Source organism: Nilaparvata lugens, chromosome 3 (genome assembly GCF_014356525.2).
Source record: "Nilaparvata lugens isolate BPH chromosome 3, ASM1435652v1, whole genome shotgun sequence".
Lineage (NCBI taxonomy): Eukaryota > Metazoa > Arthropoda > Insecta > Hemiptera > Delphacidae > Nilaparvata > Nilaparvata lugens.
In genome coordinates this window covers 37153216-37413141 of record NC_052506.1, presented here as the reverse complement: position 1 = coordinate 37413141, position 259926 = coordinate 37153216, and the positions used below count along the sequence as shown (strand labels likewise).

Genomic DNA, 259926 nt, shown 5'->3' with positions numbered 1-259926 from the left:
AAGAGGAAGTAACTAACTATGGTAACTAAGACAGCTGTATTTATCATATCATTTCCCCTCCCCTTCAGGTGCCAGTCTTCAAACGTTCACTGAAATCTCTCGTCCATCTGGAAGTCGTACAAGGGCAACCTGAGGATTTACATGTAGAACCTCGACTTCTTGATTTTGTGGATCATGTTTGCTTCGCCTCATAAAATTCTTCATCCATGCCTTTTTTGTTTTAAGTAGCCAGGTTGGTAAGGGCGTCATTGAGGTTGGGCTGCGGAGATGAATGAACATGCGTTCATGTGGGGTGCAGTTGATAGTCGTGCATAGGAGAGAGCGTATACTACTCAGTGACTCGGGTAGTACCTTCTCCCAGTTACTTGAATTCATATTTTTGGATCGGAGTGCTAGTTGGACGGATTTCCAGATTATCCCATTGTATCGTTCCACTTGTCCGTTCCCTTGAGGATTGTAGGGAGTGGTGAAGCTGGTTGAACTATGCCTTTTGACGTCAGATACTGTTTTAGATCTTTTGACATGAAACTAGTGCCTATATCTGAATGTATATATATGAAGGATATTCGTAAGTTGCAAATATATCCTCGAGACTCAGAATTACAGATTTTGTTGAAGTGTCACGACAAGGATAAGCAAATGGAAATCTGGAGTATTCATCTACTACTGTGAGAATATATTTGTTTCAGCTGATGACGGAAGAGGTCCCTTGAAATCTATGTTCAATCTTTTAAATGGTCGCATAGCTTTAACCAAATTTCCTTTGAAGTGATGGAATCTTGGCTTCAACTCAGCAAATTTTGCATCTCATGCAAATTGTTCTTACATCTTCTACTGAATACGGAAGGTTATTGGATTTTATCCAATGGAAAAACCTTGTAATGCCAGGATGACAAAGATCTTCATGGAACTTCATTAAATTCAGTTCGTTTGTGATACATCCCATCATTATACATGCACGAGAGAGAGCATCAGCAGAAACGTTTTGTTTACCTGGTCGGTAAATAATGTCATGAGTATACTGTGCTAATTCCAGGCGCCATCTTAGAATTTTGTCATTCTTTATTTTTCTTTTTGATGAACCGTCAAACATAAAAGCTATGGATTTCTGATCTGTGATTAGTCTAAAACATCTACCAGATAGGTAGTGTCGCCACTTTCTGATTGATTCAACTATAGCATATGCCTCCTTTTCAATATTGGAATGCTGCTTCACACTTTTATTCAATGTTCGGGACACTGGTCTTTCATTAAAAGATGAGGTTGCTGCAATACAGAAATCAGAAGCGTCTGTTTCAACTGTGAGTTTACCTTTTTCGTCAAAAACGTGAATTACAGATGCAGATATCTCTTTTTTTAGTACTTCAAATGTATGTAGAGCATCACCTTTTAAAGGGAAATCATTGCAATGTGCGAGGGGGTGAATCTTGTCAGAAAAGTTGGGAATCCCATTAGAGTAATGTGCAAAAAGACCTACAGCTCTTTTGAGGGATTTTGAGTTTGATGGCGACGGTAGATTGATGAGAGGGTCAAGTCTTTCAGGATCTGGACGTAATGAATTGTCTCCGATCAGAAAACCTAGAATAGATCATACTCTATAATATGCTTCCTCATCTGAGCTTAGACCTTCTAACCTTTACAATCTTAGACCAGTTATAGAATAGACACGCTGGGAAGTCTAGCCTCTGAAGCCAACATCTACTGCCATATCGCCAAATCGTGACGTCAGCATCGGATAGAAAACTTTCAGATTGTTTCTATTTCAGACGAAAGTAAGTATCATTTATGAAAGTGGTAAACTACCCCTGTGCTCCCGCTGAAATAGACACAATCTGCTATGGAAAACAATGTAAACAAACTATACAGAAAAGTTTTCTATACGATGATGACGTCACGATTTGGCGATATGGCAGTAGATGTTGGCTTCATCGACTTCTAGTATAAATATACAATGGGGCGTGTCTATTCTATAACTGGTCTAAGATTACAATGTAAGTTTTCAAAATAGAGATGCTTCCCATGTTACTTAAATGGAGTCACTTTTCCTCACTAGGGAGTTTTTCTGTTTTTTACTACCGAGAGCGGAAAATGGGATATGACAAAAATGATATAGTTTACCACATGCTTCAAACCCTGTATATTTTTGTTCTTCTGGTAAGATAGGTATTTGGTGATATGCCGATTTTAAGTCAATTGTACTAAACCATGAATACTGAGCTGCTTTCCGTACCAATTCTTCCATGTTTGGAATTTCTTTTGAGATAAATGTTTCATCTTCCACTGATAGCGTGACTTAGTGGTTATTGGTTCACAATCAGGTTTCAAATTTTTGAATAGGGAACAAGGAGGAACTTTTGCTTGGGTTAAGCCACATAAGGTCAAAGAGGGCTCCTCGACACCAAAATGTATATTTATGCTTTCAAATGTTTCCATAAATCATGTCCCAAAACTATATTAGCGCAGGGATCTTCAACTAGTATGAAATTCACGTTGGAATACTGTTCTCCTTGTAAGGTTATTTTTGCAGTAATCATACCTTGTATTTTTGGAGCAAAACACTTTGATCCCAATTTAACGTTTCCTGTGCAAGGCGATAATTTCAAATTCAGTTTTTGTACATAATTTTTGTCAATAAAATTTCCTGTAGCTCCAGTGTCCATTAGAGCCTGAGTATTTGCTTTATCAATTGTTATAGGAATCATAACTTTTGATAAGGATTTCTGTGCGTGAACTGAATTGTTCAGTAATATAGAGTTAGTCGTTTCTATTGATGTGGTCTTTGACTTACACACCTTAGCGAGTGTCCTTTCTTTTTACAATTTTTGCCTAACAAAATTGTCCCTAGCCGGACATTTGAAACGTGGAAGTGAATGGTTTCAGAGTGCAAATGCTACGTTTTACAGATGATAATACAATAGTAGCACAAGACAAAGGAAGTCTAGATAATGAATACCTTGCATGACATTCTGAAAACTGAATATGACATGGAAATAAATGAAATGAAGACAGACGTGATGATCTGGTCCAAGGACCCTGAATTTGAAATAATAAAATTAGAAAAGAATGCCTCCAAGCCCGTGGAAAAATTTAAATACTTTGATAGATTCATTTCTGAAGATGGAAGGGGCAGAGATGATATAAAACATCATATGAGAGAAGCAAAGGCTATTTTCATCAGTAAGCGGCATGTCCTTTCCTCAAATAGTCTCAATTTACAAATAAGGAAAAGATTAATAAGAAGCTGCATTTGGAGTATTGCACTCTATGGCTCAGAAACCTGGACTATTGTTAAGTATGTTGTTGAAGACGGAAGCTCAAGTTGAAATGGACTGATAGAATTACTAATGAGGAAGTATTTCAAAGGGTCAAGGAAAAGCGATCTCTTTTGTGTATTTTAAAGGACTGACGGCATTCTTGACTTAGCCATGTATTTAGACACAACAAATTCACGTTAAGAATACTGGAAGGTATAATAATTGGACAAAGGGCTCGTGCAAGACCCCGGCTCCCGGCCACAATATCTGAAGCAATTTACCAAAGATCCAGAGCTACATCTAACTGAAAAGTACAGCTCTGGACAGAGAAGATGGAAATCTGTTTACTAATCGAATGATTAAAGCTAATGAAGAAGAAGTCGAGTGAGCCAAGCCAAGATCTATGTTTGTGACGTGTAGATAAATTTCCAAAAATGGCTTTTGAAACAACCAATCGTGCATTTTTGCAAAACTAGATACCTATCTCCCTTATTAGTCCAGTCAAATAGTCGTTTTTCAGGAAACAGTCCCGAAAGAATTTTTCTCGACTGTTCTATATATGTATTTTGGGGCGCTGAATTTGAATATGAAATTTGCTGACAGGCCAGAGGGCGGCTTCACCCCCAAAACCACCAAAAATTTCTGAATTTTTTCCATTTTCCCATTTAATCACGAAAACCTTGAGTTTCTCAAGAAAAATCATTTTCGACAAAATTAAAAATAAAAAAAATTCCAATAGATTGAATGGTTGCGCAGGATTTTACCATTTTTGGTTCCGGAGCTACGAATTTTCAAAAAAGGGGTATTTTTCAAGGGGTTTTGAAAACTATGCAAACCTACCACTTCTACCCTATACAACTTGGTAATTTTTCTAGTATAGATAAAAAAACATTCTGAGCCTTTAGGCTAAACTTGGGGTCGCTGAGAACGAATCTGCAATCAGAATTTCTCTACCGCAACCGTTAACAGTCATCCTGCAATGCGGCCGAAACACTTCCAAGCCAGACACCCATCTCGAATGACTACAACGCCAAGCTCTAAGAAACCATCCTGCACTGCGGCGCTAGGTTAAAAGCTGACCAGCAAAAACACACCAACCACTTCACTCCTGCGTCGAAAGCTACTGACTAACTATTCACTGTCCGGCGAAACAAGGTTTAGTGGTTGTTCTCATAGCATAAAGCATAATGTATAATATCAGTTAATCGATTCAAGTTCGATTAGGGATTTGTGAAGCTGTAGTCTGTATTCAGAACTGGGTATGATAATGGAGAAATGCCAAAACATATCATGGGGAATAAAGTGTTTTCCTATCATTCCAAACGACTTTAACCAATCATGGTAGAGCAATGATACAGATTATAATGTTACTCCTCAAGAACAGTTCTTTCAATCATAAAAAACTGGATATTTCAAAAAAAAGTCCTAAACAATACTCATCCCTTCTTTTGCTGAATTGTGAATATCGTTGGCTTGGAAGTCATTTAGGGGTGATCTCAAAAACACGTTTCTTGACTTCTTCATTGGATTTAAAAATCTTCAGTTTCAGACCATCTTGAAGAGGTACAAAAATATACTAGTAACTCCCTGGGTTGGAGAACTCGTATTTAGAATTTTCTCCACGACCCAAACAACATTGTAGCCAATTCAGGGATAATCTTCGTTTCAAAATGAAGGCCCGGTTGCACAACAGCCGGTTAAATTTTAACCGGATTAATTCCAAGAGAACCAATCAGAGAGGCGTTTATGAAGAGAAGGCTTCTCTGATTGGTTCTCTTGGAATTAATCACGGTTGAAATTCAACCGGCTGTTGTGCAACCGGCACAAAGAGTCGGTAGTCCTATTTTGTAAATCACAGACACAAATCCACATCTTCCGATGGGTCGATGCTACAATACGCGTTAGTGTAAGGCACGTTGCCTAGCAGCAAATAAGAAGGCGCGTGGCCAACGAATCGAAATACACTATTTATAGTATAATAGTTTTTATATTATAATTGTATACTGTGTATTACAATAATTTTCATAGTGAGTACAATAACTAGTAATCAAGATACTAGAATTACTATAATAAGTAATTACTTTATACCAAGTAATAACTATTTATACAACTTGGGATATTTTTCTAGTAATGATAAAAAACCACACATCACGTGAAAGAACAATTAATTCTGAACAGGATTCCTTAGGAAATATCAAATTTAGTGGAGGGGGAGGTTTAATAGACCCAAAAATAGAAAATCATGTCCTACATCCAAGATATAAATTTTTCATTATAATACCTTTTCAAGGCCTTCCTAACAAAAGAAACATATTTCGGCTGAAATCATCTTACGAGGGTCATGTTCTATGATCTATGAGAATCACCCATTAGATACACTTAATTTTAGTATTTCCTAGTGGGGAGCATGCATCAGCCATCTCTTATGATAGAGTCCCACGTTGTGAAGCCATTGTGTGAAGTCGTAAACCTTTGCCCCACTAGTTGGGTGACATTGTATGAAGTGCTAAATTGCAAATCTGTTACAGCTGATACGATGTTCTTGAGATTTATAAGAGCAGTCGCTAAATTCCCTCTTTTGCGAATAAATTCACAAAAAATTAAGGCCGTCCGGCTCGCAAAATTACTGGGTTCAAACCTCAGCTCTAGCTCAGTGGTAGATACATGAATTTTCCAAACACAATTAATCACCATAAGGTTCAATGACCAGTGACTATTAATTCTTACCGCTGCTTCTATGAAGTTCTTGAAGAATACCAATGAGGAAATCAAAAGAATAGTTGATGACTGATTATCAGTAACCATGCACACAATAAAGAATAATAAAGACCAACTATAGTTTTTCTAGTTGATCCCTAAAACGCTTGTCATGAATACAGGTGTTCACCAATTTATCCTTCTAAAATTCCTTAGAACTTACAACGCCAGTTCTTGAAGCTCTCTGGATCCTTATATGATATAACTGGAACCTTATTAATATAATTATCAATATATTTTTCTGGCAGACTAATATGACTATCATCAAAGGATGATAAGTATGGAGTGCTCTTAATAAGATCAATACTAATTGATTCAATAATTTTATGTGCTGCTGAATATTTATTGGTACCAAAACAGCTCAAACTGTATATCACGAGATGAATTAGGATAAATTAAATTTCTATGATTTGTATGCTGACATAAAACACAAAATATATTCCCATAAAATAGTGTATATAAATATTCGATATATCTATAATTTATCAATACATATATAAAATTTTCTTATATCTATAATTTTCTTCAAATAAATTCTTTTCTAAAATCTGAACAATTATCACAGGATTAGCTAGTATTCACAATAGTGAGTTTCAAAATTTATAAATATATTATATTTAATACTGATGCTTAGACTTCCAGTCAATTCAAAATTCTACAAATAAAAACCTGTTTGGTCTATAGATTTGATATGATATACTTTGTTCAATTAGCAAAAATAATAATTAACCAATTAATATTTAAACATGAGGTCTCAGGGATTTATATGAGTTCGGGCCGTGCATGGAAGTAAGCTTCCTACATATATCAAATAAATTTATAAAATGTTCTTATGAACTATGTGCTATCACTCAACACGTTGTGACTTTTTCTTTAATTTAAGTTAATTTGAATAGCGCTTTGATTAATTCCCCCAACTATGCGTAGAAAGCCTAAAACGAGCTCGTTTGATTTATCACTCACATTAATGACGTTCTTGACGGTCTCGTGGATTGAATTAATTATTTCCAATAATTAATTAGGCAGGCTCCTTTCGTCTCTGCTGGGCTAACGCGTGGTCCAGATTTCTTATAGATTTCTTTCTAAATTAAAGATATATTTATAGGGAATGATTACAATTACGAACTCTTTAACAACACTGAGTTCACAGATAATTTGACATCAATTACAAATATTTCACATTTAAAAAAGGGGTTAGCTTGATAATTTTAAAATTTTAAAGGAAGAAAGAACCCTAAACTCCATGTGCATCCTCTCAGGTCAAGATCTTAAGCCAGAAGAAAGAGGTTTTCAGAAAAATTTATCTCTTCCTAGAACAATTTTGTAAGCTTCTTTCTGATTGGCCTTCAATTTAATAAACTCAATACAATTGGTCGCCTCAGGATCAGGGCTTCTTCAACTTTATAATAGAAAAAATTTAAATAAAAAGTTTTTATATAAATATATGGAGTGTTTATCTTAAATTAATTTCATAAATAAATCGCAATATACGATGTTAATAAACAATATATATTTAGTTTTTTATATGAGTTTTGTATACTCTGGATTTTCGTGCTTTTTAGATTATAATAAATATTTATACAGAAATAATAGTTGTCCGTATTTCTATACATCAACCTTCCTTAGTATATATAATAATACACCTATAATAGGTTAAATTTTTATAATTTTAACCTATTATACTGGTTGATCAAACGATCAGCTGGTTTGCTCAGTATTGATTCAAATAATTATCGATTTATTCTAGATCGATTGATTCATTCAAAAAATGTAAACAAATAATTCTAACCTCAACGTACATGCAAACTTTTATTTTTCATAATCCGCCAATAATAAGTAAGCCGCTTTATAATTTTTAATTTTGCCAATGGATTCTCCTAGTTGTTGAATCACAATTATACATGTTTTCTTATCATTTTTGATAATACAATTACTCTTTATCGCTAACAATATTCGATTTAAGTTAATTGATCCTTTGACTAGGTCTAACTTCTTTTCCATTTTATAATTCTATTAAAATTCACTGGTTCATTTCAAAATATTTGATGGTACTAAAATACCACGTGACAATGTTTATATGTTGTGCATTTACGGCGAAACGCGGTAATAGATTTTCATGAAATTTGACAGGTATGTTCCATTTTAAATTGCGCGTCGACGTATATACAAGGTTTTTGGAAATTTTGCATTTCAAGGATAATATAAAAGGAAAAAGGAGCCTCCTTCATACGTCAATATTAGAGTGAAAATCAGACTATAGAATTATTCATCATAAATCAGCTGTTGAGTTGACTATAAATTGCATGCCATGATGCATGTAATTCAATATCTCAATGTAACTTGGTAAAAGATTAGCAGCTGTGTAGACTATAAATTGCATGCTTCACTGCATGCCTCATTGAATGCAATTTTTATGCACTATTAAATAGGATGCAAAGAACTTATAACAGCTCGTCTGGGCGCCTAGATGTCTTCTGGTTTTCTCACGCTAAATTCCGGAAAGCGTTATAATGATAATTAAATCTTGTGTAAGCATGATCTGATCAAATAAATAGTTAGTGTATCAGTGTAGATGTGCCTATGGTTTGGGACGTCGTTATAACTGCGCGAGGTCTACTGTTCACAGAACTACTAGTATCGCCTAGGCTACGATTCACAATGAGTGCACTGGAACATATGATATGATCTCTTCCCTTGATTTTCTCGATCAATTCCAGTGCACACATAATTATGAAGCATTGACCAAGTTCAAATCTCTTGAACGATCTTGGGGAAACAGGGTATAATAGTAGTTATCTATGTACCATATTGGAAAAGCAATATAAGAGAATATCAATATATTCATCATCAAATCCCCTATCCAGATTGTTAAAGCATTGAAACAGTCTTGGAGAATGCTACTTTCTACCTTCATTGGACAAAATAAACAGAAATGTAGAGGCAAGTTGAGACAGTCGAGTAGACAGGATGAGATTGAGGGCGTGATTATCTGCAGAAAGTGAAAGTGATTGCAGAACATTAGTGTTGAAGGGAATAAAAAAGGGAGGTTGTAGAGAATAATTTTCTCTTTTCGCTCCCATGAATCATACTTTTGATTTCAATACTGTTCAAAAGTTACAGCCAGTTAAAAAATGATGATTTTTATTTTCTCATATGTTTTGCAATTTTACTGTTATTCAAGAAACAAAGATCTGAGCCAGCTGGTGACAAGACAATAAGGATGGATACATACGAGGTCTGCTATCTCTTCATAGTGATTCATTTAATAGAATCAACAGTTGCCAACAGTTTGCAATTGAATAATCACATTTTCTCGAATTTCAATTTCAGGTGAATATGTTACTGAACTTTAATTGTAGAGATTTTCATGCTCAATCTTCTCTACTCGAATTTTGTTGTTTAAATTGTATCTGAAGCCTGATAATTGGAAATCTAAAATCAAACTTTGCATAGATGGGGCGGAGCTCCTAAAATTTTTACAGATAGAGGACTTGCGGCAATTGATAGAGCTTATCAATGACTATTTTAGGTATGAATTTAATCAAAATCGTTAGAGCTATTTCCGAGAAAGTCGCGAAAAACCCTGTTTTTGACAACATTTTCGCCATTTTAGCCGCCACATTGAATTGCATTTGATCGATGTTCGTGTCGGATCCTTATAGTGTAAAGACCTTAAGTTCCAAATTTCAAGTCATTCTGTTAATTGGGAGATGAGATATCGTGTACACAGACACACATACAGACCAATATCCAAAAACCACTTTTTTGGACTCAGGGGACCTTGAAACGTATAGAAATTTAGAAATTGAGGTACCTTAATTTTTTTCGGAAAGCAATACTTTCCTTACCTATGGTAATAGCGCAAGGAAAGTAAAAAATTATCTACCTCACATGAAAGAAGAAATTCTGTTTTTCAAATCAAGACCAAGTACCATTTTTTATCATTTCGGGTTATCGAGTTACACAGTTTTGAATATAGGAATTGGCCATTTTTCTGTGTATTAAAATATGGGCATCAATGTCAAATGGTCATTTTTCAGGAAACAGCCACGAAAGAAGTTTCCTCGACGGTTCTATATGTATTTTGGGGTGCTGAATTCGAATCTAAAAATTTTCTGACACGCCAGAGGGCGGCTTCACCCCCAAAGCCCCCAAGAACCCCCACAATTTCGGACTTTTTTAAATTTCCCATTTCATCTAGAAAACCTTGAGTTTTTTGAGAAAGAGCATTCTCTACAAAATTGAAGATAATAAAATTTCCAATAAATTGAGTGGCCGCGCAGGACTCTACCATTTTTGGCTCCGTAGCTCCGAATTTTCAAAGAAGGGTATTTTTTAAGGGTTTTTCAAAATTATGCAAACTCACCAATTCTACCCTATACAACTGGAAACTAAAAAATGGCACCTTCGAACCACCTTAGCACAGGGGGTAGGAGTGGGGACCTTCGATATGTCCAACTACTTACTACCCTGAATAGAACTGCGGGGTCAAAAATTGTCTTCTCAACTTTTCCCTCTATACCATTTCCTTGACTGGATTACATGTTCTATCAGTGCTTAATGGTGATTGGTTAACTGATGATTATATAGTTTTTGAGTTTTATGCGAGAAACCAAAAATGGTACCTTTAAACCACCCCAACCCCTTAGCACAGTGGGTAGGGGTGGGGTCTTTTGATATGTTTACCTCCTTACTACCCTTAACAGAACAGGGGGTCAAAAATTGTCTTCCATACATTTCCCTCTATACCCTTTTTTGAGCATCCATTGCCTGGTCCAATGATTGAGATTATTGAATGTGTTAATACGTCTTGATGCAATGAATTTATCTTTGTTGATTTAGTGTTTCTATCTAGAGTATACAAGTTAGGTACCTCTTTTGTATTCTTAGCACAATCAATAGATGTTTAGTAATTTAAGATTATTGTATGTGTTAATACTTTGCTGCTGCAAAAGATGTAGGGGAATTCGTAAAAGCGAGAAATTATACATCAAATTGAAAAAAATTAATGCATTATAAGCTCATAATCAGCATGGATTTAAAAAGTTATAAGAGCAAAAATAGAAAAAAATTAATGGCAAACGTGTTTTTTCAAAAATGTCACACCTTCAAGAGCGGGAATCTCGAAAACTAGAGGAGATATAAAAAAAATTGTAGAATGAATATTGTAGGAAATTATGTAAGCTTCAATCTGTTACATGACAGTCAAGTCCTTAGAATACATAGTTTTTGAGTTTTATGCGAGAAACCAAAAATGGCACCTTTAAACCACCTTAGCACAGGGGGTAGGGGTAGGGACCTTTGATATGTCTAACTACTTACTACCCTAAACAGAACTGCGGGGTCAAAAATTGTCTTCCCAACTTCTCCCTCTATAACCTAATGTCAGTGCTTAATGGTGATTGGTTAACTGATGATTCCATACAAGTGTATATTTTGATTGTCAAATTAACAATGATCATCATACAAGTGCATCCCATTATTGTCCAAGCAGTAAAATGTCTGAACGAAATAGGCACTCTTACTTTTAAAAGACAAAAACTTAATTTTCGTTCCAATCAATAATACTTGAAGCTTTGTCCTAGAAGTGGAGTAGAATCTTCTATGAATTCTTCTGCTCTATACAAGAGTCAATCAAGTTTCAATCAATCAAGTTCAATCTAGTACATAGAAATTCTTATATTTTGACTGTATTAGTAATCTGAAAATAGTGGATGCAGCTAGTTTAAATTTGAGCAAAGAAAATATCCAAATACATTTATTCTACTGAAAAATATTCCTGTTTGCATTAACCTCAACTGGTGACCATGGGTATATGAGACCCATGGAAATTTTTGCTTCCTTGTAGTAACAGCCTGCTCCCTCCCAATCCTCTCTACGTCTCAATACCTTCAAGTTAGTGCATCCTGAAAAGCCTTGAATGACTATCAATGTATTACCCCTCTCCAGATTTTATTTATTCTTAGTCAACGTTTTGTTTGGGTCTCAGAGACCCATGGTCACCAAATCTCCTGAAGAACAACAAATTCTTGGTACGGCCATGGCTGAGAAAGAAAAATACGGCTCCACGGCGCACTACAAGAATTCAAAAGGCATTTTTAGAAAACATCAAAGTTCAAACTTGCACAGAAAATTTCCATGAGTTTATATAATATTATGATGCTTATCTGTTTAGATTTAATTGGGTTTATATTTATTCATCCATTTGTGAGAATGTGAAATTTAAATATTATAAAATGCTGATTTTCTACAAATACCCATCCATGTTATATCAAACTAGCAGGTAACCCGTGCTTCGCAAGGGTCTTTCTTAAAACGACGTAATGAAATCTAGAAGAATTCAAAATTGGCCTATAAGAATCCTCGGTTGATTAAGAATTTATATGCTGCATTTCAAGTAAATCAGTATGACCACCTTAGAAAAAGAAGTTGGATTCAAAATGGCGGAAAAAATTTGGGTGTGACGGAAAACCTGTTTTTATCATTCGAAAAGGATCCCCAATCATACATATCTTCTAATTTCCCTTTTAAGAGAAATCTTCTGCTGCTTCCTTATAAACTGGAAGCATGACAAATAATTGAAAAATTGACAAACTGAAAACTTGATGTAATCAAATCTTGAAGAATTTAAAATTGGTCTATAACCACCCAAAATTTCAAGTTAATCAGTCCAGTAGTTCTGACGTGATAATGCGTCAAACATAATTTCCCTATACTTTACATCTGTATAGGCTACGTTTATAACCCAGTTCTTTCCTTTATTATAGTATAGAAGATGATACATGGATGGATTATCATTGTTATTTTACTAAAAGATAGAATACGGTAAGTTGAATAGTTTCCCTTTCAGAGAGAGTTTTAACAACCCACAAAACTCATTTTTCATTTGAAGATATAACGAAAAGGTGCATATGACCTTATTTTTTTGCTCAGCTTGCCAAAATACCCCTCATTCCAATATTAAAATTTTCGACTGACTGTACAGTGAGTCAGTCATTCTATCAGAGCTCGAATAATTTTGAAATTTTAATTAAATAAAAATGGAAGAATATAATTTCTTTATGTAAATAACAACACCTTCATTCAAAGACATATTAACTGCATGCGTTTTCATATTGCCGATACAGCATTGATGAAACTGTAGACGTTTATTTAGGACTTTGTCTCAAAAATAATGTTCTAGCTGGAAAATTAATAATCCATGCCACGTGTAGGCCTAAACATTGCATCAGGAAAACGAAGTTTCAAAACTATGTTTTTCAGGTAGAAAGCCTGTTCCTTTTTTAATTTCGACCATATGATTTGGTGATTTTTTAATGAAATCGAATGTACCATTAATGAATTTTAAACATCCATTCTGAAAAATCTAGAAGGAAAATTAAAAATTGGGCTTCCAGGTGCACGAGATTGATATTTTTAGAATCTATGTGCAAAATTTGGAGATCTAAATCATTCCCGTTTTTCCGGTAAGCAATCCACAAGTTGACATGTTTTGATGCGAACAAACGAACAAACACAACCCTACTCTCTCTTATTATATAGAAGAAGAAGATAGTACATCAAATTTTTAAAAATACTAATAAATAGTCAATACTGAATTTTATCTCACAAAAACTATCACGCTGCCTTCCCATCTGTTGTTGTCTGTTGAAACATTCACTTGCAAAAACTATTTTTTTCAAATGGAAATAAATTATAAATTGCATTTGTTCGAATGCTAATTAATTAATAATTATTATTATCAAACGAAAATCCCAATTAAATACTGTAAATCACCCCGAAGACCTCTGCTACTGCAAACTTTTGGATAGTAGCTCTCATAGTATATCCATCTAGCTGATAACCCTGTTGTCAATATTTGCAGTAGCTGAAATCTTCGGGGTGATTTACAGCATTTAATTGGTATTTTCGATCAATAAAGATAATCATTTTTTTTAAATGAATTATAGTTTTATTGGAATTATAAAAAAACCTGACCCAACATCACCAGATACGTTACATGTTCGACACATCACCAGTTGACGAGGATTAAAAGTACATCTCTGCTGACTGTAATATTTATTCGATTTTTGTAACTGAAAATTCAACATAAAATGTATAAAAAGTAAATTCTTTGCATATCATGAAAGATTTATATTCAGTGCCATCTTTATTGATACATCAAAATTCACAAATTTGATTGTAAGTGATTTCCTGAGAAATCACAAAAAATTGAATACTTGAAGTCAAGAAAGTTATGTGAACATGTACAAACAAGTTTGAGAAGCCTGAAAAAATCTTCTTTAGATTCAATAATCAACTGGTTGAAACGGAGGTTAGAAAATTGCAGACAATGAGCCAGGGATTGAATAAATAATTTGAGGAAATAGAAAATTTTGAAAAAATTATAGACATAAACTCATTTACCAACCACATGGTAACAAACTTCCTTGAAACTATTGATGTTAAAATTGACCGTAACAGTCATGGCAGTGATTCATACAGTTTTTTTGGATCATAAATTATGAACACGAAAATATTATAAAACCAATGTTTAGTCGAGTGCTCCTTTGATGTGATAATCTATTGATTTCTGAAAATTATAATTATGAATTATGATGAATAGCCTACATAATTTCATTGTTGTGGTAGGAGAATCAAACAATGTTAATCCTAATATTGCTCACCAGACTTCAATTGTTACAATTCTTTTGTCCTATTTATTCATTGATATACAAATACAATCCAGCTAAAATTATGTTCAACTTTCAGAAGATTCCAATTTAAAATTAAAGAATCAAGTAGGAACCTTCAAGCATACCAATTTTATCCCTGCTGCAATTCCAATCAGGAAGAAAATAGCAAATTAAATCATTGAAAAATATAATTTCATTGTAAAAAGTATTCCAAAAACTATAGCCATGTTGAGATTCTTCATATGCATTTTTTCAACAGCGATATTGCCATACAAGGCATGGTTTCCACTTCAATAATATAAGGAAGAGATTTGTGTCTGCAAAGGTTTTCAAAATAATCATAATTAAATAATCGAAGTCTGTTATGAGCTCTTAGGAACCTGCATCTGCAACGGAATCTTTTTTAGTTTAATTGAACAGACAGCAGTGAATAGTGAAATTACTCATGTAATTGATATGGCTGTTTATATTGATAATAGTATGTGTAACATTTTATTTCAAAAATGATAATTCCATCTAGTCAGCGGTTTTAACGATAGAAACAAAGTGAGTTAATATACTAAATTAATCTCCATATTACATTTTAAATTGGAAATGTCAAACCTGATTCAGGATAATAATGTAATAGATGAGAAATATTTTTTAATGATTCTGAATGTTATTATGATAGCAACCCAGGCTCCTATAACTTAAATATACAATTAATATTTAGAGCCTAGGAGCTAATAATTCTAAGCTTATTATTCTTCTCAAAAGATCAATGATTCCACCTACTATATAGTAATAATTATTGTTTGTACCAAAACTAGAAACTTGGAAAAATCTGATCTATTTTTTGACTTGGTTACAAAATGTATTAGGCTACAATAGTAGTAATTGATTATTATAATATTAATCATACTGACGGAGTTGTTACCTACATCAGGGGAAACATTGTCGAAGTACAGAAGTTATATCAAAATTGGTACGGTAATATTAGTATCCTCAATACCATGATTGAACTCTTTACAGAGCACATGCCAAAGCCTGATTTTGTCTCTGCCCTTGACAAATTATTAGACTTTGAAGATATAGCTCAAAATGCCTAATTTTTGGGATATTTAAACATTGACTTGATGTTACTTGATTTGATTCTATAGGACTGACACACTATAATTATAGTGAGGTGCACGTTATAATGTCAGTGAAGAAAGATGGGAGAACAGCGATTCCGATTCTCTACATTGCCACTGACTTCCATAGAGGATTGCTGATATCAGTGATGTTATATTAACTGTTCATTATTGTTAAAAATAATCAATTACATGATTTATTCGTCAAGAAAGTATATTTTTCAATGATCAACTAACACATATTTATTATTGAGATTGAATATTATTTAATGTTATTAACCACAACAGAATGAAATTAAATTACGGTACATGATTGTGCGCATCCTGGCAACTTGCCCTGCAACTGCCCTTACATTGAAAGAGCTGATGGAATAAACCAAGTAAAATCAAACATTATTCCATTAGATAAATTTTTTCCCAACATATTATGCCAGAATCTTAACATAATATTATACAGATTCACTAAGATAATATGAAAATATTATTTTAAAAATATAATTCTAATGGAATCAGCGAACATAGATATAATAGATAGGTAGGGTACTGATATCTCTTTTCTGTATAGGGCTACTTGTAATAAAAATAGAAAGAAAAATAAAAATCTCAGTACCCTTTTTGAATTATTTAATCACAACATGTTTCAACATTGATGTCATTTTCAAGTGATATGAAGTAAATAAATAAATACTGCTGGAAGTTTCTTATTTTGATCATATGTTAGTGTATTCATATGATTTTATGAGCTAGGACTGTAAATTTTGGATTAAAATTTGCATGATTCTATCAAAATAAAGCGAATTATAGAGTAGATAAATTCATTAGAGATAACAAATTTGAGAATTTAACAGAAGATCCAACTCTTGAATATAGTAAAAATATTAATAATATCATATCTAAATGTAAATCAATCTCCAGAGCAGATTAATTGAAAATGAAAATGATAAATCCTTTATCTCCAATGTTTAGAGGCCAACCAAAAGTACATAAGGTTGGAATACCAATAAGGCCAGTAGTAAATTATTGTAATGCTCCTGCATATAAAGTTTGCAAATATTTGAATAAAATACTAACTCAAAAGACAATAATGGGAGAAAACCATAGCATAAAAAATACATATCATTTAGTTCAAAAAATTAAAGATATAAAAATTCCAACTAATGCTATTTTCTTATCATTTGATGTAACCAACATGTACACTAGTATTCCAACAGATGAAACAATTAGAATTCTGAAACAAAATTTGATAGATAATAATATAAATAATGATGAACTAGAAGATCTAATAGCATTGACAACAGTATGTGTAGATCAAAATTATTTCAAATTCAATGAGAAAAATTACAAACAAAAGGAAGGATTGGCAATGGGCTCTCCTTTATCAAGTTATCTTGCTAACATACATGAACAATTTGGAAAAATCTAAGATAATGAATGATAATAATCCTCTAAAGAAAAATATTATTTATTGGCACAGATATGTTGATGACATAATATGTCTGTATAATAATGAAGATAAAACACATGAAGATTTTGAATTATATTTAAATTGAATATCACCTTCTGTAAAATTTACGATGGAAGCTCAAGAACATGAAATAAATTTTCATGATTTATTGATTATTATGAAAGATAACAAACATGAGTTTAGCATTTATAGAAAACCTACACACACGGATTGTATAATTCCTAGAGATTCAAAACATCCTTCGCAACAAAAAATTTCAACTTTCAATTCAATGATATAGGCCGCAGGCTGATAAATATTCCCATGTCAAAGGATAATTACAGAAAAGAGAAGAAAATAATAAAATATAGGGCAGTAACAAATGTATATAATACCAAAACTATTGAGTTGCTACTTGATTATTTAATTTTGAAATTGAAATTGAAATTGAAATTGAAATAGCTTTATTGTCTCTTCAAAATAGATACATAATTTACATACACTATATTATTATCGACAATAAAGTTTAATAACAACCTGCAAAGGAGATCCTGAGTGCAGGTGTGAATCAATTGTAATTACATGATACAAAATGAAATCACAATAGTAATAAAGAAAAGAAAGAATACAAAACAAAAACAAAAATATTAAATCATATCCTCAACATCCTAAAATTTAGACATACACGAATGCATCTCAAACTCTTATTCATTAGATTAATTTAAAGTAGATGTTCCTGTCAATCCATTCCTGTATAATTCTATTAAAATTCCCAGTTATATTCCTGTTAACAAAATCTAGTGGTATTTTATTGATTAAATAATTGCAATAGTATTGAAGTTGATGTCTGCATATAGTAAGCTTTATGAGATGTATGTTAAATGTATTTATACTGTTTGCCCGTATGTTATAGGGAGTTGTATGAATTTTAAACTGATTTCTATGTTTGTTTATGTAACGAATTACTCTTTTAATATAGGTCTGTCTCAGAGTCGGGACATTTAGTTCGATGAAAATTTCTCTACTTGAATAAAGTCGTGGTCTTCCAAGAGCTGCTCTTATAATGTGTTTTTGCAAAATAAAAACTTTTTTTAAATGTGTGTCAAAGGCGGCGCCCCAGACCTCTATTACATATTGAAATAATGAGTGGGCGTATGCATAATATACTTTCCTAATTATATCCAAATTTTTTATTTTTTGTATTTTGTAGAAGATGTGTATCACGTACTTTAGTTTTGAACATAAATATTCTATGTGTTTGTTCCACTTGAGGTGTTGGTCAACTAATATTCCTAGGTATTTCATAGTTTGCACTCTTTCCAGTGATTTTATCTCTTGCTCTTCATTCATAGTATTGGTTTTATTGGTATTCATTCTTAAATCCAGAGATATTGGTGGTTGCCCGGTTATGTTGGGTGAGAAAGTGATATATTTGGTTTTATCGGTATTTAAGGTGAGAATGTGGTCCTGAAGCCATTTTTGCACTATTTTTAAACTGTTGTTTGCATTATTAAAGAGCTCCTCCCAGCTATTTCCACTAAAAACGAGCGTTGTATCATCTGCAAATGACAATGTAGTACAATTTCTGAGATTTAGTTTCAACAGATCGTTAACATAGATTAGGAACAATATTGGCGATAAAACCGAACCTTGAGGCAAACCAAAATGTGAAGTAGATTGGATATCCGTTTGACCATTTAAAGTTAAATATTGTTTCCTATCCGACAAGTAGCTTGAAAAAAGTTTGTTTACTGAGCCTCTAATTCCAGATTCATCCAGCTTATTTAAAAGTATATTATGTGGGATTGTATCGAAAGCCTTTGATAAATCCATGAAGACGGCTAGAGATTTTTTGTTTTCATTAAAATTGTCATATACAATTTTATTCAAATGAATGACCGCGTCGTTGGTTGACTTTTTAGCTTGAAACCCATATTGGTTATCACTGATTATATTCTCTTTTTTCTAAAAAGCTCATCAATCTCAATTTTAAAATCTTTTCTAGTATTTTGGATAAATTGCTTAAAAGGCTTATTGGTCTGTAATTTTCAGGTTTGTTGAGATCTCCGGATTTAGGTATAGGTATGATTTTTGCTTCTTTAAATTTCTTGGGAAAATATCCACTGCTCAGACATTTATTAAATATAAATTCCAAAGGTGCTGTAATAAAGTGTGATATTTGTTTTATAAATGCTCCAGTAAAATTATCGGCTCCAGGTGTTGCTTTATTTTTTAATTGATCAATAATTTTTTGTATTTCGGTGGCGTTAGTAGGACTGAGGAAGATACTTTTATCACATGGGTTAGTTTGAGATTGAGGAATGGGTATATTATTTATGTCATCAGAAATTTTCCTGGCAAAAGTCTCTCCTACCTCGGCAAAGTATTTGTTAAGTACTTTGGCCTCTATATTGATTGATTTGGTATTTTTTTTAGTATCTAAGAGCTCGTTGATATATTGCCAAGTTTTTTGGAATTATTTTTGTGTTCGTCAAATTTTTTATTGAAGTAATCGGTTTTGGATTGTTTTATTAAATTATTCAGAATGTTCCTATATGTTTTGTACTGGTTGTTCAATTGAATATTATTTGGCTGCTTTATCAGCTTCTTATGCAGCTTATCTCTTACAAGAATAGAATTTACTAAGCTGGGCGAAATCCATTTTTTAAGAGGCCTTTTATTCTTACTTAATTGAATTTTTTTTGTTCTTTTATGTGTCAAGTAATTTAATTTTTCAACTAAAACATCCACCATAATGTCTATATCATCGGCACTATATATATCGTACCAGTTTTCTCCTTGTAAATCGCACATAAGTCCACCAAAGTCGATTTTGGTTTTAGTCCATACTTCATCTTCCCTATGGTTCGTTTTCCTATCACTAGCCGCATTTAAATGTAAAGAAATACTATAATGGTCTGTTATATTGGTTTTTGAAATTACGCCTCTCACAACATTATTTTTGTTTTTATTTTCCTTGAAGAATATGAGGTCTAAACAGGATGCTACACCATTGAAGATTCTGGTTGGTTTATTTATATAAGATTTAAAGCCATTAATATGTAAAGTACTCAAGTATTCGTTTGATAAATGGTTATTTGCGAGAATATTAAGATTTATATCACCTAATACAATTATATTAGACATGTCTTTCATTTGATATAGACAGGCATCTAAGCTCGTAATAAATTCGTTAAGATTCAGAGCTGGAGATCGATAAATAGATATTATTATGTATTTAACATTGTTTATTAAGCATGAAATGCAGATATAGTTTGCTTTTTCGATAACGATGTTTATTGATTCAGTTTTAACATTTTCATCAATAAATAAACATAGCCCATCGCATTTTGAGTAATTACTTTTTCTTTGTATTGCTTTATAGCCCTGCAAATTGTAGTTAAACTGTGTGTCTTCTGTAATCCATGTCTCAGACAGTGCAATAACATGGAATTTGATATTCACATTACCAATATAATGCATCAATTCGTCAAAATTCTTTTTTATGCTTCTTATATTCGTGTGGAAAATGTTCAACTCCCCATCATATTGACTCCGCTCTTGAGGCTCAGAGGTAAAAAAATCATCAACTTCAATAGTATTATAATAACCCACAAGTTCATCATCATGTAAATCTGGAATATGAATTGACATTAAGCTGAGAAAACAGTTGCGATGAGAAAAAAACCGTGAAAACCTATTTACGAAAAGACGTTGAAGAAAATAATAAAAACTTATTAAGAAAAGAGGAGTAGAAGGATAAGAAAATTTGATCAGAAAAAATTTTAAGTAGAAGGTGAGAACTAAACGCCCCCACCAGCCCGCCAGATAATAAAATAAAAGATAGAAATTACTCGAAACGTTCATGCATTGATAAGATCCGATAGGAAATAACTAGTTATCTAATCGCTCAAAATTTATAGTCTGCTGCACTTTCCAAGAAGAGAAGTGAAAGAGTATGCCAAACTTCAACCTACTAGGGTGAAATAAATAATTTATAAACAGAAATACAAAAAAACTACTACAATTAACTCATCAAGAAAACTGAAAAGCTGACGAATAAACATCACTCTCCTCTTAAAACTGAAAGGTTGTCAAATGATATCTCGGATTTCATCCACCCTGTAATTGCAACACACTTCAAGACTCTAGAGAAGAAAAAATTATAAGAAAAAAAAACTCTCTGTATCAATGTAGACAAAACACTCATAGTTGGAGGAAATCCTCATTATACACTAATTGAATTAATAAAACTAATTCTAAGTGTTCACTCACTTAACCACTCCTCCACTTATCCTCTCAGTGATTACTAATTCATCAGTATAAATCAATTTTGAAACTAATTCGACCGAATTGAATTACTGAAGTAAACTTGAATTAATAAAATAGACTTGGAAACAAAAATTTTGGTAAACTTTAAACACACCTTTCGCACTTCACACTGTAATCGAAAGAAAATATAGATAATATTGAAATTAAAATAATTTGAATCAAAAATTAAATAATGAATCAAAAACAAGTTCTAAAGTTTCTAGATCGAATAATTTTAGATACTTAAAATAACGCTTGCTTCAAAATGGTCAAGAAAACTACAAATAATAATCAAATTAGTACTTTGTAAAAACCAATGTGAAATGCGAAATGCGAGTAAGACAATGTAACAGCAAACAATTCACACAAAGCAAAAGTTTCTAATAACTTTTCATCACACTTTCCCTTCATATTTTTAACTCCATATTATCTCTTCGTCCGTGTAGTTTTTGTGTGAAACAAAAGAAAATCCTACTGAAGTGAGGGATTGTTCTGAGGTACCGGGTCAGTCTCTTTTATTCGATTATCATCGGTAGTCGCACATTTTACAAGTTTTTTGAGATCATCCTCACAAGCTATAACCGCCGATTTATCCCGCATTCGCAACTTAATATTGCCAGCTCGATCAATCCATAGATATTTATAGCCAAAGTCCCTTTGAAATTTCTTCGACATGTTGAAAAGCGTTCTCCTTCCTGGCGCCAGGGATTGATTAACGTAAATTGGCGAATTCGATTGAAGCCTTAATTAGCACATGTTAGATTTCTTTTGATTTTACGCATTTTTAGTAGTTCTTCCTTATCATATCTCCTAACAAATCGTACTATTATGCCGGGAACACGCTCATTAATATTAGTATATCTAGGAATTGGCAAACGATGGCAAATGTCTATCATGTCTTCTTTTATATCCATATTCAGAGCCCTACCCACTTCTATTGTTTTTTGTAAAGTGTCTTCATTTTCGGATACAGGGACGCCATGAATTTCAACAGTGTTGGCCCTAGAATATTGTTGCAAGTCCTCTAATTTGATTGTTAGATCGTTTACTTTGGCTTTCAAAAACTTGTTTTCAGTTTGTAGAGATTCTATGCTATCATTTTGTTTCTTTGTTAACTCCATCTGCCTATTCATAATGTCTGTATACTCATCTAATTTTTCATGACAAGTTTCGAGGGACTTACCAAGATCGTCCTCCAGTTTGCGTTGACCATTCAATATTTTCTTTTCCAACTGTTTTAACATTTCCTTGAACGTTTTAACGCTGCACGCATCTGAAGCAATTAATATTGAATCCTCACTCTGTTTATCTGTTTTGACTGGAGTTGAGTCCGAAGCACTCCTCTGTAACCTTATTTCATTTACACATTCATCACACTTGTAAGGTTTTTTATTGAAAATATCCATATCCGACTCTCTGATGTTAGCACAGTTTCCATGGAAGAACACGTGGCAAATTGAACACTGCAATTTAAATTTTGTCGATGATGAGACTACTTTATTACATTTACCACATGCACTCATTTTAATCAATATTGAAAGAAAACAAAAGAAAGAAACTTCACTTGAAATCCCGTTTCAAAACTATACTGCTCTGGCTTGAGCTGGCAGGTAAACGAAAACAGCTATCAGCAACTCATAGATAAGTCCGTCTCGTTCGACTGCCCGAACAATACTGAATTTTAAATTGGAATCTTGTGAAAGTTAAACATAATTTTACCTGGATTGTATTTGTATATCAATAAATAAATAAGACAAATGAATAGTCACAATTGAAGTGTGGTGAGCAATATTAGGATTAACATTGTTTGATTCTCCTACCACAACAATGAAATTATGTAGGCTATTCATCATAATTATAATTTTCAGAAATCAATAGATTATCACATCAAAGGAGCACTCGACTAAACATTGGTTTTATAATATTTTCGTGTTCATAATTTATGATCCAAAAAAACTGTATGAATCACTGCCATGACTGTTACGTTCAATTTTAACATCAATAGTTTCAAGGAAGTTTGTCACCATGTGGTTGATAAATGAATTTATGTCTAAATTTTTTCAAAATTTTCAATTTCCTCAAATTATTTATCCAACCCCTGGCTCATTGTCTGCAATTTTCTAACCTCCGTCTCAACCAGTCGATTATTGAATCTGAAGAAGATTTTTTCAGGCTTCTCAAACTTGTTTGTACATGTTCACATAACTTTCTTGACTTCAAGTATTTAATTTTTTGTGATTTCTCAGGAAATCACTTACAATCAAATTTGTGAATTTTGATGTATCAATAAAGTTGGCACTGAATATAAATCTTTCATTATATGCAAAGAATTTACTTTTTATACATTTTATGTTGAATTTTCAGTTACAAAAATCGAATAAATACCACAGTCAGCAGAGATGTACTTTTAATCCTCGTCAACTGGTGATGTGTCGAACATGTAACGTATCTGGTGATGTTGGGTCAGGTGTCTACCTTTTTATAATTCCAATAAAACTATAATTCATTTTAAAAAAATGATTATCTTTATTGATCGAAAATACCAATTAAATGCTGTAAATCACCCCGAAGATTTCAGCTACTGCAAATATTGACAACAGGGTTTTCAGCTAGATAGATAAAATAGTTTTTGCAAGTGAATGTTTCAACAGATGTGAAGGCAGCGTGATAGTTTTTGTGAGATGAAATTCAGTATTGACTATTTATTAGTATTTTTAAAAAGTTGATGTACAAATTTGAAATAAGATGGATGGGTATTTGTGAAATATATACCCAATTAAATATAAACAGATGGGCATCATAATATTATATAAACTCATGGAAATTTTCTGTGTAAGTTTGAACTTTGATGTTTTCTAAAAATGCCTTTTGAGTTCTTGTAGTGCGCCGTGGAGCCGTATTTTTCTTTCTCAGCCATGGCCGTACCAAGAATTTGTTGTTCTTCAGGTGATTGGGAATGTTATCTTACTGCTCAATATGTTCATCCAAAACTGCATCACTGATGTCAGAGTTTGTATGATAGTCACTGAGTACAAAAGTCGGGTTATCATTACTGTCATCAAATAAGTCAGAGTCACTGTCATTTTCATGTAGAATATATTTGACTAATAGATTCAGAGAAATCCGGATCATCTGTTGCTATTCCTTGTCAAGAATATGTCATTATGTTGAATTCAGATTTGGAAAAACGTATTTGGTGACCATGGGTCTCTGAGACCCAAACAAAACGTTGACTAAGAATAAATAAAATCTGGAGAGGGGTAATACATTGACAGTCATTCAAGGCTTTTCAGGATGCACTAACTTGAAGGTATTGAGACGTAGAGAGGATTGGGAGGGAGCAGGCTGTTACTACAAGGAAGCAAAAATTTCCATGGGTCTCATATACCCATGGTCACCAGTTGAGGTTAATGCAAACAGGAATATTTTTTAGTAGAATAAATGTATTTGGATATTTTCTTTCCTCAAATTTAAACTAGGTGCATCCTTTTTTTCAGATTACTAATAGAGTAAAAATATAAGAATTTCTATGTACTCTCGTATAGAGCAGAAGACTTCATAGAAGACTCTACTCCACTTAATCAGACTCAGCTGGCTCAGATCTTTGTTTATAAGTAGTACACTTGAGATGCGCGGGAACACTAGCGTCAGGTGATCAATTTTCATAACGGCAAGGGAAGTTGTGTGAGTGTGCCACACCAGATTTTTTGACAATAAACAGTGATGTAAGATAAATTTAAGGCAATGCATCTTATGGAGTATAAAATTCTCTTCCATTTGAGACCAATCGTAATTTCCACCATGTATCGTACTCGTTTTAGAGACTCTTGAATAACAGTAAAATTGCAAAACATATGAGAAAATAAAAATCATCAGTTTTACTTTCCCTGCCAAAAATTTCCATGGGTCTCATATACCCATGGTCACCAGTTGAGGTTAATGCAAACCGGAATATTTTTTAGTAGAATTAATGTATTTGGATATTTTCTTTGCTCAAATTTAAACTAGGTGTGAAATCCACTATTTTCAGATTACTAATAGAGTCAAAATATAATAATTTCTATGTACTCTTGTATAAAGCAGAAGACTTTACTCCACTTCTAGGACAAAGCTTTAAGTATTATTGATTGGAACGAAAATTAAGTTTTTGTTTTTTAAAAGTAAGAGTGCCTATTCCGTTCAGACATTTTACTGCTTGGACAATAATGGGATGCACTTTTATGATCATTATTGTTAATTTGACAATCAAAATACACTTGTATGGAATCATCAGTTAACCAATCACCATTAAGCATTGATAGAACATGATAGAACATGTAATCCAGTCAAGGAAAGGTTATAGAGGGAAAAGTTGGGAAGACAATTTTTGACCCCGCAGTTCTGTTTAGGGTAGTAAGTAGCACCCCCTGTGCTAAGGGGGTGGTGGTGGTTAAAAGGTACCATTTTTTGGTTTCTCTCATAAAACTAAAAAACTATGTATCCTAAGGACTTGACTGTCATGTAACAGAATAAAGCTTAAACTTTCGTACAACATTCATTGTACAATTTTTTTATAATATCTTCTCTAGCTATCGAGATCTCCGCTCTTGAAGGTGTGACATTTTTGAAAAAAAAACACGTTTGCCACCAATCTATTTTTTATTTTTGCTCTTATAACTTTTTAAAATTTGACGGGAAAAATCAATGCTGATTATGAGCTTATAAGGCATTAAATTCTCTTCAATTTGATGTATAATTTCACGCTTTTACGAATTTCCCTACACCTTTTGCAACTGCTTTAGGGTTGAGTGTGAAATCTCCATTTTTGCAACAATAGACCAATTGACAAAAGAGTTTGGAGGGAATATTTTGATCGAAATTTTTGACTTTGCAGCTTTGTAGAGACTAGTTAGGAGGAGAACATATCAAAAGTCCCCATTCCTAACTCATGTACTAAGGGGATGAGCGTGGTTTAAAAGTTGCATTTTCCAGCGTGGAGATTTCACACTCAACACTACAGCTACTGCAAAAGGTGTAGGGAAATTCGTAAAAGCGTGAAATTATACATCAAATCACCAAATTATACATCACATCAGTCGCAATCAGTCGCTCGAGGCGGACGAACGAAATAATCTTTCAGATAACAAGTGTTTTTCAACTCCGTTACTTTCTATTACTTATTGAGTTTTAATTTTATTTCAAATAATTATATAATAGTTCAAGTATAATGGCGCGGTGTAATTACTGTGATAGCAATCTATTAGCATCAGGATTTGTGACATGTGATGGTTGCAAGAATAGCTACCACTTTGGATGCAGTTTGAAGGAAGCGGCCTACAATAGAATGTCTTCCGACTAAAAGAAGAAATGGCGTTGTATATATGTGCGTAAGAGTGCAAAAACTGGACAGGGATCCGCAGGTAATACAATAAACTCTTTATTTAATACAGAGGAATCATCTAATACTGAACTTTCCGAAATTAAATCAATTCTAACTTTGCTGAATGATAAAATAACCAACATTGAATCTGTTTGTACCACTATACAAGGAAGTCAGGAGTTTATTTCCGAAAAATATGATAGCCTACTTGAAGAAAATAACAAACTCTCCAAAGAGATTCATAAAGTTAAAAAACAATCACGTTCCAAGGATTGTGTAATTGAAGATTTGAGGCTACAATTAAACGATCTCGATCAATATGGTAGAGGTTGGAACTTGGAAATTCATGGGTTGGAAGATTTCTCGAAAAAGGAGCCTAGGGAGCTGCTGAAGAAAATTGCAGATGAAATTGAAATAGATTTAAAGGACGACAACATAAGTGCTGCTCACCCTCTACCAGTGCGTGAAAAAAATCGTCCGCCAGCATTAATCGTGCAGTTCGTTTCCAGAGACGTTAGAAAAACCTGGTTGAAGAAAGGAAAGGCCGCAAGACTAACTGATAAATCGCTAAGTGATAAGAAAGTGTATTTCAATGAGAACTTGACTTCATACAATAAAAAACTATTGTCGCTAGCAAAAAGTAGAGCCAAAACAATGAACTATAAGTTTGTGTGGACCAACAATGGTAGGATCCTAGCACGAAAAAGCAGAAAACACTCATATAATTAATATTAGAACTTCCGAGGACTTGGATCAATTAATTTAATTCATATAATAAATAATACTATAACTATTATTCTCTCTGCAACAAACTCTTCCAATGAACTTTGATAATGATGATGATGATTTTCACAGAAAGTCTTACCCTGTAAATCCTATCTCTCTATAGATAAGTGGCTCAACGATAATCGCGTTATCAATCAAGACCTGACGAATTTCACTATAAACCAAACAATAAGAATCATTCACCTTAATATACGATCCATGCGACAGAATTTTGATACTTTTTTCGCTCAATATAAAAAATGATATCATATAACATCAATAGATATCATAATTCTCTCTGAAATAAACATTGACAGTTCTATAAGCAGTACTTTTAGAATACGAGGCTATAAATCTATCTTCAAATTCCCTTCTAAAAGTAATGAACATGGATTGACTATTTTCTTAAAAAAAATAAATCTTTTACAATATCTTCAACCCTCAAACTGTTATAACAAATTTAGAATATTTAAGCCTTAACCTTTCCATAAGCGGATATAAATTTAATACAATAGCTTTATTAACCCCATTGTGTTAGAAAGATTGATTTTATTTCAGATCTGGAGAACTTAATTCTAGAATTTGATAATAGGTCTAACCTTGTTATAGGGGGAGATACAAACCTAAATCTTTTGAAAAGGAATGATCATAATATTAATTTATATTGTAATATTACATTTTTCTTCTCACATTGGAATCGAATCTTCAATTCGAGATCTATGAAACTTTATAGTAAATATCAGAGTCATCAGTAGACGGACAAACTTTTCGACGGAGAATTTTTCATCGTAAATGATTGTTGCATTGTTCCATGGTGTCACCGAGGCTGAGAAACAGAATAAATAGTTTATTTAAATAGAGAATATATATGAAAGTTTAAAATAACAGTTTCTAAATAAAGTTTTATTGAGAACAGATGTAGAATGTGAATTCTAAACTTGTAAGTTATAATTTTTTGGTGACGTGTCTGTAAAAATCGACACCGAACAAGGCGTTGGCTCTGTGACTTGTAACTTAGGTTTTTCCTGTTCTAGCTTCTCTAGAAAAATGGCTGGCTACATGTGTTGTTGTAAAATTTTGCTCTGAATCATTTTCGTTTATTAATGTTTTAAATTGAGTTTTGGACAATTTTTAGTGTTCTGTTTTGTTCATAATTTGCTATTTGTGTATTCAAGCCAATAGCCACTGTTTTTCAACTGTAAACTAGATAAGTATTTTAGTTCGTAGTTACTCTAAAAAATTAGGCTTATAAGATATAGTTCTTTGTGTATTTGTATAAATTCATCTGAAGATTATAAGTTAATTTGCTCTGAAAACTGGATTTCTCATTCATAGGCGATAGATCCATTCACAATTTATCAAGAATCTATTTCATTGGAGCCGACAACTATCCTTAGGTTAATAGGTGTTAAATGCTATTCCAACCGATTAAGGAAAAATTGGTAGCACGGCAAATGGTACGCCCTGGTGTGGGACTCAAACTACAAAATATATCCCTGGTTGTGAAAAATTATTGGTAGGATAGATATCTTGATGAATTATGAATGGGAGATGCTGCTGAGTGGGAAATCGGTTCGAGAAAGTTCAGGTTCTAATGAGTAAATATTTTTTACGCAGTAGCAAGATGGAGAACAATAAAAATAATGAAGTTTTATCCAGTGAAAACATTCAAAACTTAGATGAAGAATCACAAGATTTAGACCTAACCTTAAACAATGACTCAAACGATAGTGTAGCTGTAAGTGAAAACGTTTCAAATGTAACAAGTCATGAGAAAGTAGTAGAAATATCAAATGAAACAAGTATGGTAGGAGCTAAAAATGATATAAATCTTATAGCATTCCTAACACAAAGATTTGATAATTTTAAACAAGAGCAAAATGCTAGGTTTGATGATATGAAGCAAGAATTTGCTAGCATTAGACTAGAGCAGGTTAGTATAAACCTTCTATTGAAAGATGTACATGAAACATTGAGTGATAATCATGAAGATGAAAACAAATTGAAGCATGATAATAGTAGTGTTAAGATACAAGATCAACTCATTTAAGTTTCTGACAATGTAGGCCTAGTTACTGTTGTTGAAAAAGTCAACCCTAGTGAGATAGTAGAATTGAGTAAAGAAGTAGGTAGGGAGTTGTCTTCACTGAAAGTCAACTATCATGAAAGTAATATTGCTACATTGAAGGTTAGGAAAACTATAAACAAAGTGAATGATTACATGAGACAGGTTTCTGTAGAGGTTAGGAACAATGTAAACAAAATGAATCTTGCTTTGAATCAAGTTGATGAATTCAACTTTCAACTGAGAATTGAAAAGGTGTATGCTATGCATTCTCAAGTGAACATGACTAACTTTTGTAGGCAAAACGGCTTTGTTGAGACAAATGAACCCATGAATAAAATCATGTTCTTGAAGAAAACAAAGCACAAAGTTTCCATTGATGTATTAGTATTCAAAGGTTGTTTCAAGTTGCTTATTTACAAGATGATGACTGTGAATCACATGATGAAAGGGTATTCCCCAGCACACAATGATTAGGGATCCTGTGTTATGCCGGGATTCAGAATAGCATAATCGCTACACAGTGTATGGTAAGAGTCCATAATTGTGTCTTTTTTCTTTCCTGTAGCCTATTTTTCTTGGCCCTTAATCTTTTCAATTTTCGATTCTTTCCTGTCTTTGTGTAATATTCAGTAAATTTCTTCTATGATGCATATCTTAACCAATCTTGTCCATAGTCATTTAAATTTGTATTCTTCTGAAATAATATTAGAAGTTAAAATAGTAGCTTATTTTCCTAATCTTTAAATTGTTGATAAAACTTAACTTTTCCAAAATCTATCCATTGTAGTGTAAATAATTGTTTGCTTGCGGTATATTTTTTCATCATGTATTACATATTTTAATCATGTCTATTTTTTTTCAGGTATTATATTAGGTAATTAGGTTTTTCAGAGCAATTTTGTCCCATGTTCTCATCTTTCATTGCATATCGTGCCATAAGCCATATGTAATTAGGTTATAGTTTTCTTCTGGGCTTTTAACCCATTTTGCATTTTATTTTTTTTTTGCTGTCCAATACTTTGGATTTTTGGTAGACAAGTAGGTGTGATTCTTTTAGAGGTGTGGGCGTGAACCACATACGGCTGGACTTGATTATCTGACCTACTTGTTTGCGATATAAAAACCTTAAGACTGCAACATCAAATGTTTGTAAAACCTTTTGCATACTTTTGTTTTTGTGGTCCGATACTAGAGTCTGCTATCACATTGCCTTACAGACATCTAGGAACTATCCACCCAGTCACAATAGTCAACATTTTTTCCTTCACCAGTTGTTTTTGTGGGAGTGATAGCTCACAATTATAACAAATTAGAGTCATACTTGGAATTTACAAAATTCCATAGTAGTATATTTTATTAAATATACTTCCTCATGAAAGTTCAGTACTGACATGTAGGATAGGCTCTAATTAATCTTTCTCTTCTTTGTATTGTTTTAGGGAATTTATTTACCCAGTTTTCTTTTTCTCTTTTTTGTATTTTTTAGGGAACTTATTTACCCATTATTCATCTTGATCATCTTTGTATTATAATCTTGAAATGTTTGTACTTATTATACAGTCTTTAAATTATAAATTATGTTATTATAATAAATAAACTTCAAAATTTGAAAGTATTAATGAATTCTGTAGCCATATATATGTGATGTATTAATGAAAGTTAGCTTGAATAATAATGTTTTTATTGAATAAAAACGTTGTGTTATATTATAAATTGAAATGAGTTAAAGGCTAAAAATTTTTCACTAATGTTTTTGTAATTAATGTCTTTTTCTAAATTTTTAAAAACTGTTTGTTCTATAAATTTTGATATGATTGATTATCGTTTGAAATGGATGCTTGAGTGTATGTAGAATTTTTAGTGGGGTTTGTTGATTAGTATTTTGCTGGTATGTGATTGTTTTTTGAGATGGAAACCCATTATTGCCTAAAGAAGGAATAACAGAGGTTATGACTTAGAGAGGCAGTAATGAGATAATATTTTTTGTGTTGATTACTTATGTTGATTGCCATAGATGCAAAAATAATGATTAATAATGTTGATTGCCATAGATGCAGATTACTTATGAATATTGTTTGCCTTTGAAGCAAAATATTATTGATGTTTTGAATGGTTTCTTGTTTAATGATTAATAGTAAAGTTTTGTCATGAAATGTAGCTTGTGTTTAGAACATTGAAGAGTCGAAATAAACTATAGTATCCAACAAACGATGATTAACAATATTAAATAATTTGCTTTTTATACAATTTTTGAACAAAATTAAAACTAAATAATTTTGAAACCCTGAATGATAAATCATAAATGTGAAATGAACTTGCTATAAATGAAATGTTATATTAAATGATAATGAAATGCAGATATATTATGAAATGATTGTGAATAGAAGACCAATTGTCTGAAATTATTGAAATATATATTGAAATTAATTTTTGTTGTGATGATCTGATGTTTTTTACAATTTTGATAATGATACAGGGTGTTATGAAATTCTATTTCTATTTTGAAGAATGGATTAAATTTTGATAATTGAACAGTGAATAGATGAAAATGAATTTTTTTTAAATTTATCATTGATATGTCCATATTTCACAATTTATGTATTGCTGACTGTATAATAAGATGTTAACAAATTTCAATTTCATATATATTTAAAAATAATTTTCATGTGTATTAGATTGTATTGATAGCCTAATCAAGTTTTTCTTTTTAGTTTATAAGCATTTTAAGATAACAGATACAGCACAGACATTAACATTGAAATAGTTATCATGTGAATCTCGAAATCAGCAACAAGTGAACGCCATGAAGAGTGTTAAGAACATTTGGGTGATTTTCGAACTAGTGTGACTCATCTACGCTGCGGCCTACACCAATAACTACGCCAAAATCTACGCTGATGCCTACACTAATAACTACGCCAATATCAACACTAATAACTACGCCAAAATGCCAAAATCTACGCTGATGCCAGTGCTGATGCCAATGCCAATAGCTACGCCAATGCTGATGCCAAAATCTGCGCCAATGCTGATGCCAACGCCAATAACTATGCCAATGTCAACACCAATAACTACACTAATAACTACGCCAATATCAACACTAATAACTACGCCAAAATGCCAAAATCTGCGCCAATGCCAATAGCTACGCCAATGCTGATGCCAAAATCTGCGCCAATGCTGATGCCAACGCCAATAACTATGCCAATGTCAACACCAATAACTACACTAATAACTACGCCAATATCAACACTAATAACTACGCCAAAATGCCAAAATCTGCGCCAATGCTGATGCCAATAGCTACGCCAATGCCTGCGCCAATGCTGATGCCAACACCAAAATCAACGCCGATGCCTGCGCCAATGCCAAAGCATACGCCAATAACAATGCCAATGCTTATTGCTGACTTTGTATCTCAAACTTCAACACTACTACATTACCTGGAGGTAATTGCCATCCATGTTCACATTCACAACTTTGAATTCAGAATAACAGTCACAGTATCATGAAAGAATTGATTCAAAAATCCTCTCCTAAATTATTCCTGTATGCAGAACTCTAAACCTTGAAAGCTGAAAATATCAAAAAACCAAACCTTACCTAAATTAATCCTGTATGCAGCGTCTATCTCTTTTCCAAAAAACGAATTACATTGTCATTTCAAGCCTGAAATGTACATTGTATAATTACAAATATGATACAAAATTTATGTGACTCTGTATTGAATTTGGAATGCAGCCGTCTACTACAAACATGAAGCAATGCTAACTGAGATGTCACCTGTATCGAGTTTGATATGCATCAGTCGACTACAAGTATCAGCCCAACACTACGTGCATCCAGATCAGCCCAACACTAACGTCATCACATTGGAGTCACACTTAACTGAAAATCATACTGAGTGCCTTAACGGACTGTTTTCCAAAATGTGCATCAATAAAATCAACCGCGTCAATAGTGAAAGAAATGAACATTTTTTGATTTATTGAAATTTTATGTGAAAATTAAATGTAACAATTCATCAATTCATTTAAAAAAAAAAAAAATAATAATAATAATAATAATAAATTTTTCATTCAACATACTAAATTTTGTTTATGCAATAAAAATTAAATTTTTCTATCTATTAATTTATGTGCAATTTCAAAAAACTATTCTTTACATATTAAACTTTCTGTTGAGATATTTTCCTTTAAATTACAAAGCTAAATCAAAAGTAATATTGATATTCTATATTTTGAAATATTGTTTGGAAACATATAACAAATGCTATTGATGAATTTTTATAATAATTTTCAATATTATAGGATGACATGTAATGTTTTTCTAGAAAAAATTGTTACTGTTCTCGAATTTAATTTTCAACAATTTTCATTAGGGTCAATGTAATTTTTTTCTTTAAATTTTCAAACAGTAAAATTTTTTTATGTCAAGAGGGGGGGCCAGTATCGCGTTAGCTCTCATACAGTGCAGACGTACTCGTAGTGTAGTGCAGTAGAAGTAGTGAGTCAGCAGTTGATTGTTCACGGTATTTAAGTGGAACAAAACATTGCATCAAATTTCAGTTAAAATCCGCCGTCTTTATGCAATCGAAGTGACCTACTTTCGCGCGGCCTTCAATTTTCGTTCGCGCTCGCTTTCCGCGATCGTGAGTGAGTACGAGGGCTTTTCGAAAAGTATGTTCGCAAATTATTGACTATGGCTACGTCAAGTGGAAAATTGTTGAAACTACCCAGTTTTCTTGCCCCGGAGTTTGAAGAGCAAGAAGACGAGGAAAGCAACATCGAGAACATGGACACCACCAAACCATCAGAGATCCAGTGTTCACCGGATCGTTATATTAAATCAAATAAGCTCCATTCAGCCGCCGAGCATGCACTCTTCATCGCCTGGAAGGAGTCGGATGAGAAGAGAAAGCAGCTAGAGAAGAGCAACGTAGAACTTCAGCGGAGAATTGAAGACTTAGAATTGCGATTTCAAAAAATAGAACAGAACATTCAACAACCATGCAGTCCAGCAGTTGCTGAAAACTACTCAACTAATGAGGAGGAGTTGGCAAAAGAGACTGAGTGGATCAGGGCCCGTAACAAACGTACTACAAAGAAGAGGAAACTAAATAGTACTTTGTCTCCTGAACCAAAGAATGAGCCTACTGGTAACCATCGTCAGTTGAACAAAATCACCTCATTGCAGAAGAATAAAGGTGAGGAAGTAAAGAACAAGAAGAAAGAAACGCCACCGCCACCAATCATAGTGGATGGTATAAAGAGCCTGGAGTCTCTTCATAAAAGTTTGAAAAAAGTGACTTCAGATGAAAAATTTAGAATAAAGCTCTTGAGTAGAGAGACTTTCAAAGTAAATTCAGTAGATTCAGAAACGTACAGAAATATTACAAAAGAATTAATCAACGATGGTTTCAACTGGCACTCGTATGAAAACAAACAGGTGAGACCCATAAGAGTGATGATAAAAAAACTTCATCACTCCTGTAGTATAGAATCCATAATGGAGGACTTAAAGGCTAAGGGATTGCTAGTGGTAGATGTAGTGAATAAGTTGAAGTGGAAAACTAAAGAACCATTAGACATGTTCATGGTTTCGTTCAGCGCAGAAGAGAATGTTAAGAAGGTTTTTGAACTTAAACATATTCTGGGTTGCAGAGTAGAAGTTGAAGCATTGAAGAAAGTTAATCTAATACCTCAATGTAAGCGTTGCCAGGCTTTCAACCACACTCAGGCTTATTGCAACAAGGAGGCCAGATGTGTGAAGTGCGCTGGAAAACATGCATCAAAGGAGTGTACGAAACCTAGTGAAGCACTACCGAAATGCATTCATTGTGGTGAAGCTCATCCTGCAAGCTACCGTGGTTGCTCTGTAGCAATTGAGTTACAAAAAATACGTAACTCGAGTAGGGTAGCCAGTAAGAATATAACATCAAAAAATGTTGTCGATTCTCAGGCTCGGAATGTGGCTAATTCTCAAAGTAGGCCCACTCAACATCAAAGTAGGCCCACAGAAAAGAGAATGACTTTCGCCGAAATCGTATCCAAGAAAATAAATCGCAGATGAAGAAAAATGAAGAAGTAAAAGACACCTCACAAATCCTACAGCTCATCTTATCTAAACTTGATAAACAAGAGAAAATAATTTCATCCCTTCAATCTCGCATCGAGAAATTAGACAATAATAGACAACAAAAACCAAAATGATTCGTTCACTAAACATAATGGAATGGAACACAAATGGACTCTTACAACGACAACTGGAATTGGAAGCAGTTCTAAACATAGATAATGTAGATATTTGTCTCATTTCTGAGTCTCACTTTACAAAACAGTCCTACATAAAATTTAAAGGTTACAGGACCTACCACGCCTTACATCCCAACAATGTTGCGAGAGGGGGGAGTTCAATCATAATCAAAGAGAGCATTCAGCATAATGAACACGTTAAATTAGAAACTGAACGAATTCAATTGATAGGAGTATGTGTGGAAGCAGTTAATTATCGATTTGTAGTTGCAGCTGTCTACTGTCCTCCTCGATATTCATTCAGAAAAGAAGATCATCTATCAATGTTTGATATGTTGGGAACGAGATTTATCCTTGGCGGTGACTTCAATTCGAAACACATTCATTGGGGATCACGATTAACAACTCATAAGGGCAAGGTACTTTACAAAGCTGTAAGAGAGTCAAGATGTGAATCTCTTTCAACTGGAAAACCAACTTATTGGCCTACAGATACAAGTAAGATACCTGATCTCATAGACTTTTTCATAATCAAAACATTTCAGTAAACTATTTGCAAGTAGAGGAAAGTTTTGATCTCAATTCAGACCACTCTCCAATTATTCTGAAGTTGAGTGACACTATTTTACAAAAACAAAATAATTATCCCACACTAGTTAATAAGTATACAGATTGGGATGGCTTTCAGCAAGTGTTGGAGGAAAGAATTAACCTGAATTCACCATTAACAACTGCAGATCAAATAGATGAGGAGCTGGAAAAATTTGTTACTGATGTACAACAGGCAGCCTGGTGTAATACTCCGCAGACTAGGAAACGAAGACAGTAGGAAATAATTATCCATTGGAATAAGAGAAATGATTGCAGAGAAAAGAAGAGCTAGAAGGAGGTGGCAGCATTCACGTTCTCCTCAAGATAAAAGATTACTGAATACTCTCACACAGGAACTGAAAAGAGAGATACAGTTTATTAAAAATGAATCAATCAACAGTTACTTGAGTAATTTGACAGGACAAGGCAACACTGATTACTCACTATGGAAGGCTTCTAAGAAAATAAAAACACCCATCCAACAAGTTCCCCCTATTAGGAAACTGAATAGACAATGGGCCAAGAATAATGAAGAAAAGGCACAGGCATTTGCTGATCATCTTGTGAATGTCTTCCAGCCAAACGTTGCAGCTCAAGAAGATCTAGAAATTGAAGGTAACATCATGCAGGAAAATCAAGAACTAATGAATGTCTCAGTAGAAGAAGTGAGAAAGGAAATAAAACTTATGAATGCTAAGAAAACTCCAGGATTTGACCTGATAACTGGCTTAGTCCTGAAGCATCTACCAAGGAAAGCACTCATCAAGCTAACAAACATCCTGAATGCTTCATTCAGACTCAGATTTGTACCAGGAGTCTGGAAAGTAGCTGAAGTTATAATGTTACTCAAGCCAGGAAAAGAACCACATGAAGTAGCTTCATACAGACCAATTTCATTGTTACCTGTGTTATCAAAGTTGTTTGAGAGGATATTATTGAGTAGACTCAAGCCAATAATTGAGAGAAAGCAATTAATTCCTAATCATCAATTTGGTTTCAGAAAAAAACACTCCACAATTGATCAAGTACATAGGATAGTTAATATAATAGAGAAGAGCTTGGAAGAAAAAAAGGTTTGTTCAGCAGTTTTTCTCGACATAGGGCAAGCTTTTGACAAAGTATGGCATGAGGGACTTCTTTATAAACTGAAGAAAATGCTTCCTAAGCAATTTACAGAAATATTGCAATCATATTTGACAGGAAGGTACTTTAGAGTCAAATATGAAGATTCATATTCTGATCTAAGAGAGATAAAAGCAGGAGTTCCGCAAGGAAGTGTTTTAGGACCAGTCCTTTATCTTCTCTTCACTAGTGATATCCCTAATTTGGAGGAGAATACCACAGCCACGTTCGCAGATGACACCGCCCTACTAGCAGTAGACAGTGATGTTGGTATTGCAACAGCGAAGCTTCAGAGATCTGTCAACAAGATACAAGACTGGACCAAAAAGTGGAGAATGAAGCTCAATGAGGAAAAGTCGATTCATGTTAACTTCACCAACAAGAGAGCTGTGTACCTTCCAATCAACATCAATGGAATTAATATACCACATGAAAATCAAGCTAAATACCTAGGTATGACTCTTGATGCTAAGCTTCGCTGGAAAGAGCATGTCAAAAAGAAAAAAGAAGAACTGAACATAAAATACAAGAAATTCTACTGGCTTATTGGAAGAAACTCATCACTTTCAATACCAAACAAATTGCTCCTCTACAAGCAGATCTTCAAACCTGTTTGGACCTATGGAATACAACTATGGGGCTGCACCAACAGAGCAACGTCACCATCATACAAGATTCCAGAACAAGGTGCTCCGAAACATCGTTGATGCTCCCTGGTATGTGCGGAACAGCGACATCCATAGGGACCTGGGAGTCAACATGGTATCCTGTGAGATTCAAAGGTATGCAGAAAGTCATGAAGAACGGCTCCACCAACACACGAACGTCGAAGCAATCCAGCTGCTAGACAACGGAGGGTTGGTGCGGAGACTGAAAAGAAGGAAACCATTTGAATTGGTGTGCAGTGAAAGTGGTGTCTAGTGAAAAAGCAGAGCAGTGATTGAGTGAAATCTAGCTTAAGTAGTACAGTTAATAGATGTACATAATAATTATTAGTAGGTAGCAGTAAGAAATTCTAAAGAGAGTTTCACTGTAGTCCATATTATATACAATTAGTAAATTAGGTTTGATAAAATTTGCTCATTAGTCTCAAGACTAGATAGCAATAGTAATGTGATTAAAAAAAAAAAAAAGAGGGGGGTATTTGTAATATTACATTTTTCTTCTCACATTGGAATCGAATCTTCAATTCGAGATCTATGAAACTTTATAGTAAATATCAGAGTCATCAGTAGACGGACAAACTTTTCGACGGAGAATTTTTCATCGTAAATGATTGTTGCATTGTTCCATGGTGTCACCGAGGCTGAGAAACAGAATAAATAGTTTATTTAAATAGAGAATATATATGAAAGTTTAAAATAACAGTTTCAAAATAAAGTTTTATTGAGAACAGATGTAGAATGTGAATTCTAAACTTGTAAGTTATAATTTTTTGGTGACGTGTCTGTAAAAATCGACACCGAACAAGGCGTTGGCTCTGTGACTTGTAACTTAGGTTTTTCCTGTTCTAGCTTCTCTAGAAAAATGGCTGGCTACGTATGTTGTTGTAAAATTTTGCTCTGAATCATTTTCGTTTATTAATGTTTTAAATTGAGTTTTGGACAATTTTTAGTGTTCTGTTTTGTTCATAATTTGCTATTTGTGTATTCAAGCCAATAGCCACTGTTTTTCAACTGTAAACTAGATAAGTATTTTAGTTCGTAGTTACTCTAAAAAAATTAGGCTTATAAGATATAGTTCTTTGTGTATTTGTATAAATTCATCTGAAGATTATAAGTTAATTTGCTCTGAAAACTGGATTTCTCATTCATAGGCGATAGATCCATTCACAATTTATCAAGAATCTATTTCATTGGAGCCGACAACTATCCTTAGGTTAATAGGTGTTAAATGCTATTCCAACGGATTTAAGGAAAAATTGGTAGCACGGCAATATGAATCTATGCTAAATTCATTTTGATGTATTAAAGGTATCTCCATTGTTACTCGTGAAGAGCCTAGGTTAAATATAATAACCAAATCATGCATCGACCATATTTTTTGTCAGGACTTATGATGATGTTGATGTGGACACCAGCGTTATCAACGTAATAATTTCAGACCACTACATTATCGCAGGTAATCTTCATCTAATAGTTCCACTCTGCAATGATACAGATAACTCTGATAAAATTCTAAATAAATATACAGATAGATTGCTATTATTTGAGCTACTAGATCATGTAGATTGGAATATAACAGACCTTTTACACTCTCCAAATCTAATATATGATTTTATTACATCAAACTTCGATAAAGCTTATCAATTAGCTACAATTAGTAAATATCAAAATAAACGTTCAAATGATGACCATATTCTTAAGAATGAATGGATGACAACCGACTTATATAATCAGCTTAAATAGAGGGATAGATTGTTTAGACGTTGGAAAAATAATAGAAATAATTTAACTTTCAAAATACAATACTGTGCGCGTTCAGAAATAGAGTGAATAAATTAATAAAAAATAAAAAAAGAGATTTCATCATAATGAACTTTCAAAATGCAAAGAACGACATCAAACTGAAATAGAAATACATAAATGGGATTTTGGGGTGAAGGGCAAGAGATGACTCTGACCACTCTATCTTACGTGAGTTTGATGGCTTGTTTTCTAAGGAAAATATCTGTGATGAATTTGTGTAATCATTCAGGAGGAACGTAAATAATATAGTACACAAATGCCCGCATATACTAATGCAAAATATACATACACCTACAAATCAAAGTATTTATATAAAAAAAGCAAACTCAGATGATGTTTTGAAGATAATCAATAACTTGAATAAAAACAAATCTCCAGGTATTGATAATATAAGGGTTCTCGATGTGCAGACGATGAAAGAAAAAATATGTAATTCAACTTCCAATCTGATTAATTTGAGTATAATAAATGGCATTTTCCCAGAACCATTAAAGAAAGCCATAGTCAAACCAATACACAAATGTGGACCTCGCAGCTGTCTAGCAAATAACAGGCCTAATGCTAAACTCCCAATCTTTGAAAAATATGTATCTGCATCTTTGAACAAATACCTTAGAGCTAATGAAATAATTACTAATTCTCAATATGGTTTTCAAAAAGGAAAAGGCACTGAACAGCTTCTTGTCGAATTAAAAAATTTAATCAACTGTCATCTTAATAATAGACTGCATGTACTGGCTATATTAATTGACTATTCAAAGGCTTTTGATACCCTCTATCACCAGTTTCTTTTAAATGAATTGAATAAGATTGGTATTTCTGGTTACAATTATGATTGGTTCAAGAATTATTTACATAACCGCTCTTTTCTTGTAAAATTAGATAAATACACCGGGTCAATCTTATGGATGCGATGTAGGAGTACCACAGGGAAGTATACTAGCTCCTATTTTATATAACATTTACGTTAATGGATTGCCATCTGTGAAAAAATATGGAGAGCTCTTCATGTATGCAGTCGACACTGCTTTGATAGTAGCCCATAAAAATTTCGAAATAGCCGAAAAATTGATTCAAAATGACTATAATAATATTCTTCGATGGTCAAATGATAGGAACTTGATTATAAATAAATCCAAGACAGTGGTCCTACACTTCAAAACACCCCATACTAAAGTTCTTAATCCTCCAGTTATGAAAAGTCATGAGTGTAAGTGTCTTTATTTGAACATGTACCCCTTTGAAAGTTATATACCCGTTTAATAACACCCGTTACCTTGGTGTAATCTTGGATGATAAACTAAAATGGGAATTACATATAGATTATATTTCGAAAAAGTTACGTGAAATCAGTGCTCAAATTTTCTTTTTACATAGAAATATACCACCAGATTGTCTTTATCTAATTTATAATTTATTATCAGAATCCTTAATTAGGTATGGCATCGAGGCTTGAGGATGTGCTGCAAACTATCTATTAGACAGGGTAGAGCGTACCAATTCAGAGCCCTCAAATGTATAGTGTCCGTATCTAACCGATTAAATTTCACAATTCATGATAAACAATCCGTTCAACGATTTTTTCACACACTCACTCCAAAAAAATTCTATCGATATAAGTTAGCATTATTGTACAGAAATAATAAATATTACAATTTGCACCTATACCTCAATATAATCTTAGAGCATTCAATGTATATTCAATTCCTAGATATAATAATTTGTACGGAAAAATATCATTGAAATGCACTATTCCAGAACTGTTTAATATGCTCCCTATCATCATCCGAGATTACTCCAAGGAAGATATTTTCCAACTTGTCATTGTAAATGACTTTCATTTGTGACACTACTGCTTCAATACTTTAGTCTATACTAGATAGAGGAAAATCATTAATTTTTTGCTTTTTTTCATATTTATAATTAGGCCTACATAAATATTAGTTTGCTGGTAAAATGAATTTTAGTATTTGTGAAACACCGTCGCCTTAGAGTAACTAACTAATTTTTCATAATATATATATACTAATTTTTCATATATATATATTTTTCATAATATATATAGGTCTCCCGATATATATATAGGACTCCCGATCACTTATTGTATTTTTTGTTTAGTATTATCCTTGACTCTGAATAAGATTATTTAATATATTTTGATGCTTACTTACTATAGAGTATCAAGTTTATTTTATTTTAAATTTAATTTTATGATTTGAAGTTTGTGAGTTTTCCATTTTTTCCAATTTTCATTAACTCTATACCACCCCATTAATCATCCTTAGTTCATCTAATACCCCATACTCCTTTTAAATTCCTTAACTCCCAGTTACATGAAAATGTTTTTCCTTAGTTTATTGTTAAAGTTAGCATTCATTCTATTTATGTAATTTTATTATTTGTAGGCACCTGCTGTAAAATCTTTTAGGTTTAGCGGGACCAATTTTGTAATGCTTTTTACTGAATAAAATGATTGATTGAATTGAAGAGAATTTGAAGAGCCATATAAGCTCATAATCAGCATGGATTTTTCCCGTCGATTTTTAAGAAGTTATAAGAGCAAGAATAGAAAGAAATTGGTGACAAACGTTTTTTTTTCAAAAAAGATACTTCCATTATTTATTCGAACGAGAACAAGTGAGTTACTAATATTATAACGTCGTGGCCTCATTACATGACATGGCTTTCAGCATTATTCATTGAAATTAAGATAATTCGAGAAAATGAGTAACTTTTTGAACAATGTTATTAAAACATTTCATTACTTGTACAAGAATTATTTATTTTAATCGTGCTTTAACGATTTTAGATGTGCCTTGTGCATACTTTCGTATTTCGGATAGATACTCTCTCTGTTCTTCTCCATGCTTTGTTGGAAGGCTTAAGCCATGCTTTCTAATGAATTTTGGTTTTCAAGCAGAGAAAGGATATTATTGGTTCTAATGGGAGTGTTCACGTATTGGCAGATACGTAACACCAAGTAATGGCGATTCTTCCTATCCAGCAGACCAGAGATTTATTGTAAAACAGAGACTTTGTGACAGTTACTCAAACCAGAAGCGACGCAACTTTTTCATGAGAAACCTGTTTCTCAATATTTCTTTATTTCTCAAACTGACATCTTTAAAGAAGTAACTATGAATATGGATTACATTGATTACTACTAGTTGTAATTATCATGACGACGTGTAACATGATCAAGTAGTAGGAATTGGGACTGATGTTTTGGGCCTTTGTGTGCATTGAAGTTGAATAAAAGAAGACAATTAGTGATTCCTGCTTCAATATGTAACTCATTTTATTGTGGAAACACTATAGATTATTACAAAAACTATTAAGAATTTACATGGTGCAGTAGGTAGGACATAATTATAACAATAATTGATTTGTTGGAAGTTTGTGGAGGAACTAATAGCATTATATTGGTCACTACAGACGTCTTCAATGGCATCATCCGTTGACTGTGGGTGGCAACGTTAACCAGCTCTAGCTGATCCTCAACGTCAACTTGCATGTTTGCAGTTTCATAATTTTCGCTTGAACAGTGAGTCATTCCTGTTCCAAAATGTAACTAGTTACTCTGTTGCATATCCATACTTTTTCACTATTAAAATTTAACTTCAATTTTAAAAACACTTATGGAGTGAAAATGCACTTACATTGGTAGTGAGGATCGTTTCGACCTGTTGTACGACCATCATCTGACTGTCTATAATTCTGTGAGACTGTGTATAAGACTGTGATATTTTTTCAGACAGTCTGATGATGACCGTACAACAGGTCGAAACGATCCTCACTACCAATGTAAGTTGCATTTTCACTCCATAAGTGTTTTTAAAATTCAAATGTAACTAGTTGTTTTATTGTGTGAACACTATTCATTATTTTTAAAACTATTGAAAACAATTCAACATGGCGTAGTTGAGAATGGATCGTGACTTTATACGCGGACTGCAATGAAGTGCGCTTTGAGTCAGACTGGAGTGGATGCTTGAGGTTAGTTTAACATATTAATGTGAACATGATATTGTGTACATTATTATCATTGAGTTTGAGAATGGCAGGACAACTAGAATCTTATACAGTAAATGTGGTTATGACAGAGATGACCATATTCATAAATAATTCAAAGAATTGTCTTAGCAAAGCAAGCTTTAGTTGCCTAGGTGCCAATAAATCAGAATTAATCGGGCATTCACTATGCGATGTACTGTCCACCTTGAGGTCCTTCAATTCGACGTCGGAACGTGAATGGGGCTGTTGTGGGCGGGGCTAATGCTGCTGGAAGTCTGGTAAACTGTTCAACTAACTTGGCTGACCTTGCAAGGTCAGCCGTCTATTCAGGTTCGATTTTTTTTACTGAGGGTGATGCCCTCTTGAGCTCTAGGCTTGTGCGTGGGTAATGAGGCGGATGATAATGAGAGATGATTCTCTTCGATTTGGAACGTGAGTGGGGATATTTGACTTACCAGCCAGAGCTTGAGTGGTGAAAGATCCAAAGTTGTTGGCCAAAGTAGTTGGAACTACCTTGTCAGATAGAGAATGGCCCGCTTCATTAGACTAGCTCTAAAGCCTAGTTTACCAAAACGAGCCTAACTATTACCTAAGACAATTCTTCAAATCATTTATGAATATGATCCTCTCTGTCATAACCGATCGTTCTACAAATCTCTTCTACGTTGACAATACACTGGACAGACTTACACTTATAACGTCATATGAGAGAGTTTTTATAAAATTTGTTGAATAAATTTTATATTATGGAACTTTACCATGATGAGAAACACCGACTGTACTGTGAATTCCACTTTATTCCATTATTTAGCCCTGAAAGTAAAATGATGGAGAGTATTTGACAATATAATCAGTGTTTTTCAAGAAGTGTTTAAATTTCTTCTGGCATTACCTCCCAGTGCACTATTAAATTTAACCACCAGTAGAATGATCTCATCTAATAGAAGCAACGAATGAATCTGATGACAAATGTATGACGTCGGTTGAATTGCTCTTTGTCGATACACTTTTGTCGACTTTCTTAATAGACTCAGCTGGGAGGCTGGCCTGGGACTGCAGGCTGTTGTTGTTGCGGCTGCTGCTGCTGCTGCTGTTGTTGAGGTTGCTGTTGTTGCGGCTGGTGTTGGCCGGTGATGGCGGGGGGGCGGATCATGCCCCTGCCTTGCATGTGTTTGTTGCGCACCCACTCAAGGTCGTTGACTCTGCTACGCACATGCTCCAGCCGGTGCCACGCCATCTGCAGCACCTTCTGCGACGCATAACCGGAGCCCTCATGCGGCTGCCCTGCACAACCACAAAACAACCATTATTCATTATTAATACAATTATTGTTCATTTAATGATTTGATTTGAATACATAAAAGTGTTTCCTCCAACTACTATCTAGAGTCGCATTTACACTCTAAAACATAATGTTACATTTACATTCCAAGGGTGCGCGCAAAGCGAGGAGTGAAGAGTGCCAGAATCTGGAGAGACTTTTCAAGTTCCAAAAGAAGGCTGTAAAGGCAATTGAAGGAGTTATGCCAATAGATTCTTGTAGGAACCATTTTAAGGAGCTGGGTATACTAATCGTTCCCTCTTCTATGAGGTGATTATGTATATTGAAAGAAAGACTATGGCTAGAAATGCCGATACTCACAGATAAAATACAAGAAAAGAGGAGACTATGCTTCACTTTACAACAGAACAGATATTTTTGAAAAAAAAAACACCAACATATATATATAGGCCTTAAATTTATTAGAAAACTTCCTACTCATTTGAAAAATTGTGATTAATTCGATGTTTTTGAAAAGTAGTTGGAAAGCTTTTTGATGGTTGGAGTATTCTATACCACCACAGAATACAAATACAATTATAGAAGTTTTCTCTGATACAACGGAAGAGTTTGTGTGTAGAGTTTGTGGGTTCCTTTGTGTAATTTGCTTTTTTTGTGGGTTGTGTTATGAATGTTGACAATTATTCTTATACTCTGATAAAAGTCTCTGGGAAGCTTTAAAAACAAAAAAACAAAGAGGTAGAGGAAAGCGGTCGAAGCAGGATGGAGGTTTGTGTTACCTCACTGTAACACAAATACGGTTCATATTATGGGGCGCCCGCATGGTGAAGAGGTCGAAGTAGAGGTACACCTCTTCCATAACACTTACAGTGAGGTACCTCTATCCCGCTTCGATCTCTTCCCTCTACCTCTTCACTATGCGCGTACTCTGAAGCAAACATGATAATATTTAAAAACACTAAGATAAAACACAATAAGATTGATTGATTGAGAAGAAAATTGATAATTAAAACAAATTTATTCAATTAGTGATACAAAGTTTACGCATCAATAGAAGCCCAACCAAACAGCTTTGTCCAAGTGACTTGTAGCATAGGCCTACTTGGTAGCACGCGCAGCTCATGAATCGGAAGGTTGCTGGTTTCAGACGAGACTTTTATTTTTTGATGATAATTTTCAACTCTGATTTACATTATCCACGTGATTTTGTCAAAATAATAAATAATTATTCGATTTTTTCATGTTTCCTGAACATAAGGAGATTGCATTTTACATCACAACATTTTCCCCAGAGCAAAGCTCGGGTTACCTGCTAATATTTTATAAATTCTTCAATTGGGGACCTTCAGGAGCCGAAGAGAAGAAGGATACATGATTCATGTGGAAATTTAAAAATTAGTAATGAATCAGAAAAGGCTGAATTGAAAGAATCGTGAACAAACATTTATCCAGAGAGAAGAAAGAGTTGGCAAAAAATATAATGCAGATAATGAGAGTTTCTGTGCTGGACTTGTTGACCAGCAACAATTTTTAATATATATCTTCAACTTCATGTTTATGTCAGGAATTGGATCCACATTTAACTTGACCAAAGGCCATACTTGATGGTATGACAAAACTGGGTACTGTTACATGTGGAATGAGACAAATGGCAATCGAGGCTTGAATTAGATAAGCTCTATAGTGTGAAACAAGTGATAAAGACAAAAGGTAAGAGAATTGGTAAAAGAAAAAAGGAGAAAAGGTAAGAGAGTGATAAAGGGATAAGAGAATTGTTTTTTTCAGATAACTGTAGAGAGCAGAATTCGAATCGCAACATATTTATTATGTATCTTGCATTAGTTGAGCATTATCAACAATGTAATTTACTGTGCTCATTTCATTGTAGAAGAGACACGGTGTTTGGAAAGAAAATGTGGAGTGGCTTCCTCGGTTACCGAATCTGTCATCCTCTGACTATTTTTTCAGGAAGCAACCTCAAGGCACGAATGTACATAAACAAGAACAAACCGCATAAGCATGAGTAGTTGAAAGCACAATAATTTAATTTCAGTGGTTTCATGAGAAATGCTTCAGAGGAGTGTGGAGAGGTTATCAAACTTTTTACAAGAGTATATAGATGAGTGTAAAGAATTCATTTGAATGATTGTTTGAATGAATCTTTTGTTCATAATCAATTGTTTTCATTGATAAAGCTATAATTCAATTGAACTATTTTGAAAATATGTTGTACACAGATAACTAACTATTCAAGAATTCAGTCAGTCGACAGCAGTCGAACGAAACGGTCGCTTCTTCTTATCGTTCCGATTACAGTTGCAATGAGATAGGTTGTTTAAAATTGTATAGGAGCTTTATAACTGTGCTGCATAACCTAGAAGTGATCTAAAACTTATATTGAGTGAATTTGAGAATTATTGTTGAATCCAAACGTTATTGGCGGAATTATAAAAGTCTGCTTAATTAGTTCTTTTTTTTAACGTAAATCGCGAGTATGTCTATGTGCGGAATTTGTCAACTGAGCGTGGTTAGAGCAGAAAAGGACAAGATTGGATGTAAAAAGTGTGCTAATTTTTTTCATGGGAAGTGTGTGAACCTAACAGCAACGGAGATTGATTTGCTTAGTGATAAATCATGGATGTGTGGCACATGTACTGCAGAGTTCCGTTTATCGCGTGGTAGTGCATGCTCGACTCCGGTTCGAACAAATAATGATAATATGAAGAGTTCACTGACTACTGATGATGTTACTACTCGGCCGACTGATGCCCATTTGGATCGGATGTTGGCTGAGTTTAAAAAGGATATCATTGAGAGTCAAAAACAAAACTATGAAGACCTTTTAAAATCAGTGGATGAGTGTAAAAATAAACTGACTAACTACAACGAGATTCTAGGTAGACAGGATGAACTCATTAAAAAGCAAAATTAAATTATCCAGCAACTACAAAAAGAAAACGAACCTTTGAAAAATAAATTTGCAGAGCTTGATGCTCGTGTCGAGGACCAGGAACAATATTCAAGGCGTAACACTATTGAAGTTTTCGGCATTCCGGAGTCTCAGGGGGAAAATGCGGAGAATTTGGTTTTGGATGTTTGTAAGGAGCTGGGAGTCAAAATCAGTGCTGAAGCAATCAGTGCTGCGCATCGCTTGAAAAAATTTGGCAACCAGAGGTCGGCGGGCATTATCGTGAAGTTTGTACGAAGGAAGGATGCGGACGAACTTCTTAGAAGGCGCAAGGAAAAGCGTAATCTGACGGCACAAGATGTGGGGTTTCCTGGCGATAGGAGTCCCATCTTCAAAGACCAATCACTGGCACCAGGTAGGCGTAGATTGTTCACAGCAGCGAGAAAAATCAGAACACAGGAAAATCTTCGATATGTGTGGATTGATCGGTCGGGAGTAATTAAAATGAGAGCAACCGAAAACAGTAGAGTGATCTCCATAAGAACGCAACAAGATTTGACTGCATTTGTGTCTGATTTACAAAACAAACAAGATTTTAAGAAAGTTAATTGATTCAATCGTTTCCAATATTTGGAACTGATGATTGAGTGATTTATTTTTTATAATTCTAATATCATACTAAATGAACATGAAAGCTAATTTTCATTTATTATTGTGGAGGGTGTTGATTGTTGGAATATTGATCGGAATTGAACATAAGTTTTAATCAGAATATTTGATTTACATTGTGTTAAGCTGTTTTTTTTCTTGCGGTACGACCACTCTCATTGTCACATTTGTCTGGTAGAGATTATCTCGTTGTAGAGCCGAATTGAATGATTTCCTCACAACTGTTGATAACTAATATACTGGTGAAAGTTGAGTAGAATGCTTTATCTGTAAAGATGTTTTTACGATAGTACCGTTGAATATGATTCTATAATGATAATGGAACACAATAATATCAAGAGCCTACTGTTTCAAGATTACGCTCACCTCTGATAATATCTAGCTATTTGTACAGCACATCTTTGATTGAAGTGCAGGATATTTATTCCACTTAACTGCTACTAGCATATATATCAGAAATACTCGTGGACATTTTAATATTGTCTTGTTTTTGATTTTTTTCTAATTCTTTATGAATTAGGCCTATACTTTCAGACAAATCAAATCTTTAGACTATCAGCTGGGAAGTAATGATGGTAGCATAAACCTTGCTCATATTATTCTTTCCCGTTTTCATGTAGATAACACACATCGCAGATTATTATGTTATTTTTTTTCTTTAGTTTGCAGAGGAAGTTTTGGATAGCAGCCTGTTTTTTTTTATTTTTCTTTCCAAGTATTATATAGTTTGCTCTATCCAATAAATGAAAAAATAAATTATATATGTTGGGAGTGAGAATGTGGACATTCAATCCCATCAATGAAGAAAAAACTATTTGTGATCACAATAATTATAGAGGGGTTATGTAGGCAATAATTATATTAGTATTTGCTTACCGAGTAGCATAGAGCAGCACGGATTAATAGCTCTGTTACATAATTTTTGTAAGTTTCATCCTTTAAATTTTTTCTTTCAATATACTGCATTTGTGTTTCATCGCAACATTATTGGCAAATGCAAGACTTAGATGAAGATGATTTGAATTTTAATAATAAAATTGTAAATTTTCAAGACTGGAACGAATTAAAAACGTTTTTAAAACCGATAGATAATACTCTCAATGAATTTATCTTTATAAGCACTAATGTAAGATCACTAAGGAAACACTGGGATACATTGAAATCGGAAATAAATGAAGTGCTCTGTAACATTGATGTAATGGTATTAAGTGAAATCAATTTAAGAAAGGAAGAAGTTGATTTATATGGGATTCCTGGATATTCTAATGTTTTTAGGTGTAGGCAGGATGGTCGAGGGGGCGGAGGATTAGGTGTATTTTATAGAGAGAATTTTAAAATAGAACATATAGATTATGATTTCGCATCCGCAGAATTATTATGTTTGAAAATCTATAGTGGGGAAAATCAATATTAATAGCTGCATTTTATCGACCCCCTGATCAGAATATAAATCGTTTTAACGAAGAATTGGAAATATTTCTTGGTATGAATAAAATCAAAAATGAAAGGAATATTATAATGATGGGTGACATTAATATATGTTATTTGAATAATAGAAATGGATCGGATGATTACCTGGGTGTGTTATATTCTAATGGTCTATATAATAGTATTCAGAGGCCCACTAGAGAAGAGTTTTATAATAATGTATTGGTTTCATCTTGTTTGGACCATGTAAATGTTAAAGTAAACAATGAATATTCCTATATAGCTTTTCTGGTTGAGAATAAAATATCGGATCACTATTGGGCAGGGGTGAAAATAAGTCCAATTGAATATCCACTTATAGATAACATAGAGAACGAATATAAAAATATTATTAGCACTAAAAAAGTAAATGAGTTAATCCAAAAAGAGAACTGGTGGCCAATACTAGATTTGAGAGACCCATCAGATATATATAATGTGGTCCTTGAAAAATTTAACAACATCTATGATAAAAGTACTATTAAGGTAAAAATAAATAAAGAACAACAACAGAATCCTTGGTTTAATAACAATATCAAGCAATTGGTTGGAAATAAAAATCTCACATGGCAAAGGTTGAAGAGAGATAGAAATAATGTGGAATTAAGGAATCAATTTAAAACACTCAGAAACGAACTGAGAAATAAGATTCGTATAGAAAAAAGAAATTATTACCATAAATTGTTTTCTAAAAACTTTAATAACACAAAAAAAAACTTGGGAAATTATCAATCAATTTATCAATAAAAAACACAAACCAACAATAATAGATTCAATAAAGAGTGATTTTAAGGTGATAGATGATAAAAGCATACAAGACTTGACAGAAAAATTCAAAAATAATTTCAAATCAGCAATTGAGGACATCAATGATGGGATGATAGGACAAAAATTTGATTTAGAACATAGTTTTAATTATGGAAATTATACAGTAGGAGAAAGATTAAGTATGAACTTCAAAAAGATTAACTTAAAATCACTCTATTGGGTCATTAATAAACTAAACAGAAAATCAGGACCAGGTCCAGACAAAATCAAACCACAAGATTTAATCAATAATGTATTTTACTTGAGATTGATATTGATACACTCAGTTAACAGAATTGTTGAGACTGGAGTTATACCACCACTTATGAAGGTAACGCATCTTAGACCAATCTTTAAAAAAGGTTCAAAAAAAGATATGGGATGTTACAGGCCAGTGGGTTCGGTTTCAGTTTTCATGAAGATTCTTGAGCATTTCATAGGTGCACAATTGCAACAACATCTAAACATACATAGAATAATAAATGAGAGTCAATTTGGTTTTATCCCCGGAAAATCGACAATTGATTTATTAGAGAATATGACAGGTGACATCAATAGATCTTTAAATGAAAATAAATTTGTTATAGCTGTAACAACCGACCTGACAAGAGCTTTCGACATTGTTAATTATGAAAGCATGATTCAGAAATTGAAAAGAATAGGTGTTGGAGGCAAACTACTAAGGTTATTCAGTAATTATTTCGTGGATAGAACTCTGCAAATTGGAATAGGTACCTACATTAGTAACAGTTATGAACAATCATGCGGATTGATTCAGGGTAGCATACTATCACCGATTTTATTCAATATTTATGTAAATGATTTCGCAAGCCTGAAATTTAAAAGTGTAGTTATGCATTATGCTGATGATAATATTTTATATATAATACATAAAGATTTAGGATCAGGGTTAGTTTTAATGCAGAAAGATCTGGATTTGGCAATTAAATATTTCTTTAATAATAGTTTAAAAATAAATTCACAAAAGACTAAAGTAATAGTATTCAGAAATCAGAGACTTAATGTCAATGAGAATCAATTAGTTAAGTTAATTGGTCATAAAGCAGAATGTCTAGATAATCCACACATGAACGGATGTGATTGTCAAAAACTTGATTTTTGTGACAGCTTGAAACATTTAGGATTAATGTTTGATGATGATATGAGATTCAGATCCCATAATAGATCACTTTTGAGAATAATGAGAGCTGCTCTCTATAAATGTTCAAGAATTAGCTATCACTTTCTCATTACTACTAAAAGAATGATCTACTACTCGAGCATTCTCTTCTACGGAATCACCATCCATTATTTTTCGCCCCACTTGGATGTAATGAGCTGGTTTTCGTGCGTCATATGGAGGCCGAAAATGATTGTTTTCTGACCAGGCCGGTAAAATTTTTACGGCTCTAGGGCTGTAAAATAACCTTGAAGTCAGCTGATTCTGATTTGATGTGAACGTGTTTACAAAAATGGTTTATGAAACGGAATCAGTTTATGCTTCTAGAATTGAATAAGTATTCTGCAATAAGATACTATCATTTCATTTGGATGAATAAAATACAGATAAGATATATATTATAAACTATTCAAATTCGATTTTCAGAGTAGGATAGAACTTCTAACCTAAACTTCCGAAGTCAACGACAATAAGCATTGTTGACGTTGACATTCAGATTGGCCAAATTTCAAGTGTGCTAAGACACAGCTGATCAAAAAACTTTTCATTATTAATTTAAGTTTATTATTCATGAATCAAAATATTTATAATATCATCTTATTGTCATTTGGAAGAATAAAAAGTATAAACTCAACCTCTTACATAATTAAAAACAATCTTTCAGGTTATTTAGACAAATCAGAATAAAAAAAACTTGGACAATTTCCTGATATTCAGATTACCTCAGATTTGCTAGAGCTATGACCTTCCTGTTTTGCTTTCGGAAGTGCCTAATAAACAATTATTCTCATATGTATATTGTTTTTTTTTCTGTGTGGCGAAAAATAACGTTCTCACAATGGGCAAAAATGTTTTTCCGGCTCTCAATCTTTTCTAGTCCTCGGCCTACGGCCTCGGACTTGAAAACCGATTTCGAGCCGGAAAAGTCTCATTTTCGGCCCTAGGTGCGAAATATACAATAGCACCCAAATATATAAAACAGCCACTGCATAGGGCCGTAGAAAGATTAATAAAAACACTTTTTAATGGTGTTGAACGTCACTTGTTCGGAATTATGTCGGTGGAAGCTTTAGCCAGGTTCACAGATTTGTCACGAAACTACTATAAGAACGAATATAGAGAAATGAACGAAATAGAATATACATTGAGACATAGGAATTATAGAACCCAAAGATATAATAATGCCTATGGTAAAAGAGCTCCAGAATTCAGAATACTATTTCTGTTAAATTCATTTCCATTAGAGTTGACAATGTTACAGAGTAAAAATGAGATTCAAACAAAACTCAAAGTGAACTTCATAAGGATAAATCATTTTGATTAGTTTCAGGAAATGAGTTGTGTTTTGTTTGTTGTGTTTATTCGAGTTTATGAATTTTTATTGACTATCTATTATATTTTTTGAGTTTAAAATAATTTTAGTTTTCCAATGAAGATATATTATGATTTAATAAATATTTATGTTCAGAGTGAGTAACATTGGGTAATATCCCAGAGTGATTATCTTGTTAATTGTCGCTTACCAAGTAAAGTCTTTTTCTATAAGTCTTATTTCGTTTAGTTGAGTCGGTTTAAGTTAAGTTAATTTATGGTGCAATGGACAAATGAGAACAATCAGTTACAAAAATGAAGAAATATGATCAGGTTAATTAAGAAATATAATTATTGTTATTGATTGTTTTTATTGTATGTAAAGGATTATTTTTATATATCCCTCAAATAGCTTACAGCTGGAGGGATATTATCGCACTATTGTAATACTCAAATAAATAAAAATAAATTGACCGAGCGAAGTGAGGTCTGAGATTCAAGTTGACGGTTTTGCATTTCTCTTTATGTATGTATATTCCGCATTTACAGCAAAACGCGGCAACAGATCTTCATGAAATTTGTTTTATAACTTGAAGATGGTGTGAACACTGAAACTAGTTGTTATGTATTATTAATCTATTATTTTCAAAAATCTGGTGTGGCGCACTCACACAACTTTCCTTGCCATTATGAAAATTTATCACCTGACGCTAGTGTTCCCGCGCATCTCAAGTCTACTATTCAAAGATCCAAGCCAGCTGGTGACAGGACAATAAGGCTGGCGACACACGAAGTTTGCTATCTATTCAAAGTGAATGATTTAATAGAATCAACAGTTTGTAATTGAAATAATAACATTTTCTTGAATTTCGAGCTTATATTCAATTTAAGGTGAAAATGTTACTGAACATTAATTAAAGAGATTTTCATGCTCAATCTTTTCCACTTGGAATTTTTTGTTTAAATTGTATCTAAAGCCTGATAATTGGGAATCTAAAATCAAACTTTGCATAGATGGGGCGGAGCTCCTGAAATTTTTACAGATATGGGACTTGTGGTAGTTGATAGAGCTTATCAATGACTATTTTAGGTATAAATTTTATCAAAATCGTTGGAGCCGTTTTCGAGAAAATCGCGAAAAACACTGTTTTTGACAACATTTTCACCATTTTATCTGCCATCTTGAATCGCATCAGATCAAAATTCGTGTCGGATCCTTATATTGTAAGGACCTTAAGTTCCAAATTTCAAGTCATTCCGTTAATTGGGAGATGAGATATCGTGTACACAGACGCACATACTCAAACACACACACACACACACACACACACACACACACACACACACACACACACACACACACACACACACACACACACACACACACACACACACACACACACACATACAGACCAATACCCAAAAACCACTTTTTTTGAACTCAGGGGACCTTGAAACGTATAGAAATTTGGAAATTGGGTTACCTTAATTTTTTTCGGAAAGCAATACTTTCCTTACCTATGGTAATAGGGCAAGGAAAGTAAAAAAGGGTACTATAATTATATTTTATAAATAAAGATTTTCATGAAATTTGACAGGAATTTTCCTTTTTGAATTGCGTGTTAATGTATATAAACGTTTTTTTGAAATTTTGCATTTTTATGATAATAACATAAAAGGAAAAGGAGTTTCCTTCATACAACAATATTACCGTGAAAATCAAACTATAGAATTATTCATAATAAATCAACTGTCGAGTGGATTATTGGTTATTGATCGGTCAGTGGACGTGGCGCTGTACGAAACACTATTATTTTGGTCTAACTCAAAGACCTTGAAGATGCATAGACTCACATGCAGCGCTAGTGTACTTGGAATTGAAATCGGCCATTGAGGGGACAACCTGGAAGATTATTACATAACAAAGACGTAATTATTACATACCAATTGCACCCAATTAATAACTCAAATTAACATAGTAATTTATCTCGACCTTTCTCTGCTTTCAACTCGGGCTGAACAGTTGCCTGAATGTCTTGTAGGAAATTAGCAGACAGATGATTAGCATTGTCAATACACCAACCCAACCAGCCATTGGCCGTTTTCACAAATGTCAGTACAGGACAGAATTTACTCTGATGGACAGTATTAGAAGAGGCTGCGGTTTATCACTGCGTGAGGTCTACTGTTCACAAAACTACTAGTTGTGATTTGGTATTAGAGGAGGCTGTGGTTTATCACTGCGTGAGGTCTACTGTTCTTAGATCTACTAGTTATATTTTGCTATACAGAGAGCAATTCTTTTCGTATTTTGTAATACTTTGATAATTGCTTCAGCTCAATTTGAGAACTAGATAGGTGGAGGGTTATCCTACCCTACAGTGACGGACTATGCATTATCACTTGAATAGCATTATGGAGTTTTCAATTCTTCATGATAGGAACTATACCGTATGTTTATCATTTTATCGTGACTCCTTTAACTTTACAAATTAGTTATCTGTTAACATTTATTAATTGCAATGATTTGTAAAACTATAAACTGTAATTGGAAAAGTTATCTCTTTAAGAGATCATTCGTCCTCCCGTCCAAGGGGATTAATTGAATATGAACTTAAATGAACAATAAATTATGCTTTCCATACCTGTAGAAACCTGAGTAAGGTAGTTGATTTGGTCGGTGAGTTTCGATTCGACACTGCTGAGCGTTTTCAAAAACTGCTGTGTTTGTCCTTCAGCTTGCTTTAAACTCGACTTTTCCTTTCCCAGTTCTGACAGAGCTTGACCTAAAAAGTTAAAAAGAGAGTATTTAAAATTAATTGAAAATTAAATTTATGAAATTAATAGGCTAATGTATTTTATAAATAGGAATGATTATAAAATGATAAATACATATTGAAAAATTATTAAACATTTTTACATTACTTTACACAGACGTAAAGTTAAATTTATTATTGTTAATTATATTAGAATTAGTTATTTGAAATATCAAATTTTGAAACAATAATATTTTCGTTACTATTACTGTATATGGGTTTGGAACATAAAGAATAACAAAGAAAAATCAAATAGTGTTTGAGGCGACATTGTGGGTGAAATAAAATGGAGAAGAATGATGAGCTTAACAATTACTGAGAAGAGAAGAGACCATACAGGAGAAAGAGTTAACGTCAAACCCCCCAGGAAGGCAACACCGTGGAAGACAGACTGAGGTCCACGTTATAGCCTAATGGCAGTGTTTGATTAGCAATGGTATTGCTATCCTTGTCTATCATTCAACAAAGCGGATAGCGCTATTTCTTTTTCACTTTGCTCTGTTGCCGGATCGTCTTTCAACAATGTAGAATGAATAATTAATTAACAAAATATTTCATCCTAATTATAAAAACTCATTATGACATTATTAAAAAATATAATTTCTTGCTTAATAAAATATAATTATTTTAAACGAGAATGAACAGTTAATATTACATCAATAAACATGTATCAGCTAACGTCTATAGAAGGCATTTCAAAACAGAGTACCGATGTTTTCCTATTTTTCTCCACTGGCATTATAACTTGCACCTCACTATAGGTACTTATTCATCTATCAACCAAGAATATTACAAGTTTTTATTCCGTAAAATGATAAAAAATAGTCTACAACTACATCCTCCATGGCACCATGGCCCATGCATTAGACAACTATAATAGAAAATGTTGCATTAAATAATATCTCAAACGTTTTTCTGAAGGGATAGTCATAATCTATGCCGTTTCAGTCAGTCTACGGACTTTGTGAAGAACGGACGAATTTTGTTTTGCTCTCGTTATCTCTCAATTTGTGCCTGTCGTCTTTCACTCGTTCAATGTTGTTCTAGTAAATCTAACCTAATTCCGTACTCAAATATAATTTGTTAAAGTGACTATTTCTTCGTTGTAACTACTTCTTCCACTGGTAGACGGTATGAGTGCATGCAGGATTTGCTCCGTAGTCCTTGCGAGGACCGAGAAGGATAAAATCAAATGTGGTCAATGTAAGGACATGTACCATGCTAAGTGTGTAAATCTCACCGCTGTTGAACAGCAACATATCGCTGGTAAGCCGTGGTCGTGTAGTAAATGCCTTAAAATGAAGAGACTTAATCGCTCATTGACGGAAGGTGATATTTCGGTGAGTAATGTCGATTCATTTGATTGCACTGATGCTTTCGTGACTGAACCGCTGACTTTGGATGGAGTCAAAGTGTTGATCTCGGACTGTTTGAAAGAGTTTATTGTTCAAATGGACGAAAAAATCTCAAACTCCTTGCTTCCGATTAGTGCTAATCTTGCTAGTAATAATGAGCTCCTGAAAGAATTGCAGAAGACTATCGCTAGTCAGAATGAAACTATCAAGTGTCTCCGTTCCGAAAATGTAGAATTGAAGCATAAAGTGATTAAACTCAGTAGTGAATTTGATGATTTGGAACAATATTCGCGTAGAGAATGTATCGAAATAAACGGTGTTCCCGAGGCGATAAATGAAAATTTGCAAAAGCTATTCTAGGATGTAGGGAAAGCAATTAAATTTAAAAAGGGCTACGAGGCAGTCAGCTGTTGTCATCGACTGAAAAAGCGCAACAATCAAGCTACACCTGGGATAATAGTAAAGTTCACGAGGAGGGAGGATGCGGAGGACTTCATTCAGTTGAAGAAGGATAAGGGAGTTCTAACTACACGTGATATTGGTCTGACTGGAGCCAATCACATATTCATCAACGCATCGTTAACGGCAAAGCGTAGAGTCCTGTTCGGGAAGGCCAGACAGCTGGTGAAAGCCGCTAAAATCAAATACCTGTGGGTGGATCGAGCTGGATGAATCAAGGCAAGAGTTGTGGACGGTGGACCTGTATCTGTGATTCAATCGGACGACGATTTGCTGCCCTTTTCTCGATTTGCTGACACTTCGCAATAATTGGTTATTCTAATTGAATAAACTTTAAAATGAACAATCAGTTTGATCTCGTGCTTTGAGTCAACTATTTTGATTGAGTATTCTTGTTATTGTTTATCAGTTTTTTATTTATTTCTTGTTTTTATATTGTGTGCATGCATATTTAATGGGCTGTCCCTATTATTAATTAATATTCTTTCTTTGGTTATGAAAGTGAATATGCAACTGCAGGTGAATGGCTCTAACAATCTGTTTGATGTCATGCATGGAATGAATGTTCTTATTATTATTTATTTGTTTTAAATATCTCATAATAGTATTTATCTTGTTTCATTTTTATAGGCTCCCTTTTTTATATTATTTCTTTGCTTATGAGAGTTAATATTTTGCTGCAGGTGAATGGTTTATCAATCAGTTTGATTTCATGCATTAATGAATTATTTTGAATGAAAGTTCTCATTATTTATCAGTTTTTATATATCTTATATAATTTAGCCTATTTTATGCACATATTTAGTGGGATCCCCTCATTAATTTTTTTCTATGCTTATGAGAGTGAACATGTAGTTGAAGGTGAATGGTTTTAACAATCGGTTTGATTTCGTGCATTGAGTGAATTATTTTGAATGATTATTCTTATTGTTCAGCAGTTTTTATATATCTCGTTATTCATATTATGTACATATTTAGTGGATCTCTTCATTAATTTTCTTCCATGCTAATGTGAGTGAATATGCAGTTGCAGGTGAACGATTTTTATAAATTAGTTTGTTTCGTGCATGGAATGAGTTAACACCACTATTATGCACTTGTTGAATGGCTGAACTCGTAATTGCGTACAATCACTATCTCTATCATTTCATTCAGTGTTATTTTGACTGGCTTGTTTTGACTCCTATGAGAGAGTGAGCGAGGAAAGGAGAATGAGAGAGTGTACATGGTTTGGGGTACTTAGTTATCACAGAGTTTCTATCTATCAAGTTATTTAATTTTGGGTCAGCAAACCCTTGCTTTATTTTGTTTTTTTCTCATCCATTCCTTCTATGTTTATTTTGGAATTCATTTTTGGTTGTTTTGTCTAGATTTAGTTTAGTTTTGTTTACTTAATTATCGGTGATGAGTGCGGAATGGGTTTATCCGTTCATCTTATTCCATATCTTGACTGTTTTTATTCTATTTTAATTTGTACTTTCAATGTTAATAGTACTATTACCATCCAATCATTCTATTTGTTTTTCTTCTATTTATTAAAAATTGTTACTGTCATGGAGAGAGTGAATGAGCAGCATAAATATTTATCAATATAATATCAAAATGTTAGAGGTTTGAGGACAAAGACACACTCATTTCTGACTTCACTCCTGGCTTCTGATTATAATGTTATTGTTATCACTGAGACGTGGTTGTGTAATGGAATCATGGACAGTGAGTTGTTCACCGACTCCTATATTATTTATCGGAGAGATAGGCCACAAGGTATGGGCGGTGGGATCCTGATTGCTGTTAATCGTAGGGTTCGCTCTAATCTATGTCCCTGTTTAACTCTTGATCCGTACGAGAGTCTTGGTGTCAATATCAACTTTGAGGGTGTTAGCCATACAGTAATCGCTGTTTACATTCCTTGCTCTTCTAGCTTTCAGTACTTCGATACCTATTTGAGTCACCTGGAATCTTGTTATGCAGCTATTGGTGATAAGTTGATCTTTTTGGGGGATTTTAACTTACCTGAAATTACCAATAATAGGTATTGTTTGGAGCTGGGCTCTCCTTCTGCCAGAAGATTGGCCTCTTTCGTTAACTTTTATGAGCTGGCTCTCTGTAATACAGTTCTTAATTGTAATAATCGTATCTTGGACTTGGTCTTTTCCAGCATTGACATTAATGTCGAGCGTTGTGATTATTTCCTGGTTCCAGAGGATGCTCACCATCCATCGCTTGTCATTACAGTTCAGATGTTGTCCATATTTCCTAATTCCCGTTCGAATTGTATTGAACTGTATGACTTCAGGAGGGCGGACTATCTCATGCTTTATACTCAGTTGAGAGATTGTCATTGGGAACTTATTTATAATTCTTCTGGTGTGGATGAAGCTGTTGATATATTTTACAACTTCATCTATGAGTGCTTTGATAATTGTGTGCCAAAGAGGAGGGTTAGGCCGGGAGGCACTAAATATCCACCATGGTTTAATGCTGAAATAATAGGATTAATGAAAAGGAAGGATAGGTGTGCTAAAAAGAAGAGTTTCTCTTTATACCACTTGGAACAATTTAAAAGCTTGAGAACTCAGGTCAAGCAGTTGATTGCTCGGCAATATAGTAACTATATATCCAGGGTGGAGTCGGGTATCAAAAGTGATGTCAAGAGCTTTTGGGGTTTTGTCAACTCAAGGAGAGCTAATGGCTCTACTCATGAAGGTATGCACTTGGATGACCAGGTTTTTGGTTTGCATGATTTGCCGGATGGCTTCGCTCAATATTTTTCTTCAGTTTTTTCTGATGACACACACTTGGCTGATGTCGACGATGGCATCAATCCTGGAATCAATATCCCTTCCCTTTCAATTGGTTCTATTGACCTGAGTACAATATTGGCAGCAATAGGTAATCTGAGACCTAGTTCTGGCTGTGGCCCTGACAATGTTCCTCCATTTATTGTAAAGGGTTGTGCTGAAATACTGGGTCCTCCCATGAAGTTCATCTTTGATCTGTCCTTGAGGTCTTCAGTGTTCCCCACCAGATGGAAAATTGGTAAGGTTATTCCCATATTTAAGTCTGGAAGAAGGAATGACATATCCAACTTCCGCCCAATAACTCAATTGTCACCTTTTGCTAAGGTATTTGAGAGAGTGCTTTATGATTGTGTGATTTGTCATATTAGTCCCTTTTTATCTAATAGTCAGCATGGTTTCCTGAGGGGTCGCTCAACCACAACTAACTTGCTTGAGTTCACAGCTGATGTTTCAGAGGCGCTTGATGTTGGGGGTAGAGTGGATGTAGTATACACTGACTTTTCCAAGGCTTTTGATAGAATCAGTCATAAGCGGCTTGTTTGCAAATTATCTAGTTTTGGTTTGGTGCCTCAGCTTGTTAGTTTCTTTTCTGACTACCTGAGTGATCGTCTTAATTATGTTTCTGTCTTGAATTTGAAATCTAGCACTTATGTCAGTTCCTCTGGTGTGCCTCAGGGTAGTAATTTGGGTCCTTTGTTGTTCTTAATGTTTATTAATGACCTACCTGGCTGCCTGTTGCAATCCAATTGTTTGATGTTTACTGATGACTTGAAGATCTACAGGAAGATTGATTGCCATAATGAATCTGTTCTGCTGCAAAGTGACCTGGATTTTGTCTCGGGGTGGTGCACGGATAACGGCCTCGATCTCAATGTTGGCAAATGTAAATTTATGGTCTTCACTCGTAAGCTGAATTATCCTATTTTCAATTATAGAATTAACGGCTTTCAACTCTCTAGAGTCGATAGTTTCAAGGATCTGGGTGTATTGTTTGATTCTTCTCTGAGTTTTGCTCCCCATGTCCATTCTTTGGTTGGTAGGGCTAATAGGATGCTGGGTTTCATCATGAGATCTACGGCTGGGTTTAGAGATGTTGAAGGCTTGATGGCTCTCTTTCCTAGCCTTGTTCGGAGCTTGCTTGAATATTGCGCGGTGGTTTGGGATCCCCATCAGGTGGGTCTGATACATGAGATTGAAATTGTTCAGAATAAATTTTTGAGATTGTTATTTTGTAGAAAACAGAATCGTCCTTGTCCTTTGGGGTTTCCAACTGGTGTGTTGCGCAGCATGTTCGGCTTTGAGACTTTGGCATCCAGACGGAAGGTACTTTCTTGTTTATTCCTCTATGGTCTTGTGAACGGTTCCGTGAGCAGTCCTAATCTGTTGGCAAGGCTGAATTTTAAGGTTCCTGTCTTCAATAATCGTAATCGGCAAGAGTTCTCAATCTGTAGATGTAACACGGTTGGTCATTATTACTCACCAATGAATCGTATTCCTCGTATATTTCTCTGCTGTGATGGTCAGGTGGATCTCTTCTCCTTGTCTAAATGGAGCTTCAAGAGAAAAATGTCTCCATTCTTTAATTGAAGAGTAATATAGACCTGTTGTTCTTATTTTACTCTGGTTCACAATGGCCTTTTCTTTGTTCTCTCCATGGTCACCCTTTTTCCACTAACTTTTAATATTTTTTCCACTTCCCTTTTGATCCCTTTTACTCTAGTTCTTTTATCACTTCTCTTAGAACCATATGTAATACGTAGGTTATATGTTGTTATTTTATGTGGTTATGATTGATCTTATTGAATAATCAAAATTCAAATTTTATCATTTACCTTTAACATTGTTCTTTTCTTTCTCAGAGTAGCTATTATACTATTTTTCTTTTCTGTTTTTCACATGTACCATTTTAAACATTCTCTTTTATTACTTTTCTAGTATTTATATATATTTTTTTTCTGTAATAATTTTTAATAATGTATTTCCTGTATTCATGAGTGCGTTTGGGCTGTTATGCCTGTTGCACTCCTAGATTTTTGTAAGAATAAATAAATAAATAAATGTACGGTAAGTTACCGTATGAATCAGCTAATGAATTCAGTTAGTTAGCCAAAATGACTACCTTTATTCTGTGATTAAATTTCCCAACTACCACTCAAGTAATGTGAAAATGAGTTCACATGGTTCATACAAGCATGTCATTCAAGTTGAATTACTTGGAGGATCTATTCATGATGCATCTTGGCAACAAGTTCTGCTAACATTTTACCAAGCAAAAGATACCACACCAGCAGTAGTCATAAAATTCATATGTTTTAAAATATTATATAGAATTGATTGATATTAAAATACAGAACAAGTAATAAAGTCAATATAACTTAATTTATACAAACTGTCATGCTCATACCTGCACTTTGGAGACATAATATTATATCACGTTCTATACTATCCAGTGCTTGTATTTTTTCCATTGGACCCGCCATATCATGAATACTCAGTTAGTTTTTTCATAAATACTAATCAATTGAAATATTATCAGAATAAACTGAAATGAAAATACAAAGGGACCTAACCTAAAACCCTAATCCAAAGCAATGTTATTATTTTTCATGGATCGCAATTTGCAATCGATTAGTAATCAGAATCGACTATCAAATATCGAGTATCGTTCATTCAATGTATCGATCTGTAGAACGTTATCAAAATTATAAATTTACTTGTAAGAAAAGTAGCTGTAATCAGTTGATCGAGACGTATGTTTAGGGCGAATAATATTATTATTTTTGGTGAGATTCTTGAATAAGGTCGAATCCACTTTGAAAGTGCATAAGTTCAAGTTAAAAGTCTGCTACAATAAACCTAATTAGTCCAGTCAAGGAAAGGTTATAGAGGAAAAAGTTGACAAGACAATTTTTGACCTCACAGTTTTATTTTGACTGGTAGGCTAAGGAGGGAGGTAAACATTATCAAAAGTCCTCACCCCTACCCACTATGCTAAGGGGGGGTTAAAAGGTATTTAAAACCATTTTTTTTTTTTTGGTTTTCGCATAAAACTCAAAAACTATGTATCTTAAGGACTTGACTGTCATATAACAAATTAAAGCTTACCGTACAAAATTTCCTACAATATTCATGCTACAATTTTTTTATAATCTCCTCTAGTTATGAGATATCCGCTCTTGAAGGAGTGAGATTTTTGAAAAAAACACGTTTGTCACCAAGTTTTCTTATATTTTTGTTTTTATAACTTTTTAAAAATCGATGAGAAAAATCCATATTGATTATGAAGTTATAGAGCATTGAATTCTCTCAAATTTGATGTATAATTTCACACTTTTACGAATTTCCCTATACCTTTTGCAGCAGCTTTAGTGTTGAGTGTGAAATCTCCATTTTAGCAACATATAACAATTCACAACGGAATTTGGAGGGAATGTTTTAAACAAAATTTTTGACTTTGCAGCTTTGTTGAGACTAGATGGGAGGAGAACATATCAAAAGTTCCCATTCCTAACTCATGTGCTAAGGGGATGAGGGTTGTTTAAAAGTTGCATTTTCCAGCGTTTTGGTTCCACGCTCATATCTTGAGAACAATGAGTTCAACCGACATAACTAACTATTCAAAAAGGAAGCTTGATAAATTCTCTACACTTTTTGTTCAGTAGAATTTTGTGATATTTCAAACAGTTCCCGAGATATTCGCTCTTAAAAGTGTGTAATTGTTAAAATAAGGGGTTTTTATCAGAAACTCACGTCTCTTCATTTTATTGCTTTGAATCTCAAGTTATAGAGAATCATAGCATTCATTCCAATCTGATCCATCATCCCATACCACATTCGTAGTGACAATACAAGTAAATCTTTGTAATATAAGTTTTTATAAAAGTCCTACGTACACCCCACACTCTGGGGTGTTAGACACCTCAAACGAAGGTGGGGACTTTTGATATGTTTACCTACTTACTAGATACCCTAAACAGAACAGCGAGGTCAAGAATTGTCTTCCCAACTTTTCCCTCTATACCCTTTATGGGGCATTCATTGCCTGTACTATTAAATGTTTAATAGTTCAAATGTTTAAATATTTGAATGTATAAATGTTTATATGTTGTGCATTTACGGCGAAACGCGGTAATAGATTTTCATGAAATTTGACAGGTATGTTCATTTTTTAATTGTGCGTCAACGTATATACAAGGTTTTTGGAAATTTGGCATTTCAAGGATAATATAAAAGGAAAAAGAGCCTCCTTCATATGCCAATATTAGAGTAAAAATCAGACTATAGAATTATTTCATCATAAATCAGCTGACAAGTAATTACACAGATGTGTGGAGAAGCCAGTCTATTGCTGTATTTCCATAAGATCTATAGTTTCAATCAGGTACTTATGGATGAAAATACTGCATGAGGTCTACTGTGCACAGAACTACTAGTTATTTGTATAAGTCTTATCTAAGGAACGATTATCTACAGCTGGTACCAATCAACTACACTACAGTAATTACAACTCCAAACTACCGTTTTAATACCAGTACACAATTTACCACAGGGTAACGTGTTTATTATACAGCTAATAAACATTAGATGCTAAATCATACTAGTAGTTCTGTGAACAGTAGACCTCGCGCTCAGTAAGTTACATTTACCTGTTGTTATGTTTTCTCAAAAATTAATGAATAGTTTATCAATTTAAAATGTCTAGAAAAAATCCTAGATAAACATAGAGCTTTCTGTCATATTGTACCATGACGTGTTGTCCCGGAATGTGAGTGTGAGCGCTGTTATCAGGTCTGGCTGCAACTGTCTACAACAAAGACCTTAAAGATCTTCAAGGTCTTTGGTCTACAATGTTCATGGAAAGATACATTTTCAAGATGTTTGATGTTTTTGAATGGGTAGTATTATAGTCAACTGTCTACTACCATTGATGGAAAGATACATTTTCAAGATGTTCGATGTTTTTGAATGGGTAGTATTATAGTCCACTAGACAGCTGATTTATGATGAATAATTCTATAGTCTGATTTTCACTCCAATATTGGCATATGAGGGAGGCTCCTTTTTCCTTATATATTATCCTTGAAATGCAAAATTTCAAAAAAACCTTGTATATATGTTGACGCACAATTTAAAAAGGAACATACCTGTCAAATTCCATGAAAATCTATTACCACGTTTTGCCATAAATGTGCAACATATAAACATTCAAACATTAAGAGAAATGAAACCATCGACTTGAATCTTAGACCTCACTTCGCTCGGTCAATTATCACTAGTTTACTGTGAGCAGTAGACTCGCGCAGCTATAAACCGCAGCTTCCTCTTATACTGTCCATCAGAGTAAATCCTGTCAGTATGTCGTGTCAGCGAAATATCTGTGTGAAAACGGCTAATGGCTGATCGGGTTGGTGTATCGAAAATGCTAACATCAAAAGTTAATCTCCTTCAAGACCTACTGGCAACAGGACAGCCCAGGTTCAAAGCAGAGAAAGCTCAGGAGACAATACTATGTTATTTAAGTTATTAATTGCATGTGTTACTGCACACAATCAATAGTTCATTTATTTATTTATTCACAATGGAGACAATGGGTTTCCCCAAATATGTCTCCTTAACAATAAAAATTTTACAGATATAGATGAAAAAAGAAAAATAATACGAGCTTATGCAATAATAAATAATACAAACAACAAAAGTACCACCTAATTCGAAAATGAAAAATACAAAGATTTCAAATACTTATGAGAAAAGTAAAAATAAAAGAAATTGAGAATTCAAAATTCCAAAACTTATAAAAATTAAAGAATATAACAACAAATATTGAACAAAAATTCTATCAATAGAATAAATAACATTTACCTATAACTGAACGATGTCCCAAACCATACACACATCCACACTGATACACCAACTATTTATTTGATGCTTACACAAGATTTAATTATTATAATATAACACTTTCCGGAATTTAGAGTGAGAGAACCAGAAGACATCTAAGCGCCCAGACAAGCTGTTATGAGTTCTTTGCATCCTATTTAATAGTGCATGAAAATTGCATTCAATGAGGCATGCAATTTATAGTCTACACAGCTGCTGATTTTTTACCAAGTTACATTGATATATAGCATTGCATGCGATTTATAATCCACTCAACAGCTGATTTATGATGAATAATTCTATAGTCTGATTTTTACTCTAATATTGGCGTATAAAGGAGGCTCCTCTTACCTATTATATTTTTCTTCAAAAGCAAAATTTCCAAAAATCTTGTATATACGTCGACGCGCAATTAAAAAATGAACATACCTGTCTAATTTCATGAAAATCTATTACCACGTTTCGCCGTAAATGCGCAACATATAAAAATTTAAACATGAAGAGAAATGCCAAACCGTCGACTTGAATCTTGGACCTCACTTCGCTCGGTCAGCAATATGATCTTGAATCAACTCGGCCGAAAATTTCGAAAACATAGGTCTGTAAATGGATCAATAAATAATTATTATCAGCCCCACTATTAAAATTTCTGGTCAGAAACCATCCCCAATATTCACACAACATATCCCCAAAGTTTCATGCCGTTCTGTCAAGTAGTTTTCGAGTCTATAGGGAACAAACAAACATACAAACTAACACACACAGAGACATTAATTTTTATAAAAAAAACTTCACTAGAATGGGTTACTTTTTCACAAATTAATAAGAACAATATGAAAACTTGTAGTACCCTTATTTATTTAATATTTATTGAAGAGTTATTGTAATATTTTGAATGAAAAAGGGTACTACAAGTTTTCATATTGTTCTTATTAATTCATTTTGATATAATATATATGATGGGCATGTATCATTAAAAATATTGAAACCCTACCTTATAGAAATAGACACGGCCAGACATCTGTGTAATGCATGCAATGAATAATTCACTTGTCAGCTGCTTGATTATGAATAGTTCTATAGTTTGATCGATCCTATCTTCAAAGTAGATGATATATATACATAGAAGATATAACTTATAGTGATTCTATGGAGATTCTATGTAATTGCTTTGAATTGTATTCAGAAGGAAAAAATAAATTGAATTGATATCAGAGTATGGAGGAATTCATTTCCTTTCCATATTATCCTTAAAATGCAAAATTAAAAAAAAAAAACTTGTGTAGGCTATACATCGACGTGCAGTTGAAAAATATTCCTGCCAAATCTCATTGAATTCTATCAACGCGTTTGACCGTAATCGCGGTACATACAGACAGACAAAAGCAAATCGAGTTGAAACATATACCTCACTACGTTCGGTCAATTAAGCAAGAAATTATGATTTTGAATTATTTCATAATGAATTTACATAATTAAGATGAAATATTTTATTAATTCTACATTATTAAGAACGATCTGGCAACAGAGCAAAGCTAGAAAGAGATAATGCTACCCACTTTGTTGAATAATAGACATGGATAGTAATATCATTGCTAATCAAACACTGCCATAGTGCCATTTTAACGTGGACCTCACTATAAGAAAAATTCAAATCCAATTTATTCATAATCATGATTATACTGGAACTGGTACTGGTATAAATGATATTTAAAGGTTATTTAAGATTTATCATTTACTGAAATTATCTTATTATGAATACGATTTCTGTTTTTCAACTAAAAAAAAAAAAAATGGAATAGAATACCTACCAAATAACTTAATTTCTGTTGTTTTGGATTTGAGGTTGGTGTATCACAGCTTTTTTAATTGGCCATTTCAGGCTTGTATGAAATCAAAAATCTGATCTCTGTTTGAATCAAATTATGGAAGCAAAGTTTCAAATCAAATTAATATATGAAAACACATATTGTATTGATGAGTTCTATTAATTTGATATGAAATTATTATTTTATCAAGGGAATGAAAACTAATATTGGATCAAATTTTGATGGGATGAATTGAGTAGCAGATGTGTACACTCAGTGGCAAAATTGTGTCAATTCAAGAGACTTGACAACGTAGCTCTCCTATCTTCCTCCATTGCTATTATAACGTGAACCTCACTGGTTGAGTCAAAGCCACTGATCGGTGAGTGAACGATGAGATCGGTGAGTGAACGTGGCTCTGAACGAACCACTGTTTGGTCGTTGAATGATGCATAGACTCACATGCAGCGCTATTGAATTGAAATCGGCCATTGAGGGGACAACCAGGGAGATTATTACATACTAAAGATCTTAAAGATCTATAATATCACAAAAATATAGATATTATATAATATCTCGCGCTAAATTCCTCAATGGAGCCTTTAATTTCAAGTAAGAGCTAGCATTGGGAAGGCATAGGCATTGTGCGTTTATACCTCTTCAAAGTCTTTGGTCTAACTGTTAAAAAAAACGTCATATCCGGTTCGTTCGCTGATCAGTTGTACTTTCCACCGATGGAAAAGAACGTAAATAGAGTAGCTGAACGTAAACAGACATGGCAGAATACGAGGTTGCTTACAAATAATGGACTCAATTATAATGTATATATTCCCAGGTCTATATTTCCAGACCAGCTTAAATTGGCAAAGGTAATACCTGTGTTCAAGAAGGGTGATTGGGGTGACCCCAATAATTATAGGCCCATTTCAATTTTGCATATTTTGTCCAAAATATTTGAAATGGTGATAGCTGAACAACTCTATGAATTTTGTGAGTTGAATAATCTGTTTGCAGGTACACAGTTTGGCTTCAGAGTGGAGAAGTCGACAGTGGAGGCTGTTGAACATATTGTTCTCAAGGTCCATGCAAGTTTTGGGAAGGGAGGCCTTGCTGGGCTCACACTGTGTGACCTTAGCAAGGCATTTGACACCCTGGACCATGCTACTCTTTTGGCCAAGCTCGCTTCCTATGGAATTGGTGACAGCCCTCGGATGCTTCTCCGTTCCTACCTGGAAGGACGTGAGCAGATAGTGCTGGCAAATGGTGTGAGGTCTCAAGTCAGATCAGTGAGCTGTGGGGTCCCCCAGGGCTCTGTACTGGGGCCTCTCCTGTTTCTCATCATGATTAATGATGTTGCCCTTTCAGGACTGTGGTGTGTTATGCTGATGACACCGCAATGCTGGATATCAATAGTGACATGACTGACCTGGGCAGAAAGATGTGTGCTTCTGAGAGGGCTGTTGCGGACTGGTTTTGGGCAAATCTCTTCCTTCTCAATAGTGAGAAGACCCAGAGAATTGTGTTTGGCCTCAGGAATGGAGTACATTATGATTTCCCTCCAGTGAAGCTCCTTGGCTTCACTCTGGACCGTAAGCTTTCCTGGGGCGGGCACATTCAGGTAGTCTGTGGCAGGTTGAGCAGGGTGCTGTTTTTGCTCAGGAGCCTGAGAAGATGTGGCCCATCTCCGCATGTGTTACTTTGCCTTCTTTCAGAGTGTGATGGCCTATGGCATCACCTTGTGGGGTGGTGCCTTTAAGGTAAAAGATGTACTGCTGGTGCAGAAGAAGGGCATCCGGATTCTTTGTGGGGCAGAATTTTTAGCCCATTGTAAGCCTCTTTTTGTGAGTGAAAAGATTCTCACTGTATTCAATTTTTACATTTACAGGTCAGCTATAAAGGCATCCCACAGTGTCCGTACTTTGCCTACCAGGGGTGATGTGCATGATCATGGCACCAGAGGCAGGCTGAGGCTGGACCTGCCATATTGTAGATTGGCGAGGACTCAGAGCAGCCTCATCTACCAGCCAGCTAAAATTTTGAACAAGCTGCCAGTTTCAGCCAGGACTCTGCCAGAGACAGTCTTGAAGAGGAGACTGAGGGCTTTCCTTCAGGAGAACCCCTTCTATTCTATGAGGGAGTTCTATGATTGTGATCCTCAGACTGTAAGTAGATACTTCTTGCATTAGTCTTGCTGCCTCTTCTGCTTTTTGTGTTTAATGTGTATTTTTGTTCTTGACCTAACTTATGACAGTTTTTTATGTTCTTGAATTGTTCACTTGTGGCCATACTTATGACCACGCCATGAACAGAAACTCATTATTATTATTATTATTATTGTATTTGGGAGCAGAGAAATGCATGATTACATAAATTCAGTAACATTTAAAATATTTTACAAAGCATTTAAAAACAACTCCAATCACCTGATAGATTTCCATTTTAATTGATTACAATGAAATAGGTTAAATTCTAGTTTTTTTTTATAAAATATGATCAACAGGAGAAACATCTGTCAGTCATGACTCATGAGCATAATGAGCAACCGTTCAGCCACAGAATACACACAAAATGGAAGGTATCAATCTAACCAAGATTTGAGTGCACCAAGACCACGACACATGACTGCATCATCTTGTTAGAAATTAAAACTACTGCTGTATTACTCATTGATATATATAGTTAGATGACTAAGCTATACCTTCAAGCGTTTGGAAGCATGATGCCTCCTTCATTTCTCGTCGCCATTGAATATCGGGCAAGAAGTCAGGCGCCCAGACAGACTTATATGGGAAAACATCGACTTTCATTGCGTTATATCTTTCGACATACTTGATGGATTTCAATATAATTTTTTTTCAACTTTTCGTCATTTCCATTACCATATGATACAATTATTTGTTCATTGAACATTATTTTTAACTCGACCAAACATCTAATTTAGTGAACCTACCTCACTACAGATTTTGATCCATTCTATTAGCAAATGAATCTCATTTTTACAATATTTTCCTATTACCATGTATTTAGGATATGGAAAATAGAACATTTATTATAGAACGCTAATATTACCGTATATTTTATTAGATGGCAAATAATAATAAATTAACCATTATCACAATATTTTGTGAAACTGTTTCTCATTCGTTTTGCAACTCAAGTATAGGTACCTAACTATACTCTATACTCCTATATTTAATATAAGCTAATAAATAACTACATATTATAAGAACGGGAAAAATAAAACAATAGCAATGATGAAGAATTTATAGACAATTTTAGCAAATAATATTTTTTATAATACAAATTTAGCATACAATATTTTCATAGTTCACAAAATATTACAATATAAGACAAATTAATGGAATGGAATATGGATACCTGTATTGGATCTATGGAAATAAAATATTTATTATAATATTACCGAAACTTACATTTTATTTCTTGGCAAATGATAATGAATCAACCTAAGCACAATATTCCTTGAAACGATCATTATTTGGCACTAGGCTTAGCCTGCATGAAACATGACCGATGAAAATATAAAAATACTTATGTATGAAAAGAAATATTTTTATCCGGTGCATGCAGATTCGTACATCCATAAGCACTGCATGAAACAACCATACTTTGAATATTTTTCATTGCTTCAATAAAAAAATATTATCATTTGAAAAAGGCTCTTTTTCTACACAGCGAATACAAATACCCGACTTCTTGCCCGAAATTTCTGGTAGCTACACTAGCGCAGTGGCATCATAGCGGACTTCGCTCTTCCTTATCTTATTCTCTATATCAATGGTATTACTACCCTACACTTTCTTTCAAGATGGCGGATTATGGCGTCAAGATACTTGCCGACTTCCATTCTGTGGTTCATCTTTGATCTGTGTTCAGGTTTTTTACTGAACGTAAAAAAAACCCAATGGAATTGATCAGTGGCTTTGAACTTAACCACTGTATTTCTATATTATGTGGGTATGTCTTCAATGACATTTGTCATGGTCGAATTTTAGAACGGAGAATTCACTTTTTTTGCATCCAAATTGACTGCTCCAAGAAAAACTCGAACCCAATATATCCATAATTATTATCTCATACTCTCATGTTTTAGATAATGACTGTATTTTTCTCTTAATTTATTGAATTTTTCCTGCTGTTTTACATCTTCAAAGTTCTATTATTACATTATTGGTTGTAACCAACTTGATAGGTGAGTTGGCATTTTTGTGTTTCTCCATTTGGGACTTCCTGCTTCCGTCATTTTGTACAAAGCTTTTGAGTCGAGTTGGCCGTTATTAGATTTCTCTTTCTTTTTGTGTATCTCGTGGACGACGGTGTGGTGTGTCGCCATTTTCGGAGTTTTGATCTTCATTTCATTCAAGCAAGCCCATCGTAGCCTTCTATTTATAGCTTAAAGCTTAGCTAGTTGGCTTGGCGTAGGCAATTCTTTTTTGGTTTGATAATTGAATACTTCATTGGATATTGGAATCACATAATATTGTAATTTGACCGCACACAATTGATTTTCAAGTAAGTAACTTATAATATAATTTCGTTGAATTTTGCTGAATAAATACAAAGTATCAAGGGCAAAAATAATTTATGTGAAGTAGGCCTGTTTATATTCGTATGTTTTAAGGAGAATGAATCATAGCACATTTATTGTGATATAAAAATCTGAGCTGACCTACTTATTTACTTGAGTAGGCTATTCTGTAAATATTCATTTACAAGAAAATTTTAATGCACGTGATTTTTATCCAACCAACAATGTGAACAGTGAATGTAGGTTACAATACTGTATTTTTGAAAATAGAATATTGTGACATCCAAATACATTATTTAAAATGTGTAGTAGGCCCATAACTTCTAATAAGTATAATAAATTTAGATCGAATAAGTAAATAGGCCCTACTTTATTTGCAACTAACTCCGTTATTTCGCCACGTGTTCAACTATTGAAGCTTTATAGGCCTTTATGTAGTACTACCAGGTAACTCATGCTTTGCAAGGGGCTATTTTAAAACAAACTGAAAACTTAACATAATGAAATCTAGAAGAATTAAAAATAGGTCTATAAGAATCCTCAGTTGATTAAAAATTTTTGATTTAATTTGTTTTGGACAATTCATTGTTACGAATGATAAAATTGATAGGACCTGATAAATAAATATTTTGTAATTCAAATAAAATTAATTTCTGGAAAATTAATGAATGGATAGATACCAATATTAAAATACAGTATTTTTGACCAAGAATTCAGTACAACCACAATTCATTCAACTAATTCTGTACTGATAAAGTTATATATTTTTTTATTTATAATCACTTTTATCAACTAAGTTAACCATGAACTGACTGAAATAAATAGGTACTTAAATTCCCATGTATTTAACCAATAGAATTTATTATATAAATCCACAGTGTAGGTCATATCTCAATTTATAAATAGTTCGATTGTTGTTGGCAAGAAACATGTTATTCAACGCAGAAATTTTTGTTATTTTACTAAATGATAGGATTAGTTGAATAGTTTCCCTTTCAGGGGGAGTTTTGACAACCCACAAAACTCATTTTTCATTTGAAGAAATATCGAAAAGTTGCATATGACCTTATTTTTTTGTTCAGCTTGCCAAAATACCCCTCATTTCAATATTAAAATTTCCATTCTATCAGGGCTAAAATAATTTTGGAATTGTAATTAAATTGGAAGAGAATAATTTATTTATGTAAAAATATCAACACCTTTATTCAAAGACATATTAACTGCATGCGTGTTCATATTGCCGATACAGTAGCCTATTGATAAAACTAAAGACGTTTATTTAGCACTTTGTCTCGTAAAACTGTTCTAGCTGAAAAATTAATAATCCAAGCCACGTGTAGGCTTATACGTGCCTATACATTGCATCAGGAAAACAAAGTTTCAAAACTATTTTTTCTCTAAACAGATGTTTTTGAGGTAATTTCTTTGATGCAGCTGTTTCACATTCTCTATATTATTATACAGAGTTTGTAAAAATGAAAATATTAATTATCAAAACAATACTATCATTATACTATAGTGAGGTCCACGTTATAATGACAGTATTTGATCAACTTTGGTTTTGCTATCCTTGTCTATCATTCGACAAAGCCGGTGGTACTATCCTTTTCTAGGTCCACAACGATGACAATTATGTTTTTTCAGTGTAAAATTATAATTAATTAATGCAGAGAATCGGCATCGCTATTCTTCTATCTTTATCCACTGCCATTTTAACAAGGACCACACTAAAGTAGTTCTGTGAACAGTATTCTCATCCACACGTACCTGATTGAAACTATAGACCTTATGGAAATACAGCAATAGACTGGCTTCTCCACACATCTGTGTAATCACTTGTCAGCTGATTTATGATGAATAATCCTATAGGCTGATTTTACTCTAATATTGGCGTATGAAGGAGGCTCATTTTTCCTTTCATATTATCCTTGAAATGCAAAATTTCCAAAAAAAACCTTGTATATACGTCAACGCGCAATTAAAAAAGGAACATACCTGTCAAATTTCATGAAAATCTATTATCGCGTTTCGCCGTAAATGCGCAACATATAAACATTTAAACATTAAGAGAAATGCCAAACTGTCGACTTGAATCTTAGACCTCACTTCGCTCGGTCAATTAATAATAATTATAATATTATTAAAAATATTTATCAATTATCAAAACAATATCATTGTGGTTAAGTGGAATCAGGTAGAAAGCAATAATAGAATAGCTGTTTTTTATCATATGATTTGGTGAATTCGCTTTATGAAATCGTATGTCCCATAAATTAAATTTGAACATTAATTATGAAAAATCTAGAAGGAAAATTGAAATTTGGGCTTCGAGGTGCATGAGATTGATATTTTTAGAATCTATGTGTAAAATTTGGAGATCTAAATTATTCCCGTTTTTCCGGTATGCAATCCACAAGTTGACATGCTTTGATGCGAAGAAACACAACCCTACTCTCTTTTATTATATAGATGTTGATGCTTAGGGTTTTCGAAAAACCCTTTCCTGATTCGTTCTCGTGGCATTTAAAATCAGGATTAAAATTTACTCAACCGACCCGAGGAGGCCTATAAATTGAAAATACAGATGGATATTAATGAAGGGCAATTTGAAATAACTGACAGCTGTATAATATCTAACTATTATAAAATTACGGCATGCTGGGCTCTTGACACGAATAGCTGGCAAAAACTCAGCTGGTTGATCAAATGTTTTTGCTATGTGTAGTAGCGTCACAATGCCGTGGAAGGGGTGAATCGGTCCAGGGATTAAGATATAATTTTTTTATTCCGTGACTATATACTTTGGTATTCCTTATAGACTGGTTATTCATATAATTCCATATATAAGGAATACGAGAGGTATAATTCTTGCTTTGGTAAGAACATTATATGCTTTAGAAATTACAGCATTATTCCTGATTTTTGTCACATCTGCACAGATTCATAAACAATCTCTCAGTTTTAAAATGCATAAAATCCAAAGGCTAGAAAAAATAGCTAGTTTCTTTTAATTGAATTTAAAGTCGCATCCAGAATTCATCCATCTATCACATCCACCTCTATTCGGGGGAAATATTATTGATTCAGTGTTGTTTTGATATTTTCAGATGGCCTTGGTGAAGCTGGTGAACGATGATGGACGAGAGTCTGTGCCGGGTTGCAGCTCGTGGCATCCAGTGAACACTACACAAGACTATGGTAACTATTCTCAATAATTCTGATTTCACATCTAATTTCATCCAACTTTACTAACTAATCTTTTGATGAATTTTTTAATTGCCGAATTGGGCACATAGGATCAAAATAGAGCTCGAGTCAAGAGTTCCACAAACTTGTTGTCTTGTGAAACAGTTAACTTACCGAATTAACCGAGTGATTGGACCAGGTTTTCCCGGTCAGGCATATAAGTAGTTGAAATTAATTTCAAGTTATCACCTTCATATTGTTATTGTGAGTGATACTTTAGCGAATTCAAGTTACCTTTTATTGGAACCGTTCGCAAAACACGTGTTTTGTGCGCGGTATGCAGGAATCAGCTGTTTTGCGAACAGTTTCCAGTTCAATAATGACTAGTTTTGCGATTGAGTGTTAGAAATAGCTATTTATGTATTAAGAGCGTAATGCGCGACTTTATCGCTCGCGCAAAACAGTTATCACGCGAAGCGGAGCGTGATAATTTTGCAAGAGCGATAAAGAAGCATTACGCGCGAATTACATACAAATTTTCTTCTACAACTGCCCAAACCTGTTTGGGCACCTGTTTGAGTTACAATTACTGACTTTTTAGGTAAAGATCTGACTTTTTGGCGAGCTGTTACCATCAGCTGATTAGCGAGCGTAAAGAAACTCTTCTGCGCATGCGCAAAAGTAGATTCTCCTCAGAAATAAGCTGTTTTACGAGGAGAATTGAGTGTAAATTCTTTCTTCACGCGCAGTTGTAGAAAAATAATATTTTGAATGCATATTGTATTGCATTACTCTTCATTATTATGATGTAATATCACTGAACTTGTTTCAGTAATGTTTCACTGTAATGTTTTAGTAGTTTTCAGAATCAGAATTTATAGTCATGAATCAAATTGTAGCCTATAGATTATCAAGACTTGTTTACATTTTCCAAACAATATTATTGAAGGGGATATTCCATTAGGACGGCCAATGAATCCAGTTTGTGATTCCCAACTTTCAGTCCCTTAAAGTTGATGGGTATGATGGCAATGACGACAATATTGTCATTAGTAGAACTTGTCAGTTCTACTACTGTATTTGCACTCTGTTCTATTTCTTATACAGTGGAACCTCGACATTGTACATCTCAAGGGACTGCTCAAAAAATGTACCATTACGAGGTCTGTTCCAAATCTAGTTGTACTTAATGGTCACTGTATATGGATGTTTCAAGGGACTGCAGAAACTATAACGGGTTGTTACTATATGGAGGTTCCACTGTATATTTTTTTCGTTCTTCAACCTCATCTTCAGCCAAAATTTCTATCCTCCTAATTACAATTACGTATTATAATTTATTACCTGTATTGGCCTTCGAATTTTTCTGACAATAATAATCTTTTCAGAATCATCCATGTCTATAATTGGCGGAATCAAAGAACTAACATCAGTGAAGAGCGGAGTGATGTCAAGTATCATCAACACCCTATTAGAAAATGGAACTGTTGAACAGGCCAACGAGGAGGGTGCATATTGGAGTTTATTCAATAAGTTTGTGATTGAGAGAAGAGTTAACTGTGTGTGTTCTTAGGTGTCTTCTCAGAGCGCCTGAGAGGGAGTATTTATAATCACAGAATTCACAGCTGGAAGTTCAAGAAACTTTGTGCTCATTGTGGTTATAAATCTTCCAAATTTGATGTTTTCCAAAGGAGAACATACAGGCAGCTTTTCAAAATTAATTAACTTTGACTACAGCACTATAAATGTGCTTATTTATTAATTTGCAAACAAGTATATTTTGGAATAATGAGCTTTGACAGCTCTAAACCTTCCAGTACTAGAATACAAATTTACTAAAGTGGTAAGTACTAATTACTAAGTTCTATAGAAGTGCTTATTTATTTACAGACAATATTATTGATTGGAATAACGGGCTTTGACGGCTCTAAACTATCTATTACTAAATTAGGCTCACACAATTATTAGGTTACAAAATTATATTTATATTAGAATAACTTGCTTTGACAGCTTTAAACTTTCTAGAACTAAATTAGGCCTACACAGTTATTAGGTTACAATATTATATTTCTATAATACAAAATTATATTTGACGTAAGTGAAGAGATTGTTGGGTGCATTGAGGGCCTAGTATTTCATATGGTTCTCATTTAACTAATTTTCAGCTATAAATTCGATGTTGGCTCAGTTTCTTCTGCCAGAGCTTTTTGAAATGCTTCCAGCTATGGATTCTGTGATTATAAATGCTCCCTCTTAGACGTTCTGAGAAGGCACCTAAGGACACACACTGGTGAGAACAATCATTAAGATCATAATAATTGATCACATGATTAAATGAACTTGATAAAGATCCTTTGATCTATAAAAGTTCTGACTAAATGCACCCAAGAATCACAAAATAAAATTATTGCTAGGATAAACCAATAATTTAATCTCAAGTATATTCACTTAAATTCTATATCTTAAAATCTTTGCTTAGATTGTCCTGTCAAAGCTCTTCGAAATACTTCCAGCTATGGATTTTGTGACTATAAGTATTAATTCTCAGACGATTTGAGAAGACACCTTTGAACACTTACTGGAGAGAAATCTATGATCGTATTTTATAATAGTATCACAGTGATAAAAATTCTTTGATCCATAAACTTTATGACGAAATTGCTCCAAGGATTAGTATCAAAGAATGATTGTTGCTAGGATGAACCAACTATATTTAATGACAAGTGACGCTAAACTTAACGAGCGTTGGCTTGCTTGTTGTAAGTTGTGAATTTTAAAACTTTATCTTTGAAATTACATTTTAATGTAAATTCTTACTTTGATATTAATTTGAAACTTTGGTTTATGTTGAACGCTCAAAATGAAAAAGACCGCAATTGACAAACAAAGAAAATTGTACCCTGAAATAAATTTTCAGTAACTCCAAAAGCCCCGTGGTAAGAGAACCATTTTTGTTAAATTGACATGTATTCGATTTTTATTTCCAATAAAAATATGACATGTTTTTTCCATGAAGTTTCTTTTTTAATTTAAAAATTAAATGTTTTTGACATAAACTTGATTTCTAATTCATTTCATATAAAACAAATCCCACCACAAAGGATGGAACGGTAGGTATTTAAAACTGCGTAAGGTTTTTGTGAAATATTTACTGGTAAAATTTTTAAATATTTTTAGATTTGGTTACCATCAAGTTGAAAAATGGAAACTTTCCTCAGGAAGAATTTATTTAGTTATTTCTGTAATATGAGTGCCCAAGGTTTCAATTCTCTGAAATGAACATTTCAAATTTGGTAACAGATTCATGACATTTTGAGGATACATTCTTCACAGTATGGTTGATGAGAACACTTCTGAAAATATAATTTTTTGTCTTGATGTCTTCAGAGACAAATTTCAGTTGAGAATTCATATTCCATTGATCTGAATTATTGATAACGACATTTTCACAACCAAGGAGTTAAGAGGTGCAGCATCCAACACTACTTCTCATCCGCTATTTTGCAATCAGGTGCTACGTCGGCTCAAGTCCCTGTGTACAGATAATGTGTCCATTCGTAATACTCTGGTTTAAACTGTTTTGCCAACTCTGAACGTTAGCTTCTTGCATAACCTCCTTGAATACTCATCGGTCATAAACAGTGCAACACCCATTTCATTCATGATCGCACTCTGTAGTATGAATCACAGTTAAAGGTCGTGTCTCGTGAAAAATATATCCTCAAAATTTCATGAATTTATCTGTTTCCAAATTTGAAATGATCAGTTTAGAAAATTTAATCTCTAGGCGCTAATATTTCAGAAAATAATAACCAAATAATTTCTTCCTGAGATTCATTTTTATAACTTTATAGTATAAAAATTGAAGAATTTTACCAGTAAAATGTTCCTAGAAACCTTGAGCACAGCCATAGCCAGGATCGACATTTTTATATTATCACTGTCTCTAAAATGAGAAATATACAATAGGTGTTCAGAACTTTACATGAACTTATCTATTTGCAAATAAAATGTCAAATCCATTTTTTTTCTAAATGTATGTCATTTTATGGATCTTATTATAAAACATGAATTAATAGTAATAATTTTTACAAAAAATTTTGTTATACAATGTTTATACGTTATAATCTATTTCAATATACTGACTGATGGTACCTACCTAAGGCTGGCCATTAACAGTAGAACATTCATAATAGACATGCATGTTTATCATGCACATACACATGTTCACCATCAGCGAGAGGCTATAACATAAAATAAACAACTAATTACAATAAATGAATCACTGGGAAATTACAAATTTTAATGATTTAACTTCAAATATTAGTTAGCCTACCTACTAATATTGTCCACTTTTAGGGTATTCAAATACTACACCAGACGAGGTAATTAACACGTCTGTAGAAATAGCAAAAATACTTTCAAATTCAGTTGTTCAGACCTCTTCAAAAAGTGATAGATGTTATTAATACCACTCGGATGTCCGCTCCAAGCAGGAGCTCATTGCGATTACGCCGCACTCGGTCAACCATTCAAATTATATATTTTGCTACCGGTGGTTTCGATTCAACAATATGTAAATGCAACTAACAGATCTGTTCTACTTGAAATTAGCTGACAGCAGCTGCAGTCATCACATGTTGATGAGTGGCTAACGAAAACCCCATTCATACCTTAAACTTTTCCGTGTGTGTTGACGGCTGACGACATAACCTAGAAGCTAACCTAACCTCACTTGAATATTCCTTTCCCTGCACACATCCTCCTGTATTCTACCGACTTGTGGTGTTTATGTGTGTGTCTGTGTGGGGGATATTCTCCCTTTGTGTTCTATCTCTTGCAATAAAGCTGTATGTTCAGGAGCAGAGCTTTCAGATCCATTGTTCGCGCTGTTTGATGGAAATGCTTTGAGTTGTTCCACTCAGAGTTGTTTCCAGTTGGAAATACTAAAAACTGTAGGTGTGAATGGTATAGAACTAAAATGGTTTGAATCATATCTCATAGGTAGAAACCAGTGTGTTGAGCTTACCAAGGTGGATGGGAATGAAATAGTAAAAATTAAATCTCAAAAACTGGAGGTCCAGGCTGGAGTACCTCAAGGCTCAATTCTGGGTCCCTTACTGTTTCTGTTGTATGTGAACCAATTACCAAAAGAGTTAAAAGATCACAGAGCTCTGTTGTTTGCTGATGACACATCGCTTATCTTTAACAATTATTTATTAGATAGTCTAGAAATAAATGCTTTTACTGAGTACAGTCAATTGTCCAATTCTTGAAGCAAAGGCAATTAACAATAAATAGTAAGAAATGTCAATTCCTACAATTCAAAAGTAAATATAATTCAGTAGAGGATAGAGAAATAAATGTGTTTGTAGAGGAAAATGAATTAGACCAAGAAGAGAAAGTAGCATTCTTGGGAATTTTATTGGACAGAAAATTAACATGGCATCCTTACATGAGAGGATATGTAATAAGATATCATTTGGGTATTTGTCCTGCGGCAGCTTGCTAGGCTGAATGATAAAAACTACTGTTAACTGCTTACCATGGACTTATACTATCTCATATTAGGTTGCTATTTTAGTATGGGGTAATTCATCTCAACAAAATATGGACAGAGTGTTTAAGATTCAAAAGAAGGCACTCAGATGTATAGAGAAAGTGAATAGGTTAGACTCTTGTAGGCCTTTATTTAAAAAGCTTGGTCTATCAACTGTGCCATCTTTGTATGTATATGAAGTTGTAATGCATGTGAAAACGAGTGGTGTGATCCAGAATTCAGATGTTCATGAGTATAATACGCGAAACAGAGCAGATTATCATATAATGGGTCACAATAGTAGGTTATTTGAACAAAAACCAGATTATATTGGTAGGAAATTTTATAACAAGCTACCTCAAATCTTGAAAAGTAATGATGATTTGAAGATTTTCAAAAAACAAATGAAAAAATATTTAGTTGATAAAGCTTTTTATAGTGTACAAGAATTCCTTTCAAACCTAAACTAGGTTGAACTACTTAGTGTTAGAATTATTATGTAATAACATGACTTGTCTTATACTCCATGACTGGAGTCTTTAGGACGTAATCTTAAAAAAAAAAAAAAAAAAATTCGTCTGCGGCTTTCATAGTCTGATGCTAGATTAATGAATGGCTGGGATTTGGGTATTCATTGACTGACTGTTTGAGGTGCAATAATTATCTACGTTGGTTGCTCAGCTCATTGTAGATTAGTAACAGTGGTACGGCAAAGTTTTGAACTTTAGGCCTACATTAGTTTGAGTAAAATCATTTTTGCCCTTCCCACTAATGTTTTATGGCGTTTTTAAAAGTTCCCGATATTCTGTGTAACTCTATATAGAATAGATTACGAGAAACCCATAGGATCGCAGATCGCTCTCTGTTTAAGCCGGGTTCTGAGGTTATGTTTGGGTGAATAAGAACGACTCTACAAAGTAAGTTATCTTCTTTACATTCTGTGTAAAAAATATACCTGCTCTGGTGTGGTGCTCCAGTTCCAGTGATACTGGTGCTTGGGATAAAGGTGATAAATTTATATAAATGTCTGTCCTTTTGAATTTCAGAATTTTACACTGCAAAACTGCATGAATTAAAAATAAATTAATAACCGGATTGGATTTATATGTTGTGTTACTACCTTATAATAGAAAGAAATCCAGAAGGACGACGACCGAGAGGAAGACCACGACGAAAATGGTGGAGTCAAGTGAAGGCCGATATGGAGAGAAGCAACCAAGGAGGACGCGGAGAATCGAGAGATGAGGAGGGGCTTTGTTGATGCGGCTAAATAATATCTACTTAGATAATTGACCGAGCGAAGTGAGGTCTAAGATTCAGGTCGACGGCTTGGCATTTCTCTTAATGTTTAATGTTTTTATGTTGCGCATTTACGGCGAAACGCGGTAATAGATTTTCATGAAATTTGACAGGTATGTTCATTTTTTAATTGCGCGTCGACGTATATACAAGGTTTTTGGAAATTTTGCATTTCGAGGATAATATAAAAGAAAAAGGAGCCTCCTTCATACGCCAATATTAGAGTAAAAATCAGACTATAGAATTATTCATAATAAATCAGCTGACAAGTGATTTCACAGATGTGTGGAGAAGCCATTCTATTTCTGTATTTCCATAAGGTCCATAGTTTCAATCAGGTACTTGTGGATGAGAATACTGCGTGAGGTCTACTGTTCACAGAACTACTAGTTATGTATGGTCATCGGCAGGAGTATCATAACTTTTTTGAAAAAGTCACGTTTGTCTCCCTTTTTTGCTCTTTCTGGACTTTTTAACGATTATTGACAAAAATCCATTCTGATTATGAACTTATGGAACATTAAATTCTCTTCAATTTTATGCATGATTTCACTATTTTACGCATTACGCTATGACTGTTGCAGCAGTGTTAGCATCGAGTGTGAAATCTTCAGTTTTGCAAAAATATGGACAGAGTGTTTAAGATTCAAAAGAAGGCACTCAGATGTATAGAGAAAGTGAATAGGTTAGACTCTTGTAGGCCTTTATTTAAAAAGCTTGGTCTATCAACTGTGCCATCTTTGTATGTATATGAAGTTGTAATGCATGTGAAAACGAGTGGTGTGATCCAGAATTCAGATGTTCATGAGTATAATACGCGAAACAGAGCAGATTATCATATAATGGGTCACAATAGTAGGTTATTTGAACAAAAACCAGATTATATTGGTAGGAAATTTTATAACAAGCTACCTCAAATCTTGAAAAGTAATGATGATTTGAAGATTTTCAAAAACAAATAAAAAATATTTAGTTGATAAAGCTTTTTATAGTGTACAAGAATTCCTTTCAAACCTAAACTAGGTTAACTACTTAGTGTTAGAATTATTATGTAATAACATGACTGTCTTATACTCCATGACTGGAGTCTTTAGGACGTAATCTTAAAAAAAAAAAAAAAAAAATTCGTCTGCGGCTTTCATAGTCTGATGCTAGATTAATGAATGGCTGGATTTGGTATTCATTGACTGACTGTTTGAGGTGCAATAATTATCTACGTTGGTTGCTCAGCTCATTGTAGATTAGTAACAGTGGTACGGCAAAGTTTTGAACTTTAGGCCTACATTAGTTTGAGTAAAATCATTTTTGCCCTTCCCACTAATGTTTTATGGCGTTTTTAAAAGTTCCCGATATTCTGTGTAACTCTATATAGAATAGATTACGAGAAACCCATAGGATCGCAGATCGCTCTCTGTTTAAGCCGGTTCTGAGGTTATGTTTGGGTGAATAAGAACGACTCTACAAGTAAGTTATCTTCTTTACATTCTGTGTAAAAAATATACCTGCTCTGGTGTGGTGCTCCAGTTCCAGTGATACTGGTGCTTGGGATAAAGGTGATAAATTTATATAAATGTCTGTCCTTTTGAATTTCTGAATTTTACACTGCAAAACTGCATGAATTAAAAATAAATTAATAACCGGATTGGATTTATATGTTGTGTTACTACCTTATAATAGAAAGAAATCCAGAAGGACGACGACCGAGAGGAAGACCACGACGAAAATGGTGGAGTCAAGTCAAGACCGATATGGAGAGAAGCAACCAAGGAGGACGCGGAGAATCGAGAGATGAGGAGGGGCTTTGTTGATGCGGCTAAATAATATCTACTTAGATAATTGACCGAGCGAAGTGAGGTCTAAGATTCAAGTCGACGGCTTGGCATTTCTCTTAATGTTTAAATGTTTTTATGTTGCGCATTTACGGCGAAACGCGGTAATAGATTTTCATGAAATTTGACAGGTATGTTCATTTTTTAATTGCGCGTCGACGTATATACAAGGTTTTTGGAAATTTTGCATTTCGAGGATAATATAAAAGGAAAAAGGAGCCTCCTTCATACGCCAATATTAGAGTAAAAATCAGACTATAGAATTATTCATAATAAATCAGCTGACAAGTGATTTCACAGATGTGTGGAGAAGCCATTCTATTTCTGTATTTCCATAAGGTCCATAGTTTCAATCAGGTACTTGTGGATGAGAATACTGCGTGAGGTCTACTGTTCACAGAACTACTAGTTATGTATGGTCATCGGCAGGAGTATCATAACTTTTTTGAAAAAGTCACGTTTGTCTCCCTTTTTTGCTCTTTCTGGACTTTTTAACGATTATTGACAAAAATCCATTCTGATTATGAACTTATGGAACATTAAATGCTCTTCAATTTTATGCATGATTTCACTATTTTACGCATTACGCTATGACTGTTGCAGCAGTGTTAGCATCGAGTGTGAAATCTTCAGTTTTGCAAAAATATGGTAGAACAATTGACAAAGGAATTCGGGGGTAATGTTTAGAAGTTGGAACTCAATTTTTATTGAGACTACACTCCGTACAAAATAACTTCTGACTTGAGGAATAGGCGGCGCAGAGAAATGGAGAGAGATCAGACAATTACAGAGATGTATAGAGTCATAGGTGGAAGCGCAGTTGTCGATTACAGTCAGTCGAGTCAGTGCTCGCAGAGAGAAAACTTCGTAAGTTCAACATGAGCGCTTGAATACTCACTAGAAATATTAGAGAACGCTGGCCTGTTCAAGACGGCAACATCATCGCCATTGTATCCCTACCGCTCCATGCCTTCTCTGCTGCGTATGTCCATCCCAAGTCAAAAGTTATGTTGTAAAGAGTATATAGTTGAACATATGAAAGTCCCCTGCATTTGAAGGGTCACTTACCAAACTGTTTCCCCCATAATATGGCTAGATATTATCTTGTCAGTTGTCAGAATGCTTTGGTTTATACTTTTATAGAGCAATGGGTCCTTTCCAACAAGAGTGTCTTTTTGTAAGATCACTCAGTTAATGTTATGAAAAATGACTTAGAAACTTGTTCATTGCAATCGTGGTTCAAGGAATTCCAGGAGTGTGAAAAATTGCACTCAACTCAAATTGACCACAAATCAACGGACCACAAGAGCTCCAAGTCTGTGGAGCATCGAATAATTTACATTAGAAACTTGTGGTTCAGCAAGAACAGTAAGTAACAGCAGAGCAAGAATAGTATATTCTTGACAGCTATATACTTTACTTGACAGCAGAGTACAACACTTAATGCATTTCTACGATAATATTTCATCTCAAAAGGTCAGTCTCCATATGCTCATGTTTTACGCTCAAACGCTATCCATACTTTTTTGGAATCATTCAATTTTTTGAAGAGTTAGTAAGAATCCCTGTTTTTTTTAATCTATCGCAGACCACGGATCACTACAAGATCAAAAACTGATGATCCCAACATTTTTGATAGTCAATAATCTTAAGTACATATTCTTAAAGATTTTAAATGTCAAAAGTCGACCTCAAATACGTAGATCATCATTTAACGGATCTCAAAAATATAAGAAATGGAAGCAGAACTTTTTATTAAAAGTTGAATGAGGAATAGAACAATTATTTGAGTGTGTTTGTTTTTATTGACCTTTCAAGAAATCAGTTTTCTGACTCACTCTACAACCACTAAATTGTGCTATATAATAGCACAGACTACAATTTTAGAGTGCTTGTTATAGTGGATTTGCTATAACTTGTAAGTTCAAAGATGAGCAAAAACATAGGTCATACAATATTTCTTTCGTCATCTTCATAAAAAATTAATTTAACTAAGTATCTATACTATTAAAATCTTTCACAGAACCAATTAGTTGGTTCTGTGAATAGTTGCAATTCTTGTGGTCTTCTTTGCCAAATTCAAATGGAGTCGATATTCCCGTTTTCCAATGCACCAAAGACAATTCAAGTACTGTATCTTAATAATAAATTCCTCCATGAAAGTAATAATTTATCTATCTCATGGCTCACAAATAATCCTCTTATCCTCACGCTTCACCTCATACTTGTCTTCCACGTCCTCTCTCAGTATCCATAATTCTCCGTCCCACATAGTCCTCATTTTACACCTCTGCACATTGTACTTCACCAAAACAGCTTAGCATTGCCTCTTTAATATTACCATGTCAACCAATCTTTACTGAGTCAGTCATCAATCAATCATCGACCTCTCCCGCAGGGCTGTATAACAGATAAGTGTATAGTAGTACATCCAATAACATATAAAATTAATGAAAATATACAATCAAAAACTCAGGGAACTATTGTAATATTACATTTTTCTTCTCACATTTAAATCGAATCTTCAATTCGAGATCTATGGAACTTTATAGTAAATGTCAGAGTTATCAATAGACGGATAAACTTTTTGACGGAGAATTATTATCATAAATGTTTGTTGCATTGTTCCATAATGTCACCGAGGCAGGGTTAACAAATTACTAAATAAATCGTTTATTTAAATAGAATATATGTATAAAAAATTTAAAATAACATTTTCAAAATAAAGTTTTATTGAGAACAGATGTAGAATGTGAATTCTAAACTTATAAGTTATAATTTTGTGTTGACGTGTCTGTAAAGATCGATATTGAACAGGGCGTTGTCTTTCGTGACTGGCAACTTGTCTTTTTCCTGTTCAGCCCTCCCTTCTTCTGAAACTAATGGCTGGCTGTTGCTTGTATAATTTTGTGCTCTGAATTATTGTCTGTTTAAGTAAATTTATTAATGTTTTAAATTGAGTTTTATATAAATTTTTGTGCATAATTCGCTATTAGTGTAGTAAAGCCAATAGCCACTGTGTTTCAACTGTAAACTAGATAAGTATTTTTTAGTTCGTAATAATTCTGAAATCATTAAGCTTGTAAGTTATTGTTCGTTTATATTTCTGTGTTTTTGCCAAAATTTTCATCTGAAGATTATAAGTTAATTTGCTCTGAAAACTGGATTTCTCATTCATAGGCAATAGATCCATTCACAGTTTATCAAGTATCTATTTTATTGGAGCCGACAACTTTCCTTAGTGTGATAGGTGTTATATGCTATTCCAACCGTTTAAGGAAAAATTGGTAGCACGGCAAATGGTACCCCTGGTGGGACTGAATCACCACATTTGTTCCAAATGTTACCCCTGGTGTGGGACTCGAATTACAAAATAAATATGTCCCAAATGGTACACTATGAAATCCCTGGTTATAAAAATTATTAGTGGATAGATATCTTGATAGGTTATGAATGGTTTGTTGCTGAGGGGAAATCGGTTCAAGAGAGATCAAGTCCTAATGAATATATTATCTGTGCAGACTAGCAAAATGGCATACAATATGAAAAATATTAAAAATGATGATGAGTTAATAGCTGCCTTAACACAAGTGTTTGATAATTTTAAACAAGATCAAAGTGCTAGGTTTGATGATATGAAGCAAGAATGTACTAGCATAAGACTAGAGCAGGTTAGTATAAACCTTCTATTGAAAGATGCACATGAAACATTGAAGATGAAAACAAATTGAAGCAGGATAATAGTAGTGTTAAGATACAAGATCAGCTCATTCAAGTTTCTGACAATGTAGGCCTAGTTACTGTTGTTGAAAAAGTCAACCATAGTGAGTCAGTAGAATTGAATAAAGAAGTAGGTAGGGAGTTGTCTTCACTGAAAGTCAACTATCATGAAAGTAATATTGCTACATTGAAGGTTAGGAAAACTATTAACAAAGTGAATGATTACATGAGACAGGTTTCTGTGGAGGTTAGGAATAATGTCAACAAAATGAATGTTGCTTTGAGTCAAGTTGATGAGTTCAACTTTCAACTGAGAATTGAAAAGGTGTATGCAATGCATTCTCAAGTGAACATGACTAACTTTTGCAAGCAAAATGGCTTTGTTGAAACAAATGAACCCATGAATAAAATCATGCTATTGAAGAAAACAAAACGCAAAGTCTCCATTGATGTATTAGTATTCAAAGGTTGTTTCAAGTTGCTTATTTATAAGATGATGACAATGAATCACATGATGGAAGGGTATTCCCCAACACACAATGATTAGGAATCCTGTGTCATGCCGGGATTCAGAATAGCAATGACCGTAAATACTACGTATGGTAAGAGTCCATAATTGTATCTTTTTTCTTTCCTGTAGCCTATTTTCTTGGCCTTGATCTTTCAATTTTCGATTCTTTCCTGTCTTTGTGTAATATTCAGTAAATTTCTTCTATGAAGCATATCTTAACCAATCTTGTCCATAGTCATTTAAATTTGTATTTTTTTTCTGAAATAATATTAGAAGTTGAAATAGTAGCTAATTTTCCTAATCTTTAAATTGTTGATGAAACTTAACTTTTCCAAAATCTATCCATTGTAGTGTAAATAATTGTTTGCTTGTGGTATATTTTTCATCATGTATCACTTATGTGAAGTGTATCTATTTGTGTGTGTTGTTTTAGGGAATTTATTTACCCAGTTTTCTTTTCTCTTGTTTGTATTTTTTAGGGAATTTATTTACCCAGTATTTCATCTTGATCATCTTTGTATCATAATCTTGAATTGTTTATACTTATTATACAGTCTTTAAATTTTAAATTATTTTAAAAAATAATTGGTTTAATTTAAAACGTTGTGTTATATTATCAATTGAAATGAGTTAAAGGCTAAAATTTTTCTAAAGTGTTTTGTAATTGATATTTTTTTTTTAAATTTTAAAACTGTTTGTTCTATAAATTTTGATATGATTGATTATCGTTTGAAATGGATGCTGGAGTGTATGTAGAATTTTAGTGGGGTTTGTTGATTAGAATTTTGCTGGTATGTGATTATTTTTTTTTTTTGAGATGGAAACCCATTATTGCCTAAAGAAGGAATAACAGAGGTTATGACTTAGAGAGGCAGTAATGAGATAATAATTTTTGTGTTGATTACTTATGTTGATTGCCATAGATGCAAAAATAATGATTAATAATGTTGATTGCCATAGATGCAGAATGATGATTACTTATGAATATTGTTTGCCTTTGAAGCAAAATATTATTGATGTTTTGAATGGTTTCTTGTTTAATGATTGATAGTAAAGTTTTGTCATGAAATGTAGTTTGTGTTTAGAACATTGAAGAGTCGAAATAACTATAGTATCCAACAACGATGATTAATAATATTAAATAATTTGCTTTTTATACAATTTTTGAACAAAATTAAAACTAAATAATTTTGAAACCCTGAATGATAAATCATAAATGTGAAATGAACATGCTATAAATGAAATGTTATATTAAATAATAATGAAATGCAAATATATTATGAAATGATTGAATAGAAGACCAATGTCTGAAATTATTGAAATATGTATTGAAATTAAATTTTTGTTGTGTTGTTATGATGTTTGTTTTTTACAATTTTGATAATGATACAGGGTGTTATGAAATTCTATTTCTATTTGAAGAATGGATTAAAATGTTGATATTTGAACAGTGAATAAATGAATTTTTTTAAATTATCATTGATATGTCCATATTTCACAATTTATGTATTGTTGACTGTATAATAAGATGTTAACAAATTTCAATTTTATATATATTAAAATAATTTTTATGTGTATTAGATTGTATGATAGCCTAATCAAGTTTTCTTCTAGTTTATAAGCATTTTAAGATAACAGGTACAGCACAGACATTAACATTGAAATAGTTATCATGTGAATCTCGAAATCAGTAACAAGTGAACGCCATGAAGAGTGTTAAGAACATTTGGGTGATTTTCGAACTAGTGTGACATATCTACGCCAAAATCAACGCTGCGGCCTACACAATAACTACGCCAAAATCTACGCCGATGCCTGTGCTGATGCCAACGCCAATATCTACGCGAGGTGCGCCGAAGCCAATATCTGCGCCAATGCTGATGCCAAAATCTGTGCAATGCTGATGCCTACACTAATACCTAAAAACAATATTAACACTAATAACTACGCCAAAATGCCAATAGCTACGCCAATGCCTGCGCCAATGCCAATAGCTACGCCAATGCCAAAATCTACGCCGATGCCTGTGCTGATATCAATGCCTGCACCAATGCTGATGCCAAAATCTGCGCCAATGCTGATGCAACACCAAAATCAACGCCGATGCCTGTGCTGATGTCAATGCCTGCGCCATGCTGATGCCAAAATCTGCGCCAACGCCAACAACAAAAATCAATGCCAATAGCTACGCCAATGCCTGCGCAATGCTGATGCCAACACCAAAATCAACGCCGATGCCTGTGTGATGTCAATGCCTGCGCCAATGCCAATGCCAATGCCTGCGCCAATGCCAATATTAACGCCGATGCCAAAGCCGACACCAAAGCATACGCCAATAGCAATGCCAATGCTTATTGCTGACTCTGTATCTCAAACTTCAACACTACTGCATTACCTGGAGGTAATTGCCATCCATGTTCACATTCACAACTTTGAATTCAGAAGAACAGTCACAGTATCATGAAAGAATTAATTCAAAAATCCTCTCCTAAATTATTCCTGTATGCAGAACTCTAAACTTGAAAGCTGAAAATATCAAAAAAAAACCAAACCTTACCTAAATTAATCCTCACCTAAATTAATCCTGTATGCAGCATCTATCTCTTTTCCAAAAAACGAATTACATTGTCATTTCAAGCTGAAATGTACATTGTATAATTACAAATATGATACAAAATTTATGTGACTCTGTATTGAATTTGGAATGCAGCTGTCTACTACAAACATGAAGCAATGCTAACTGAGATGTCACCTGTATTGAGTTTGGAATGCAGCCGTCTACTACAAACATGAAGCAATGCTAACTGAGAGGTCACCTGTATCGAGTTGATATGCATCAGTCGACTACAAGTATCAGCCCAACACTACTGCATCCAGATCAGCCCAACACTAACGTCATCACACTGGAGTCACACTTAACTGAAAATCATACTGAGTGCCTTAACGGACTGTTTTCCAAAATGTGCATCAATAAAATCAACCGCATCAGTAGTGAAAGAAATGAACATTTTTTGATTTATTGAAATTTTATGTGAAAATTAAATGTAACAATTCATCAATTCATTTAAAAAAAAAAAATAATAATAATAATTTTTTTATTCAACATACTAAATTTTTTTTATGCAATAAAAATTGAATTTTCTATCTATTAAATTTATGTGCAATTTCAAAAAACTATTCTTTACATATTAAACTTTCTGTTGAGAATTTTCCTTTAAATTATAAAGCTAAATCAAAAGTAATATTGATATTCTATATTTTGAAATATTGTTTGGAAACATATAACAAACGCTATTGATGAATTTTTATAATAATTTTCAATATTTTACGCATTACGCTATGACTGTTGCAGCAGTGTTAGCATCGAGTGTGAAATCTTCAGTTTTGCAAAAATATGGTAGAACAATTGACAAAGGAATTCGGGGGTAATGTTTAGAAGTTGGAACTCAATTTTTATTGAGACTACACTCCGTACAAAATAACTTCTGACTTGAGGAATAGGCGGCGCAGAGAAATGGAGAGAGATCAGACAATTACAGAGATGTATAGAGTCATAGGTGGAAGCGCAGTTGTCGATTAGTCAGTCGAGTCAGTGCTCGCAGAGAGAAAACTTCTTAAGTTCAACATGAGCGCTTGAATACTCACTAGAAATATTAGAGAACGCTGGCCTGTTGAAGACGGCAACATCATCGCCATTGTATCCCTACCGCTCCATGCCTTCTCTGCTGCGTTTGTCCATCCCAAGTCAAAAGTTATGTTGTAAAGAGTATATAGTTGAACATATGAAAGTCCCCTGCATTTGAAGGGTCACTTACCAAACTGTTTCCCCTATAATATGGCTAGATATTATCTTGTCAGTTGTCACAATGCTTTGGTTTATACTTTTATAGAGCAATGGGTCCTTTCCAACAAGAGAAGAGATTTTTGTAAGATCGCTCAGTTAATGTTATGAAAAATGACTTAGAAACTTGTTCATTGCAATCGTGGTTCAAGGAATTCCAGAAGTGTGAAAAATTGCACTCAACTCAAATTGACCACAAATCAACGGACCACAAGAGCTCCAAGTCTGTGAAGCATCGAATAATTTACATTAGAAACTTGTGGTTCAGCAAGAACAGTAAGTAACAGCAGAGCAAGAATAGTATATTCTTGACAGCTATATACTATACTTGACAGCAGAGTACAACACTTAATGCATTTTTTACGATAATATTTAATCTCAAAAGGTCAGTCTCCATATGCTCATGTTTTACGCTCAAACGCTATCCATACTTTTTTGGAATCATTCAATTTTTTGAAGAGTTAGTAAGAATCCCTGTTTTTTTTTAATCTATCGCAGACCACGGATCACTACAAGATCAAAAACTGATGATCCCAACATTTTTGATAGTCAATAATCTTTAGTAGATATTCTTAAAGATTTTAAATGTCAAAAGTCGACCTCAAATACGTAGATCGTCATTTAACGGATCTCAAAAATATAAGAAATGGAAGCAGAACTTTTTATTAAAAGTTGAATGAGGAATAGAACAATTATTTGAGTGTGTTTGTTTTTATTGACCTTTCAAGAAATCAGTTTTCTGACTCACTCTACAACCACTAAATTGTGCTATATAATAGCACAGACTACAATTTTAGAGTGCTTGTTATAGTGGATTTGCTATAACTTGTAAGTTCAAAGATGAGCAAAAACATAGGTCATACAATATTTCTTTCGTCATCTTCATAACAAAATTAATTTAACTAAGTATCTATACTATTAAAATCTTTCACAGAACCAATTAGTTGGTTCTGTGAATAGTTGCAATTCTTGTGGTCTTCTTTGCCAAATTCAAATGGAGTCGATATTCCCGTTTTCCAATGCACCAAAGACAATTCAAGTACTGTATCTTAATAATAAATTCCTCCATGAAAGTAATAATTTATCTATCTCATGGCTCACAATTAATCCTCTTATCCTCACGCTTCACCTCATACTTGTCTTCCACGTCCTCTCTCAGTATCCATAATTCTCCGTCCCACATAGTCCTCATTTTACACCTCTGCACATTGTACTTCACCAAAACAGCTTAGCATCGCCTCTTTAATATTACCATGTCAACCAATCTTTACTGAGCCAGTCATCAATCAATCATCGAGCTCTCCCGCAGGGCTGTATAACAGATAAGTGTATAGTAGTACATCCAATAACATATAAAATTAATGAAAATATACAATCAAAAACTCAGGGAACTATTAATTTTAAAATGTATCATGGTTTTATTTTAGCTCAACAGTCAATAACAACCATATTTTCCTACACCATGGAATCAACTATGAAAATATTCTCAGTTGTGAATCAGTTTACTAGCATTCTTTAATAATATGAACAATTATTTATCTTCAATTATGAAAAATTATCTATATCATCGTGCTGATTCCACACAAAGAAAAGATTCGAGATATTACATAAATAATGCTAGATGTAGAGACGTAATTCACTATGATAAAATTTTCTTTGATGATAAACTAAAATGTTTTTGAGTTGAGATTGGATTTGTGCAACTACTTCAGAAAGCCAGCAACAGTCCCCAGTTGAAGCAGTCGCCGCCTGTTTAATCTTTGACAGGCGTTGCAGATTGTACTGGCAGTATACCAGTTGCTCGTAACGCAAGTCGACCAACCATTGCAACACTGCAAAAAAGAATCTCAGTTATTCTATGATTGGAAATTGCATTGTAATAGACAGTATTAATGAATAAGAAGCATTCTATGAACATGTAAAAATAGTACTGTAGCGTGATTTGTGAATCAATAAGAATGATATTTTTAGGCAAGAACCAGAAACATTAACATAGATTGAATAACTGGCAAACCAATTGCAAGAGGAAGCATTATAAAATAAGAACCATAATAAACTCACTCTCTTGTGATACTTTGTGGGTACATGGAGATGATACACAACGATTCCCATGAGACACTTCCTTGAAGATAATGGGCACAAGTGGAATTAAGTTTAGTGTAATAGTTTTCTTACAAAAAAATTATTATTTAAAGATTGACATACGAGTAAAATGATGATTTCTTAAGGCTGTGCAAATACTAAAAAAAAACTTTCTACTGGTGACATTTTTTTAAAGTTTTTCGATTTGATCAAGCTATCAAAATGAAAAAGTTTTCCTAGGAAAAAGTTTTTTCTCCGATAATTGCTTTTTGAGATATGAGCGCATAAAGTTTTAATTTTTGGGACAGGTAATTTCAAATTCGGTAAGAAATGAATTTATGAAGTTTTAAGGATAAATTGTCCATTGACCGGCAAGTACTGGTTGCCTTGCCGGTCACTGTAGGAACGTTTATCATGCTTATGTTCAGTCCCTGCTCGAATATGGCATCTTGGCGTGGGGGGGGGGGTGCCTCATCCAATGTATTGCAGCCCCTGGCAGTTTCACAAAGATCACTCATTAAAACGCTTCTTTTGAAAAATAACAGACACCCTACTCATTTGTTGTTCCTGGAATTTCCTGTTTTGAATATTAAACATCTCTTCATTAAAAACCTTTTAATTTTCATTAAAAAACAATTCCCTATTTACAGAAATTCAGCTTAATTATCCTACCAGAAATACATTAAATATTAACATCCAAATCCCTCGTCTCGAAAACTCAATGCAATTATCAAATTCTTTCCATTTGGCCCATTGGCTTTATCGTAATGCTCCTCCAGAAATTCTATCAATTGGTGAGGGGTGTGCATCGCCATCTATAAGCGTGGAGTGAACAGGTGGCTTCTCAGTATTGGCCCGGCTGTTGCAGTGGCTCTGTTGCGGTCTCCTTATGTCTAGCTGTAATAGCCCGTCCTTACCTATTGGGTTTGTTCAGTTTTTTCTTCCCCTTCAACCACAGATACTGTACTTTTTATTTATATTTTGATTCTATGATACCTTAAATGCCGCAAATTAAATTAATTTAATTCTTTTTTTTTAGTTCAAGACACTTGTTAAACTATTATTTTTGCTTATAATTTTCAATTTCTTATTTTATAGTAATTTTCTTAGTAACTAGATTTTATATAGTATCTAGTGTCAATAAAGTATTATTATTTTTCTTATCGATTGTCAGAAGACTCCTCCATGCACACGGACTTATCGTCCAAGCATGGAGTTATTCATTTACTTTTTACTTGTTTTTCATATTAATGTTACAATATAATAAATATTTCGTTTACTTTGTTTTTACTTACAATGTAATGTTTAACGTTTTTGAATAAATTGAAATTGAAAATTGTATTGTTGATTATTGAATAAAACAAACATTTTCTGAGATTATCAATTTTTGAGAAAGTTATTCAATTTACCAAAAACTTTTAGTTGAGTTATTTTTGGTAAATTGAATAACTTTCTCAAAAATAGATATTTTCAGAAAACTTTTGTTTTATTCAATCAACAATACCAAAAAGAATTTATCCTTAAAAGGTCATGGATTCATCTCTTACTGAATTTGAAATGACCTGCCCCAAAATTTGAATTTAATGAGCTCATATCTCAAAAAGTAATGATCGGAGATAAATTTTTTCCTGAGAAAATTTTTCCATTTTGTTAGCTTGATAGTACACAAATCGAAAAACTTTGAAAAATGTCACCAGTAGAAAGTTTTTTTTAGCCTTTGCACAGCCTTAAAGATGGTGGAGAAAAATAACTGTAGGCCCTATAGTGTTCTGAAAAACCTGATCAAATTCTGATAAGAAAATGTAGCTAGATTATAATTTAGTTCATTAGCTATCGAATAATCTTCTTTTATTCTCTTTACCTCCTAGGTTTGTAGTGAGACAACTGAATTTTTTTTGATCGCCTTCACTTGATTTGAAAACCTTTTCAAGATTTAAATATACTGTAATGTCTTGTCACTCATAACTACTTACTTACTATTTATATTTCATGATTATATCACTACTAAGAAGGCTTTTGATACAAATTTATATATATATATATATATATATATATAATATATATATATATATCTATATATATATATATATATATATATATATATATATATATATAATATATATATATATATATATATATATATATATCTATATATATATATATAATTTCATGACAGTCCAGAGATTAGAAGGTTTAGACTATTATGATTATAATATTGTTAGTCATTTTCAACTATGATCACAACTAAGTTGTAATCTATCAAACTAGGAATTGTCAGCAATCGGTCAACTTACAAATTTGGTAAACCAAGTCCTCACAATATAGGCCTTTCATTGTGTGTGCAGATTTTAAGGTGTACAGTATATTGAAGTTGTGAGATTGATAGGAAAACTCGAAAGAAGCATTAGCACAAAATTCATTGCAGGGCAAGATGAAAAAATTATACATTGAAATTGTACATCAGCATCCAATGACTAAAAGCAAAAGTAATAAGTTTTGTGAGGGACACAATAGTAGGGAAAGTACAGTTTGGCATGAAAATTGAACATTTAGAACGCTATTGAAATAATATTTCAAAGAAAATATATAATCAATAGGCCTATTAATCATTTGTTTTACACATCAAAGTCGAAAAGGTGTTTTTACTTTCAAATTAGAGAACTATTACTTACAAACAAGTTGATTTGTTGAGGAGTACTTGAAATGGACTCATAATTAATTTATCATGAATATTTTTTATTGGATATTGAAAAAATATCGCATAATTAGATAAGCACTGTCCTCTCGGTTCTTCCATGAGAGGGAGCAGCTCTTGAAGCAATCACTAAAAAACAATTATTAGTTTCAGAACTACATTCAGATTATTGGAAACACAACATCATGTTTCAACTTTTAAATGCTGTCATAAAATTATTGAAGACAATAAGCAAGTCATTAACGGGTCATTTGATATTAGATTTCTTTCCCAACAATGTTGGATCGGTAGTTAAACCACTAGTCGGATCTTTCAAAATTCATGCCGCGACTTGTTGTCCAGGAGTTAGTCAAAAGTTAGTCCAATTATTGTCAAAAGTAGTCGGGAGATCGTATTTTGGTCTCCAAATAATTTTAAAGTTAGGAGAGCGGCTGCATGGTATGCATTGTATACCAAATTGTATGCTGAAGGCTGGCAATTTACAAGATATTTGACTGAATTATTTCCAAATCAAGCAGCTGATGGCCTCTAGAAAGGCTGTAATGAAACACTGCTTGGATTATTCGAGGCGAGGTTGTCATTTTAACTTTTTATAATCATGTGTCTTGCAATTGCTGAGTTTTTAAATCATTCTGTATTATGTTCTTGTTGATCCCAGCTATTGATAGCATATGGTGGCACACCATTCAGCCGCTAGGATGTAGATGTATATGTATCCTTGACTTTGGAACTCTTGAGAGGCTAAAATACGCTCTTCCGAGTACGTTTGACAATTGGAAAAATAATTTCAATTATTTCTGAGAAACTTTCTCGCTTTCACCACCCACTTATCTTTTGTTTCCAATTTTATAATAAAAGTTAAATTTCCTTTCAATGCTTCAACTCTGAAGCTTTTTTAGTACTACTAGGATATCGGGGATGATATTCTACATCCAATTCTGACGTTAAATTTGAAATTTGAGAAAGTTGCAATTTCACACGATTTGGCAACCCTGTAATTTCTTCGGATGGAGAGCCAAGTCTCAACTTATTTTACACAAACTATAACAAGGCGGCTGACATTGGAGAGTTGGAAGAGTAGAGTCTTCAGTTTATGCGACTTGTCCGGCAACATTCAACCCAACATCAACAAATCAATTTACGGTCCGATGTCTAATCAAAAATTGAATATTGGCCATCAAGTTAGATAAGAAATCGGATAAATCACTTGACCCGCTTTATGACAATTAACGTAAAAAATGTCAAAAAAGTATACCTTAAAATAGTGATGAGACCAGCTGGCATGAATTTTCCAGAGTTCATAAACCGGAATCCCATGACACCACCGAGGGTGGCGCTTGTGCCCAGCAGAAAGAGGTAGTTGTTGGGATTAACGCTGGTTTGATAAGCTCCAAAGCCAAGAAGTCCACCAAATAACAACCCAGCTCCAAGAGAAGGAATACTACCTGTATTGAAAATAAAAAATAGCTAAGATATTCGAACAATTAAAAATAGGAAATTGTAATTTTGAAATAAAGTTTAGTGCAAGTTTAATGTGTCTTGAAATTAAATTCGAAAAGCACTATAATTTTCAAAAATAAGAATAAGTCTACCTGTTTTTATTAAATATTAACTAAAAACAAGAATTAGAAAATTAGAAAAGTACGGTACAGAATTTAGGCCTACAGAATATATTCCAAGTAGGGAGAATAATATTCACGTAAAATTAATCAATATTCAACAATAAAAATAATCTTTAATTCAATAATACGTCTTTGAATGTTGTTCTCCTTGGTGCTTACAACATCCAGACAATTAAAGCTGGGTTTACACCAAAGTTATTAACAAAATGTTAATAACTTAATCCTTATAGATTCTATTAGATTGAACGGAACTTGACTACACATAATTATGTTCATCATATGTATGATAAGTTATGCTCAATCTAATAGAATCTATAAGGTTTAAGTTAACATTTTGTTAATAACTTTGGTGTAAACCAAGCTTAATGTTTAATTGGAAGTAATATGGAACGTAACTTTTAAAAATAACTACGTGGTTGAGATTGAACCTACATCCTCAATTGATTACTAAATTCTTTTTAAAACGAGTACGGCTATTTATTTGGACGTACATGTCTTATAAATTTAATACTAAATAACTTACTAACCAGCTTTCAAATAACCGAAGATTCCACCAGAGGCTACAGTCGCAGCATATGCAAAACTTATATAATCAATAGCCATGTTCAGACTAAATTATGAATCAAAATTACTCAAATGTATTCAACAAAATAAATTACTTGAGTATTCACTCACACCTACGGATAATGAGTTAATAAATTAACGATCTATCTTCATCAATCAATATTTTGAGTACGGTACTGAACAATAATAATTATTATATTTTAATTTTAGGTTAGGAATGATTATGTAAATAAACAGAAAAACAGAATGTCTGCATCACGAAATTTGTAAGCGTGTGCAACTATTTCAACACTCCAGGTGGGTGTTTTGTCAACCACATTGATATAATTTTCTATTCAAATTGCGAATGTTCATCCTAATGAACAATTTTTAATAGTCTAATTATTAATAGTCATCCTAAATGAAACTTCATTGTATATTGCACCTTTATCCTTTTGTTATAATAATATAATCAATCCGTGAGCTTATTCCAATAATTCAACCTGTAGCTCAGTACGTGTGTATGGTTTCGAAAACATTAAAAACGGTGAATTGTAGTACGAAGAATCGTTTTACTCAGACAAAATACTTAATACTCTGAGAGGAGCCTTTTCAATGTCTAGCAAAAAGTTTCTCACTCAAGTTTTCAATTATTTAAAACTCATGAGAAGATTTTTGTTGAAGTCAGTAGTAAATTTTTTACAATTATTCTGCATTTTCATCAATTATTAAAAAGAAGAGCTTTTATTGAGCTACAATCCAGTGGGCAGTAAGTTAAGCTTTTTTTTAGTCAAAAACAAAATCAAAAAGGCTGTGGTTACACGTCAACGTCCACGAAAACCAATTCACATAGGTTACGTTTTGGATGGTTTATTTTGTAAAAATTTTATTGATTACTTTGTGATTGAATAAGCTTTTTATTATTGCATCGGACGAATAATAAGACAAGTGTGTTTGAAGATACTATAGATGAGGTAAGGTAAGCAATTACAGTTTTATATCAGTAGTTGAAGGAGTCATGTTGACAAAATTCGAAACGAAGTCGGCCCGTGTCAAGGGCCTGTCTTTCCATCCTAAACGACCATGGGTCCTTTCCAGTCTCCACAGTGGAGTAATTCAACTATGGGATTATCGAATGTGCACTTTGTTGGATAAGTTTGATGAACATGATGGGCCGGTCAGAGGAATTTGCTTCCATAACCAGCAGCCAATATTTGTCTCAGGCGGTGATGACTACAAAATCAAAGTCTGGAATTACAAACAACGTCGGTGCATTTTTACATTGCTTGGTCATTTGGATTACATACGAACAACTCTTTTCCATCATGAGTATCCTTGGATTCTCAGTGCTTCAGACGATCAAACAATTCGTATTTGGAACTGGCAGAGTCGCAATTGCATTTCGGTGTTGACCGGTCACAATCATTATGTAATGTGCGCCCAATTTCATCCCTCTGAAGATATTATTGTTTCATCGTCTTTAGATCAAACCGTTAGAGTTTGGGACATTTCCGGTCTTCGTAAGAAAGTTGCGCCTGGCCCTGGAGGTTTTGATGATCATTTGAAAAATCCCACCACCACTGACCTATTTGTTCCCCCTGATGCAGTAGTAAAACATGTTCTAGAAGGCCACGACCGTGGAGTAAATTGGGCTTGCTTCCATCCAAGCTTACCATTCATTGCATCTGGTGCTGATGATAGGCAAATAAAATTGTGGAGAATGAATGAAGCTAAAGCTTGGGAAGTTGATACTTGCAGAGGTCATTATAACAACGTTTCATGTGTATTGTTTCACCCAAGACAAGAGCTCATACTTTCCAACTCAGAAGATAAAAGTATAAGGGTATGGGATATGAACAAAAGATTATGCCTGCATACGTTTCGACGCGAGCATGACCGATTCTGGGCATTGACTGCTCATCCAACTTTGAATTTGTTTGCTGCTGGTCATGACGCTGGTATGGTCATATTTAAATTGGAAAGAGAAAGACCTGCTTATGCTGTAGTATCAAACATCCTGTTCTATGTCAAAGACAGGTTCCTTCACAAACTGGACTTTGCTAGCTCAAAAGACACAGTAGTGCTGCAACTGCGAGGAGGAGGCAGGGTGCCAGTCTATAGCATTGGTTACAATATTGCTGAAAACTCTGTATTGGTCTGTACAAGAAGTAGTAATATCGAAAACAGTACTTATGATTTGTACTCTGTTCCTCGAGAAGCTGGTCAAACTAATGATCAAACAGAACAGAAGCGTTCTACAGGTGTTTCAGCCATATGGGTTGCAAGAAATAGATTTGCTGTTCTCGATAGAAGTCATACTTTAGTCATCAAAAATTTGAAGAACGAAGTCACTAAGAAGGTCGATCATCCAGCTTGTGATGAGATATTTTATGCTGGCACAGGAAAGCTGCTTCTGAGAGACTCTGATGGACTGATTCTCTTTGATGTCCATCAAAAGCGAACTCTAGCAACTGTGAAAATATCAAAATGTCGTTACGTTGTATGGTCTTCTGATATGTCAAACGTTGCTCTCTTGTCAAAGCACAATGTCTCAATCTGCAATAGGAATATGGAAACGCTGTGCTCCATACATGAAAATACCAGGGTGAAATCGGGAGCTTGGGACGAATCTGGAGTTTTCATCTACACTACAAGCAATCACATCAAATATGCTATATGTAATGGAGATCATGGAATCATTCGCACTCTGGATCTTCCAATCTACATCACAAAAGTTAAGGGCACGCAAGTGTTCTGCTTGGACAGAGAGTGTCGCCCCAGAGTTCTCAACATCGACCCCACTGAATTCAGATTCAAGCTGGCTCTCATAAATAGGAAATATGATGAAGTACTGCACATGGTGAGAAACGCGAAATTGGTCGGACAGTCAATTATAGCTTATTTGCAACAGAAAGGTTACCCAGAAGTTGCTTTACATTTTGTGAAGGATGAGAAGACAAGGTTTGCATTGGCATTGGAATGTGGGAATATTGAAGTGGCTCTTGAAGCAGCTCGTGCTCTCGACAATAAGAGCTGTTGGGAACAGCTTGGCCAGGCCGCACTAATGCAAGGAAATCACCAGGTTGTAGAAATGTGTTATCAGCGAACCAAGAACTTTGACAAACTGTCATTTTTGTATCTCATTACTGGAAATCTGGAGAAGCTTCGTAAAATGACCAAGATCGCCGAGATTCGTAAAGATGTTTCTGGTCAGTATCAGGGCGCTCTCCTACTGGGTGATGTTGCGGAGAGGATCAACATTTTGAAAGCATGTGGGCAGACTTCACTGGCCTATCTGACCGCCGCCACTCACGGTCTCAACGACGAAGCAGACAGCTTGCGAGAAATGTGCCAATCCAATCTACCTGAAGTGAACAACAATGCTAAATTGATGAAACCACCTGTTCCAGTTATGCAAGCGGAAACGAACTGGCCACTGTTGACTGTGTCTAAGGGATTCTTTGAAGGTGCTATGATGTCAGGAAAAGGAGGCATGCTGAGTGGTGCTGTGGATATTGTGGAAGACACACCCGGCCAAGGCTGGGGAGGGGATGACGAATATGAAATGGATGACAAAATACCAGGAGAAGACGATTTCGAAGATGCGATAGCCTCGAACCCAGATGAAGGAGGAGGATGGGACGTTGGAGACGACACATTGGAACTGCCGCCGGATATTGATGCGGGCTTGGTCACATCAGAAGAAGGCTTCTTTGTAGCACCCACCAAAGGTATACCACAATCACAAGCATGGACTAATAATTCACAACTAGTAGCTGATCATGTCATGGCTGGTTCATTCGATACAGCATTCAGGCTGCTTCACGATCAATTAGGAATCACACAGTTCAAACCGTACAAACCGCTGTTCATGAATGCGTTTGATCGATCTCGTACCTCATACTCTACATTTGCTGGCCTGCCGTCCCTGTTTGGTTACCCTGCGCGCAACTGGAAAGAAGCGACCTCCAAATCCGCTCTGCCCACCATACCCTACAAGCTGAGCGATCTCATCAATCAGCTACAAGCTTGCTACCAGCTGACAACAGCTGGAAGGTTCGGAGAAGCTATCGAAAAATTCCGTTCCATACTTCTCAGCATACCTCTCCTAGTGGTGGATACAAGGCAATTCATAACCGAAGCCCAACAACTTCTGAAAATCTGCAAAGAGTATATCCTCGGTCTGCAAATTGAGGTTCACCGTAAAACTCTGCCAAAGAACAGCATCGAAGAGCAGATAAGAAACTGTGAACTTGCTGCTTACTTCACCCACTTCGATCTGCAACCTGTTCATAAAATTCTCACACTACGTATTGCTATGAATATGTTCTTCAAATTGAAAAACTACAAGACTGCAGCTTCGTTCGCCAGAAGACAACTGGAGCTCGGCCCCAAACCAGATGTGACAACTCAAACGAGGAAGCTGCTTGCCGCATCGGAACAAGTCAACACAAATGAGCATGAGGTGCTCTATGATGAGCATAATCCATTCACTGTGTGTGGTATCAGCTACACTCCGATCTATCGAGGAAAGCCGGAGGAAAAGTGTCCATTCTGTGCAACGTCATTCCTTCCCAAGTACAAGGGCGAGATTTGCAATGTTTGCAGTGTTGCGGTAATCGGTAAAGATGCCATTGGGCTACGCATTAGTCATCTGCAGTTTCGATAAATTAATCCTTTTACTTGAATAGCTTATATGAACTGACGCTTCTTATTTCAATATAATTATTTTCCATGTGTGTGAATGTTGAAGGGATACTGAAATATTTTCCTCTTTTCATGCTAGATACTTTATTTCATGAAGTAGCCTATATTATCTTTAATTTTGATTGCATATTCAAAATGGTATTCTCATTATAATTCAGAAATGAAATTACATTTCTTTTAAAAACGCACTTCTGCTATACGATTTCTCTAAATTTTATAGTTAATTAAATCATCATCACTACAATATAATAAACTTTCTTGATTAAACAAAGTCTTGCAATACTGGTGTTATAATTGTACTGTATAATGGATCTGTACTCAACATAGGCTTCATTTATGTGTATCAGAAGTTATAATTATATGAAAAATTTGGCACGATCATAATTACAATTCATAAATATAATTCATATTACAACAAATTTTGTTGAATGGTTCCTCAAAATAATTCTTATTCACAGAAAATGATTTTTAGGTATTTAAAGTTATTGTTTCAAAATGTTTACTATTATCTTAATCTATTCATGAATATTTGTATGTTATTTATTCATCCAAAACATAATTATTTGAAGATATAGGTACACAGTATTTATGTTTTTATTATTTAATTGTATTAGCTATGGATTAACTTCTTTGATTTTAGCTTACGAGTAATATGTATTGTTTATTGTATAAAATAATCTTGATTAAAATGATCAAGTTATTTCTCACAAAATTGTTATTTTTGACAGCCTATTTCATGGAATAAAATTATCATTATTTAAACTCTTGAGAGAGCTCAATACTGATTACAGTAATGGTACATGTAGATAGTGTGATAAATGTGTGATATCATAGAGGAAAGAAAGCATAAGAAAACGTTAATGTTCCAAATTTCATTGTTTGTTCAAGCCGATAGTCTAGGATTTTTTTATGGAGCTATTTGACGCTGGTAGTCTCTCACTCTTACACGGCCAAGACAGTTATAATCGACAATAGTCGACAGTAATAGGCAATAGTCGGCTTGAACAAACAGTAAAATTTGTTACATTAACGCCCAATAGTATGGAATATATATCTTCTTATGTTACGTTTCTCTTTGGTGATACTAGGTTTTTATTCTTACAGCATCTCAAAAGCCAAGAATTATTTCACTCCTACTGTTCTCAATGGTTCTTTCTTCTAAAACTGCTATTTCAATATCGTATAGCGAATTATTGATCAAGATCAAATGATTTCTCCCAATGGAATATTATATTTTGATTAGTAAATCACTACTCTACGAATCGTGACTTAATTTTAATGTTGATCTCAAATAATCCAGCTAATAATGACCATCTTCATCGTTTCAATGAAATTTATAATAATTAACAACCAGAGCGCATGCACTTGATAATGTGTTATTATTCTTGGGCTCAATTCTTTATTCGCTGCTCTTATATCAAATTAGTTTTATTCAACGTGAAGATTAACTTGGTAAATTATATAATAATTATATTACCAAGTGTAGAAGCTATCACAAACACAATTTTACTATAAACAAAAATGGTTACAAGCCATAAAGTTGGAGCGGCATTAACAATTGAACGTTTATCTAATTTTTACTTTCCTTGCCCTATTACCATAGGTAAGGAAAGTATTGCTTTCCAAAAAAATTAAGGTACCCTAATTTCAAGTTTTCTATACGTTTCAAGGTCACCTGAGTCCAAAAACATGATTTTTGGGTGTTGGTCTGTATGTGTGTATGTCTGTGAACACGATAACTCCATTCCTAATTAACCTTCATTGACTTGAAATTTTAAACTTAAGGTCCTTATACCATGAGTATCCGGTATTAAGAAATTCAATAAAATTCAATTCAAGATGGCGGATAATTACTAAAAAACCATGTTTTTCACGGTTTTCTCGAAAACGGCTCTAACGATTTTCTTCAAATTTATACCATGGATAGCTATTTTTAAGCCCTATCAACTGACATGAGTCTCATTTCTAGGAAAATTCCAGGAGCTCCGTAATATTATTGAGAAAAATGGCGGATAATCACTAAAAAACCATGTTTTTCACGGTTTTCTCGAAAACGGCTTTAACGATTTTCTTCAAATTTATACCATGGATAGCTATTTATTAAGCCCTATCAACTGACATGAGTCTCATTTCTAGGAAAATTTCAGTGGCTCCGTAATATTATTGTGAAAAGTGGCGGATAATCACTGAAAAACCATGTTTTTCACGGTTTTCTCGAAAACGGCTCTAACGATTCTCTTCGAATTCATACCATGGATAGCTATTTAAGTCCTATCAACTGACATGAGTCTCATTTCTGGGAAAATTTCAGGAGCTCCGTAATATTATTGAGAAAAATGGCGGATAATCACTAAAAAACCATGTTTTTCACGATTTTCTCAAAAATGACTTGACCGATTTTTTTTCAAATTCATACCCTTTACAGTTATTTATCGGCTCTATTAACTGGAATGAGTCTCCTTTCTGGGAAACTAATGGGGGTCCACCCCATCCTTGAGAAATGGACTTTGTAGCCTCCTTCTCGTGCATGAGGTAGGTAGGTAAAGCAGTTCATAAAAAGAACACATAGTCGAGATATTTCATCTGTAGAACAGCTGTTTTGACGACTTTTAAAAAATATCGAATTTCACAATTTACACAAAGGAAAAAGTACTCTGAAAACAATTATACACATAAATACAGAAGTCTGATCGTAGTTTCAAATATGTTGCCGCCAATCGTCATTATGTTATTCCCCTAAATCATTCTCGTTTAAGAATGAGGCTTATAGTTCAATGAGCAAGGAAAGTTGTGTGAGTGTACCACACCAGATTTTTTTAAATTGATATCTGATAACTTGTTACCGCCACTCTAGAGAAATTGCAATAATTTAAAACTGCATTATTTAGGGCCCGGCTTCCAAGTCACTTATTGACCAAATCTAATGGACCATTAAACCTATAGATTAGATATCGATTTAATGGTCTATTAGATTAATAAGTGTCCTAGAAACAGGGCCTTGGAAATATAAAATTGATACAATAACTATCTGTCTTCTCTTACTCTGACATAAACGACAAAAGTCATTATTTCATTTGCCTAGGCCTATATAAGACTAGCCAGGTAATCCGTGCTCCGCCCGCAAGGGTCTAATTAAAAAACTTGACCTGAAATCTTGAAGAATTTTAAATAGGCCTATAATCATCCTCGCTAAATTTAGAATCTAGATTCAAAATTTCAATTTAATCAGACCAGTAGTTCAGACGTGATGATGCGTCATTCGTGAATTTCAGGATTCAGAATATATTTTCAGCAAACGATGTTTTTTAAGTGAGGTACCAGTAATACGTGACCCTAAAAAAATGAGTTTTGCCATATATATATAGCACATAACAGAAGACACTTTAAAGTTTGTAATATAAATTAAAACAGGAGACACGATATAAATAGATTGAAAACACTTAAAAACTTACATTAGAAATGGGGAAATTTTCGGAGACTGTGTCTCCTTTCTCAACCGAGAAGACTGCAGTTTTGAATCCAACGAGTATGCACGGAGCCTCAATTGTAGCAGCAGAAACCACAGAAACCACGTACTCTGTACGTACACAACCGTTGGATTCAAAACTGCAGTTTTAATATATATATATATATATATATGTGTGTGTGTGTGTGTGCTTTCTGAATAAATATAATAATTAACAGTTCACTATGATCTATAGGCTTTAGTACGAATTAAATGAATGACAATATAAGTACGGTGAGATAATTCCACTTTTACATGACCACGACACAGGTGGATAGTCCTGAATAAAATAAGTTGAGACTCGTTCCAGTCGATCTCGGCGTTGCCACATTGTGTGAAGGTTACGACTTTATAATGCTTAGTACTGTGACTGATGAATATATTCAAAGTGTCGACGCTGCATCGGCAGGCAGCCGATATATGCAAGTCTCAACTTATTCTATTCAGAGCATTGCATTGCATGAATGTAACATTATAGTAATTTAGAATTCTCAACGTGGACTAGCAACATATTAGAAAATATTGTCAACACTAGCATTCAGAATGTTCAGTGCAATATCAATGTTACATGACACAGGTATTTCATTTGTAACATTTTCAACAGTGGCATGTTTTTTTCTAGAGATAGTGTTGAAAATGTAACATGAAATACCTGCGTCGTGTAACATTGATATTACACTGAACATTCTGAATGCTAATGTTGATATTTAATAATATGTTGCTAGTCCTCGTTGAGAATTCTAAATTATATAGGCTATGTTACATTCATGCGATGCTACGCTCTGAATAGAATAAATTGAGACTTGAACTTGTAGCTGTGTCGTGTAAAGGTGGCATTCGTTAGATTCGTACTAAAATTGGAATTATTATATAGATTACTGTGAACTGTCGACTATTATGTTCTGTTTTTTTATAAAGCACACATTAAACATAAAACATTTTTTTCCAATGTAGCTGGAAAATCCCTTGACAATGTCTTATAGCCTATAAGTTATGTTTTATCTGCGTTGCAAGGCAGACTAACACTGAGAAATTCAGTTAATGGACCACTTCTACGCGAAAGCGTGTGTATGACAGCGCAGTCATCTTTAATAAATGAATTATACAGTTCATAAGTTAGGTGAATTGAATTAAATTTTGTTCTATTAAGGGCCGTTTGCACACTGCCAGTAACGGAAACTCAGAATAAACTGGATTATGAATATCAAGTATAATTTTCTCTAAATGTGATTCATTTGGAGATTGAACCAAAAGCTGATTCAATTTAGTTTAAGCTTTCACTGTGCAAACGGCACTAAGAAACTTAGCATACGAAATTGACATTTTTTCTGGCCTTGTCGTAGGCCTATATACGGACCTCGCAACACTTTAGTTCTATTTTTAACGAATACAGACTGCACTGGGCTGGAAGCCTCTACGAAATTAATAAAAAGGATTCAATCTGAATATCTTTCATTCGGAAACAAAACCTGTAAAGTTGGACTGTCAGTGAAAGTGGCTGGTAGAGTAAGAATATAATTCCAGTAAGTTACAATGGGACTATTCATATTCACTCGGCCGTGCTGACTGGGAACAGCCCAATCAGAACTGGTAGAAATTATATTTCCACTGTGCCGGTCACTTGAACTCTCACTGATATATACGTGGGAATAATCCAGCTCTTATGACTTGAAATGCATTCTTTTGTATAGTAAATAGGGTACGGTAGCGTACACCTTTTTGTTGCTAGTAACTACAGAGACCTCAAAAGGATGGCGGATGGCAGAGAGGCATGGAGAGTTGCTGCCAACCAGCCCAACGGCTGTTAAGCAAAAATAGAGAAACAGGATAATTTATCGAAAAGAGACTATAACTACAATAATATTGAACCAATAAAAATCATTGTCTTATAAAATGCCATTTATTTACGTATTCGAAATGATAATTCATTACACAGAAAAATAATATTTTACAATGAGTTGATGTACCCAATCGGAAACTCAATCATGTACACAAAATTTACACTCCTACACAAATATATCAGTCTCAGTAATTTACAATACTTGTAATCTAAGATTAAGTACAAGTGTTGTGCCCTGGTGTATTCATAATCCTAGGAACGTTTTGACCCTCAGAAACTGAAAGGCTGGAGAAATGGCGATAGAAAATGGTATGGATCGTCGTAACTGTCCTAGGATAACACATCTTAAACCCAAATCAAGTATTTAATGCAGAGCATGTAATCAGTTTGTAAAACTAAGGTGGTTGCAGACTTTTATAAATTTCATCTCATCAGTGAATCCACCAAATATAATCAATGAATCACTACGTATAGTATGCGCACATATAAATGATCACCTCTCTCATCACTATAAACAATCTCTCCTGAACAATCTTTAATGCAGACGCTAACACTAACAAAATATAATTCATATTATTGGAAGCTTGTGAATGAATTGTCATTGTCAGTCCATATAGTAGAATTATATGGTGCCTGAGTTCCCTATTGGCAGTTGAGAAGACATTATTTTGACTCTTTTACAATTAAATACAGTTGATCTTCAGTATGCCCCGAGTTCAATTAGAAAAAATATATCTAGGAATTGAACTTTTCCTTAAGAAAATAGTTTATAGTTACTAGCTCAACACAGTTATTTACAGTATTGTAAGTCAGTAGCCTTAGTAAAATCGATTTGCCTTGATTATTTTAAGTCACTATGTATTCCCTATTCCTAAATTCATCATCACCCCATCAATGCCCTTAGCACAATGTAGCTAGTAAATTTTGGATGAATTTTTCATCAATATTATTAAGTAAGATGCGTACAGTGGGATTTGAGATAGAATCTTATCAAGGTTTATGAAAAAATACCTTCTCATTATAAATATTGGTAATTTATAAATTCTTGCCTAAGGCTCGTTCCCATCAACATTTAATTAGAGTATTCCTTTGAACATGTTTCATAACTCATGGTAGCATGTTGCAATTCCAAATCGTAGTTGAGTACCGTATAGAACTGCTGAAATAATAGCCTTCCATATAGGTCTTAAAAAGTTGATTCATCTTTCATTTGTAGGTAATGATGAATCGACCTGTTGGCATATTTGTTGTCAAATCATTTCAAATGTAAGTTTACGGTAGTTGATCAATTATTCATTTATCATTCATGAAATAAGTTTAATATAATCTATAATACTTTTCAGTCTTGATTAATAGTTAAAAAGCTTATTAATAAATTATATTTTGTTCCCTCATTCTCGGTCAACATCCTGAGACTTTAAGTAGATGCAACTCCTTTCTGACGAAAGTGTTGATCTATAATAATACATATACAATAGCAAATTTACTTTATACTAAGTTTGATTGTGTTAGGTCATATCAGCCACATCTTGTTCTTTGTCCATTTCGATCTGTCGCCAGCAGAGAACGCTCTCAATTGACCAGGCAATGATGCACAACAAAATCATGAAAGACTGAACGTGGATGCAGATCGGGTAGCTGTCAGTCAGGTCTCTTATGTATCCTAGAGACAAATCAAAACAATTGCAATCATAATTGAGTTTGAATCGGTGTTCACAATTAATTATTAAGATTGAATAAGTTATTAACTACTCAAATAACCTCTATTATTTTCTAATCTATTAACGCAACCCTTTTGGGCTGACTAGAGGGTGTAGCTTCTTAGTCCACTAGACCAACCTACCGGCATTAGAATGTTGGAAATTAGAAATATTTGGCCCAGAACCATTGCTGACAAAATTAATTAACTAATTTCTAGTATATTTCATACTAGACCTTTTATTCATCGAAAATATTAATTTATTTTTAATTGGTATCATAACTGTTCTAAATAGTTTTACAAACATTGATTTTGAAGATTTATTACCAGCGAATTTGAGGCATTAATGGAAGATAAATAATCAAGATCTTATAAGCAAGTAGTAAACTTATGGACATAATAACAACAATCAATTTGAATTTTTTATAGTCCTTTTTGGATTAGGATAAATATCAATAATCAAGATCTTATAAACAAGTATAGTCAAGGACATAAGAATATAACAATCAATTTGAATTTTTTAGACTTTTTGAAAAGCTGCTATAATGAACTCACCAGGAACTGGTCCGAAAAGAACAATGAATATTCCCTTGGAGACCATGGACAGTCCGTAGGCAGCGGCAAACTTGTCGACTGGCACATACTCGGATATCACAAGCGGGAAGTTGATCAGAACTACACCTCGGAAGAAACCATGTATCACAAGACATATTACTAGTGGAATCCATTGCGTTTGTTCTGCCAGAACTGTAAACAAGCAAAGTTCAACTTTGAATTTGCATTATTCTGCTTTTCATTTTCCCTAGATCAAATTGAAATTTTGGAAAGAAATACCTTAGAATCAAATTGATTATTTTTCAGATACGATGGAAATAAATTAGAAGCTTGACTTTGCAGCCATATGAGGGCTCTTACTCGTATTTCACAAACAGTTCAGTATCTGATAAAACCTTTATAACTTAGACACAAAATAAAAAACGCTAATCAACACTAAAAATACTTTAGGGTGAACCAGCCCACGTTGGGACACCAAAATTCAAACAGCTATAGCTTGGACAAAAATCCACATTTTTTAATTATATATTCATTGTATTTGCTTACACGTTCATTCTTAAGGATAGCAACTGCATTGATCGTCAATTGATTTTTTTATTGCGAAAACAAATTTTTGGGGAGTGTCCCAACCTGGGCTTAAGATCGGCCCACGATGGGACATCCCTTGCCCAGGTTGGGATATTGAATTAAAAATAAGCAATTCATTTTTTTGTTAATTTATAACATTTTATTATAATTATTGATAGTATAAATACATTATTTAATTTTTTTAGTAAAAACTATTACCAAAAGTCATTTGCACAAAGTGTGTTTGAAATGGCTACATCTGAAGCTACATTACAGGCTATAATCATATATAATATTTATTTATAATTTATTTCATTGATATGTAGCCTACATTGAGTAAAATAAGATTCAGAAGCAATGCTCATTGTTATAATACGAGCATATATCATGATTGCTGTGTCCCAATGAGGGCTGTCCCAAGGTGGACAGATGGTCATGGCTTCTGAATAATGTTCTATATGTCAAAATATTCATAAAATAATACAGAATGCATATTAGCTGTGAGACTTACCTTAAATGGTAAATGTTTAAAGTAAAAATTAAAATTTCTCTTCTCAAAATAAAAACTTTGAGGTTACAAAAACATGTTTTTAATTTTTTCTTAATAATGACTGGTGCTACAACTGAAATTATTATGTCTGTTATATAAGGCTATAAACAGCTGATAAAACATCGCAGTCGTTGCCAACGTAACACTCACTAATTTCCCACAACTTAAAGTGTTCCAACTTGGGATTGTCGCAAAGTGGGCTGGTTTACCCTACACCAAAAGAAGGGCTATAAATTTATAAGCTACCGACCTACTGTAGTGTAGGCAAAATTTCCATTTTCATATATAAAAAATACTTGAAAAAAAATTGAAATAATCATGGAAATGGTAGAAATTGAGTGTTTAATTTTGTCTAGTGAAATTTTATTAAGTTTTATTTCCCACACTACATAACATATGAATGAATAAATTAGACTTCTATATCGGGTCATCTTTAAAAAAATACTATACAGGAAAAGCTGTTGGCTCTACGTCAGGCCGCCAGGCGCCAGCATATTACAATTCAAAATGTAGAGCTTTCGGTACAGTACGCTCGTTGAACAAGTGACGGCTAGATCAAAGAAAAGTTCTGGGTGATTTGCTGATTTCGATGTAGAAATCTGGGATCATTAATCATCCTACACAACACTGCGATGTAGGTCAGACGTGTGACATCCTCGAATAAAAAGTTCCAGACTATAGGCCTATTTCTATGATACAGATTATTTTCATCAATAGAATACCTGATCTGGAAATAGCAACTAGAAGACAGCCAAGCATGAGTGTTTTCCTCCTAGAAAACGAGCTTCTGTCCAGGATTGGAGGAACAGTCACTCGAGCTGTGATGTCCGCCGTAGCCATTATGGAGAGAGCCATGGCAGTTTCCCGTTTCGAGTAGCCCATGTTGGCCATGAAGAATGGTATCACCAGTTTGAAGTTCATCTCGGCGATGTAGGTGATCGACAAACCGAAGAGTATGTTGAGGTAGATTCCATCTTTGAGTAGATCGAGATCCATCAGATGAGCGATCTTGGCCCAGCAGCCTTGTTTGACCGTTGCAGTCAGCTTGGAGCTACCGATCACTGATCCGTTCTTCAAGTCGCATGACTTCCTCAGATTTTTACTGCTGGCATCCAATTCATCATCGCTGCCTGCATACTGAAAACGTATTATTTAGTTAACTGCGATATTTTTGTAACTAGGGAGATTACAATGAGACATAGGTAGGTAGGTACCGGTACCGGTAATAGGAAAGCAGGCCTCAACTTGGAATCAGTAGACTTCACACGGTTCGAACCAATATTGATATCTTTATAATTTACCTTGAATAATTCTCACGAAAACATGGAAAAATGTTTCAATACCAATGATATATCCTAGAAAAGTATAGGCCTTAATATTTATATGTGAAATGAATAGACTTTCAATCAATTTCAACATATAGGAATCATCAAATTAAATTCCTATAACTTCACAGCCTATAAAATCAACCAATCGATATTCAAATCTAACTAATTCACACGAAACGTTTATTCAACATATAACTAAATGTTTAAATTTTTTCAATTGGATAAAATGAATTATTCAATGGTTCTCATAATCCACTTAAGAACAGACATTATTGTACGGTACAACATTTTAGCAGGTTATAAACATTTTATAAAAAACTCTGGCTGGTTGAACTTAAAAACAATAATCCTTCTGGAGTCCTAACTCCACCCTCTACAACAAATTATTCAATTCAATTCTCTCTCTTTGTTAAAAAATTGTACAGTATATTTATATTATCATCTAAAATGATCAACTACCGTATGAGAAAAATATCGCATCACAGTAGAATACTGTGTAATTTTTATAGATAATTATTTTCTATGTAAGAATCTTGTACCTTCACAGCTGGCCTATGATATATCTTAGTGACAGTAAACACACTAAAAGAAATTGTTATCAACTAGGCCAAATCGAATAGAAAAATCGATAATTAAATCTTCTTAGTAAATCATTTTTCAAAACATTCAAAAATGGAACCGTGGACTCACAAAATGTATGTGCGTAGTGCTGGCCATGAGATCGAGGTGGGACACGTTAGATATGACCGACTGCTTACGCTTCTTGGATGCGATGGACACTACAGACACGTTGCGAGGCATCGCGATGGCGTTGAGTCGGTTCTGCATGGCAGTGGTGCTTGTCATGCTCATCTGTCTGTGCAGGTCGCCAGCCACGCTACGGTTCTGTAAGGCGGTGGTGCTAGTCATGCTCATCTGGCGGTGCATGTCGCTGGCTACGCTCGTTTTGCGCACTATGCTCGAGCCCAGCAGCGCACTATGCTGCGACGACATCTCCTTCTCGGAGTTCACTCGCAGACACATGTGCGCCTTCTTGTCAGCCTCCTCTTGGAGGTCCTGCTAAATCACAGAGAACTTGTCAACATATTTCAAATCTCAAAGTATTAACTTAAGCACCGAACTCACACATCTTTGCTAGTCCATTGCACTATCATAGAAGGTACCACATGTACAGCAAGATGATGTCCGGTTTCACCAAGCTCGGTCTAGACGTTTGAACGTGGAAGTCGGTTGCGATTTACAAGTGTGTACTGGAATTATCAATAGTAAATATATCCATTTACTATATATAATTGAGTTCCAGTGCACTCGTAAAGCGTATCTGATTTGACCGCATGTTCAAATCTCTTGACTAGTTTGGTGAAACCTGACATCAGAGTAAGCGATACGAATTGAAATTGTCAATACCACTGTCCACTGATTCTGAAGTGTATTTGTTTTGGCATAGACCGCAAGTAATTCAACCAGACATTTGGGGTCGCATTACATACCGTCTTTATTTATCATCACATTTACCAGATCATGGATATATTAATAACAATAACTTTTATAAAAATTTGATTTCCCATTAGACCCTTGTTACGACTACCAAATATTTGATAGCTATATAATCTAACTATAAATGATCAAGTACTGTATCTAAATATGACATAAATAAATATTTAATGACTGTGTAATGGGTCCCTTAGTAGCTAAAATCTAATCAATTAGTGTTTTATTCACAGATGATGAGCATTTTTATAGTACAAAATTAATTTATTCTTATTCCTTTCACGGCTTATGCATTACTCCTGTTCCGAACCTCTGGGCCTCTGAAGTAAATGGCTTCTTGATCTTGACCTTCCAAATGGCTGATCGGTTTTCTTTGACAGTCCATTTTTATAATCCATTTTTCCGGTCCTATCTAAAGTTATTTGAGGATTTTTCAGTGAGTTGGTTTATCCCCTGGCCGCTTCATCGAGTGCTGCGCAGGTCAAGATCAGTGGTGGGGTCGCCACCTTGCTTCAATCGAACCTGCAGGATTTGTATAAGGTTTACACCCTTGGACCTGTTGCTTTTACCACAGCTTTAAGCCAAGTTCACCTGATCAAATTTTTGGTGAATATTCCCCACAACTTGGACTAAGTCTGTTTGTGTGGGGATTGATTTCATTCAAAAATTGAAATATCCAGTTACCGTACTGAATATTTTTCTAACATTGTCCAGTACATCAAACAATACAGAATATATTTACAAAATAATCCATAGTTGGTAGCAGTAAGAAAAAAATAGCTCATAAAAAATGTTATGAGCTTAAAATCAATTGCCTAGGGTCTAGGTGGAGTGAACAAGTTGCTCTTCAGTATTCCTACCGATTGTTAATAACCATCTACTCAAATGATATGCTCAAATGCTTGTAGGTGTAAAAGCTGGAATCTTTCCCTCTGTTGTAGGTGATTGGTGATGTTTTATAGTTGGTCTGCAGCATCCCTAGTAATTCCAAATCTAACCATTTACTGAAATGATATGTTCAAATGCTTGTAGGTGTAAATTGTAAAAGCTGGAATGTTCCCTCTGTTTTAGGTGATTGGAGATCAAATTTTAGCTGCTCTGCAGCATCATGCACTAACTGACTTTTAATAACTATCTACTCAAATTCTTGTAGGTGTAAAATCAGGAATTCTCTCAATGTCTTAGGTGATTGGGAATATATTTATATTCAGAATATAACAAATGAACCCACTATTTTTTTCAAGTATCTATGTATAGGAGTCGGGGTCCCTGTAATACCTCTGCCAGTCATTAATATTGAAAAAGTTTTTTAATGTAAGGATTAATGTACCTGAGCAGGTGCAGGCTCTTCACGGATGAGCGGCACATTCGGTTTGGAAGCCTTCATGTGCCAAGTGACAGGCTGCAGGAGGGAGGCGCCCACCAGCCCATTGAGCGAGAGAGCGCCGAGGATGAAGAGGGTGCCGCGGAAGTCATACTCCTCCAGCAGGCGACTGATGAGCTGCGGCATCGCCATGAAGCCAAACGCGGTCCCCGCCATCGCCAGGCCGACCGCTTGGCCGCGCCTCTTGTCGAAGTACGCGTTCAACGCCACAAACGTAGCAGCCGTCGCTAGGCCAAACCCAAGTCCTGGCAACAGAAACATTCAACACGTTGCTAAGTGGCTAGGTATCTTGAAGGAATTTTCATTTCTAATGTAGAAAAAACCTAGCTAAAAGCAAATTTCCAAAATTTTAAAATAGAGGTTCATCATTTTTCAAAATTCGTGTCCTATTAGGACTACGATAACATCCTCACATATATTCTTCACAGTACGGTATGCAGAATGCCTGATAGGCTCATGATGATCAGATATTCGTCACTTCAAATCCCAATCATTTACTAAAAGCTACAAACTTTTATCAAAAGATCAAGCTACAATCTATACGACTATTTTTTAATCATTTGCAGGTTGTTCTTACCTCATCATACCATAACTTTTAAGGTAAACATAACTATCATCAAACTTTGTTGAAAATATAGTATACATATAGTTTACGGTATATTGATTAAGCTCAAATCGTTGGAATGAATGGATTGCATATACCAGGCGCGAATCCAGGGGGATCCACTTTCCAAGTGATGTTTGAAAAAACTACTAGTCCTATCAATATAAAAAATCACTATACACATTGTTACTTCCAATTTATATTGTAGTTCTGATTTTTCAATAGATTGTTTGGGTGAAAAATAGGAGTCTAGATCCAATTTTTACATTTAAAATATCCTTGTGCTAGATCGATTGGCCAAAAATCTGGTATTTTCAGTTCATTTTCCAGTTTATAGTTATTTCCGTTGAATCCTGTAATCGGTCAAGAACACTGCTCCACACCTTTTTTTAGATCATAAAATTCCTAATAGAATGAGATCATTCGGATCTTTCTATCGTTAATGAGTACTGAGTTACAATTTTTCAAAAGTGAGTTGAATTCTAAGTAAAAATCAATTTTGATGAATATTATTTTTTTCATCAATAATATCTTCCAATTGTTACAATTTAAATGTATAGGTAATTCATAATCCCTCTGGGCGTATTTTTATGCTCTACAATAATTTGATACCAGGTAGAGCGCTCTATCTCATATAGATTTCCGGGTACACCTGACAACAATGCTCCTTGTATTTTGGAAAGCATCAGCAACTCTATTTGTCATCACATCCAGATTTCGCACCATTAAATAAGTTCATTAGATCATTTTCTATGAGAATCACCCGTTAGATACACTCAACTTAGAGGAGAGGCGCGCATAAGGACACCTCAAGAAACAAAATTTTGAACAATCATAACTTTTGACACAATGATCGTATCTCATTGTACCACAGCTCATCCTTCTCAGCTCGTCAAGGCTCAAAGGTTCAAAATCATGCATGATAAGTTGAAAAATATAAAATTCATCCTTGAGTGTAATTTAACCAATATTTCAAAATACAAAGATATGTCCAATTTCTATATTCAGAGAAATATTCGGTAGCCCGTTATTATAAAAAACTTGATCTTGAATTCTAGTAGGCCTATAGAATCTCCTCTTTTAGTTGGTGTAAACGATTCATGGAAGAATATGATCGTAATGTAAGATTCAATTGTATATTGAAAAAATATCAATATATAGAAGATACTTTCCTCATATTAACAGTCCAGGCAGTGCCATGATAGAAAACAAAGATTCAAGATGATTTTGGTTTCTTATATTTTTTCTGAACTTTTTTCTAAATATTAGGCAACTAAGCTCGTAGAGGATGGAATTGTCTACAATTTCGAATAAATCGTGTGATCCCATGATGTATCAAATCATATTTTTTAAGACTTGATTAAAAGAAAAATCGGGAAATTTTTTAAATCAGCTGCAACTTTGTAATGATACTGTACTGAAATCAGAAGTATTCTTGATTGCTGTGGTAACAGGATACACTTACCCACATCCTTACTTGATTTTGAAATTTTATCCAAAGTATTTCACAATAGATACGCAGCTTTGAATATGGAAATTGGTATTTTTTGTGAATTGAAATACTGGTTATAGTACACTCCAGGATGATTTTTTTTATTTTTCGATCGATTTTTCTTATGATGCATGATTTTGAACCGCCTTGACAAGCCGAGAAGAATGAGCTGTGGTACAATGAGATCTGATTATTGTGTCAAAAGTTATGAGTGTTTGAAATTTTGATCCTTGAGGTGTCCTCAAGTGCCTCTCCACTAAATTAAGTGCATCAAACGGGCAATTCTCATAGAACATGATCTACTGAACTTATAACATGGTGCGAAATCTCTATGTCGATGACAATTGAGTTATTGCTGATGATGATTGAAGCTAAAGGCTAAAGATTGAAGCTAATGACTGAAGCTTGGGTGTTTTCCAAAATACAAGGATCATTGTTGTCAGGTGTACCCGGAAATCTATATGAGATAGAGTTCCACCTGGTCTCAAATTATAGAACACAAATTTACGCCCAGAGGGAATATGAATTGAACATTTAAATGGAACAACCGAAAAATATTGTTGACCAAAAACTAAAAATCATCAAAATTGACTCTTATTTAAAATTTTACTCATTTTTGGAAAATTCTAACTCGTATTTGAGATAGATACTTCAAAATATGATCTCATTTTATTAGGAATTACATGATCTAAATAAAAGTCGAGAGCATATTTTTCTGTCCGATGACAGGATTTGGCAGGAATAACTCAAAACTGGAAAATGAACCGAAAATACTATTACCGTTGATCAAAAATAGGTTTTGGCCAAACTGTATCCAGCACAAGGAAATCTTTATGAAAAAACTTGGTTCTGGAGTTTCAGAGATAAGTATAATGACCTTTGTATTTTAATGAACAAATTCAAAAATCTAATTCATATTAACAAATAAAGCTCTCAAAAGCTGTTTTCCATTAAAAACATCATCAATTTTCCGGGTGGGGGGTGCCATCACCACCACAACCGCCTCCCCTATAGGTCAGAATTCTGGGTCGACGCCTGGCATATACCGGTAATTATTTGAAACGTACCCCAATGTATTGAACGAAATTCTTTTCAATACGCTATCAAATAGTCTGAAAGCTCTACCGTATTGAAGAACTGCACATATTGACAAGAATGAAAATATATTTCAATCTACCAATTGTATGTTATATTCATGTTTCAGAGCGCAATTTCTCTTTGTTATTTTTCTTGCAAGTGTAATGAAAACATGAGCTACAAGACTATTTGTGAAATTCTCAGTTCAACTTTTTTCAATACATAAACTATTTACCTATAAAATCAATGTCCCAAAAATATTTGAATTTGATCGAAACATCGAATAGTGATGAGTACTAATTAGTTTAACTCCAAATAAATTATAATAACTCAAGTAGAAATAAAACTCTCAAGTGCAACAGTTGGAGAGTTCAAAACTCTCAGTGATGTGTGAAAAATTTAATAATAATTATAAAAATTTGAAAAATGTTATGATCATATATTATAGGTATAGAAAATGAGTTGCGAAGTAACCTGTTCTCATGTCATCGCCGCTAGAAGGCCTAGGCTATATCCAAGATGATATTGCTGACTTTCAACTCATTGGATCACTGAGTGCATCATGAAACAAAATTGAATGTTCTCTATAGTTATCTGTGAATTTATTCTTATCAGCTAAGTCATTAATGAAAGAATATTGTTTGTTGATGAAATACTGTGTTAAGTATGTTGAAAAGTTGGTAATTATTCTTTAGAGAAAAAGAGTTGAGAGGTTGAATTGACAATACTTTATTATATAAATCTAGTAATACTGTATTTATTGCAGATTCTCTTTGTAAAAATGATGAAATCACGTCATTATAATACATGCATCTTGCTGATTAGGAAATTTATAAAATCAGAAGCCTTAGTTTGAAATCTTCAGTCGTCACCCGATTTTTATGAATAGTACCGTAAACCTATATGCATTTCATACTGCTAGCAAAACGTCGTTGTGTGAATAGTTGGAAAGCAACGTTATTGTGCGTTGGCCACTAATTTACCTTTCAAACTAAGCAATGTTGTACAAAGAGTATGAATAGTAATTTAAAGCATTCACAATTGTTACACATCATTAAATTCCAATTTAAAAACTCAAATTAATGGCAGTCCAGAATTATCAATAAAATGAAGTCGGATATAGCCTATTTTATATCGTGAGTTGACTTCTCTCCATATCTGACTATACCGGTGTTCCTTGAATGTTTTTGATCTAATAATTAAAATATTCATAAAAAAAGGTATTTGAATAAGAATAATATGAGTATGACCAAAGATGTTAATGGAAAACTTTATTATATTATCATTAAATATAGATTGACTATAATGGTAATTGGTGAGATTTCGAATTTAAATGGGAATTAATCCAAAATTATCATAAAATTATTATTATAGATCACTCACCTCCTAAAATGCTATAAGTAAGAATGATATGCGTCATACTAGTGGCCGTCGATGTTGAAATCAATGCAATACTGCTCAATACAACTCCAAACAGTCCAACTTTTCGGAACGAATACTTCTTGATCAATGGGCCAACAAATAATCCTGGAAAATTCAATTAACTCCTGTTGGAAAACTCTTATTAATTAAAGGAAATATAATGATTATTTGAAAAAAACTTACAAAATGAAGTTATGAATTGATTGGTAGGTTCAGATCCAAATCTAATATTTTAAGATTATTTGAAAATATCCCACAGGGGGATGGAAGTAACATTGGATTAGTATAACAAAATAGCTGTAGGCCTACCTCTATATTGAATCTACAAAAGAATATTTCAAATTTTTAATTGATTGTTTCAAACACGGATCCTTTCTATTTTTTCCATTATTATGATTTCCTTGTTACAATATTATTATATTTCTGATGAAGAGAGAAAAGAAGAAGGTTTTCAATATTCCATGTAGCTCAAGCTCAAGATCATTCCGAAAAATAGTTTAAAAAAATAACAGAATTAAAGTAAGATCAGAATCGAAAGCTCCAACAAGCTGTAACTTATCCTAGAAATTAAGAAAAATTGTAATCTATAATATAATAAAGGGAAGAATTGGCTTATACACGTACGGGATAGGAAATTCACGTATGACGCATCATCAAGTCTCAACTACAGAACTGATCAACTTGAAATTTTGCTTATAGATTCCTAATTTATCGAGGATGGTTATAGGCCTATTTTAAATTCTTCAAGATTTCAGTTGGTCAAGTTTTCAGTTTGTCTAGTCTTTAATAGACCCTTGCGGAGCACGGGTTACCTGCTAGTAGTCAATAAATAGAAAATGTTGCTAAGTTGCCGAAGGCCTACTGTACCTGAAAAATTGATGATTGCATCGAGTGTACTCATGATTATAGAAGCACCAGTGGTAGCCACACCCAACTCTTTCAGGAGATCACCAAAAAGAAGTCCGAAAGATGGTTCGATTGATCTTGTAGCTAACTGATAACAAACCAGAGAGAGTAATTTATTAATTGGTGGAAAAATTAATTATCCTTCGCGCATTCAATTATAAATTATTTTAATAATCATCAGATTACGAATGATTCAATGATCAATAATACAAATGATATTCGCAGAAGACCTAAACTGCTGGTTCATGGGCTCACACATTGTGAATTGTACAGAAGCAGAGATCCTATTGTGATCTAACGAATAGAGTATTCACCTTAATATGAATAATAATGTTATCAATTGGAATTTAAGGGAAATTAGTTTTGTGAATAGATACTATTATTTTCCTACCTTGAAAAGTGACCATTCCTGCACTCATTAAAGAACACAAAGAATCACTTTTTCGCTCTAGTATTACTTTGCGTATTATCTTGCAGCCATCCCAATCAGCTGTTGACATTGTTGGCGTGTGTGTGTTTTGAATGCAAATTTGTTCTATCTATATTTTTATCGATTTTCAAATAAATAAAAATGAGAACTCATTAAATTATACATTTTGAATGTTATTAATTACCGTATACATTATTTCAAATAATATTTTTTCCATTCATAAATTGATTAGTTGAAAAATTATTTAGAAATTAGGATTTACTCAAAATTATTTTAATTTTAAAATTTATTGGATTAATATAATTTCCAATTTGAATAAATTATTGATTATTAATTTTCAATTGGATTATCAAGTTCAAAATAAATTAAAGTTGTTATATTAATAACAAAATTATACAGACAAACATTTGATGGATTTCAGCCATCATTTCACCCATAATCAACCACTTCTCATATTCAATGGTAACTGTAGGAAAAATTTAATGTGAAATACTTGCGCAAAGTTCCTCTGCTGCACTCAAGAAAACATTCCGCCCTCGCCTACGACTCGTGCGTAAACGTTTCTTTCGGTGCAGCAACTGTCACTTTGCGCACTAGTTGCACAAATAACTAATCTGATTTACATCTACAAAATATTAAGAATTAAAATTTACTCTAAATTTTCTATTCATCTTCATCGAACTTAGGCTACATTTATAGTAAGTAGTTCTTACCGAACTTACGGTACTTACATTAATCAAACTTGATCCTAACACCACCAACCACCCCCATCCACCGTCTGGTGCTGATAGCTTCTGGACAGTCATCACAAAATGTTACTGAAACAAGAAAGTTCATTACATATGGTAACACAATTAATGGATGTATTAATTCGAGTAAATACTCTGAGATGGCTGACTAACATAATGCTATAAATGGGAATGTATTCCTCAACATTAAAAAATTCCCAGTAAAAAAATCTGGTGTGGCGCACTCACACAACTTACCTTGCCGTTATGAAAATTGATCACCTGACGCTACGGTAGTGTTCCCGCGCATCTCAAGTCTACTACCGGTATTCAAAGATTAGAGCCAGCTGGTGACAGAGTAATAACGCTGGAGACACACGAGGTCTGCTATCTCTTCATAGTGAATCATTTAATAGAATCAACAGTTGCCAATAGTTTGCAATTGGATAATCACATTTTCTCGATTTTCGAGTTTATTTTTAATTTTAGGTGAAAATGTTACTGAACATTAATTGTAGAGATTCACATGCTTAATCTATTCCACTCAAAACTTTTTGTTTAAATTGTATCTGAAGCTTGATAATCTAGAATCTAAAATCAAACTTTGCATAGATGGGGCGGAACTCCTGAAATTTTTACAGATATGAGACTTGTGGCAGTTGATAGAGCTTATCGATGACTATTTCAGGTATAACTTTAATCAAAATCGTTGGAGCCGTTTTCGAGTAAATCGCGAAAAACCCTGTTTTTGACAACATTTTCGCCATTTTAGCCGCCATCTTGAATCACACTTGATCGAATCCTTATATTGTAAGGACCTTAAGTTCCTAATTTCAAGTCATTCCGTTAATTGGGAGATGATATATCGTGTACACAGACGCACATACACTCATACACACACACACACACACACACACACACACACACACACACACACACTTGAAATTTTAAACTTAAGGTCCTTATACCATGAGTATCCGGAGTATTCTAAATTTCTATACGTTTCATGGTATATATATATATATATAATATATATATATATATATACATATATTTAAATATACAGACTAATACCCAAAAACCACTTTTTTGGACTCAGGGGACCATGAAACGTATAGAAATTTAGAATACTCCGGATACTCATGGTATAAGGACCTTCAGTTTAAAATTTCAAGTCAATCGGTTAATTAGGAATGGAGTTATCGTGTTCACAGACATACACACATACACACACACAAACCAACACCCAAAAATCATGTTTTTGGACTCAGGGGACCTTGAAACGTATAGAAAACTTGAAATTAGGGTACCTTAATTTTTTCGGAAAGCAATACTTTCCTTACCTATATAATAGGGCAAGGAAAGTAATGAAACGTATAGAAAACATGAAATTAGGATACCTTAAATTTCTTTGGAAAGCAATACTTTCCTTACCTATGGTAATAGGGCAAGGAAAGTAATATATCCGCTCGATAATATACGTTTTGCCAGATATGTTTCATATGTATGTAAATCAAAGGCCTCATTCTTCGTGCTCATAATTAAGCTACGTTTACACCAAAGTTATTAACAAAATGTTAATAACATAATCCTTATAGATTCTATTAGATTGAACATAACTTATCATACACATGGTAATCATATGTGTTTGTCAAGTTCCGTTCAATATTATAGAATCTATAAGGATTATGTTATTAACATTTTGTTAATAGCTTTGGTGTAAACGCGGCTTTGTGAAACTGATATTTTTGCTTCTGTCGTGAGTCATAAAACTCTATGAATTACAAAACAATAGCGACTATATATTTCATCTAAATATTCTACGCTTAATTAATAAACACAATACAATAATGCAACAGTTTTGTTTTCAAGTAAATTGAAACCAGTATGGGAAAATGGCCTTGTTTGTTAGTTTTCCAATCAATATTATAGTCGTCCTGTTTTTATTGCTTTGAAAACCATATAATATTCTCTAATTTATTCCGGAAATAAATCCGTTGAATCATCAATTGTTTACAGTTCATTAAAAATGTCAACAATACTTGAGCAGAGAGTATATCAATAATGTATCCCATAATATAGGCCTATACATACATTCTACATTCCCTGTACTGGAGAGTTCTGAAATATTAAACTAGTAGTTCTGAGAACAGTAGACCTCGCTCATGAATACAACTCTCAATCTAATGAGAAGGGCCAGTAAGTACAGTATATTATTGTTGAGATTTAGCCATGTCATTTATTATTTTCTCCATTGAAAGTGCTAGAGACACTGTTTGCAGGGACACCGGCCTTATCAAGGAGGTACCTTTACCTCTAAGGAGGTACCGTCTCCATATTCACAATATAAACATATATTACAACTTTTCTAATAATTAATTATAAGAAATCGGTAAACTGAAGGAAAAATGGAATACGTAGTAGGCAATTTAGATGATGAATCGTCTCACAGACGATGGTGAGATGGAAAATGATTCTAAATAAGATGGGTTTGTTGGTGACAATGACAGAAGGTTTTTGATGTTTTTCATGAAAAGTGGATTCAATTTTATGGCTTGTTATGCCTATGCAGAATGTTATTGCTCACAAATCGGTTTCCGATCTCATACCAAAAGGAAAACAAAATACTTGACACTGTAGAGCGACACAAAGATGCACAAGTGCGAAAAAGTAGGAACATGAGTTGCTGTATCTTCAGAGATACTTTTGAGGTTATTCTACGGTTTTTTAAATATTACAAAAAACCGGAGGTCTTTCCAAGAATCGCTACACATACGTTTCTGCGCCTTGTTTCAAAGAACTTGCATACCAAATTTCATCCAAATTGGACAATAACTGCGACTTTAACTGCGGTACAAACAAACAAACAAACAAACATACAAAAGCCGATCGAGTCGAAACTAAGACCTCAGCTTCGCTTCAGTCAAAAATCGTAATTCGCACTGCGACTCAAATGAAAAGTTTTCTCCAATCTCAATATATTAGTCCTTATGTTCATGGAGTCGAAGCAGTCACCAATTATTTAGAAAGATGATATATTTGTATTCAATAGGAACTTTTCAAGGTTCTTGTAAAAAAAAGAAGTGATTGTATAGAACACTTGAGTTGAAAATGTTATGCTAGTGAATGGAACATTCACAGGGAATAAAATTAAAAATGTTGCTTTCACTTATCAATGAAAATTATCAGCTCTATTCACTTGAATGTATTTTTATAGAATTGAAAATGTTTCCAAATGTACAGTCTAGCAGATGGGTAGAGTTTATAAGTAGCTACATTTAGGGATGGTATTGGATCAGTACCGTATCTTCGATTGAATAGCTCCTATAGACTAGAAAGAATAGAGACGTAACGTTATACTACTACGGTTGCTTGAAACAGGGAGAGATCTTATGAAAGCATACATTTCATCATCTATTTGTGATAACTTATTAGTGCAAGCTGAAAAGATTTTCCATTAAGTTTCATTATTTGAAGCAATTTGAATTTTACGTCACAATTCTTCCGTGATTGAACCGTCAAACATAAGTCTTCCCTCGACTAGGATGCGACTCAATTACGGTACATTTTCTATTCAAATTTCACTTTTTCACTTGATGAATGTTCCTGGGTTAGTACACATTATTTTGGGGTTTAAGTTTCAATTGGAATGAAAAAAACTAGCATAGCAATCACCCTTGAAAGATCCATGATTCATTCAGAGTTGTAGAAATTGTAATAAAATATATAATATAGATTGTAGGAATAGTAGATAATACCCTTAGGTGGTCAGTGGATGAAGTAATAATAATTGAGAAGAGAATTATAGATATAATTGCATTACCTACCAATTACCGGTTCTCCAAGATCAAGTGACATCCATGGATGAATCAAATAATGTACGAGTGATTAAAAGTCATTGTTCGCTTTGAAAATATATGCCGCTATAGACATAATTCTATTCCACTTTGTACTCGAATACCGCGTTTGTAACTAACTATTCAACTACAAAGAATTTCTTCACAATAACTGATACTCATTTTCACACATGCCTGTATAACTACGAACATTGTTGAAATCGTAGTTAGGACTAAACGATTAGGGCTCATTTATGTATACTCTCGGTATCACTGATTTTTCTCAAGTTTTCCTTGTTAACTTTTTATTGCAGATAATAGTTACGCAGTGAGTATTATAGTTGGAAATTGAGGGTATGTTAAACTTTCCTGTTGTGCACATATCTAAAGATAAGATTTCTATTCATGTGTGTGTCGTCTTTTTCACGTGTTAAATATTATTATTATTACTAACCTACTTTCTTTAAACTACAACCACTATAAATTTGAAATAAGAGAATATCCCATCAGAAAGTCGATACTGATCACAGCACTAGAACACTTCTATACTTGTAGAAGATTACTTTTTATAAGGGTAGGCATTTTTTATTTTTATAACCCACCACAAAATGATAAGATCAAATGCGAGAAATTACAGCAACATTTTATCAGAATTAGCTTTTTTTGAACAGATGAATCAAACTCCTTTGAAATTTGGTTAATATATTATCCGAAATTTTCACACTGAATCCAAATTTTTTTCCCGAAGGATAATAATAATAATAAATAATAATAAATTTTGACTTTATTTCTGCGTGAAAAAAAAATACAGAACATGTGAAAATTAAAAGTAATAGAAAACTAAGCATGCAGTATTATCATTCTGCTCCACTATAGAAATACAATGAGAAAAAAAACAAAACAAAGAAGCAAAAAAAACAAAAAAACAAAAAACAATACAGTTAATTGCTTAGCCTACTCTACTAGAGCTACACTGCGAACGAAAAATACATCAAAAAGACTACTCTACTAGAGATACAATAAAATAACAGTGGACAGCAATTCAAGATAGAGATTCACAAGTTACAAAGATTATAATACATATACAACATGCAGAAATAAGTCATTACTGTATGCAAATGACCTTAAGAGAAAGGTCACGTCCGCATACAGGAGCACCGGACAAAACAAGCGTTGAATTAAACTGTTAGTTCTATGAAAAATAGAAACCAAATACATATACATATACACATACATATACATATATATATACATATATATACCTGCACATATATACGTCTCCATAGTAATAGTTTAGATAGATTTATATGGAAATCATTAGATATAATTATCGTATGAGCGTGATATTATGTACATCATTTTTGTAATAGTTCATGTGTATATTATATAATGTTGTTTTGCAAGAGGACAGTGTTCTGTACATACAATGTGCACGAAAGTTAGATACATTAGGCAGTGACAGAGTACATGGCTTCCAATCCTTCTGTGCTAATTGAAAGAAGCCATTTTTTCAGATGCAATTTCATTTTTATTATTTTATTGTGGCAGTTGAAAAGGGTTTTCATTGAGGAAGGTAACTGATTGAAAAATTTTGGTGCTAGAAAAAGAAAGGTTTTTTTAAATAAAGTGCTGTTTGGCCTGACACCCCGGACAAACAACCCATCAGCCTGCCTCGTACGATAAGGGCCAGTAAATGAATCACAATAATCAATAGTTACGCCATCATTACCGCTCACTAAATAGAGAATTGACAAGACTTTATGCACATACAAATGTCTTATGGGGAGGATACCAAGTCTACAGAAAAGGGGGAATGTATGATCGTGGCGACCCACTCCTGCTACAATCCTTATGAGTGATTTTTGGAGTTTGATTATAGGACTCATAATTGAATAGTAGGTGCCACCCCAACAGCTCAAACCATAATTAATTCTAGAGTGAGCAAATGAATGGTAGACATCTTTTAAAGCTTTAAGATTACAAAGACCCTTTAATTGGTACATAGTTCTCAGGTAGAAATGCAATGACTTTTTCAAGTACGAGATGTGGGCTTTCCATGACACATTTTGGTCAAGGAAAACACCCAAATATTTGACTGTATTCTCACCTTTAACAATTGGGCAATTACAATGATCAGAATTACAAATGCACGTATGCAGTTGAATGGGCTCCGCAAAACTTAGACTGCCCATAAGACTGAACAAAATGTAATTGGTTTTCTGAACATTCATTGAGAGCTTATTGCAGGTGAACCATAATGTCAATTTATTGAGATCATGTTGTATATCCAACCGAAGATGATCTAATGTGTTTGAATATGCCAGGGCAGTGTCATCAGCAAAAGCTGTTATATTGAAAGATTTTTTATAATTTTACAAAGTTCGACCTCACTTACAGGAGCCATAAAAATACTCTTAGTACAATGTTCACTCTTAAATTCATTGGAGTACTGCTTGATCAAATGATCTGATATTGGAGGACAAGACTGCGAAAGCCTTTCAGGCACCTGAATAAAGTATTGTCCACATGAGTGTGGGTAACGAGGCGAATGATGTTGAGAGGTGAGTGGACCTGACACTTTAGGTGGGTTCCGAACTACTGGAAAGCGATTTTGTTTCAATAACTCATAAATGTTATTATAAGAGGAGTTCGGCTCTTGAAGTGGCTACCCTGGTCTTGAGGGGGTAGACTACAACGGGAGCAGCAGGCAAGGGGAGCTCATTCCTTTGGAGTAGGTTAATATTCAAGAATAATTTTATCTTATTAGGATCTCTATTGTGTATTGTTGAACGTTTCAAATGTCCTCTATTTTCAGGAGAACATTCGTAAAAGACTATATTCTAAGAGTAAAAGGTTCAACGAACGCTGTCAGCCATCACCTCATCCTTGTCTATTTATGGAAAGACAGCAAAAATCAATGAACTAGACAAATTATGCATGGGCTGTACAGATCGATCTACCAATACAAAGCCTAAAGCTATTTGGAGGCTTTCATCCGTAGATAGCTCATCTATGGATATTTCAGTTCGTAATAAGCATGCATCGATCGCGTCAACAATAGGAAGTTATTTGGCCTAGGAGGCTGACTTCCGTGAGTTCTATTCTGGAGCGCACTGTGAAAAGCGGTGAAATCTCTTCAAGGCTCACGAACAGTGGTTTAGTTTGGTTACTCACTTACTCAGTCGTAAATATCCAAGTACTGATAGGCTATAAGTTGAAAAGATTGAACAAAGTTAGGTTGGTCGAAAGGAGAGGAAAATATATATGAATTTGAAAGAGCAAGAAATCACAGATGAGATAGAGTATTATTACTACTATATTATTATTACTAATATTATTTTTTCTATACTTACAGTTGCAGTTCATGGGTTTATTAATTCATTGAACATGCGTTAGCGAATAATCACTTTTGACTTACTGAAGATCAAAGTCGTTCTCTGTCTGTTTGTAAGTTCTACGATAACTTAAGAAAGAATCGATCAATCAGCTTCAAATTTTAAACACATATTCTTCGAATCTTTTTCAGTTCAAATTCGCTGACAAATTAATTATTTCAGCTGGTTAATATACAACCTAATTCAACGTTTACATCAACAAACTAAGACGGATTGAGATATCAATGAGCGGTTTTCACCATTTATTTTCTTTTTAAACTCTGTATCGAAATCATGTATCACATGAGCATTTCTCATTAAAAAAAAAAATGAAATTCGAACTCATATGAAAGTCAAAAATGTTGAAGCGAGAGGATAATTTTTGAAGAGTGAATTTTCATTTCAAATAGGATCCCGAATAAAACCTGCTGTCAAATTATTCTCGTAAAAGAAATATTTAGCTGTTTCGACCATTTTCATCAACTCTGTGTAAAAGAAATATTTAGCTGTTTCGATCATTTTCACCAACTCTGTGTAATTGAAAGTTGCGGGTTTCAAAGATTACAATACAACAGTTCATGAGCGAGTTCTCCAACCCAGGGGGTCACTAAAGTATATCGTGATTGTGTTGGTGATTCTCATTTTCCTCTTAGAAAATTGAAGTTTGGCGAATAGAAGCAATATAGACGAAAGAATATAATCACTTTTCTCTATAGGGCTACTAAAATTATAGAAATGAAATAGAAGTAGTTATAAAGTACCCTCTTTTAAATTCTATTAAATCACATATCACAACTATTTTCAACTGAATAGAGCCATTTTCATGTGTAGATATACTGTAAGGATGAGAGAAAAGCTAGAAAATTATCAATTACAAATGAAGCAGAGTCGAACAGATAGAGAAGTACAAGGAACAAATAACATACATGATGATGAATAATTTAAATTTTATCAATGTTAGTATGTGAGTGTGAATTTGGAACAAATACGATTTTCTATTATTCATGATGTAGATAAGAGGTAAGATTAACAGCCCGGGAGGCCTACTTGAAATAGATTCATTAACAACGTTATCTTATGGAGAAGAATGCCTGTAGGACTTCATCAATTTTCCAAAATTTTTGAAGAAATTAATTCACATAAAATGTGAATCATTCAACTATCCCCATGCATTTCTTTTAAATTGTTCAAAAATGTTTTGTGGGTTTAAGTAAAACTACTAAAGCCAGTTGAAGGAATATGCTCAAGGAACGATGAAACCTCTATATGACTTGTCTCCATTTCAATCGTTCGGCGAATCCATAGGATTGCTCATTGATTTTCATTTCTAATTAATCTTTGACCAGCCGAAAATCGTCATTCGCTGCTTGTAATCTCCCACACTCTTGTTTTCTTCTCTCATGTCACTCTCTCTTCCAAATACACTAAGAAATTGAGTATCAACTCATTCTCTCTCTTCGCCCAAAATGAGATAAGCCAAAGTGATACAGGATTTGGGAACGCTTTACCTATTTCTATTACTCTATCCGTATTTAGTAACAAAAAATTCATTTGAGTACGAAATAGAGAAATAAGTAGATGGTTTGTTTGATAAATATTACATACGGTACTATCACTCTCAGTCATATATCGCCAGAAATGGTACTAATATATACTTGATCTTACACTAGAAAGGACATGATGAACTACTGACATGGTTGTCAACTCGAATCACCTTCAATAGGTGTCGATTTATGAGTAATGGATTGTGAGTGTGGATAAATATCTGTCATTGAATAATATCCAAGTGTAGCACTGAAATATTATGCGGTTCTATATACAGAAAAAACGATCTCAGTTTCATATACTGAATGTGGATTCATTACATTGTAATGTAATAGAACGTTTTATTACAATCCAGTTTCATATAGTGAATGCGGTGAGTGTTCACCTCTTATTCTAGAACAAATTTAATTAATCGCTAATCGATTTAGTGTGCTTGTCCTCAATATTAATCTTTATCCATTTTTTTCAATATAGCAATCAATAAAAAGCACAACTAGAAGTGACCCTGAGGATCCGGGGATCCCAAAAGAATTTATGACATAGAAACTTATATCTATAACACATTCGAATTCCATCATCTTATGAAAAATCACTCAACTTTCCTTGCCGTTATAAAAAAACCGCCTCGAGTGTCTCCAGCGTAAGAGTCGAGTTTTCGGAAATCTAATTTATAATTGATTAGGTGACAAGATCAATTCTGCTATTTCTTCCAGTGAATGATACAAAGTTGCCTCAAGAATCAACAGTTGCCTCTCTCATTAAGTTTGCGTTAGAATAATCACATTTTCTCGAATTTCGAGCTTATTTTCAATTTTAGGTGAAAATGTTACTGGGTATTAACTGTAGAGATTTTCATGCTTAATCTTGTCCATTTGAAATTTTTCGTTTAAATTGTATCTGAAACCTGATAGTTTTAAATCTGAAACCAAACTTTGCAAAGATGGTGCGGAGCTCCTGAAACCTTTACAGATAATATAATGGGATTTGTGGCAGTTGGCAGAGCTTATCAATGACTGTTCTAGGTATGAATTTGATCAAAATCGTTGGCGCCGTTTTTGAGAAAAACTCGAAAAACCCTGTTTTTGACATCATTTTTGCCATTTAAGCCGCTGTATTGAATTGCATTCGATCGAAATTGTTCGTAGGGATCCTTATAGTGTAAGGACCCTAAGTTCCAAATTTCAAATCATTCCGTTGATTGGGAGATGAGATATCGTGTACACAGACATACATACAGACCAATACCCAAAAAACACTTTTTTTTATTCAGGGGACCTTGAAACGTATAGGAATTTAGAAATTGGGGTACATTAATTTTTTTTGTGGAAAGCAATACTTTCCTTACCTATGGTAATAGGGCAAGGAAAGTAAGAAGGAGAGAAAAGTGTACAAATAATGTGATACGGAGTGATTTTCATTAATCATTGTAGGCGCAATATATATGTGTTTCGTAGGTGTTTCTTTCAAGTTCTACCAGGAAATAATTGAATAACTGTTATGTGATTCAATCAATAGTCTAGCTGGACAAAATTGAAGCTTGAAAAAACTCCAATCTCACTCCATTATCGATCACAGGCTCATTATACTATGATGAGCTTTTCCGAATATTTCCTTCCCCTTTCCAGTTGAAAAGCAGTCATCAGTCATTCTGTCAGGAACAACAATTACAGTAAAAAATGATGACAATTTGAATGGAACTATTAGGAGCAGCAATTTATTCACTTTGTCATGGGAAATGAGCAATAAATGCTCTTGAATTGTTCCAATGGGGAATTGGAATGTAGCTTCTGAGTTTCATTTTCAATATTGCATGTCTGATGAAATTCTTAGGAAAATATTGAATCAAACATTCTATACGATAGCTAGGATCTAATCCTTTCATTCCATAAGCCAATTCATTCATATAAAGTTTTTCCATGTTTTTTATAGCTTCATGGTAGTTTTCCATCAATATTGTGATTGAGTGGTGGATTAGATATTATAACGGTATACGAACTTCGGATAAATAAGATTATTACTTTCCGTTCTATTCTATTCTTCACATGCTCATTCTATGATAATCGAATCCTTATCAGAATAATTTTTTGATAAACCAAAACAACAGCAAAGAAACTGTAATTTTAATTAAAAGATTATTAACTTATTCGAGAGAAAGGTAAATTGAGTACTGCATTGTGATAGGCCTACTGAGAAAATATTCCGTATTCAAACAATGAATAATCCTACAGAAATTATCCTATAAGTATTTGTATAACATGTATCTTTTTGGAAAAATAAATTGAGGTTTGTTGATTATATTGGTTGAAGAAATTCAGTTCATATTGAATTGCATACCTTGAAAAACAACATATCAATAATAACAAATCATATAGTACGGTACTGAATGAGAATTATGTTGTTTGCTAAAATGCATAGAAAGGAAAATGCAAGAGATTCAAATTACAAATCTTCTGATACTTTTTGAAAATTATTCGACAATAATTTGTTCTATCTGAGGAGTAAAACTACTGAATAAGAACGTTTCAAAACCGGATTTTTTTTCTCCACATTCACATAGAATATTGTTGTTAGGATGGAAACTACTGCATTATGAATTCAGTGAACTGAACCCTCATACAGTTCAAGCTTCTCGCCAACATCTCACCTCTTGTAAATTTTAATGAGGAGTCTGCTTTTATTGAGTGGAATGCAGTCTCATACTCTCTAGAATACAGCACACTGTTCTCATCACAGACTATTCTTATAACATATTCGCATCATTCGTAATTAAATGCCTGTGCATTGAATTGCAGATCGGAGATTAGGAACCACAAGTAGGCCTACTAACGGGTGTTTTTTTTTAGAGGTATAGAACTTCAAACTGCAATAATCGAAAGATAATCTTGTGGCAATTTTGAATATTATCTCTGACATATGACCGCCACGGCTAGCTAGGATGTAGTCCAATCTGGACGTCTAATTTTCTATTGCTTTTTCCAACATTTGTGTCCGTATATCGGCAATAACACGGCGTATGTTGTCTTCCGAATAGTCAAGCGTTTGTGGCTTATGCGCATAGACCAATGAATGACTTTACGTAGCCCCACAGAAAGTGATCTAGCGGTGTTAAATCACAAGATCTTGGAGGCTAATTCACAGGTCCAAAACATGAAAATTAGGCGGTCACCAAACGTGTCTTTCAATAAATTTTGTTATCTCTAATAATCTTCTGACCTGCGAACTATATAGTGCTGAGTTCTATATTGAGATCTCTATCTCAGTGAATTTTCTCAGTTGGTATATATATGTACTAATGAGTTGGTTATTTCAGAATTATACTAAAATAAGTACAACTTTTCCTCCAATATATTGACTACAGAGCTTAAAATGATGGGAGATAAGGGAATAAATGACAAAGCATTCACTATTTTAAAGCTGTTGACTTGAGCCGCCTCATGATAGGATGAATAACTGCAACGGGACAATTCAACTTGTTTTTATATTGCAAATTAATATTATCCCATACTATACTGTAATGGATCAAATATGTTATCAGAGTTTAAATGTAAGGGAGAGAGTGTGTATTTGAGAGAGAGAGAATGAGAGAATAGAACGCAACTTCGAGGTCAGTTTTATGTGATTTATCATAATCATTGTAAATGTATGGATTCGGACGTTTCTCTCAATCAACCATGAACTCATTGGTGAGATAATATATACAGTGAGGATATAGCGTAGTGTATGATGTATGGTATTGTAAAATTGTAGAATCAATGATTAGTTGATTACGACCCAACAATTTGTACTGGCGTCAAAATTATCTTATAAATTATTCAATCAAGAATGGTTTTCATAATTTTTTATGGATAAATAATTCATCAATATTGTTCAGACTAATTAAAAGAGCAAAAGTTTTGAAATAAAAAACTAAATTAAAGTTTATGACATTTTCTACAGTTTTTTCTACCTAATTACAGTTATTTCTATTCATTTCTTGCCTTATTTGCACTATTCCGTTGAAATAATCAGATTGAGATCACTGTTCTGTGAGGATGAAGGCTTTCATCAGTATTTAAAACTTTGTTATGCTTATCGAGTATTAAGATTCAGTTATCGGGATTTTTCTCCTGTTCTTATCTCTCAGTTAGAATCTTCTGGGCAAACTAAACAAGTACAATTGAAAAATCCCTCAACAAAGGAGATCAAATTTCAACAAATTATGTTGTTATTGAAAAACTTCAAATAACTCCTTGAACTGATTTAAGGAATTCATTTTCATCCATTTCAAATTGCTCTATTGCAGGAGAAATTAGAATTTTGAATCTCCTCACCAAAATAAATTATTTTACAAAATAATGTAGATGTTGGAAAAACACTGCTGAGAATATTTTAACAATACAATATTTGGAAATAATAAAATATAAATTGAATCTTTAAAACTTTTTTACAAATAAAACGGAAAATAGGCCTAGAATCGTAAAGCATATATTAGGAACTCAATCTAACCAGATTATTCCTCCACGATTTGATTTATTCAATTCTGTCCAATTATTGGTTGAAAGTTATTGGTTAGAGTCAAGCTTATTCAAGCTTATAAGAATGAGCGAACTTCTGACCTGAATGTTGGTCAAGGACTTGGGACTTGCTTACTATCTACAAATATTAGAAGCCTAATCACCACCTAAAGAACAAGTTAGAAATGCTCGCGGCAAAAATTGAATTGCGAATAAGCGAGTAGAGTGGATTTCACCCACATAACCAGAACGTTTCCACTACTTACCGCAATTGAATTTCACCATTTTTCTATTCCTTGAACAAAACGTTACTAGACTTCATATGATTGTTGGAATCGCTACCTCTCATCATTGCGTTGCAGAATGTTCAGTCTTGGTGATAAAGGATCAGAAATTGAATTAAAAACGTTGACACGATTAGTGAAATTGAAATCCTAAGTTCACTGTAAGATAGGAAACTCCACTCATATTTCAAGCATTGACGGATTTGTTTGCAATTTAAGTTAGCTAATACGCATTAGTTCAATAATCAATAAGAGTCGACAATTTGAAATTGAAAATAGGAATCGAAGGAAGATAAAAGAGTGAAAATAATAAGAATGAAGAGAGATAATGATAAAAGATGAGCAAAACTTTTATTCAGCAGTGTCATATTAGTGCCACATCAGTGTTGTCAAGAGAGGAAGACAGACTGACAGCTCTATCTGTGAAAATGACGCCCATCTCCACCGGTGGGACTAGAGCTAGACAGTAGGCACATTAGGGACTCTAATCAACTGTCTCAAAATTCTATATACTCTAACATTGGATATCACGCATTAGTGTCTTGTATCTACAGGGTTGTAACTAGAGCTTTGGAGTTTTTGAAGAGTTATTCCCTATCTTTACTACTCTCCAATAAGTTTCCAATGATATATTCAATGGGAATATTTTTTTTCTATTTCTGAGTGAGGATTTGACTGGATTACACTCAGTACGTTGGAGAAATGAAAACACTTGAGTGCTATATACTACAGTTCTATGTGGGCTCCGAACCACTGGAAAGTTAAGTTGCAAATCATCACTATTACTGGCTGCTAGCAAAAATGGCCTCAAGTAGTCAGCCTACCAACGTGTTAACCCATAGCACTGCGAATATCCCGATCGGTTTGATAAAACGATCCTTGCTTCTTCAAATCGATCCAGAGTGAAAAAGAATGCAAATCTACATGAAAATTGGAGAGAGTGTCAAAATTATAACAAGTTCCAACGGGACTCAAAACTGTAAAAAGGGAATGAATGGGCCTTTTGTTTTGATATTGCAATGAATTGATGTAATAGAATAAGATCGTTTGATTCATTATATATTACAATAGTATTGCTCAGTCTTGATCTATGTTCTAACGAAAAAATCATATTCAGCCTTCAGTTAGCAATAGACTTATTATTTTTAGAATTATATTTCTTCATCAAGAAATCAAATATTCCGGAAAGTGGAATCATGAAGAAATGGAATGATCACTCAATTTTTCGGTGGATTGGGAACTTATCACAGTTTATTTATCAGGTTTTTTTTATTGAGAATCTATTATAATAAATCCGAGAGTTGAAAAAGTAGTTTGGGAATGAAAATTTGTAGAATGGCAATAAAGCAGATTGCTTATTGTACATGGTGATTCAAGATGAATGTCCCAATTATAAACAATTAGTAAATTGATTTCTTGCACACAAATCAATTTTACATCAAATTACCCACAGAAACATAAGTCTATGCTGGTGTATTATGAGTGTTTTATGTACCCACTTTTTGAGGCTTGGACGACATCTACAAAAAAGTAGGGTCCATACACCATGATTTGTGAAAATGCACGACTCACGTTCACGTTTTGCTGATCTCGTTCTTAGCCATGAGGTAGGCCTACCTGTTTCATGTAAGAAGTCAATCGAAATTCTGTTCGTGTATGGGGAACCAAAAATCCTCATCAAACAGTGGAGCATGAATGGGATTCACCAAAGTTGAACGTTCACAGTGAATTTTTACAAACCTTCACGGAACGAGTTTTCACGGTGTATGGATCCTTATTTTTGTAGATGTCATCCAAGCCTCAAAAGGAGGGCACATAGAGCACCAACATAAACTTGATGCTTCTATGAGTAAATTGATGTAAAATTGGTTTGTGTGCATCCTTCTTTCAATAAATAATAAAATTATTTTAAAATTTGGACATTCATTTTGAATAACTCTGTATGAACTTACAAAATCGTTATGTTTCATTTCGAAATATTTTCTCTATTCTCTAGGGCCAGAGTCGCAGTTCCCCTCATAACATGTTCGGTATATTCACCCTTGCCTAATGACATTGGACAAAGAAGGAGAGGAAATTGTGTTTTCCTAGGCGAACGATATCAGCTTCATTTGAGGTTGGTATGAATAATAGAGTATCGGCGATATCATTTCAAAGTTCAAAGTTCACTGCCGTATTTTTCCCTGCTTTCAACTTTCATCTTACCTGAACAGCCGCACATGTTCTTTGAATAATTTATTTCAGTAGGAAAAATCTATTGAAAACTGACCCATTCACCAATTCTGTGTCAATTATTTGAATGAAGGGCTTCAGTTTCAATGATACGATTTGTTTACGTTGTACTCATACTCACTCAATCTCTATCACTATAGTGAGGTCCACGTTATAATGACAGTATTTGTTCAACTTTGGTTTTGCTATCCTTGTCTATCATTCGACAAAGCCGGTGGTACTATCCTTTCCTAGGTTCACAATTCTAGATGCCAATTTTGTTTTTGACAGTGTTGAAATATAATTAATTAATGCAGAGAATCGGCATCGCTATTCTCCTATCTTTTATCCACTGCCATTATAACGTGGACCTCACTATAGCGGTAATTTTTGTCACTATCCATCATCAGTGATTAGTAGGCTGCTCATTCACTCATATGAAATATTTCGAAAACTGACTTGAAACAAATTTCTTCCACAAAGGAATAACTTTCTAAAAACGTGAGTCATCCAAACCTCTTTCGGTCAATAAGTTCTCTCGAATCACAACAAATGATAATAATATGAATAAATCTTAGGAAAGTCAAACACAAACGAAACTTTGAAAAAATTTCATTTTGGGAGAATCGTGAGAACAAAACCAAAGGAAAATAGGAAAGTGGAGTTTAGTATATTTTCCTAATCTTGTAGTTGATGGAACTGAAAATTGTATTATACTGCAGTAAATTATGTACTATATAACATGATGAAATTACTTTGAGATGTGAATTCCTGACACACAGCATGAGACGGAGGCAGAAAAAGCTGCTAGTCTTTCGGTAACTTACTGGATAGATTCATTCTTTCATTTTGGGTTGAAAAAAATACTAACGAATTTCAGATTTTAATGTAATTTATATTAGTATTAATTGTTTATCAAAAGAAGAGGGTTGAAACTCTAAAATTTCAGGTGGAGAACATTTAATAAATGAAGTACGGTATATATTTTAAGAAATAAAAGCTGTACCGGCATCAAAAGATTTGATGTAAATATACCAATTAGAAATACTTTACTTCGTCAATGAGAAGGTAGCCTATAACGACGTGAACAATTGAGGTCAGAAACGAGACACATTTGCGATAATAGTTTTCAATGTCAACCAACAGTTGTCCATAGCGTACCGACTACTAATAATTTTCATGAACGTTATCAAAAGTTTGGCCTCACTATATCCAACAAGCAATTTATTGGTCAATTTGAAACTCATGAACGTTCGGCAAACATATTTGAATATTGTGAAAAATCATTTTATCATGTGAAATACGAACACGGTACGCCACAACATACCGTATCGATTTATGATGCGGGCATCAACAACGAAAAACTTGTTTCAAGCTAGGGCAATATCGTGTTTGGCATGAATCTTTAAACTTGATTAACACTAATATAAGTTACAAGTCTTATATTTTTCCTCATCAAGTTAGTATCATTAAGAAACTATTTTAGAAAAACTATCTTTTGTCAGGAGAAATTCTGCATAATTCATCAATTCATAAAATACTGGCATTGTATTTCAATATAATGAACAATTTTTGACAATATAAAAGAATGAACAATTTTCTAATTAAAATAAACATCAACCATTATAGTAAGCTAAGAATTGTTCGAGTTCTTTTTACAGTAGTTACAAGGCAGACCTATAAAAACTGTGTATCGAGTTGTCATAGCTTGCTGTTGAATAACGTTATAAGGAAAGTAGGTTTATTATTTTTAGAATTGAGAGTTGGAACGAAAAAAGCCTATGCGTAACGAAAAATGAGATCCAATTCACATTAGTTTCTATTCCACAGTAAGATTTTAGGTGCGGTGCATCAATATCATTGAACAATATCATTGAATGTTATTTTCAAATTTATGAGTAATTATAGTTTTTGATTGAAATATGTTGTCTAATATTTAGAGATACAAAAAAGTATCAAAGGCCTACATGAATATTACTGAAAATGTATTAATTTATTATCGATTGTATAGATGTCCGATCATTTTGTCTATGGAACAACGTTAAATACACCGAATCACACGAGGTTTCCATTAGGGGTAATCTAATTTTTCTGTTGGATTCTTGTCATAGTTTCAAGCAAACAACGGAGAATTTACAACTACAAAAGTTTTATATAAGCTTCTTTGATGGATAAAAGAAGCTTCAAAATATGTTGTTAGTCATTTGTCCTTGAAATTTGCAGTGTTTGAAGGCACAGCTGCTTGTAGGCCCAAGCTGTAAACTTTGATATTGGCCCAAGTTATAAATAGCGAATGTTGGAAAGAGCAGAACGTCGTTTCTTCATTCCAGAGCTCCATTGCAACTTCGGCTTTGCTAGAAGTGCTCCGGTAAATATTGATGCACACGAACTTCATCAGTCATTATAAATGAGACACGAGACAGCTATCATGAATGAGAGTGCGAATCGATGGCCTCACTCCAACAATAATATTATTGACGAAAATATTTAAACTGTACTGATGTTTAAATTGAGTGAGTAATCATAACACTCCTCTGCCATTAACAAGTTTCCTTTCAATATATAAGAGGTGACAGTCGATTTTATATTTAAGGATCATTATTTTATTCTCATTTCTCTCATCCTATGAAAGGCTAAAACTCTACATGCTCAATATTAAAATCCCTTACGGTACTCATTATTCCAGCATAAAAGTATGATTCTTCATTGAAATACAGATAACAGAATACTTTTGCCGGTAAATACGATGAAATTTAAATTATGCACAATGACGATATCGTATTCAAGTCTGATTCATACATTGGTCAGCCTGGAATTCTTTTCCTTTATAACTTCATAATTATGATTTACTTCATGGCAGGTAATTTCAAAACCGGGCATTTGTTTTCTAGAGATTATTAATCACAATAAATACTAGTACAGAGTTCACTATCATTTAATTTTTGATCATTCATTAAGGTTGGCAATGTCAAGAGGAGAAATTGAAATAAAATAAGTTGAAGAACTTTTCACAAACATTAACGTTCCCTAAAATGTATTTTCGGAGAGTTTGGAGAAAAGTATTGGAAGTTCATTCGATATTACTAGTATTCTGGTACTTCAGAATAATCTTTCAAAACCCAGCACAAATAACAGCCCACTCCACTCGTGTTTGTACCGAAGCATTATTGGCATTGCCGAGCTGGAAGACAATGGAGTTGTAGGTCTACTTGAGCACAGCAGAACGATTAAACGGGGGTAAGATCGACAACTTGCCATACACGATGAGAATGCACCATCAGAACAATAGCATTGCGCAGAAAGTTCAAGTATGCATAGACAATGGACTGTAATCCAGTATTTAGTTTGCATTTCGCTATGGATTCTGCTTCTCACTGTTTACACGTATTCTGCTAAAGACACTTGAACACAGTTCATTTACATTCTTTTATTAATGTTTTCCTATTCCTGTAACTTAGCACATCATCATAATACTGTATTTGAATAGTAAGATTGAGTCATCATGCAATGAAATTCACATCCCATTATTATGAGAGGCATGATCATTCTCAGATACATATTTACGCATATTTTTGTTCATAAATTCATCAAAGAAAGTAGTGTACTCTCCATTAAATTAAATCGATTGTCGGACGAATTCCTAGGCAGTGAAAAAATGTCTATAAGCGATGAAAATAATTTACGCACACTGTATAAATCCACTGTTAGTTTTGATGATATAAAAATTTTCGAATAATATTTTCAGAATAACAACATCATAGCACCTCAATTATGTTTCTGATAGAGTTTATTAAACCATTACCATTGTATTCAGAAATAATATTCATAGTTATGTGAATAATGCGTAATAGAGTGATTCAATCCCTTAACGATAGCCTATATTGAAGCCGGAAATGAAGATCCTATTCAAAAAATAAATTATCCGTGAAATTCGATATTACAGGTGATGTCTGATTAACAAATAATATTGGAAAAATGTTGTTCCTGTCAAAACCGTAGCTCAATAGTAAAAATAATGATTCTTGTATAACATCCAAGATCCAACCAAGAACCAAGAACAACCTACCAGGGTTCAAGGAAGTTGCATTTCAAATAAAATAATTATGTAAAATTTTTAGTCAGTCCGTGTAGGTGACAATTATATCGTACAGTACATTAGTTATAGGTGGGTTATTCAAAGCGCAATCTATGAATGAGATAATTTGAATAATCACCACATCTTTGACAAGAGGCGAACAAGAAAGTAGCAATTAGTCTTTTACAAAACTGGTTCTACTACATTTGAAACTCACGTGAAAATTACAAAGAAAAAGTGTACATATATTTGACAGTTTGAGTGCAGTTAATTAATATCCTTAATATATTCATTTCAAAATAAAAAATACCTTGAGGTGTATGCTGAACTGCTGAATTAGCACGGGTAAAAAAAGTTGAGAACCGTAGTAGGTCCTATTGGACCTCTATATACGTTGAAATCGATTTACAGTTTCAACCAATCATTCATTTCCAATATTGTTTCAAATTTATAGATTTTTCCATACTTGTCCAGCAATATTTTGCAAAAGTATAATGCTATCCAGATGAATTAAGTTAATACGTATTCACAAAAACATCATGGTATAATTCACACATTCCAACTGTAACAATTATGTAGACTCTTTTGTAATAATTGCGCCTACATGAATTTTTTTAATGATTCAATTATATTCTCATAGGCTGTAACTGAGCCTTTGGAATTGAAAACTCATTTTTCAATTTTGACTTTGCCCATTATATTCTTATATTGAGGATGAGAATTCATTTATTGCCGTAGGCTACTGAATAAATATGAAGAATGGTATTATTAAAAGATCTGTCACTATGAGGATCCACATCAGACAAAAATAGATTTTTAAAAGATTACTCATCCACATTATCTGGTGAATATAGTAGAACATGGATCAATTAATTATCTATAGAAATACTCTGTCAATCTGAGGATTATTGAGATGAATGAGCTCATCTCATTATTTTGTGAATACGGTACTGTACTTCTACGAATCCGAATGCTTTCTACGCAGGCTGCATATTACGTATTATGTGAACAAAATGTTCCTCCAATCTTCTTATCTGTTCGGAAACGTAATAGCATTGCTGCGAACTGCTTATCATGTGAAGCTTGTCTCAATGCAATCGATACATCGATTAGATGTCGTACTGAGAATTGCCATGTGCACTCCGGAATGCTCTCTTTCAATTCTTGTTGAAACAAGAATAGAGTATCAAAATTGAATTCTATGCTTGACGTTCTCAAGCCGTCCAGCCTTCAAGACGTTCTCACCAATCAGATCTACTTGATGACAACGTCATGATGTATCTTTATTGGTACGATTTAGTAATCATTATATTTATAATAAGCGGTTGAATTGTTATTATTATCATTGTTATGATTCAGTAATTATTATATTTATAGTGTTTATACATCATGGTAAAAAGGTGAATTCTATTAACTTATTATTGGAGAAATCTTGAAACTTATGTCCATACCAACCCCCTCAGATAGAGCATGGAGGCAAGATTTTCTATGATTGTGATCCTCAGACTGTAAGTAGATACTTCTTGCATTAGTCTTGCTGCTTCTTCTGCTGCTGCTTTTTGTGTTTGATGTGTAATTTTGTTCTTGACCTGTCTTATGACAGTTTTTTATGTTCTTGACTTGTTCACTTGTGGCCATACCTATGACCACGCCATGAACAGAATCTCATTATTATTATTATGTTCCATTTTTCTTTTTGCGTGATAGCCAATTATTGCGTTTTTTGTGGGGATATTGCAATTTATGCTGGGAAGTTGGCAAGTAGGCTAATTATTACGTTTTGTGCGAACATTGGAATTTATGCTGGCGAACTCAATTTTCATTATACAAGTTACTCTGGAGCTCTAAAGTCCGTTGATTGTCCACAATCACTGATAAGAGGGACCAGGTAATAATTGACTTATCAAAAGTAATTCACAGTTCAATATTCAAACAGATGAATTATTATAGGCTCAAACTAGCTACAGTACAATGATTTAAAAAAATAATTCTTTGATACCGTAATGTAATAATTCAACACAAGAGTAGATGATTTAGAAAAATAAAAACACGGAAAAGTGGACATAAATAAGGTACTGAATTAGCTTTACGCAAAGAAATAGATTTTGTGGACTATTGTCATGCAAGGATATATGAATGCGCTGACTACAATATGAAGAATTCACGGGGAGTGAAGACAAGTTTTTTTGTTGTTTTGGTGGAGCAAGATGCTACCCCGAACCCCAAACAAGCTACCGACCTTCTGTTGGATCTACCTTTCTGTTTTTCATGCACGATAGCGGAGCACACATTGTTGTGCAGGATGAACATCATCTAGCATCTAGCAGACATCTATGCGAGCTAGATAAACTTTCGTCAACGATAAAAATTATTCAAGTTAGTGAAATGTGTAAACTTACAAGACTATCACTGTTGTTGAAAATTCAGATGAAGACAGTAACCGTGACATTGAACGGTGACCACAGACACGACGATAGTATAGCCGTGCCGTTCTAATTGTGGGTGACAGACGGAGAGAGGAAGCACACACTCACACACTCACGGACTGAGCACTGAGTTGACGACTGAGCGAGAGACCTGAAGCGCGTTGAGAGTTGGATTGGGATAGGCTTGTGCACTGCACTGCCCGCTGGGCATCCTAGACACGTGGGTTAGCCAGTGATGCAAAATTCCCTCTTCCAATGTGAAAAGTTCCCTCTCAAGCTGAACTTGACTCGACTTGCCGGCAACTTGACAAGTTATAAGTTGTGTGTGTCGTACACCGTACAAACTTGCTTAAAACTTTATTATAGCCTACGAAGTTAATTTTCCCTTCTTAATAAGGAATTCAACAACAAGCAATACAGTAGAACGTCAATAATCCGGATTAATTGGGACCGGACCCCATCCGGAATATCAAATTATCCGGATTATCGAAATTACGTTAAAAAAATCTGGTGTGGTACACTCACACAACTTTCCTTGCTCCTATTTGAAACTACGATCAGACCAGTACGACTACGATCAGTTCTGTATATGTGTATATATAATTGTTTTCAGAGTACTTTTTCCTTTGTGTAAATTGTGAAATTCGAAGATTTCTACAGACAGATGTTCTACAGATGAAATATCTCGACTATGTGTTCATTTTATGAACTGCGCTACCTACCTACCTCATGCACGAGAAGGAGGTTACTAAGTCCATTTCGCAATGATGGGGTGGACCAATACCTACTATTACTATTAAAGTAATAGTAGGTATTGGGTGGACCCCCCATTAGTTTACCAGAAAGGAGACTCATGCCAGTTGATGAAGCTGATAAATAGCTATCCATGGTATAAATTTGAAGAAAATCTTTAGAGCCATTTTCGAGAAAACCGTGGATAACATGGTTTTTTAGTCATTATCCGCCATTTTTCTCAAGAATATTACGGAGCTCCTGAAATTTTCCCAGAAATGAGACTCATTTCAGTTGATAGGGCTTATAAATAGCTATCCATGGTATGAATTTGAAGAAAATCGTTAGAGCCGTTTTCAAGAAAACCGTGAAAAACATGGTTTTTTAGTAATTATCCGCATTTTTTTCCGCCATTTTGAATTCAATTTTATTGAATTTCCTATTGTCGGATCCTCATGGTATAAGGACCTTAAGTTTAAAATTTCAAGTCAATCGGTTGATTAGGAATGGAGTTATCGTGTTCACAGATATACACATACACACACACACACACATACACACACACAGACCAATACCCAAACATCATGTTTTTGGACTCAGGGGACCTTGAAACGTATAGAAAACTTGAAATTAGGGTACCTTAATTTTTCTTGGAAAGCAATACTTTCCTTACCTATGGTAATAGGGCATAAGGAAAGTAAAAACGGCCAGCACGCACTATTCAAGAAAGCTGTAAAAATTGCATATACAGTATTCAATAATTGGTAGATAGAGTAAAAGGTATATACATTAAAAACGCGTTTTCAAAGCACTGTATCGTATTTTATTTACAGCAACATGTGTATTATTTTAAACAGTACATGTTTATTCCTTTTCGTTAAAAATAATGAATTGTTCAACGAGGTAGCAATAAATCATGACATTGGTATTATAAATGTTATAACTTTTTATTGCTTTGAGATAGGACATTGGTACTTTTGGAACTGAAAATAATCTATATTAGTGATGTATTAGTTTATTAAACTCATATTTGAAAAAAATTGACATTGGTAGTTTTCGCACCAATCCAGAGAAATAACAAGCAATATTGGAGAGTTAAGTACAGTAAAAAAAATAAAAAAATGAAATAAATAATTGGTCATTGATCAAGCAAAAATTGATCAACGACGTAATGAGTCATCAGTTTCTGACTGGTCCATGTTTATTTGATCGACGTTTCTACGACTCAAGTCAACCGCGCAAAAATAGCCTGATGAAAATTAGAACAGATGAGTAATAGGTTGCCAAATAATAAGAGTTGATGAACGTTGTCCACAACTGATTATAAATGAAAATTAATTAATACTTATAAAATACACCTGACTAATTGGCAAAGTCTAAATGGGTGCGGCATGGTGATGAGGGGGGAGACTCAACTGTTCCAATTTCCATCGGTCTATATTCGTGCAGTTGAGTATAGAGAATTCTTCAAAAATATAAATATTATGATGTACGAAGTAGGTAGGTGCACGCCAGCATTTGCTCAATTGAAAATCCATTCTCATTTTTTTCAATTCAGTCTTATATCAATGCTGAAGTGAGCAATTAATTTTACTGAATTCAACAAAATAATCAGTTGTTTTATCAGTTCAGTCCGTTCTCAAAACGTCTACAACCAAGCATTTTCTTTGCTAACTCAAAGAAATTTTTGCGATGTCATTTTATATAGCTCCATAATTCATCAGGTAATGTGGTTGCTCATCAATCATAATAAATAAGAGTCAAAAATCACATAGATCTAGTTGTACGAATAAATTTAGGAGTCGAGTAATTTGAAACATAATTCAGTTAAAAAAATTAAAGTTCCACGATCCTAATCTCTTCTCTTCTTCTCTATACTTATAAAAGGCTAAGCCCCGACAGACTGAAATCACACCACAGCCCAAACTACTGAGCCTAAAAACTTGAAATTTTGCACGATTGTTTATGGTAGCCTGAAAACATCCACTAGGAAAGGATTTTCAGAAATTTGCCCCCCTGAGGGAGCTGGGGCCCCCCCAAAATTCTGAACTTTTTAACCGCTCATTGCACAGCAAAGTCATGAGGAACTATTTTGTTCAGCTACGAAGGAAAATTAGATCTATGCAGAAAAATTTCGATCAGGAGCACAGGGGGGTCCAGGAGAGGACATTTTTCGAAAATTTTTATGTAAAATCACACTACAGCTCAAACTAATTGTCCTACAGACTTGAAACTTTGCACAAATATTCTTCAAACATGCTAGACGCGCACTAAGAACGGATTTTGAGATATTTTGCCTCTAAGGGTTTCAAAGGATGAAAAAGGATCCTATTAAGTAAGGTTATGAACATGGTAAGGTGAGTGCCATTATGGAAATGAGATAATAATTTATTTATTGACATGTGCAATTCTAACATATGTTGTAATCATTGGAAATAACAAAATAATATGATAGAAATTCAAAAAAGAACATCTGTTCTATTATTGCTTTCTACCTGATTCCACTCAACCTCAATAATATTGTTCCGATAATTGATAAATATGTTTAATAATATTATTATTAATATAATAAAAGTATTGTTTTGATAATTAATTATTATCATTAATATAATAATAGTATTGTTTTGGTAATCAATAAATATTTTTATTTTCACAAACTCTGTATAATTTATAATGGTGAATGGGAAACAGCTGCATCAAAGAAATTATCTCAAAACCATAGTTTTGAACTTCGTTTTCCTGATGCAATGTATAAGCCTACACGTGGCATGTATTATTAATTTTTCAGCTAGAACAGTTTTTGAGACAGCTAAATAAACGTCTACAGTTTTATCAATGCTGTATCGGTAATATGAAAACGCATGCAGTTAATATGTCTTCAAATAAATGTGTTGATATCTACATGATAATTATTCTCTACCATTTTCATTTAATAAAAATTTCAAAATTATTCAAGCCTTGATAGAATGATTGACTCACTGTACAGTCAGTCGAAAATTTTAATATTGAAATGAGGGGTATTTTGGCAAGCTGAACAAAAAAGTAAGGTCCTATGCACCTTTTTGATATTATTTCTTCAAATGAAAAATGAGTTTTGTGGGTTGTCAAAAATCCCCCTGAAAGAGAACTATTCATTTTATCCTATATTTAAGTAAAATAACAATGATTTCTGCGTTGAATAACATCTTTCTTGCCAACAAGAATCGAACTCTTTGTGAATTTAGATATGACCTACACTTTAGATTTATATAATTCTATCAATAAATTCATGGAAATTGAAGTACTTTTTCCAGTTAGTTGATGGAATTGATTATCAATAAAGAAAATGATTATAATTTTATCAATACAGGAGTAGTTGAATGAATTATCGATGTACTGAGTTCTTGGTCAACAATAATTCAATATTGGTATTTATCCAATCATTATTTTTCTCAGAAGTCATTTCATTTGAATTAGAAAATATTTATAAGCTCCTATCAATTCATCATTCGTAACAATGAATTCTTCAAAACATGAATTTAATCAAATAAAAAATTGCCCATACTTCTGTATTCATGTTCGCATGTTTTCCACTTGTGATGGATAGCCAAAATATTGTGGATCGAGCTGCACGGCGAATTGTAATCGAGGGCTCTGATTGGCTGAAAAGTTCAGCGTTCGGAGTGAGGTGAGGCGAGCAGTTATAACAGAGGCAAGCGGCACGGCGAATGGTTCGGAGTACGGTACGGCGAATGATTAACAGCTGATTTTCAACATTATGAAACATATGCTCATGTTCGTTGAAAGGCAAGATGTTCGGAGGAATGCACGGTTTGCTGCGCGGTTCGAGGTTCGGTCGGCATGTGTGGACGCACCTTTAGTTGTTACAGGACATTTATACAGATCACAGGCCAAAGCAACATAATAATCTATCCTCTTCTTCTTCTTCTTCTTCTTCTTTTTTCTTCTTCTTCCTCTTCTTCTTTTTCTTCTTCTTCTTCTTCTTCTTCTTCTTCTTCTTCTTCTTCTTCTTCTTCTTCACCACCTTCTTCTTCTTCTTCTTCTTCTACTTCTTCTTCTCCTTCTTCTTCTCCTTCTTCTTATTCTTATTCTTCTTCCTCCTCTTCTCCTTCTTTCTTCTTCTTCTTCTTCTTCTTCTTCTTCAAAATTTTCACTTTTTAACCGTTCATTGCACAGCAAAGTCATGAGGAACTTTTTCGTTCAGGTAGGAAAATTTTGATGTAAAATCACACTACAGCTCAAACTAATTGGCCTACAGACTTGAAACTTTGCACAAATATTCTTCAAACATGCTAGATGCGCACTAAGAACGGATTTTGAGATATTTTGCCTCTAAGGATTTCAAAGGATGAAATAGGATCCTATTAAGTAACTTATGGTAAGGTGAACTCCATATGGAACTGAGATAATTGACACATTATAGTCTAACATATGTTGTAATCATTGGAAAGCTTAAAACAATTTCATCAATTAGCTGATCGAATTGATTTCGCGTTGATTGAGAGCGCGAGCTTGCCACATGTTTGTTCCATTGTTGTACGCTTGGCCAGTTCGGTTTGCACCTTCTATCAGCTGTATATGGAGTCTCATACACTCCGATTAGAACAGAGCACAAAGGTTTTCTTTGGTTAGGAGTTTGTTGATGATTCTTTTTTCAAATTCAAATTTTATTGCCATCAAAAATCACATTGAAAACTTTTTTTAATAGACAACAAGATTACAGAAACAAAATATCAAACATATACCTACATCTATTTGTAGCACGGCCAGAAAAAGACAAACTTGAGTACTAGCCATGAGTTTATTAAATATAACTTAATATATTTTTTTTTGTTAATATTTTGTGAATAAAAATTACGGGTTGATGAGAGATGCGAGTAATTCCTTATATTTGATCCGAATGGTTATTCATAATACAGTAGTCGGGGTCACTGCAATCAAAAATTTTTTATTCTGTACGGTAGCCAATAAATTTCATACGTATTGATTGTCCATAATGTATCCAGTGTCCATAATGGAAGTAATTGAACTACTCAAAATTAATGGCTTACTGGTCCCTCATAGATTTATAGTATTCCTGGTGATTGAGCCTGTCTTTTTCAGCGTTGTCTATTAATAATAAAGCTTAATTTACAACTAGCTTACCCAGCGAACTTCGTACCGCCAATGTATCTCATGTTACACTTGACTTTATTTGGTGAATCATGAAATTTATCTGACAATCAACATGTTCATTTACATCTCAATACGGACTTCCTATGTGCTTAGTCATGCATCATTCATTATTCCGAAAACATATTATTCTTCTCAATCAATTGGTAGTTATATCTATCAGTAAAGTTTTCAATTAAAAAAAAAGGTTATATCAGTGTTTCAAGGAAAAATATTCAATGTTTTCATAGCTGTAGATTGTTGATATATGGTGCAGGAAATATGCGATGTACGATGAATGACACAGAATTCCATATTCTTTCCATTTTAGGATGAATATAAGCTAAGCTAAAATCAAAAAATTGTAAATTATTCTTTCATTCTTCAGTAATTAATGAATGCAATATGAATACTATACAATAAATATATACTCTCTTTCATTAGGTGAATAGTTTTTTCCAACATTTTCCAGTTTCTCAATGATAGGGGAGTGATAATTATTTGTATAGGTCTTCTAAGGAACCATTATCAACAGCTGGTACCAATCAACTACACTTCAACTCCAAACTACCGTTTTAATACCAGTACACAATAATAAAATTTATCACAGGGTGATGTGTTTATTACAGCTGGAAACTTTAGATTCTAAATCATATTATCACAATATGATCTTGAATCATGATCATCTTTTCGTTCTTCAGTAGCCACTCGGCCGAAAATTTCGAAAACATATGTCTGTAAAATGGATTAATAAATAATAATATTATTATTAGCCCCCCTATTAAAATTTCTGTTCAGAAACCATCCCCAATATTCACACAACATATTCCCAAAGTTTCATGCCGTTATGTCAAGTTGTTTTCAAGTCTACAGGGAACAAACAGAAATTCATTTTTTTATAAATGGATTTCCATTCGGCTCAAACAAAAGCCTCTCTAAATGAAGGTAGAATGATAAGGATTCAGTTCTGTTGTTTTAACATTTTTTCAAATCACTTTTAAAAAGTTCATGTAGTACCTACTATTGTGTTTGAGACACTTCTGGCGCTATCATAGTTTCACCACTATTCTGTTCCACAGTCCTATCTCTTGCAGTCGTTAACTATATCTATAATAATTATATAAAGTAAAGCTGGCTTATGCACGTACGGGATAGGAAAATTATGTTTGACGCATCATCACGTCTGAACTACTGGACTAATTAACTTGAAATTTTGCTTATAGATTCTTAATTAACCAAGAATGTTTATAGGCCTATTCTCAATTCTTCAAAATTCTATTACATCAAGTTTTAAAATAGATCCTTGCGAAGCATGGGTTCTTGCTAGTGTATTATATAAACCCGTAGTGACAAATTTACTTTCCATGAATTTTTCAAAGACTCTCATTGCTCAGAATAATATTTGAGAACCTTTCACTTTTCATGGTTGAGTACAGTAACTTATGGGTTTATGCATAGCCACCTCTAATACAGATACCTCTAATCTCTGTATTAGAGTTGGCTATGGTTTATGTTTATACTCTCTTTTTTAGGCAAAATATAAAATTTAGCCAAAACTACAAATCCGATGATATTTTCATGTTTGTTTGAGAAAATATAGCCGTCTGTATTTTTAACATATTCTATCATTCAATAATTATATTTCTACATCATAAAATAATATTGAAATGCGAGCAGTTGTAGAGCGTCTCCAGAGTTTTTCGTTAATTGACCGAGCGAAGTGAGGTCTAAGATTCTAGTCGACGGTTTGGCATTTCTCTTACGGTAATGTTTAAATGTTGCGCATTTACGGCGAAACGTGGTAATAGATTCTTATGAAATTTTACATGTATGTTCCTTTTTAAATTGCGCGTCGACGTATATACAAGGTTTTTTTTGGAAATTTTGCATTTCAAGGATAATATAAAAGGAAAAAGGAGCCTCCTTCATACGCCAATATTAGAGTAAAAATCAGACTATAGAATTATTCATCATAAATCAGCTGACAAGTAAGTGTTGCAAGGTAATAAATTCTTTTACTAATTAATCCAATATTCAGCTATATTTTCAAAACTAATTATTACATTGGTAGTCTAAAGTTTATAAATTTCCTAGCATAGACCTAGTTTAGTCATTAGTATTTTGTTATCTAACTGCTTAACCTAAACACTAATTGGTAAGCCGACAGCCGACCGAAGCAATAATTGTTAGGAATCACTATTAATTTAATAAAATAACTTGGTATTTCTTCAGAAGAATCTTCAAAACTTTATTACTTTTTATTTTTTTGTTGATTATCCCTTTGGCACTGTAAAATTGCAATAAACTAGCCTACCTAACTTACTGCTGAAGCATTTATGTTTTGGAAATTATAAACTTGACACTTGATTCATGTAACATACTTGCAGGATTAGCCTGTACTATACCGACCGAATAAACGCAAACAACCTTTTTAGTCGCATTAAAGATACCGGTAGTTATAGGCAAGAACGATAGTTATACGAGCGTCTTAAACGCGCTGAATCTTTTCTGCTTTTAACCGGTATTATTGTCTCTTTTGGGGTAGACTATATAGGTAAGCAAAATAGAAGCAAAATAAGAGGCCATGCATTTGCAGACGTGCGAAATAAATTCAGCGCGTTATATTGACGCCCGTATATTGGGTCATAGAACGTCTACGCATCTTGAGGAGTAGACTGATGTTACTTATGCCTGCCATAGTATAGCCTATCATAACTTCAGTTCTTACTCTTCAAAGTCAAGAGCTAGGAATGTTGTAATTTAAATGCAGCTCAGTGATCAAGATTCAACCTTCATCCGCTCGCGCCGGTGGAAAATTGGCCGCATTTTTAGAATGTTTGTTATATTTCCTCATCTGGCAATTAGTGAGTAGTGAGAGTGCCATGTAATCCTCCCCCACTATCTTCCCTGACTTTTTCTGCCCTCATCCAGCTCAGTTGGTGACTTGCTTGAGCGTAGGAGTGATTTTTAGAGTGTGACTACCAGTGAGCGGCCAAATTGCCGCCCGCGCAAGCGCTTGTATTGGGATCTACACCAAGAATTTTTCTGCAAATATCTCTTTAAATTTATCATTTTTATTCACATTACAATGCATCATTTTCATCTAAAACCAATTTGTAATGTATTTATTTTTTCAAGTTATCTCCTATGGCTTGTAAAATTGCAATAGCCTTACTGAAAGAAAACATAGAAGCGAATTAGATACTTCTAAGTTTTATTGGATTGTAAACTTTTACTCATTATCAAATAGATATTTATAAAAATTTGTGAGAGGTAACTAAACTTTTTTCATTTCAACCAATTCCTAACATTTCAAATGAACAACTTTTTATACGACTAGTACGGCCGTTATTACACTGATTCTATGACGTAAATGAATTATGAAATGCCTTTGATGAAAGATATTACAGTTATATAATTACATTTATATATTACAATATAAAAATGTACTAATACCATAATAGATCAACTATGGTCATATGTCAATAATTTTATAAATGACATAAAATGATCATAGATAACAAGATAACAAATTCAGTACATGAATAAATAATATAAAACACTTGTGAATTTTCCCCACATAGACAAGTCTGTGTGTGGGGAAAGAGTTCTAATGAAAAATAACTTTGAACTAAAAAGAGAATAATAAATATTTATAATATAACTTGAAAAATTTGAAAGTGAATTAAATTTAGTGAAGAAAGTATAGATGTTTGAATTGAATAAGTACAATATAACTATTACGGTATAGACAGCTTTAACATGGCACAAGATAAAATTTAGAACCTGAAAAATGATAAATTATGAGCAATATATTGATGATGTTGATGTATTTATATATAGATATGATGATGAATATAAGAAAAATATATACAGAGTTAAAGTCGGTAAGAGGATTAGATGAGCTGATCAGCGGCATCCCTGCCGGTTTCAAATAACCATATATTTAAAGATCGTTTATATATGCTAACGCTTAGGGGTTGTATTTGCTTTAAATTAAAAACATGTCATCATAGTCTAATACCAGCCTTGAAACTTCTCAAAGGATACATATATATTAAAGGTCATTTTAAGCTATATGATTAATCAAAATCGTATTATATCCCTGTAATATCCTATATTATAGGGTAGTACTTGTAATCAGTGACATTGGAAATATATTATACACTTTGGGAATGAATAAACCTAAAAAAAAACAAGAGCGGCCAAATTGCCGCTGCGCGAGCGGAATTGTAACTCCACAAGGCGCGAGCGGATGAAGGTTAATAATAATGTAGCTTATATTAATCAAAATTTGAATAAGAAATTCGGATGTCATTTTTGTTCAACATTACTCATTGATAATTCCTAGTAACGGTAAAATGCTTCACGCAAGTAATTCACAACAAATCTGAGTAAATGCCTTGTTTGTATTCAATTTTCAAGACTAAATAACCATGTCAGATCTAGTAGTAATAACTTAAAAAATTCATTTTACAGCTAAGATTCAGTCATTGAAGAAATCAGCTCCAAAGGGTGACAAAAAGAAGAAGAGGGAAATTACTGAAGAAATCAGTCGTTTAGAATTGGAAATGGAGAAAAGACACGATGAGGAAATGGCTCAATTATGTGGTATCAATGCTAATGTAAGTATATTAATTTTTCAAGGATAATTCACGCCTATTAAAAAAAATTGAATAAATATATAATGTTGAATTATATTGTATTACATATTATAGTATTATATTGTATTGTATTATACCGGGTGATTCATAAAGGACTTTACAACTTTGAAAATTTATATAAATCTTATTAAACAAGGTACAGAGCTGGCTTTGGTGTTGTATTAAAGGAAAACACTTCATGTTTTTCTTACCTTAAACTAAAGATTTTCTATGTGACTTCCGTTGGTTATCCTGCAGACATCCCATCAAAAGTTGATTTCTTCCCAGACTCGCACTAGCATTTCAGGTGTAACTTGCTCAACAGCAGCGCAAATCCTTGCTCTAAGTTCAGGTAGAGTGTTTGGAAAAGGAGTACGTACACCATAATTTATCTTTTAGGAAACCCCACAAGAATAAAAACCAGCGGTGTTGGGTCTGGGGAACGAGGGGGTCATGCAATTGATGCATTATGGCCAATCCACTGATTTGGAAAGCGGTCATTAAGAAAATCCCGGACGTCAGTCAGATAGTGTAGTGGTGCGCCATCTTGCATAAGGAAAACATTTCGTTTTCGGTCATTCTCATCGATCTGTGGTATCAAAAACTTTTACAACATGTCAAGGTACACTATGCCATTTTCAAACCAAAACACACATCTAGCACGCTCGGGTCCAGTGAAGACAGCTATCTTTGACGTAACTGCCGCTAGCGCTTGTGCGGCGCGACCAGGCACTAGCGGACTACGCGAGTCAAAACTTGGAATGTTTTTCTTAAAAAAAAAACACCAAAACCAGCTCCGTACGTTGTTTAATAAGATTTATATGTATTTTCAAAGTTGTAAAGTTCTTTTTGAATCACTCGGTATATTATATTTGCAAGGGATATAACTTTTTCAAACTGCAAGAGAGTAAAACGTGTAAACCCAGTGCAACACCCTTCTACTGGAGTCCTTTTTCTGCATCATTTATAATTTCATACATTAGTCCAGTCAAATAGTAATTTCTCCAGGAAACAGTTCCGAAAGAATTTTTCGCAACGGTTTTATATGAATTTTGAGGTGCTAAATTTGAATCTGAAATTTGCTGACAAGCCAGACGCCCTGCCCTCTTCACCCCTAAAATCCAAATTCTGGGACTTTTTCATTTTCTACAAAATCAAAGATAATAGAAGAATTTCCAATAAATTGAGTTGTCGCGACGGATTCTACCTTTTTTGATTTTGGAGCTACAGATTTTCAAAATGAGGTATTTTTTTCAAATTCTGGAAAATCACTACTTCTACTCTATACAACTTGGGTTATCATAAAGTTTTGATGAAAAATCACATTTCATGTGAAAGTACAATTAATTCTGAACAAGATTCCTTAGAAATTTTTGGGGGAATAATTGCAAACATAGAAAACCAAGTCCTACAGCCAAAATACCAATATTTTATCGTATCACCTTCTGAAGGCCTTCCTAACCAAACAAATCAATATTTTGGCTGATATCATTATAGGCTACAAGGGTTGTGTTCTATCAGAATCGCCGGTGGATGCCCTTAATTTCAGTATTTCCTAGTGGAGAGGCATATCTGTAGGACATGGTTTTCTATTTTTGCGAGTATTCTCTTCCCCCTAAACTAATTTTGAAAAATCACAAGGAATCTTCTTCAGAATTGATTATACTGTACTTTCATCTAATATTCATTTTTTCGTCATTACTTTGTAGTATTTCAAATTGTATAGAGTAGAAGTAGGGGAGTAAATTTCCAGTATTTAAAAAACCTTGAAAAATACTCCTTTTTTGAAAATCTGTTGCTCCAAAACCAAAAATCGTAGAATACTGCACAACCACTCAATTAATTGGGAGTTCTATTATTTTTAATTTTGTAGAAAACGTTTCTTCCCGAAAAAATCCGAGGCTATCGAGATAAAATGGAAACATTGAAAAAATTCCAAAAATTTGGAGGTTTTTAGGGGTGACTCTGGCATGACTACAAATTTCAGATTCGAAATCAGCGCCCCAAAATACTTATAAAATCGTTGAGAAGAATTCTTTCGGAGATGTTTACCATTTGATTGGACTACATAATTGAAATCATTGGATAAGAAATGTTTGGGTTTGGGTGTTATTGGGCCCTTTCTGGGTACATGAAAGGTGGTAAATTGCCTGATTCACAATTTACCCGGTAAAAAGTTCCGCGTCCAATGTTAACAATTTTGACAGATTCTGTATCAGATACTAGTTCCAGTAGCAAATTTCTGCCCCACAGTCAAAGCCTGGTAAATTGTGACAGTACCATGTTTGAAGAGCTCTGATTGGTCGATTGAATTGTAGTCTCCTTGCTTCTCTACGCATGCGCAGGCAAAACAAACTATCTTCTGCTTTTTCCACATTTTAGAACCATTCTATTGTCTATTGAACTATTATGAAAGATTAACCCGTCCTGACAACATAATAATAATAATAATAATAAAATGTTCCAGTTACAACATAGCCAACCTAGAACCTTTGATCTGTAATAGCATAGCCACCTCTAATACAAGGCCGCGGCCTACGGTGTTGCAACGTCGCAGTGTAGGCCTACAATCTAATACATGATTGGTGAAAAAGATCAGCTGCTATTTTTTTAATCTTTTTCACCAATCATGTATTAGATTGTAGGCCTACACTGCGACGTTGCAATATCGTAGGCCGCGGCCTTGTATTAGAGGTAGCTATGGTAATAGCCAACATAAAATTTTTACGTGCACCAGCACCAACTACTTCATTTGAATTTGTACTATTGCTTTAAATCATAAAACTAATTTAATAATGGAAATAATTATTATGATACACTACAGCGGTCTTTGTCAATTTACGCAGCTACGCTACGACACTCTTTGGTGGAAATTAATTTCAAAAGTGTGTGCCAAAAACCTGAATCGAAGATCTGAAGTGGTGTTCCATGGGAACAAGTAGTTTTGCACCAGTCACGTGATGTAACAATGTACGATTGGAACTGGGACAATTTACTGTACACAGAACGTACACAATGTATTGATAATGATTCATAATATTATAGAATTAGCCTAAATGATCTCTTATTACCTATGCAATAGTAAGAGCTTAACCCTATTTATCATTTAAAAAAAAAAAGATTACACAGTATTGAATATTATGAAGAATTGATTCGATATGAGATCTCTTTTGAACAAAAAATGTCGCTGCGGACAGGATTCGAACCTGTGCGGGTAGAACCCATTGGATTTCAAGTCCAACTCCTTAACCACTCGGACACCGCAGCTTGCAATGTCTCACTTCATCAATATTGTTGTTGAATATTCGAAGGTCATTAGCATTCAAATAACATCTCGACATCTGTCTCACTTGCTGAGTAAACAATAGTAGTATTGATAACAGATGGCTGAATCGACAGTAAATCATTCAACAATTTTGCTGGTTATGCTCTCTCCAATCATTGTAATTTGTAACAAATGCATTTTAATTTTTAATCAAATAGTAACTCAATTGAAATTGAAAAAAAACTTCATGTAACTTCATGAAATAATTGGTAATATTGAAGAAAATACAATAATGATCGTTTATTTTAATAGAGCTACTTGTCTCTTGATAATGGTGTGATTGACCGAAATTAGTACCTTTTAAAAATCTCGAAGAAAATGAAAATAAAGATACTAGTAATTATTCCACGCAATTATGAAATAATTAATACTTAATCTGAACATATGCAATATATATTGCCTTTCTCCAAAATCGCTTGTAACTTGTAAAACATTCAATAATAAATAAAATGAAAACAACATTTCAACTAACGCAATAATTAGGCTATACAAAAAAATCGACCAAGAAAAAGAGATGCATTTACTTGTAGTAAACTACTAAGCTACTGTTCCAAATTGAATTGTAACTCTTTCAGCTTTCTATCATTATTTTCTTGAGCATTGAATCAACTTTATTGCTCCCAACTAAAATCAAATAATCTTGGCGAAAAATTATTAGGTTACAAGTAAATTAATATGTACTTTTCAAACTAAAGGATACAATGTAAATAAATATAATAAAAATAAATGATGCATATTCGTATAAAGCAATTAATGAGCTAGAATAAGATTCTGCTTGATTAATAGCTAGCGCAATTTGTTCGCAAAAAGTGTTCAAAACTCGGCTTTTAGCATAGCCACCTCTAATTCACCTCTGTATTAGAGGTGGCTATGCTTCTAGTCATGGTCATGTTCTATTATCAAAGCTCTCCTGCCAGTAGGTGTATTTTCTTAAGAAGTTTCCTCCTGGATTCTATGAATTCACTTCTATTTTTAAAGCTCTCCTGCTGGTAGGTGTGAGTTCTTGAGAAGTTTTCTTTTGGATTCTATTAATTCACTGATGCGTTGTATTGGTCAATTTTAGATAACCAATGTGACGGATGAAATGAACAATTTGAGTGTTGACGGGGAAACAGCTGACGACGACTTGGACGAAGTTCCTGGCTTGAGGCAACACAGGCTGACTAAGGCGCAACGCAGAAGAGACAAGAAAGCAACCATTCTGAAGGAACGCGAACTGAGAATATCCGAACAAGAGGTGCAGAACATTCATGGAGCCAGGAACGTTGAGACTGAAACCATCAAGAAAATTCTGAAGCAAAGAGATCTCATGATTTACGAAATTCCGTCTGATGGAAACTGGTATGCGATTATTCTATACTCAACAATTTATTCTTTTTAATGATATAATATGTTGGATTTAGGGCTTTTCATATTTGAGTGTCATCCTGTATGATGCTTTGCTGCTGATTTATCATCATTCATATTTTTTTGAATTGATTAGAACATCTATAATAATTATAAATAATCAATAATCATTAGATTAGAACAATAATTGATTAGAATATGAATTATTTTAGAAATGCCTAGCAAACCGAATAATTATTTTGGCATGGATTAGGCTGTCCGCTAACGACAGGACAAGTGTGTCGAGTGTGATGTGTGAATGGATAATTATGTCTTCGAACGAAAAATACATACACGCAAAAGGCTCTAACGAGAAACAGCTGTTTTTCAGAAGCTTCTAACATGAAATAAAACAAACCACTGGAAAATTACAAATTGAAATTATACAAAAATAATTTAACATCAAATAGAGCAGCAAATAGAAAACAAAAAATCAATGATACGAAAACAAACCTCAAAAAATGTTGTTCGAAGCCTGTTGTATTACTGATGACAGAACTTAACACCCTTGTTCTATCGTCAGTGGACACCCTTACATTGTTCAACTAACATTTTTATTTAGCGCGGTATTTAGATGAAAACAGTAGGGGTCACGAAATGTGTGCGCAATGGCCAGCCAGCTAGATTGCGTCATCGCCGCACAGACGATTTTCAACACCTATTGGCAATTTTTATGAATCTTATTCGTTAGAAACAGATGATTGGATATAAAATGACGTCAGCTACACCGGAAATTTAGCACAAACATGCGCGTGACAACCATCTTCTTATAAATATACCGTGATATTTGGTAGATATTCCCCAATTCTTGCGTAGAGGAGACTCACCAGAACGTTGCTCGTATATGTGATAGTTAATTAACAGATGTAACTGACTATGTTTCCTACCAGTTCACTCTAGGTTGCACTCAAATACTGAGAAATAACAATTAGCTTAGTTTATCCAGGCTTGCAAGGCAAGTTCCATTGCAATTTGCTCGTAATGTTGTGCGTTGACCACGAATTTGAAAATCTATCTTTTTTCCCGTGAAAAGAGTATAAACCTTTACTATTATTATCTCTTTTCTGCATAGGGCTACTTGTAATATTAATATAAAGAAAATAAAAATCTCAGTACCCTTTTTTTGAAATATTTTATCACTACATGTTTCGGACATTTATGCCATTTTCAAGTGACACCAATCACTAATATATTTCAAAAAAAAGGGTACTGAGATTTTTATTTTCTTTATATTTACCTTTACTATTACTATTAAAATCTTAAATACAGGCCTAAGCAAATACTGGGCCTAGTGACATTACTATTAAACTCTTAGATACAGAACTGTCACCTTTACTAGTAGTTGGTGAATTTTAGGAAACTGAAAAACTAATTCTGGTGGAATTTCTTCAATTTTATTAAAATTTGTGAGCAAAACATCTACTCCTCACAGAATCTCTCAACTCTAGCTAGAAGATTGATAAATTGTTGAACAACATTGATGAACCATCGTGAGACTGTAATTGAAACTCACTTATAACTACTTATAACCCACAAAATTATGTTTTACTATTGATAAATCAATTCCTGATATTTTGTAGTAGAATGAGTTGAATGTCAGTTGCCAAACAGCAATATTATGCTATTATTGCAGTTTATACTGTGCAATCGAACATCAGCTGAAGACAGAGGAGGGTCTCGGGGCTCCCGGCGTCAAAGAGTTGAGACTGATGACGAGCAAATTTTTGAGAGAGAACAGTGTCGATTTCCTGCCATATCTCAGTCACCCGGACACTGGCGAAATGCTCACTGAAGTCCAGTTCCAAGATTACTGTGATCAAGTGGCTAATACACCTGCCTGGGGAGGAGAGGTCGAGGTAGGTGATCATCTGATTTAAATTTTAATTCATTATGAACTAGCAGTTCTGTGAACAGTACACCTCGCGTTCAGTAAGTTATATTGACCTGTTATGTTTTCCCAAAAATTAATGAATAATTTATCAATTTGAAATGTCTAGAGAAAATCCTAAATAAACATAGAACTTTCTGTCCAATCGTATCGTGACGTGTCGTCCCGGAATGTGAATGTGAGCGCTGTTATCAGGTCTGGCTGCAACTGTCTACAACGTTGATGGAAAGATACATTTTCAAAATGTTCGATGTTTTTTAACGGGTAGTAGTCAACTGTCTACTAACGTTGATGGAAAGATACATTTTCAAGATGTTCGATGTTTTTGAACGGGTAGTATTATAGTCCACTAAACAGCTGATTTATGATGAATAATTCTATAGTCTGATTTTTACTCTAATATTGGCGTATGAAGGAGGCTCCTTTTTCCTTTTATATTATCCTTGAAATGCAAAATTTCCAAAAACCTTGTATATACGTCGACGCGCAATTCAAAAAGGAACATAACTGTCAAATTTCATGAAAATCTATTACCGCGTTTCGCCGTAAATGCGCAACATATAAACATTAAGAGAAATGCCAAACCGTCGACTCAAATCTTAGACCTCATTTCGCTCAGTCAATAAATTGCTATATGAATACTTATTGCTCTATAGTCGGTTCTGGGAGCTGAGAGAAGACCGCTTATAGCGGCCCATACACTGCTCGAGGATTGTGGCTCGCGGATGTGCATTGCACATCCTGCCATTTTTTGTATTGGCACGACCAGCTTGGCATAGCACGATGAGCGCCATACACTGCAAATTCAGTTCGCTTCGTGCCGTGCTAGAAGTCGTTTGTGAAAGTGATATTTTTTGGCCTGGCGTGACGGAAATCAAACCTTTCCGCCTTTCCGCCTTTCCGGATTGCCATCGTGCTGTGCAATGCAGGACGTGCTTAGCACGACATTCCTCACACACTGGCACGATGATTCCTTTTTTGACCCGTCCTGCAAGCACGACATGCAATGATGGACCAGTGTATGAGTCGATATAAAAGGCCATAAAAGGAAGGATCGAGCCCAGTGTGTGAGGAATGTCGTGCTAAGCACGTCCTACAATTCACGGCACGATGGCAATCCGGAAAGGTTTGATTTCCGCACGTTTTTGGGCCACTCTGTATCTAGCACAAGGTAATTTTGCATGAAGAAATTGGTTCTGGACTTCTCTTATGTACCCAAATAATATATTAGAAAATCAGAACTACAATTTAAATTGCAAGCACACCCCTTTTCTAATGTCTATATTGACTGAACTATCAATCATTACATTAACATAGAATTTTAATCCTAGTAAGTCATCCGTAAGATCATCAAAACTAAAACCATAACTTAATGACCTCGAAGTGGTTTTGAAAGTGGAAATGTTTCTTTGCAGCTGACATTAGAGGAAATAATTTAGGCTGTGATGAGCTTTCAATACCATTTATTAATCCTGGTTAGCAATGCAACATAAATATTGTAATTTGCGTCGTGCTCATTTGTATAATAAATAATGTTGTATTGCTCGTTTTATCTGAAAGTGTTATCTCGGTTTGTCGACAGTTGAGAGCGCTGTCGCATCTGCTGAAGTGCAGGTTCGAGATAATCCAGTCGAGCGGTGCGCCGATTGTGATTGGAGGGGAGTACAAGGGAGGAAAGCAGCTGGTGCTCACCTACCATCGGCACATGTATGGGCTGGGCGAGCACTACAACTCGGTCCAGCCCTACCAAGTCGAGGAGAACGGCACTGAACCCATTTCATAGCACCTAATGCAATACAACTTGTTATGCAATTTAATAGAAGAATTCGCAAAAATATCAAACCAGATATTGTAACCTTTTTTTGTGCAACAGTTTGTCCCCTCCATGTAATTTTCGTGAGTCACAAATTGGTATTATTAGTAAACTTGCAATTCCGTTGGGTGTATAATTGCACTCGAATTAGATTTCATACAGATGATTCAATGATGTTTCTTTCCCTTGTTTGAAACACGTATGGTTAGTAGGCCTGCCATATATCACTCCATGTAGTACCTCCTTATCCGCTGTGTTTCAATTACTGTTTGAAAATCAATGTATATTTTGGAATCGATTAATTGAAATGAAGGTAGGGGTTTATCAAGCTATAGAAATTCAGTGTTGGGTTTTCGATCATCAATGATTTCCTTCATACATGTTGTGTATGTTACAATCTAGTCGATTTTATTGATTTATTTATTAAACTAGTAAACTTTGAATTCTCAAATAATCACCGCAGGTAATAAGTATTTATGTATTAGAATACTAAACAGTTGTGATTGGATTCTTTTTTATATAATTGCTTTTAGCTCAGTAGATTGAATGGTTTGTTTGCAGTATCACTGGGAAGTCAAAGTTTGTCCCGAATTTAATGAAAAATAAACTATATGTTCTGAGTTTTTGCATTGTTTTACTCCCTGAACCGTTTTCCATTACTCCTATCAAGTTACTACAAATGACCTAACTCGAATTATTAATGTAACTTAAATTAGAAACAGCGACCGCATTCTTCAGTCTCAGTTGTTGTCAGTAAAGGCAATTGAGTTCTATTGATCGTATGGTGTAAAAATATTTTTATTAATACAAACATTCTCAGCACTTTAAATACAAAACTAGAATAGTGAATCATCTACAAAAATGGTCTATATTCTTACAACTAAATAAATAGAAATGTGATAATATAGTACAGTGGAAATCAAATTTGTTGAATCATGAAAGTGATGTAGAATATGGGCGCAACGATTACAATAAATTATTTTTAGAATTCGACTTTCAATTGATGAATCACTGCAAAGTACATAAATATAATATAAAGAGTGAAATTGAAATATTCATAGAACAAATCACATGATTAGGTTTCTGAGGTGTAATGAGAACTAATTTACATAGTTGATTCAAATGGAGTGATTTTGAAAAAAAAAATTAGTTTATGGAGTGAATTATTAGACTACAACTTATGTGAAATATAAATTAGGTACGGTACAAGTATAAACATATATAACTTCCGTTCAATATAAATAGTACTTAATACTTCATCATCATAGAAGATAATAAGGAGACATGACGCTACATTGATAGAGGAGACTCGTTATTTTTCAATTGAACCGTCATGACAGATTAATGTATTGTGAAACAGTTCTTCACTGTAATACTCTTTGAATGAGTCTAAAATCTATAAGATTGATGGCGATCAAGTTATAAATTTAAATGAAACATGTTTTCAGAAAATTGAATCATTAAGTATTCATTTAAGTTACTATGCTAATGATATAATAATATTTATATTGTTGACTAAGAGTTCTACAAATGGCAGATCTTAATCACAAAATCGTTATCAAATAATTGACTTACGATAAAATAAATTGATGCAGGCTGAATAATTCGTGTAGTTCACTCCAGTCTTTCCAGTTACTAAATTATTCTGATCAACAACTACCAAGGCTTGTGGCTTGTAATGATGGTTGGTGATGATAATACTGTGAATACTAACATACATAGTGTTCACTCACATTGTGTACACATAGATCATTAATAAAAAATGAGCATAATGTCATGGTTGATTCCTGGTTGAAAGGGAATAAAATAACTAGAGAAAATGTCACTGACATAAAATTTCAAGAAAAGATCTGTTGTTTGAAAACGTTTTCTTAAGGATGATAATTCATCATGATTATTCCATGGCACTGTTAGTTAACATTGACAAATATTATTATTCAATAGTACATTTAAAATACAGATCTTAATGGATTTTCTCATTCTCTCATCTATTAACACTATATGAAATTACCATTATTTGGTATTCCATACTTCTCTTTTCTATAATATTCTAAAAAATATCATTAATTTATAAAATATATTACAACACACATAAGAAATCAGAACTGATTTCAATATACTGTAGTGCGAGTATAGAAATGGCACAATATCAAGTGATAAAACTGATGTAAAAAAGTCTATGAGTGATTTTTAAAAACATTGGTATAGTTTGAACACAGCAGTTTGAAAATCTTGAAGCGTCACAGGTTATCATATAATGTATTGAATATTAAGATGGTTATTATATTCAGGTAACGGCTCTACAAATTTTGTCCAATATTCAATGCATCTATTTTGTCTACTGTTATTTCACATAATATACTACTTACAGCGTAAATCTCACCTAAGCTTACAATATCAATGTCGGTACCACAATCAATACATTAATAGAAACAATTTTCTTATGTTAATATGAACTGAGCTTTTGGGAAGATTCTAGAACAAAATCTCGATTAGGAACAAGCTGCAGCTTAAACAAGTCAACTGAGCTACCCATCAAGCTAAAACTTCATTCGTATGTTTGTAGATCGAATTCTTCTGAGATTTCTGTGAGAGACAATTGATCAGCTAGACCAGCTAATCAGAAATAATCACCCGTATCAAATACTCAGTCTGCAAAAGAAAAGAAAATTTATATGCATTTGGTAATCTATTTTTTCAAATGCATTTTCCATGCATAAACACGATTTTTGAAATTATGTGCTTTAAAGTAGCCAGTTGTCAAATAACGTTGATGAACATACAGTATGTGTTGATTCAAACGAATAATTATGAGTAATGGGACAAATTAAGCTCATAATAAAACCTAATAATTCTCCAGCTATCTTAAAATAATCATTTTAATTCAGATTTACGGCATTTTAAATATTTTAAAACTGTAGTAATAGTAACCTACTCTGAAGTGAGAAAACATTTGAAATTTAAAAATTTTTCAAATTTAAATTGAGTTTATTCACAAAATCATTGAAATTGAAATTGAAATTCTTTATTCTCCAAAATTTACAATACAATAAATAGTACATATGGTAAACAATTTTGGAGGCTTCTCTTATGGGCACATGCCTGTGATAGAGAAGCGAGTTGTGAAAAATCTTATTTTAAACCAACTTAAAGAAAAGTATAAAACCGAATAAAAAGTAAAATAATACAAGTTAATTTCACATGAATAAGTAAATCTAAGTGGAAAATGAAAACTAAAAATTATATACGTATGAGAAAAGAAAAATATATTATGGGCAGCATAATGAGACTGATAAGGATGAACGATGGCTAATCATGTAAAAAAAGGCAATAAACTAACAGGCTACTAGACTGTGGTAGAAAAAACTATCCATTCCAACACTCACACGCGCGCACACACACACACAAAAGAATATCTTCATTTGTGCAGAATGTCATGAATAATAATATGTGACTCAGATTTCAATGAGAGTAAGGTGACACCAGGATTCTTTCCTGTTCTTCAATGTTCAGAGAAGACACCCAATTGTTGACCATCTTTTTATAATGGCTTATTCTCCTGTTGCCAGGTGTTTTCAAGTGCACTGGTAATTTTTGGAAGAGGAAATGCATTTTATAAAATGTGGAAGTGGAAGAGAAAGTTGAAGTGAGTCTAGGGTTACCAATACCTACGTTTGATGCTGTTCGTGTATTATAATTGTGTTGAATATATGGAAATAAAGCTGGATCTTGTTTAAATATGTACAGGATTAGAGTTCTTATATATAATTGTTGAACGTTGAATACTTAAATTCTTCAAATAGTGCGTCTGATGGGAATGTTCTTGGCTTGCATAGGGCACTTTTCATTATAAGTTTCTGTACTATAGATAGAGGAGATAAAATAGTTTTAAACGCACCTCCCCATGCTATGATACCGTACTGTAAGATTGATTGGATGTAGGCAAAGTATACTTGTTTTATTATATTCTGTGTGAGTATCCCACTCAAGGAAGAGAACACATAAATAAATTTTCTGAGCTTGTTTCTCGTATAATTTACATGGTTTATCCACTTTAGCCGACTATCAAATATTACACCCAGGTATTTGTATTCCTGCACCCGCTCAATAGGCTCACATTGGCATTGCATTGTCCTACTAACATTCGGTGCGCCACAGGTGTGTAACCTCAGCTCTAGACCAATTGGGTCACCATTGGCTCTGATAGAAATAGGGAGGTATTTTGTTTTACTGATATTGATAGTAAGTCGGTTGAAGTCGAACCAATCCTTTACAACACCCAAACCGAGCTCAGCCGAACGGAACACGTCATCCCAGCTCTTCCCCTCAAACAACAAAGCTGTATCGTCTGCATATAGATATAGACGACCATTTTCAATATCCACCCTGCTTAGATTATTTATATAAATTAAAAACAGTATTGGGCCCAGAGTGCTTCCCTGAATCACGCCAAAGTTGTTACACCGTGGTACACTCTCCTTATCCAAGAAAGAGACAACTTGGTACCTTCCACAGAAATAGTTCTCAAACCACTTCAGGGCAGTACCCCTAATACCAATATATTCCAGTTTTTTTCAAAAGCAGTCCTCTGTCAATCGAGTCAAAAGCTTTGGATAAATCTATGAATGAGAGAAGTACTTTTTTGTTATCAGAAATAGAACTATGTATTTGATTAGTGAGAAGAAAGAGGTTGTCATTAAGGTTTTTGTCTTTTCTGAAGCCAAATTGGTTTTCGAACAGTATGCTATTGTTTATTAAATATTTTTCTAACTGAATTCTAACTGCTTTTTCAATAATCTTAGATATGGTACTGACTAAATTTATGGGTCTGTAACTAACGAATTCATTTTTGGGGCCAGCCTTGTATATGGGGATAACTTTTCCTACTTTTAAGGTATCAGGGAATACTCCTTGCAAAAAGCTGCAGTTGATAATATGTAGCAATGGTACTTTCAATGAATCAATATTTTCTTCTATTAGAAGAGCTGGAATTTTATCAATTCCAGGCGCGGATCCTCCCTTAAGGTCACCTGTGATACTAGTTAATTCAGCATCAGTAATTGGCAGCAGTTCAAAGTGTGAGTCCACACTGAAATCTGCATCATTAACTGGTCCTTCAGTAATATTTGGTAAAGCCCCAGCAAGGTTAGCACCTACACTCACATAATATTGATTAAATTTATCAGCCACATCCTCTACACCATCCGGCTCAATAGTGTAATTACCTCTATTAATGAAATTTTGGAAAGGGAAACTGTCAGAATTTTTAGATAAACCAGTGATTTCCTTGATACAACACCAACGTTTTTTACTATTACTACCAGCGTTGGTTATTTTGTTTTTAAAATAAGATTCTTTGGATGTCTTTAATAATTTAGTAAGTTGATTTCTGTATAGCTTGTATTGGTTTCTTAGAGTGGCATTAAAAGGCTGTTGTTTCACTTTTTTACTTAAATTATCTCTATGTCGAATAGATTTTAAAAGACCACTGGAGATCCATGGTTTTAATTTAATGTTTTTGGAAGAGATTGTTTTCGACTTTGTGGATTGAGAAATAATCATTTTAAGTTTGTCGGTAAAAATTTCGCAACTGGAACTCGCATCTTGTGCGGAGGTTACATCTGACCATTCACACTCTGAAATGAGCTGAGTTGCTAGTACTCGATCCAAAAACATTATCTGCTTGCTGTGATTAATTTGTGAGCGTACGTTCTTAACCGACTGGATTTGACAAACTGTAAGGTCATGATCAGTTATGCTACATCTTATCACGGCTGCCTTTAGAATATTAGTATTTTTAATATCTGTGAAAATATGATCTAAGCAGGTGGCAGATGTATCAGTAATTCTGGTAGGCACGTTTATGCAACTGACGAAACCAGTTGCATACAGAACATCAAGGTATCGTTGAGCTGCATGATCAAGAATTATATGAGGCAAAATACAACAATTAATATCACCCAAAATATAATGAATACGATCTCGATCTCTATGAGTGAGATGAACTTCAAGATCATCAATAAATTGTTCCATATCAGCAGAAGGGCTTCTGTAAATTGCGACTAAGCACAATCGTTCTGCACCCAAAGACAAATATTGTATTACAAATACAAATACCCAAAATACTGTATTACAAATACAGTACACATGTATAAATAATATAAAACACTTGTGAATTTTCCCCACATAGACAAGTCTGTGTGTGGGGAAAGAGTTCTAATGAAAAACAACTTGGTACTAAAAAGAAAATAATAAATATTTACAATACAACTTGAAAAATAAAAGTCAATTAAATTTAGTGAAGAAAGTAAAGTAAATTATTATAGGAGTTCAATTAGCTTTCATAATGGTCGAGTTCAAGGAAATATAAATGTTGAATTGCTTACCAAATGATAATTCTGCCCTACGTGTAGGAGATTTGTTTGAACATGGTGGAAATCTCTTCCAAGGTCTTGTTCTTGGTTTCAGGAACCTTCTTGTAAATAAACACAATGAAGAGAGCTTGCAAAATTGCGAAGATGAAGAACACATGTCCACCGAGCAATTGCTGTGAGAAAACAAATCAAGTATTATAAAACATCTAAACTAGCTTCTGAGTTAAACAATCACAACAAATATTTCCCAGTTTCTTGACTAAAAACATACTAAAACAGGAATCGAGTGATGCAATTGAACATAGCGGTAGCCCAAAAATGAAAATCAAGTATCTTCTACTACAGGTATACACATTTGACGTAGGTACAGGTTTTCTCAGTCCCAACCTCGAAATGTACTTGTATTCTATAGCACCTACAACTATCAATAAACTTGCATATTCTTTGAATCTATCAGCCAATTTATGAAATTCTTCTATCCAATTCATTTTAAAATGAATCTATGTAAATAGATGTAAAAAATATTTTTCTTGTTAATTAAACTGAACAATCTATTTACATAGATTCATTCTATAAATGAATTGGATAGAAGAATTTTATCAATTTGCTGATGGATTCAAAGAATATTTCAAAGATTATATACGGTCTCCCAATTGTATACAATTATTGCAAGTTTAATGATAGTTGTAGGTGCTATAGAATGCAAGTACATTTCGAGGTTGGGACTGAGAAAACCTGTACCTACGTCAAATGTGTATACCTGTAGTAGAAGAAACATGAATTTGCCACCAAAAATGTTCCTTCATTTTAGAGAATCAAGTAATAAATGTGAAAAGTAAACCTACAGTTGAATTCTGTTTTCAATCAACAGATGAAATTTAATTCCGTTGATAATAAAAATATCAATTTCGTTGAAAATTAAAATACGAGTTCAAAACATAGAATACGTAAAAATGGAATTATTCTCTTCAAAGAACAAAACCATTGTAAAGTTCACATCAATCAGGCCAATGTAAAAAAATATTATAATTCTCAAACATACTTCTTTATCTCATTTTGTTTTTCAGGCTTTCCTGAATAATCAACAGGGAATAGCCATGCTAGACTGTTCCAGCAAAAATCCAAATATTTTCAATCAGCTTCTTTGTATGGTTCTGATCTCGATTTAAAATTTATTTGATTAAATTGGTTGATGCTACCCAGCTTGACGAACTACAAGGAAAGCAGATGATGATTTCCAGACCAATATTACTGTTGTGTAAAAAATTGTTAATACAAATCTTTATAAAGTTATGGGAATAAGAACTCAGATTTTTCTCATTTCTTGAATCAGTAGCCTACAACAGGAGACGAGAAACAGATTAAGTTCAATACTAACTTCTTTTCATTCTATATTGAGATTAATTACCACAGACCAATACAACAATAACAACATTATACAATAATACACAATTATTAGAGTCCAATACAAGTGAACCATGGTGGCGGTCCTGTTCCTACAGATTTTATTTATCCTTACCAATAATTCAATTCAATTTATAATAACGTCCCATAATACTCTTAAAACTCAAAATAATAATAAGGCTCGTACTGGAATTTGTGATCCTTTCTATGTTTGTATCGAATAACTAAATAAACATCTGACAAGCAGACAGGGGATGAGTTACGAAAAACATAAAAATAACACAATAAAATAAAAATAAATAACGATATGTATTACATTCCAACTGTTATTAACCTTCCGTATTCCAATAATATCTATTCAGAACTCCTATTGTTTACATACATTCGGCTTTAGGCTACTGAATGAACCTACTCTATTGGAGTGGATGGAGTTACAAACCTGGAGGGGTAGGAATCCAAGTCCAACAAAGAAGTTGGCCGTCCAGTTGGTGCCAACGGCGAGGCTGGTGGCCAAGGGCAGCGCCGACTGGTTGAACAGCTCGGACACCAGGAACCAAGGGATCGAGCCTGGACCCACCGCGAACATCACCACGAACGCAATCACCAGCAATATGCAAACGTACGGCAGCCACTTGTTGCTTTTCTGAACAAATAACATTCAAGTGTTAGAGCTTAGTAATTACCTATAAATAGGAATCCAGGAACTCATGTAGTACATATAGTGCATTCTTTCTTTATCCGGCGCTACAGCCCTAAGTGAGCTCTGGCCTCCTTCACAACACACCTCCATTCTTCCCTGTTCATGGCTCTTTCCTTCCATCCTCTTACCCCCATCTTTCTCAGGTCATCCATCACTTGGTCCACCCACCTGTTCCTTGGCCTACCTTTCTTTCTTCTGCTGTGCAACTTGCTATTAAAAACTATTTTCGGCATTCTAGCCTCACTCATCCTCATCACATGCCCCAACCACCTTATTCTTTGGGCTTTAATGAAGCGTACTATATTTTCTTCTTTTATTAATGCTTCTATTTCCTCATTTTTTCTTATTCGCCATTGCTGCTCATTAACCTGAACGGGACCGTAAATTCTTCTTAGTATGGATCTTTCAAAGATTTTTAACGCATTTTCGTCAGCCATATTCATCACCCAAGTTTCTGCCGCATATGTTGCAACTGGACGCACCAATGTTTTATATATTGTTGTCTTGGTGCTCCTGCCGACCAACTTACTTTTAAATAATCTAACATTGGCATAGCAGGCCCTATTAGCTGCTTGAATCCTTTCTTTTATATAAGCATTATTACCTGTGGCATTTATTGGGCATCCTAGATACTTGAAGTTCTCTACACCTGCAAACTTTTTGTTATGCACATATAGTGCATTATACATAGAAGTGCATGATAGTACGTTGAAGAACTATTTACAAAAAACTGTTTTTTTCCAAATATAAAATTTCAAAAAAATTGGAACCAATTTATTCATGATTGATTACCAACTTATACAGTCACTTTATATAGTATACAATTTATTTCAAAGTTCAAGTTCAACCCAACCAATCCCACAAATAATTGGGCATCAACGTACGCTGGGACCAGTGTTTAGAACCACGACAAAAACTCTCAAAACAAGTACGTACTGATTTAAAACTGACACTGTGATATGTGTCATACTAAATAAAATAAAAATTACACAGTATGGATTAATGATAAAAATATATGGATTAATGAGATAATATTGAGTGGTCACTTATTATTATTAAGGTGTCATATCCTTATAATATTTTTGTTATATTGAAATTACATTTGAAAATGATAAGTCAAGTGGAAAAGTAACTTAGTTTTGTACTGACACCAGAGCGCACGTGCGTGAATTACTTCGGCCATAATCTTCCAGATTTGGTTGAGCGTGTCTGTACAGAGCGATGGATACCGGGATACAAAGTTAGTAGAAAAACTACCTCTCTCTAATAACGTTGACCAGGATAAGCCTAATAATGACAGAGGGCTTGCTGACCTAGCACCATGCAATTTTAATGTTTGGGACTTCATAGATGATGGATCGAGCGTGTCTCCGATAACAACTGACCGCGATTAACTGAGAAGCTGGATTGAAGCAGCTAATGCTAAAATTACTGACGATACACTGAGTGCCGGTTGCACAAAAGCCGGTTAAATTTTAATCGTGATCAATTCCACGAGAACCAATCAGAGAAGCCGTCTTATCAAAAAGGCCTTCTCTGATTGGTTCTCGCGGAATTATTCACGGTTAAAATTTAACCGGCTTTTGTGCAACCGGGCCGAAGATTTTGGGTCGGAATATGCCGGAGAAAGTGTTAACTTACTAGTACTATTAACCTACATGGAGGTCAAGAATGAATGGCATTATGGCTGCATAGTGTGCTTATATGGAGTCAGAGGTCTTGCAAATATAGAATTAAAATAGACACGGTGACAAATTGTAAACATAAGTAAACATGGAGTATATTTTTGTTCAAAATTTTTTTCGCTGTACAAGCAATAGTACTATAGTAAATTCCACGTTATAATGGCAGTATTTGATTGACAATGACGTTGCTATCCTGTTCTATTATTCGACAAAGCAGATAGCGCTATCTCTCTCTAGCTTTGCAATGTTGTCAGTTTGCCACAAATATTTATTTTAATTTTACTTTTGACAGTGACTGTACAGATGTAAAAAATCTGGTGTGGCGCACTCACACAACTTTCCTTGCCGTTATGAGAATTGATCACCTGACGCTAGTGTTCACGCGCATCTCAAGTCTACTTATAAACAAAGATCTGAGTCAGCTGGTGACAGGACAATAACGCTAGAGACATACGAGGTCTGCTATCTCGTCATAGTGAATCATTTAATAGAATCAACAGTTGCCAACAGTTTGCGAATTTCGAGCTTATTTTCAATTTTAGGTGAAAATCTTACTGGACATTAATTGTAGAGATTTTCATGCTCAATCTTTTCCACTTGATTTTTTTTATTTAAATTGTATCTGAAGCCTAATAATTGGGAATCTGAAATCAAACTTTGCATAGATGGGGTGGAGCTCCTGAAATTTTTACAGATATGAGACTTGTGGCAGTTGATAGAGCTTATCAATTACTATTTTAGGTATAAATTTGATCTAAATCGTTGGAGCCGTTTTTAAGAAAATCGCGAAAACCCCTGTTTTTGACATCATTTTCGCCATTTTAGCGGCTATCTTGAATTGCATTTGATCGAAATTTTTTTTCGTGCCGGATCCTTATAGGGGAAGGACCTTAAGTTCCAAATTTCAAGTCATTCCGTTTATTGGGAGATGAGATATCGTGTACACAGACAAATACCCAAAAACCACTTTTTTGGACTCAGGGGACCTTGAAACGTTTAGAAATTTAGAAATTGGGGTACCTTAATTTTTTCGGAAATCAATACTTTCCTTACTTATGGTGATAGGGTACAAGTATCAAAATATGAATAAAGAACAAAAATCAGTTAAAATGAAAATAGGGCTACTCACCACGTATGCAAGAGCAACTGCAAGAAGACAGGTGATCACAAACATACCGCTGAAACCAACCAAAAGCAGCACTTTGCGACCAACTCTCTCAACAAGAACGAGAGAGATGACTGTCATGAGAACGTTCATTGCGCCCATTGCCAGGGTGGCCAGTTGCGCCGAATCTCCAAGTGAAGCCAGTTGGAAGATGCTTGTTGAGAAGAATATCACCTAAATCATTGCAATCATAGCATTGAAGGTGAATATCGTATGTTGAAGCAAATGTGAGATGCAATTTTTTAATAATTATATTTAAAATGTTCTTTTGATATTAAAGAACGTTAGACCTTTTTGAATGTTTTACTGTTTTCAATAGATTTCAAGAGGCAATTAATCAATCTATTTATTCAAGACGTACAATGGATATTGTCGTCTATCTATAGCTGAATAACGGATGAATTGCGTCTATCTATAGCTGAATAATGAATGAATTGCGTCTATCTATAGCTATAAAAAACAAAAACCACTTTCACGAAAAAGGTTTTTCAGGGAGTATTAGATTTATTCATAATGTTTATTACACGGTATAATTAGATTTGATTTACGGTACGTAGTAAACGGTAGGGTAGGGGTCATGAAATGTATGCTCAATAGCCAATTATATGGGCAATATTATTATTATCAATTAGAAATAGATGTGACAATATGTGGAAAGTTTAAATAAAACAGATATAAAAACACGCGAAATAAAGTTTTTAGATTAAAATTTAAAAATAAGGTTCAAACATGCGTGAGACCTCTAACGTTTTCTTCTATTATTCAATGTGATCTGTTCTAATAGAGTACTACATAATGTTTACTATTCATTCAATGCCTCTCAATAAAAAGCACATTTATATGAATATATCTAACTGCATAACAACAAGGCTAGTCAAAGCTGAAAAGAGATCTGCTTAAATTAAACTTATAATAACAAGAAAATTTAAGCAACTAGAATAATTCAATTTTAATTTAATTCAAAATTTGATAAGAACAAACATATTAAAATCGAAAACTATAGAATGGAATCCACTTTTTAATTGCGTTATTTTGAAAATTCCTAAAAAAACTTTCATATTCATATATTGACTAGCCGTCAGGCTCGCTTCGCTCGCCATATCCGTCTAGCCAGGGGGCTCCGCCCCCTGGACCCCCGACTGGATCGTCCAAGAATGAGATCAGCAGGCTCGCTTCGCTCGCCTGCATTTTTTCATTTTTATCATATTATAATAGGACAATCCAGTCGGGGGTCCAGACTAAACGTCTGGCTAAACAGATATGGCGAGCGAAGCGAGCCTGACGGCTAGTAATATAATATTCCCAGGATTGAAGTAGCAGTACCCAATCAATTTTTCCGCGATAAATTCATTTAAATCTTCAACTTGGTGCCAACCTAACAAAATCAACTCAACTTAATGCCAACCTGACAAAATTATTGATTTAGTTGCCAGTTAACAACTGTTTCGAAGAGGTACTCTATCTAGATTATAGTTCTATAGTAACATATGATATGGAAATTTCAATTCTAATTAAGAGATTGGGAGAAAAGGAATATACATGCTAAAAGACGAACTTTAAACCCTTAAAAACAACCCTTAGAGTTGGAATATTGCCAAAATATTTCTTAGTGCGCCTCTAAAGGGCCAACTGAACATACCTACCAAATTTGAACATTTTTGGTCCGGTAGGTTTTTAGTTATGCCAGTGAGTGAGTGAGTGAGTGAGTGAGTGAGTGAGTGAGTGCCATTTCGCTTTTATATATATATATAGATTCATTCAGGTTAGTTCTGATAGCCTTATTAGACTTGACTGTAGGCTCTCTTACCGCATTGATTCCAGACAGCTGTTGAGCAATCATAACAACCAACGAAATGAACAACGGTATTCTCAAAGCAGAGTTGACGAGCATCTCCCTGAGAGTGACTTTGGGCACCAGCTTCATGCTCTCATACTCTCGGCGCATCTCATCCATCTCGTCGTGCACCTCGATTGTGCCACGGAACCACGTCACAGCTGCACCATAACAGAATGTTCGTTACAAGTTTGAAAAATAGTAGTTTGCAATTAAATTGAAATAAAGCTGAATAAGAATAGAAAAAACTAACAGTAAGGAAAAATATATATAAGATGAGTAAGTAATGTAAATGTTTACTACATTTCTCATCACCAATATCGTAAGGAATAGCCCGTGGAAAGGATTTGATCAGATTTACTCGTAGCCAAAGTAATCAATATAGTAATGATTTACGGAATCTGTATAACTAAAATAACTGATTGAAGTTATATTTCTCCTGTCATGACTTTATAAATAATTACAATAGCATAATACAACTATGATCTAGAAATAGTCAATACTTGAGACTTTGTGACACTCAACTAATTTAATATGAAGTTATCTACACTTAATACCAATATATAATATTACACATTTTCATTTCAATTCTTGTAAAATTCTTCCTTAACAATAAAAATCATTTGATTTTTAGAAATGGCCAGTGGTCAACTGAATTTCAAAACTAACAACTAATTTTAAAAATGTTCCCGACAATATCTGTGGACATTAATACACACAATTGTTCCTTTGTGATACGAATCAATAATGATATTTTTTCAAATAATAGTAGAATAAAGTTGAATATTATTATCTAATTTACCTCTTTGAGATTCAATTTCCTGTCCTTTTGTGATGAGCAGGTATTTTGGACTTTCAGGGCACATTGGAAGCGTTATCAACTGAAATATTGTTGGTACAATTGTCAATGAAAGAAGAATTGGCCACAACTCCGCTGTTCCCAAAATGAAGTTCAGTCCAAGAATCTGAGATATCAGGATGGAGATTGTCAACACAAGCTGATAAACTGTACCAACCTGAAATTGAAATTATGGTTAGTTATTGATGGTTTCCCTTGAAATATGAAACGTGTGAATTCTTAATCACTAGTTAGGTTTTTTTCAGAAACAACATGTTTAATATCATTTCTAGAAAAATTATCATATACATATAAATATTTAAATATTATTCTCCATAAATACATATATTTGGTCACATAATTATTTATTATCGTGGATTTTCAAGAGTCATATAAATTATGATAAACCAGTTGAGATACTTTGCCAGTAGAAATTACAGATTACTTACTGTGACAAGAGTTTCACCATGTTGCGTAGCTTCTTCAAACTGACTACATGGTACATCGTTAATCTTATTTTTAAGCCATCTAATAAGTCACTGAATGATAGTAATAATAGTCTCAATGCATCTAAATTATTGATTTCTCCCTCTCTGTTGAAATCTGAATAAGCAACTCTGGTTTGCGCACAGGCATGCAGGCCCATGCAGACCATTTCCGTATAAGTCATTAAGTGTATTTGTTAATAATCTTGCTTTTTGTTGTTTCTTTGATACTGTGTTTGAGTATTTACGTTTTAATTTTGCAATTTGCATTTTTTTGAAAAAATAAACTTTCTGTCTGCCTGTTTGTCTGTCTATAGAGTCTAGGCAGACTGGACTCGAAGCAGTCGATCTGAAGAAGCCCACAATATGGGAGTATGTAAACTGTAATAATTTCTACTTGCAAAGTATCTTGACCTGTTAATAATATTTTACAGTAGAAAAAACAATGATAACATCTTGATCTTTTATCCAGCCTTTAAAAATCTCCGCCTACAATACCAATAGGATACGGTAAGTTGCAAATTTTAGTACTATTGCCAAACTCATCATCTTTGTACTGTAATATTACATTTTTTTTCTCACATTGGAATCGAATCTTCAATTCGAGATCTATGGAACTTTATAGTAAATATCAGAGTCATCAATAGACGGACAAACTTTTCGACGGAGAATTTTTTTTATCGTAAATGATTGTTGCATTGTTCCATGGTGTCACCGAGGCTGAGAAACAGAATAAATAGTTTATTTAAATAGAGAATATATATGAAAGTTTAAAATAACAGTTTCAAAATAAAGTTTTATTGAGAACAGATGTAGGGTGTGAATTCTAAACTTGTAATTTATAATTTTTTTTGGTGACGTGTCTGTAAAATCGACACCGAACAAGGCTTTGGCTCTGTGACTTGTAACTTAGGTTTTTCCTGTTCTTTCTTCTCTGAAACTAATGGCTGGCTATGTTTGTGTTGTAAAATTTTGCTCTGAATCATTTTCGTTCATGTGAATTTATTAATGTTTTAAATTGAGTTTTAAACAATTTATAGTGTTCTATTTTGTCCATAAAATTTGTTTTGTGTGTATACAAGCCAATAGCCACTGTTTTTCAACTGTAAACTGGATAAGTACTTTAGTTTGTAATTGGCTACCTAATTTTAGATGCTTAGACTTGTAAGTTATTGTTCTTTGTATTTGTATAATTTTATCCATGAAGATTATAAGTTCATTTGCTCTGTAAACTGGATTTCTCATTCATAGGCGATAGATCCATTCATAGTTTATCAAGAATCTATTACATTGGAGCCGACAACTATCCTTAGGTTAATAGGTGTTAAATGCTATTACAACCGATTAAGGAGAAATTGGTAGCACGGCAGTACATTGTACACACTTAAGCAACAATACGGTTTATAAAGTTTCAACAAAATTCATTTAATATTTTATACAATCTATTCGATGACAATCATATGTGATGATTTTCTATATTACTCACCGCTCCTCTCAATTGCACTGGTGCTATTTCTGACAGATACATTGGAGTCAGTCCAGCATTGAGTCCTGAGTTGATACCCAGAAGGAATCTTCCCACAATAATCATGTAATATGAGTTCATCGCCTTTGAGAATCCTGGAGATGGATAGAAATGGTTTAGTTTCTTGCAAGACTCAGCTGTTCCTATTGGAATCTATACAGCATTTATATACTAGATATAACGGGAAAATCATTTTAAGTTTGCTATTATATTTGGTTGTTGAAGAACTGTACATTACATAGGATACATTATTATTAGAAAGAAGAATCGGTCCTTCAAGAACTGTATTGGATGGGTTATTCAAAATATGAAATAGCCTAGACAAAATGCTAGAATAGAACCACAACAAAATTACCTGACCGTTTCATTTTCTCGTAATTCATAATTTAGGCTAAATTGGAGCCTGAGGTACTAGCACATTACCAAACATATTATGCCAATTCACAGGATAATCAATCCTCAATGACACATATCACAGAATAATACACCAGGTTTTATTTCTATCTGTTTTTATTATAAAATTAAAATTTGAATCTTGATAATAAGAATCTTAAATTATTACTATATTTTTTCAAAACGAACTTGTAAAATCAACAGAAAGGGTGAATATTAGTGTGTCATAATTTACAAAGGCAATGCACACTCCCCGAGGAACAAAGTATTAGAAAAATAGAATACATTTTCTATGAAATTATTTGTGTGATCCTCATTACTTTACCTAGCAATGCAGCAGCGATTACGATGAATATGTTGTTGAACAACAGTCCACCTTTTCTGCCATACTTTTCTGCGACCAGACCTGTAATGGCACCTCCCAACATTCCACCGACACAATAGATTGAAACAGCTATTGAAAATATCATTGTGACCTTTGTTTGGTCTGCATCTGATGGCGGACTTGCATCTGTCTGATTTCTGATAACTCCCAGAATCCATTCTTCAATTAACTGAAAATTGATAATAATATCGCATTAGTTACAGCCAAATTTCAGATTTTGAAATGTACACTTCATGAAAGCCACATTTCAGATTTTAAAATTAACATTTCATGAAAGCCACATTTAAGTTTTAAAAGTTGACATTAGAACTACAATTGAAAGTCATGTAGTAGGCCTATCAACTGCAGATATCATTATCAGTACGGTACTTAATTTGTACCAAGAAGTATCAGATAACTAGATCCAATCCATTATCAATACCTAATTTTACTAAGAAGCATCAGATAACATGATTCAATCTCCTCCTATGGAATGAAATATAAATATTTTCTTGAAACTTGAGAGTAAAGAAAATTATGGAATGTTAGTGGAAAAAACTATAACACATACGTTGAAAAGGATAAAAAATGTACTATGGAATAAAAATAAAAATGAAAGAAGCTCAAATAAATCCATGAAAATGAAACGTTTCAAATTCGAAGTCCCTTAAACTTTGAACCTGGGAATTGAACAGTTATATGAGCATTGAGAAGTTCTGTTATCTGGAAATAGGTCCACAATACTTTGGAATTACTTCCTGGAAATCTTATTAGGCTCATCGAACAAGTCTCGACCTAATCTAGTATGCGATCTCTTCAAAATGCTTCTGATTTCAATGAACATCAACTATCCAATAGTGTCAACTATCCGATGATATACTCAAGAATAAGATATAGGATCATACATTATAAATAATTTCATTTCATTTATATAGTTAATATTTCAATGGTAATTGGTTGGAAAAATATATTCAAGAAATTTAATGAAAAAACGAAGAAATGCAATGGAATACTTCCTCAATTGGAGAAGATCAAACTATTGATTACCTAATAGAGTGTTTCAATAGGGCTACTTGAATTGTTAATTCATATAGAAATACATGGTACCCATTTTTCAAAACTTTTTTATATAAACACTTTTATGAAAAAAACCATTTGAAGCTTTCAAGCCATTTTGGAAGAAACTTGAAAATTTCTCAAACTTTTTATAAAAAGCTATATAAAAACAACTAGTTTAGGCTTTCAAGCAATTTTGAAAAAAAACTTAAAACTAGTTTATTTTTATGTAAGTGTTTATATAAAGAAGTTTTGAAAAATAGGTAAGTAGGCTACTTGAAATTATTTCCATATAAATTATTGATTACCTGTTTTAAAGATCAATGTTATAAATCGTTGAATGATCCTTGATTTCGGAATTATGTACGTCAGTCAAAACAAAGTACAGAATAAGTATGAGAATAGATAGTTGATTTTCTACGTTTTATTTTTTCAAAAATGATTCACGTTTTTCAAGAGAAACTTTCCTCTAATTTTATGAATCAAACTTGTTGAATGAGATACAAAATAGTGTATAGAAAGGCGGCAATAGCTTATATCCATTAAAAAGCAGAGCAAGTGACACCTTGCCAAACAATCAGGCGCGTGTTTATTTTGGCTAGACAAGTAAGTTGAAGGTGTAGCAAGTAGCGACACAAATCAAGTGATTCAATCTGTCACTGTGTAATAGGGAATTTAAGTAGCTACGTACCAATTAGTTACAGTACTATCAGTTGGGTTACAGGAAACTTCAAAATAATGACGTCTGACAGTGGAAAAGACTCAAACTTCTATTTCTTAAAAAATAAAACTTAAGAGGACACCAAGATAACTCTTTTTTGCCCACCAATTCTCCAGTTGCGAATATGACATAATGACGAATAAACGTATATAGGATATTATACACAATATAATGAAGGAGTCGATAAGGATAATTAAAACTGATGGGCCTTTTATCTTTTATAACCATATTTTCAACTACTTATCACAGATAAATGACTGATAATAATAATTGATGATAATTATCTGCACCATTACCGGAGTCCGAGCAAGGAATTATAGCAAGAGAATAAATAATAATCAAACACCTCAATCCAAAACTGATTTGATTCACTTCTTAATTTTTTATAAATTCATGAATGAGCTTGTACTTGAATAGTGGAGATCTGTGAAATAATTTTATGTTTATTTGATTATCTCAAATTGAATGCCCAATATTAATTAGGAAAGCCCGAAGCATATAGAGTTCATTAAGATCTAATATATAATTCATATCTCATCATTTGAATTATTTCACTTAATGCTAATTGATTTTTTTTTGTTTTCATGGTTTTACACTTGATCTTGGTTCAATAATATTTATTTTATGGGAGATACAAGTAACAAAACTCAACTCACTTTCTGAGGAGCGTTGACAACTCCGAGGTTGTAGCCGTGTTGGAAGGCTGATCCGACGGCTGCAGCGGCTATTGCGAAAGCCAAACGTGGATTTAGGCCCTGCAACAAGAGACATAGATTAAACATTGAAATAAGCATGTAAGCAGTGTAGGCTATTTATTCCCTTTTCACACTGTGGGAATATAACATTCAAAATTTAATTAGAAATTTTACCAAAAGCTAAATTTATTTGAGATCCTGAAGAAGCTGGATTCTCATTTGTGAGGAGCGAATTTCGAGGTGCCTGTTCCATAAAAGCCTACAAAAAATGAATACAATAATGTTTGACTATACCCCATACATAATTACTATTGACTTGGAGGGAGATGCGCAGCAAAGAAAGGTGGGGATACAGCGGCGTGATGTTGCCGTTCTGAATCGGCCAGCGCTCTCTAATTTCCGGAGTGTTCAGCTGCTCATGATACGCATACGGATGTTTCCTCTCTGGAAGCATTCAGTCGACTGAATCTAATCGACAAATGGGCAACTGCACTTCTACCTATGACTATTCATCATAGTAATTGGCTGATCTCCCACCATTTCACTGCGCCGCATATTCTTCCAAATCAAAAGTAATTTTGTACAGAGTATAGTGCCTATTTGTCGTCAATCATGTCGTCATCATAAGGCCTTGGACACACATAAATCTTAGAAATACAGAATTTCCCCTTTCTTTTAATATAAGTTGATTCTTAAATACTAGCTGATATGTACTTTTGATTTGATACTTCTCGTATAATACTTGGAACAGTCAACTCTTATTCATTAGAAGGATTCACCTGGACTAGAATATAAAACATTCGAATACACTAAGAGTATTTATTCTTCAAGCATTTATTCACTTCAAATTTATATTTCAAGAGACCATCGCCATTGAAAGTTAAGATATTGTAATATAAAACTTGATTTAAGTTCAGACAGGAAATCTCCAAAAGAAGAAAAATATCAGACAATTCACAATCACCTACACACAACTAACTTCCTGAACATAATCTGAATAACAAAAAGGCATTGAGATTCTACAGTGGACGTATGGTGCATACTTGTCTTTGAAAGTTACGGTACCCATAGTGGAATTTAATTCCCTTTTGTAGGGTCCAAAGACTGAAAGTGCAACTTTATAGTAGCCTACAGAAAATTCACCCAGCAATCCAGTAATTGTCTTTCATCTTGAATGTGTCTTACCTTATTGCCAATATAAAAACAGTATGCGCGAGTATGCCTAACAGTAATTTTGACAAGTTTTCCCATTTGAGAACATTTTTGCTCAGGATACAAATGATTTTAGTTTTAAATTCATACACGACCGTGCAACCTATCATTCATATTCATATAGAGAAGTAGAACCGTTTTCAATTCCAATTATTTTTCAAAAATACTGTAGTAACTCAAGCAAAATGAACAGGAAGCGAGAATTTTTACAATAATATACTCAATACAATCCCATCCTGTATCTTAAATCTTATTGACCCCAATTTGAGGGAATAATCCAGTGTTTGTTAGCAGCTGCATCAGGTGGAAAAGGAACTACTGTGATAAGACGTGAAAATACATGTAGTTTCTGGATAGTTTCTGAATAGTTTTGAAATGCAAATTTCTATTATAATTCTAATAGTTAGAATGCATTCAAGATTACAGTTGTGATTTTGAAAATCATGTATACTCCGAAGCAAAGGTGAAGGCTGCAGTTAACATTGCGTGTCTAGGTATCATGAGTTAATTCAATTTAATAAAATGCTGTTATGACACCTACATGCCTTGATGGCCTTAATACTTTTCTAGATAAATGAAATGTGTGGCAACTTTAATCTATTTTCTCTCAAGACATCTTCCTGTTTATCTGGTTTGAAAACCTACATTATTATTTTTTGAGTACAGTATTCAAATGTGTGAGAATACAAAAGGAGTTCAAAGTAATAAATCACAATCAATACTATCCTTGATCACATTTCAACTTCCTTGAATGAGAGTTCTGTACCTGGTCTATTGGCGAGTCAAGTGCCAACATCCTCTGATAATAATTTTGGGTTTCCGGGATTGTGACTGCACAGCCTTTTGTTAGCTGTCAGTTTCACAATTTCCAGGAAGAGAACAACGACTAAAATCATTTTCCATGGGAGGTCAATTGTGAAAATCACATTTAATAATTCAACTTGTGATTATGGAACATGAATACACATTCTTGTGTAAAAAACTAAATTTGAACATTACTGAGTTTCGTTATTGATTATTGCAAAGTGTTAACAGATAAGCGCAAAGTGCAAAGATGCAAAGTGCAGCGATGAATAAAACATTATTGAATCTCTTTGATATATTCGGTTGCGATTCAGAATAGTTGTATCAATATATAAGAATTTAGTAAAATGTATCATAGTGATTCAAATATTGTCAAGTTAACTAGAATTATATTATTTTCAACACTGTACTAGATGATTCTTTAACATAAATCTTTGACTGTAGTTCTTATTAATAAACTAGGAATTTTACAATTTTTCATGCTTGAGATATACGTAAAACTGTATCAAATCTAGAATGAAGAGATATGATATACCACTCCATTGAATGTAAACAAAAGTATTATTTTTAGTATTCAAGTCGAAAACTGTGTTCGAAATTTATTTTATTTCTGAATTTATTCATTTTCTATTTGTTAACGTATTCATTACAGAAAACTATAGCTTGTTTGTACCAAATAGAATTAATTTTCTGGTTTAAGATTGAAGAAAGGGTTGTAGTGTACATTCACATTTTTTAATGTTGAAAGATTCAAATTTATCATGGGTTTTGATATGTCAATATGTTTAAATTGTAAGCATATACAGTGGATTACAAAATCTTCTTCGTTAGGGGTTAGCCGTCCACTCCTGATTTTCTACTAGTGATATATTTTCATTTAGCTTATGCATTTTTAACAGTTTTAATAACACTCTGTAGGTGACTATTGAATAACTAAATTCATTATACGCATCGATTTCTATAGCTTATCTATACTATTTGATTTTCAATTTCTACAAACTATTATAGCTTCAAAGATTCTAACTGAGCCTAATTGGGCCATTTTCATTTTTCATGGACGAAAGCAGTTCAATCTTTTAATTTTCGATTTTCTCAAATTCGGATACAGTATCTTTGATTATTATTGGACTGGAACTTAAATAATATGAAACAACAATGTTTATTCTATGCTTAGTCAAATAACAGAATATGTAACTCAGATTAACGAACGGTATCTCAAAACCAGTGAATTAATTCATTTTTTGCTATAATCTGTGTTGGCACTATTTAAAATTCGCTGATATTTGAAGAGAGAGCAGACCTCGTATGTATACAGCGTTATTGTCCTGTCACCAGCTGGCTCAGATCTTTGTTTATAAGTAGACTTGAGATGCGCGGGAACACTAGCGTCAGTTGATCAATTTTCATAACGGCAAGGAAAGTTGTGTGAGTGCGCCACACCAGATTTTTATGTTCGAAACAACACATGAAGAAAACAGGCTGTGCAAAGGCTAAAAATAAACTTTCTACTGGTGATATTTTTAAAAGTTTTTTGATTTGTGTATTATCAAGCTATCAAAATGAAAAAGTTCTTTTAGGAAAACATTTTTTTCCAATAATTACTTTTTAAGACTTGAGCGCCTAAAGTTTAAATTTTTGGGACAGAACATTTCAAATTCGGTACGAGATAAATCCATGAAACTCAAAGGAATTCTTCATGGTATTGATGATTGAATAAAACAAAAATTTTCTGAAAATATCTGATTTAAAGAAAGTTATTCAATTTACTAAAAATTACCAAAAATAACGTTTAGTTGAGTTATTTTTTGTCATTTTTGGTAAATTGAATAACTTTATCAAAAATTGATATTTTCAGAAAATTTTTGTTTATTCAATCAACAATACCATGGAGAAGTTATCCTTTAAATCTCATAATTTTATCTCTTACTGAATTTGAAATGTTCTGTCCCAAAAATTTAAACTTTAGGCGCTCATATCTCAAAAAGTAATGATCGGGGAAAAAATGTTTTCCTGAGAAACCTTTTTCATTTTGATAGCTTGATAATACACAAATCGAAAAACTTTGAATAATATCACCAGTAGAAAGTTTATTTTTAGCCTTTGCACAGCCTTAGGACGTAGACTGCAAGAGAGTCTTAGGCCTACTTAATTTGCTAAGTAATTAAAACTAAAATTTCTACAACACATTAAGTTTGTTCAACACACCTGTTTAATTAAGTAGAACTCGTCTGACTTTTGCATGGGAGAATTCCTTCACCAATTCTTCAAGATCTAGGGACTGGGCTATTTTATGTTCGCTAGACCACTCAGACTTCCTTGGACATTGTTGATCTTGGAAAAGTCTTAATTAGCTTCTTGATTAGAAGTTTGGAAAAGCTTCTTATACAATTCTACTATTCACATTTATTATTATGAATTTATTGTTTAGGCCTATGTGTATTTTTAAATATCCATTCCTTAAAATTTGCCGCCCCCAAAATCTGCCGCCCTGTGCGGCCGCCCGGTCCGCCCACCCCTGGGGCCGGCCCTGATTGGACCAACAGTTCATCACATTGGAATCTGTATCACTATATTTTTCTGTGAATGAATTAGATTTTAAAAAAGGGAAGTACCGTATCACTTTGCATGAAGTAGGCCTAATGTCAGTGACGAGTAATGTAAGACAAAAATATGGTATATTTTCTCTTTGGAAATGTTGATGAACTTTGAAATTTACACAAATTTAGGTGCACAGAAATGACTTTGATATTGAATCGGTCTGAACATTTTGATAACGATACGGTACTCTAGCATCGGAATTTGTCAAAATATAACGTAAAACATAATTTTTATGGAAAAAGCAGTGTTGAATGTTCTAATTTTCGATTTTCTCAAATTCGGATACAGTATCTTTGATTATTATTGGACTGGAACTTAAATAATATGAAACAACAATGTTTATTCTATACTTAGTCAAATAACAGAATATGTAACTCAGATTAACGAACGGTATCTCAAAACCAGTGAATTAATTCATTTTTTATTCTGATTTGTCTAAATAACCTAAAAGATTATGTTCAATTTTGTAAGAGATTGAGTTTATACTTTTTATTCTTCCAAATGACAATAAGATGATATTATTATAAATGTTTTGATTATTGAATGATAAACACAAATAATGAAAAGTTTTTGATCAGCTGTTTTAGCACACTTGAAATTTGGCCAATCTGAATGTCAACGGAAGTTTAGGTTAGAAGTTCTATCCTACTCTGAAAATAGAATTATTTGAATAGTTTATAATATATATCTTATCTGTATTTTATTCATCCAAATAAAATGATAGTATATTATTACAGAATATACTTTATTGAATTCTAAAAGCATAAAATGATTCCGTTTATCCACCATGTTCCATGATAAACGCTGTACTAGGAGGTTTGAGGTTAGATTCTATTATACTCTGAAAATTGAATTTGAATAGTTTATAATATCTCATTATTTGTATTTCATTCATCCAAATAAAATGATAGTATCTTATTGCAAAAACTTTATTCAATTCTAGAAGCATAAACTGATTCCGTTTCATAAACTATTTTGTAAACACGTTCACATCAAATCAGAATCAGCTGACTTCAAGGTTATTTTACAGCCCTAGGGCCGTGAAAATTTTACCGGCCTGGTCAGAAAACAATCACTTTCGGCCTCCATATGACGCACGTAAACCAGCTCATTACATCCAAGTGGGGCGAAAAATAAATTAATAGCTGGCACACTTCAGTGTGACACTATCTGTTTCAGATAAGACAAATTACTCCAGACAAATTACTGATAGCTATTGGGCCATCTGCGAATCTTCAAATCCATTCCAATTCAAATTGAATTGAATTCCAACTCACAGACTAAACATTTGGTACTATAAACAGATCATGGTGGCATTGATCTCATTGTAGAAAGCCGAATTGAAAGACAAAATGCATAAATGTCTATTGAGAAAGGCGTGGGTCCTGTAATGTGTGCGTTCAATAGACATGAGAGCCTCCTAAACGAATTACGAGATTTATAGTATTTATAGCACCGTTAGTTGAGAATTAGCATACAAAGCGACCTACGCCAACAGAAAGATCAATTTGTCTGGACCATGAATGACTGCATTTTAAGCCTTTCTTTCTATTTGAATTGTTGGACTAGTTTTGAATTGTTGCTATTTTGCATATCTATAATATAGTTGGAAAAGAGAGAGAGAGAGAGAGAGAGAGAGAGAGAGAGAGAGAGAGAAATCGCTTATCCATCAAACTTACCAGTCCCATAAGTGGCTTTGAATTATTATTGAATATATTTATTTAACGAGGTGCTTATGAGAATGAATAAATTATAAAAAAATGTCGACAGTTAGCAATTTGAAATTATGTACCACATATCAAGATGTTGCAAGCTCTTTAGTCATTAAGAGCGCGAAACATATTGGGTAAAAATTAATTATACTAGTAGTTCGGAGAACAGTAGAACTCGCTACACTCGCTAACATCACTACTCACACACGCCCGCCTATTCACACACAAACACACATACAAATTGGATTTAGAGTATGATGATATATGCAAGAGGATCTGTGGAGGACTCTGACAAATAGAAGTTCTTTTTGAGCTAGAATGCACGGTTGAAGAGATAAAAATAAAAATCTGAAACTTGAAATGTGGGACTGAAAAATTATTGAATTATAAAAAATTCAAAATTTTCAACATGTGATGCATGAAATAAGATCGCCTTGAAACGTTGGAAAATAAAAGTCTCCTACACTTTTGAGCTAGGATGCAAGATTAAAGAGATAAAAAATCTGAAACTTGAAATTATGGACTTTTGGGGGGGGGGAATTATCGAATTCTAATTTTTTTGAAAATTTTAATATCTGATATAGGTATGAAATAGGATCACCTTAATAATACCGCTCTATAGCGCTGGGAAGAATGAGCCCAATTCGAACCTAATCCGATAAAGTATTGAGAAGTTGATTTTTTGGGTAAAATTTCCGAATAAAGGGTCGCCATCTTGAAACAGGATGAATTTAAAAATTTCAAATATATACGTTTCTGCGCCTTGTTTCAAAATACTTGTAAACCAAATTTTATCCAAATTGGTCCATAACTGCGACTGTAACTGCGGTACAAACAAACAAACGTCGATTGACTTGAAACATAGAATTCGCTTCGCTCATTCAATTAAAAGGATGCTTTGATTTTGAAGTTTCATTTTAAATACAGGAAGGCCCTGAAGAAGAAAGAACATTGAAATACGTAAGCTTCATCAAATTGTACTTTATTTTGAATTTTGAAAAATAGACTGATTAATTTGATAAATGAATAGGTTGAAGAGAGATCAAAGGTTATGAATACAAAATGAAAAGTTTTCAAGCTTTTAATATCAGTGTTTTCCTCATTTGTAGACTCATTCCACTAAGCATATATTCAGTACTTTCTTTTGAACATGCGATATACATGAATTGCTCTGTATTAAATTAAGAGAGAAGGGATTAGACTTCAAGGGATTCTTTCTTGTAGGACTACAATGCACACAAAACGGCTTTACGAATAGTAGACTATTACGAATATGAGTCAAACACAAATCAGATAGGACATTCAACAGAAGACCCAAATATTGAATAAAACATTATTGTTTCGGTTGTGGATTAAAGTATGTTGTATTCTGAAGTCTTTTGTTTGCTCTAGTACAAACAGTAATTGTGAAGCACTATCACAAGCGCCACTTATTAGATTCTATAATAATGTTCATATTATTAGAGCCATTCGAACATCATTAACCGTAATAAAAATGATTATCGCCAAGCCTGTACAAAGTACACAACTGAAATTAATGGTGATATAATGAGTTTATAATATAAATTTCAATAATATATTTATCAATTCAGAAACTTTTACTGAAAATACTGTACCAGTTTTTGTATGAGAATTACGTAACATATGCTAATATTAACGATGTTGTTTGAAATTGAATTTGAAATTTCTAGAAAATTCATAGTTAATCAAAATGTGGCGCATTGCTTATTAATTATCAACTAATATTTGTTAAAGTTGTATATCTGATTAAATAAAATTTTCAAGCGATTTAAATTGAAGAATGCTTCCTGTTATAAAGCAATTTATGACTTCATTGAGCTGAATACAAAATGCATTTATTGGGCTAAATAAGTTGAATTGGTTGAATGAACTTATGCAGAGAATATTATTCAACAATAATGATGTTTTATTAAAAAGTTCATGTGATATCAAGTATTCTAAAATTTGATTTCAATGAATTTACTGGCTTATGACTAATTAAAATTCCTCATGATTGATTATTTACTGGAGGGATTAATTCTTATCCTAGGAATTATTTTAGAAACCTCACGGGCAAATAATCGAATATATTAAAACATTATATAACTTGAGAGAAAATAATGTTAAATATCATGTAATATCAATAAAAAATAATTCCATAGTACCCTTTCATTTTAATATTGTAACCCTTTTCTATACAAAACACAATAACAACTAGTTTCGGCATTTCCAAGTCATTTAAGAAAAACTTGGATATGTGGAAACTAGTTGTTATAGTGTTTTATATTATAGAAAAGTTTTTAAAATAGGAGGGTACTATGGAATTATTTTTTTATCAATTAACAAATCATGTAGCCCTATTGAAATACTTCATTTGCATGTAATATATATTTTTGTGTAGAATGTAGCATATGAGAGCAGTTCTAATTTGAATAGTTTATTGATTTTTCGGTCTCAAAAAGCATCCATATTTAATCAACAGCTTAACGGGAACGAGATCTTATTTTTTGTGATCCGATTCAATCAAGGCAGGGTAACGGTTCAGAATTATTGTTTACGATGAACTATTTTTAGATTCGTAATGAGAAGGAGGAAGACGCAACAAGCAGTGCACCGAAATGCATCACGACTAAAATTGTGATGCATTATGCATGCGACTCGTGGTCGTGGGTGAGTGATGGCTGATGCGTCCGCTCCAGTAACGGGATCGCCTCGGTGAGGATGTCATACCAATTATAGAAAGTTGATTCCATCTGATAACATCACTAACACGCTAACCCACTACGAGGCAGAACAGTGCCGCCAACCCACAGACATAGGTATAGAGCTCAAGTAGGATTATAGTGATAATACACCATGACCACGCCCCAATCTTCATCAAAAAATCCAATTACAGTAGACAATTACTATAGCTATGTATCTTGAAAGCATTTATATAAGTAGGGAGCAGTGGAGAGGCCCTCCCCTCCAGGCTCGCAATCAACAACAATCTCTCCAGTGGTATTATAGTCTCGTACAATATAGATATAGAACAATCTTTCCAGCGGTACTATAGTTTCGTACAATATAGATATTAAAATAAATAAACTTCTCTTACACAACATTCTTGGTAGTGATCTGTAGGCTTCATGTACGGTACTGGTTTAGAATGTATCATGAGTTATACAATATCGCGTGGGTAATATGTCGCCCACGTTATTATCGTACAACTGATTAATGAAGCTCTTCATATTTGTAATGGATTCATTAGAATCGTATGATTTAATTCATGAAAGGAATATTATTCTTATAAAAATCCAATTTTTCTGTAGAAGGAATGCCGAATTCTTCCAACGAACTGTAGAATAATATGATACACAGGAATATGATTGATATTCGAGAATGACAAAAGTCAAATCAAAGTCAGAACAAATTTATCTAAGTCACATATTGTTAGAATCTTCTAGACTAGTAGATAAAACTCATCATAAATACCCATAACATTTGGTTCAGTCCACCAGTCAAACAATTAAACAAGGACAAAGAGTAGTTACTGCAAACAAGCAAACAATCTCTGACCAATCATGTGCGGGCTGAATTGAGTTATCAAAAATTCTAGAATTCTATTAAACATTCTTGTTGGAGAATGTTAATTCAACAATTTAAAGTGGTTACAAAGGAGGGACAGCAATCATTTTATTTTAATGAGAAGAATGAAGAGCATGTGGGCCAAGTTAATGAAGTGACGGCGTCTTGTTAACATTAACAGCGGCTAGTAGACAGTAGCTCTCGTAAAGTTCCTCTCAATATAAAGCCGCTGTAAAAACAAAGGTCAACGATCTGTGGGCTGCATCAAATATTTGTCCCAATCGACTGAGGACCACTCCAAACTCCCACTGATGCTGGCAACAACTGGAGATGTTTTCTCAGATTGGGTCTAGGGTAATGGACCTAGCTACATTGTTCATTGTCTCCTCATTTGATAGGAATGATTTACATCACGCTACTTGAAAGGAATAACACATCAATAATCAACTCCTCTCGGTCCTTAACATATTTTCATGATGAAAGAGCACAAAATCTTGAAATATTTATGTATCAATACAATCACAAATCATGCAGTTATGACTGTAGATACAGAATCTCTAACTGTAACTATGATTACGTAATTTTTCAAAAAATGTGAATATTATATATGCAAAATTGTTATAGGAACAGCTTGAAAGAATTTTAAAGGGGGATGATAAACAGAAAAAATACATGAGAGTCCATAGTGTTTCAGAACACGAATAGCCTCATCTAGCTATTGACTCCAAGCAAGACTCCAAAGTTATAAAGCTGTCCATCACCAATACAGATCCAATAAAATCTGGAAAAGTCGTCAAAATCATGCCACTCATTGCAGTTTTGCCTTCCAGATGTGTGTTCTCTGTTGGTATTAGCTCTCAGGTTCACTGGATGGTATAAGACAACGTACAAAATCTATGGAATTATTTGTATGAGGTTAAAAATTGATTAAAATTATTTTAAAATAGTTATTGTTACAAATTTTGAAAAATAAGCTATTGGCGAGCTTTTTACTTTTCCAATAGCTTTTTCTTACTAAAAGTCGCTCATGGACTGTGATTAAATTGAGCTTCATTAAAAATAACTATTTTTCTAATTGCGAATTTTATCGTTTGAGAACTACAACACTTCTACTCCTAATTATCATTCAGCGATCGCTTTGCAAAACGAGCCAGAGGTCACAACGGTGGACAGTAGTTCATTTCTCGCATTCCAAGTCGCATTCGAATCACTATAATATGATTTATTATTCCAGCATTTTCAAGAAGCAATGATACGAAATTTATTACTCATTCAATGATAAGTTTTATCAATAGCTAGTAACTTACTCATTCACTTCCAAGTTTAAATAAAGAATTTAACAAAACGACTACAACTAACTTCTTGAACTATTCATTCATCAAAGCCAAATTCATTGACTTAAAAACCAATAGTGGAAGCTTTTGAAACTAACTAAATGCACTTGGAGCTTTTAGATTACCCAAGTTTTGAACTGCATCACTGCATATTATTGCATGTTACTGCTTCGAGAGCAGCGTCGACTTAAGATGGCAATCATAGAAAAGCTCCAGGAAATGATGGAATAGGTTATGAATTATACAAGGCACTACCCAGGCTTGGATAGATACTCTGTTGATGTTCTACAATAGGATTTTCTGTGAAGAGATCATTCCTTCTGAATGGACAAAATTTAAAATGTTCTTCTTGTACAAAAAATGAGATAGACTGAACCCGAAGAGTTATAGTTGACTGGCCAAAAATACATTTAGTTTAAATATTTTGAAAATTGCAGTACTTCCGATTTCTTCTTCAATATGGCTGTACAGGATAATATTATTAATAAGTGATAGTAGCTTAAACCTACATTTTGATTTGGACAGTAGTATAAATATGAGACGGGACAGTTTTGGGTATAAGCCTGTTGTGCCTTACCACATAAGAGTTTAATAATATTGTACATGACTGAATAAATAAATAGTAGGCCTACCTACTAATTGAGTTGAAAATTAAATTCAGTTTTTGCATATAATTTTAAACTAATAGTTTAGTAATTTACAAGTATTATAATATATTTAAAACTAGCAGTATTTAGTATTCCAAATTCATGATATGATCTAGAGTTATTGATGCAACATGAAACCAAACAAATAGTTTGCCAAGTTCAACCCAAAAAGTTTAGGCCTACTCAAAATGTATCAATATATATTTTAAACTCAAGACGTATTATATATTCAGAGCTACTTAATTTTTTATTAGTCAAATAATACCATAGTACCCTTTTTGAAAACTTTCAATAAAAAATAACAAATTAAAAGAGAACCAGTTTCGGATACTTACTTCATCTTCAAGGTTTAAAACTATGTTTCGGAGTTGAAACGTTTTTAAAAGTTCGGATGGAGTAAGCATCCGAAAATGATTGTTTTTTAATTTATTTTATAATAAAATTTTTCAAAAAGGGTACTATGGTATTATTTTCCTAATAATTTTATACTTAATATTAACCATCTACATGTTTTTATTATTTATTTTTTGCTAAGGATCAATCAGTCCCAGACTTGTTCGCGTGAGTATTGAAAAATATGAAGATAAGAGATGAATGGACCTACAGTTTCATAAGGGTTCCAAACCACTGGGAGGCGAGAGATGATATTCAAATCTCATACTTAAAAATGTTATTGACTCTGGACAACAAACGGTTTTTTGCTGTTTAAAATAATTCCGTTACAATTTTGACAGTGACTCCTGTAGTTCGTTTGATGCCTGAACTCGAACATAGGTTTCTCTTTCAAGCAAACGTTGATTATGGAACGTTGATATAACGGAATAATTGTATTCAATAAAGAATCTTCTTCTCTTATGTAAACTTCTATTTGATTGGAGCAGTGTATTGTTTCAGTATTCACCTAGCACATTGTGATCCAATTAGAAATTCGTTACAACAATATTCATGAATTATAATACACTGTTCTACATACCACCGTACGTTCAACCATAGACAAAAGAATACTACTATTCTTCTGTTTCTGGTACAACGTACAAGAGAAGAGTTACCACTCATATCATTCATCATAGAATTGAATAATCGGAAATTCAATAAAATATTTTACATTCACTAAGCTACTTTATCTAATAATTTTCATTGGGATTCATAGTTTATTTAAAAAAGGAACATTCAACAATTTACAGGACCTATACTAGTAATTTTTCAGAAATAATTATTTACTACTGCTATTCTACCACCTGAACATTTTACCACAGATCACAGAACCCTTATAGGCATCTCGTCTGTGATCATATATGAACTCTGAGTAAATTTTTCAAATTCAAAGTTATTTTAAATTCAATCCCTTATAATATCAGCAGCAAATAATGCAGTCACAATCAATTTGATGAGGTGTTTGAAAAAAAAACACTCGGGTATTGCAACACATAAATAAGGTACCTTAGGCTATGATTATTTTTCAGAAAAAATTACCTCAACATCATTGTCATAGATCATTGTTTTTTTTTTAATTAAAAATGTCTAGCTTGACAGCTCTCAATAATAAATTATACCGAAGTTGCAAATTATATGAATATAAGAGGTCAAGTGAGGAGTAGGTACTGCCAATTATCACTTTACGACAGACTTTGAATTGAATCAACTAATTTACCCAGTTGAGATCTGGGATCAAGTGACTTGGGTAATTAGACCTGCTTTGACTCTGGAATATACACTACTCAAATTTATGTTTCCTTTATGAATGTATCCTTTACTCTAGCTGATAAACTAAATTTATAATTCAAAATGAAATAATATATTTTTGCTCAACTCATAGATTTTCATAACCTGATCATTTTGTTTCAGTGATTTTATTCTTGAAAAAATTATTTTTTCATAATTTACTGTACCTATAATATTCATAAACTTTCAATCATCATCACAATCTATTTGAATCCCATCCAAAGTTATTTCAGAGCCCATAGAAGACCTGCTAGAGCCAATCTCCCAACATCTTACCAGTGTTGATGACTTCTATTGTGAATTAGCCACATAAAAATTCCTTTCTTTCTTGCATTGTTGGATGAAAAACTAATAATTATTTCATGGGAATAGAATTGGTGATGTCTTTTCAACATGCTTCGGCATTGTGAAATTGGGGGCTACAATCAATAGCAGCGAGAAGCTAGAGGCCTTTGAGTAGATTGTAGTTATGAGGTAGGCAGACTTCTCTATGTAAAATAATAGGCTACTCTTGTCTCTTGTTTTTGCTGTTTGCAGTTCCAATTAACGTTTCTATGACATGAGAATAATTTTGATCTCAGTACAGCTTTATCTAGCTTCCTCTACTGATCTTTGACTCTAATCCGAGGACAACAATGAACAAATGGGAATCACAAGTAATCTCAGTCAGAAAAAGTAAACTGATGTGTGATGAGCTTTGGATCGCAATCAAAGAATCAAATTCGAAAATTTAGGCCTATTATAAGGATAGCAGAGATAGCATCCAAGAGAGTACATATTGCAGCTATTTAGTTCCAAGTTCCGTTGGTCGAGCATATCTAATTCCACGCTCATCTTAACCTTAGTTTATTTATTCATAAACTAACTTAGTTTAGTTAGTAGAGCTGAAAGAGCTGACCTAAGGTAAATTTTCTCCATTTGGTAGAATAAACAAGTTTGGAGAACGAATGCCAAGGTTTTTTCAAAGCTTAGAAGGATTCAGAGGACATGTGAATAAAACGAAGGCATCAAGGTGACAAGGTCGTTAATTTCAGTTTAGTCTCAGACAACTCTTGTGGAGACAGCGCAACGTTAACAAACTCTAAAAAAAGAATGAGAAAATGATACTGGACATTTTTATCTCTCTTGGAGTTGAGGAGAGAATAATGAAGCTCCATGAGGATCTTGATCGACCCAATTCTGTCTTGAATCTCATTACTAGATTGATTGATTCCCTTCAACTATAAATAAACTATGAAGTAATTTCTTTCCCGATACATGAAGTAGAAATTCGTGCAGTCTATGATGTCACATTATTAAAGAAAATTAATGAGTCACGATTTAATTTTTATTGGTTATGCAAGTCATGCATACTGATTTTGTGCCTTGATTGATCTATATTGCCGCAGGTCATAATGACCCAAAGCCAAATAGAACTGAAATGACTAGCTCTTTGAAAATATGAATAGAAACTATTCTATCAATCTCTGAAAATATCAAAAAGGAAAAATGAGCGCAAATTCATACAAATATTGATTACATAGAAACTCAAATAAATGATTCATGGAAAATTATGAAATCCATCATCGGTCAGTCACGAAAATGAGCAATGTGAACTTATAACTGATTAATCAAATGCAATATTACCAAAAAATATAATAGCCAATAATTTATATTGATAGTTCACGGTTTATTGACCATGTTACATAGGTTTAAGAAGCATTCAAATCCAAAAGATCCATTGAGCAATAATGATAATCACAAAAACAATACTTGACAAGTAATAAAATTGAATGGAGTACACAATTTGAATAAGAACCAATAATTAAAGACAATGTATGATTAACCGCAAATATGACGATAATAAGTATAGTGATTGTTATAATAAATAACGTGATTAATATAACAATATAAATTTCATTTATATAACTACCTTTAATGAACAATCAGAGTTTAGCCCATATTGTCAGGATCTCAAAAGGTATTGATAACCTGCTTGCATTCATCGCTCTGACAATGTACATAATGCAGCACCAAAATGTGTCATTGTGAGAATTACTCTTGGATGAACAATAACGAAATTGTTGAGTCTATGAATATGAGTTTCTTATACCACCCAAGACCCAAGGATAAGCTGTGAGGAGGAGCATGAAGAATCACTTAGGATCTTTGAGGATTAGTAAGTAAGAAAACTCACGTACATCTAACAGGCTTACAACAGAGAGAGTTTGGTATTTCTTGTACATTATTGTTGACCAACTTAAGTAGGGTAAAATGTATCTTTTTTTGAATTATAAATATGAACGTGAAGCCGGCCAGAGTCAACTTGTAAGATATCTTGAAAGATATAATTCACAAAAATCCGACTTCTGAAATATAGAAAATACTACTGAATTCACTCTCTCAAGATCCTAAACGTGAAACGTTTTGAAGGTGAACATGCTGGCCAAAACAATAATTTCATGCATGCGAAACAATTTCTGCCAACTTCATAATAACGCTGTCACTTGGAACGATCCGCTTGTCTGTTTCATACAGCCTTCACCGAGTTCTTGTCACTCCTTGGAAAATAATATAGCCAACCGTAAGAGAGCAAGGTTTCCATTCATCAACACTAGATGCATTCAACTTCTTGGCATATCGACTCTTATAAGAGATAAAATGTCCCTGTAATCGTTGAACTAGAATAGCAAAATAGTGAGTTGGAGTCGATCCGATTTGTCTTCTTAGTTCTAAACTAAGGGTGTGTCCCACATCCTGCTAAAAACCTGGATAAAAATCAGACAAGTCATAGAACACAAGACAAGGCCATATTTTTTAAGTCAATTATTTTCTTGGTGGACACAGTTTGATAAGGGAAATTCTGTTGAAAGCTTTATCTTGTAGCAGTCTTTTTGCAAACAAGTTTGTGGTTTTTAGAGATAAAATGTTTTAGCGAAGAGACTCACCTTTGTAGCATGATCAGGCCCTGATACTCCATTCTGCTTTGTTAGCTCTTCTTTTGTTTGGTGTTCATCAATGTCTTCTCCTTCTTTTGACATTTTTCACTAATGTATTTCAGTGAGTTTTAATAGCAGCAAAGTAACCTAGAATACACTATCACAGTGGTGAGCTGGAAATTTCAGCGGAAATTCGTGATTTGTGGTGGATAGTTCATTCAGCAGGTAACTTGGAAAAGTTTAGAAAATATAAGATTGTGAAAGTTATTAACTGAGGATAAAATCCACATAAGCACTACCTGTCTGTGGAAATTGGAGGATGACGATGAGAGATGAATGGCTTCATTCACGTCTTGATCAATGTGTGCATGAGAAATCTAGCCAATAATGTACGTTTACTTGGAATAGTTATCAAATCGTTAAATAGCAATCAAATTGTCATTTCCTGTATTTGTTTTCTTAATCATTCACTAGTAGAGTAAACGGAAATAATTCTTAGGAATTGCCACAGGGAAATCAGGAATACCTATTAAATTATTTGCCAATAGGCTAACAGTATGAATTTTCAAAAAATTAGAAAATCACAAGATAATATTAGAAACATGACTTTAGGAGATTCAGAAGTATTTAATATATGTGCTTGCATTTATTTGTTTATTAAATATCTTTTGGCAAAATACAGTATAAATTTCAAAATTTTCTTGTAAAAATATCTATATTGGCTAAATTTTAAATGGATTACATATTATTAAACTTAAAACTTACTTACAGAGGAAGTAGCTGTTCTAACATTAGTTCAATGGAATAAAGGCAATCTTCAACCCAAATACCAGTTGAAAGCATTATAGAATATTCTAAAAAATTATGTAGATTCATATACTTATGTAGATAATAGATGATTGCCATATTTAAATGATTAATAATAAGGGTCGTCTCGCATGATGGCAGAAATTAGCACCGGAGTGCTTAAGACTTAAATGGGCTTAAGACTTAAGGAAATAAGGCTTACAGTGAGAGTTAGATGAACTAGAAATAATTATTAGTCCAGCTAGTTATTATTGATTTGGCCCAACCTAAATATCCATACAAAAATAATGTATAGAAAAAGAATTTGGTTGCGGTGTAGAACTGTAGTAGACAGTAGAGTAGTGAGTCATAAACTCGTAAGCAGTCAACTACCGGTACACACTTTCTGTCCTTCTGTGCGTAAAATCAATATCGTTCCCTACAATGTTTCTATTTTACATCATCCAAGTGACTAAATGAGTCTAGCTTACAATCTTTCCGCAGGCCTGGCGCCTGAGCATTTTTCTATCAAAAAAGAGTAATAAACATATGTAGCAAAGTGGGACAGGAGTTAACTATATGAAACAGTAAACAGTAGTATCCTACTAGTGCGTTCATATGTGTTCCAAGACCAAGGCTAACAAGAAAGCAAACCATACATCCGTACCGGTCACATTATTATGGTACAGCTAGTATTTAAAAAAGTATAAGAGTTAGCATAGCTTACTACTAAGCCTACGATACTCGTAATTATCCTAGACAGCATGATTATCAAGTAAGCTACAGTACTTGGAATGAATAAATTAGGACCTATTAGTTCAATTTAAATAGTTCCTATCTGAATACATTTATTAATTTAATAAGTAACATCTAAATGTTGTATTAGTCTGTGACTTGAAATAAAAAATAAATAAAAGCATATCTATAGGCTACGTTTATTAGAATATTTATTACAGAATGACACTGGTTAGCCTGTATTATATATTCGTATTTTACTCAATTAGGCCCTACCTATACGGAATTTTTACAGTACAATAGTGCCATAGAAAAATTATAAAAAAAGTTTATTGCCGACTGACGATCTTTTTTAGGTTACTGTAGGTTTAAGGTTTATTTTGGATATTAGTAGGGTGGTGCGTCATTGGGCTGGCTAAAGGAGGGCTGTTGGAATTAGAACCCCTGATGGTCAATGTTTTAAAATTTACTGTTACAATATAGTTGAATTGTATAAGTTCTTGAATATTTCTTCTAGACTCAATAATAAATTTTAAATACAGTTTAAACAGTTCAGTTCTTGAATAAGATGTCATATTTTTGTCTAAACTATGCGTTTGCCTTATCCTTATATCACATAATTGTAATTGTTTAATGTAGTTCGTCCACTAGTTTCTGGTCCATCTCGTTATAGAATATCTGCTCGAAATTATCATCTTTCACAAACATTTCAAATAGGTCTAGTTAGTGAAGTATATGGGGTTAATGACTTTAGGTTTAGTTAATGATTCTGACTCACAGTCATTTTAGTCTACTGTTCGATATAATTTTCAATCAATAAAAATATATAGGCTTAAAGATTTCCAAATTTATACATTATTAATAAGTGAAACATAGCCATGCAAAAACTAAAAAATAAATTGGTTTTACGCGAAATGAATTATTAGGCTAATTTGGGGTTGATTTTAGTTTCGCAAAATTCCTAGGTCTAAACTAATTTGCATAGACTTGACATTCTATAGTCTAGGTTACCCTAAAAAATATGAGAATTTATTTTCTAGAAGCTTACTGGAATTGAGAAATTCTTTAATATTATGATTAACAATTATAAATAAGACAAAATAATAATGTAAGCTTTATAGGTAAGGTACTTTTATTGTTTTTAATTTTGAGGTTATTCATAATGCATGCAGAGAGATTCATTTTATGACAGCTTTGGAAATTAATCAAACCTGCTGAAGAACTAACCACAAAATACTATTTTTTAGGAATGAGTAAAAAAATAGCGTACCAAAAGACGCGCTTTGTATTTTAAATCGAGCAATATTCTCTGGCAAGTATCTGATAGGTAACTGTATTAAAAACGTGACTAACCTCACACAGTTCAATAACAAACTAACGCAGTTTCGCAGCTGTTGTTTTGCTTGGTTGGTGATGTTCCTTTCTACTGGAACCAGCACGTACTTGTAGATAGGAATGCACCTTATGAGGATACAGTTACGATTTCTACTTTGCAACGAAGAGAGATTTCTTGCTACGTAGCAAGAAATTCAAAGTTACTTACAAAATTATGTTACCGTAATTATAGAAGATTGTTAATAAATGTGCTTGTTTCTTGCAAGAAATGTTACATCTATAATCTTTGTTGCATTCATCCCTTTGTAGGAGAAATTATTTCTACCCTCATGTCATTGTATTTTATGGAGTCCTTGTATCTTAATCTTGTACGGTACTTGAGGGAGGAAACTAATAATAAAATAATAACTAGAAGTTCTGTGAACAGTAGACCTCGCGCAGTTATAAACAACAGCCTCCTCTTATACTGTTATACTGTCTGTCCATCAGGTGTGAAAACGACTAATGGCTGTTGGGGTTGGTGTATCAAAAATGCTAACATCAAGAGCTAATCTTCTTCAAGACAATCGACATACTGGCAACAACAGGTCAGCCAGAGTTCAAAGCAGAGCAAGGTCGAGAGACAATACTATGTTTTTCTAGTTATTAATTGCATGCCTTCATGCCATCAATAGTTCATTTAAAAGTACCCTACATAAAAATCGCATTCAATGAGGCATTCAATTAATAGTCCACACAGCAGCTGATTTTTCTCCAAGTTACATTGAGATATTGTAAATATACTTCAATATACTTCATTTAACATAATAAATCTGCTTCAAACATTGAAGCAACTTGTTTTCGGGACCAAGATTTGCGTATTTCGTTACACATCATAAACATTACTAAAACTAAATAAGCATTTTCGGACCTATGTGAATTGGAACTTTTTTCTTGTTTTGATGTGAGGAATCACCCCCTGGCTTATGAGCACCTTTTTTCAGAACACTCTCTGTGTAGGTGTGAGGTGTGAAATATTTCAATAGGTACTTATTTGTTTTACAGAAGGAAGAGCTTAAATGAAAGTGGTTGGAGTGTGGTACACCCCAGTATTATTTTTGATGTACCTAAAATTAATCTTTCTATTTTCTCAAACTAAAAAAATTTCTATTTATTTAATTCATCAAACTAATTCTCAGGCCCGGCTGTTCAAAAGCCGGTTATATTTCAACCGCAATTAATTTCACGAGAATCAATCAGAGAAGGCCTTCTTATCAGGCTTCTCACACTTTGTAAATATACAGGGAAAGACCTTCTTGAATTTCCTTTATGATATTCTTTCCGTTTCTGATCATTCTAAGGTATTTGCCCCCTTGGTACTGACTGTCAGTGTGCTACTGCGCGCAGCCAACAAAAAAAAAAAAAAAAAAACTCCGGGGTGTAGTAAACCTTAGTGTAATTTCAACGTATGCAATTTTCTAAGGTCAGTGTACTATTTACCAAAAGTGTTTATTTTTTCAATTGCAATAATCCACATTGACTTCGACCAGCTTGGATTCCTCTAATAAAAAACTTAAATAAATAGATCTAGTTCTGAAAGTAATAGAATGTGTATATGCAAACCTATTCAAGTATGAATTTTCTACCTACTTCATCAGTTCCTTTATGTCATATGAGTATGAATGCATGAGTGTGAATAATTTTCATTGAAAAATATAAATTGGATAATATTATAAAGACTAAAGAGTCTATTTCAAGAGTACTAAATGAAAGTAAGTGCTCATTTTTGATTCCCAGAAAAATAATGTGAGTATGAATAGACTAATAAATGCAATACAAAAAATATAATATAAATATCAATTATTGAAATTTTAAGAAACGTTTCTCCCAAATCAATACATTTTAGCGGATGAAAGAGCAATGATCAGAGAAAACCCAACTAAAACAATAATATTTTTGTCATTAAACATGGTAGCAGGTCATAGAAATATAACAAAGAATAGATCTTTTTAGGAAGAATTTTCGAAAATTATTATCGAAATTCACAGTGTTCACTATAATGAATAAGTCCTACACCCCAGTAGTGTTATATCAGGTGTATAGGTTTTTGACCAGGTCACTCCCATGTTATTGGATAGGAACATTAAATTTCGATCTCGGCTGAAGTATGATAGTCGTATTAGGCCCATTGACGTCTTAAATGATATATTCAGGCGAGGTGGGACCTTCCCGCAAGTGACTCCCCACCAACAAAAGCCATACGAATTTACTAGTGTATCATTTTTAGGTGTTTTATTTGAAGGTAAATGGAATAAATAAGTGAGTGAATATCAGTTTTGAATGTTTCGAAGATATTTAGTAGTACCTTGGGTTGAGTGTAGTTGGGCTTTTGCCTGACATAGATGGGCACATCCTGGTCGGTGAGGTTGGACGAGACCGAGGCATGTCTCGACCGCTGCCCTGGTGGCACCTGCAGCAGTGCAATGCTCTGCGCTGCCAGCTGGGGTCGCAGTGGGTGATCCTCCTCTATGTAGCCCACGTCTGAGTCAGGGCTGTCCCTACGCTCCATGCTGCACTTATACCTTATCTGCACTTACTATACCTGAAAATATAGTAACGATTTATTTAGCAATAATTTTCTCCGTAGACTAGTGCTTGGAGAGCCAGTATGCAAAGTGTCCCACGGACGGTGTAACAGCCGAAAACCATAGATTCCACATTGAATTTACAACAAAAAATGTCAAGTAAAATTTTTTATATTGACCTTAGTTTTCCAGATAATAACGATTATTCGATATTCTTAAAAAAAGATCAATAACTGGAAATCTATTAGTCAACATCTCATTTTTGAGATTTGGCTTGAAGGAGGAAGAAATTTTCAATAAGCGATCCTTATAATAAGTCCCTTTGTTTGAAGTTTTTGAAATTTCTATGAGCGCTCAACGTTGAAAAAAGTGCATAAGTCAAGTTGAAAGCTAAATTTCAAACAGTTTGAACGCTCATAGAAAATTCGAAAACGTTGAACAAATTATATTAATCTTATTGGAAATGTCTTCCTCTTTCCATCCTTTTTGGAATCTGAGATTTTCATGGGACACTCTGTTTAGTGTGGTACGGAATAATCGAGGTTCGATGTTCACATACCTTATTGAGGTTTGGGTTGCGCAACTTTTCTCAACAACCTTTCTCTTTATTGCAGTATTTACCTTTAAAGTATATTTTGTATTTCTGGTTAATTCTTCTGTAGTACCTGTACACATGAAAAATAATCTATAACAGATAGCCTCTATAGATAGTACGATACTGTAATTCTAGACATAGGCCTTCTTACAGTGTCAGTAGTATAAAACAGTGTTTTAGAGTATTAGTACAATTAGAGTATTTTTTGGTACAATTTTTTTGAGCAAGACGAAAGAGATATATTAGGACTATCTCAAGTCGAGAGTCTTAGGATAAGGCTTTGAGGCAGGACTTTGTCCTGTCTGATAGGTAGCTGTTCTTGTAAACTTATATTCAGCCACAGTAGAAATCTCTCATTGGTTTTTCATGATTGTTATTATGTAAAATGAGAATTAATTATTAAATTAAAAATTGCTTTATTATAAAAAGTTTTTGTAGAATAATTGAATAGATACCGATAATCATTGAAATAGTTGATTGAATATTTCTGGTTCTACTATTGCTGACCGATCCTGCAGGCGGATATTACTTTTACCGGTAGGCCTACCTATCATTTAAGAAAATAATGATTTGCTTGGGCTTGGAGCATTATGCGATAGGTCTAATTGCGTGATTTTGTCTTTGATATCGAACGTATCAATTTAATCAATCACGAATTTATTTGTTATTCATACCAGTACCATTGAAATTGATTTTTATTTTATAGTTGTTTGCATGATAGTAAGAGCATTAATTGCTGATGTGCCAGAATATTTTCATCTTCTGCTCGTTTGAATTATGAAATTTGTAGAATAATATGAGCTCTGGCTGTAGCTGGTTTTGTTTATTATTAATTTCCATTATGCCAATTTCTGTTTCGCGTTTTCATTTTATTTTCTCTATTGATGATTTTCTCTGAAGAAAAAATCTTCTAAGCACCAACACTGTTTCTTGTTTTTATGTTTTGTTTTTTTTATCATAGAATAATAATTGTTGTGTTTTACTAACTTTTATCTAATTTAATCTACAAACTTATATTTGTGTGTAAGTTCCACTAATCTTTGTTCTTTTTTGGTTCAATTTCTTAGTTTATATTGAATAAATATATTACTGCAACTTAGGTCTACGCACAGGTTTTACCTTGTAGGCTACTCCTTAAACATAGATGGACATAAAAAAATAATATACTGCAGTTTTGGGATCATTTTATATATTTAATAGTATTTTTCTTGTATTATTTTTATATGTTATAATATTAGATTATTATAATTGTGTATGTTTTTTGAGAAATAAATTTGAATTTGAATTTAAATTTGAATTGATTGTTCTTTCCTGATACTAATCATAATGTATTATACTAATCATAATGTATGATACTAATCATAGTATGATACTAATATGTATATGTTCAAAAGGCTCTTATTCACGATATTGTCTGTGAGCCTTTATATGTATATCAAATAAATAGACATTTTATCCATTTTGGTTATTTGTATAATAATATTGTTTTCCAAATCAAGTTTCGTATAAATCATGTCCATTACAATATACTGAAGCTACATTTTGTATTTATAACTAAGAACAATTACGGAATCAAAACATATTGAATCTATTGTATTGGGTTATCGGTTATAATCATTATTATGCGAGTCACGAGTCTCATATGGTCTCATCATTCAACCATTCATCATTTGGCGGATGAGGAGGCTGTGCTCTGGCTGAGGGAGTTGAACGGCATTTGATGTTAATCCGAAAAAACTGATTGCTATAGTTGTTAATTTAATGTTTATCAATTCATATTTTATATTATGACAAATCCAAATTGGTAGGCTCTATTTTTTTAAACTTGACTTTTGTTGCCCTAACCACTACTGCGACACCATACGCTTATAGGCCTACATATCATTCAACCAATGGCTGATATAATTAGGTCTATATAGGTATTAGCCTACAAAAATAGGATAGGCTACAATGTGAACATAATAATAAAAATACAAGAAATACAATACTGTAGTATATTTAATAGAATACAATATTCGAACTTTTTGTGTCCTCTTTGGCATTAGGTAATTTATGTTTATAAGCGTTTGCTTGAATCTTGAATTGAGGGTATTTAATAATTCTATTCATGAACTTGAGAGATATCACAATATTCATGAACAATCACTAGTCTAATTATGGAAATAGTGATGCAACAGTCTCCAAAATCATACACCAGATAAGCATCCTTCAAATAGTAGGCTACATAAGCATATCAGCTACTCAAAGGGCAAAACTCGATACCGTAATTCTATTAACAAATTAAATGCTACAGATTTTGATGATCTATTCCATGAAGACATAAATAATATAATGGTATGTTGTTTTTTTTACTTAGATAATTTTATTCACACAAACTTCACAATTAAAACTCGATTTGGGTGTAAACAAAACTATATTACATTATTTGTGAGTGAATAATGCAATATATAAAATGTTTTTAATCACATTATTATACTCTATAATAATTATTAAATTGAACTGATACGGTACTGTACAAAAATGAAATGATGTCCCATGAGCATACTAGATTTATAGGCTACATTGTGTTCTGCCTGCTGTCAAATTGTCAGTGTTGATCGAAGAAGAGAAATGGAATTATATTACCGTATATTTTTTCAAATAAAATACGGTACCTATGTTATTATCTGTTGGAGGTGAATAGGTCGAAATGTATTTAACTTCGGCATGAAATGAGCTGCCATTGTGATTGTTAGCTGTATGTATCACATAGAATTGAAATTTAATATCTGAATTTTGAACACTCAATAAAAATAATTTTGTATAAGTCTGCGAGATTATTAAAATTTGAGAGTGGTCAATATGGGAATAAAACTGATCAAACAAGATAGAAACTATCAACGATTTATTGGAATGTATATATACGGTACCGTAGTTGAAAAAATAATGTTTATTGATTCATAGACCAATAGGGCAATAGTTCACTAACGAATTCAAACAAAACTCTTTCCTCTCCCAACAGTGTTTATTGAACTGAATCAAGATTTGGAATGAACTTTATGGTTTGTAAGCAGATTATTCTTATTGGCAATAAGATATTCAGTTACCGTAGGTCTACTGATAAACACTATTTGTGTGAAACTAAATTCATCCAACAGAATATATTACAGCTACATATATCAGAACTATAGAAGATAAGAAGTGGAAAGATAAGTCATGATAATAATACACTCACTCGTCATCCTCTTTTAGTGTAGAGTAAGAAAGTAAGATAATGTTGTTTCGAAAAAATGTAAGACTATTTTAAGGCTGTTTCGACATACTTTATATGATAATAGTTATTTAAACCCAGTATTTTCTTGTATCGCAATAAGTTGGTGACGGCGAGTGTTATAGTTTTATCAAATACTACAGTGGTAAAAACATACTAAATGCAAATATCTAGTAAAATGTATTTGAACTAGGTAGTCATATACTGTATATGAATCAATGATCTTATTGTCAACCCAGTCCAAAAAAAAATGGAAAAATTCGTTTGAAACATACCGTACTTATTGAATGAGAATGGAGAACTTGAAAATAATATTTTAAAAATAAATTAAGAATACACATACCGGTACTATACAGTGCTTCAAAAGTTACTATTTTTTGGTTCAATAGCTACCGGTAGCTTACTGTGTATTCAAGTTTTCTGAAGGTGAAAACATGGCAGGTACAAATGTGTTGGTTAATAGTAATAAGGAGTATTCTTTTATAAAAGGTTCAAGTTACTTTCATAAGTTTATTTATGAAAATATACGAGTTTTTATTAATAATTGTCTGGTTATAGAAATAAGAAATCAATAAAAATAATAAGGAATTTCTACCGAATAAAATCGAAACAAATAAAAATGAGCTTTATGTCTGGCATAGTAGTACTGTATTCCATAAAGTTAAATTTTCACATTATTCCATCATTTCGTATCCCTATATGATTTCACTATTTTCATATGACTTTATTAATTTCATCTCTTTCCATTTTCAAATGTCATATTTTTTATCAATTTACAATAAGTCTCATCCACTAAATAATAATAACATAATATATGGCATATTATGAGATAGCTGGCTTACGTCTTGTGTTTTCAGGTCGCATCCGCACCTCAATTTCAGGGCTTATGCAGGGCCTACGGCATATGCACTCCAATATTCTGATAATTATAGACTTCAATCAAGGCACACACACACACCCACACACACACACTCACCAATTGACCAATACGTCTGATTCTCACTAATCATAGTGAAAACTACTTAAGATCTCATTTGATATTTGGTGCGCCTTTCAAAAGAAAATATGTTTACTTCATCCAGATTTTATTACTGTGAGGAAAGACACAACTCACATGCTCCAGTATCATTTAAATCACAGCAGAGATTTTATCGTACACAGTGGTAATATATGAGCACTATTTTAGTTATTTTCGGGTTCCTCAGAAAATGTATACGGATAAATAAAATTGAGAAGTTTATCGCCGACCAGACAAGTTTTCAAAATAAGTGGGAAAATGTTCTCGGCTGTGATTGGTCTTAAATTTGAACAGTTGTGGAAGCTATTTTGTCAACTAGGCTACCTACATGAACATGTGGTTCTTGAGACTTGAGGTATTGTAAGATTTTTGGTGAAGATTTAATTGAAATGAACTCACCTAATAATGAATTGTGTAGCCAGAAAATTTTCACGAACACCACTACTACGGTACCTAACTAAAAATCACACTCGGACGAATAGGTTATTATTGCAAAGAAAACTGAGAGAATAACACGTCGTATAGGCACGTCACAAATCACTAAGAGAAGGTTGCACTCTAAAAATAAGACTGTTGGCTTGATTGTGGGTCGCGTTCGAGTTTGAGCACCTCCACTCAGCACCACTATGGCGTCGGCCAGTGTGTGGACTTCGGTCCAAAAATGCGTCGACATTCGGCATTTCGACGTCGGTTCTCTCAGAGCGACGTCGGGATGATCGACCCACATATGCAGCAGAGGAAGCCGTGTAAAAAGATTGCCATGGAAACATTGCTGGGGAATAGTACTCAATTCGCTCAACTATTTTCAATCTTCTTGTTCATAAAGCAGGTGCGCCATTCAAGCCTTCCCCCCCCCCCAAAGACCAGATAAATAATAATGGAAATGCCAGTGTATCTACACTTGGAGCATTGAGATCCCATAATAATTCAATTCAAACAGCAGCAGTGTAATTCCTTTTACAGTATTAAAAATCCAGCAAAATATCATTGAAAGTATGGCTAAAGCCTGGATAGATAGAGTGTGTTCAATTAGGGCACAATCAGTGAGTTATTAGAAAAATTTGCAACTTGAGAATTAGGCTATCTGCAATGTGCCACAGTGTAAGCAGAAGAGAGAGGACACAATAAGTTTGTACTCATCTACAGAGTTGATGAGTACTTAGACCTATTATAGAATCAGCTCAATGTTTCTCTCGTTTTTTGAATGATCGTTTTATTAAATTTGACTGGGATCGACTCAAATCTACTGTCAAATTATAATTATAAAAGAAAAATGAAGCTGCTTTCATGATTCTCACAAACTCTGTATAATTCCAATCTACTTTTATTCATGATAAATATCTTATGATACCTATATTAATGAATTTCTTGTCAATAATGAATAATAGTTTTGTATTGATCCTTTTAAAAATGGATCATGCACCGTACTTGGTGATAAATTACTTACAATAATGTCAAGTTTCAACGCAATATTTTTGGGGAAAATCCCGAACCCCCTTTCATCAGGAGGTATATATCATACTCCCAATAATAACATCTGATGTTTGCCCCCCCCCCCCTAAATGATTAGTTGAATGGCGTCACTGATCATAAGAGAGTTTATTACAGCGAATTGTGTTATTTTTATGGTTGAAGATCTATTTTTGAGTGACAGTTGTTTCGCTTCTGCTGTACACGAGTCCAGGTACTGTATTATTAGACACTACTGTTCGGAGAGAACAGCGCAGACTACTCCTGCAGAGGGCTGTTCCTTAACACCAAGGGTGGAACATAACTTGCTACACAAAAATGCATTTTTCACTCTGCAGGATTAATTCTACAATTAGGCTGTTCTGAATCATGTCAATGTATTTTTAAATGCCAAAATAGCATTCATTAGGATAATGGTACAAGAATTAGGAATATCATCTAGTAAAAAATATAAGCTTTAAAAAACTTACTCCATAACGCATAATTTAGGTATATTTATATAATAATAATAATAATAATAATAATAATAATAATCAATATATTATAAGATATTCTATACAGGGTGATCCATAATTATGGTAAAATAATTTAATACGTGATAGTAGAGGTAAAAATAAGAAAAAAAGTTCTCATAAACGCTTCATTAGCGAGCTATACAGGATGAAAGATTTCGCCCGGAATTCAGTTCCTCTGGTGAAATACACCGATGCTGAATTGTTTGGGGACTAGTTTTTGAAAAACTTATGCTGGATTCATATGGAAAAATATTTGAAAAATTGAATAAAACTAGTCTGGAAGCTGTAGTGTGAGTAGTTTTTGAGAAAAAAGTTGAAATATGCAAAAAATCTAAGTAGAAAAACACAGACTTCTACGTTTGATGCCCAATAACTTTCTTTAATGACCAGTAAACAAATCATTTTTCGCAATAAAAATTTTAGAGAATTTTATTCTGAAAAGAATGATGTTAGCTGTGTGAACTAAATTTAAATAAAAGTTGGGTAAAATGTATTCTTATGTAGTGCATTACACCACAAAAATTTGCTGTTTTATGAGGAGAGAACTAATTACTCATAAGTTGTAGCTGATTGCAAATAAAATATTCTGTTTTTCATGAAAAGACTTTTTTTATATGAAAGTAGCATATCTAAATGACATTAAACTTATACCAAAAGACTAGTAGATTATGCCATTAAGCCTGGGAGGAAGCTCGAACAGAAGTAGATGATATCCTATGATTCCTGCCCAAATGTTTACTGAAAACTGATGTTGTGGAAGCATTAGGATTGATGGCATGCGGATTCTCAGCTGCCCAAATATGTTAGTTGTGGACGTTAACGATTGCTGTTCTTGTCAAGTGTGCCTCGTCGGTAAATAAAACGGTTGTTAAAAAGTTTGGGTAAACAAGTTTTACTAAAAACCATCGGCAAATACCAGCACGGGGAATACAGTCTTGTGGCAATAGAGTATGAACTTTCTGGAGGTGGTATGGATGTAATTGTTGCTCTTTTAGTATCCTCCAAATAATAAATAGATTGATTGACATTAAACTGCACTGACAATTCTCTTGTGCTCTTCTCTGGATGTTCATAAATTTCATTAAGAACTTGTTCTTCTAACCCAACAGTCATAGTAGATCGGGGTCTGCCTGCATAAATGTGCTCTTTGGATATCAAAGAATCTGTTTCAGACAGACGTTGATGAATAGTGGCAAAATCCTTGAACTTGTACATACTCGGTTAGGAAAGTTCTCTTGATACAAACGTCTTGCTTCAGTACTATTACAGTAGTGTCCCATTCCATACATTAAATGCAAGTTAGCTAATTCGGAGTATGAATAATGTCTAAAATTACCTGCCATTTTTTAAAAAGTTAACACTTAACACAAAAGCAAAGTGAAATGGTTACAAATAACTGGTTAATAGATTAAACAAAAAACACAGCGCGGATACAGTAGGCCTAACTTACAGTTTGTTTTTTTGTTCAACAGTGAGCTAGAATATTTCTGAAAATAATTTTCAGCTGTTTTGGAACAGCTGTTATTAAAATCCATGTTTTATTTGCAATCAGTTACAACCTATGAGTTATTAGTTCTCTTCTCATAAAACAACAAATTTTTGTGGTGTAATGTACTACATAAGAATACAATTTATTCAACTTTTATTCAAATTTATTCCACACAGCTTACATCATTCTTTTCAGAATTAAATTCTCTACAATTTTTATTGCGAAAAATGATTTGTTTACTGGTCATTAAAGAAAGTTATTGGGCATCAAACGTAGAAGTTTGTGTTTTTCTACTTAGATTTTTTGCATATTTCAACTTTTTTCTCAAAAACTACTCACACTACAGCTTCCAGACTAGTTTTATTCAATTTTTCAGATATTTTTCCATATGAATCCAGCATACGTTTTTCAAAAACTAGTCCCCAAACAATTCAGCATCGGTGTATTTCACCAGAGGAACTGAATTCCGGGCGAAATCTTTCACCCTGTATAGCTCGCTAATGAAGCGTTTATGGATATATGTTTATAAGAACTTTTTTTCTTATTTTCACCTCTACTATCACGTATTAAATTATTTTACCATAATTATGAATCACCCTGTTTTATAGAATATAATTATAAGATGATAATAGTAGCCTGAAGATTTTTATATATCATTATATTGTTTCAAGAAAATATTAGAGAATAAATTTTTCATGATAAAGCCTATATGATATAATTTTAATGATAGAGAATGAGTTGCTTGCTAGTGATGAAGAGTCTTGTTGGTGCTTATTTCAGTATCAGAAAAACTGATTTGATATTGAAATTCAACCAACGACTATAATTAACTGTTTGTACGTGAAAAATATCATATTTTAAGGTTTTCTCACGAGAAGTTGAAGAAGTCAGCTGGCAGCTCAAGGACTTCATTGACTTACCTCACGTCATTATTTCACTACTCGTACGATAATAATTGTTACAATATAGGCACTCATTGATACAACTCACAATGTTAAAATAGCCATTATCACGAAGCTTAGTTTAACTGAGTTGGTTTTCAATTTGGCTTTTATGAAAGTTGAAAAGCTGTGACATCAGAGTCGGTCTTTCATAAATTCATTCATGTGATATATACTCGGCGCTTTGCAAAGCTGAAGGTAGTTCTGAGGTCACTGTTTCCAATGCGTAGCGTCGCTATTTTTAAATTAGCGGAGGGCTCGTCTACAATGTCAAGCGCAGTAATTGCGAGTAAACAGTGTGGTTAAAAAAATGAAAGCGTCATCACACACCCATCTACCAGAATAGCTACCAATTTTAGCTTTTTGTGTAGTAGCCTATTCACTTTTTCCAGAGATAAATATTCTATGAATGTTCTATGGTGAAATATTCACCAGTATATAATATTACTGATGTGCCGAACGATCTAAAATAATTCAATACTGCTGTAGATGTCACTACTGTAATTCAATAAAGTCTAGTGTCGAATTACAAATGTCAAATTACAGGAAGTTTCTTACATAAGACCGAGGAATAAATTAGAATAAACGCCGGATACAATATTATCACGCAAATATCCAGAAAATGAGGTACTTTGAATTCAAAGTACGATAATAATTATTAATACTAACACTTTTCTTTTATTATATGTAATAATTTCTCAGTAAACACATTCTCATGTAAGAAGCCTACCACTGAGTTTAGAAATGCTGTAAGTGGTTTCAAGAATATGATATATTTTTATTCAAGTTTATAAATCTGGTTGTCTTTTGGAATATTTATTGGATTTTAGCTCATTATATTTGCCTTGAGTTGTTCATGAAATAAGAAAGCTGGGGCAAAAATAAATCCATAACAACTTTTGAAGAAATGTTTTATTAACAAAGTTTCTTTGGCTCAGTGTTTGTATTTGACTAGATACCTTGATAGAAAATGATTCGAAATTTATGATAGGCCTATTCCAATTTATATTAAATAAATATCTTAATTTTATATTATTTTATTGTTACAAAAAATTATTGCATAAGGAACCATCCCATAAAAAACTTTCATATATAGACTTTAAATAGTTATTGATGAATACATTAATATTTTCTGTTGAATTATTTTCATAAAACACTTCATTTCACACAGTCACACTTCATAATTTACAATAATTTATATTTACTTAGGTACAAGAACATTCTATAGGTAAAGCTATTGGAGATTTTATTGCTTTTTGAGAAAATTACCAAGCGCCGAGAAGAAGGAAGAATGTAGACGGTTTTGTTTGGAATATTCCGTAGCCATGAATATATCTTCATCAATATCCCATATTCTAATAACTTTCAGCGGGTGGATTATATTGTATGGACTCGCGAATAATGTGTATTATTGTAATTTAGGAATTTTTGTATTTAAAAGGTATGACTCTTAAAAGAGGCTTTCTTGGCTAATGAACATCATTGAACAAAATTGTTTGTCAAGCTTGGAACGTATCGTATTGTAAATTTTGGGCGCTTGTCATTATATATAATTGTTATTTTTCAGGAATTAAAATATTCAAGTCAAAGTCAATAACCTTATATACTGGTAATGTATAAGAATGCAGGAGGACGACAGATACGGATACCGGAGGACGAATTACAATCACTGTACTTGTTCAAATGAGTAGGCCTATACTCTATAATAATATTATGAGCGTATATCATACGCTTATTGGATTAGGGTTGAAGACTGATGGAGCAAGTTGATAGCTCAGTCTGTGAGGAATTCATCGAGTAAACGCTCGATTGACAGATTTCCAACAGCTTTGCGGAAGAATAGCTCTTGGAGACTCTGCTTGCTCGGATAAGTGACAGCCAGCAGTGAAACTAGTAGCTTCCCAAAACGCACTTTGTCTTTGGCCATACAATACTCATGGAGCATCACATGAGTTTGGTCTTGTAGTAATTCAATATGGATAGGTTCTCTGAGACCTCGAGCACCTGAAAAATACATTTTTATCGAATTTTATCCAATAAATTGTTCTGAACACAAATTTTGAAAATGTGTGTCATAAATCAGTGATATCGGTTCAAAAACCGACTTATATTCCACTTTTAGTTATTTTTTGCATGAAGTGGGCTATTGGTGATTTTCCGAATGCATTTTCTGTTCATCTTTTCCATTTCACTATTATTTTGATCACCTATTTTAGGTTACCATGACCTATGTAAAGAAGTTTTTTTTCTATGAAAGAATTACCTATACAATATAAGATCCACTGATTTTGTTAACGTCATTCAATTTCTAATAGTACAAAGAATGCTACAGATTGTTTGTCATGGCTTGTGATAGTGTGTGGGATTATAACATATTCAATACTATTCACAAAAATTACAAAGTCTTGAAACAACTAACAAAAGCTTATAGCTTTGTATTTTAGCTCTCACATGCAGATTGTTTTCAATGATAATTTCTATAATCTCAACGAATGAATTTCCAGTTTGATTGGGTGGGACTGATTCAATATTAACAATGGAGATGATAAACTACAGATATCTATAACTGAAATATTGTTATAATAATAATATGTTCACCTCTGCATTCACTCTTATTTCGATGAGAGAATATTTTATAATGTAATTTTTTATAATGCAAATACTATTCGAAGGTCGTTTTTTGCTTCACCTACCTGGTTTGAAAAGTATGAGAGCCTTGAGACAGGCATATTCTGTGTGATCAACCCTCAAAGTTGAAAACTTTGATATTGTTTCTCGCATTTTTCTGGCATGCTCCTCAAGAACAGCGTGTCTTGAGACTGGTGCTATACTTCCATGTACCAAGAATCCTAAAATTGTTAGAAAACAATTCTTGGATAAAAATGTGATATTATTGAAAATTACTAGATTCAAATGAGCTTCTCCATTCATAATAACGATATAGTAGTTCAAAAACATTGAATTTACCATTATAGCATTCAACTATCGGTCTATTTGCTATTTTGCTTTTTTTGAAATATTTTTTTAACGATCTATATACAGTAATTATAATAGGGTGATGCATAATATCGAACCATTTTGCTATTTGCTATCGGTGCACTTATTGTAGGCCTATGTGTGTTATTTTGTCAACTTTCAAGTGTATGATAGACCACCATTTGAAATAGTAAGTATAATATAGCCTACTATTTTCTGTACATAAACAGTTATCGGTAGAAAACTTTGATCAACAATTTGATGTGTACCGATTCGATGGAGTTTAGTGAGTAGCCTACAAGCACGGAGTAAAGAACACTTACTGGTTTCCTTATTCCGTGCTACAAGCCTACAGATACAAATTACTGTCAGCCATGAGAGAAAAATCTTTGGAAGTTATGTTGACATACGGTATGACTGATAATACCTTCATATCAATTAATAAGTAATCAATAATTGAGATAAAATTAAGAGATAGAATAAGTTTTGGGCAATATAGACTGTTTTATCTTTCCTGGGTATTGTATGCGTTTGCTCTATCCAATAAATAGATAAATGGAGGCAATGGAGTTTAACATACAGCAGTGATGAGAGGGAGGGGAGGAGATGAGAGGACGCAGACTGAGTCCTCGGAATTTTTGAGGTTCATGAGCACCTCCAATCTAATAGTTCAGTTCCAATTCCAATGTGTGGCACAGCACTTACAAATAACATTAGTACTATATCTTCAATTGTAAATATGTAACACTTTAATTAATCCCAATAAATGATAATTAACATGTAAATTTTTATTTCCGTGTAGTTAGATTTTTGTTTTGGTACATTCATTGATTTTTGTATGAGTGATTCTAAATTTATTATTCATGCTGTAGTAGTCTAAAAAATAAAAATAACGAACAATATGCAAACAATTTTGGTACGTACGGCACCTACAGCTTATGCTATAATTTATGGCTGCAATAGTAAACAGAGTTGGTGAAAATTATGGAAAAAACTCAATATTTCTTTTACAAGGGAAATTTGACGATAGGTCTGATTGGGGATCCTATTCGAATTAAAAAAACTACTTCTCTGTCAACTTAATTTTTTATAAATGGGAAGGTGGTCATATGATAATAGATAATAGATAATAGATAGATAATAGATAGATAATAGATAGATAATAGATAGTAGATAATAGATAATAGATAGATAATAGATAATAGATAATAGATAATAGATAATATTTAAATACAGAATTTCAAGAGAAAATGAACGGCAAAAACCGCAGATCAATATCTCAAACCGTTTCAAAGTTATTCACTTTTAAAAATAGGTACCAATAAATCATGAGACATGAAATAAGTGAGTATATTAGAAATCTGACAGATAAAACTTTTCTGTTTAAAGTGTTGAATATGTGAGTAGATGTTACTAAAAGCACGGAATAAATAAACCAGTGTTCAGTGTTCTCTATTCTGTGCTATAAGTAATTACTCATACTTAAAAAAGAAGATATTGATAGTTTTAAGATTTTCTATGTCCTCATTTTATTCCATTTTCGTATGATTTATTAGTATTTTTGAATGTGAATAACTTTAAAACGGTTTGAGATATTAATGTGCGGTTTTAAGCGACAGAAAAGTAATTTTTTAATTTGAAATGTTATGACGATTGCTTGTTGAAATTGTAACAATATTCATTGTTCCAATTGTGAATGATGAGGATTATGCGAATTATCATGAGAAGTCTGTTATAACAGATTTTTTCTCTGATTTGCTTTTCTGCATTGTGTTGTGTCGACTCTGTTAGTGTGTGCGTAGAAGTTATATAGTACTAAGAAAATCAACGATTTTCCTGGAGCATCAGTCTGGTTCATGACCTTATAAGGCAAGGAATTTGTGTCTGATTGATTATCAATCATGCCTTATTTGGTTAGGAATTTGGAAAATAGCTGTCACTTGGTGGGAGAATGTATCTTAGATTGTAGTTGTACCGTTCCTTTCTATTGGCGGAAATTTTTCTAGAAAATAGTAACTCCCAATCACAGTTAATGTTGGTTAGGTTCCTATCTAGTGAGGCCATAAACAGCTGTCCTCGACAAGGCAAGCATACAGTGGCTTCACTCAGCGTCTGTCCTCTGTCGTAAGCAGTACAAAATGTAGTCACAGTATTTTGTGTTAATCATGGCTTTTATGCCAGCTTTAGGCTTGGTAGTATTTGGCTCTGGAACCTTCTGTTCCAGTAGCATTTTTAGTTTTTTCTGTCTCAGTAATTGCTTTAATTGAGAAGAGAGGATATCAAATTTGTCACCTTACAATGGAAATTTTACTCCTATAACCACTACTAAAGGTACATCATAGATTTATAATATAATTAAGGAAATTATTATCGATGAAAGCTTCCATCAAAGTATTTATTGTATGGTAATGTAATTAAAGTATGATAATTGAGAATAGTCCTTTTGATTTGAATGGAAGATGGTAATGGTAATTCAAACTGATAAATGTTGGAAGAAAATGAACGGTATATGTTTTGTAGAAATTTAGAGTACAGTGCCTTTTAGAAGGAATTGAGATTTTTTTGATTTTGAATTATTTTTGAAGAGGAAGCTATTAACCTAAATTTAAATGACAGTATTTTGTGATATAGATTTTATTTGTTTTGCTGATTCTAATGAAAAGCTTTCATGATTCTCAAGGAAACACCTATCATGTAATTTATCTTTTAAATTACACTATATGTAATTTATATAAGAGAGCAGACTGAACAAAATAACTACTATACTCGAAAGATCTTATAAATAAAAGTTATTCCATATACTAGTGAATTAAAGTATTGAATTATGGAATGCTATGTACCCATCTCTTTGTATAAAGGGCATGACCCTAATTACAAATAAATTCTTTTCTATTAAATCAAGATATTGAAGTAGATAATGTCTATTTGTGTTTTAAAGTAATAAGTATTGATTTGAGTTTTATATAACCTAAGGTAGGTTGAATTTATGATATAACTGAAGTTGAGTTAATTTGTATTATCCTAGTTTATTTTTTTATTCTAACAGCGGTCAAAGTATGGGTCCATCAATGTACGAGTCCATAAATTTACGGGTTCATGAATGTCTCGTGAACATGTGTCTTTAAACCGCTGAGATGCCTCTGAATCGATGGCAGTCCTAGAAGCTTGGGGTATGCTGTCTCCTGTCCATCTGGACGTGTAGAGCTCGATCACCGATCCTAGATTCAAATTGAAGAAACATCTTTGAGGTAGCAACTTTTTCCAAATTAAACAAACATCCCAGGAGCTCCGGATGTGACAGAATGGGCTTTAGTGACTATAGACTTTCAAAAAGGGAGGGGTGTAAAACGTGAACATTTAAATCAATTAAAACGTGCTGAATTAGACTCTTTTGTTAAATCGTAACTTTGATTTGGGAATTATTAGATTACAAATTTTTATTTCATTTGAATAGTAGATTTTCGGTTGTATCTTTACATTGAAATGTGAGGCCATATTTTCTCTGTAAGGATCCAGCTGGGAATTTAAGTTTTTTTTTTAATTTATATATTTTCATAATCTACTAAATTACTAAAAGTTGAATTGGTATATGAAATGTTTAAAGGTCCCTTATTGATAAATTAATGTTTTAGAATAATTTTGGTCTTAAAGTTGTAAAGGATCGAATAGAAGCTTCAAAAGGACCCTAACCTTTTTTAAATTTGTTTTGATATCACATATTTTTGAATAGTCTTCCTATGTAGAATTCCGTGATGTGATACTTGAGGAGGATTTGTCTTTGCAGCTTTCATGATATAAAGATAGAGAATAGATATTATTGGGGATTATTAATATTTGATAATGTTTTGATAGTGTTTTAAAAGTTTCCAAGTGTGTTCTAAATGTTCTAAGAATTTTATGTTGATCTTTCTTTTAAAAGATGTAGGCCTATTGTTATTTATGATTAACTTCTGAGAAATATATATGATATCTTCCAATTCTTCTTTCTGAAATTAGAGTCCTTAAAGCTTCTCATGATTCAATCTAAAACGTTTTCAATGTAAAGCAGACAGAGTAGGATACTATTGAATTAGCTACATCGGAGATAACTTTCTAAATTTAGTGATTGTATTTTCGGTTTTCATGATGTACCTTCATTTTGTTTTATTAACTGTTGAATTTAACTGTAAGAGGTGACAATATAGTTGATATCTTCTCTCTATTTCGTTGTCTCTCTTGTCATTTCTGGTTTCCCGTTCTCTAGCACTAGGTATGTTTATCAAGCATCTCTTTTATTAAGTTATATTGTGTGTGCTTCTAAATTCTAAATTCCAAATTAACTTTCCAAATTCATAGCACGGCACAAGATTAACTAAACTCTTTTCTAGCTATTAATCAACTTTTGGTCATTAATTACTACTTTGGTCGTTTTCATAATTTCTTACATATTACGTTTCGCCAATATTATTGTTCGTAATAATTTAATTACAAATTTTTACACATTATAATAATGTAGCCTACAGCTACAGAATTCTTAATTGTTGGATCATTGCTATATCTGGTAATTTCTATCAAATATTATTGTAAGTGTTTGTTAGTTTTCATATGATAATGCTATATCACTCAATGATAGCCAAACTATTTTTGTAATTATTAGTACCTAATGGAATTTGTATTTGTAATATTAATTTTGAATGATATTATATGTTGACAGGGTTTTGTAAAGTTCGTGTTTTGATGAAATGTTCTGGTAGCCGATGATTTATGTTGTATTTGATTAGAAAAGCAAATGATTTGTATTTGTACCTGCTCTAGAACAAATAATAAAACTATTTGAATTTGAATTAATTCAAAAAGGATCTCCTATCAGAACTATCGTGAAATTTCTCTTGTAAAAAAATATTAAGCTGTTTCCATAATTCTCACCAACTCATTATAATGTCATATTTAGTGCCTGATCATGAAGACTCATTACGCTCACCAATAAGAATTGATTGTTAAAGACTTTCACAGACTTTAGAGTTTGAATGTTTTTAATTGATTGTCGTACCTTCATCGACTGGTAGCATCCACTGAGCAGCACTCAATACGAAGAGTTCTCCCCATGTCTCTTCAAGGAGTGTTGATTGATCTCGTGGCGAGAGCTATAAAATTAAAATAAAACAATTTATCCACCATAAAGAGCCTATTATCACTTTCATAAACATCACTATCATTATTTTAATAGCTTAATTAATCATTATAGGAGGCTAATTTGTTCACATTATGAGTGGTTAATTATTGCAGAAGGCAGTGATAACCATAAATTCACAGACAATACACAGTGGATGGTAAATATAATTGTCTTCTCATCATCATCATCATCATCAATCTGTTCCTGAACGATTTTACGAGTAAATTTATGATCAATAAAATCACTGCTACAAATAACGTTAACTGTAATAGACATAAATATAGCCTACCGTAGATATCGAGTTCATTGATTATAACTAAAAGGAGAATTCATTCACATTCCATTACCTACTCAAATGAATTGAATGAAAGATAATTTATACTAGTATCCAAATGTTACTCATTAATGGGTATAATCATAGAGAAACAATAGCGTAAGTAGATATCCCATGGTATAGGGGATTTATGTCGCAACTTTTGCTGTTATCTCAAGCCGATTACTGTCGTATTGTCAGTTTTTACTGTTTTGATGGGGTGAGAGTGTATGAACGGCACAATTTGAGAGACTATCAGCGTCACACAGCTGGATGGGAAAAAACTACGTGAACTATCGGCTTGGGATAACAGTAAAAGTTGCGACATACTTGTAAATTCCCTATACCATGGGATATCTACTTACGCTATCATTTCTCTATGGTATAATCTTATTAATATAGGGTTGCCTACTGGGTTGATTTCATCAACAGGGTTTGATCGCAGAAAGCGTCCTTGAAATTCTTGAGCATGGGGTGTTCCCAAAAAAGGTCAAAATGAGTGTTAAAATGATTACTGACGAAATGTTTTGTATGTGGTGGGGGATGGGGGGTTCAAGAAACAGAATTCCTAATTTTATTTAATTCAGGGGGTTGAGTCCATGGGCTTGGTGGGTATCCCTGTCATTAAGGTCTAATTCTTCCACTTTATTATAATAATAAATAGCTTTTGTGATATCGTGTTGTTAATTTTTGACTTGTTACAACATTTTCATCAATTAACATTATTTTGGTGGGTACGAGCGAGCTACAAACAAGCAGCTTACATTAAAATTATAATAGATTTTTTTACACTTACGATAGTTTCCAGATCTTGTTTTGTGTAAGGTATTTTTTGGTTCTATAACTATGCAACTACTGGTTTTATTTTGTCCATTTCTCAAACACATTAATAATTTCATTCTCATTCCGACTAAGATAACACTGCACTTATACTTTAACTACCATCAATAGAAACTGCAACTACTATTGCTTTGAAGTTCTTCAAAGCTTACCTGTGTGAAGGAAGGTATATTCCTGGCGCATTTTATACACAGTGTTAGAAGCTTAGCAGCGGAGTCATAAATGCCATCGGATTGGAAGATTGTCACATAACTGCTAATGCTACTATTCAGGTCTCTTATGTAGGAGGAATTACGAAATAAGTCACCATCTGAAAAAAACAAGTAGGCCTTCTGTAATGGGGTATTTTTATTGAAAACGTTTAGAGATCTATAGCAATAATTAATACTTGCTACTGACTGCTGGGTAGGAATGGAATTTAAGTTACCGTTATATGTAATAATTTTTTATGCATATTTTCTACTACACTTTCACTCAAAATTTAATTAATTCTCAGGTATTATCTATTTTTAAGTCATCAAATATTAATTCAAGCCTACATATGAATATAAATAGTAATTTTAGAAGAAAGGTACAGAATTCCACACAAATATGAAAAGAATGTAATTGATCCTCTAGTAATATAATATTTGTAGACGCACATGAAGTTTTCTGCCAAAACTTTCTCTTTGTGAAAAAACTCTATATTTAATTTCATTCATTGCCAATCAGAACATTCAAGACCTATTACAAACTCTTTATAATATGACATCATTAGAAGTATAATTTGATAAAACTCATGTATGTACTTGAATACAATAAAATATAATATAAAATCTAGACATCACCAGCAAAAAGAAAATCTTTGCCCGCTAGTGAGAGTTGCAAAACAGTAAAAGAAAAACATAATACAGTATTTCGAAAAAATGCAGAAAATTTAGGTTTAAATTAAACTAATAATTACAGTAGAAACTTTAGAACAGCAGAATCATAAAAAATCAACAAATATTGTGCAGAGAAAAGACTTTAAAATGAAAATAAAAGAATTCGAATTAAATTGCTATATTTAAGGTAAAGAAAAATATTCCCTCTTAATCCACTCATTTTTACTAATTTTGAAATCAAAGTCAAAAGGTATAGGAGTCAGAATAATAAGTTATTTGTTCACTTAATAATTTTTTTTGTCTCAACTTTCCAATTCCAACTGTTATATTATAATAGTATTGAACATTGAAACAGTTTTGATTTTAAAATTTAGTTTTATTTGAACATACAAATTTAAGACATGATGTTATTGACCCAAATACATATTACCGTATCATAGTCTGGTGCACTTCATTCATAATTAGATTTTTCATTTACGCTAATATGAAATAATTTGAAGCTTAAGTAATCTTCGTATTGTATAGTATACTATTTGTATTTTTATACTACTTTATCCGTTTATTGTTTATGAAAAACATTGTTCTTTTGATTGATAATGTTTTCTTTGATTTGATATTCAGTTGAGAATATTCTGTTAGAATATTCTCATTTTATAATACATCGAAGTATCAATACAATAATAAGGTTTTATATAGGTTTTATACATATAAAAAATACATATATAATAAATAACAAAAACCTTGAACATTTCGCACATAACACTCAATTTGGAACAAACCACCTTATATTACAATAAAAATGAAGACTGTGTGCCGGTTGCACTAAAGCCGATTAAATTTTACCCGTGATTAATTCCACGAGAACCAATCGGAGAATCCTATTTCTCGAAAAAGCCTTCTCTGATTGGCTCTTATCTTCTCTGATTGGCTTTAATCATGATTAAAACTTGACTGGCTTTTGTGCAACCGGGCCTGTGTTTTTTCTTCTAGGTTCTCTTCATATCATCTAAGGTGGATAGGATTGTATTATTTTTGTCACTATATTATTTACAAATATTGTAATGGATACCTGTTCTGGGACACTTTGCCGGTTTTGTTTCCTCCGAACTGGTGACCTCGTCCTCGCTGGCAGAGGTCTGCAGCAGATATGGCGCGCTGACAGGGAGGCCGGGCGACAGCAGAACGGGGGCGGGAGCCGGGGGCGGCGGATGGTCGAGGGCGCAGGGAGGCGGCTCGGCGGCGAGGAAGCGGTGCAGGTAGGAGGCGGCGGTGGGGCGGAGTGCCAGGGGCGGACAGAACAGCGGGTAGGCTGCTGGCAGGTGGTGGCCTCGTGGCAGGTATAGGGCACCAGGGCTCACCTGCTGCTGGCTTTGGTTGGTGCGAGGGGCTCGCTCGTGTTGCACGGCTAACAAACATCATTGTAATGAGAACAGATAACAAAATATCACATCAAATATTTTAGTAAATAGCCTGTTGGAGTGTTAGAACTCCAGTCTACCCAACTTGTCCGGCTAGACATCCAACACATTCGACCCAACATCAACAACTCCATTCACGGTCCACGTCGAATCCAACGTTGAATTTTGGACCACAAGACAAGAAATTGAATAGTGAATGGCCAGCTCAAAGCAGTGGCTCCACACCTTTTGTTTGATGACGTACGTTCGGATGTATACTAAATCCGCGACCCTCTAAATAAGTAGGCTAAGATTTGACACATTCATCTACAATTCATATAATTTTAAAACCTTAATATAAATTTTATGAGTTCGGTCATCGTATTTAATACAATGTAGTAAATATAGATAACTAATATTCCATTTTTACTTAATATATATGTCTTATTACGCTCTCAATGAAACTGAGAAGTGAAAGATATTGTCAAATTTAAACCTACTATTGATAACATCCAACTTTTTGAAATCCAAAGTAATGCTGAAGAATCGGTGAATTTATTCTATTCTCAAAAATCTCGAAAACCACTACTGGGTTGCGACCCAGTAGATGGGTTCGGTTATAGTCCTAATGTCCTAATTATTCTCAGACGGGTTGTTTTAATTGTTGAAATCTTCGAATAGTTACTATCAGATAGAGTTCAATCATAATATCAAGAGTGAATGTAATTTTAAAGTGATGTTTGTTACAAGTGTGAATCGGATTTCAACAACTCAAAAGATATCCTAGAATGCTGTGGATGTAGGAATTTTTTCCATCCAACATGTACTAAAATTCGTACGGGATTACGAAATAAAAGAATCTAACTCAATTCTTTTGGATGTACAAGTGCCAGGTGCGAAGGATAAGATAACACTTATCGCTGTTTATAGGTCTCCTTCAACCAATGTAGATAATTTTCTCAATTGTTTGAATGATTGTTTGTATTTTATCAAAAATAAGCCCAATATAATTTTTGCCGGTGACTTGAATATACATCTGAATAAGTCTACGCTTGCGACTAATGAATATTTCGGAATTTTATCTTTGAATGGTTTTAAATCATACATAAACAAGCCTACTAGAGTTCAAAACGGCACTGAATCGATTATCGATCACATATTTTTAAAGAATTCCTCTTTCAATCCTGACAATGTATTAAGTTCAGTAATAAAAACAAGCATCACTGATCACTTTTGTGTCAGCATCCACATTGATCTTTCAACTGACAAAATTGTAAGTAAAAATAATTCTTTCAATAAAATAGATTTCAATAAATTAATATTATCCATTGAAACTGAAAACTGGGATAACTTATTAGATGACAATTTACATGTGAATGAAGCAATGCATATTTTAACTGACAAAATATCAAATCACATTAAACTTGCAACAGTTACAGTAAAGATTCCGCATAAATTACAACCCCTTAAACCTTGGATTACGCGTGGACTTGTACATTCCATTAAAAACGGGACAAATTGTTTAAAACACTTTCAAAGCAGCCTCTCAATGACCGTTTAAGAAATGAGTATAAAAATTACAGAAATCTTCTTAATAAATTAATAAAACAGAATAAATGTGAGTATTATAAGAATAAAATTAATCAGAATATAACAACTCTAAGAAAATCTGGGAAACTTTAAATGAATTGTTAGGTAGAAGACATACTAAAAAAATTCCCAAAATAGAAGCTGATACACTAAATCAACATTTTGCTCGCGTAGGAAAACTTTATGCTGAGAAATTGAAGTTAAATAATCCCATTGCAACAACATGTAATCATTTCAAGGACTCATGTGTGGAGCATTACAACTCTTTCTTCTTGACACCTACTAATGAAAATGAAATTACTGCTACAATAAACTCTCTAAACAATAACTCAGCTCCAGGAATTGATAATATTAGCAATAGGATTTTAAAAACTATTTCACCACATATTATAAAACCATTGAAGGTGATAATAAATCAATGTTTTGCGGAGGGGTTTTTCCCTGATAGTTTAAAATTAGCCAATATCATACCCCTACATAAATCAGGTGATGCTTCTAATCCATCAAATTATCGTCCAATCAGCTTGTTGAGTACTTTTTCCAAAATTATTGAGAAGTTAATAAAATACCGTTTAGTTAGCTATCTCCTAAAGCATAATATAATTCACAAAAATCAATTTGGCTTTCAGTCTAAAAAAAGTACAGTAGATGCAATATCTCTTCTAACACAGAAAATTACAGAAAATTTCAATAACAAAAATAAAACAATAGCCATATTTTTAGACCTTGCTAAAGCTTTTGACACTATTCCTCACTCAAAACTTCTGATAAAAATGGAAAAGTTGGGTATTCGAGGAATAGCCCTTGAATTATTCAAGAGCTATTTAAAAAATAGATTCCAATTGCTCAAAATTGATAATAAAACCAGCCTTGAACAACTCACTGATTACGGTCTTCCACAAGGAACAGTCTTGTCGCCGATTCTCTTCCTAATCTACATTAATGATCTTCTCAAGTTAGAATTAAAAAATGGTGTCTCAATTGCTTTTGCTGATGACACTTCATTGTTATTCAGTGAAACGAATTGGGAGAATACTAAAAAAGCAGCAGAATCCGGACTTAAAATAGTAAAATCCTGGTTTGATGAGCATATATTAACATTGAACATAAAAAAAAGTAATTTCATGTCTTTCTCTCCAAATTCTATAGGCCAGCCGCAAGGTTTGGATTCCATTAAAATCCATAATGTAAATTGCAAAGAGTCTGATTGGATAAATTGTACATGCTCAAAGCTTAATAGAGAACATCGTGTTAAATATTTGGGTGTAATGATTGATCAACATTTGCGTTGGGATGTTCACATCAATAGTACATGTAACAAACTCAGACATTGGATAAGTAAATTCCGTAATATCAGCCAAGTTAGTAATAAAAAAATCTCAAGACTCATATATTTTGCCTACATTCAATCATTTCTGCAATATGGAATAAAAATTTGGGGTGGAACATACTCAAACCACTTGGAGAAACTTTTTGTAATTCAAAAACACATTATAAGAGCTATATTGGGAAAACCCAGACTCTATCCAAGTGAGTACCTGTTTAGTGAGCTAGATGTTTTAACTGTCAGGCAGCTTTACATAAAAAATTTAATCATCTACATAAATAAACATATGAATCTTTTCAACCTGCGTGTTTCACCATATAACCTCCGTCCCTCATCTATTACCTTTCAAATTACAGATACTATTTTATCAATTTGTAGAAAACAATTTTTATATCAGGTATCAAAGCTCATCAATGTTATTCCTAACCATTTTATCACTAGTAAATTGAATAGAAAACTGCTAATTGAAATTCATACATGGATAATCTCGAACAATGTAATTTTGGCAATGTAATTTCCTCATAGCTTAGTATAAAGACTTCTCATGTTTTTTATGTAATCTTCAACTATTCTTTACTCTCCCCTATACCTTCACTCTGCTCTTTCTCTTCCCTTCCTTACTCACTTTTTCTTTTCCCTATTTCTTAATAATATCCCATTATTATTTTCATATACTGTTAAGCATTGAACACTCGGCCTCTGCGCTCAGGTTCCTCGAACCTTGCAGGGACTTCCCGTTTTTAATATAGTTATGTATAATCCTATTAATGGTATTTTTCTTTTTCATTTTATATTGTATTTTACTTTTTTCATTTATAAACATTTTTGTCATTGTAATTATGTTTTTGGGACAAATAAAGATTTGATTTGATTTGATTTGATTTGAATTTTATATGTCAAAAGACCAATATACAGTACAGTTGGCTAGTAGGCCACAACAAATCGTACTACAATATTGATGAATTGACGGAGTGTAATTTGCATGAATAATGTGAAAATATGAGTGTACATTGAGTTCTTATATGATGAGTGTAGTATGAGTATTTGCTTGATGGGAGTACGGAAGTGTGCTCGTGAGAACAATCAGGTCTGTCTCTGACAGTAATGTCACTCTCTCCGGTCCAATAAAAATAAGATCACTCAGCCTGCAAACATCAGTGTTGACTGCATTTGCTCAGCATCGACCACATAGTTGAATGAAAGTCCAAAGCAAATATAGGCCTACAGTGCGTGCCACCCCTAGCCAGTACTAATAAAGACCAGGTTTCAATTGAACTGTGTTATGACGCGGCACAATCACTTGTAGGGACCTTCTTCGAGCATCTGAATAAACAACGGTGTCTTCACTGTTTACACTTTGTCATCTTCAGTAGGAAAAACCTACCTATATGAAGCTGCACTTTCCTTTCCTTTACCTCGAGAGTGAATCTCTGGTTTGAAATACTGTAGAAATATTTCTGGAATGAGCTTAACAAATTGCAATCTGCTGCACTTTTTGATTGTTACCTCACGAGTAAATCTCTGGGTTGAACGTTTAAAATAGGTAGTAATAGATAGATTGCAAAACCTTATTGTAATTATTTCATCTATGATCAAGCTCAGGCAATGAAGATCAAAGTTACAAGCTGGAGAGAATGAACATCATGTCGTAAGAACTCAATTACTCAGTTGAATCAGTGAAATTAATCATTCATTTACACTAGTGTGGATCTTAGTTTCAGTATTGCATTTTTCACTTAACTGCAATATACTGCTAGGAATAAGATGACTTTTCCCTTAATCATATCAATCTCATCATTTATATCAATATAGTCATTCTATCATCATACATTCTATTACAAATGCAGCAAATATTATCGAATCTCTTAAGAGCAATCATTGCTCTTATCATTGCTAAGAAAGGAAGATTGGGAATGATTGGTTCTACCAGAAGAGAAGAGGCTTATCCAAAAGATAGAAGAAGAAGAGCGTCATGTTCTCGGTTCTTTTATTGCATGGATAAACATACAATCACCCCTCACCCCTGGTTGAGGACAGTTCGATAAACAAATCACAGGAAATAGCTTGAAATTTGCAGGTGGTTCGGAGACCACTTGAAACAAAGGGAACATTGATCAGTCATCATCATCATCATCATCATCATCATCATAACCGTCATCACTGACAAGTTCAGGGTCCAGTGCTCATGCGATATCATCCAATAGGATAATCACTCATAATCCTCAGAAAAAAGGAATTAACATAATTTTTGTATCCGGTTTGTATTTTATAATTACTGTATTATCGAACAGAAATTACACCTTTTTTATGAAACAATTATTATCATCTCAATTCATACTAATATCACATTATTCACACCAGGGAGACGAATATCGAGAAGAGTTGCAATGTAATCTTACCTTCTTTCCTCATGTTCACTTCCAGGCATTTACTGAACCGACATGCCTGACATTGATTGCGTCTTGTTACATCCACAACACATCTGCCATTTTCCTTGCAAACGTAGTCCAAGTTCCTGTAGGTAAAATCAATCAGTCAAAGATTAGCAAACTGGTATCAATTGAGTTCTCTGTCAGGAATCGAATCGATTACGCCTCAAATTTGGTGTATTTTGAGTTTTATATCTCGGTAAAGGATTTTCAACTTGAGTAGTCTTGTCATAGTTCAGAATAAACACTCGATAGTAGAATAGTGTTCTTCAATGTTGTTTTCCATCACGAACTGCTCACTATTAAATCACTTGCTATTAAAAAGAACGACTAGCAGTCAGATTTTTCTCCAATAAATGAATTAATCACTCACTGTGACAACGAGATCTTTCGGCAGGTCCGCCATCTTGCTGGTTGTTATTTATTGTAAAAAAATCTGACTGCTATTCGTTCTTTTTGGTAGAAGAGTAGTAAGTAGTACTTGTGAAGAATCCCAAATTTTTACCAAATGTTAATCTCAAATTGGTGTAAAGCAAGGTAAAGTTTTCTCCTGATAATAAGAAATAGAATGAAGGGGTAAATTTAGAAGATCGATTAATTATTAACAATGACAACTCATTACTTCCAGAAGATACAAGTTGTTTGTTTCCTGTGCTTCGAGACAAAATATTTACCGTAATCTATCAATACATTTTTAAGATGAAATGGTTACCAACGATGAAAATTGATGCAAATACTCGAATAGGCCATGCAATAAAAAGTAACTTTCATAGTTGACGTTTCTCTCATTGTTCGCCAATGGGACGAATACGTGAAATTCAATCATCAAACACAATTCAACATTCTCTTTCTTGTGTTGCTGACACAATATCTTACCTTCGAATACTTCTCTTGAAGAAACCACGGCATCCATCGCAGCTTGGCACCCCGTAATGCTTGCCAGAAGCTTTATCACCGCAAACTTTACAGAGACTCTCCATGAGATTCTGTAATGGATGAATCGGTTATTCGTGTTTAAAATGTAATACACTAAGGACAGTTAACATTGTGAAGATTTAGAATTAATTTTATCACTACAGAAGAAAAACACTATCACAGTATTTATTTGTTCCTCTCCTTGCTCATGAACAACTATATTTTAAACTTTATTTGAAATTTCCTGATTAGGGAGATGCGCGGGGTACAATACCATACGCTACAGTAGTAGTTTTTATTTTTTACTCTCTCATTACTTATTCCTGGTGATTTGAGCGAGCAATACGGAACATGAAGGACTGACTCCAAGAATGCGTCGCTCGAAAAGGATGGCAATAGATGAATGTAATTTTTTTAATCTAGCTCAACTAATCATTTTCAATAAACTTCTATTGTAACTGCATGTTTTGAACTTTATTTCAATCCAATTATACCTTCGAAATTGATAGTTTGACAACTATTTCAAATCCACCCAATTCATCTGCGCCACCTTGTATAATACTTTCATCCAGGCACTTCCTGTAGCTGAAGATTTCAATCTCTTTTATAAACATTTTATGATTTGTGACGACTTCTTTTTCTTCGATTCCGTGATAGTGGAATCAGTGTTCAATGGATAATGATTTTGAGGCAAGGAAACTTCCTATTATTGTACGCCTACAATGAGTCACTATTTCTTTTTGTGAACCGATTACATTATAAATACACAATGAACACGTATTAAAACATTTATTGGTTGAGAAAGATTTGTATGAATGCTTTATTTCTCCTCAACCAAAATTACGTACTTTCGCATGTATTTTGAATAAGGCAATGCTAAATCAGTCCCAACACCTACCAATTTATTCACAGATCTCCCCTCGATAAGGGCTGCTAGTTATTCTCAGTAGTCATGCTGGTTGGAAAAGTCAAGTTTTCTACCTATTAGAAATTTCTAGTGAAGCATGGAATGAGGCCACGCCCTTGTATTGGATCGATTGACCAATGATGTGACGTCCGATCATCGCACGTGACCTTATAAGCGTTATAACTGAGCACACGAGCAAGGAATTATAAGTGACTGGAGAGCATCATGACATTTTTCTTAGTTTTTTGAACACGTTTTTCAATACGATGAAATGTTTGGTTCATTTTCCGAGGTTCTCGAGCAGTCTTCTATTTCTGAAAACGTTATTCAATTAAATCAGTCTTAATTAGCCAACAATATTTTTGTAGATGATTCAAAAGTGCTCAAATTTGCTCACGCTCTTGATGTCCTTTAGACCTCCATTCTGAGTTTCAGGAGAGAGTTTTTATTTGTATCGAAGATACATATATTCACAACATATTCGCAACACCATTCATGAATTTACTGTTATGAAACATTCACGCTCATTCGCGTTAAACTTTGAGAAAGCATAGGGGTGCTTCAGATATTGACTTCAGCCGCCGATTCTATTATGTAAGCTGGTCAACTTCCCATATTAATTTTGAATGAGAATCTAGTCCTTTTCCACTCTTCCGTCTATTTTCCGTCTTCATGTCAATATTTTTCTCCGACCTCTTCAACTCTTATTCTAGCACCTTCCGCACTCTACTCTCCTCCCTCAAGCCACAATTTCCCTTTTCTCTTCTGTGTGAGAAACCTGCCTTGAATGAAACCCTCTATCACTTTTTATTCAAGCATTGAGATTCATATTGAACTGATTTAATTGAACAATAATATTGTGAAACAGAATTTTATTGTAGGCTAATAGAATTTTAAATAATACTCACTATTATCTATCTAGCCAATCACCTCGCGGATTGTGCCAAAACAAAAATTGTGGTTCCGTATTTTTTTATTGAAAAGAAACGTGTTATGTCAATACCTACTATTAATTCAATAATAGTAGGTATTGGTTATGTTCTACTGAACACATGTGTATAGGTCTAGGCCTAGTAGGTCTAGGTTCTATTTGTATTTTGAAAAATTCCGTTGATTAGGTGTTGAATGGGACTTTAAAGTGACGTCATATATCTGCATTCCAACAGAGCTGATGAAGCAAACATCTACTTTACGATTAAAAGTGGGAACACAGGAAAAAATATTACTCACCATGTTAGTCTTTTATTACTTTGTGGTGAGAATCACGCTTTAAAATTAGCGGAAAACATGGGAAATCGTATTTGTCGCGTTTCCTTTTCTCGTAGCTCTTTGATAGCATTCTAGTTAAGTGCAACCATCCAGAATGGAAAATGGTTGGAATATACAAGCAAACTACATTTTTTGGCTGACTCATTGTAGTTTGCAATTATCAAATTCAATTAAGTAATCACGCCAGCCTTAATATAACATTAATCCCGTAAAGTTCAAAGCTAAGTTTGAAGTGAGCAATTTATAATAATATTGGACTTCCAGTATGTTATAATTATATATGCCGCGATTCATTCAGGGGTTACAAAGTGTGAAATTCAACAACATTAACATTTTTTATGATGAACGAACAAAAATCACTTATTTTCTCACTATGAATGCTAATCATATAGCTGTTTCATCCGAAAAATTGTTGTTTGTCTGGAGTAAGAAGTCACTGAATTTAAAATTTTCTCGTGAATCAACCTGTGATAGCTCCATATTGGCAATGTGCTTCGATGATGGATATCTAGTGCAAAAATATAGCAATAAAACGCTGATAGTAGTGTACAACTTTGAAACTAAAGTTGGGAGACAGCTTCTAGCTGAATTCACTATGGATGCTTTTATTTTTAATGTAAAGTACTTTGGGCATTCCATTTTGACGGTTTCTACGACAACAGGTCGATGAAGTTTCCATGAAGCTCGCCAAAACATGATCTAGAACTGATTTTATCACTGAGCTTCCATGAATATACTTGTGCTATATGATGTTGTAGTCGGAAACACCCTATTTTTGCATGATAGATCCATTGAAGTAATAAATCTTTCAACAGGTTCAGACGATATCACCTAGCTAACCTCCATTCTGCTCAAAATTCATTTGACAATCCCACTAATATAGAAATGGACGAGTATGCATACCTTCGAGCGCACAATTATGAGCCTTAGAAGCTCATCAATGCTCACTGGATGACAATGGTTCATGACCATGAGCACACACGGCAATAGCAATTTGCCCATGCGTCGGTACAGTAAAGAAGTACATTTGAATTTTTGAGGTTTAAATTATATTAGACCTGTTGAAGGAGAATCCAAATATTAACACTGGAGAGCTTTGCAACTCCGACTATTGGCAACAGCAGGAAGAATACATCAAGGAAATTTGATGAGAGTAAAGTTATTACAGAAATTACGTACCCGAGCGGGGTTTGAACCCGGCTCCTCCAGATTTCCGGTCAGAAAGCTCTCATTGTCTAGCATCAAAGCATCAAGTAGTCTCTGGATAGTGGCGTCAATTTTATTCCAAGTCATTTAATTGAGGTCATGTATGAATGGTTTGCAAGTAATTAACTTGATTAATTTGGTCAAAGGAGATTTATTCTTTACTATTCATCTGCTTCATGAGTTACAAATAGTTATTACAGTGATAGGCGTGAAGTTTATCCATTGAGTAATAGAACCATATTGTTGTCTAAAGAGTTTGAAAGTATAAAAATTGAAAATGTGTCAAACACATGCCAATACATTCTTTCACTTTGGAAAATATTCACCGAAATCTATCAATAACGCAACATATTCTCAGAGCCCAGAAAAATGATGAATATACCATAATTATTTTATTTATATATTTTGCTGTATACCAGATTGCACTATAATGTACCATAGAATAAGTATACTAAGTATACAAAAGTAACATTTAGCTTAGGGAATGCGTAAGCTTACTCTATCATTGTACAGATCCAGCCTCTCCACTTTTCTTTTATTTGTAATAAAATAAAATTTGTACCATTTGTAATGATTCTATAGAATATTATTTTGGATTAGTTTCTGACAATGATAATCTATATTGTATAAATATTTCCTACAGTGGCATTGAGATTATCCTTTGTTAAAATATAGGAAAAGCCCTCTCATTTTCTTGGAAGGATTTATAAATGTATTGTCTTTTCTAAATATTATTTTATACTGATTTCTTATGAGATTAGTGATTTGAAAGAGGCAATACTTCGAAAAAAACTGGCAATGTCCTTCCATCTCGTTTCAATAGTTTTTTTCATTCTTGATAGAATAATATTATCTTGTTTCAGCTTCTCTTGAATCTTATGAGCTTATTATTGTAAAAAGGTGATACTTTCATGTTTTATAGAATTGCCAATAAGTGGAAAATAAAATAAATGAATCATAATGGAATAAATTTTTGTAAAGCTCCTAATTTCCTCAATAAATCATTATTTTGTGGTAGTTTATTGACCGAGCGTTGAGATATCTACATTGATACTCAACTGATTTTCTTTTGTATGTACAACCAGATAACCAGATAATACCACTGTATTATCTATATATGGAAGCGAAATGGCACTCACTGACTGACTGACTGACTGACTCACTCACTCACTCGCAGAACTAAAAATCTACCGGACCAAAAACGTTCAAATTTGGTAGGTATGTTCAGTTGGCCCTTTAGAGGCGCACTAAGAAATCTTTTGGCAATATTTTAACTCTAAGGGTGGTTTTTAAGGGTTTAAAGTTCGTCTTTTAGCATGTATATTCTTCTTATTCTCTTAATTATAATTGAAAAATGTCCATACCATATGTTAATATAGAACTATAATCTAGAGAGAGTACCTCTTCGAAACAGTTGTTAACTGGTAACTTAATTAATAATTTTGTCAGGTTGGCATTAAGTTGAGTTGACTTTGTTAGGTTGGCACCAAGTTGAAGATTGAAATGCATTTATCGCGGAAAAATTTATTGGGCACTGCTACTTCAATCAGAGCTATTCCTAGTAATATTATATTACTAGCCGTCAGGCTCGCTTCGCTTGCCATATCCGTTTAGCCAGACGGTTAGTCTGGACCCCCGACTGGATCGTCCTAACATATGATAAAAATGCTCAAATGAAAAATGCAGGCGAGCGAAGCGAGCCTGCTGATCTCACTCCTGGACGATCCAGTCGGGGGTCCTGGGGGCGGAGCCCCCTGGCTAGACGGATATGGCGAGCGAAGCGAGCCTGACGGCTAGTCTAATGTATATAACCAGATAACCACTTTGAGAGAATTGGCATATTTATATAATTATAGAATAAGTTGGATTAGTTACTCTATTGCACTATGTATGTGCATATGTGACGCTTTTTCGTCCAAACGGACTTTCATGAGACGAGGCAATGTAAATAGAATATCGTACATTGATAGATAGTATCCTATCTACTTTGAGACGAGGGATGTAGGCTAAATCATACTGACACTTTTTCGTTTAAACTTCAAACTATGCAGTATAAAACTGCTTCTGTCAAAAGTCATAAATGTGATATTAACTATTATTCAGAGCTGTTGTCAGATACTATTTAGAGCCAAAAGATTCGAAGTCATGTCAAGCAGGCCGTGTTAATAATGACTGAGGGTAGATAGTGAATAAATAATGGTGATTCGACAGTCAATGAAAGTCATTTGTAGAGGTTGTTTGGGGTTGAGGTTAATGACAGAGAACCGCAGTAGTAGGCTGACTGTCGTGATGCAACTCGTCAGCATCAGTTAAGTCAAAATATTTAATGTCTAGTGGGAGGGGGGCAGGTGCGTGGTCAGTCACGTGCGTGCGTTTAGTGGAAGGTTCGTGGGTCGTGGGTCACCTCTCACCTGCCCTTGTCTCCTGTCTGCATTCACTGAAAGTCAACATGAAAGGCCATCTGATCTATCAGATTCGGGTATAACTCACATTCAGATTCACCTCTTCTTCTATATCATTGGATGGACCCTCACCTCAACTATATTTTCCATGATAGAAAATCTATTCGAGAGTGTCGGGGAGTAGAAAACAAGATGGGCCACTATCGGCCGTGTAATCACATTTTTCGTGTTGAATACCATACTTCCCTACTTTTTCATCCACCATAATCGAGGACATGTTGAATTGATCTGATTGTAACAGAATAAGACTATTCTTCCGTTTAAATAATTTGACTTGAGAAGCATTATCATCTTCATATTGGTAGGTATAAAAAATCTAGGGTGGTTTACTGATTGGAATGATTCATTAGAAATGTATGGAAACAGTCAGTAGTCGTCAAATTCAAAATGAACTCAATGGGAAATTATCTGAATAGCTGCCCATACTAAACTTATCAATTTCAGGGACCATTCTACCAGCATTGATTATGCTGCTGGTGTGATATTAATTTACGATGATCGCCATCATTGTGACTTGGCTGAAATTTGTCGTCTACCAATGATTTTTTAATTGATTGAACCAATTGAGCTACCTTCAGACTCAACATATCTTCTGTCCTATACAAATAAGATGGATCCGTTTATACTTACTATGCTCATAGATGTGGATATAAATTCTATGAAAGCGTTTGGGGCAGCGTACAGCAGGTTGTACTTGGACCATACAAACAGCGCTCAATCAGCGTATAGCAGCTATCGATACAGTTCGTGAAAGCTTTAAAAACCATTGAATGGAATATTTTGTAGGATTATAATACCCTTTCATTAGCGAATCAGAGCAAGTGACATATGACACCGTTGTTACACTCGTTTTCCGCTCAACTATAATGACAATGAGAGCAGACAGGTGTTGCCGACGGCCCATTGTTGACGGTAGCCTACAATTATTGTTGTTTGGTGTGGGGCGTGGGGCGTGGGCCGGCTTGGTGGTGGTTTTAGGGGTGCTCACCGCAAATGAATGCCCCATTTTAAATGCCACCTTCGACTCAGCCACAACAAAAATTCCTATAATAACTATCTTAATTATTTGTGAGACTAGTTTTTCTACTGAAAATCGAGTAAATCATATTTTTCCTGAGGGTGATGTCCACATAATCTCTATGCTTGTGCGTAGCTAATAGCAAAGAATAAAAGCTGGTATTCTATTCCTATATATGCTAATGGGAAGGATGATGATGATGAGAGATTCAGATTTGAGATAAGGTACTTCAAGTTAGAAACTTTCAAATTAAATTTGAATGGGAAATATTGATTCTAGTATACTGGTAAAGTCGATTCACATTGATTCTAATTATATTTTCAAAACATTTATGACAACACAGAGAAGTCAGATTCGTGTCAAACTCTGGCAAGATTTTGAACTTCTATAATTCGATAAACATGCCGAAGACAATTTGATAGCGTAACTGGGAGAGTTTAGTTAGAAGTGAGTTGACTTGTGATTTTTTCTAGGTGATTTAGTAGCTAATCATGTGGAAAACTGAGTTTCCACTCAAGTAGTTTATTGTAAGAAAATGTTTCCCCCCAAAGTATTTTGTAAGTTTTGCAAGTTATGTCATCGGAGCGTTAAGAAACATCATTCAGGAAGTTTTGATGTTTACTCCTAGCATCCATTCAATTACATACCATTATAATCTGTTGAGCATATCCAAAGAAATTTGGGTTGACTTTTCTAATGGAGGAATAATACTTTCAGAATAACTATTTATACATGTAGAAGCTTCCATTTGCAACTTTATTTTGACACTGCTACACAGAATCTTGTGACTTCTTTCTCTCTAGCCTTCTCATTCCAAAGACATTGAGGTTGAGCAGCTATTCTGCTTCCACGTTCACTTGTTCCTCTTGCATATATCTCGCAGAATTATGTTCTAGAATACATAGATATTACACTACAGTATAATACATGAATGTGTATTAAATTCATTCCACAATAATGAGCGTAATTATTTACTTGGACTCCTCTGAGTTCGACAAAGTTCAAAAGAGAAGTCTCTAAATTATCAAATTCATTTTTACAACTTCAATGATTATATTCAATCGAGTTGGGAATATGTTATTTATGATAGAAGAATTATTTTATCAGTGGAAGGCTCCATTGATAACCACTTCACTCTTTCAACAATCCTGTGAAGGAATACTCTAAAAATTATATATAGATTTTTTAGAACTATTATACAGATTCCTAATCACTGGATAAAATTTCGACGATAAAGAAATCTTATCGCAAAACTGATAATCGTTGTTAGCGTTCGTCAAGGATGTTTGGTTGAATACCTGGAGTGACGAGTATGTTACTTAGATTAGCTTTATGATATCATTCCTAAATGAAAATCTGGTGTGGCGCACTCACACAACTTTCCTTGCCGTTATGAAAATTTATCACCTGACGCTAGTGTTCCCGCGCATCTCAAGTCTACTATTTAAAGATCCAAGCCAGCTGGTGACAGGACAATAAGGCTGGAGACACACGAAGTTTGCTATCTCTTCATAGTGAATGATTTAATAGAATCAACAGTTGCCAACAGTTTGTAATTGAAATAACATTTTTTCGAATTTCGAGCTTATTTTCAATTTTAGGTGAAAATGTTACTAAACATTAATTGAAGAGATTTTCATGCTCAATCTTTTCCACTTGGAATTTTCTTTTCAAATTGGCATGATAATTGGGAATCTAAAATCAAACTTTGCATAGATGGGGCGGTGCTCCTGAAATTTTTACAGATATGAGACTTGTGGCAGTTGATATAGCTTATCAATGACTACTTTAGGTATAAATTTGATCAAAATCGTTGGAGCCAATTTCGAGAAAATCGCGAAAAACCCTGTTTTTACAACATTTTTGCCTTGAAACGTATAGAAATTCAGAAATTCGGGTACCTTAATTTTTTTACTTTCCTTGCCCTATTACCATAGGTAAGGAAAGTATTGCTTTCCGAAAAAAATTAAGGTACCCAAATTTCTAAATTTCTATACGTTTCATTCGGAAAGCAATACTTTCCTTACCTATGGTAATAGGGAAAGGAAAGTAAAAATAACGTGCGAAGCTCGGTGCCCCGATATTCTTATTATAATTTCTGTACAAATACAGATATAATTAGCTGATGAGAAGTGAAACGCACGCATTCGTGGCGCATGAGTATGTACGCACCTTTAATATCACTTTATTGTTATCTCAGTTTCCTCTCCTCCAATCAAAATATTATATACATCAAGATTCATTTTTCCTCTGAAATGGATGATCAATACAATTACTGCAACATTGGTACCTTCTAATATAAATAAGGGGTGTTTTCTAGATGAAGTCCTGCTTCCCAATATATTCCGCTCTGGTGGGCAGAACAAAAGAACAGCTATACATAATAGGTGGATTGTTTATTCTATGCTATTACCTAGCTCTTATGGGAGCGTTGACACATTTTCAGATGACCAGTAATGTAAAAACATTCTCGCAAACTCCCTTTCATTGGACAGACAAAAAGTTATTAATTTGAAAGCGAGGTTATAGAATTGAAAACAACATATAAAGTGCTATCACACTGTTAGGAACTGTTCAGAAAACGCTTTTTCATTGCAGTGAAATGTTATTGCAAATACTCATACTTTTCCAAATGAAATCTTCCAAGGTCTATAGATCTTTCTACAGACCTTCGAATATTCAAGTGAAGGCACATAGACACTTCTCAATACACTATACTGGAGAATCATTATATCTCTCATGATACTACAAGATGATGAAGCATTCTTGAGAACTTGATGAAAGGTTACAAATACAATATTATTACACTTGACTGAGCGTAGTGTGGAGCTTTTTCGGCCGAACGCGTGAATAGATTTTCATGAAATTTGACAGGAATGTTCCTTTCTGAATTTCGCGTTGACATATTAAGATTTTTGACATTTTTTTATTGACTGAGTGGAGTAAGGTCTGAGATCCAAGTTGACGGTTTTGCATATCTATTTACGGCGTAAAGCGTGAATAGATATGATAAATTTCATGAAATTTGACAGGTAACCTATGTTCCTTTTTGAATTGCACATCGACGTATTTTTAAGCTTCTTTGAAATTTTGCATTTTAATGATAATTTAAAAGGGAGAGGAATTTCCTCCAATGTCCAATATTTCTGTGAAAGTCGGACTATGAAACTATTCATGTTTTATAACTTAAAGTAACATAGTACATTTTCCCTCGACCTTTCTCTGCTTTCAACTCAGGCTGACCAGTTGACAGTATGTCATGAAAGGAATTCGCTTTTGTTTATAGTAGTTGTTTACAACAGATGATAAGCATTGTCGGTACGCCAATACAAACAGCAATTAGACGTTTTCACAATGATATCTCGCCGACACGACACGACTGGACAGAATTTACTTTGATGGACAGCATTAGAGGAGGCTGTGGTTTATAACTGTGAGAGGTCTTACTACTGTTCACAGAGCTATTCGCTTATAATACGCTGTGGATAACGTTGATCAACTCTTATTTTTGGCAACTTTGCTTCTATACTCTCATTGGACTATTTTCGTGCGGCTACTTAAGTAGGCAAGATTTGAGAGATGACATACTTTGGATTATGTGAGTTTATGTGTATTTTAGTATGAGAAAGGAGTGAAGAGTGCTGGGATTTGCATGTTCAACTCATTCCCAGAACCTCTGAAGGCATGAATTCAGAGTTAAGATAAGAAAGAACGGTTGAATATGTGCTGTAGAAGAGGATGTGGTTTAATATAACTGCGCGAGTTCAATTGTTCACAGAACTTTAAGTATATCATGTTGTCAGATGTTAAAATAAAAATGTTAAGTAGTGAGTTCAATGCACAATGAGTGTGTGCAATAATAAATTTGCATGGAGTGGTGGATTCACTAGATGACGGATGCAATATGAATATAACATTTATTTGACAGTCTCAAAAATTGTTGCCTCCAGCATAAGAACAACTCATGTTGAAATCTGTGTGAAAAACACTGAAAGAGTTGCAAACAAATTGTTCCTCCTATGGTACATTTCCACGTTGACTACGCTGTCTGGGAAAAATTGACATTTTTTGTAGGATGCTATTCTCAGACACCATTTTGTTGACAACTTTGGTGTAAACACAGCTTTAGACGCTTTCAGTAAGTTTCACGGAAAAAACTCAAATTCAGGGCGAGTTCGCCCAACGTGTTTGGGCACATTTTTGGGCAAGATTACCCAAAGATGTAAAACTGTGAAGACCAAAATTCGATGTGCCACCAATATCAATAGCTTCACTTTCGAAAGTCATGTAAATTTTGTCGTAAGCGAAAAAAGATTAGCAACAGCCGTTGTCACTGTGACGAAATCACATGCTGGGGTGCGGTGAGCAATGATAGTGGCATAAAAAATGAGCCTCAGGGGTTGGGACTTGTCTTGCCAGCCAACATCTGTTTTTACTTGGTTAAAAAAGGGAGGAAAAAATGCCAATCATTCTCGTGGATATCAGATCAAGTGAGAACAACCCTTTTTTCAAGGTCATATGGTTCATTAAGATGCAAAATTGAACTATGGGGTTCAGTAAAGTTCGATTGTAAGCTGAAGAAGACTGCAAATAGATTAATACTAGTCATCGGGCAGGTATTGTGGATATCATGGCATCATGAATAGTGAGAAATTAGAATGATGATTTGAATAAATAATCCATTATCACAGAAGAATTAGTTAGTAATGCATATAACGATGAAACATAATTACTAACAGTAAAGTTGAAAAATAAAATTTATGTTTGTTGCACTCTCATTCTGCACAAGCAATTTAAATTTTGAAATCCCAAGACGTTGCTGAAAAAAGGATTAAGTAGGCCAATACACATCAGCCGCATGCTGCAAGTTAGAAAGAAATTCGAAAGTGAGAACCTCAATTCAACAAAAGGCATAAATAAATCGCGTATCGATATCTCAAACGGTTTAGAGGATATTCACATTCAAAAATACTAATAAATAATGAAATATGAGTCCTGGAATGAAGCAAGGCGCGAATATAAAATACAAGCTAAATTGAAATTTGTATATTTGCATTCTTGCAAATTATTATCGTGTAGCAGCTGTATTGTGTAGAACCATTATACGGTAACTATTGAAAAAAAAGTTGATCTGATGAAAGATAAAGAAAAGTTTTTGTAAGATGAAGTTGAGATGACATGTAGGAAGTTCCTGAGATGAAGTAGTAATCTTTTTGCGATTCATCTTCCGCATTATTTGAATTGAAATTGGATAGTGTATCAATCTATTTTTAAGCATTTTTGGACCAATAATTTATCATGTAGACTAGTAGTTCTGTTGAACTTGTCGATAACAATAATTGTTTGAAGCTGGTAAAGAGTGAGTGAAGCTTGTGAATCTTTTGTTCGAAAGATTGGAAAAGTCAAAGTGTGTGAGATTTATTTTTTGATTCATCGATTCATTTTTTGCAATGGAAAAGAATACTCAAAATGAGTGAGCTCCAGGATCAAATTCAAATTTTATCAGGAAGCTCTTTCTTCATCTTAATTTTAAATTTCAAAATTTGATTTCCTCAACCCATTTCAATAACTTTTCAATTTTATTGATTCAAACATTATAAACGACGACTCCCAATCACTTTTTCATGTGAAAAATATATAATATTTTCCAGTGATTGTAAATTTTTTCAGATAATTTGAGAGTCATTCGCAACAGTGAAACAACCCTGGAAAACGTTGATAATAGACCTCAAGTGATATTACAGAATAAAACTACTAACAGTCAGCGAGGGAAACATTTTTCATATTTTCACGTCAATCGAGTCGTTATTCATAGTGTTGAAATTAATATATTCAATGTTATAATAATTCTGGAATTTTACAAAGATTTTTTTCGATAAATTATTAGGCTACATTATTTAAGATTAACCGAACAGAGAAGTCAATTTACCTTGATAGCCCTCTAGCTGCGTTTTGCGATCGCCGCGGCGGAAGAAATAGAGTGCAGAAAAATAAAGTTGGGAGTCCAGGAAGTGTGTGTTTTGTGGTGGTTGACATTTGGGCTCGGTAAGTTTCCAGGCGACGACCAATGGGATGGCAGCGCCGGGCTGGGCCGTCTCCTATTGGCTGATTGGGTACAATCGGTGCTTTGACAGCCTCACCTTACAGGGGAGGGGGGAAGGTGAGTATGAGAAGGGGTGACAAGTTGCTGGGGTGGCTGCGGCATATTCTGTAAACAATTGATTTCGCACGACTGTGCTTCGATATCAACACTCTTCACTTCCTCTTTATCACTTTCTCCCTCTTCTTATCCTTTCCTACTTCCTCATTTTCTTCTCCTCACTCCTCATAGCTCTCGGCAGACGCCACTTGGTATAGTTCGCCACCAACAGACAAAAGCGCACAATCAAATAACCTTCCGACACTTAGCGTTGTCAGGATACTGGCCACTTATAGACCACTGTGTCTTTAAAGGATTGTTCAATAGTGACTGCCACCAACGCCTGTCAAAAATCAAACATTGCTTCACTTGCAGGCAGGCAGAACAGTGGACTTATCGTCATCAATAGACACATCACATTGTAATCTATCAAGTATGTTCTCAAAAACATAACAATGAACTGTTCGGAGTGAACAGTTTATCATGTCAGTCGAACACATTGGACAATAATTCGGTTCATCTACAATCTACGTTGGAAAAGCCTGCTGATATGCACTTTTTTGACTAGTTTTTGTGAAATAAAGTTGCACGTTTTGTCGCTGAATCCCCCCTTTCCAATGAATTTATGCTCTGATAAGCAAAAATATTGTTTTTTTTTTAAATGTTCACACATTAGCAGATTATTTTTCGTTGTGTTTGGATTACACATCTAGGTTATCTATATGTGAATAAAACCGAAATTGCACTGATCCATTCATTCATACATCCTATTTTCATGTTTCATCCAGTATTCATCCTCGTATTTTCAGTTAATTTTCCAGTTTTCAGCTATTTTCGCCAAATACAGTTGCATGATTTTGAGCCGCCTTGACGAGCCGAGAAGAATGAAGTGTAGTACGATGAGATCCGAGCATTGTGTTAAAAGTTATGGTAAAGTTTAAGTGTTTGAAATTTTCATCCTTGAGGTGTTCTTATGCGCTCTAGGAAATACTGAAATGAAGTGCATCTAAAGGTGCGTACAGATATACGCGCCGCGAACATGAGCAATTCACTTTTAATCAGCTGATTATATCTGTATTTTTACAGAAACGGAAGATACAGATATAAAAAGCTTGGCATCAGCTGATTAAAAGTGAATCGCTCATGTTCCCGGCGCGTAAATCTGTACGCACCTTAACGGGTGATTCTCATAGAACATAATCTCATGAACTTCTATCATTGGGCTTCTATCAATGTGACGACAATTTAGTTGGTGATGATGGTTGAAGCTGAAAATTAGGTGTTTTTCACAATAAAAGGAGCATTGTTGTCAGGTGTACCTGGAAATCTATATGAGATAGACCGCTCTATCCTGATCTCAGATTGTAGAGCACAAAAATACGCTTCGAGGCATTAGATTCATCTAAATGGAAAAATCGGAAGATATTGATGATCAAAAACTAAAATTCATCAAAATTGATTTTTTCTTTAAATTTCACTCATTTTTGAAAAATCATGACTCATTACTCATTAGAAATAGAGAGAACCGAATAATATCATGTATTCAGAATTTTTTTATCTAAAAAAAGGCGCAAGCAAAATTTTCTGTCCGATTAACGGATTTGGCGGTAATAGCTGAAAACTGGAAAATGAACCGAAAATACGTTCATAGTTGTTGATTGTCAATAGATCGTCCAGCAAATATGCAATGTACGATGAATCACACAGAATTCCATATTCTTTCCATCTTCCATTTTAGGATGAATATAAGCTAAGCTAAATTAAAGAAAAAGTGAAATATTCTGTCATTCTTCAATATTAATGAATGCAATATGAACAACTCTCTTTCATATGATGAATAATTTTTTTTTCCAACATTTTCCGTGAAGTGATAATTACAGCTGGTAACTTTAGAAGCTAAATCATATTATCACAATATGATCTTGAACCATGGTTATCTTTCCGTTCTCCGGTAGCCGCTCGGCCGAAAATTTCGAAAACATAGGTCTGTAAAATGGATTATCAAATAATATTGTTATTGGACCCCCTATTAAAATTTCTGGTCAGAAACCATCCCCAATATTCACACAACATATTCCCAGTGTTTCATGCCGTTCTATCAAGTAGTTTTCAAGTCTATAGGGAACAAACAAACAAACAAACATAGAAACAAACATACAAACAAACATACAAACAAACATACATACGAACAAACAAACATACAAATAAACATACAAACAAACATACAAACGAACAAACATACAAATCAACAAACATACAAACAAACATACAAACAAACAAACACACAAACAAACATACAAACAAACATACAAACAAACACACATACAGACATTCATTTTAATATAAGTAGAAGAAGATTGACTGGACTAATACAGGTTCAGCTTCGGTGATGATGGTGCTAAATTAGAGCTCTTTTTTCTCGAATTTTTCATTAACCTTTTATTATGAACTAGCTCTCTCAAATTTTGAACATTAAAATGGTTAAATAAAAATGTTTTCTATCTCAAATTCCAAAGAAATAGACTGAAATAGGCCTACGATAATTCTCTTAATATCTTAAGCGAGTCTTTACATAATGGAACTCTGATAAAAAAAGATTTTTGCAACCCTGCACTCCATAATTGAAATCAATTACCGGTGATTGAATGCAGCATAATAGTCAGTCTCTTTTGACTTTCTGACGGGAGGAAGCAAACTCAAGCAGCCTCATTTCTGGATGAGTTAGCCGGGGGTCCAGACGGATAAGGCGAGCGAAGCGAGCCTGTCGGCTTGTTTCAATATATTGTCCGACTTGAAACAATATGAGATAATGAGACTATAATATGAGATTTTATCTTCGCTGTAGCCAATTACAAATAATTCGAATGATTTCAATAATTTTCAACATTTAGCACACAGTATTTATTTATTCATTCGTGGACAGAATCACAAATAATATATATGATTAGGAAGGAACAACAGGCTTGGCCCAAATCTATTCCATTCCCTAATTTTGATAAATTAATAAAATGTCCAAAAAATAGGTTATGTTTCTACTGTAAAACGTTCAAGTTCAATTTTCGTCCAAAATTGTATTGTGAAAAACAACATTATTTTTTCATAGTGCATCTTGAATCTTGGATTTTTGGGCCTATTTTTGGCTCATGGATGTGAGGGGGGTTATAACCTGCAAACCCCTTCTTTGCTACGCCACTGTTGAAAAGAAGGACTTCAACAGACGAGTTTTTGAGCTCCTGATATTGGAAAACCTAATTACAATTTAAGATGATCATCTCAATAGAGAATTTCTCTTTAATGGGGATGAAAAAACGGAGTGAAATAGTTACAGGGGTGGTTGTGCCCCAAACCCTAGGGGTATAGGTGGATGATGATAGGGCTGTATTCCAGGTCGCCTGTCGTTGACACTGTGTACAGAGCAGTAGTCTGCCTCACACTTGTGAATGCGACTTGTGCTCTGCTCTGCCCTGTTCGCATTGCGCTCAAGTTTATTGACTGTAAACAACACCTAGCAAGCAGTTGAGCATCCACCATGAAAAGATGGATCATTGATTTTTCTCAGTTCGAGTGTAATATACAATATTCTGCGTCGTGACTCAATGTAAGAAATGAATAATTAAGTCATTGGTGGATCCAAGGGGTCGCAAATGAAAACACGTAATTTTCTACCAATACTAGGGCAAAATTTTGGATTATCCAATATTGCAAATTATTTTGATAATCATGAATAAGTGTAGTAAAATATTAAAAATTATTACTTTAGACTAGCTGGCAGACTCGCTTTCCTCACCTTATCCGTTTCAATAAGTTACTCCATCGCCTTATTAGAAAAACAATTAGTTAGGGTACAAACACACTGAAAGCGGAGAGTGGCGTGGCGTTGAGTAGCGTCGTCAACAATATCATGTCAAGTAATGAGCTAAAACACACTGGAAGCGTCTACTCGCAGAGCGGTGCGGAGCCGAGCGTGGCGTCAAACTTTGGAACAAGCTGGTTTGTTTTTGGAGCGTCTACAAGTGGAGCGTCTACAAGCGGAGCGTCTACAAGCGGAGCGTCTACAAGCGGAGCGTCTGCAAGCGGAGCGTCTACAAGCGGAGCGTCTACAAGCGGAGTATCTACAAGTGGAGCGTCAAAGCGTCAAAGTGCGAGTGCCCTACTAATGTACATACTAGTGGTCTACTCTTGTACTGTACTTAATAATACACTTATTCTACTACATTTTCCCATCATCTAGTACACTAGTACACAGTTTTAATCAATGTTTGCCCAAATTCCCCTGGAATGTGAATTATTTGATTATTCAAAAGAGAAAATTCATCTATTCCACTTTGAAATCAAAAGTAAGGCTATTCTAATCCATTTCATTCATATTTATATGAAATATGGTTAGCCTAACTTGGTGTTATTACAAGTCTTTCTTCAGCAGATATTGGATTCCTCCAATAATTAGTGACTTGTTTTTCCAAATCAGGCTTCAGTCTCATCAAAAAATAATCAAAGGTTGAAGTTGACATTCGCATGTACTCAAAAAATCGAGACTCATGCTTTCTTAACACATTAAACAGATGGTGATATTCACCAAATAGTCGACGATTGTTAATTTCATTAACCCACTCTGTCCTAGCAGGCTTAGCTAATATCCAATACTTCAAGTAATTATTCTCACAAAAAGTAATATCCGTGCAAACTTTGACAAAGCCATTTTCTAGGCCCTTGACGCTTGACGCTCAGACGCTTCCTGTGTGTATCATGAACGCTCTCACCACGCAACGCTACGCTCCGCTCTAGAACGCCACGCCACGCTCCGCTCTAGAACGCCACGTCACGCTCCGCTCCGCTTTCAGTGTGTTTGTACCCTTAGAGAGTTCAAAATATCGAAAAAACAACATCTGGCAGGGAAATTTTAAAATATACCAAAAATGTCAGTAACAGTTACAGTTAATTCGACAAGGATCCTGATGTCATATTAATCGACTTTCCACTAAAGGTTTCCTTTTGTTGGCAGTGCAGAAGGAAATTTAAGTTGCAGAACAGTTTTGTATTATGTATCAATTTATACAATAATTTTTGTTTTATTCATGATGTGTGTGAATTTTTTTTTTGCAAATGAATTTCAATTTCAAATTTGACTAATCAAAGGATGACTATCCGGTTCTTCAGCGAGTTATCCCAAAGATGCAAACACTGGCATGTGAATAAAGAGACAATGATATATAGTTCTACTTATATCAATAATATTTCTTACAGAATGGTTATAGTATACTACAGATTCATTGATGCCTGCAGGCTACCAGAAAACATAAAATTATGGGAGAAATGGAATCACAAAAGTTTTATTGAAATTATATGGCTTTCCACCTAGTCTAAGTGGTTCGGAAACCACCTAAAACTGTAGTTCACTCATAACCGTCCCACCAAAGCACAAGCCAAGAGCTTATCAACCTCAACAGAGAAAAAAAAAACTAGCGCCCCCCCCAAAAAAAAATAACACGCCTCTGGAATTTTTTTAACCACTGTTACAGTATTACAACATATTATTACTAATATAAGTAATAAATTGATTCAATTGAAATTACGGAACAGATTATTTGGGAAAATCCGTTTATTGCAGCTGACCTTATCTGTGACTGAAATGTATGCAATTTGTGACAATTCGACACAATATATAAGTATATGGATAGAATATCCTATTATATTAAGCGAGCAATTTCTGTATTTATATATCTGGTTATTTTTATATCTGGTGATTTATGTTTTACGGATCTCGAAAACGGCTCTAACGATTTTGACGAAATTTGGAACATAGTAGGTTTACGATATAAAGATACGATTGCACTAGGTCTCATTCTTTGGAAAACTCGCTGAACGACATTAAAAGGATAATTCATCCTTGAAAAACAGATGATAATTTCGTCGTCTCTCGAAAACAGAAGATGCGTGTGCCTGTGTGGGAGAGAGACAGAATTATTTCCAGCTGTGTAATCATAATCAATCAGCGAGAAATTTTATCTAGCTAGACAATTTAATCGATTTGATCAACATAATATGATTTGTTCACATGACAAGATAATCCTCCTAAACTAGAGTATATCATAATATTTTTAAAGTTGATCATCTAAAGCAAAATTTCTTTATCGTTTCATGTCATTCTATGATCTAGTATCATATAACACAGTGCAAAATGAGCTTGGTAGAACTCTGGATTTAGTGTTGAGTAACTTTCCAGTAAAAGTAATGAAGAGCGATGATCCACTTGTCCCTGAAGATGGTTAACACCCTGCGTTATGATTGTGTGGATGCCTCATACTCAGTGACGACGTCAGGGCTAAATTCAAGCCAACCACCTGAATTTTATTATGAATATCATAAGAGAGATTTTCTCGGTCTCTATCTTAGTCTCCGTGATTGCAGTTGGAATTCCGTTTTTTGTAGTGGTGACGTTGACTCTGCAGTACATAAGTTTTATAAAATACTTTACCATCATTTCAATGAGTTCATTCCTAAGAGGAGGGTGATTTTTTCAAATAGTAAGTATCCTCCCTGGTTCACACATGATATCATATCTGATTTGAAATTGAAGAATAAGTGTTCAAGAAAGAGAAGAACTTCACCCTATCATGATAATATATTTAAAACATTACGAGCATCTCTTAAAACTAGAATTTTAGTAGCCTATGAGGCATATTTAAGTAGAATTCAAAATAGTTTGCGAAATAATGTTAAAAATTTCTGGAAGTATGTGAATTCGAGAAGAAAAACTTCTTTTGTGGAGTCGACCATGACACTTAACGGAGAGTCCTACTGTGGGGCAAATATCGTCGATGGGTTTTCTAAATATTTTAAATCTGTTCATGAGGCTGATACACCTGATGCACAAGAGGGGGTTCCTGAGATGTCTGAGTGCTGCTCATTGTTGAATGGGGGTGTTGGGTCAGTCTCTTTTGATGACATCCTGTCTGCGATTAATGAGCTTAAGTCTGGCTGCTCTGAGGGTCCTGATGCGATTCCAACTTTTATTGTTAAAGGCTGTGCCGCAGTCTTGATAAAGCCATTGAAATTTATTTTTAATTTATCGTTGAGGACGGGTAAATTTCCTTCAAAATGGAAGGTGGCAAGGGTTACTCCAGTTTTCAAATCTGGAAATAGAAATGATATAAAAAATTATAGGCTAATTTCTATTTTAAATTGTTTTTCTAAAGTTTTTGAAAAAGTTATTTATTCCATAATTTATGATCAGGGTCAGAGAATTATTTCACCCCAGCAGCATGGATTTTTACCTCGTCGCTCCACTGTTTCCAATCTTATGGTTTTTGGTAATGAAGTGTCACATGTTCTAGATGATGGAGGGCGTACTGATGTTATCTACACAGATTTATCAAAAGCCTTTGACACTATCAACCATAGACTTCTGATAAGAAAACTTAAAGTGTTAGGATTCTGCGATACTCTGGTTCATCTTGTTCAGAGCTACCTTCAAGCAAGAAAACAATATGTAAAAATTCAACAATATAAATCAGAATTCTTTGAGTGCACATCGGGGGTACCTCAGGGCTCTAACCTTGGGCCACTCCTTTTTATTTTATTCATCAATGATCTCCCATCTGTTATCAATAAATCAAAATGTCTTTTGTATGCAGATGATGTCAAGTTGTTCAAAGAAGTCAATGATCTGAGAGATTGTTATGATTTACAGATTGACGTTGACAATTTGTCCAAGTGGTGTGTTACAAATGAACTAAAAATAAATGTAGGAAAATGTAAATTCATGAGTTTTACTCGACAGTCTTCTCCTTTCATACATGTTTACCATATAAATGGTATACCATTAGAAAAGGTGGAATCGTTCAAGGATCTTGGAGTGGTTTTCAGTTCTGATTTTTCTTTCAATGCACATGTAGATTACATATCTAACAGAGCTAATCAGCAGATGGGATTCATCTTGAGGACATGCTCACCCTTTGAAGACATAGTGCCTTTGGTACTGTTATACAAATCAATTGTAAGAAGCCTGATGGAATATGCTAGCGAAATTTCGAATCCATATTATAATGAACAGATTCAAATACTAGAACGAATGCTGAATAAATTCTTGAGATGTATTTATTATAAAAGGCACAATGTTTTCTGCCCGTTTGATTACCCTACCTATTCTTTAAGAAGTATGTTTGAAATTAAATCACTGAAAGTCAGACGTGACGTCAAATCTCTTCTTTTCCTTTATAATCTTTTAAATAACAAAATTGATTCTCCGTATCTGCTTTCCAAAATTAATATTTATATAAATACCATTGCTCACCGTTCGACCCTTTCTTTTCATATCTCACGCTCCAGAACGGTGAGTCATTATAACTCTCCTCTGAGAATTTTCAATAGTGTTGTTCTCAGCGCTTGGATATCTTTTGGTTCTCTCCGTACAAATTCCGTAGGATGGCGTGCGATCTAGTCGATAATATTATGTGATTTGTCATTTCGTGATTTGCATTTCTTTCTTTCATTAATTTTATGTGGTAGTGATTCACAGACATTCTATTTTTCTTTTCATTGTAGGCTAAACTTGAATCAACAGACTTTATTAAGTTTTAAAGTTCAGGGTTTAATTAATTACCTTTGCAATTTTCTCATTATAAATATTGATTTATTTGTTGTGATTTATTGATAATTATTGATTAATTGAATAATTATTTTTCAGGCCTATTGATTAATTTATTGTAGTTTATTGATAATTGATTAATTGAATACAGTAATTATTGATTTCAAGTTTTCTAAAATTGTTAAAATCTTATATTTAATTTCATTAACATTCATTTGACATACTTTTGTTAGTATTTTTGATTCATTTAATTTCTATTTCTTATTATTTCACTTACATTACATTTCTTGTTTTTTAACATTTCTTCATACTTAATTCTTAAAATACATTTTTGGATTGTATAGTGTATGATTGTAATGTGTGAAGGAGGAAAAATGGGTTTTTACCTGTTGCCTCCATGAATAAAATTATTAATTATTATTAAAATTAATTATTAATTATTAAAATTATTTGACAATTTCAAGTGATTAGTGAGTGTTATTTTGTTATACAATTTGGTTTGTATATAATCTAAATTATAATTTTTTTGTTTTCAAATGTTTGAACAGAAAATTGAACCTGAATTCAAGTGTATGGAACATAACCTACTATCTGGACTATTTATAGTGTATAAATCAAAATTCTGGAAAGAAAAAGTTTTGGGCTGTGCCTGTTAATACTTCCCCAATCTTTTAAAGAATTGTGTTCGGTTTATCAAAAGTCAATAAATAAATAACGAGCTAAGCTCGGTGCCCCGATATTATAGATAATTTCCACAAAAGTCAGCGAAAAATTGTGTACATGCTCGTTGATCCTAATTATGTAAAAACTAGAATATCAAATTCAATGATTTCAAATGTAATAAGAGATGTTTATATAATGAGATATTTATGAGAGATTTGATTTTTTATAAGGAAATACAACGTAATTAGAAAAATCTGGTGTGGCGCACTCACACAACTTTCCTTGCCGTTATGAAAATTGTTCACCTGACGATAGTGTTCACGCGCATCTCAAGTCTACTATTCAAAGATCTGAGCCAGCTGGTGACAGGATAATAACGCTGGAGACACACGAGGTCTGCTTTCTCTTATAATAATGAATGATTTAATAGAATCAACAGTTGCCAACAGTTTGCAATATTGAATAATCATATTTTATCAAATTTTGAGTTATTTACAATATTAAGTGAAAATGTTACTGGATATTAATTATAGAGATTTTCATGCTCAATCTTTTCCACTTGAATTTTTTTGTTTAAATTGTATCTGAAGCCTGATAATTGGGAATCTAAAATCAAACTTTGCATAGATGGGGCGGAGCTCCTGAAATTTTTACAGATATGAGATTGTGGCAGTTGATAGAGCTTATCAATGACTATTTTAGGTAGTATAAATTTTATCAAAATCGTTGGAGCTGTTTTCGAGAAAATCGCAAAAACCTCTATTTTTGACAAAATTTTCGCCATTTTAGCCAAAATCCACTTTTTTGAACTCAGGGGATCTTGAAACGTATAGTTATTTAGAAATTGAGGTACCTTATTTTTTTCGGAAAGCAATACTTTCCTTACCTGTGGTAACAGGTAATGGGGCAAGGAAAGTAGAAAGGCTCATCAGGGCAGAATGAAGGGGATGTAAAAAAAACACGGTGAGTGAGTTAGGCCCCATGGAGTTCATCGAACAAACTCACGACTATTGCTAAGGGATGATTTCAACACAGTACACATTCAGAAAAATATTGAATAGTCTCACTATCGAGAAAGCTATTTGCACTTTAGAGCGACTTAGAGAATGAAAGACACTTTCAAATCTGCGTGGCTGTTCTTTGTGCAGTGACAAGTGTGTGTGAAAAGAGGCCATTGTGAGGAGTGAGCCTCGGTGAGAGAGCGTTTAGCGGTGTGGTTTGATCGGTCGACGAGTGGATGAGCTCTTATCAGCTGACATGTCTCTTCCATTTGCGCCCCTGGCATCCAGACACATCTCTCTCCTTCTTATTCTTCACCTTCTTTTCTTGTCTGCAGATGGCGGGTCGCACGCTTTTCCTCAGTGCAGTCTCCCCTTCCCTTCGCTTTTCCCACCCCCAGCTCATCTTTACGAGTGTCAGACCGATGTCGCCTAATTGAGTGCAAAGATCTCGGTCGACACGCCAAACAACGCTGCTGGCTGCTGATTAACTGCTACCTCCTTCTCGCATTCATTTATTCGACAAGGAACAACACTTATTCATTCGACTGGGGATGTTTTATTTGACATTGTTCTACGTAATTGATGTGAAGATCAATTTATTGTAGTCAAACATTTATTTGATTAGTGAATATGAGATACTTTGATCTGTTCTGCCATGCAATCTTGTAAGAATAGGATAGTCTACTAAAAACTAGTTTATTTAACTCGAGGTACAGACTCAGCTTCCATTCTATGATTGGGCGGCAGCCCAAAATGGACAATTATTAGGAGCGCCAAATTAAGTTGACTTTAACATCTAAGGAGGGGAAGGGTTTTTAAAGGTAACGTGAACTTTACCTGTTACTGCCCTATGGAGTGTACTTTACTTTTTACTATAATTTTTCTAGTTCGGATAGTGAATAATCATTCTGACAGAACGCTGGAGATGAATGAGTGGAGTCACTACTATTATTACCGTAGGCCTATTTCATAATAAGACTGACAAAGATTATGAACTCATAGAAATACTTGATTCATCAATATTTGCGATGCTATTCTAGGAAACATCAGTGGCCTAGTACTCTGGAATTCTCAATAGACAATTTCCATATAGGAATTTTCACTTTTCCATGTGATAACATCATTCTTGTCTGACTAAAGTGAATTTACTTTTCAAGTTAACTTACTTAGGCCCGGTTGCACAACAGCCGGTTAAATTTTAACCGTGATTAATTTCACTAGAACCAATCAGAGAAGGCGTTTTTTTGAAAAGAAGGCTTCTCTGATTGGTTCTCGTGGAATTTATCACGGTTAAAATTTAACCGGCTGTTGTGCAACCGGCACTTGGCGATTTAAAATCCAATAGTTTTTACTTTCCTTGCCCTATTACCATAGGTAAGGAAAGTATTGCTTTCCAAAAAAAATTAAGGTACCCTAATTTAAAGTTTTCTATACGTTTCAAGGTCCCCTGAGTCCAAAAACATGATTTTTGGGTGTTGGTCTGTGTGTGTGTGTATGTCTGTGAACACGATAACTCCATTCCTAATCAACCGATTGACTTGAAATTTCAAACTTAAGTTCCTTATACCATGAGGATCCGCCAATAAGAAATTCAATAAAATTGAATTCAAAATGGCGGATATTTACTAAAAAATCATGTTTTTCACGGTTTTCTCGAAAACTGCTCCATCGATTTTCTTCAAATTTATACCATGGATTTTACCAGGGCTATTCATAAGCCCTATCAACTGACATGAGTCTCATTTCTGGGAAAATTGCAGGAGCTCCGTAATATTCTTGAGAAAAATGGCGGATAATCACTAAAAAACCATGTTTTTCACAGTTTTCTCAAAAATGACCCTATCGATTTTCTTCAAATTTATACCATTACCAGCTACCAATTACACTAAGGATTAACTTTCAGATAGCTCTGTTTGATTGGGCTTCTATTGTCAAGTGAGTCTCCTGCCTGGGAAACTGATGGGGGGTCCACCCCATCCTTGAGAAATGGACTTTGTAACCTCCTTCTCGTGCATGAGGTAGGTAGGTAGAGCACTTCATAAAAAGAACACATAGTCGAGATATTTCATCTGTAGAACAGCTGTTTTGACGACTTTTAAAAAAATCATCGAATTTCACAATAATTTACACAAAGGAAAAAGTACTCTGAAAACAATTATATATACACATATACAGAAGTCTGATCGTAGTTTTAAATATGTTGCCGCCAATCGTCATTATGTTATTTCCCTAAATTATTCTCGTTTAAGAATGGTGCTTACAGTTCAATGAGCAAGGAAAGTTGTGTGAGTGTACCACACCAGATTTTTTACTTTTACACTGACTGTAAAGTGTAAAATTTATAGTTTATAAGATAAACTATTATGTATTTTAGCATGTGACCCGTGCTTTGCACTGGGAAAAACGTTGTGTTGCGAAATTCAATCTCCTTATGTCCAGGAATCATAAAAATAGAATAGTTATCTATTATTTTGTTAAAATAATTGATTGATAATCTTCATCGGAGTTGAAAATTTTCAGAGAAGAATGAAATTAATTTGTCTCGAACCCGGAACGTTTCATTCATGAGTCACGCGTGCTACCAATTACACTAAGGATTAACTTTCA

The 259926-nt window shown here is 33.6% G+C and overlaps 7 protein-coding genes, 1 long non-coding RNA gene and 1 other non-coding gene across 26 annotated transcripts; 3 read left to right on the top strand and 6 right to left on the bottom strand.

The window, feature by feature from the left end:
* Nucleotides 1-43453: 43453 nt before the first annotated feature.
* LOC111063108 (mediator of RNA polymerase II transcription subunit 11) lies at nucleotides 43454-64003 on the bottom strand. Its single transcript, XM_039423680.1, has 3 exons — nucleotides 63654-64003; nucleotides 56464-56604; nucleotides 43454-45478 (listed from the first exon to the last, which is right to left on the bottom strand). Exons 1-3 carry the CDS (start codon nucleotides 63727-63729, stop codon nucleotides 45225-45227), a joined length of 471 nt encoding a protein of 156 aa, XP_039279614.1. The 5' UTR covers nucleotides 63730-64003; the 3' UTR covers nucleotides 43454-45224.
* A 9176-nt stretch (nucleotides 64004-73179) lies between these two features.
* LOC111044711 lies at nucleotides 73180-79722 on the top strand. The gene is made up of 3 exons (XR_002605656.2): nucleotides 73180-73464; nucleotides 76588-76678; nucleotides 78055-79722. It is a non-coding gene; the product is annotated as an uncharacterized LOC111044711 (long non-coding RNA).
* A 15075-nt stretch (nucleotides 79723-94797) lies between these two features.
* LOC111044713 (transmembrane protein 14C) lies at nucleotides 94798-100719 on the bottom strand. The gene is made up of 3 exons (XM_022329920.2): nucleotides 100332-100719; nucleotides 99438-99627; nucleotides 94798-95237 (listed from the first exon to the last, which is right to left on the bottom strand). The coding sequence occupies exons 1-3, from the start codon at nucleotides 100405-100407 to the stop codon at nucleotides 95159-95161; spliced, it is 345 nt and encodes a 114-aa protein (XP_022185612.1). The 5' UTR covers nucleotides 100408-100719; the 3' UTR covers nucleotides 94798-95158.
* A 421-nt stretch (nucleotides 100720-101140) lies between these two features.
* Nucleotides 101141-105766, top strand: LOC111044714 (coatomer subunit alpha). The gene has a single exon (XM_022329921.2). It carries the CDS (start codon nucleotides 101366-101368, stop codon nucleotides 105014-105016), a length of 3651 nt encoding a protein of 1216 aa, XP_022185613.1. The 5' UTR covers nucleotides 101141-101365; the 3' UTR covers nucleotides 105017-105766.
* Nucleotides 105767-110440: 4674 nt separating this feature from the next.
* Nucleotides 110441-147047, bottom strand: LOC111044715. Of its 6 annotated transcripts, XM_039423665.1 has the most exons (10): nucleotides 146850-147047; nucleotides 124636-124722; nucleotides 123436-123562; nucleotides 122530-122673; nucleotides 121621-121697; nucleotides 117920-118218; nucleotides 115789-116154; nucleotides 114493-114907; nucleotides 112654-112845; nucleotides 110444-112062 (listed from the first exon to the last, which is right to left on the bottom strand). In XM_039423665.1, exons 5-10 carry the CDS (start codon nucleotides 121628-121630, stop codon nucleotides 111908-111910), a joined length of 1437 nt encoding a protein of 478 aa, XP_039279599.1. In that variant the 5' UTR covers nucleotides 121631-121697; nucleotides 122530-122673; nucleotides 123436-123562; nucleotides 124636-124722; nucleotides 146850-147047; the 3' UTR covers nucleotides 110444-111907. The 6 variants fall into 6 exon arrangements, with proteins under 6 accessions (XP_039279595.1, XP_039279599.1, XP_039279597.1 ...); XM_039423661.1 differs by lacking the exon at nucleotides 121621-121697 and having other exon boundaries at nucleotides 110441-112062; nucleotides 115789-116157; nucleotides 146850-147012; XM_039423663.1 differs by lacking the exon at nucleotides 121621-121697 and having other exon boundaries at nucleotides 146850-147004.
* On the top strand, nucleotides 145558-166437 carry LOC111044717 (deubiquitinase OTUD6B). 4 transcript variants are annotated; one of them, XM_039423676.1, is made up of 5 exons: nucleotides 145558-145739; nucleotides 157239-157384; nucleotides 161791-162068; nucleotides 163747-163969; nucleotides 165584-166437. In XM_039423676.1, exons 2-5 carry the CDS (start codon nucleotides 157331-157333, stop codon nucleotides 165782-165784), a joined length of 756 nt encoding a protein of 251 aa, XP_039279610.1. In that variant the 5' UTR covers nucleotides 145558-145739; nucleotides 157239-157330; the 3' UTR covers nucleotides 165785-166437. The 4 variants fall into 4 exon arrangements, with proteins under 4 accessions (XP_039279610.1, XP_039279612.1, XP_039279611.1 ...); XM_039423678.1 differs by lacking the exon at nucleotides 145558-145739 and adding an exon at nucleotides 145835-145850; XM_039423677.1 differs by lacking the exon at nucleotides 145558-145739 and adding an exon at nucleotides 145943-145958.
* On the bottom strand, nucleotides 160588-160669 carry Trnas-uga. Its single transcript has one exon. It is a non-coding gene; the product is annotated as a tRNA-Ser (tRNA).
* A 157-nt stretch (nucleotides 166438-166594) lies between the features above and the next one.
* On the bottom strand, nucleotides 166595-216344 carry LOC111044703 (solute carrier family 2, facilitated glucose transporter member 1). 10 transcript variants are annotated; one of them, XM_039423667.1, is made up of 11 exons: nucleotides 216245-216344; nucleotides 206768-207004; nucleotides 185015-185113; nucleotides 182543-182771; nucleotides 181786-181919; nucleotides 179779-179992; nucleotides 178950-179137; nucleotides 177107-177316; nucleotides 174032-174235; nucleotides 172201-172361; nucleotides 166595-168466 (listed from the first exon to the last, which is right to left on the bottom strand). In XM_039423667.1, exons 2-10 carry the CDS (start codon nucleotides 206969-206971, stop codon nucleotides 172218-172220), a joined length of 1626 nt encoding a protein of 541 aa, XP_039279601.1. In that variant the 5' UTR covers nucleotides 206972-207004; nucleotides 216245-216344; the 3' UTR covers nucleotides 166595-168466; nucleotides 172201-172217. The 10 variants fall into 10 exon arrangements, with proteins under 10 accessions (XP_039279601.1, XP_039279600.1, XP_039279602.1 ...); XM_039423666.1 differs by lacking the exon at nucleotides 216245-216344 and adding an exon at nucleotides 212250-212417; XM_039423668.1 differs by lacking the exons at nucleotides 206768-207004; nucleotides 216245-216344 and adding exons at nucleotides 201577-201714; nucleotides 204359-204483.
* An 815-nt stretch (nucleotides 216345-217159) lies between these two features.
* LOC111044706 (nuclear receptor subfamily 2 group F member 1-B-like) lies at nucleotides 217160-246897 on the bottom strand. Its single transcript, XM_039423660.1, has 8 exons — nucleotides 246859-246897; nucleotides 234029-234138; nucleotides 233123-233238; nucleotides 227479-227814; nucleotides 225699-225856; nucleotides 224271-224364; nucleotides 218959-219114; nucleotides 217160-218269 (listed from the first exon to the last, which is right to left on the bottom strand). Exons 2-8 carry the CDS (start codon nucleotides 234130-234132, stop codon nucleotides 218040-218042), a joined length of 1194 nt encoding a protein of 397 aa, XP_039279594.1. The 5' UTR covers nucleotides 234133-234138; nucleotides 246859-246897; the 3' UTR covers nucleotides 217160-218039.
* Between the last annotated feature and the right edge of the window lie 13029 nt (nucleotides 246898-259926).

What these genes read in the sequence shown, in the direction of transcription:
- LOC111063108 (XM_039423680.1), bottom strand. Translation starts at nt 63,729, where the DNA reads ATGGCGGGTCCAATGGAAAAAATACAAGCACTGGATAGTATAGAACGT. An exon ending in ATTATGTCTCCAAAGTGCAG is followed by an intron (nt 56,605 to 63,653) that starts GTATGAGCATGA and finishes TTAACTTTTTAG; the next exon opens with GTCAAGCTCTGTCAGAACTG. An exon ending in CCTTACTCAGGTTTCTACAG is followed by an intron (nt 45,479 to 56,463) that starts GTATGGAAAGCA and finishes GTGGTTGTGCAG; the next exon opens with GGCAGCCGCATGAGGGCTCC.
- LOC111044713 (XM_022329920.2), bottom strand. Translation starts at nt 100,407, where the DNA reads ATGGCTATTGATTATATAAGTTTTGCATATGCTGCGACTGTAGCCTCT. An exon ending in CTTCGGTTATTTGAAAGCTG is followed by an intron (nt 99,628 to 100,331) that starts GTTAGTAAGTTA and finishes TTTTCAATACAG; the next exon opens with GTAGTATTCCTTCTCTTGGA. An exon ending in GGTCTCATCACTATTTTAAG is followed by an intron (nt 95,238 to 99,437) that starts GTATACTTTTTT and finishes TCTTTTTTGCAG; the next exon opens with TGTTGCAATGGTTGGTCGAC.
- LOC111044714 (XM_022329921.2), top strand. Translation starts at nt 101,366, where the DNA reads ATGTTGACAAAATTCGAAACGAAGTCGGCCCGTGTCAAGGGCCTGTCT.
- LOC111044715 (XM_039423661.1), bottom strand. Translation starts at nt 124,710, where the DNA reads ATGACTGTCCAGAAGCTATCAGCACCAGACGGTGGATGGGGGTGGTTG. An exon ending in TACTTATAGCATTTTAGGAG is followed by an intron (nt 118,219 to 122,529) that starts GTGAGTGATCTA and finishes TTCTGTTGCCAG; the next exon opens with GACTTGGGTTTGGCCTAGCG. An exon ending in TCTTTTCGGACCAGTTCCTG is followed by an intron (nt 112,063 to 112,653) that starts GTGAGTTCATTA and finishes ATTTGTCTCTAG; the next exon opens with GATACATAAGAGACCTGACT.
- LOC111044717 (XM_039423676.1), top strand. Translation starts at nt 157,331, where the DNA reads ATGGAGAAAAGACACGATGAGGAAATGGCTCAATTATGTGGTATCAAT. An exon ending in TATGTGGTATCAATGCTAAT is followed by an intron (nt 157,385 to 161,790) that starts GTAAGTATATTA and finishes GGTCAATTTTAG; the next exon opens with ATAACCAATGTGACGGATGA. An exon ending in ATTCCGTCTGATGGAAACTG is followed by an intron (nt 162,069 to 163,746) that starts GTATGCGATTAT and finishes CTATTATTGCAG; the next exon opens with TTTATACTGTGCAATCGAAC.
- LOC111044703 (XM_039423667.1), bottom strand. Translation starts at nt 206,971, where the DNA reads ATGGAGCGTAGGGACAGCCCTGACTCAGACGTGGGCTACATAGAGGAG. An exon ending in CCAACTACACTCAACCCAAG is followed by an intron (nt 185,114 to 206,767) that starts GTACTACTAAAT and finishes CTCTTGTTGCAG; the next exon opens with GGCCTAAATCCACGTTTGGC. An exon ending in CAGTTGCTCTTGCATACGTG is followed by an intron (nt 174,236 to 177,106) that starts GTGAGTAGCCCT and finishes TTATTTGTTCAG; the next exon opens with AAAAGCAACAAGTGGCTGCC.
- LOC111044706 (XM_039423660.1), bottom strand. Translation starts at nt 234,132, where the DNA reads ATGGAGAGTCTCTGTAAAGTTTGCGGTGATAAAGCTTCTGGCAAGCAT. An exon ending in GGCAAAGTGTCCCAGAACAG is followed by an intron (nt 225,857 to 227,478) that starts GTATCCATTACA and finishes TGTTTTTTTCAG; the next exon opens with ATGGTGACTTATTTCGTAAT. An exon ending in TCTCATACTTTTCAAACCAG is followed by an intron (nt 218,270 to 218,958) that starts GTAGGTGAAGCA and finishes TGTATTTTTCAG; the next exon opens with GTGCTCGAGGTCTCAGAGAA.